Source organism: Prionailurus viverrinus, chromosome X, assembly GCF_022837055.1.
Source record: "Prionailurus viverrinus isolate Anna chromosome X, UM_Priviv_1.0, whole genome shotgun sequence".
Lineage (NCBI taxonomy): Eukaryota > Metazoa > Chordata > Mammalia > Carnivora > Felidae > Prionailurus > Prionailurus viverrinus.
In genome coordinates this window covers 7,817,241-8,105,598 of record NC_062579.1, presented here as the reverse complement: position 1 = coordinate 8,105,598, position 288,358 = coordinate 7,817,241, and the positions used below count along the sequence as shown (strand labels likewise).

The window sequence follows — 288,358 nt, the reverse complement described above, 5'->3', positions numbered from 1 at the left end:
CTGTCTGAAATCAGAGACAAAGAGAAGTTTTAAAGCAACAGAAAATTCTCTCACACAGCTGAGCCCATATAAGGCTTTTAGCAGATTTCTTAGTAGAAACCTTGCAGGCCAGGAGAGAATTGCATGATATATTCAAAATGCTAAAAGAAAAAACCTGTCAGCCAAGAATAGTTTACCCAGTAAAATTGTCCTTCAGGAATGAAGGTGAGATAAAGACTTTCCCTAACCAACAAGAGCTGAAGGAGCTCATCATCACTGGACCTGCCTTAAAGGAAATGCTGGAAGGATTCAAGCTGAAATGAAAGTACACTAACGAGTAATACAGAAAGGTGAAAATATACAACACACTGGTAAAGGTATGTATATATAGTCAGATTCAAATACCTTCCTGAAATATGATGGGATGTTTACCACTTAACTGTATTATACAGATTAAAAGACAAAGGTATTAAAAATAGCAGTAGCTACAATAACTTGTTAATAGGTGCACAATATAAAAAGATGTAAATTGTGGTATCAAAAAGCTAAAATGTGGGGGTGGGAGTAAAAGGAAAGAGTTTGTATGCAATCAAAGTTAAGTTCTTAGCAGCTTAAAATAGGCTGTTGTACTTATAAGATGTTTCAAATAAGCCTAAGGGGCCTGGTGGCTCAGTCGGTTAAGCGTCCGAATTCGGTTCAGGTGATGATCTCATGGTTCGTGGGTTCGAGCCCCACGTTGGGCTCTGTGCTGACAGCTCAGAGCCTGAAACCTGCTTCGGATCCTGGATCTCTCTGCCCCTCCCCAACTCGTGCTCTGTTTCTGTCTCAAAAATAAATAAACATAAAAAAATTTTAAACATAAAAAAATTTTAAACAAATAAGCCTAAGGGTAACCACAAAGCAAAACCCTGTGGTAGAGAGGTACAAGATTAAGAGAAGGGAATCAAAGAATACCACTACAGAAAATTACCACTTCACAAAGGAAGACAGCAAGAGAGGAAGAAAGGAACAAGGGAACTACAGAACAGCCAGAGAACAATTAACAAGATGGCAATAGTAAGTCCTTACCTATCTAATTATTTTCAAATGTAAGTGGAGTAAATTCTCTAACTCAAAGGGCACAAAGTGGCTGAGTGGATTTAAAAAAACCAGACCTGAGGGTATGTTGCTATGGAGTCTCACTTCAGCTTCAAGGACACGATAGGCTGAAAGTGAGGAAGGGGAAAAGATATTGCATGCAAATGGGAAACCAAAAGAGAGCAGGGTAGCTATACTTATATCAGACAAAATAGACTTTGAGTCAAAAACTGTAATAAGAGCAAAGAAAATAATTATATAATGATAAAAGGATCAGTTTGTCAAGAGGATATAACAATTGTAAATACATATCCACCTAATATTGGAACACCTAATACCGACAGAGCTGAAGGGAGTTGTAGATGAGAATACAATAACAGTAGGGGACTTTGGTACCTCATTTTCAAAACAACCTAAGTGTCTATTGATGGATGAATAAATAAAGATGTGGTCTAAATGTATGCAATGGAAGATTATTCAGCCATAGAAAGAAGGAAATCCTGCCTTTTATGACAACATGGATAGACTCTTATGCTAAGTGAAATTAGAGAAAGCAAAATACTCAATGATCTTATGTAGGGAATCTAAAAACATTGAAATTGTGGAAACAGAGTGGAATGACGTTTGCAAGGGCTGAAGGGTGGGGGACATCAGGAGATGTTGGTCAAAACCTACAAACTTATAAGCATACATTAAAAGATGAATAAGTCCTGAGGATCTATTGTACAGCATGGTGACTATAGTCAACAATGCTACACTGTATTCTTGAAAGTTGCTATGAGAGTAGAGGCTTAATGATCTCACCCTAACAACGGTAACAACAAGAATAACAAAATGGTAATCATATGAGGTCAAGGATATGTTAAGTAACTTTATTGTAGTAAACATTTCACAATGTATGCATGTATCAAATCATCACTTTAAACTTACAGAATGGTATATATCAATTACATCTCAAGAATGCTTAAAAAAAGAAATCCATTCTTAAAAAAAGAATGCTTAAAAAAAAGAATGCATGTTAGAAAAAGCCTGCACTTTAGATTCCTTATCCAATAGCATAGGCTCTAAATAGCACATTTCCTTTTCTAATTTATAGAATCATAAATGGAAATATTATTTATGATACAATGTGTACATTACTTCCAACTTACTTTTTGTGTTTTTAACTCGATGAATTATAACTCCTTTTATAATGAGGCAATATGTTTAATTTTTAAAATTATGCATTGATATTGAAACCCAGTTCCTGATTTCTGTTGGCCAGCAGGGTTCAATGTATGTGATCATTCCAGAAAACCACTTAGCTTCAGGGAGGGACAGGTCAGCCAGGTGGAGAAGGAGAATCAGGTTCTAAGCAAAGTAGGGCATGATAAAGTGGCTTTCATGAAGAGCCTTGCTTTGTCTTCAGATCAAACATATTCAGCATCTTGAAAAAGTCCTCTCACTAATTTGTGCACATATTTCTTTTGAGATTGATGCTTTTGGAAGGAAAGTACAAATGACAGTGTCTGAGGGCAGTGCTTTTAGTAAGATACTCCTGACCCAGTTAAAGAATCTCAGATTTCAAGGCAAAACCCATGTTCCCAATTTCCCCGGCAGGTCTGTGACACATTTGTAGTGAATTCATTACAATTTTTAAACCTTTTCCCATATAAAATATTATGAATATAAATGTATGATTTGGAGGTGTAACACAATTGTCATCCATTTTGTTTTGTTTTGTTTTGTTTTGTTTTGTTTTGTTTTGTTTTGTTTTGTTTTTGCTGTTCTTACCCTAGGCAGAATGGAGGCTGTTCTGGAAATCGGACTGTTAAAATGTCCCTTTTTCAAGTGTCAACAAATGTAATTGGTTCTTATGAAAGAGGACATGGTATCTTAATGGCTGCATTAGGAAGGAAAGGTATATTAACAATTGAGAGGGTAATAGGAGGGTTTACCATTGCCTCACATATAATGAACACATAGAACACACCTTTAGGCAGTCTCCATTCTAGTTCTAACCATTGAGTATTGTAGTTTTCCCACCCTTTATTTAGGGGGAGCAGAGAAACAACAGGATAGTCTCTCACCCTCAAGATGTCTACCTTCTGTGCACTCTGTAGATGTCTCTAGTACCCAAGTCATCTCTCTTGCCTACTTCTAATTTCCACCATAGCTGTGTTGCATAGTTCCTTGTGTTGGGGAGCATGAATGCCTTTTCCCCTTCACAGGAGCAAGAACGCTTGTCCCCTTCAAGCTCCTTCTAGCTGGACTAAGAAACAAATTGACACTGATAGGGAAAAATCTGTTATATGATGGCCACAGGACTGATAAGGGAATTTCAGTCCCTGCCTGAAGACTTCCCATCTGGGCTCTTCTTCCCACCCTGTCTGCCTCAGGCGCCAAATTACTACTAATGAGGGATTGGGAACTAACAGACTATAAATTGTCCCCTCTGTTGATGCTCTGGGCTCAGACCTCTGGAGAATGATCTCCTCTGAGCCCACTGGTGTAAAATAAACCTCCTGCCTTCCAAGATCTCCGAGTACTGCTTGGTTCTTCTGCCAGGTGATCCAGACCAGTTTCTGTAACATTATAAGACAAATTAAGACAAGAAAAATCAAATTTAATAGGTGTACGTGTGGGGAATCCATATACACGGAAATTCCAGAGTCAGGCACAATGAGGTCTATATGTCATCCTGAACTAAGGAGAAGGGGTAGGGAGGGATCTAAGACTTCAGAGGATAGGAATGCACTTCACAGGCAATGAGAAAAGCAGATGTTTGGTGATTAGATGTTTGCCCTACCATACACATGGGTCACTCAGATAAAATTTCTCTCTGTTAATAACCCTTATTCTAGAAAAGACCCCCAAGTTAGATTCTTCTGTGTGGTTAAGGGAGGGACAAAAGTTTTTCTTGAGCACATAGGGTCTCAAGTACCTTCAGCTCAAAATAATCCACATGCCAAAGTGGCACATTTGGTTGGGGTGGGTGCCTGTCTTGAACCCCTTCACTTGCATGCACAGATTTGCCACAAAAGTGTCTGTATTAGTTTCCTGGGGCTGCTGTAACAAAGTACCATGAACTTGGTGGCTTATGTAATAGAAATGTTTTGTCTCATACTTCTGGGAGGGTGGCAATTTGAGATCAAGGTGTTGGCAGGCCATGCTCCCTCTGAAGATGTTAGGGAAGGCTTGGTTCCAGACCCCTCTCCTAGCTTCTGGCAGTTTCTTGGCTTGTGGCAGCAGAACTCCAGTCTTCATATAATATTCTCTTTGTGTGTTTGTATCTGTGTCCGAACATCCTTGTCTGGGTAAGGATAATGTTCATCTTGGATTAGGGTCTGCTCTAATGACCTCATTTTAAACCTTAAACTCCCCTTAAACCCTTGTTTTTGGTCTCATGGCCTTGGCTTTCTCTCCTGTCTCACTTTCCCTGTGTCTTACTACAACAACTTCTTGGGATCTGTTCTCACACAAATTACCAACACTCTGCTGAGATTATCTCCTGTCTCAGACTCTGCTTTTGAGACAGTCCAAACAGCTGCTTTCCTTATCTTCAGTAGAAAAAGTAAGTAATTCCCTAGAAGATTGACTCTCACTTCAAGTTATACATGATAGTAGTACCTATGGTTATGATATTACTATAAAAAAGTATATTTTTCTCATCTCCATAAACATGGCCAGTCTTGCCGATAGACATAAAGCAAATATAACTTTACTGCTGAAAATACCTTTGAGACCCTACTCCTATGTTGGCAGGTGAGAAAATTGAAGCTCAGGGAGTATATAATTGATAATACAAAAAGTTAAAAGCAGAGATAGGGCTAAAACCTAGATTTTCTGATACCTAAATTAGCATGTTTTCCCACTACATATTTAATTCCTATTGCCAGGAATACTTCCTATGTTAATAAATGTCATTCCTTTCACAGAGTGCTTTATAACCTTTTAAGGTGATGGAATATAAACTTCTTAAAGACAGGGCAGATTCCTATTTGTATTGTGACAAATGGGGTTTAATGTCTTTCATAGAAGGGTGCTAAATAAATATAATGTTAGCTCTGTAATGGCACAGGTTTTTTTTTCTTACTGAAGTATAGTTGCCACACCATGTCACATTAGTTCTATGTATACAGCATCGTGATTGCATTGACCATTCAACTCTGTACTTTGTGCTATGCTTGTGACAAGTGTAGCTACCATCTGTCACCATACAACACTATTACAATGCCATTGACTATATTTCCTATGCTGTACCTTTCATCCTCATGACTTACTCATTCCATAACTGGAAGCCCATATCTTCTACTCCTCTTTACCCGTTTTGTTGATCCCACCCCCCCACCTCCCTCCCCTCTAGCAACCATCAGTTTGTTCTCAGTCTGTTTCTGCTTTTTTAGTTAGTTCGTTTGTTTTGTTTTTTTAGGTGCCAGGTATAAGTGAAATCATATGGTATTTGTCTTTCTCTGTCTGACTTCATTTAGCGCGATAACCTCTAGGTCCATCCATGTTGTTGCAAATGGCAAGTTCTCATTCTTTTTATTATATATGTGTGTGTGTGTGTGTGTGTGTGTGTGTGTATACACACACACATATATTTACCACATCTTCTTTATCCATTCATCTATCATTGAACACTTAGGTTGCTTCCATATCTTGGCTACTATAAATAATGCTGCCATAAACATAGAGGTGCATACATTTTTTTGTATTAATGTTTTCATTTTCTTTGGATAAATACAAAGTGGTGGAATTACTGACCATATGATATATCTATTTTTAATTTTGGGGGGAGCCTTCATGCTGTTTTCCACAGTGGCTGTACTAATTTACATTCCCACCTGTAGTACATGATGGTTCCTTTTTCTCTGTATCCTCACCAACACTTGTTATTTCTTATGTTTTTTATTTTAGCCATTCTGACAGGTGTAAGGTGATATCTCATTGTGGTTTTGATTTGCATTTCCCTGATGATTAGTGATGTTGAGCATTGTTTCACGTGTGTGTTGGCCATCTGTATGTCTTCTTTGGAAAAATTCAGGTCCTTTGCCCATTTTTTAAATTTGGCTATTTGGGTTTTTTTGGTGTTGAGTTGTATTAAGTTCTTTATAGATATTGGATATTAATTCCTTATTGGATATATCATTTGCAAATATCTTCTCCCATTCAGTAGGTTGCCTTTTCATTTTGTTGATGGTTTCCTTAACTGTGCAAAATCTTTATTTTGATGTAGTCCCAATAGTTTGTTTTTGCTTTTGTTTCTTTTGTCTTAGGAGACCTATCTAGAAAAGTATTGCTATGGCTGATGTCAAAGAGATTACTGTCTATGTTTTCTTCTAGGAGTTTTATGATTTGGGGCCTCATATTTTGACCTTTAATCCGTTTTGAGTTTATTTTTGTGTATGGTGTAAGAAAGTGGTCCAGTTTTATTCTTTGGCATGTAGCTGTGTAGTTTTCCCAGCACCATTCATTGAAGAGATTTTCTTTTCTCCATTGTATATTCTTGCTTCCTTTGTCATAGATTAATTGACCATATAAGCATGGGTTTTTTTTTTTTTTGGCCTTTCTATTATGTTCCAATGATCTATGTGTGTCTTTTTGTGTCAGTACCATACTGTTGTAATTATTATAGCTTTATAGTATGTCTTGAAATCTAGGATTATGATACCTCCAGCTTTGTTCTTCTTTTTCAAGATTGCTTTAGCTATGGGGTCTTTTGTGGTTCATTACAAATTTTAGGATTATTTATTCTAGTTCTGTGAAAAATACTATTGGTATTTTGATAGGGATTGCATTGAGCCTGTAGATTGCTTTGGGTAGTATAGACATTTTAACAATATAAATTCTTCCAATCCATGAGTATGCATGTCTTTCCATTTGTTTGTGTCATCCTCCATTTCTTTTTTTTTTTTAATCATTTAAGTAATCTCTGTACCCAACATGGGGCTTGAACTCATGACCCTGAGATCAAGAGCCACATGCTCTTCTGACTGAGCCAGGCAGGTGCCCCTCTTCCATGGCATTGGTGTTTTATAGTTTTCAGAGTGTAGGTCTTCCACCTCCTTGGTTAAGTTTATTCATAGGCATTTTATTCTTTTTAGTATTTTATTCTTTTTAGTATAATTGTAAATGGCATTATTTTCTTAATTTCGCTTTATGCTACTCCATTATTAGTGTATAGAAATGCAACACATTAACAGAATAAAGGATAAAAATTGTATGATCATCTTAATAGATTCAGAAAAGGCATTTGACAATATTCAATATTCATTCAGGATAAAAACTCTCAAGAAAGTGGGTTTAGAGGGAACATAACTCAACATAATAAGGCCATATGTGAAAAACTCACAGCTAACATCATACTCAATGGTGAAAAACTGAGAGCTTTCCTCTAAGATTAGGAACAAGAGAAGGATGTACACTCTTGCCACTTTTATTCAACTTAGTACTGGAAGTCCTAGCCACAGCAGGCAGACAAGAAAAAGAAATAAAAGGAACTCAAAATGTTAAGGAAGAAGTAAACCATCACTCTTTGCAGATGACATGATACTATATACAAAATGCTAAAGACTCCACCAAAAGACTATTAGAAGTAATAAATGAATTCAGTAAAGTTGCAGGATATGAAATTAATATACAGAAATTGGTTGTGTTTTCTCTAATGGCACAGATTTTTGTCCAGTGTGTTAGTGATCTATCCAAGAACCTAGAATAGTGCCTGGCACATAGTAGGCTTTCAACAAACACTTTTTGATTGAACAAATGAATGTATACATGCTTAAAAGATAAGAAATAATTCTGTCTCCTTGCCTTCTGTTAGAAAACCACCTCGGGGCGCCTGGGTGGCGCAGTCGGTTAAGCGTCCGACTTCAGCCAGGTCATGATCTCGCGGTCCATGAGTTCGAGCCCCGCGTCAGGCTCTGGGCTGATGGCTCAGAGCCTGGAGCCTGTTTCTGATTCTGTGTCTCCCTCTCTCTCTGCCCCTCCCCCGTTCATGCTCTGTCTCTCTCTGTCCCAAAAATAAATAAACGTTGAAAAAAAAAATTAAAAAAAAAAAAAGAAAACCACCTAAAACCTATTAATAATAGTGCAATTATACATGTCAAAGAATGTTCTAGATTGTTTACATATATCCATGATCTAATTTAGTTTTTATAATATCCCTGTAAGGTAAGGAAACAGAGGCTTTGAGGAGTTTCATAATATTGTATTACCACAGAGCTAGCGATTGACCCAAGCATGTCTTAACCATGTTGCCTCTGATGAACATAACTGTGGTGTTAATGCTATAGATAGTGAGGATACAAAGAGTTCTAGTCTCTAACTATAAATTAAGCAATCATCTTGCAAACATCATAAACAAAAGATGAAGGACTCAATCAAGGGTATTTCTAAACATTGAATCTGATAGAGTGTGATGACTCATCATAAAATCAGAAAGAAACTTTATTTCTCCCTTTTGGGTTGTTGCAAGTCTTCTGGGAGTGAATTTTATTAAACTGAAATTACTTTCACTGTCATAATTCCTTATGTTATTAAGTGCGATTATTGTTAGCTTTTTTGTCCAATTCATTCTTTCTGAGAAAATAATGTTCTACTGAACAATGGCATGCAAATAAAATCTTCTTGTGAAATGTCAGCTCCTTTTAACAGCCTGAGACAATATATCCCAGAGGGTTAAGTCAAGGGCTCTGTATAAACTGTGTGGCTTTGATAAGTTCCTTACCCACTCTAAATTCTAGGTTCTATATCTGTAAGATGGGATCAAAAAAGTACTTAGCTCATAGTGTTGGGGGTTAAGTGAAATACTGAAATCAAAATGCTTTGCACAGGACCTGACTCTAAATTTAGAATAAAATGGGAAATTAATAAATATAAGATGAAAAAACTGAGATCCCATGAGAAATACAATAGAAACAGAAGTTGAAGGAGGTACAGTTAAAATAAAGCTTAACACTTTTAGGTTAAAAGGTGAGGTTTCTATGTATAGAAATAGTGTCACTGCCATGACACCACCACCGTCCCGATCACATTGAAGAAAAGTCCTTTTTATAATGGCACAATACTGTTACTTGTTTGAAGAAAGATTACTTTTTGCTGGGGTAGGGACGGTTTCTCTGGGTCTTAAGACACAACATAGAGGGCGAAACTTGCCAAGATCATTTGTGTTTCTTCTTATGTGAGTTAGGGCCTCACCATCCTCTACAGCTGTGTTGTCCTACATGGTAGCTGCCAGCCTCATGGAGCTCTCGAGCACTCCAAATATAGGTAGTACAAGTGAGGGACTGAATTTTAAATTTTATTTCACTTTCATATGTTTAAATTTTAACGTCAAGAGCTCCCTGTGGCTAGTGACCACCTGGCTGGACAGCACTGTGCTTTGGCATGCTGGGGATGGGACTTTGCTAACCTTTGTCAGCTGTTAGGCTCTGCCAGTGGAGGGCACTAGACGGAGACTTCAAGGTTGGGAGAAGGGCCTTGCTCCTTCCTGTCCACTTCTGTTCCTGCCAGCTAGTATCACCACACCAATGGCTCTTTACTTTTGCCAAACTTCCAGGACTAGCCCAGCTGTGCCCCTCAGAGAGGCCAGGACCAGCTGGGCAGTGCCCCTCCCCTCCCCCAGGGCTTTTCCTGCAAACCTTTAATTTCCAATTACCCAAACCTCTTACCCTGGGGTGGGTTGCTGCTTCAGTTTACTCTTTTTTTTTTTTTTTTCAACGTTTATTTATTTTTGGGACAGAGAGAGACAGAGCATGAACGGGGGAGGGGCAGAGAGAGAGGGAGACTCAGAATCGGAAACAGGCTCCAGGCTCTGAGCCATCAGCCCAGAGCCCGACGCGGGGCTCGAACTCACGGACCGCGAGATCGTGACCTGGCTGAAGTCGGACGCTTAACCGACTGCGCCACCCAGGCGCCCCTAGTTTACTCTTTTTTTAAAAAATGTTTATCCATTGAAAATTTTTTTTTTAATTTTTTTTTTTTTTATTCTTGAGAGAGAGAGTCACAGAATCTGAAGCAGGCTCCAGGCTCTGAGCTGTCAGCACAGAGCCCAACATGGGGCTCAAACCCACAAACTGCAAGATCATGACCTGAGCCAAAGTCAGATGTTTAACTGATTGAGCCACCCAGATTCCCCTTCTTTCTGCTAATTCTTAACCTCACCTTTTAACCAAAATTTTTAAGTTTTATTTTAACTGTACCTCCCTCAACTTCTGTTTCTTATATGGTCACTATATTCTTATATGGTCAACTATTGTATTTCTCCCTGGATCTCAGTTTTTTCATCTTAAATTTACTAACTTTCCATTTTTCTTTAAATTGGGTTTTTTTTTAATTGGGTTTTTAATTATTACTATTTTTATTTTGTCTTTTGGTTTTCTCCTATCTTACTCTTGGTTTCCTCATTTAAAGGCTCATTTGTTTCATTTTTTTTTCTTTCTGTTGTTTATACTGGGTATGTTTATTTAAAAAAAAACTTTAAAGGAGTTTTAAAAATTTTAAAAATTACAAAAAAAACATTAGCTTTCTTTTATTTTTTAATTTACTGACTTAAGTCTCTGCTTCTTTTTCTTTTCCCTTGTTCTCTTTGTTTCATGTATGCTTTAAACATGTTTAAAATTATAGTAAGATACACTTAACATAAAATTTACCATCTTAACCATTTTTAAGTGTATAGTTCAATGATATTAAATACATTCACACTGTTGTGCATCCATCACCACCCTTCATTCCTGTAATTCTTTTCATTTTCTAAAACTGAAACTTGATTCCCATGAAACAATAACTCCCCATTCTTCCCTCCTCCCAGCCCCTGGAAACCACCATTCTACTTTCTGTCTTTCTGATTTTGACTACTCTAAGTACCTTATATAAAGTGGAATCATCCAGTATTTGTTTTTGGGTTTTTGTGTGTGTGTGTGACTGGCTTATTTTACTTAATGTAATGTCCTCAAGGTTCATCAATGTTGTATCATATTATAAAATTCTCTTCCTTTTAAAGGCTGAATAATATTCCACTGTAGATATAGACCACATTTTGCTTACCCATTCATCCATCAATGGACATGTGGGTTGATTCCACAGTTTAGCTATTGTGAATAATGCTGTGAGCATGGATGTACATCATATATGTTTTAAGTGACTTTTTATAAGCACAGCAAGAACTGAGTGAGTCCCAAAGGGCACTGAGGAAAGAACACTTTAAATGCTGATTTTCTTTCTCTGGCTCCCCCTAACGGATCCCCCAGCCTTGGTGAGGGATGTTCTCCCAAGAAATTCATCATGTAGTGACTGAGGCCATATGAAAGTTACCATTCCTTGGAATCATAATCCCCATTTTGCCTTTGACCCATTTTCTTCATGGACACATTTCTACATTGTGACATTTCACATCATCTAACTCACTAGGCTGTAAATCTACGGCCTATGAAATATATTATCACTGGATCCTGGACAAATCCTTCCGGGCTTACAAACCTGGAGAGCTTGACACTAGGGAGTGGCAACCAGGGCAAGGCTGATTTCATGGTGCTCTCAAGTGGGAATGAACTTCTTGATACCAGTGGAGGCCCAATAACAGATTATATTGCCACTTCTTGGGCAATTTTACCCCAGTCTGCTTTCTGCCTACTAATTTGGAGGCTCTTTCTTTTCACTTTTTTTTTTTAATCAGGGCCATGGAAAGGCTCTTTTGAGGTAAATTTGTCATCCCTTTCCTTGCCATGAAGGCCAAGGAGAAATGGGTGAAACAGGAATTAGCATTAACAGGAGTTTAAAAATAGTTTATATTGTATTGGGGAGGTTCTTTTATTTGTCAGGTTCCATTCTTGGCAACTGATGTTAAGGAGAAAGACCAGACCCTAGCACTTTTATATAATAGGTCCAAGATGCCACAGCTCCCACCTGAGGGTCAGGAAAAGTCATCTCCGCATATCAAAGCTTCTGGGGCAAAGCTTTTAGAGACTTTTTTTTACCATAGTCCTTGTAGTGTATGCTGCCCGTTTTCCCTTCAGGACTGAAGCCCATCTCCCCATGAGCTGAATACTGGTGGCTCACAGTTCACAGTGGGAATCTCTCTTTGGGAATTTCCCTGGGTTGAAGAGAGTCACTGCGTAAGGGTCACACCCCTTCCCTGGGGGCAGGCACAGTTGTTGATTAGCTGATGCAAGAGTAGAAAGATCTGGCCCCCTTGCTTCAAGGCAGGACAACTTGAAGGGCAGTTTCAGCTGCAGAGCTCTCCAAGTGGGCTCAACTGAGGCCATTGTTGTGAAAACTTAACTTCCCTCTGTGCCCAAACCTGCTTTCCTCCCACCCTTATAGGTGTTTCCAAAAACACTCCTACACCTAAGAGATTTGGTGCCAGGAGTGATGAGAAGAAGCTCACTCTAAAACAGGATTTGGGAGGTGGATTACACACCCATCACTGGGGGGCAGTGAAGCACGGACAGCCTCTGGCATACTGTAGCCCACAGGTTATTAAACCTTTCCAGGGTGGCAAACTGGGGCAGAATACTTTTTTCTCCTCCAGCCAATAGTAGACGAACTAGGGTCATTTTACACCATAACCCTGACAGAGAAGTGCTGGCCTTCTGAGAGAGGAAGAGGACTGTATCCCAAAGTTCTTGCAGGATCTAGCCAACAAATGCTGTTAGGATCCAGAAGAGAACAATGGTACTGAGTCTTGAGGTGCTGGATCAAGGGGAAGCGAGCCAAAGTTGGATCAAAGAGAGAGTATTGATTTGGGAACACTCTCCTGTGATGTAGGATTTGACATTCTGACAAGGATGCAAGGAGAAGACTGTGCTGACATACAATTATGATAACTCTTGGAAGCTTGGAGAAAACAACAGTCTGCACCAAGTCAAGTAAAAATGGCAGAATTGCCATAGCAGGTGGTGTATGCAAGAACCAAAAGGCTCAGAGAAAGGGACACTCTGGCCTGGATATAGTATGTACGACTAGAAAATCCACTAGTGATGATATTCCTAATCCCCACAGCCTGTGAATATGTTACTTTACACAGCAGATGTGATTAAATGAAGGATTTTGAGATGGAGTGATCATCCTGGATTATCTTGGTGGGCCCAATGTAATCACAAAGGTCTTAATAAGGGAAAGAGAGAAGCAGGAAAGTCAAAGAAGGAGATGTGATGACAGAAGCAGAGGTTGGGGTGACAGAATTGTTGATTTTGAAGATGAAGAAATTGGCCATGGGCTGAGGAATGCAGTCAGCCTCTGGAAGCTGAAAAGGCAAGGAAATGAGTTCTCCCTTAGAACCTTCAGAAAGGAACACAGCCATGCTAACATCTTCCTCTTGGCCTAGTGAGACCAATTTCAGACTTCGGACGTCCCGAACTGTAAGACAATAAATCTCTGTTGTTTTTAAAAACCTAAGCTTATGGTAATTTATTACAGCAATGATAGGAAACTAATAGTAATACAGGCATGTATTGCTAACATAACATGTCTGTGTCCATTGGCATTTGTAACTGTTGCATTCATGGTAATAGGGTAAAGTGTCCAACCCCTCCAGGATATCTTCTCTTGTAGTTGTGCCCCAGCCTTTCCATACTGAAATATGTGTTGTTTTATTGTGAATTATATTTTCTATTCTTCCTGTATACACTCTTCCTTTTGGGTTCAAAATCCTCAAGATCTCTTCCCACAAATATCCCCCTGATCTTTGCTCTTATGGTTTAATGAATTCCTAAAGATCTTCCATTGTATAAGCCTTCTCTTCCTGAGTTTGATCCCACACTCAGCTCTCCTCCCAGGACATGCTGGAATCTGATTATGGTGACTGACTGAGTGACACTGACTGGTGGGGCACACAGTAGTAACTTTGTTCTGTAAGGGTACACATTCAGGCCAGGAAGTAACAGTTTCTCTAAGCAAGAGAGGGAGAACTGCTCTGCAGACACAGGAGACCCAGTGGGAAGCTCTTCCTAAGGGGTTGGGAATTTAGGGTACTCCTCAAAGTGTTCCAGATATTTCCCTTCAAGTTGTTGGAATTGTACTCTTTCCAGGGCGCTGCCTTCACTCACTTCAAAGGCCTGGAAGGGCTATGAATCCTACAGTGGATACTGCCATTCCGCAAGCAAACTTGGATGGGGTCAGACTCACAGTCTGAGTTAGGTTTTTGGGTATTTGATTCCTACAGCCATAAGAGAGAACATTATTTAAAAATCATGTTATGGAAAATCTTTGATCTTAATCTGTGCCTTGAGGTAAACGTTTAGGCATATGAGGTGTTTGTCCATGCTTTAAGTTCTGCACTGCCATCAGGAGCAGCTATCCAATTTCATGAGCTGTTTCAGCCCTGCCTAGTCTGAACCACTGGGTCCCTGTATCAGATTATGGACAGAAGGTTCAGTGTGTGTCCCATCCCTGCTACTCAGAGTATGGTCTGCAAACCAGCAGCGTGGACATCCCCTACGAGCTTGTTAGAAATGCGACATCTTGTGCCCCATCCTACATGATGCTGAATTAGACTTGCATTTTAACAAGATCCAGGGTCTGTATGCACATTAAAGTCCAAGAAGCGCTTTACACACTGTCAGCCAGGTCAACAAGGCTAAGTTCAGAGTTTAGCTTCTCACTATCTCCTGGCTCTGCATTCCCTGAGGTTTTTGGTTTGAATCTTCAAGAGCTGGTCCTAGCCTCAACATATTCTTTAACCTCTCAGAGTTAGGCTAGGGGGAAAGGGTACCATTGTCCCCCCAAGAAGCCCTAAAAAAGGGCTAATTACCTGTCAGTAGTTCAACTGGGCCACACATTATTTCTGAACCAATCACCGGGGCCAGAGAAATGAGATACACTGACCGGGATTGCAGGCTTCAGTGCCGTAACGAGGAGTAACATCCAGTGAGAGATGCCCAATAAATATTGTCCGAGGGTAACTGATAGCATATTCCAAGAGAATATGTGGGGACTTTATGAGTATTGTTTTACTAGAAAAGCAAATAAACTCTGGGCCACACAGGATAGCAGCTGTTTACTATGCATCTCCCTTTGAATTTTTGTGATGGCTCCCAAGGAAAGTGTGTTCTCGTTCGCGAGAACTCTGCCCTGTCACTGAACGTCCCCTGCCCTGCTCAGCTTCAGACAGTGATAGTTTCCCTCATTCTCGTGAAGTGAAACCTGAGTGGAGCATTGGTGCCACAGGCTGGCACTCTATCTTATTGCCTTTCTTCCCAGAATGAGTTGTTGGGACTCCTCCTCTGTTGCATGAACAGTCTCCTCTCCCCTGCTGGTGAACTCGTCTTAAGACCTACAGACTCGAGCTCCACTCTGGAACTGCTCAGGAACATTCTCCATACATCTACTTAGACCTACAGCTGCAATTTTTTATTTTAGGAGTTTGCTTTCCACATGACCAACATTCCTTTCCGGATATGGAGCCCACTGAATAAGGTTCCCAAGATGTTGGCTTCATTCTGGGTTTTTACCTTCCCAGCCTGTGAGCGACCTAGCTTTTAGAATGTTCATCCCCTCAGATTTGTAATTTTAGGCTCCCAGAGAAATAACACAGAAATCAAGGTTATTATCAACGTTAGTGAACACTTTTTTTTTTTTCCTGTGCCACATTCCCTCAACCTACCTGTGATAGCATATACCGCTCTGCTGGAAGGTTTCCCGGGATGGCTGGTACCACCTCTTTGCTTTTCTGTTTCACAGCTTCACCAAAGTGGAGGAGCTTTACTGACCCACAGCCAGGGCAACTTAAATCGAAGAGACTGTAGCCAGGAAATAGTGACCCAAGCCTCCTATTCTTCACAGGGGCGTTTCTGAGGCATATTCTACCAGTTTCTCAGAGGATCCCCAGTGGGATAGAGCCCAGCTGCCTTCAGTAACCAACATAATAACACTTTGTAGGGTTTTTCTCTTTTTTTTTTTTTTTTAGATTTTTATTACATTTCTTTATTTTTGAGAGGCAGAGAGAGACAGAGCATGAGCAGGGAGGAGCAGAGAGAGAGGGAGACACAGAATCCGAAGCAGGCTCCAGGCTCTGAGCTGTCAGCACAGAGCCCGAAGCGGGGCTTGAACTCACAGAGTGTGAGATAATGACCTGAGCTGAAGTCAGATACTCAACTGACTGAGCCACCCAGGCAGCCCGGGTTTTTCTCTTTTGTACCCTCTCTCTCTCTCCCCCTCTTTCCACCCCTTTCTCTCTGTCTCCTTCTCTCTCTCCCACTCTCCTATTCCTTCACTCCTGCATCCTGGGGCCACCTCCCAAATAAACTACTTGCACCCAAGCCTTTGCCTCAGCCCTGGTTTGAGGAAACCCAAGCTGGGACACCAGGTTCTCGAACCAAACCCACCCCACTACCTATTTTTATATAACCCACTAGTGAGCGGAGAATGATTTTTACATTTTTGAGTGGCTGAAAAAAAATGAAAAGAAGACTATTTTGTGACACATGAGAATTATATGAAAATCAAATTTCAGTGTCTGTGAAGTTTTATTGAGACATAGCTATACCCATTGGTTTATGTATTATCTGTGGCTGCTTTTACACCGCAATGCAAGGTTGAGTAGTTGTGACAGAAACTATCTGGCCTACAAAGCCTAAAATTATTACTGACTCTTGCTTGCCCGTGATTTACGCAATAAGCATCACATTGAAATTGAATTGTAACATTATCTATCAAGTATAGTCTGAACTGTAACCTTCCACATTACATCAAAATAATTTTCTTTCAGAATATTTTAGACACTTAAAAAGTTTAGCAGACATTCTTCTACCTGATTATCATTAATAAAACTTACTTTTTTGACCTCAGACTAAGAGTTAATGATGTAGGAAATCCTCTTCTGGTTATATACAGAATATAGAGTTTAAAAATCCAGAAAACTGGGGCGCCTGGGTGGCTCAGTCGGTTAAGTATCTGACTCTTGATTTTGGCTCAGGTCATGATCTCATGGTTCGTAGGATCGAGCCCAACGGGCTCTGCGCTGACAGCATGGAACCTGTTTGGGATTCTCTCTCCCCCTCCCTCCGTGCCCCTCCCCTGCTCATGTTCTCTTTCTCTCTGAAAATAAATAAACAGTTTTTAAAAATCCAGAAAACTATTTCAATTTTTAACTTTAATGTTTACTCCTTAATCTATCTAGTGCTTGGAACATAGTAGGCAGACAGAGAATAACAATAAACAAACAAAAAATGACCCTAATTTTCTGAGATACCAAGTAGTTCTCCTGTTTCATGTTAGAAAATTACCTTGTTATAAAGACAAGTGTTTCATTTTGTAAAATAAGTGGTCCCAGGCCACAGGGAAACAAGTTTCCTTTTTATGGTTGGCCATAATCACAGTTCAAAGTCATTTGATCTATTCATGTATTTCTAGAGCAGGAAGCCCCTTTGTACACAGAAAGTAATCAACACCTAAGAATTTTTCATTTTCCTTTATTACATTTTGCTGTACTTACAAGTTCCCCATTATTTAGTAACATGCTTGGAAAATGTCTAATAAATTACATTTAGTATCCACTAAGGTTTATTAATGTGGCCAATTCTATTTCATGTGTAATGCTCTCCCCTACTGAAAATACTGGTAATGGTTTTCTGTTCTTCACAGGCTACATCCAAATTCCTTAGTTAGACTCATCCTGGGTGTGGTCTATCTCTATGACCTTATCTCCCACTATCATCCAGCTAAAGGTCTTCTTACTCAAAGGAGCATCCCCAACCTCTTTAGCCTCCAAGGTACCTCTTCTTAGGCATTAGGTTTCCCAGATGGAGACTCGGACACAAGGATTTGTGTGGAAACGATTTCTTAAGGAAGTGCTCTCAGGAGGAAATGCTGAGGGGGTGGAGTAAACAGGATAGGGAGGAGAGTGGTTGCAGGTACAGCCCATGAAGTGTCCCTCAGCCTGACCCCGCAGGGGAACCCTGGAGTGTAAGTTACTCCTCAGTGCTCGTGTTGCCTTGAAGAACAGCACCTGGACTTCTGTACTCCCGCGGTGCTGAGTTAGTGGCTGAGGGCTGCTCAGAGGCAAATAGAACACCAGGGACTGTGGACTTGCCATGCATGTGGGCACACTGGCTCTAGGCATGTAGGAAATGTTTTGAACAAAGTCCTAGGTACATGCTGTCTCGAGCAGAAGCACACCGAAGCTAGTGAAGGGTGCATGGAAGCAGGAAGAAGGATCTCAGTTTCTGTCACCTGATCTCCTCCAGCATATGCTTGCCGTGTGCATGTACCACCTTGTACTTCCAAATACCATGGGAACGAGAGAGCCCTGGGAGTGAATCTCGGCTTCCTACCAAGGGACCCGAGTCATGTGTCTAAACTTCTCTTAGTTTCTTAGGTTGTGCTTCTTTAAATGAGCATAGTTCTACATACCTCAGAGGATTATTCTGCAGATTAAATAAGACACCTGGGAAACTGGTACAAGGTAGGTCTTCCATGGATGTCAAATCTGAAATCGTCCCACTTTGCTAGTCTCTGGCAGCCCCTTGCTCTCCTGGCCATAATGTAGAATTAGACTCTATTGCATGGCACAATGGAATGAATTATGAGCTTTTCTATTTAGTACAGGTAAGCTCCATTACAAATGGCGCGTCAGGCCCTAGTTGAGTTAAGCGGGAGTTTTCAACCTCCGTTGATATTTTGGACTGGATAATTCTTTGTAACAGGGGGCTGTTTTGTGCACTGTAGGATGTTTAGCAGCACCCTTGACCTCTACCCACTACATCCTACTAGCACTCCCCCGAGTTGTGACAACAAAAAGTGTCTCCATACATTTCCAAATGTCCCCTAGGGAGCGAAATCACGCCTGGTTGAGACCAGTGGATTAAATAAATTCCTAGGATCCGGTGCAGGGTTGATTTCAGTCTTGGAAACCATGTAGGTTGATTAACAGTAGCATCTTTTTTGAAAAATTGTTTTAATGTTTATTTATTTTTGACAGGGAGAGACAGAGCATGAGCAGGGGAGGGGCAGAGAGAGAGGGAGACACAGAATCCAAAGCAGGCTCCAGGCTCTGAGCTGTCAGCACAGAGCCTGACGCGGGGCTTGAACTCACAGACCGCGAGATCATGACCTGAGCTGAAGTCGGACGTTCAACCGACTGAGCCACACAGACGCCCCAACAGCAGCATCTTTTAAATGCCAGGAATATGTTCCTCCTTTCCCTCTTTAAACAATAGAATTCTTCATGCATGGTTGTTTTTCTTTGTTTTGGATGTTCACAGGTAAAAGGGAGGAATCTCACATTATCCAAATGCAAGAATTAGAGGAGCCATGCTCTGAGCAATATGTGGGTCTCAGAGACCCAGATGTCCCACATACAGTCTTATCCCAAGTCTCTGAAGAAATCAGGATTTGAATACAGACTGCCTTGCTCAATGGTAAGCAGCCATTAGAAGACTATGATACTGGGTAATGATTGTTTCCTACATAACATTTTATTGGGGACAAGAGGAAGAGAATGAGTATTATTGGCTAAGGCAGGATGTGCCAATCTCTTATTTAAAAGGAAAGGTTAACAGTGTTTTGTGACTGTGATTCTAATGAGACATATCGAGGAGTGGATGTTTCCATACAAAATGCTGTCCAGTGTTCTTATCTTTGTAAGACCTGTGTGTTACAATTTCAACTTGTTTCAGTCATCCTTGTCGAGGAGAAAGCCAGACTAGTTGAAATCATCAAATTACTGTAATTGTGACTTTATACTAATCTAGTAATTATCCCCTGAATTCATTTTCAACACTGAATGTTTATATCTCTATTAGGGGCAGAGAGAATTGAAAAAAATATTGAGTATTGCAAATCATAATCTCAGGAATTTGGACTGATACAAAGGCATTACCTTTCCATCTTAGAAAACTAGTTTGCTCTTTTTAAGCTCTCTGGAAGTGATGAAAGCTGACTCTCAGCAGGTGCCCTAACAAGTAGATCCCTGGGAAAAATCAGCGAATTTCTACTACAACAGACCTTTTATTCAAGACATACAAACTTCCAGTTATAAAATAAATAAGTCACGAGGATATAAAATATAGCACAGAGAGTATCGTCAATAATACTGTAGTAACTTGGTATGGTGACAGTTCGTAAGTACACTTATCGTGGTGAGCATTGTGAAATGTATGGAAATGTTGTAATGATTGGTTTTACTTTTGTAAACCCACTTTTAGATTCAGCAATGCCTGCAAGGTCTGGAAACAACCCATTGTTGGTGTGGGCTGAAGCAGGAATACCCACAGAGGTCAGCACACATGGCGGTGTTGCCTGACCGTTCCCCTCTAGGCACCTTCCGGTTACTCTGAGCCCACCTCGCATGGGCAGCCAGGAGTCCTCCTACCTTGGTCCCTCTTTCTGCTGCTTCTTCCAGCCTGTCCCCTCAGTTTCACCCCTCTGATGACCCAAAAGGCCACCCAGTGTGGCCCACATGACAAGTTTTCACCCCTTGTATTACAACTTCCGTTTGCCCAGAATCCTTCTTGTGGCACTGCTACAAGATGGGCACCTATCTCTCTTGCTGATATTGATCAGTCCTCACAGGTGTCCCTTGATTTTTTCTTTTTCTTTTTTTTTTTATTTTTTTTTCAACGTTTATTTATTTTTGGGACAGAGAGAGACAGAGCATGAACGGGGGAGGGGCAGAGAGAGAGGGAGACACAGAATCGGAAACAGGCTCCAGGCTCTGAGCCATCAGCCCAGAGCCCGACGCGGGGCTCGAACTCACAGACCGCGAGATCGCGACCTGGCTGAAGTCGGACGCTTAACCGACTGCGCCACCCAGGCGCCCCTCCCTTGATTTTTTCTTATGAGTAACTGTTTTAGTTTGGTGAAGTGATTGTCAAGCTTTATTTTAGCACCTAAGTTTCCCCCTTGAATAAAAACAGCTAAGCAGTCCCTCTATGTGAAATAGAAAAATAGACGCATACGTTGCTCCTAGAGAAGTGGGGCTGGGGCACAGGGGCCGTCTCAGCTGGTCTTCACAGCTCCCTTCTCAGCTGAGGCACTCCAGAGCCTGGAGCTTCCTGTTCAGTATTCCTGGTGGATCACTCATCTAGTTCAACCTCTCTACTTTATGAAGAACTTAGGCCCAGAGAGTTATAGGTGCAAATTCAAAGTTTCATTGCTTGTTTCTGACAGAGTCAAGATTTGAACTGGCCTGCTGCTCTTTCCCCAGTAGCCCTCCCAACCATCCTGGCCAGATGTCCAGCGGGTGTTTTTAACAACTCGAAGCAAGTAGGCATTTTCCCTAGGATCGGTCTGAACTACTTGCTTTTATCATTGTTGATGAACTAAAAAGCGCTCCAAAGAGCCACCGCATCCAAGCTGGTGATGTGCAGCCTCTCACACCATGAGGAAACCACTCTTTTTCTCATTTCTACTTTTCCTGCGATTGCAGAACCGTTGGCCCCTCCCTGTCTCCCCACCATCCCAGTAGCTTTGAGAGCGACTAGGGCATATAAAATGTGCCCACCAACAGATCACCAATTGTATTCCCCTTCTGACAACCCCCAGCAGGCCTGCTGGTCTCAGGCCCTGTGTTCTCCCAGCTCAGCTTATGGACACGGGTGACCTGTCCACCATACAGCGCTGCTCTTGTTTGGAGAGCTGGTGTGGAGTGGATGGAGAGTCTCTCTTTCCTCTGTCATCCTCCATATAGCAGCATCTTGTGCCCTGGAGATTTCCAGAGTTTTTGATGATTGTGACCACGAATCCTCCATAAGGCACAGCCATTTGTCCAATAGTAGGTGCTCAGTAGAGAGATAACTCTGAATAACTGGTTCCACGAGATACTTGAAACAGCCTCAACCCTCTGATCATTATAACTGGGTAAAGGGATCAAGCTGGTTGTGCAGGACTTCCTTCTGTTTTGCTTTAGGAAGTTCTGTCCCGGGAGTTCCCTTGATTCCTCAAAAAACATGGGGGGATTTCTGGCAGGCTTACCACAGCGGGCCCACAGACATGCACAGACACTCTCAATTCCCCTTGGCCATCCGGTGGAAGCTCCAGCCGAGACTCCACCATGCTATAAAAAGTAATTCCTACAGCTGAGGATTTGTCTACAAGTTGGACTCCTCTCTAGCCCACTGAGAAGGTCCAGAATAGGTACCTCCCTTTCCAAGCTGCTTCCTCTCCGTGCCAGGATTCCCACGTGTCCTCCTAACACCATCTCCTGATGCAGCCTAGTTCTTCTGAGGTTCCTCTGCCCCTCGCTGACTGGCCAAGCAGGGATCGTTTTGAAATGCAGAGTAAGGAGGGTAGGGAAAGGTTTGGCAGTAGGAAAATATGCAAGTGTAGAAAAGAGAGTTACATTTTAATTAGTGTTAAATAACAGTTCACAGTTTATAAAGGCTTTTATATATACACGTAACGTACTTAGCCCTCAGACTTAAGCATTGTTCTCCGCATGAGGTTTCAGGTTCTTGGAGAATACCGTGCCACGAAAATGTTGTATGTCCTCAGAGAAACTGATATTCACTCTCTTTAATGAAAACCAAATATATGTGACCTCATTTTTCCCTTCGTGCCCTGGCTTTTAGGAACCTCAGATTCTAATATGATGAAAACGAATGGCTTATGTCAACCTCTATAGTTAGCATGCTTTTTCCTTTTTCGTTGATCTGATTCTTCCCAGCTTCACTTCCTCTCTTTTCTTTCTTTTTCATTTATTTATTTCTTTCTTTACCCATACGTACCCTCCTTAAAAACATTTGAAACAGATTATGAAAACTTATACCAACTGGTACCAACATAAAAAGATTGGGTTAGAGGAATGGAAATTACAGAGTGGAAATAGAAAAAGGCCCTAAAAGGGAATGTACTAGTTTATAGACAACAAAGAGACATGGTCAGAGCTCTAGGAATTGGGTCCTTAGCTACCTGTGAAAGGATAGGAAAGAAAATAAATACATATGAGAACATTTGTACTTTTCCTCCGGGTTAGATACTTTGAATCACAGGCAAGTTTTCACTACTCCCAGGTTATAAAGAAACTGGCCCATTTTTTTCCTCTAGTACTTTTAAGATTTCATAATTTTACCTTTAAATTATTGATGCATTTGGAGTTGACTTTGCTCACAATGTGAAGTGGAGAGCCAGTTTCATCTCTTTCCACAGGGCTGCCCAGTCGTCCCTACATTTCTTAAAACATCCAACTTTACCCAACAGGTTTGAGACACCCCTTCTAGCTTATACTAACTCCATGTGTATTTCCATCCTATATTTCTTTTTTTTTTTTTTTAATTTTTTTTAAATGTTTATTTATTTTTGAGACAGAGAGAGACAGAGCATGAACGGGGGAGGGGCAGAGAGAGAGGGAGACACAGAATCGGAAACAGGCTCCAGGCTCTGAGCCATCAGCCCAGGGCCTGATGCGGGGCTCGAACTCACGGACTGCGAGATCGTGACCTGGCTGAAGTCGGACGCTTAACCGACTGCGCCACCCAGGCACCCCTCCATCCTATATTTCTAGGCTATTCAGTTATGTTGGCATTTCTAGTTGTGCACTAGTTCCATATTTTTAATATGAACATTATAGATATGTTTTAATATCTAGTAGCATTTGTCACTCCTCATTGCTTTTATTACTTTTCAGGTGTTTGCTTAACTACTCTTGTCTATTCTCTCATTTAATTTTACAATTAGCTTGCCTAGTTCTAAACAAAAAATATTGGCATTTATTGGAATCTCATTAAATTTATGAAATATAATATAAAAATTTTTGTGGTTACTTCTATTCTTTCATATTGATCTATCCTAATTTATCTAACCATTATGCTCTTTTGGGACCTTTACATTATAGGCATTGATTGTGTTGTCAGGTCTTTATTTGCCCTCTTTCCTTTGGGTAATGCTCCTTTCTCAGTCTAATCCTATGACTTGGTTGAAGGACATGAAACAAAGAACCTCATTACATCCTGGTAGCTGGTTCAACAGACAGACCGGTGACACAGGCCTAACCAGTTAGATTCTTTCTCTGGGACCTCTTTGAATTGGGAATCTCATGGTAGGGTGAGGAGATGTGAAGTTTTTAGCGTTGAGTTGTAAGGACGGAAGAATGGTTTCGCTTCATGGAGAACACAGCAAGAAAGAAAAAGGCTGACATCAATAGAGTGTTCTAGTGACATGGATCTCCTGCTTCACATATCTCTAACTAGAATCACACTCTTGCTGGTTATGAGAGCTAAGAATCCCATTTTGCTAAAGATAGTTTTTCCCTTCAGTTTTATAGAGGCATGATTCACAAATAGAAATTATGTATATTTAGGATGCACAGTGCACTGATTTAGTATATGCATACATTATGTAATGATTACCACACTCAAGGTAATGAAGACATCCATCACTTCACATAGTTACCATTTGTGTGTGTGTGTGTGTGTGTGTGTGTGTGTGTGTGTGTGTGTGATGGGAACACTTAAGATCTATTCTCTTAGCAAAGTTCAAGTATACAACGCAGTATTATTAACTGTAGTCACCATGCTGTACATAGAACCTGAGAACTTATTCATCTTATTACTGAAAGTTTGTACCCTTTGACCATCATCTCCCTATTTCTCCCGCTGCCTAGTCTCTGGCAACTACTGTTCTAAACTGTTTCCATGAGTTTGACTTTTCTAGATTCCATATACAAGTGAGAATATACAGTATTTCTCTTTTTGTTTGGCTTATTTCACTTAGCCTATCCTTCAGATTCATCCATATTATCACAAATGGCAGGATTTACCTCTTTTTATGGATAGATAATATTCCCTTGTGTGTATATAACACATTTTCTTTGTTCGTTGGTTGGTGGACACTTAGGTTGTTTCCATATCTTGGCTGATATGAATAATGCTGCAAAGAACATAAGAGTGTAGATATCTCTTTGATATACTGATTTCATTTCCTTTGGATATATACCCAGAAATGAGGTTGCTGGATCATATGGTGGTTCTACCGTTCTACCGTTTTTCATAGTAGCTGCACCAAGTTACACTCCCACCAACGTTGTATGAGCACTCCCTTTCCTTTGGATCCTCGCCAACATTTATTAGCTTATCTTTTTGGTGATACCCATTCTAGCAGGGGCGAGATGATATAAAATAGTTTTAATTGAAGTAGGACCGAACAATACAAAAGATAATTTCACTCCTTCCCTCTCTCCCTCCATGCCTTTGTTTAGATGTGAGAAGCTTACTGAGTATTGAGTATCCTCTAAATTTCAGTCATGGCCTTTCTTACCTTCCTGCATGTCAACCAAACTGCTTTAGGACTACACCTTTGCCTTTCTTGCCTTTGGAACCTCTTCCAAGATTCCCAGATCCTCCTTTTTTCTAATTTGAATAGTGCCATTATGATACTTCACCATTCGTAGGAAGTATGTTCAGAGCCTTCACAAAACCCCACCTTTGCTAAGTTGAAATGTTTGTTCGTGCTTCCTTTTGAGCTGAAGTTTTTGTACAAGGCATGTCTATATCCTAGAACTAGCTCTTCAATCATCACTGATGTTTTAGGTTTCACTTGATTGCTGTTTTTCAGTTTTTTTGATGTCTTCATAAATTACTATATGCTGCATAAGATTAAAGACAAATGGAGGGCAGGCAGTGAAAACACATGACCAGCTAGTTTCACACATTAGCCCAATGATGCATCTTTCACCTGTCCTATGGTCTTGTGATAACTGCTTTTTATATTACCTTACCTGAAGACAATTATCCGTTATTAGAATTACACAAAGCTTTGATTGTTAAGTCAGCAGGATTTTGCTTCATTTTTTTCTGTTTTTCATTTGTTTGCATTAAGTATTAACTTGCAATTTTGTTTTTTTGAGGGAAGAACACACATCTAATTCATCCCCCATATCACTCCCAGGTGCTTACTAATTTATTTAATGGCCGAATGAATTTCTTATACACAGTTTTTCACAAAGCACCTGGCACAGTGAAGCACTCAATAAAAATTTATTGAATGAAGTATGAAGATATGAATGAGTAGAAAATGAATAAATCAAAGTGTAGAATGGATCAATGAACTACATGTTTTCAAAGTAGAAATGGTCTGAATACCAGAGTATTAAAGCAACCTGGGGGTGCCTGGGTGGCTCAGTCGGTTGAGCGTCTGACTTCGGCTCAGGTCATGATCTCACAGCTCTGTGAGTTCAAGCCTCTCATCGGGCTCTGTGCTGATGGCTCAGAGCCTGGAGCCTGCTTCAGATTCTGTGCCTCCCTCTCTCTCTGCCCATAACCCACTTGCATTCTGTCTCTGTGTCTCTCAAAAATAAATAAACATTAAAAAAAATAAAGCAACTTGACTTGTCAGTGTAACAAAAAATTCATTTATAGACGGTCTCCGACTTATGATCGTTTGGCTTGCAACTTTGTGAGTTTACGTTGGTGTGGAAGTGATATACAAACTGTACTCGGAATTTTGAGTTTGGATATTTTCCCAGGCTGGGGACATGCAGTACAAGTCTCTTGTGTGATGCTGGGCAGGGCTGGGAGCCGCAGCTCCCAGCCAGCCATGTGACCATGAGGGCAAACAACCGATACACTGACAGCCATTCTGTCCCCAGAGAGCCATTCTCTTTGTCACTTTCAGCACAGTATTCAGTGAGTTACGTGAGATGGTCGATACTTTATAATGAAAGAGGCCTTGCGTTGGATGAGTTTGCCTGACTGTAGGCTAACGTAAGTGTTCTGAGCACGTTTAATGTAGGCTGGGCTAAGCCACGATGTTCAGTAGGTTAGGTGTATTAAATGCATTTTCTACTTACGATATTTTCACCTTAGGATGGGTCTATCAGGATGTAACCATGTTGTAATTTGAAGATCATATATTTCTCTCTCTCTCTCTCTTTTTTTATTACAAAGCTACTTTTAATGCTTTGGGGTGAGCCCCACAGGAAAAACAAGTCTGGGAAGAGGTAAGCCCTTCACCACCCCTCCCCCCAGGAGTCGCCCAGTGGGAGAGTGGCCACCTGAAGGAAGGAAGCATGAAGGGGACCCACTGAAACTGGAGCAAAGGGAACACCACCGGTTCTGGGGGCTGGGAGCGCAACAGGAGGAGCCACAAGCGAGCTAGAACTGGCTCCCGACACACAGGCCAAGGGCAAGAGGGTTAGACACGAAACCACAAAGCTCCTTGGCAGCCTCCTCCTTCTTTTTTATGCTTCCACATGATCTCCGAGTCCTTGGGGGTAGAGAGGATGGGGCGCTGTGCCTGGCGCGGGCAGAGGGCTGGGGCACTGTACTTGAGAGTGGCCACAGAAAGCCCGTCGTGTTGGTGCTTCCCCTTAACTGAGTCACTCTGCTTTCTCACATTCTTCTGGTGGGCGAGCTCACTCTGGGCACCGTGGGTCATGGCCGTGGCAGCAGCTCCAGCCTGCCCCTGCTGCATCCCTCATTCTGTCTGATTGGATATTTCTCTTATGAAGCAGGATTTCTCTCTCAGCTTCAGCCCTGAAGAATTTTGGGTCAGATAATTCTTTGCTGACCCCACGGCTGTCGTGTGAATTGTAGGATGCTTAGCAGCATCCCTGGTCTACTAGATTCTGGTAGCTTCTGCCACCCCATTTTGACAACCAAAAATGTCTCCAGCCTTTGCCAAGTGTCTGCTGGGAGTGGGGGGCAGTGACAAAATTGCTGTAGTGGAGAAACACAGCTCTTAAGATCCTTTGCTTCGTTTCCTCCCTTCTCTCCAGCTACATGTTTAATAATGTGTAAATCATTTTTAAACGTCTTTCTGTTCCTCCAGCGGCAGAGTGGACCCTGGCAGATCTCAGTAGTCTAATACACATTTGTCGTTCCCATCCTGGCTTGAGGAACTGCAGGAACTTGTATTTCTAACAGGCATCACTTGTCTATCATCAGCATTTTCAGGCTGAATCTAGCTGTCAGGCTTTGTCATAGTGAAGCCACTGTTGCCAACTTCAGTAAGCAAGAACAACAAAAAATGCCTTCTGACTTCCCTAATAGATAAGTCCTGTTTGACAGATTTAATTCACATAGGTACTGGGGCCTTTCATTAATAGATGATGAACTTAACTGTCATTTCTGAACTGTCTTCTTACAGTTCGACTGAAGAAGGGGTTTTGTTTCTTAGACAATGGAACCATTCCTCATTATTGTGTCTCATAAAAGACAGGCCGATTGGCCGAGATAGCAGGTAGACAGTTACCTATTATATTAGTCATCACATAGTGTGTAACAAATTACTCCCCAAACTTAGTGGCTTTAAATAATAAGCATATACATGGGGCACCTGGGAGGCTCAGTCGGTTAAGCGTCCGACTTCAGCTCAGGTCATGATCTCACGGTTCGTGGGTTTGAGCCCTGCCTCAGGCTCTGTGCTGACAGCTCAGAGGCTGGAGCCTGTTTCAGATTCTGTCTCCCTCTCTCTCTGCCCCTCCCCCACTTGCACTCTGTCTCTCTCTGTCTCAAAAATAAATAAACATTAAAAAAATTAAAAAAAAAGTAAATAATAAGCATATAGGAGGCTCCTGGGTGGCTCAGTTGGTTCAGTGTCCGACTTTGGCTCAGGTCATTATCTGGTGGTCTGTGGGTTCGAGCCCTGCGTCGGGCTCTGTGCTGACAGCTCGGAGCCTGCAGCCTGCTTCACAATCTGTGTCTCCCTCTCTCTCTGCCCTTCCCCCTCTCATGCTCTGTCCCTCTCTGTCTTGTTGTCTCTCTCTCAAAAATAAACATTAAAAATATATAAAAAAATAACAAGCATATATGATCTCAGTTTCTGTGGGTCAGGAATTCAGAAGTAGCTTAGCTAGGAGGTTCTGGTTCAGGGTCTCTCCCAAGCTTGAAATCAAGAGGTCAGCTGTGGCTGCAGCCAGATGAAGTTTTGATTGAAACTGGGCTGGGGAATCCATTTCACTCATATGGCTGCTGGCAGGTAGGGCTAGCACGGTCTCAGAAAACAAACAAACACAGAAACACCCCAGGGTGCCTAGTTAAATGTGAATTTCAGTTAAACAACAACTAATTTTGCAAATGTCTGCAACATTTGGGACATACTTATACTCTTATTCATTGTTTATCAGAAATTCAAGTTGAATTGGCATTCTTTTTTTCAATCCAACAACCTTATTGGCAGTAGGTCCTTGTTCTTTGCCATGTGGGTCTCTCCAAAGGGCTGTTTTAGTGTCCTTATGGCATGGTGGCCAGCTTCTCTGAGAATAGGTGACAGAGAGGTGGAAACTGCATTGTCTTTTATGATATAGTCTCAAAAGTCACATGTCATCATGTCTACCAACTTCTGTTGGTCACATAGACCAATTCTCATTCACTGTAGGAGGGAATTACACAAGGGTCTGATCATGGGGTGGCATCTTGGAGGCTGATTCCCACGTCTATATTCTGGGACTTGAGGGATGGTTGGTAAGATCTCCCTCAGTCTCCAAATATTACCTGTTTGTGCAAGGCAGAATTCTAAGGTGCCCCTAAGGAGTTATACCCGTATGAAATACCTCCTCCTTAAATGCAGGCAGAGCCTGGGACTTGCTTCTAGCCAACATAATAAGACCAAGGTGATGGGTGTCACTCTCTTGATTAGGTGATATTATATGGCAAAGATACTAGGGTTTCATTTTCATAATTCTTTTATATGAGTCCCCTTTAGCCTACTAGAGCAAGAGACTCTTCCTTGCTGGCCTTGAGGGAGCTTCCCTGTTGAGAGGCCTGCCAGACGGTCAGTGTATGACAAGATGGGTGGACTCTCGGAGTAGAGAGTGGCCCTCAGCTGACGGTCAACGAGAAACTGGGGGGGGGGGTCTCAGTTCTACAGTGGCGCAGAACTAAATTCAGCGACTGATCATGTGAGCTTGGGAGAGGACCTATGACTCCCAAAAGGAATACAGCCCTGGAAGCACCTTGATTGTACCTTTGTGAGACCCTGAAGTAGAGGACCCAACTAGTCTGTAACCGGGGTTGTGATGCACAGAAACTGTGAGAGAGTAAGTGTGTGTTGTTTTAAGCTGCTGAGTTTGTGGGTATTTGTTACAAAGCAATAGATAACTGGTTCCCCCTTCTATCTTTCACACTGTATTGGGCTGATATTCCACCCTTGGGAGAGTATTATTAAATCTCACTCCCTTCTCGTGCCCTCTATTAAAATTCGTGCACTTTCACAATGTGCCTGAAAAGATATATAAAGCCAATTTGCAAAACTTGATCAAACAAGTAGCTGTAATTAAATGTGGAGAGTTGTTAAGATAGGTGAGCAACAGGGGACGTTGAATACACAGCAGGATGAGCTAAAATAGTCTAGGGATTCAGGAAAGGGCTTCTGGAGAAAGTGATATTAAAAGTTGGAAGAGAAAGATTTCCTTAGACAAAAGGAGAGATGCAGAGTATGAAGGCGGAGAAGTTTTAAAAAGGGTGAACTATTGTGGTATGACAGAAAAAGTGCATAAATCCTAAGTGTGCAGATTGACACATTTTCACAAAGTAAACACCCATGCAACTTTCGCTGGGATCAAGAAACAGTGTTACCTGTCCCTTAGAAGCCTCCCTGTGTCCCATTCCAGAGAGGGACCTGCCCTTCTTCTCCAGAAGGGTAACCCTGTCCAAACTTGTAACATCATAGTTTCGTTTTTGACTATTTTTGTACTTTATATACTTGGACTAAGATAGCACCTGGCCTTCTATACCTGCTTTCCTTCCCGGTGTTATGTTTGTGGGACTCATTCATGTTGTCGCATATAGCTGTAGTTACTTTTGTCTCATGGCTGCACAGTATTGCCCTTTAAGGGGATCCCACATTTATTCATGTTCATGTGGATGATCTGGGTTGTTTCCCATTTGGAATGATGGCACACAGTGCTGCTGTGAACATTGTTGTGCGTGGCTCTAGTGAACAACAACATATGTTGAGGAGATTCCTAGGAGTGGAATTGGGTTATGGTATGAGGCATTGGACTTTTGCAATCAAGGAGTGAGGCATCGAATGTGACTTATAGGAAACCAAGCAGTCTAATGCCAATCTGCCTTTGCAAGCTTGGTTTAGACCACTCTCTGAAATACAAGAGAGTGGTCTCAACAGATTCCAGGAAGGTAGGCCAGTTCTAGATTATTCACTGCCCTGCAAACCACATTCAATTTGGACTTTGTCCTGAGGAGCCATTAAAGGGTTAAAGTGAGTAAACGATCAAAATTGATTTTTTTCAATACTTAAACATTTATTTACCTCTAATTATTACTAAACACAATGCTATACACTGCAATAACACCAAAAATAACAAAACGGAGTTCACATCTTCTGGCTACAGTTTGAAGAATGAATTGAAAGGAGCCAGGCCTGGTGTGTGGAGACAGATGGACTGCTCTTTCAGTGCTTGTGAACCACAAAAATGTTTGATCATATAAGGGTTTATTGAGTCTGGTATCGATGTTTTCTGAAGTGAAGGGCCTTGCGTTGAATCATTGTTTTCTCCTGGCTCAGCCAGAGGACTTAACTGGCATTTTTCACCGAAGAAATGGGGCGGCCGGTGGAGCTGCTGGTTCGCTTTTGTTGGCTGACATGCTGTCCCGTAGTAGTCGTGCACTCTGCAAATGCTCCTGTAAAGAAAACAAGAAAAGCCTGAGTGCCACTGTCCTAATGGGGCCTTTGACCATAGAACATTGCTGGCTGTGGAAGAAAGCATGACTCCAATACTTTAGTGATAGAAATGCAGACTAATGCTTGGGCCAGGAGGGCATCCTTGATTCTCTCCGGTAGACATGTGTGGTCAACCCACCATCCTCTACACACTGAGACACTTCTAGCCAGAATGGCCCTTTCCCCACGTCATGGCTAGGGTTCCCTCATCTTGCTCTCTTTAATCGTCCCCACCGAGGTTTAACCATCACATCTACACTTGTTCACTCTCTTTATAGAAAGCTAACTCTCTACATCAGTATATGCTCATCTTCTCCAGCAAGGATTGTGCCTGCTTGAGACCTGTTTCATGTCTGTTCCCCATGTATCCACAATCTGCCTTCCACCTTCCACTTGTTTGGCCTGGCCTTTCATGATCTTTCTCACCACTCTACATCCGTTCACTAAATCCCATCTGTTTGACCTCAGAAAACCCACTTATGACCAGTTGTTTTCTTTCCGCACCTCCTGCCGACTTTCTAGCCCTGTTTCAGGCATTCTGCATCTCTTGAATGACCCCAACTGAATGACCCCAAGTGACGCCTTGCTCATTCTCCCCAGCCTGCTTCACTTTTTCTAGATGTCCAGAAATTATTGTCTTTTTGGCACTATTCTTCCAGCTGTAGCCACAGTTAGGGTTCACTCTTAGAGCTTCTGAGACTGTTGCTGTTCATTCGAAAAAACTTATGATCACTGACCTGGAAAGTGATGAGATGCATAGGCCCAGAATGGACCCCCTTTCCTTGGGATTGGCCAAAAGAGGCAATTGTTTCTTAGCCTTCTAAAAGCTCAGTCTAAGAAAGCAAGAAAGAGAGAGAGAGAGAGAGAGAGAGAGAGAGAGAGAGAGAAAGAAAGAAAAATTATATATATATATATATATATATATATATATATATGCTCAGTCTTTGCCCAGATCTCACAATCATGCTTCTAATCCATTGTCTGCACACCTTCCCCCATTGTGCAGATGCTTAAGGATTAGGACTCCCCTCACACCTGTGTGCATGATATATCACTAAGTGTTCGTAACACTACCATCTCCTTCTACCAGCACTGTGTCCCCAACTCCTTATAATCTCTCACCATTATAGCCAATCGTGAACTTCTGCCCATTCTGTTTCAAAAGTTTATCTTGGGGCACCTGGATGCTCAGTTGGTTGAGCATCCAACTCTTGGTTTTGGCTAAGGTCATGATCTCACAGTTCATGGGATCAAGCCCCACATCGGACTCTGTGCTGATGGGGCAGTCTGCTTGGGATTCTCTCTCTTCTTCTCTCTCTGCCCCTCCCCTGCTCACGTTCTCTCCCTCTCCCTCCCTCCCTCTCTCCCTCTCTCCCCAACTTTCCCTCTCTCAAAAAATAAACCTTAAAAAAAAGCTTATCTCATGCCAGCCTCTTTTCTCCACCTCTTCTGCCATGCCTTAATTCAAACCCTCATCATCTCTTGAATCATTTGCATCTGACCTCCCTGTCACCATTCCTCCTTCAGTAATTTATTTACAATTACCCAGACTCTTTCTCAAATACTGAACTGCTATGTTACTCTTAAAAACTTCCTAAGATTACCTCTGTAAGGGTATATATTTTGTGGCTATTTAATAATATTCCATTGTATAATGTACTACATATGCTTTATCCATTTATCAGTGAATGAACCTTTCAGTTGTTTCTAGCTTTTGGTGATCATGAATAGTGCTGCTATAAATATTGGCGCACAAGTTTTTATTTGAATACCTGCTTTCAATTCTTTTGGGTAGATACCTAGGATTGGAATTGCTGGGTCATATGGTAACTCTATTTGTAACTTTCTGAGGAGTTACCACACTGTTTTACATAGGGGCTACACCATTTTACATTCCCACCAGCAACGTATGAGGGTTCCGATATCTCCACATCCTTGTCAACACTTGTTATTTTCTGTTTTTTGATTATAGCCGTCCTAGTGCATGTGAAGTGGTATCTCCTTGTGGTTTTGACTTGCAATTCCTTAATGACCATTGATATTAAGCACCTTTTCATGTGCTTATGGGCCATTTGTGTATCTTTTGTGAGGAAATGTCTATTCAAGCCTTTTGCTCATTTGCCCTTAGGATCCTCTTTTTGTATTATGTTCTAAGAGTTCTAATTACATTCTGGACATAAGACTGTTTTTAGGTACAGTAAAACCTTGGATCGTGAGTAACTTGTGTGAGTGTTATGCAGAATGAGCAAACATTTCGAATAAATTGTAACTTGATAAATGAGTGGCGTCTTGCAATCCGAGTAGTATATGATGCTGAATGTCACATGATCACAACTGAGCCAGTGGTTCTTCTCTCTCTGTCTCACTGTGGGATTGTGGAAGATCCTCTCCCACTCTTGGTGTCAGGTCAGGCCACGGTGTTTGGCAGAAATCAGTGATTTTTCAGAACATTGGAAGGTGCCCACAACTGGCACTGGTGTATTTTCTGTCCCTTCAAAGAACCTATGGACAGTCCTTTGCTTTTCCAGACAAGAGTAAGCTTAGGAATGCTCTGCTTCATTCTAGGTCAGGCTGCCTGCAGATACAGACCCTTTCCTCTGCTGCCTTATTGCCAGTTACATTAAATACAGCCTGTGACAAGAGTTTATTAATGTACTGGAGTCAACATCTGTGCAGGCATACACAATGGCCCCCATACAGAAAAAGGTTAAAAGAAAGGTGGTAAGAAGAAGATGATTACAATGAAAGTTAAGAAGGAATTCATCGAGAAGTACAAATAAGGTATGCAAGTGGCCAAAATTGCAAGATTTCATAAGAAGTCTACATCAACCATTTGTACAACATTAAAGAAGAAAGATGAAAAAAGTGGACTAGATGCAGCAAAAGGAGTCATGAGAATATCAAAGCAATGGCCACATGTTCTAGAAGATGTAGAAAGTTGCTTCTGGTTTGGATAAATGACAAGCAACTAGCAGGTGATGCTGTGACTGAGAACTTTATGTGTGAGAAGGCAAAGGCCTTGTATGCCGACCTCATAAGTAAACTGCCAGGTATGTCAAGAGAAAACAAAGAAGGCTTCAAGGCAAGTAGGGGGTGGTTTGATAACTTTAAGAGGGAAGTATCATCCATAGTGTTGTGAGGCATGGAAAGGTTCCGAGTTTAGACACTAAGGCAGCAGAGGTGTTCACTCCCAAGTTCCAGAGGCTCTTGGTTTCCGAGTGGTACCTGCTGGAGCAAGTGTTTAACTGCAACAGGACGGAGCTTTTTTGGAAAAAGATGCCAAAGAGGACCTACGTTACAGAAGAAGAGAAAGCAGTGCCCCGTCACAAGCCCATGAAAGACCATCTCACCTTCCTGTTTTGTGCTAATGTAAGCGGGGATTTTAAAGTGAAGCCCCCGCTTGTCTATCATTCTGAGAATCCACGGGCCTTCAAGAAATGCAAGGTGCAGAAGAGCCAGTTAAACGTTATGTGGAGGTCCAACAGCAAGGCTTGGGTGACTCGTATCTTGTTCCTTAAGTGGATCAACGAGGCCTTTGGTCCTGCAGTGAAGAAATCCCTTTTAGGAAAAAGTCTGCCACTCAAAGCCTTGCTGCTTATGGATAATGCTCCTGTTTATCATCCAGGCTTTGAGGACCACTTCCTGGAGGAATTTGAGTTTTTAAGGTCAAGTTCCTTCCTCCCAACACCATTCCAGTCCTTCAGCACACAGATCAGCAGGTCATTTTGAACTTTAAAAAGCTTTACACCAAAGCACTATTTCAGCAATGCTTTGAGGCGACCAAAGGAAGGAACAAATCTTCCCTTCCAAGAGTTTTGGAAAGATCATTTTGACATCGTGAACTGCCTCAGATCATGGATAAAGCCAGGGATGGGTCACCAAGAGAACCCTCAATTCTGCTCAGAGAAAACTGGCCTGAATGTGTTCTTGGGCATGACGTAGAGGGGCTTGCTCATGAAGAGGAGCTGCCAGTTGTCACTAAAAGTGTGTCCTTGGGGAAGGCCAGGGGCCTGGAGGTGAACAAGGACGACATTCAGGAGCTGGTGGAGGAACATGGCCAGGAGCTGACCACTGACGAACTGATGGATCTGTATCGAGAACTACAGCAAGAGGTTACGGAGGAGATCTCGTCTGCAGAGGAGGAGGGGAAAAAGGCAGAGGAATCCCTCACTTCAAGCGAGATTAGGGAGATGTGTGAAATGTGGGAAGCAGTGCGAAATTGTGTAGAAAAGCACCACCCGAGGGGCGCCTGGGTGGCGCAGTCGGTTAAGCGTCCGACTTCAGCCAGGTCACGATCTCGCGGTCCGTGAGTTCGAGCCCCGCGTCGGGCTCTGGGCTGATGGCTCAGAGCCTGGAGCCTGTTTCGGATTCTGTGTCTCCCTCTCTCTCTGCCCCTCCCCCGTCCATGCTCTGTCTCTCTCTGTCCCAAAAATAAATAAATGTTGAAAAAAAAAATTTAAAAAAGAAAAGCACCACCCGAATAAGGCTGCAGCAGTGCGAGCGAGGAATCTCTTTCACGACAATGCATTGTCACATTTCTGAGAAATCCTCAAAAGGAGGCAAAAGCAAGCGTCATTGGATAAGTTCTTTGTTAAAGTTGCACGAAAAGAAAAAGATTCCATTGAGCCAATAGATAGCAGTGATTCCGTTAGTGAGAGTGAAAGTCATCCTACACAGTAACCCTCTTCTCTCTTGTCTCCCTCACACCAGCCACGAGGGTTTTCAAAGGTAAGTGAAGGTTAATTTGTTTATTTTTCTTTCTATTTTGTATTTTATGTATTATTTTGTATTATATGACAGTGTTGTGATCATTTTTATATGAATATTTTGGGGTCGTGCAACGAATCATCTGAGTTTCCATGATTTCATATGGGGAAATTTGCTTTGATATACAAGTGCTTTGAATTAGAAGCATGTTTCCGGAACAAATTATGCTCACAAACCAAGGTTTTACTGTATGATTTGCAAGTATTTTCCCCCATTCTGCAAGTTGTCTTTTTACTTTAATGATAGTGCCCTTTCATACATAAAAGTTTTAATTTTGATGAAGTCCAATGAACCTATTCTTACTTTTGTTGTTTGTGCTTTTGGTGCCATAACTAAGAATTTATTGACAGATCCATGGCCAGACTAACTTTTAAATTTCCATTTCCCACCATGAGCCTTTATCCCATGGTTTACCCAGAATGAATGTCTAATAAATCCCTTGAAACCTTTTCCCTTCCTTCTAGATCCAGTTTACATGTCACCTCAGTGAATTCCCAATACCCACAGGAGGAGTGTTACTTATTCAAATACCTCCCTCCTTCAGGTGCTGATCCTATCTCACCTGGTGTATAAATGTATCTGTGTCTTTCTTTCCTTTTAAGATTGTGGTGCTTTGAGCACAGGGATGAATTTTATTTTACTCTGAAGCCTATGGCTTGAAAACTGATCAATGTCTGTGGAATGGATGGATGAATGAGCAGTTATGGGAAACAACACATTTTCTTGTTACATAGCTTTAAAGGCATTCCTGGAACCCCATAAGTTTTGTGGAAAGGAGGGACAGATTTCCCACTGCAAGGGTCAGACAGATGTAAGACTGACTGAAATACATGGCATTGTCATTTGGCACTGAACACCCAGCAAGGTTCTTCTTGTCTTACCTACCCCCTATGGCCCTTTTTGGAGACCTTCCAATTCTCTAAGGCTCCCTGCCACCCTCTTTACATGAGAAGCCAGGACAGGGGAGTCTCATTTAAGATCTAATGTAGGCTTCATATTTATAAAGGGATAACCCAATTTATTTGAAGCTAGGGATATACTATTTATAAGGGGAAAAAAGTCATCATGGGAGTTAAAGTCTTTCATAGAAGTATATAAAAAATGAGCACTATTCAGCTGCTTGAATTTTAATCTGTTCTCTGATTCCAAATGTAGTTGTAATAAGACACAAGACTACCTTTACTTTGGTTTCTTTTTTTTCTTTCCCCTTCTGTTCCTCTTCAGCATCCCATGCTTTCTCTTATTCTCCCCTTTTATCTTGGTATTGGGGCAATCAGAGAGACTATGCTTTCAACGAAATACCATTTTTTGCACTTAATGGTTTTGTAGTTCATGAAGGTAGGAACATCACTTTTCAGAGAAGCAAGATCCCCCCCTGTGTACATTGACAGAGCTCTTCTTAGGTTGCCATGAGAAGTGGCCCTGACTTTCTACTTGGGCAGCCTTGACCTCACAGAGGAGCCATGCCCCTTGTGGTAATAAGCTCATAGCCCATTGTGAAATAGCATCTGTGGCCGTGTGAGGCCTTGCCGCCAATGTAACCTTTGCAGTGTCCCACGTTAGTTCTATACAATTAATTCCAATAATTCACAAAGAGCCCTCATACTCTTAGGGAAAGATAGCCCCTTCTCTAGCCATGGTAACAGTCCAACCCCAGAACCAGAAATAAAGCTATCCTATCTGCCTTATCTTATCTTTTTGAAAGCTAGCCAATCGGTGTCAGTCTCACATTTTTACCTTCATGTAATGGGAAGCTGCTGACTTTGAACTTGTTTCTAAGACTGACTACTCTCCTCTCTGACAATGTAACCTCAAGACAGACCCATCCCCTAAATCAGCTTCTTGTTTTGCTCAGGGAGCAAAGCTGCCTGACCAGTGAAACTCTCTTACTTAAGTAAGAAATAAATTCAGGCCTTTGATTTCAGAAATTGTGCCATGGTTTTATTCTTTGTCAGTTTTCCATTACCTCTCGAATGTCTGCATATGCCAGTATTACAATGTTCAATCATCTATGCTGTATATGATGTTTCATGCTGAAGATGATAGTTATTGAGCATAAAGGTGTATCCATGCTATATATATGATTGTAAGTCTTGTAGTTATTGAGCATGAATAAAGTTACATTTTACATAGTCACAGGTTAAGAGAGATACTGTGCCTAAGGGGATTGGATAAGAATTTCATTTATCCAAAATTTAAAATCTTTCTGTTCTTGAAGTTTGATTTTTTTTTTTTTTGATTATAGGTTAGAAAAGCTGAGATTTCAGGGCGCCTGGGTAGCTCAGTCGGTTAAGCGTCTGACTCTTGATTTTGGCTCAGGTCGTGATCTCATGGTGTGTGAGGTTGAGCCCCGTGTCAGGCTCTGCACTGACAGCCAGGAGCCTGCTTGGGATTCTCTCTCTCTTCCTCTCCCCCTCTCCCTCCCCCGCTCATGCTTTCTCTCTCTCTCTCTCTAACAAACAAACAAACAAACAAACAAATAAACAAAAGTTGAGTTTTCAAACTCATGTTCTTGAGCCTAATTTAGCATGTGCATGTGCTCTTAAAAATACTTAAACCAACATTTAGAGAGTCTGGCAATTTCACATTTAAGTCTAGGTCTCCATATTTTCTTGGGAGGAAAAGATGGTGAATTTGGTGTTCCAGGGCCTCCACCACTGCCTGGCAGCACTCAGCAATAATGGAGGAGCTGGTGCTGCTGCTTATAAAGTGGGCGTAGGCCCCCATCTTTCTCACGGTCTCAGTCCTCCCTGTCCCTGCCCCAAGAGGTAGAAAGATCCTCAGTGACTCTTCGTCACCTCTTTCATTTATCTTACAATAGGGACCTATTCCTTATTCCTCTACACAGAATTCTCCATCATTTAGCATTTGTGTTCACTGCATTGTGGCTTCAGAGAGTGACCATTGCAATTCCTTTATAGGCTTTTAAATTTGTCCCCTGGACCAACAAAAAAAGCAGGGTAACAGACCCTTTATGAGGCCCCTTGTGTTACAAGCCCTTTTCCCACAGTAGTGTGGCATCTTGGATTTCATATTCTTTCAAGGTTATAAATTTAAGTGTTCATACCTCACTGTTTTGGAGGCTTTTGTCTTTTCTCCCGATTTCTTCCATCAATAGCGTATTCTTTCTTCCTTAAACAAACGTCATCCCTTGTGTTTAGCTGCTGTGGTAGATTATAAAAATGGTCACAAATTATGCTGCTTTTTCTACCCATGATCCATGCGAGTGTTCTCCCACACTGACTCCGAGCCTTGTGACTTCCTTTGGCCAACGGGACGTGAACAAACACGATGCAAGCAAAGGCTTGCAAAACGTTTATGCGCTGGGGCTTGCTCCTCTGCTGAGCTACAGGACTATGACCACCACCACCGTGTGTGTGTGAGCCCAGGTTAGCTCACTAATGCAAATGATGAAAGACACATGGCTAAGTCGCCTTTAGCCCCCTGGTTCATATCCAACTGCTAGACTTGTGAGAGAGCACATCCTAGAGCATTCGGTCCCAGTCAGGAGGGCCCAAACCAAAAGAATCATTTAGGTGACCCACCAAGTTGTGAGAAATGATAAATTTATGTTGTAATAAATTTTTGGTTTAAGCTGCTAAGTTTGGGGGTGGTTTACCACATAGCAAAAACTAACAGGTACAATGTAAATTAAAGAACATGCTATTACCAGAAAAGACCTGCATTTTCCAAAAATGTCAATATTATGAAAGAAAAACAAAAAGACCAAAGAACTGTTCCAGATTGGAGGATAGCAAAGAAGCGTGAAAATCCAATGTAATAGTAAATCATACTGGATTGGATCTTGGACTGTGTGGGGGAAATGCTTTAAAAGACATCGCTGGAACAATTGAAAAAATTGGAATGTGGACTGTGAAATAGATAATAGTATTGTCTTGAATTTGATAATTATATTGTGGTTGTATAAGAAAACATCCTTGCCCTTAGGAAGTACACATTAAGGTGTGATGCAATAATGTGGTGTGGTTTATCTAACCTCCAAAGAGGAAAATACTGATAATGATACTCTCTCTGACAGGATAGATAATAATAATAATGCTACTAATCATAATGTGTGGGTGGGGGGGAAGGAGGAAAAAGATGGAGGAGGAGGGGGAAGGTGGGAGGAAGTCAGAATTATAAAGCAAACTGTAGTAAATGTCAAAAATTGATCAGTCTGGGTAAAGTTATATGGGAGTTCCTTATACTATTTTGTATCTTTAAGTTTTAAAGTGTTTCAAATGACATGAAAAGGAAAACTCAATGATTGAGGAAGTAAAAAATTAACTGCTATAGCTTCCTTCAGAAACTTCCTGACAACATTATCTCAATCAATGTATTGAGAATAGTGTGTTTTAGGCAAGAGCCAAGATACTTATTTATGTAGATATCAAACCTTGGGGCTTATGACTGAAATTGGACATGGAGAATGCTGGAGTCATGTTCATTTTATGACCAATACATGTGGAGATAAACAGAAGCCCTTTAAAAATATTGGGCAGTAAAAAGGATGCTAGATAGGGAAAAGAGGATCTGGATTTTTGTCTTGGTTCTGCTACAACTATCCTAGATTCACGGGAAATGTAATTTCTCAAGGTTCCTCTTGGTGCTAACATTTATAAAATACCCACAAAACAAAACCACATGTGTTGACCAGTGACTTCTAGTGTAGTCAACTTAGTGACTCTTCGTTATTATGTGATAACTACACACAATATGTATTTATGGTTATAGATGGGTGCGTCGTTAAATATATCGATGTACAGTGAGCACAGGCTTGAGTCATTATGTGGTTGCCCCTGTAGAAGCTAGGCTGTCTGGGGTGATATTAGCAGAGAAAGATTTTTGCATGGTCACGATGTTGGAAGCCTCCATTGGTGATACAGGTTGTAAGGATTGGGACTGATAAGGATCCACTCCTTCCCCACACACACACGTACACGTAACCATAGTTTCCCCAAGATGACACAGGAAAGAAGAATCACAATGACAGAAATGACAGGGTAGCATATGGAATAGAAAGACACATTATAATCTGGAAGACATGTAGTTGATTGCCCATAGGGAAGACTTGTATTTTTAGCAGCACTAAAACTTAGCCCAAATAAGGCCAGTGACACTGTGGGGAAATGTCCTGCACCCTTTTGTTATTGTCGGGGATTTGGGGCGTATAACACAAAATGGCATTTTTAAGAAAAGTGGTAGATCTCTCTGGCTCTTGGTACCCTCCAGCCTTACTCTGCATCCGCACCATCTCTCCTCTCTCTGTACGGCTTACTTTCACATTTCTCCCCTCCTGTTCCTTTTAACTGTTTCTCCCCTTCCGAAGGCTGGTGGCATTCACGAGGAATATTTAAGCATGTTGGAAGTCTCTCAGGGGAAGGAGGCTATTTTTGAAAGCTTTTTTTTATTGTTGTAAGTGTACAGCTTAATGAATTTTCACAAACTGAATGTGCTCTGTAACCAGCACCTCCCTCCTTCCAAAAGAGAACGTCACCTGCCTCCCACGAGCCATTCTCACATCTCTTCCCATTCAGTAGCTTCCTCCAGGATAGCCGTCATTCTGACTCCTAACAGGATAGATTAAATTTGTCTGCTTGGAACTTTATACGAATGGAATCTCACAGTAGGTATTCTCTCGTATCTGTTGCTCGATATGTGTGACATTCATTCATACTGTTGCACGTAGCTGTAGTTTGTTCATGCAGTATTACCTGTAAGATACACTATAATGTATCTGTCCGTTCATGTGTAACATTTTTGTACTTTAGCTATTGTGAATAGTACTTCTTTGATCATCCTGGTATTTAACTTTGGGTAAATATGGCTATGCATTGGGCATATATCTGGCAGTGGAATTGCTGGGCCATAGGGCATGTGAGTGAGTGTGTGCTCAACCTCTGTAGATGGCATTATTTTGCATTATTTTGCAAGTGCCTTTTATGGGCCAAGAACTTGCCGTACACTCGCTATACGTCTTGACAAAATCCTCTCAGGCTCTTATTATGGAGCTTATGCCGCTGCCAAAGACACTGAGGTTTAGGAGGGTTAAGTAAATTGTGCAACGTCCACCAGTGTTTGGGCTGGAGCAGAGATTAGAATCCAGCCTGCTTGGCTTCAAAGCCCTTTTTTATGCTGCTCCCCCATAAGCTTCGGATCTCTGATTTAGAACCATGCAGCACTATTTGCATATGATTTAAGGATAAATGGCAGTGGTCTTCCAAGAAACGCTGTTCTATTGGTAACATTTCTAGCTAGAGAAACCTCTGCCGTGTGTATTGTATACAGATGCTGGCAAAAGGAAAGGATGCGAAATGTTAGAAATCTGTGCTCTCTCTGTTCCGTAGTGAGGAAGAGATGGCTACCTGTTCCCCAGAGATTTGAGTTCCTTTACCATGATGTGGAGTCATTGCTGGCAAACCAGGAACTATGTTTCGTATCTTTCTTGTATCTAGTGGGACCACGTGACAGGTTCTCACCGCAGAAACGTAAATGACAGTGATGTGCGTCATCTCCAGGGATGAGTAGTTGAAAGCAGGTGTTCCTTCTTCTCTATCTTTTTCCGCACAACAGACAGATACAGAGGATTCAGTATGGGCCCTTGAGCCCATGGTGATGCCGGAGCCATCAAGAGAGGCTGGGTCCCAAATCATGGCTTGACAGACAGGAGAGCTGCCTGTCCATCAGAAATGCCCATTTGGACTTTGCATGAGTATCGATAAACTTTTATTGTGTTAAGCCTCTGAGATTCAGGGGCCTATTTGTTATAACATCTAATGTTCCCTTAATTAATATGTCAGAGAAGTCTCCACGTTCATCCCACCCCTAACTTCTGCTTTCATCATTTGGATTCTGGTATTTCTGCCATGATTGAAACCTTGAAGACTGATCCCTCCCTCTCCTTACTGGCTAGGATCATAGGAATTAAATGCTCTGCTTTGCATGGCCTTGATCCGATTATCTTTGTGAATCATCTTCAGTCCTATTATTTATTGCATGCACTGTGACAATGTCGCGTAATTTTATGTAATTTAGCCTTTGAACCTCATTGCTCTTAGTGAAGGAAGTCATTAGAGAGGAAAGAAAGGCCTTTTCATGGCAACAGTGGAAAATTTAGTGGAACCTCTTTTTATTTTATACATAACCGTGTATTTGTACGACTCTTTTATGCTTTTCAAACTCCAACCCACACACAGCTTTGTGACATAGGACAGACAGCTTTTGTTATCTCCATTGGGCAGTTGAAGAAAATGAAGTGCAAGGAGGTTCAGTCATACCGGCCGAGAAACCAGACTTGTGACTCCGGTTCACTGTCCTTTTGGCTCCTCTCTGACGCCCCAGTGTCTGCGACAGGAGTCTGTGTCAAGAGTCAAGGAATTAGCACAGAATCCACCAAACCACATTATGACAGGCTATCACATTTGGGATTCTTCAGTCTAGGTCTGGAGAGTCAGTCATTTAAAGAAATCAATAATTTTTCAAGAATGTTCTTTAAAGTTGGCATCTTGCGGGCTAAATTTAATGTCAGCTCCCAAAGCTTTATTGGCCTATCACAGGGCTGTGATGTACAGCTGTGGACATTGAACATGACACAACCATATCTGGCAGCTCAGATGGGCATACAACGGATGATACAAACACCACAAGATTCAGGTAAGGGTTTTGGCACATTCTGTGCACAGATATGAGTTCTGTATCTTTGGGTGTAAACACTTCCTCTTTCTGCTTCAAGACTATGAAACTAGCAAGTTTCCCAAATTCTGATGCCCACCGTCTCTTCCTGCCCACCCATTTTTCTTATTTCCACATTCGCTCTGGCTGCTTGCCATAAAGTCTGATGCAAATGTTCCTCTGTTTGTCTCTCCACCAAGATTGGTCCTCCTTTCTCTGCTGACTTCTCTTTGTGGGCACCGTTTCTTTCCAAGGCCTCCCTGTCCTTACCTTTCTTTTTTTTTTTTAATTTTTTTAACGTTTATTATTTTTGAGACAGAGACAAAGCATGAACGGGGGAGGGTCAGAGAGAGGGAGACACAGAATCTGAAACAGGCTCCAGGCTCTGAGCTGTCAGCACAGAGCCCGACGCGGGGCTCGAACTCACGGACCGTAAGATCACGACCTGAGCCAAAGTCAGCCACTTAACCGACTGAGCCACCCAGGCGCCCCCCTGTCCTTACCTTTCATATGAGCTTCAAGATGCTTGACCAAACTACGGAGATCTTGATTCTTCATACCCCTCCTGTGAGGTGCAGTCCCATCACTGTTTGTCATGTACCCCACATGTGGAATGCCTTCCCTAATTCTGCCCACTCTCCTAAGCCCTTCTTGAGCCTGACTTTCTACATTCTGGGTTCCTCCAGCCCTTCTGATATCCCTGTCCTCTAAACATTATCACAGAATGTTGTGGGAGGGTTCTGTGGTGGGAATCAGAAGCCCTGGGTTCTATCGTGACACTCGCATGGATCCTGTGGCCCCCGGGCAAGTCACTTAGCTCTCTGCATCTCAGTTTTCATTTCTATAAAGTGAAGGTGTTCGGCTACTGACCTCAAAACTCCTTTCCAGACAGCAGTTCTTTAAATTTATGCTAGATTTAAGTTGATGGGATCCAACCAAGTTTTGGGCACACACCCTATGTAGTTTTCCTATAAACACAAGCATATTCAGAAAGTCTTGGTCTGTTTCCTGGAAGTAAGTACCTAAGGATCCAAATCAGCTGAGCTTTGAGGGGACTAATTAAGCCATGCATTTACTCCTTCATCAGCATATGTTTACTGATTGTATTAGTTATCTATTGCTGCAGAAGAAATTGCCTTCAAACTCAGCAGCTTAATACAACAAACATTTATTCCTGCCGTTTCTGTGGGTCGGGAGCCTGTGCATGGCTTAGCTGGGTCCCCTGGCTCAGAGTCTCTTACAAGGATGAAATCAAAGTGTTGGCCAGGACTGCAATCAACTCAAGGCTCAACTGGTGGAGGATTTGTTTCCAAGCTCATCTATGTGGTTGTTGGCAGGATTCCATTCTTCACAGGCCTCATAGGCCTGAGGACCTCAGTTCCTTGCTGGTTGCCGGCCGGAGTACTCCCTCAGCTCCTTGCCCCGTGTACCTCTCCATCGTGCATTTCAAAACAGGGCAGCTGGCTTCTTCAGAGCAAGCAAATGATAAGACCCAGAAAGAGCAAGACAGAAGTCGCAGTCTTTTGTGGCCTGATCTTGAGAGTGACATCCTGTCACTTTTGCCATATTCTCTTTATTAGTGGAGGCCAACAAATAGCCGTCTGCTCTCCATTGAATTGTGAGCCAGTTGAAAAACCAGAAAGAGAGGTGAGGCAGATGGGGGGGACGAAAATGCCGACCTCTCTTGCTTAACATAGATTTTCTGTTCATGAAATCAGATGTTCTGCACAAAATGTTAAAGGAACCCTTCTCCAGTTATTTTAAATGGGAAAAATGACTATGCATTACAAATCAACCCCAAACCCGCAAGCAACCCAAACACATCCAAATCCCCATGTATAAAGGACAAACTGTCCTATCATAAGGCAAAATACTTAAAACATTGCTTTGTTGACACCAAATAATGAATGTGGTTGTGAATAAGCAGCTGCTTTGTCTCCAGCCATGTCTTCGTGAGTGCCAGCAGCGCTCCAGCCACACATCCCCTCCGTTGACACTCCAGAGCTCTTCAGAATACCTACGCGTGCTTCTGGTCCATCTAAACTTGATCTATTCTAAATGCCAATTGTATTAGGAGTGAAGCTTGAGATGTTTCCCGTACATTCTTTTGTTAAAAAGGTCACATTGATTTTTTAAGGCATAAATGTAATTTTGTAATACAACCCTCATTCCCCTGGAAAGTACTTAGGTGAAGTTTGGACATTAAAAGGCAAGAGGCATTTTCCTGAGAAAACATTAAGCAGAGACACATTCTGTGTGGGATACGTGTGTCGCTTTTATTGTAAATAGTGCCAATATTGGAAAATGTGATTTATATCTGTGGGCGAGCAGGCTCTAAATGTCTGTGCTCTAGAATTAGTCAGACTTATCTGTTGAGTCATAGATCGTGCTGGAGAACCGTGGGCTTTCCCTGAAGGGAAATGTTGAAAACATTTCCTCCATGGACAACATTTCCATTATGTTGAAAACATATGGCAAGACCAGAGCACAACATGCAATTTTGAAGGATTGGCCATCCCCCAAGAGAAAGGAAAGGGGAGGTGGGAGCAGGAAAATACCTTCAAACTCCACAATCAGATCCAGTTGCTTTTCCTGTCCCGGGAGGGGCAGAGAGAGGCCAGAAGGGCTCACTTCACTAGTGAGGGCCCTCCACAAGTAAAGAAACCACCAAGTTTGGGAAACAAACCCTGTATCGTAGGTTCTAACAATTTACATGCATGAATCTCACAAGGGCATTGCCAGTCAGATGCTGCTGTCATTATTGCCATTATAGGTGGGGAAACAGAGAATTTAAGAGGTTAACCAACACATCAAAGAAACAGGAACAGAAAGTGACACATTTGAGACTTGAACCCAGGCCTATCTGGTGCTAAACCCTGTGTTTTTAACCAGAGTGATAATACCTTACCATTTTGCTTAGCTTTTTAAATGTTTGAGAGAGAGGGAGAGAGAGAGAGAGAGAAAGAGAGAGTGAGCGAGCATGGGAGTGTGCACAGGGCAGGGGCAGAGAGAGAGAGAGAGAGAGAGAGAGAGAGAGAGAGAGAGAGAGAGAATCCCAAGCAGGTTCCATGCTGTCAGTGCAGAGCCTGATGTGGGGCTCAATCTCACCAACCATGAGATCATGACCTGAGCCGAAATCAAGTGTCAGACGCTTGACTGAGCCCCCCAGGTGTGCCAACTTAACTCTTGATTGTAACCAGAAATGGAACGTTACTGAAATTTTAGGCTGGTAATATGGTGAATTTTTGATGACTTTTAACTGGTAAAAATTTTCATCCACATTTCTGGGGTCCATTTTGCTTCTGTCTTTGTTCAGACCAGAAGTTCTCCTTTGCTTAAGTTATGTTCAGCAGTACACGGATCTTGTCAGGTTTCAACAGGAATATTTAATTTCCAAACTTTAGAGATCACCCCTCTTTCATCCCCCTCCTATCTCCTCTATGCTCCGTAGCTGGAATTATGCTCTGAAATGCAGAATCAATTCTGTCTCTCCCCTGCTTGAAAGCTTGTAATGGTATATCATTACTTACAGGAGAAATCCCAAGATCCTTAAAGCAAGCGTGTGAATTTATCTTTTCATCCCCGCTTTTCTTTCCAGCCTCTTTTCTCATTCCCATTCCAGAATAAGAACCACCCATTTTAAACTATCTGCAGCTGGTGTAGTTTCTCTGTGAAGGAGGATGTGGAATGCTAAGATTTTTGACTGAATGATTTCATAAAAACATAACCATAGAATCGGAGATGCCCCAAAGGTCTCAAACACATCTCCAGCTTGCTCCCCCTCAACTGCCCTGAAGTACCTCTAATATGAGTTGTTGTTAAGACTGTTTCTTAAAAATCCAGAGTCCCCAGTCATAAGTCTCAAAGCTTTTATTGCGTTTGGAGGCATTCAGGGGCTTTCAGCCAAACAGTGGGTTGTGTGTTCGTCCAGCCACCAGGGAAAGGGCAGTGTTGTTACAGGATTCTGAACAGCTTGGAAGGGAAAGGAGCTGAGCAGGTAAAACAGCGGGAATCAAAAAAAAAGTCGTCTCCTCATGAGGCCTGGGGAGAAACATAAAATCAGCCTCAATTCATTTTTAGTCTGGGGTTTGGGGTCCTCTTGCCCCCTCCGTCAACCCACAGACTGCATGGAGTACTTCTGGGTTGATTTGCACCCCGAGTGTTGCCTTGCCACTTCATTAACGGCTTGCTCAGTCAGTGCCCAGAGCCATGAAGAAAATTGCTGAAAGAGGGGACTAATGAGAGCACATGTTGAATGTTACCTTGATGCCTCCCAGGATCCATTCACAAGACCTTTTTGCCTGTTTTGATGTGTGATGTTCAGATATTTGCAGTCTGCAGGCCCTTACGCATGAGCCCATTTTAATGATACTCGTGAGCAAAAAAGAAAAGAAATTAGATCCATCCGAGGCTTTCCTGAGATCAATCCCATAATTACATTTGAGACCCTCCAGGTATTAATCTTCTACTTTCTTTCAGAAAAGCAATTCCATTTCCCTAACATGGTCTCTTAGAAATAACACTACTTCTCCACGGTTCTTTTGAAAAATTTTCCCCCGAGGGAGAAGGAAAGGCAAGCTTTTCCTTTTTACCTTTGCTTCCGCAGCCCTTCTCTTTTAAATGGAATGTTCACTGATGCTCTGAGAAGACTGCACAGAAAAAGGGCTGATGTGAAAATATTTCCTAATATTAACAGCTTGAATGTAAGCTGTTTTCAGTGCTTTCTGACACTTCTTGCTTTCATTATTTTATTTAACAGTCATTAATTGTGTTGTCCCAAAATGATGCTAATAGTATTTGTTGAACACTTATTATGGGCTAATGATTGTTCTAAGCACCTGACGTAAACTGACTAATTTAAATCTCATTAGAACTTCGTAAAACAGGTACTATTTCCACACTAAGATTTCAGTGCATGGAGAATTTGGAACCTTTGCCCAAAAGCTCACTGCTAGTAAAGGCAGAACTAAGATTTGATCCCAGGCAATCTCATCACAGCACCTGCATGGCCAACCACTAAGCTGTATTTAGCTGAATCTGTAGGTACCTTACCCTGAGCCAGGGGCCTGGGAGGCTTTAACAAATTAGATGCGATTGGTGCCTTTACTGTGTTGACTATGGTTCCCCCCAAATTCGTGTCCACTTGGAACCTCAGAATGTGACCTTACTTGGAATTAGGATCTTTACAGATATTATTAGTGAAGATGAGGTCATACTGGACGACGATTGGTCTTAAAAAGTGTCCTTGTAAGGAGAGGGAGATTTTTGAGAGGGACACACAGAAGGAAGAAGGTCACAGAGAGATAGATGGAGGCAGAGATTGGAGTGGTGGCGCTAGAAGCCAAGGAAAGCCCAGGACTGCCAGCCACCACCAGAAGCCAGGAAGAGGCAAATGCTTCCCTAGGGCTTTAAGAGGAAGCATGGCCCTGTTGACACCTTGATTTCATGTTCCCAGCCACCAGAACTGTGAGAGAATACACTTCTGTTGTTTTAAGCCACCAGTTTGTGATTATTTGTGACAATGGCCCTAGGAAACTAATAACGTGCCCTTGAAGATCTTGGAGGGGATATGGATAAGGAAATGAGCAATTAAATTTTTTTAAATGTTCATTTATTTTTGAGAGAGAGAGAGACAGAGCATGAGAGGGAGAGGGGCAGAGAGAGAGGGAGACACAGAATCCGAAGCAGGCTCCAGGCTCCGAGCTGTCAGCATAGAGCCCGACATGGGGCTCGAACTCACAGACCGTGAGATCATGACCTGAGCTGAAGTCAGATGCTTAACGGACTGAGCCACCCAGGTGCCCCAGGAAATGAATAATTTAAATGATATGATAAAATCTACTAAAAGTAAATGTACCAAATGTGTATTTTATATATGTAACATCATAGTTGTATATATATAATTATATATAAATGTATATCCATCATGATAATATTTTGTATTGAATAAGCAATATACTGTGGTGACTAAGAGCATGGATTGCGTAGAAAGACTGCCTGAGTTTGAATCTTGACTGTGAAATTTTATAAGCTATGTGTCCTCTTCAAGTTACTTTACCTCTCTGTGCCCCACTTTCCTCTTTGATAAAATAGTTTTTAGATATCTTTGACATTTGTGGTTTTTATTTTATTTTTACAGTAGCCTTGAAAGGTGGGTAGGTGGTGGAGCAAATATCATTATCTTCATTCTGATTGCCTGGAGTCACATAGCCTAGTACCTGATGGCTGGATTTCCCTCTGTGACAGTAACCAATCCCTTAGCTGTGCTAAGTTTCAGTTTCCTTATCCATAAAATGATGATGACAGTGTGGTGATGATTATCGTGCACTGACAGCGTACTCCTTGCCAGGCTTTCTAATGGGAAACCATTATCCCTCCCCATTATGTTACAGGAGAATGAACTGAGGCTATGAGATAAACTTGCCCAAGGCCACAATTCCTATGACCACAGGATAATCTGGCAGAATTTATGTGCAAGCAATTTGTAAACTGTACTGGTCCTGCACATGTGTTAGTTATATACAGTAAAAGTCCTCCTAATCACTTCCTCCCACTGGCTCTGGTCATGCCAACTTAAAGTTTTTCAACGCTTAAATCAAGAAAATGTTTTCCTTTCTGTATTAGGTCAAAGTAAAACAATGAAAACTTTATTGTCCCTTTGTTTCTAACAAAGAAGTTTGTTCAGACTGGCTCTCGATCCGGTCCTCTTGTATTTACTTTTCACTTTTAGACCTTTTGATGTTTAGATGATAGTTTAAAATTACAATAGTTACAGTAGATCATACAAGAATAGACTCCGTTTGTAGGTGATGGCATCATTAGTGAAATAAAACATGAATTAAATGGGCAGGAGAGGAAATGAGAACTAACACTTATGTATTACCCATCAATTGGCAGATAACTCATTCAATTTAATGCTTACCTACAATTGTATGAGGTAGATATCATTATGTCCTATTTTACAGTATCTTTCTTTGTCGGGCATTAAAGCTTTGCCCAAGGACACCTTTCATTTGAACTCAGATCTGATTCTACAAACTATGCCTTGACAACCATGCCACCTGCCTTCTAGAAGAATAGGCAAATAATCACATGGAAGTAGAGTAATATGAAAGAGAGAAACTGCCCTTTCTAACTTTCTCTATCAGGGATACATGGAAAAGAGCTCATGGGAGTACTTAGAAAGGAGCCAGGATAGAATTCACGAGATTTGGGTTTCTGAGCCCCAAGTTACACTGGCATGCTGTGGGATACAGAGCATGTCACTTTTACACTCTGGGTCCTGGTCCTGTTAAAATATGATATTCATAGTCTAATAACAGTTAAGCATTAAATCTGAATTGTGATCGTCTGTCCAAAAAATGATCTGAAACTTGAAATAGGCAAAAAGAGGTCACAGGTGCTCTTTCAGTACAGTTCTGGGCTTGACATTGTCTCGTCTGGTCTATTTTACTACTCTGTAGAGGCACAAGTGAATTTGTAGAATTTTGTCCAGTAGAAGTGCAAATAATTTCTGTCTAAAGAAGAAATAATCCCAATGGTTACTGGCTATAGCCCTGTTGGACATCAAACAGTTTTGTTTCTAACTCTGGAAACTTCTCACAGTGCTCATAAAAACTTCATTCTCAAATGCCCTTTGCCTTGGGTTTAACATTTTACCATTTTTTATCAATTCACACGTTTAATATAATATTCGGCATGTTAACTTTATATTTGCCTGAGAGTCATGATTTTATCTTTTTGAAAACTATGCTTTAAGAATATTTAGATACAAAGCTTCGAATCTACAACATTTTCTGGAATATGTGCCTCTCTGCTTCCTCTACGTGACACAACAATGGAACTGGAAGTTGAGGCTGCTACCTAGCACTTTGTGTTCCTCCTGCCAGGGAACCAGCAGACAAAGAAGGGGACTACTGTACTAGCTGGGGTGACTGATCCTGACTATCAAGGGGAAATTGCATTATTACTACATAATGGAGGTAAAGGGAAATATGTTTGAACTGCCTTCAATCCCCCGGGGTACCTCTCAGAAACCCCATGTCTTACAAGGCCCACATCTTCTGATAAAAGTCAATGGGAAACTAAAAACTCAATCCAGGCAGGACGTCTAATGTCCCAGACCCTTAAGTATCTGTAGAAATAGGGTTTTTCAGAATACACATTGGAAAATGCTAATCTAATGTAATTTCTTCATTGTTATAAACCCCAAACCTGCTTGAGTTTTGACAGCAATTTTTCTCTAACTGGCTAGTAGTAGGTTGCTTACTTCTATCTCCAAGCCTGCCATGCAAACATTTAATTGACTTCTTATAAGTATTAACTTTTCAATATTCATCAAATAAATACTATATTGATTGAACACCTACTAAGTGCCAGGCACAGATCTAGAATCTGAGAATATAACAATGAACCTATGTTTCTACTTTCTCACATGAAGCTAGCTGTCCTTCAAGTATGTATGTGTGTGCGTCTATGTGTGCACATGCCAGTAAACACATGAAAACATCGATTGGGAAGTGACAAATGCTATGCAAAACATAAGGCATGAATAAGAAATAGAGTAAAATGGTTGGAGAGTACTAGTTTATATAGGGTGGTCAAAGAAGGCTTCTCTGATAAGAAGACATTTGAGCTGAGGCCTGAATTAAATGAGGGAGTAAGTATGTATGTATGTATCTAGAGCAAGTGTTGTAAGTTACTGCCCATGGGACAAATCTGCCCTACCACTTGCTTTTGTAAATAAAGTTTTATTGGAACACAGCAACACTCATTTGTTTACATATTGTCTATGACTGCTTTCATACCACAATAGCAGAGTTGAATAGTAGCAGCAGAGATTGTATGGTTTCCAAAACCTGAATGATTGACTATCTGGCCTCAAAAACTTCAGCAACTCCTGGTCTAAGGAAAGAGGGTGGCCAGGCAGAGGAAACAGTAAATGCAAAGCTCTGAAGTAGAAGTGTGGTTGACATGTTTAAGCACTGGTTAGTATGCCTGGAGGGAGAGAGGATAGGAGAGGGTGATGGGAGAGGTAGGAAGGTCAGATCACGTGGCCACAATGAAGATTCTGGCTTATTCTCTAAGATGGAAAGCCATTGGAGACTTAAATCACAGGGTCGTGATCTGATTCATGCCTTCAAAGGAACTTTCTGACTACTATCTTCCTTTGATTCTTTTCCCTTTCTCACTCTCCTGCCTCTCTATCTTTCTCAGAAAGCAGGGGTTGCTCAGGAAATGATTATCCATTGAATTTGATGATGTCTTGTTAGTTCTGATCCTTGCAGATGAAGGGTCTCCTAGCTCTTGATTCTGTTATTTTTAGGGACCTGGAGCTTCTCACGAGGCTTCAGTCTACATGAGGACTTACCAAGCTGTCCATTCCATGACCAGCCCTGGGTCCTACCAGAAGAAGGCCAGTATGGTACATACTTCAAAAGAGCACCCTGGAGCTTTGCTCTCCTCTTTGAAGACACATTCACCTATTTACGAACCATTTGTGCCAAGGCGATAACGTGCTCTCTAAATGCTGGCTCATGGTCTAAAAGCTTCACATACACACTACCTTCGGTTTGGGGAAAACTGACAGTGTGGAGCCTGCTTGGGATTCTCTCTCTCTGCCCTTCCACACTGTCAGCACAGAGCCTGGTGGGGGACTTGAACTCATGAACTGTGAGATCATGACCTGAGCTGAAACCAAGAGTTGGATGCTTAACTGACTGAGCCACCCAGGCACCCCACCATGATTTTATTCTTGAACTATTTTCCTTCAAATACCATTGTGAAAAAAAAATGTCCTAAATAAAATCTCCAATAACATTACAGGGGAATTATCTATTTTGCCAGAGTATGCAGCTCTCAAAATCTTTTCTCTGAGATTTTATCTTATTTCTATAACTCAAATCAGTGCACCAAAGAATTCTTTCCACTGAACATAGACTAGAATCAGAGAAGAGTCAAGAATCCCTCTTGCCATCCAGTATGTTTTTGCCTGCTTGAATGGGTGGCAGATATGTTTAGAGGTGAGTCTTTTTAAAATTGTCTGATGTGGGGACCACCCCCCCAAAATTATATGGTACATACATAGATTAGACATGATCATTTAGCTTAGGATTATCTCCCAAGGTGCCTCCTCATGGCTCCATGTGCAATATCAGGGCTCTTCCTAGAATTCTTAGGGAGTCAGGCCCATGTTTGGGAAGCATTTTAGCCTCAATTTACTATTTTCAGTGGGAGGAAGAGAAATGAGACCTATCAAAGACTTTGCCTTGTTTTTTTGGAAAGGAACGAACAATAAGACAGAAATAATGTTTTAGGAATGATACAAAACATAGCATTAACCTTGCCAAAGTGAGGAATTGTGAAGCTTCTTGCTCAGTGGGCAAGTTAATACTATTCATGACAATAATAATTATTGTTACCTCTTAGTTATTGAGGATTTACTGTGTTAGACACTGAGATAATGGCTTTACTTGTATTTTTCTCAGTTTTTCCTCTTAAAACTCTATGAAACAGGAGCTACTCAGAAAAGTCAGGTCAACCTACCCAAGATCACACTGTTGATAGGTGGCCAAGCTAGTCTCCCTATCTCCCGAATTCCTCCTGTTAGCCATTCTGCAATATTCCTCTCTGTGGAAATGGTTCAATATTTGAAGAGGTTTAAAAGGCCATAAACATCTACTTATGAATCTACTTCTTGAAAGTATTCTGATGGATATCTTTGGTTAAGGAAAGTCTGCAAGGGTCAAGGTGAATTACATGGACTTCACTGAGGTTTTCAGAATTGTTTTTTCATCATGGAACTCCATTCCTGACAAAATCAGAATGGCTAAGTGCACAGGTTGTTCTTTTAAATTTCTTTCCACTTTGAGATTTCATGATTCCTCAGTGCTCTTTGGAACTTTCTCATATCTCGTATGAAGTATCCAATACTAGATTCTGCTCACAGTGACTACCAATAGTTCCACATCCCCATTTCTCCGTTTCTACAATGAGAATGACTTCTTTTTTCTTTCTTCTTGGGGACACTATAAGCTCCTATTAAATTAGAACATAGTGTAATAGCTATAAGTGCTTTAAACTCACAAGGAAGACCAGAAACAAAAATGCAGGTTACCATTGTCATGTAAATCATCTACATTGTAGTGCAAAAATTGAAAGACTCTTAGGGAAGTTTTGTGGCACACTTAGCTTTATTGAAATTGAACAAATATTTTTTAATAATCCCTTTTACAGCACATGTAAAATTTAAGTTTCTCGTTATATTTTTACAGGTTGTCTTTTATCTGAGTAAGCAAAAATACGTCTTTTATTTGTTTTCTTACTTAAAACATGTAGCCAGGATTCAAACCACGTAGCTCTGGTACCAAAAAGGCAACGGGTTATGAAAATCACAGTACAATTTTAAAATTCTGTAAGTTAATTAAGGATATTTAAAACGATATTCACTTGGATTGACAGTAGAAATCATGGTCGTTTGACATTAGGACTAGTAGTTACACCTACAATGAGAGCAGAAATGGAAAGTTCAAGCTAATATGAGCTACACCGTTCAGGACATACCATCTCCATAAATACTGTGGCCGAGAGGCTGCAATGGCTAAGTGACACTTGAGCAGTTAAAGTCGCATGTCAATATAGTCAAAGCAAAAAAAATACAGTGTGCTGATTGGGATCTAAAATAAGATGGGCATCTATTTTTAAGAGGGTATACTATCAAATCAATTACACAATACACAGTTTAAACCCCCAAATTACACTGAGGAACAAAAAATAATATTAAATTGCACACCTACACGGACAGTAAAGTAGAAATCTGTTCTTTGTGGTTGGTGCTTATTTTTTGTTGTTGTTTTCTCAATAAATAGAAATAATTTACAACCCACAAAAGGATTTCTCAGGTGAAACACTAATTACAGACACCGTAAAGAACGTAGCTCAGGGTACTTGTTTTAAAAACGAGGCAGCATTTTCCTGAAAAAGTTTGGTCCTCAACTCACTATAGGCTAGTCACTATGGTCAGATGGTAAGCATTTTCCTTCTGTGTGTGTGTGTGTGTGTGTGTGTGTGTGTGTGTGTGTGTGTGTTTTAAGCTAACTTTTCAGTACCAGAATTAGTCAAAACCAAACCAAATAGCTCTCAAGCACTTGACCTTGCATATCCTGTCTAATTAATACATCACCTGAAATAACAATGCTAAAGACTATGAAGGGAATTATGCTCACGTGATTCTGCAACACCTTAATTTTGTGCAAACATTTTCTGTCATTGCCCAGATAACTTATCTTTATTCATGTACGTGCCAGGAAACCTGCCCTCATGATCTTCCCTCCCCCCCTCCCTTAGTCATCTCCTCTGTCAAAGTGATAGAAAGACAATTTCACTGTGTATTTACAAGCACAACAATTAGGCAAGAAAGTCCAGGGTCCGAAGGGCACATCTATTTCTTGTGGACATCTTCATGCCGAATGATCTTGTATGTGATCCAGTAAAAGATGTTGAAAATAAGGAAGGCCAATGGGAAGGCAGCTCGAGATATCGTGTCAATCCTTTTTGCCCGGTCCACAAACTTCTTCTTGATGGCATCTGCATCTTTTGGGGGTTGTGGGAGCGGGTTGGCAGGTGTGGCCTTGACAGCTGTTCCATCTTTCACTTGGAGGCAGTGACCCATCCCATAACCACTGAAATTAAAACGACTTTCACGAGTAACATCTTCTTCCTGGGAGAATAAAGACAGAGGAAGCACAGATTGGTTGTCAGTCAAATCAGATGGAAGATGCTTAAAATTCTTCAGAAGTAAAAGGATAAATCACAGTTAACTGGTAGTGTGGGAGGCTTTGGGAATGTGGAATTCTCTTTCAAGTTCAACTCAATTATTCATGGAACAGATACAGTTCATTAAATTTCAGGCTGAGAGATTAAGAGTAAGAATCATGACTTTGTGGTCATTTTAATTAATTAACAAACAGAAACACATTATATTCAGCACTGACTTTCCCCAAATCTGGTTTATTAATCCATAACTTTGAATGAACTATTTAAAAATTTTTTTTACATTTATTCATTTTTGCGAGACAGAGAGAGACAGAACACAAGTGGGGGAGGGGCAGAGAGAGAGGGAGACACAGAATCCGAAGCAGGCTCCAGGCTCTGAGCCGTCAGCACAGAGTCCAACACGGGGCTCGAACTCACAAACAGTGAGATCATGTCCTGAGCCGAAGTTGGACGCTTAACCGACTGAGCCACCCAGGCGCCCCTGAATGAACTATTTTAAAGCCAAGTCTCCAAATCCCAATTTTATACTTCATGTAGAGCACCATTTGTTCATTTACTCATTCACGCTTCATTCATTCATTCAAAAAATCATTTACTGAATCCCTGCTGTGTACCTGGCCCTAAGCTAGGAACTTCTAGTTTTGTGGCCCATTCACAGCCTAGTTCCTTCCATTAACATTGGCTTTAAGGTTAATATTAGATCTAATATTAACCCCTTATATGCATACCTGTTTCCCCCTGGTCTTCTAGTTGATCTCAGTTATATATCAGAGATTAAACATCCACTATGTGGTGTTGAATATTTTGACCATGACTGATTTTTCTGGTGTCGATTTTTTTTAGGTGATCCAATTTTTAAAATTGTTTTATTTTCTAATATTGTTAGTATACAATATTAGTTTCAGGTGTGCAATACAGTGATTCAGCAATTGTATACATTATTCATTGCTCATCACGATAAGTGTACTCCTTAATCTGTATCACCTATTTCACCTATCCCCCTCATACCTCCTCTGGGAACCATCAGTTTCTTCTCTACAGTTAAGAGTCTGTTTCTTGATCTGATTCTCTCTCTCTCTCTCTGTCTTCCCTTTGCTCATTTGTTTTGTTTCTTAAATTCCACATATGAGTGAAATTATATGGTATTTGTCTTTCTCCGACTGACTTTTTCACTTAGCATTGTACTTTCTAGCTCCATCCATGTCGTTGCAAATGGCAAGCTTTCGTTCTTTTTTACGGCTGAGTAATACTCCATTGTGTGTGTGTGTGTGTGTACACAACATCTTCTTTATGCATTCATCAATCGATGGACACTTGGGCTGCTTCCATAATTTTGCTATTGTAAATAATGCTGCCATAAATATAGAGGTGAATGTATCCCTAAGAATTAGTGTTTTTGTATTCTTTGGGTACATCGTAGTGTGATTGCTGGATTATAGGGTAGTTCTATTTTTAACTTTTTGAGGAACTTCCATACTGTTTTCTAGAGCGGCTACACCAGTTTGCATTCCCACCAACAGTGCCTGAGGGTTCCCTTTTCTCCATATCCTCACCAACACTTGTTTTCTAGTGTGAATTTTTATCATTGATTCTTTTGTTAGTTATCTCTACCATATTTAAACACGGGTCATTTTAGCAGATGTCAGTGGTATTTTGTGTTGATTATTTCAACGTGAATTAGATAAAAGACTGAAAAAGTATAACCTCAGGGTAAAGTGCAGATAGCCTTAGTAGAGTCAAACGTATGGAATCTTGGTGTGTGGTTGGGTCAAAATGGTGGAGTCGAAAGAGTGGAATTGAAATGACCTACTTAATAAAAGTTTAGTTCTAAATAACCATTGATTGAATCTTCTTTGGAAACTAGTTCACTGCCTTCCACAATACTGTACAACCCCTGGGAATCACCAAAGGCACTGCACTTTTTGTTTTGCCAGATAATAACAATGGTTATGTTTCCCAAAACACAAGAGAACTTGGTATTAATTTTATTTCATGAGTTTGTATTGCACATTAGTTGTGCCTTAAGCCACATATAAAAGATATACTGAATGTTTATTTATTTATTTTGAGAGAGAGACAGAGAGAGAGAAGGAAGGAGAGGAAGGAAGGAGAGAATCCCGAGCAGGCTCCACACTGTCAGTGCAGAGCCCTACGTGGGGCTCGAATTCACAAACCGTGAGATCATGACCTGAACTGAAACCAAGAGTCAGATGCTTAACTGACTGAGCTACTCAGATGGCCCCTGAGTGAAGTACTTTTAACATGATATGAATGAGAGCCCAACCGTAATTCAAGTGGTACAGCAAGGACAAATTTTTATCAGGAAAATCAGACTAGAGCTCTTAGAATAAAGTAACTGTAAAACTACCTTTATAAAATCATCTCAGTACTTTTATTTATATGGGATTGTCCTATACAAGTTGGTTCAAGATACTCTGTCTTATTTCTTAACAAAATGTATTAAGGAATTTCTCATGCAACAATGAATTATTGAGTGTTGAGTCTATGGTGGGCATTTTGCTAGGCACTCAGAAACAGTTGATTAAGTTGGATAAGAGCCCTACTTGCATGGAACTTTCAGAACCCACTGGAAGTGTTCAACCTCAAGGCGTTATCATATAAGGTAACTGGCTAAGAAAACTGAGCCTGACATTAGAGTACTTTCATGTGCCCAGCTATCTATATAAGCTCAATAATGAAGACTTTAATTGGACTCAGATTCAAATATTGAATCTGTTTTCTTTGCCTTAAAATGTGAATGGTAGAGGCGCCTGGGTGGCTCAGTCGGTTGGGCATCTAACTCTTGATTTCAGCTCAGGTCGCGATCTCAGTTTGTGGGATAGAGTTCCCGCTCTTAGTGCAGAGCCTGCTTGGGATTCTCTCTCTTCCTTTCTCCCTGCCCCTCCCCTCACAACAAATAAATAAACATAAAAAAATAAAGAATGAAGTTCTAAATGAAGTATTTAAAAAGGTATTTTAAAATATGGAATAAATAGATATATTAAGCATTGCAGTGCTATCAGAAGACTTATTCAGTCCTTAGCAAGAAAGGAAGCACACAGGTCATTAGAGGGAGGGGACTTAGGAGTCACATGGGTTATAGGCAGTCTTGACTTTCTATTACCAACTGGTAATTAGATCTCAACTACTGAGTGAGAGAAGTAGAAACTGTGTCAGTTGGTTTAGTAAAGAGAGATACAGACTAGGAATTTGGATATTTGGGTTCTAGCTCAGGCTCCAAGGGTTGTAAGCTGCTGTTGATCTTAAGCAAGCTCTTTATTTTTTAAAGGCCTCAGGGATCTCATACCAAAAATATCAAGGCTGGACTAGATTTATGGGCCTCAGCTTTGACCGTTGGGAACTTTTACAAGTATATGCATGCCTGCCTCGCCTCCTACCTCCTTCCAGATCAAATGAATTAGAATCTCTAGGGCGATTTAAAATCCAGTGACCCTGATGCAGAAGGTTGGAAACGAGTGACCTCGATGAGCTCTAAGATCCAGCTCTAAAATGCAGAAATTATTCTATATTATTAAGTCTAAAATTACTTTTCATAATGGAAACTATTCCTCAAAGTACATTTCCCCTTATCTGCCTAAATTTACTGTGCTGTTTTTCCTTTCCATATCTGTAGAATCTTGCAAATTGCTGTTCTCACCTCTATAAACATTTAGAAACTCACGATTAAGCATATAGTTCACTGCCTACGTGAGATAAGATTCTTTTTAAATTCCTGGATCCCTGAAGCAACAGGAAAGGTGGTTAGCTAGTAAACTGCTTTAGCACGCAGAACGAAAGCAAACCTAAATACCCACATCCATGTTTCTTTTCAGACTGACTCATTCATTTAGTTTCTATAGTCTTGCCTCACATACTGTGAATGGACAGCTGAAGAGATGAACTCATCCGATGAAAGACCAGAGCTAGAGTAGAATGATGCCAGCTTAGGTTCTCATTATGTTGTCCGGTGCCCAACAAACCGTGGGTGCTTAATAAACGTTTGTTGCGTAATGAACAAAAGGGAATTTTAAGAGGGTTTTTTTCTGCTCTTAAAAATACTTTCCTCATTCATTCAGCAGTACTTCCAATTATGCTTGTGAGCATAGTTACAGCTAATTAAATCCATTCTTTAAAATCCTCCATCGCAAAAAATAAATTTGTCGTAGGTAGGAGTTATCCATTTAATTTTTCATATGCAGGAGATACGAATGCTAGTCTAAGGGTCTTCTTATTCACCGTTATGACTCATCCGACGCATTTTAAATACAGAACCTTAAATTCTCCACATGAAACGGCATGGTTTTGATTCAGAAAACATAATTGCAACAATTTGAGTTTCTGTGTTATAATGAATGACTAATTGCCTTTATAACAGGTTCAGCATAAAATGTTACGGTAATGTGGCAGGATTCCTATATGAGGGTAAGAAGGAGATGAGCTTGAGTCAGGGATAAGCTGACGCTAAAATAAAGAGCAATCTGTAGGCACAGCTCAGTTGAACATATTCACAGGGAGAATCAGATCTTCCCAGTAAGGAAAGAATCTTACTCAGATATTCTCCACTTCTTCTAATTAGCCGGGAAACCGATTAGTTAAGTATTGCTGCTGACCCACCATCTTCAGTAACTTTGAACAGTAAATACTTCTAGCTCACTCTCTTTGGTTATGCACTGATTAAATTTGCACAGAAAATGAATCATCCCAAGCTTCAATATGTTCAATTTCTATATCCCACTCCTAGAAAATCTCCTTAAGTCCTGTCCTGCCGCATGAAGCACTGCCATGGCACCATGCAACTCATTTGAGATTTATTATTTTATTTAATTCAGGCCTCACTTTTACTTACTGTAAAGTTTACTCATTTCTGTGTCTGTAATACCTCCTGTCTAGATGTGAAATTGGACCTAAAGCTCACCAGAATTGCAATGTAGCGAATTGTTCGTCAGAAGCGAATGATTTCGATATAAAGGACATGGCATTTATAAAATGAAAGATTTTAGTGGAGCTCATGGTTCCAATTTTTCTCTTATACTCTAGAAAGGAGGAAAGAAAAGGATTCCTAAAAACTGGTGTAGGGGAAAGTTCTTTCCATCACATTTCTCACCCAGATTCTTTGATTGGACCGAGGCTCTCTTCTTTTGGAACAGGAAAGGGCTCAGTTGGAACTGAAGGTTGTATGTAGTAAGCCTCGATCAATACGGGGACATAATGGAGTCTCTGGCCCTCCTTAGAAAACACTGTGAGTCCAAAACCCAGCAGGTGTTCACCAAAAAAGTCCCCTGAGAAAATGAAGGTTGGATAATGTTTAGCTGTAAGGCCTGCTGATTTCTATTACCTGGACTTGGGTGGCAGGGATGGCCTTGAGAAATTCTCAAGTCTTGCAGCCTCAGTTTCCTCCTTTGTGTCACAGAGACTTGGGGATCAATACGAATAATAAATAAGTATAATTTTTTGATTATAACTATGTACTAAGCACTTAAAACCACAGTCAGTCCTATCACCAAACTGACCATGGAAATCACATGCTTTCAGGAGAAACCGAGACTGGGGAAAGTCACGTGACTTCCCCAAATTATATTACTAATGTTGAAGCTGAGATTCAAATCCAAGTCTTTCTGATCCCCTAACTGTCTGATTCCAAGGACTCTGGAAGTCTTTGAGTTTTATGAATTTTTCCCTATCAAACCCCCAATAGCTTCATTTAAGATTATGGATGAAGACTCTGACTGAACTTGGCAGAACAACAAATTTAAAGTAAACCAAATATGACCCTTTGTTGATTAATGAGTTGTGGTAAAATGAATTAAAACTGTCAAAGTGTCCTTCTGGCAGACAGTCCATAGCAATTTTTCCAGAAGAAAACTTATCATTGGAGCATCTGTTTTCAGTGCATCATATTGCTATATTAATTTTTGCACAAGGAACCTTCTGGTATTCATTTTTTGAGCACTTGCCATTCGTGAATTTGTATTTCCAACAAATATTCATTGAGGACCTGTTATGTGCTGCGTATGTGGTGGGACTAGAGCAGTAAACAAGAAGGTGAAGTTTCGGGTTTTTTGGAGTTTACATTCTATTGGGGAAAACAGGCAGTAGCAAGGAAAGAAATGACGTATGCACACGCACAAACACATTATCCTACATATACATATATACATATATGTATACACACATACAAGATATTCCCAGACACTCACACACACACACACACACACACACACACACACACACACACAGATATATGATTTTTGAAGAAAAACAATCAAGGTAAGAGACTTAGGAGAGATGAGTGGCAGAGAGGATGTTTTAGATTGAGTAGTCAGACAGAAAATGCCTAAGGAGATGCCAGGCACTGTGCCATTTGCGAGGGACCCAGTGGTAAGCAAAACAGATCAAATTCTTTTCTTCAGGGAGCTCACAATCTTGATGTAGACAAATGTAAATAAAATAATCACAGGAATACATAATTAGAAACTATGATAAGGGCTCTGAAGGATAGGTACAGGGTACTATGCGAGCTTATTAATGGGGGACCTGACCTAATCTGGCAGATAGGAGAAGCTTTTCCCTGAGAAAGTGACATTTTGTTAGAGACTTGAAAAATCAAAGGCATTAAAGACGTGAAGGCAGAGTTGAGAGATGTCTCACATGGGAGGGTTTGCTGCAATGGAGAGGGGGCAGGAAGGCTCCTGGAATGCAGGGGCAAAGTGGAGTGAGACAAGGTGTCAGAAGTGACCAGGGGCTGGGTCATGTAGGGCCTTGCAAACCACACTGCCTGTTTGGGGCTTTATTTTGAGAACCATGGGAACCAAAAGATGAATAAGACCTTGGTTTGTTTTTTTTTGTTTGTTTTTTGGGTTTTTTTTGCGGGGTGTATAGAGAATAATATAAGACATATGCTTGAGATACATACAAAGATTTATTGGTGGTCAGATGTGCCTCAAGTCTCCAGAATTGGTGAGGGTATCCATGGTAATGTAGCTGACATATACAGGGCAATGTGCAAATCATCTATGATTGCCCTAATCTGGAAAAGACTGTTTAGCTACCTATTGCTTTTTAGAATACATTTCCAATTTTCCTTTTTATTATTTAAAAATTTTTGCTTCCCAATTATGTTAAAGAATAGGTAGTCAGAAACTCTGGATTTTGATAGCTGATTTCCACTATTGTCTTCAGTCACTAGAGGGTGAACTCCTGAGAGTATGCAAAGTCACATCTGTAACCCCATCCCCCGGTACGGTGCTAGTCCTGTGACAGTTATTCAGTAACTGTGCTTGCGGTGATCCTCTTGATTCTGAGTAAAGGTTCAGAAAGGATATGTTCCCCGGGGGAGAGAAGGGGCTAGTGATCGTCTCTTAGTTGATCTCCCTCTCTTTGCCAGTTGCAGTCCTTTCTGCAGCCTCTGGGTCGATATTCCTCAAAGAACTTTCATCCCTATCCCTCTCACTACAGACTCGATAGCCTTGTGGCCGACTCTTGATTTTGGCTCAGGTCATGATCCCAGGGTCGTGGGATCAAGCCCCGTGTTGGGCTCCAGGCTGAGCGTGGAGCTTCAGATTCTTAAGATTCTCTCTCTCTCTCTCTCTCTCTCTCTCCCTCTGCCCCTCACCCCCCCTTGTGCTTTCTCCTTCTCAAATAAATAAATAAATAAATAAATAAAACAGAGGTATTTGTGGTCTATATTTGAAACACTGTCCATTTTTTTGGCTCACCATTAAACTAGTGAGCAGCCCAGATAGTGTGAAAATACATAAATTTAGATCAAACTCATGAACAATCTTAGCAAAAACTGTATACTTACTTGCAAAGAAAATAAATGGCATAGACAAACATGCCAAAATACAAAGAAACATTTTTCATTTATCCATCTATTTGGAAGTCAAAATAATGCTAGGCAAATGAAAAGACAGTATATATTAGATATATGCAAATATTTCATCAAATAAATTAGACCTTATCAGTTATTTCCCATAGCAAAAGACTAAGGAGTATTTGCATAATATTAAGGGTATTTGAACTGACATGCCATCCATTTGGGTTGGTGAAGAGAATGAAATTCCTGTAGATCTGTTGTCCTCACCAAACATCGGTTTTATCTTATGAAATTCTAATTAATGGAACATTTTTTTCACAGATCTCTTAAATCACCACCTGCACTGTGGTCCTGCGTATCACTTAGCCACCCTTACACAAAGTCTCCTTCATTGCCTCGGTCACATGACTTGGTTTACAAGTCTCCATATGAAAACAAAAGCCCCCTGGGCCTCTTATTCAGGACAAAGCTCACCTCCAGTAACAAGGGAGAAATAGTGGGCAAGGAGGACAAACGGAACTCAGCTGTGCTATGAGCTGGGATTCCAGAACTGATGTTGCCACAGCCTACAAATGCCTTGCCAGGGGTTGGGACCCAGGGATGGCATTGGGCTAAGACTCCCAGTTATCCACAAAAACCCATTTTTCTAAGATTTCCAGTGGTGGATCCTCTTTACCTCAGGACTTTTTAACTGCAGCACTATTGACACTTAGGACCAGGTAATTACTTGTGGTAGGGAGCTGTGTTGTGTATTTTAGGATATTTCGCAGCAGCCCTGGCTGCTACCCACGAGATGCAAGTAGCACCCTTCCTTCCAAGTTGTGACGATGAGAAAATGTCCCTGGACATCGCCACACACTGCAAAATCACCCCAACTTAAGAGACCCTGTTTTAGCCGGCCACACATGCGCACATGGGGAGACTGCATTTTCTAGCCTCCCTTGCACCTGCACGGGGCTATGCAACACACCTAGGACCAGCAAGCCCAGTCAGCCCAATCTCCAAACCAGAACGTAGTCACCTTTTACTCCCCCCCAATGCTACATTCTGGTCTGAGCCACCCAATGGTGGCTCATCAGAACTGTTCCCACCAGAATTATTTTAATAGTCTTCTTCCTGGTCCCCTGGCTTGCAGACCCTCTCTCCCAACAATAATATCTATTCTCAGTGCAGCAACTAGAGGGATCCTGTGAAAATGTGAGTCAAGTCAGATCTTCATCAGTTCAAAACTCTCCAGTGGGTCTCACCTCACTCAGTAAAAGACAAGTCCTTGCAATGTCCCCGTTACCTCTCAGACCTTAACTCCTGCTGCTCGTCTTCTAGCCCAGGTGTCAGCAGACCTTTTCTGTGAAAAGGTTGAGACTCCATGGGCCATACAGTCTCTGAGGTATATGTCTTTTCAATGTATATTTTGAGTCTAATTTTCTAAAGTGCAATACATACTTCACTCTACTTTGGACCACACCTCACCTACAGCACCATACTTTTAATGGACTGGAAGTCCATTATTTAAAAGTAATTGTTTGATCTTTGGGTCAATATCTATAAAGCAGAAATATTTTTGCTTAATGTCAGCTGTAGTCCTAGAGAGTGGTTCAGAAATCGATAACATGCTGGTGATGTTTCGATTCCTCAAGAGCAAGGCCGTGCCTTGTGTCTGGAAATTCTTTCCTCGTAGTCTCTGTCAATTCTGGTCTAGCTAGAATGCTCAGAAGACACCCGAAAATCTAAGAAGCATGAAGGGGAACATCCTCCATCTGGAGTATGAGCTGTTCGATTATTAACATAGTTTGCCATCTGTTCAGGGTGCAAACAAAGTGAACATTGAAACTGTCTACAGAGCACAGCCTGAAAGGGACGGGTGATCAGAGGATGAGCCCTCTGCCAAAAGAAAAACAAGAACAGCAGCAGCCACAAAATCACATCAAGCATTTACTTGCTTTCTCACTTGGATGATTGTGACTCTGCCAAATTCTCCAGACCATTTATGTGCTCCAGTCCCTCTTTCCCTCCCTCCTGTCCTCTCTCTCCCTCTCTCTCTCTCTCTCTCTCTTTCCCCCTTTCTCTCCATATATACACTTAGTGCCAAAAAGCGATTACTCTATGGGATTATCTTTGTTTACCTGGCATTGCTATTCCTGTACAAGAGCCTGCCTACAGCTGGTGAAAACTACACTTCCCAGAATTCCCTTCTTGATTGGCTCCAGGTTAAGGTTTCTCCGTGAGAGGAATCTGAGAAATTTCAAAAGTGGAAGGGAGGCAGAGGCTATTATTTTTGGAAGTCTGAGGATGTCAGATGAGGCTGCTTTGTTAGGTGTTGTGGAATAACAGATGTTTCTGTGGGCCCGCATTTTATAATCTCACTTTCTAGGCTGGATATGGTGGCTTCTCAGATTTCCCTGTGAATACCTTCTTTTCGACCCAGAGCTTCAGGTTCAAGTCCTTTTTTTCTGGCTATAGCCTTCTAGACCTTCATTCCTGTAGTTACTCTCATATTCATATAAACCCTAATATCTATATTAAACCCCTTGTTCTGGTAGTATATTAGTGTCTCTGTTTTCGTGACCAAATCCAGATACAGATATCCAGGGACTCCAGGCTTATAAGTACAAAACACCATTTGAATGCAAGTTACTATAGTTTTATTCAATTAAGATTTATTAAGCATTATAATGCACCAAACATTGAAAAGAAGTAAGGATAAAAGAGACCGAGTCCTGCCCTTGAAGTCAGTGTGGGATTGTTTGGGGTGGGGGAGTGTTAGAACATGTGGACCAGTGGTTCTCAACCAAGAGTGATTCCACCCACTAGGGGATATGGGCAATGTCTGGAGACATTTTTTAGTTGTCATAATGGGGGAGACGATGCTATTGGCATCTAGAGGGTAGAGGCCAGGATACTGCTGAACATCCTACAATGCACAGGACACTCCCCCACAGCAAAGCATGAATTATCTAGCTTCAGATTTCCGTAGTGCCGAGGTTGGGAAACACTGATACACACAAATGATTCCAATATAATGTGATATCTGCTGTGGTAAAGGAATGTACAGACCAATAGCATACTGTGGAAGGGGTAATGTTAGGCTGGAATAACTAAAGGGAAGTTAGATGGCATTGTTTGTCTAATAGCACCTTGAAACGCACTGCCTCTGGAAGATACATAAGAGTATTACAGATATGTTACAGAAAAGCGATTGATGTAAAGGCAGCCTCATTTTGTTAACTGAGCCTACTTTTTAGTGCAACTACAGAGCAGCTCAAAGGCACCTGTCTGTGCCATTTGGCCAGGAGTTAGTATCTTTTAATCTTCCTGTATTTTAATCGGGGAGGATTTGTTAAGAAAGACAGAAACCTGCTTCACAGTTGCTTAAATAAATGGGGAATTTCTTTAAGAAATTACTATACAAAATATTGTAAGAAAATCTCATGAATCTCCAAGGACAGGGAAGCAGTGCCCTGTAAAGGTAAGAAGCCTGACTTCTGGATCCAGAACTCCTGATTTCAAATTTTGGCTCTGCCACTAACCAGTGTGGGAGCTGGGTAAGTCAGTCCTCTACATGCTTCAGTCTCCTCTGCAGTAAAAGAGAAATAATGACATCTTCCTTACAGGGTTTTAGAAAGGATTCAGTGTGATAGTGCACATTAAGGGCTTATAGCAGTGCCTGGTATACAAAACTATTCAATAGATGAGAGGCATGATGAGGATATTGACGATGGTGTGAGCAGGTCTCCCCAGCCCAGGAACTCCAGTGAGCAAGTCAGGAAATGCCATTATTCTCAAACTTGCATGGCTGTTCTTCTCTCCCATTTCTGCTTTTCTCTTTTCAGCTTATGCATACTTATGCATGTTTCAGCTGGGCCAACCCAGCCTCAACCCTGTGGGAACCTTGTCAACTCAAGTCCTTACTATCATCTAATCAGAGTACTCTTCATTCAAATTCTTGAAAGAGAGAATTTCAGGGACGCCTGGGTGGCTCAGTCGGTTAAGCGTCCGACTTCGGCTCAGGTCATGATCTCGTGGTCCGTGAGTTCGAGCCCCGTGTCGGGCTCCGTGCTGACCCCTCAGAGCCTGGAGCCTGTTTCAGATTCTGTGTCTCCCTCTCTCTCTGACCCTCCCCCGTTTATGCTCTGTCTCTCTCTGTCTCAAAAAATAAATAAATGTTAAAAAAAGAAAGAGAGAATTTCATTGATATCCCAGCTTATGGACTGTTGTCCTTGGGTCATTGGATAGGAAGAGGGGTAAGACATACAAACAGGATAGCCTTGAGGGCAGGGTAAGGTGCAAGGCGCTGATGTCCCTGAAAGCACACCACTTGAGGAACCATAGAAGGAACAGAGAGAGGCTGACCTTAGAAACAGATGAGTCTGGCTTATGTTAATAGCTCCAAGATTGCTAATTAGAGACAATTGGTTGACATTACAGGGGACAGAATTCAACTCATTTGTGGAAGGAAGTTAAAACTCACTTTCAACAACTGTGTGACTGAACGTGGAGCACAACAACTTGGAAGGTAATGACTTCCTTGTTGCTAAAGGTATTCAAGTGTTTAATCATTTGTTGGAGATGTTGGGTATAGAGGTAACGTGTGGGTAAGCAACTAGGTGACCATTTATGTACGTACTAACTGTGGTAGTCTGTGATTGTGTATGAAAATTGCTGAGGCTTATAAGAAGCCTAGAAGAGGAAGACACATTGAAGATGCTGACCCATGTGCAGTTAAGATATATTTAATAGGCTGTGCCCTGCTATGACTGTCCTTGATCTCCTGGAAGTTTCTAGCCATTCTGATCCATTTTGAGAAACCCTTCTCTATTATAATCAACCCCGCAGGAACGGTTTGTTTCGGGTGTATTTTCTCTTTCAGTTATCTTTGACTTGCAAAATATTTTATTTTATTATTTCTAAGGGTTTCATTTAAGCAGCAAGCCCCTTCTAATTCAAAATTGGAATTTTGAAGATTCTAATATAGCATATGTAAAACAGAATATGAAATAAGCCCCCAAATAGTAACGTATAACCTCACATTACATAAAGAATTAGGCACTGAATGGATGTATTTTTGGAGGTCAACACACCATGTTCCTGGAGTCCTACCTTTATTCCCTTTTGACCGCCTAGAGGCTGCAAGCAGTAATATCAGCCTTCCAAGTAGCCACCTCTTTCCTTCTTCTCTTCCCACCCTGTGCTCAATTTCTGCTGAAAGGAGCTCAGAGGGAGAGGAGTCAGTGCTATTGGGCGTCAAGGTTTGGTGAGCTGGTTGTTGCTGCAGGGAGCTAAGTAAAACTCCAGAGCTGAGGGCTCAATCAATAGGATTGGTTCTATGATCTTGCCCTTGATCCCTTCCTCTCAACTTTGAAGAGACGTCATGATGAAATCACCCAGGTGTGACCTGGAGAAGCATTAGGCGCTTTTGACAGAGGGGCAGTGAGGCCTAGCCTGAGGAAAGAGACCTCGGTGGGACAGCACTTCATTTTCCACAGCTGCAGAACAGACCTATTTTCTGCAAAACTATAAACCTGCTTTCTCTGGCCAGTCATGATTCCCTTCTGAATTTGAATGATCCCGATAAGCTGGGTCTTCTCAAATGAATATGGACCGTAGGTTCTATTGTAAAATTAGCAGTTCCCGAAGCATGTGAGCACCGTAAACTGTCAGGAGGCACTTGCGTGGCGCTTCTCCCAAGGACATGCAAAGCAGGGAAGTGAACCAGAAACACAATCTCTGCTCCATTATTCTGGATTATTATTTAGTTTTGCAGATCATCTCTGCCCTAGCTCTCTTCTCCCTTCCCTGCAACTGTTTGCTCACTAGCACTTTGACTCTAGCTTCTGGCAAGCAACTCTTACAAAAAAAAAAAAAAAAAAAAAGAAAGAAAGAAAGAAAAAAATAGAAGAAAGAAAAATGGAAAATAATAGGTAAAATAAGGTGCCCCCCCCTTGGAGTATCTGTAGTGTATCTCCATGATCTCCCCTTCCCTATGGTTACCAGATTTAAGATTTCAGACAGAAACTTGTCTGTAGGCCCGGAGGGAAGATTGATTGCAACAAACACAGAAGACAGAGATTGGGCCCAATTTGAAAATAATATCGCTCTCTGTTGATCTAATTGTTAACCAGTTGAGTTTTCGGTTAATAAAGTGGTTGAAGCTATGTCGAATATGCGTCCTTGTCCCTTTCCTTTTCAAAGATGTCAGTACAAAAGTCCTAATCAAAGGCAAAGAGTAAACCTTGTGTGGTTATAAGAAGATATATTTTCATGGAAAATAGACTTAAGTTCTGGGTAGGCACCTTTTCTCCCCTCAGCTTGGGCCTCCTTCTAAGGCAGATGTCACACCCAACTGAGGAGGACTCAGCTCTCAAACTGCAGGCACAGGTTACCGCATGATGAGCCCACAGGGTCATGGGCATCCCAGTCCTCAGGTAGGGCGTAGGTGTGGGCTGGTAAGGCAGGCACGGGGGCTCTGGGAGTTTGGGTGCGGTGCAGTAGTTAGTGCAAGGGCCACCTCCTGTCCCTGCCGTCAGACCCCAGCTGCTGGGCCTGTGACGGATTCCTCCGTGTATCTGTGAAGGTTTACACCACAGAAGTTCTGGTGAACTTGTCCGCTTGGCCTGAGACAGGCTGGAAGCACCTTATTGCCATGACCCAAAGTAGGACACATATTTTCCAATGACATCCGGGACACGCACACACACAGAGACTCCCACACACGTTAGTTTATCTAACGGAAACCAAAGTTTCACAAAGTCGTATTTGCTTTCCCAAAACGGGATGCATGCCGATATTTTCTAATTTTCTCCCAGTGTTTATTTTTCAAAAAAGCTGCTGTTGAGCTACTGAACTGGCTTCACGACCCACAAGTCCATCATACCCCACGGTTTGAAAAGTACTGCGTTTGGGGCGCCTGGGTGGCGCAGTCGGTTAAGCGTCCGACTTCAGCCAGGTCACGATCTCGTGGTCCGTGAGTTCGAGCCCCGCGTCGGGCTCTGGGCTGATGACTCAGAGCCTGGAGCCTGTTTCCGATTCTGTGTCTCCCTCTCTCTCTGCCCCTCCCCCGTTCATGCTCTGTCTCTCTCTGTCCCAAAATAAATAAACGTTGAAAAAAAAAAATTTAAAAAAAAAAAAAAAAAAAAGAAAAGTACTGCGTTTAATGGTCTTAATTGGCTTCTTCACTGTCAGTTCTCATTCGTCAAATATTTACTGAGTGTCTAACATATGATAGGCCTGTGGTAGTCATGGGGAAATCTAAGAGAGAGACTTCTAAGTAAATACCTAGGAGAGTCTTGACAAAGAGTCAGCTGTTCAGTTGAAACTCATTGCAGCCGTAATCCGTCATGCTTAAGAAGGTGCTGGGACTTCACAGGAAATCTGAGAGGTGGCCTGCTATGTAGCAGGTGTTGTGCTTGGCCCTGAGACTTCCTGATGAGTCCTAGGTTCTATGTGTACCCGGCTTTTGGTTGATTTTTGCAATAAGGTAGCAGTAATGCTTCAGGTCTTCGGGAGCCTCTCGGAGCTTCTCGGGAGAAGAACCCCTCTGTTATGAGGCATGAGATCCAGTGTTTAAGGTTTCTGAATTCACTTGTGTGCTTATCCAAGTTGCTTTCCTCCAGGATAGAGATGCAGACTCTGTTGGCAGAGATTGCCAGGCTCTTTATAATCAGGCCCCGATGGAGTTCGAGTTTCGTTTTCTGTTTCTTTTTTAATGTTTATTTATTTTTGAGAGGGCAGGGGCAGAGAGGGAGGGAGACAGAGGATTCGAAGCAGGCTCTGCACTGTCAGCCCCCCCATCCCCTGCCCCCCCGCGCGGGGCTCAAACTCAGGAACCACGAGATCATGACCTGAGCTGAAGTCAGACGCTTAACGGTCTGAGCCACCCAGATGCCCCTGGACTTTCACTTTCCATCATTTCTCATTCCATATCCTGTACTTGGGAAACTCTCTGTTCCCTCAGTGGCCCAAGCTTTTCCACATCTCTGGGCCTTTCCATGTCCTCTTCTTTCTGTCCAGTGGTTTTCTTTGACTTTTGTCTGCCTGCTGAATTACAGTTCAAACATCCATCCTTAGCTCCAATTCTAGCTCTCTGCAGGAGGCTCTTTCCTCCTGCTTTTTCACCTGTTTAGCAGTAGCCCCACACCTTTTTTTTGTATTCTATCCTAAATGCTTGCTTTTATTAGGTTGGCTTTTTAATTTTTTTTTAATGTTTATTTATTTTTGAAGGAGAGAGACAGAGCAGGAGGGGGGAGGGACAGAGAGAGAGGGAGACACAGAATCTGAAGCAGGCTCCAGGCTCTGAGCTGTCAGCACAGACCCCGACGCGGGGCTCAAACTCACGAGCTGTGAGATCATGACCTGAGCCGAAGTCGGACGCTCAACCGACTGAGCCACTCAGGCGCCCTGAAGTTGGCTTTTAGTAATACAGTTGTGAGTCTTTTGTGCACTAAACAGTAGGCAATTAATCAAAATAATACATAGGATCATTTTAAAGAGTCAGAGGACATTTTCCATGAAAAGGAGAAGATAAGTTTACATAAAGAGCTCATTCTAGGGGCGCCTGGGTGGCGCAGTCGGTTAAGCGTCCGACTTCAGCCAGGTCACGATCTCGCGGTCCGTGAGTTCGAGCCCCGCGTCAGGCTCTGGGCTGATGGCTCAGAGCCTGGACCCTGTTTCCGATTCTGTGTCTCCCTCTCTCTCTGCCCCTCCCCCGTTCATGCTCTGTCTCTCTCTGTCCCAAAAATAAATAGACGTTGAAAAAAAATTTTTTTAAATAAAAAAAAAGAGCTCATTCTATTCCAGGTAGCTGTCTGTTCCTTTTCCCATAGATTTGTGAGTTGGGCTAGAAGTTAGAGGCTAGTAGCCTGGATTCTTAAGAAGACGTAGCTATCTAAGTTTACAGTGTGTAACGTACTGTCTATGGGACAACGTGACAGGCTCATTGGATTAAAAGATGAATAATGAACAGCCCCTGATGTTTAGATTTCTGATGACATTTTCCTGAGGGTTTTTATTTTTTTTTAATGTTTATTTATTATTGAGAGACAGAGCATGAGAATGGGAAGGAGCAGAGAGAGGAGACACAGAATCCAAAGCAGGCTCCAAGCTCTGAGCTGTCAGCACAGAGCCCGATGCGGGGCTCGAACTCACAGACCACGAGATCATCACCTGAGCCAAAGTCGGAGGCTTAACCAACGGAGCCACCCAGGTGCCCCTTCCTGAGAGTTTTTTTTTTTTTTTTAAAGAAAACAGGTGAAGGGAAGAGAAAGGAAATATTTGGTGACTGCTGGCTGTATGCAAGGCACTGTCGTTTACATGCATACTCTTGTTTACTTCTAATAGTAATTCCATGACAAAGGGCTTTATTAGACCCTTTTTACGGACGAGGAAACTAAGACCCAGAGTGATTTGACCATGGCTCACTCCAAATCACACAGCAAATATAGTACCAGCCAGGATCTGAATTCAGCCAGCAGGACTCCTGACAGCAGCTCATTTCACTACACCCGCTTCTCTCTCACCTCTTTCTCTGTATGATTTGAAGCAAAAAAGGTATATATATATATATATATATATATATTTTAAGAGGACAGAAATTCACATGGCAGAATTATTCCAGAAAAGGGTGCTCTAATGAAACATGTTGACAGGATATTTGGCTGGGATGAAGAAAGCTGGCTTTATGACAGGGATTTTTACAAGTTTTTTTTGTCCCTTTTATCAATCTGTCCTAAAAGACAGGAAGTGTGAAAGAGCATTTGACGATTCAATGATGAATTACGACATCTAGGGTCTGGCAGCCAGGAGTTGGCTGTCCAACTTTTAACAAGTCTCCTAAACTCTCTACGCAAATATCACCGCCAGACTACTTTAATTTGAAGCATTTTGTGCTTCCTGGAATAAAGTCATATGACTATTTAGAACAACTGTTTTACCACGATACATGTGAGCACAGGTCAGTGTTGTTAACTAAGGTGAAACTCTTTAGCTTGGCATGGATTCTATTGGATGGCATTTCATCTTGTCTCCTCCTTGTGTATATGAACATAGAGCTGAGAGGGCACCTTTTCAGTTATAGGAAAAGGTGTTGCGTGGGGTTCTCATTTGGTTCCCAATGCCAGAATGATAATCTCAGGCCACTGGACAGCTAGTGCTACTCTTAAGAAGACACGCATGTAAAAAAAAGCACAACATGTGATTATTCTATATGATTACGATCTTTCATAATTAAAATAGATAAGATTTTCTGAAAAACCTAAGCAGCCATAGTGATGAATTTAACATTTCTCATCAAGTGAAAATTAATTTTATTTATAGCTTTGGGGCACTGTCCCATGCCTTCATAGTGTGCCTTGTTTTAGATTGTATGTATTAAAATATGTGTATATTTTGGGGGGCAGGAAGAGGGGGACAGAGGATCTGAAGCAAAATCTGCACTGACAGGCTGATAGCAGTGAGCCCGACACAGGGCTCGAACTCAGGAACCGCAAGATCATGACCTGAGCCGAAGTCGGACACTCAACTGACTGAGCCACCCCGGCCCCCCGCAATATGTGTACATGTTTCAAATTGACTATTTGCAGTATGTTCTAGAGCAGCACTTCTCAGGTTTCAGTGTGCTGTTGCCCCCCCCCCCCTCCAATCCTGGGGATCCTGTTATGATGCAGATTCTGATTCCGGTAGGTCTCAGGTAGAGCCCAAGAGTCTGCATCTCTAACAAGCTCCAGGGGACGCTGGTGCTGGTGGTCAGCGGGTGACACCCTAAAAAGCAAAGCTCTAGAGCACTGGTTCTCAAACCTGGCTGCACATTGAAATCACCTGAGAAGTCTTTAAAAAATCAAGATGGCTTCATTTGTTTTCCACTCCGCAAAGGTGCTAACTTAACTGGTCTGGGCCTGGAGAGCTTAAAAAGCTCCCGGCTGACGATCACGTCTGGCCAGGCTTGTGAAGTTTGCTCCAGTGGATTACCTTGTCTCTAGAAGATAGGAGGGCTCATTTCTGGTGTGACTTTTGTTGCTCTTGAATACATCCAGCAGCAGAGTGAAATCAAGTGGGAACATTTGGTAACTTAACCTTCTAGTGTTCACACCCACGTCAGCGTCTTCAGAAGCAATTAAATTATATGCCTCCAAAAACTCATACCCCTCTTCCCAGTGCAAAGAACCATATCTTGCATCTGTTTTTTACTATCTGGTGTACATAAAAGAAGCTTACATAAAGAGCTAACTTACTAAAGAGGAAATTCCTAATTGAAAGGTTTCTCTGGCTGTATAATCTTTTGGGTTATGCTAGCCTAATTACTCCTGACAGGAGTGATAGCATTGTTCATAACCGCGTTGCAGTCCTGAAGCTAAACTTTTTTTTTTCTCTCTCTCTGAAAACCACAGTCCTCTGTGAGTACAGCGTGTCTCTGTCCCTTTGATCAGGGTTTCTCAGCCTTGATACTGTTGCCATTTGTGCCGGATCATTGTTTGCTGTGGGTGCCTTGTCCTGTACCCTGTAGGACGTTTAGCAGCATCAGTGGCCTCTACCCACTCACCGCCAGGAGCTCACACGATCTCCCGCCTCCCCGCCCCCAAGTTGTGAAGACCCAAGAATGCCTGCAGACATTGCCAAGTGTCCCCTGGGGCAAGATCGGCAAGGGAGGCCGAGGCCGCGTTCCCGGGAGCCTTGATTGCCACCTCATAGAGCAGAATTTTCATTGCCCGTTTAATCAGTTCATTCTGTTTTATTTATCTGGCAATAACCAGATGAGGTTAGAATAATTGACGGTTAACATTCCAAGACGCAATGAAGTGCCTTGGATGCCAGGTCCTCCTGGAGATTAGCCCCTGCTCGTCACCTGGAAGTGTTTCCCTTCCTAGGGATTGCCACCGCTCCGACTAGAACTCTAGTATGGTTCTTCGCATTCTCCGCCCCATAGTAGAACAAATTTGCACTTCATTTTTCTTCCTATGGATCTGGAAAGCTGCACGGAAACAGGTTTCAGGCAGTTTTCATCTCCTCACTTCCCCTGATCTACAACAGAACTCTGTACAAAGCAAGCAGTCTAAAAAATATCTGTTGAATAAACGAAGTGTAGGGTTTGTCCAGCGGCGCAGGGCGCAGACAGCGAAAACGAGACCGATTTCTGTATGCCCGCTTCTGCACAGAGGCCGGAGCATTTGTTTTCTAAATGGCCACGCCTGCTTCTGATCATTCTTCACTCAGGTGGGAAAGAACTCCAGCTTCGGTGTTTTGTCCCCAAATGAACTTGTTACAAATAAGAATAATAATTGATGGAAGACAAAACTGTGATTAGGGAAGCACCAGACTTCTCTCTCGTTCTGTTTGATCTCCTTACAAGAGCCCAGTGATGGTGAGGTACCTTTGGCTTGCATCCCCAAGGAGGATTTCACAGCAACTAAGAGCTGGATACGAGGATCCCTGCCATCACAGCCTTTGTGAGATAATAGTAGAGCTGAAGGCACAGGCTTCATTTCGGGGACATAAGAGAGAGAATTGTATTATGACACCTGTCAGGTTACTTGGAAAACCCAGTAGCACCAAATATGATCTCAATGCCAACTGCCAAGTACGACAGATGCAATGCAACTGTTTTTCTGTAATTTGGAGAAACTACTCTTCTGGTTTCAGGGATGCCATTCGTTGCTCCTTCTAGATCCCTAGCCCTCTGTTTCCACACCTTGGGCACAAAATGTATTCTAGGGTCTGTTTGGCATTTGGTGAGGAGGCAGAGGGTGCAGTTAAAGGGGACTGTAATTGTTGTCGGGCTCCTGGCCCAAAAGGCACTGCACTGTACTTTGCTTTTGTGGTCTCCAATATCCAATACAACACTGACACAAGGATTTTTGGACAAGCAGTTTATTTGCCAGGCGGTACCCGAAGTGAGGTGAGGGAGGAGGGAAGCGGGACACAGAAACGAGGAAAGTCAAGGAAGGCTGAGTGAATCTTCAGCGCATTACTGTTGGCAAATGAGTTCAAACCTCTGAGTGACTCAGACTTGAACCTACCAAGGAGTGAGGAGGCTCGGTATTGAGCCACCAAGCCCCAGCTCTCACTGGTTCAGCACCACTCCTGGGGCATTCACCTCCTGGCACTTCCAAACTGCCTCGAGCATGGATGGAATATACCAGAGTGGCCTGCGGACACGCTCAGACAGTCCTGGGAAACCGTTGCTCTGTGTGGTGGCCAGAATGATGGCTACCAAAGATGTCTGTGTCCCCATCCCTGGAACTGCAAATATGTTACTTTAGAGGACAGAGGGAGTTTGCAGGTGTGATTAAGTGAAGGAATTAGACATGGAGGGAAAGCCCTAGGTTATCCAGGTGAACTTAATCTAATCACATGGCTCTTAAAAGTGGCGGACCTTTCTCAGCTGTGGTCAGAGGGAGACGGGAGTGTGGAGGGAAGGTTAGAAAGAGACAACATTGTTAGCTTTGAAGAAAGGGGGTTGTAAGTCAAGGAACGTGGGTGGCCTTTAGAAGTTGGAAAAGGCAAGAATCTGATTCTTCCCTAGAACTGTGTTATATAATTGAGACAAAGTGGGCCACGATGTATTGGCCCCTGGGTTGTTTATTTCTTCACTGTGAGCTGGGACCTGTTGGCTCAAAAGCCTGCTGACATCTCACATGTTACACATTGAATAACTTAAAAAATTTTTTTAATATCTATTTTTGAGAGAGAGAGAGACAGAGCATGAGCTGGGAAGGGGCAGAGAGAGACGGAGACACAGAATCTGAAGCAGACTTCAGGCTCTGAGCTGTCGGTACAGAGCCCGACGCGGGGCTCAAACCTGCCGTATGTGGGATCATGACCTGAGCCGAAGTTGGACGCTTAACTGACTGAGCCACCCAGGCAACCCTTTAAAGTCGCCCAAACAAGCAGATTTTTAGCCATCTAAAGCCTGCCTGCTTTGCATAACTCATGAAACCATGTTCAGCATCTGCTGACCAGTGATAACATAGAGCCTTGTGATTTTAAGACCCTCAGCTGCCGCTGCCTTTTGAAGCTCTCTGACGAGGACACTTCCGAGTGCTGCTGAATGACATCACCTATACTGATAAGCCATCTCTCCCTTGGGAGTCCCTTTGCCCTCTTCCCTTCTGGGTGACAGCTCCTTGCTATAAGCCACCGGACCATCTCATGCGGTAAGTGACTTTCCCCCGCCCCGATGCCACCCCGCCGAGCTCAGCCCATACACCTTGTCGTGTGGTACTTCCTCACGCGGCCATGTCTTTTTCCTTGATCGCCTTCCAGATTGCAAAACCCCCCACAAGCCTCCAGAAGCAATGCAGCCTTGCCAATGCCTTCTGCTTTTGCCCAGTGAGGCCCATACTGGACTTGTGACCTCCGGAATTGTAGATCCTAAGTTTGTCTTGGTTTAAGCCACTAAGTTTGTGGTGATAAGACAGCAACAATGAGAAGCATTTCTTAATGCAAATAATTCAAATCACAAAGACCTTTCCGTATTTATACTTGTTGAAGGAGAGCTTTGCTAAGGTTATAGTATGTATCCTAGATTTGGAAAAGTAATTCCAGCAAAATTACAAAAGGATTAACTACTGTGTATTCATAATCTATTCATCTAGGGAGGGGCCTTCAGGTAGGTGTGGACTAATTATACAGTTAAAAGCATGTTTAAATAGAAATGCCAAAGTAAATATTTTCCTGATCTTGTGCCTCGTTCCGATCTGATGCTTTTATGGGGAGTGCGATTTCTACAGCCCAATCTGATTACTGCATCTGTAAAACCTTTTGGTGGTTCCCACGTCCGGAGCAGCTGAAGTCTTCCTCTCTCACAGGCCCCATGTCCCCAGCATTCTGCTGGGTCCATCTCTTTATGATGACCTTCGCATAACTGTTCCCTCAGCCAGAACAACCTCTTTAGCCCCTTTTCACCTGTCCAACTCCTACTCCTATGTCAGGACCAAACGAGTGGTCACTTCCCAGGTACTACGAAGTGGAGGACCTGCTGTATCCTTGGTCCTCACCGAATCTTGCACTTGAACCTTGCCTGTAGCACATAGCATTCTGTATTGAAACCATTTGTCTGCGAGTCTGTCCATCCTAGCCAACAAAACACAGACAAGGCAAAAGGGAGACTAGTTGGGGCACCTGGGTGGCTTGGTTGGCTAAGCATCTGACTCTTGATTTCAGCTCACGTCATGATCTCACAGTTGTGAGACTGAGCCCCCATTTGGGCTCCTCTCTGGGCATGGAGCCTGCTTGGGATTGTCTCTTTCCCTCTGCCCCTCCTCTTCACATATGCGTGCTCCCTCCCTCCTCCTCTCTCTCTCAAAAAACAAAACAAAACAAAAAAAAAAAGGAGACTAGTCGATACAAGTTTTTCTTCTCATTTTAACATTGAATTCCCTTTTAAAATTTTGTGTAGCAAATCTCTCAAAAGGGTCATTCTGCAAAACTGGAGCTGCAGCTAAGTTTGATGATTCTAGAAATATAAAGTATAATTGATGTTTACAGACCTGAGGTAACTTTTATTGCAAAAAAAAAGTGGTAACTCCTGTATTGGTCACGTTTTCATTTATATATAAAGTGTCCTTTCGTTCTTACTCATCTCCTTTTTATGTTATATAGCCATTGCTACCCCCTCTTGGACCTTCACAGGAGCCGTATTTTTGTCTCCCCATTGCCTTGAGGAGGAAGCCCAGCCTTCTTAGCATGGTGCAGAGTCTTTCCTTGCCTAGGACCTGCTCAGCTGTCCAGGCTCTTGTCTTGTTACTTATCTCTGAGGGAGCACAGGCGTTGGTTTGGTGCTTGTCTTAGCTGGCTTTTTCTAGAAGGCCCTGAGACAAGGATTTGAGTGCATGTAGTTTATTTGGGAGGTGATCTCAAGAGGCACCAGTAGGGAGTGGGAAAGTGAGGCAGGGAAAGAAACCATATCAATTTAAGGGGCATTGGTAATCAGGTTAGAGTGTGGGTGATGGGCTCAATCCCACTGGGAGCCAGTATAGAACATACCTCAGAGGGACAAGGAAGGTGGGATATTTATCTCCAGCCCCCAACTATTGTTGGCAGAGAGTTGTTCCTGGAGTAAGGTCTCAGTATTTCCAGCATGCCCTGCAGAAGTTGAGCATGCTTCTGGGGCCAAAGACCCGTCTTCTCCACACCATGACAGAGTGAAGCTTATAGTAGGAAGCCATCATTGTATATAGAAAGCAGGAGTGCCATGGGAAAAATGGGTGGAGCATTGACAGTGTTTACCACAGAGCCACCCCCAGTGTGTTCCCATAGCAGTCCTCTGGCCTCTATCACAATACCTGTCATATGTACACGGAAGGTGTGTCTGCTTATCAGTCTAGCTCTCCCTGGGCTGTGAGCATCCCCAGGGCAGAATCTGCTGGACTCTGTGGATGGCTTGTAGTAGGCGTGTGACACGTTTACACCGAATGAGTGAATGAATGAATAAAATGAGATACTCTGAAGAGATGACGTTGAGAGTGAGGGAAAGAAAATGACAAAGAAAATCCAAGACAGAGAAACAGGACATAGTAGGAAGGAACGTAAAGAAAATGGAGATAACGGTAAATAGTCTGAGATGGAAAAAAAGAATTGGAGATACTAAAAAGATAGGCATTTCATTTGTAAGGCTTCTTCTGCACATCACTTTTTGCATCTTGCAAAGGAGAATTCCATATTGCAAGCCTTAAAATAAGTCTGTCATAATACCTAGCAAAATGGAACAAGCTTGGAAGAAAAACACCTCAAAAACATTTCAGGCCTCTGTGTCCCTGACAAGTACCAGCTCTCTAGCCTGGTGGTGTATGGGAATTGCAAACTACCGTGACATTTATTTATTCTTGCTGGCTTTCACAATTAAGTCCGAACTCCGAATCCACACAGGCCTGTTAAAGCTGCATCTAAACTCCTCAACCTTTGGGGCGCCTGGGTGGCGCAGTCGGTTAAGCGTCCGACTTCAGCCAGGTCACGATCTCGCGGTCCGGGAGTTCGAGCCCCGCGTCAGGCTCTGGGCTGATGGCTCAGAGCCTGGAGCCTGTTTCCGATTCTGTGTCTCCCTCTCTCTCTGCCCCTCCCCGGTTCATGCTCTGTCTCTCTCTGTCCCAAAAATAAATAAACGTTGAAAAAAAAAAATTAAAAAAAAAAAAAATAATAAACTCCTCAACCTTTAAGACAAAGAACGAACGCGCGTTCTAGCTCCCTGGGGAAGCAGTTACAACCTCTTCAACATCCTGCTTGCTAAGGAAGCAGTTGTTACCTTAATTAATGATCTACAAAATCCTCTTTAAACACCTTGTACAAACACGTGGCACAATATCGGGGCAAATGCTAAAGGACAAAAGAGCACATGTACTGCTTCCCTCTATTCTTGAAAGAAAAAGAAAAAAAGCTAAAAGCGAAGACCCTGGAGTTTCCTTCTCAAGGACAAGGAAAAGGGAGAGACCTGTAGGGATTTCCAGGCTAAAATGTCTTCATGAAATATTTCCTGTCAGTCTTTTAATGGCTAGTTTTTCAACAGGGAATCACTGGGGTTAGTGTCTTTGACATGACTATGGACACACTAGTAACAAGGGTGTGAAGTGATCCCAGGATCTTCATTACTGAACGCCGTGTTAGAAATGTCCCAAGCTCTGACCGGCTGAGTCCAGCTTGGGGCTGGCTTCCAGGAGCCTCTGTTTTACCTAGGCCGGCAGGGGATCCTCACGCAAACCAGAGTTCGAGTGGGACTGATCTAGAGCAGATCAGCAGGTAGCCCATACTCCAGCGGCAGGCTGCGAACTACTCGGTCCCGTCTGCAAACGGGCGAGTGTGTTGGTTACTGGTTAGTCTCAATCCCTGTGCCTATCGCTGGCCAAGTGGTGAAGATTCTTATATGCCTACTCACGGTTTTAGTAACTGAGCCAGTTTACGAGTTCCTCGTAGATTCTTTCTAGAATGGTTGAAATTGTTGGTCTCTTTAACACCTACTGCGCTCCCTAACACTCAACATCATTGTGTGTGCCTGTTGGTCTGGTAATCTCAAAAATAAGCTTTCATTGTGACTGTTCACACCACTGAGCATTCTCTAAATAGGTGTGATAAAGAACTTAATTTTTTCCTGCCCACATGCAAGCATCTTCATCGCCCAGAATTTGGATATTCAGGGTGTGAACCTAATATTTCCCAGATAAGGGCCCTGTCTCACTTCCTGTATGAAGCCGTGCATAGCATCATAGGCTGTGTGGATCCATGTGATTTATGTTTTAATGTAGCCAGTCAGATGGTGTTTTCTTTCATACTCGTGGGGTATTTGAATAAATCAAAATGTCAATGGTAGGCTGCTGGATTGAATTTGCCGTTTTCTAATGTAAGGGAAAGCATTGGCCATCGCCCAGTGAGCCCTGCCTACATACGACCCATGGAGGAATGGACTCTGAGGTTAGCAGAACCGAAAGTACTCCCCTGACTGAGTGGGCAGATATATGTAAACCGTGTCTCCCTTGCAAATAAGAAACAAAAAATTAGGATATACTTCTCGATACGAAACAGTCTTAGCAATGTTCTAAACCAGGGTTTCTTCTACCATGGCACTATCAACATTCGGGGCTAGATAATTTTTCATTTTCTGGTGGGGGGGGGCTATCTTGTACACTGTAAGGATGTTTAACAGCATCCTGGCCTCTACTGCCCCTTGGGGGACCAAATTGCTCAGGCTGAGAACCACTACTCAGCCTTTGGAGGGGAAGAGAAAAAGATGACAGACCTTGAGCAAGATTCTCAAAGGTGGATCCTATTCTACTTATAGGTCAGCGGACTCATTTGCTTAGATTTGTGTATTTGATTAGGTTTAGTGGTATAAACATCTGCATTTCAATAGTGGCCTTTCAAACTCCCATTTACATTCTTACTGGGTTAGAAGGCTTTTTTTTTTTAAAGTTTATTTTGAGGTGGGGGGTTGCTCAGAAGAAACTCACTTACCAGGAGATCATTACCTGAGATCATGACCTGAGCCGAAATCAAGAGTTGGGTGCTTAATCAACTTAACCACCCAGGCACCCTGGTTAGAAGGTTCTTAATGGGTTCTCTACTTTTGGAAAAAGTGCCCTTGCACTTAGGAGGGAGTTTAGCTACAACCTGTATCAGTTTGAGATAAAATGGAAGAATTCAGCTTGCTCCTAATTCTTTCCACTTCTCTTGTTAGAAGAAGCACTCATTATTTCAATACTCTGATTATAAAAATAGCTGTACGGAGATCACATCTGCTGTGCAATCGAACTTTCCGTTGTGGAAGAAAGACAAGAGGGATGAAAATGGGGGACGGAAAATGTAGGCAGCCTATTGTGGCTACTTGAAGATGCTGGATTTTGATCTGTAGAACATGTTCCCCAGTAAATTGAACAAAAACTTTATGACCCAGAGTCTGGTACGTCGTGGTGGAGAAAGTGGCTATCAAAATGATGACTAAACATAGAATTTACCACGTGCCAGCGTTTTTATTTTATGAGCTTTACTCGCGGGAACCCCCTTTATTCTCACCACAGTCCTATGAGGTGAACACTATTAACTCTATTTTACAGATGAGAAAACTGAGCCACAGAGAAGTTTTTGTGTTTAAGTAACCCGCCAAGGTCGCAGGACTGGTAAATTACAGTGCCTCCATTTGAATGTTGGCAGCTGAGGCCATCTTAGGAGGTGAAATCTGCAACTCCAAAACTTGAATCTATCTCCTAGGATACCCACCTCGGACGAGGCTACTCTGTGACCATGACAAAATCAGACAAAACAAGACCACTTCCTAACTTGGTCTAAGCACAAACAAAAACAAAGCCCCTACGCTCCCCACAAAATACTAATCGTCCCGCTCTTGGTTGAAGTGAGTGACTGCTGTGTCTTTACCAGTTTTATCCTCACATGAGTCTGCCCTTCTACAGGTAGAAGTTATTGATATCCCCACTGAATTATAGAATTTCCCGTTTTCTGACAGTATCCAACCTAGAGCAAATCCCTACTCCCTTAGACTTTCCTCCCAAATCGCCCCATTTACAGAGGACCCCTCACCCCCTGCTTCCCCTGGTGTGTGTGTTCCCTCACTGCAGAGTAAACCCACCTTGTTTAACTACAGCCTTCTTTCTTGTGGCCTTTGGCTGAAGAGTGTTGACACTACTTGTCAATGTTACAAAGCTAAAAGTGGTAGCTAATTTTCCAGATGATTAAATCATTATCAAAAAGATTAATATCATCTAGAAAATGGGCCAAATTCAATGAAGTGAAATTTATAACAATAAATCTGAAGTTGTTTGTTTACATTAGAAAAAAAGTCAAGGGCGCTTGGGTGGCTCAGTCAGTCGGTTAAGTGTCCGACTTCGGCTCAGGTCATGATCTTGCGGTTGGTGGGTTCGAGCCCCGTATCAGGCTGTGTGCTGACAGCTCAGAGCCTGGCGCCTGCTTGGATTCTGTGTCTCCTTCTCTCTCTGCTCCTCCCCTGCTTGCACTCTGTTTCTCTCTTTCTCAAAAGTAAATACACATAAAAAATTTTTTTAAAAAAGAAAAAGGCAAGCACTTAAGGGGAGATAACTTGATAGCTATTCATATTAACAATAGGGGAAAAAAAGACTTGGGAAATTAAGAAGCATTAGCATTAGGTCAAACTGAGCCAATAATAGAATAGACTACTTAAAAGCACTATTGTAATTTAATACTCTATTGAAAACTGCAGCTAAAAGAGGGGACAGTACTGCTCCTTTGTGTTACGTGCTGGTCCTGCCCCGGGCTCTCTTTCAGATTCTGTGACTCCTACTTCAAGGTGCTCACTAGCAAACCAGAAAAGGGTGATCAGTGTGCTGAGGGGCTTTAAGCCACATTACAGGAAGGACTAGGTCTGTTTAGCTCAGAAGATTTGAGAAGAGCTGCCAACTCACCATCCTTAAGTGTTTGAAGGGATGTCTCAAGGAAGAGAGGAAGGAGATTTTTACCCCTAATGAGGAAGAGTGTCACCGTGGCCATTTGAAGACCCCATGGGTTTTAGATAAGCCACTCCAAGGTGACCATTTGCTCTGGGTCCTTGTCTTCTGGCCTTCACCAGTGGGGGCCTCGTGTCCCATTGGAATGGGAAAATCTCAGGCCTTTGGAACAGTGGGAAGGAAATAGTGCAGGGTTTCTGGACCGACTGAGTGAAGGGACAAGGGCTTCAGCTACGTTGTTTCCCTCCTGGGGGCATTGCATTCAGATTTGAGGCCAAAGCCCGGATAAAAAATAGTTTATTGCCCTTGTAGGTTTATTTCCACTCAGTAAGTCAAGGAGAAGATGATTGGTTGAGAGCAAGATTCAGGTATTTCTAGGTAAGGTGTCATAAGTAATATCTCCCAATATCTTTCCAATCTTCTATAAAACATGGACAACAGTGGGTAGAAAGTGACACCTGTTATGAAAAGGAACAAATTGGGTACTATATGTACTTGGAATAGTGGGATGATATCAGCCCTATAGGATCAGGACATGATCTTTTGAGGAATTAGCAGTGTAGCTAAGAGTTAAAGTATAGATAAAGAGGAGGGAGAGAATCACAACAAAATGAGTACTGAATTTTTACTTTGCCAACTTACTGTCATCTGAGACCTTTTGATCAGGCCCTCACATTTCACCCTGTTGTCTAATCAGGTTGAAGCCCCGTATTTTCTTCCTGGGAGGTTGAAGTCTAAATAGTGTGTTAACATTCCTTTTAAAAGGCAGCTTATCATGGTGAGCACCGGGTGTAGTATAGAAGTGTTGAATCACTATATTGTACACCTGAAACTGATATAATTCTATGTTGGCTAACTGGAATTAAAATAAAAACTTTAAAAACAAAGGCCGCTTATTAGGTGGCCATGTTCTCAAGCATACTGATGTTCTCAAGCAGCCACCATTTCTGTTTGGTCTCTGAAAGTATAATAAAATAAATCAGGGCTCTGTGGGCAACTGGAAATAACTGAAATCAGGCCTGATGCCAAAAAGTCAGGTGTGGTGTGGCCAGATATGAAAAAGAAAGAGGGGTGGAAGGGAGAAAGTCAGGTGAGGCTTTAAAGTTCTTGTGGGGAAGTTGTTAGAAACATCACATGTCATGAAAACTTACTGGAGCTCAGGAGGTAACATAACGATAGGATTTTAGCCGGTAGACCTGGGGCGTCAGCTTCTAATAGACCCGGGTTGGCCCCAGCATAGGGATTTGCAAGTTGTGTCCCTTGACGATCTGGGCTCGATTGTTTCCAGGAAACTCTGCTTTGATAAAATTGACTGCTTTTCGAGATGGAGAAAAGATAATCTAAGCAAACACACCTAGTCACAAAGTACCTGGCTCCTCCTTGAAAGTGACCCCATTTTAAAACTGGATCATTTAGTAAACACCAGGTATTCTTCCCATGCGAGTAAATGTCATCTCACGGTTCTCTCAATACATACGTTCCTGGAATAAATCTTAATGCTAATGTCACTTTGGAAAGTGATTCACTCTTGTTTTTCTTATATGCTCTAAATAACCTGTATTATGTTGGAGAGGTAGGGTACCCACTGGGAAATTAAAGAGCTGACTTTTTTCATTGGGAATATTGAGCATTTAAAAATGGTGTTTTTGTTTTAACTCAGGCCACAACCTATTAGGGTCTGTGAAAATTGAGTAGTTCAGGACTACCTGGTCCAGAACTAGGGCAAGGTAAGGCCTCAGGTGCAAAATGTAAGGTGTGCCAGAACCTCAGTTCTCCCAATCAATATTTTCATGCAGTATTAAAAAAAAATTCATTGTTAATGCAAAAAATCCAAGGTGAACAATACATCAACATTTTAAATAACAGGATCTGACCCTGTACTGACTGGTGTGCTCACCCCACTCGCCTTACCCTAACCACGTCTGCATTTCAAAAACAGGACAGGGGTGCCTGGGTGGCTCAGCCGGTTAAGCATCCAACTTTGGCTCTGGTCATGATCTCACGGTCTGTGAGTTTGAGCCCTGCGTCAGGCTCTGTGCTGACAGCTCGGAGCCTGCTTCAGGTTCCGTGTCTCCTTCTCTCTCTGCCCCTCCTACTCACGTTCTGTCTCTCTCAAAAATAAACATTAAAAAAATTTTTTTAAAGCAGAATAGACTATTAGAGTGCATTAGAGTTGTTTGTTTCAAGTATGTGTGTGTCTCAAAGATGCTGGATCATAATGTAAGATATAAAATGTGAATTCGGCAACAGCGGTTGAGGTCAGGGACTCTGGAGCCGGACTGCCTGTGTGTGTAGCTTTGGGCATTTTCCCGAAACTCCCTTTGCTTTAGTTTTCTCATCTGTAAGATGAAGATAAGAATACTGCCTTCATCTTTGACAGCATGACCATGTAATTTATCCAAACAAGGACAATTTGGATAGTGGAAGATAGCACTAACAAACAATTCAGCCTGTAATGTGAAGTATTACAAAACAAAAATGCATTATCAAACAATAAAGTTATCCTGCAAAAAATGACCAAAGCGTTCAATTGTGAATATTCAGAAGCCCAACAGCAAGACTGCTCCGCGTCTTTTTTGTTTTTTGTCCATCAGACCGTGTGTTCCCACCAAGTGGTGGCCTACTAGTGTCACGGATTTTTTGTGCCATGTTACGGACCAAGTGGCCAGCAGGATGGCAGTGTCCCAGTACTGACAGAGGCCAAAAGAAAGAACCCTTTCTCTCCAGTCTCTTGTGTCCCAGGCACTTCATTTTGATAACAGCAAGCTCCCTTTGAGCTATCCTGGAAAGAAAGTGATATGACATTGCTTCTGGTAAGGGTCAAAAACAGAAGCCAGGAATAGTGATGGCTATTTTTAAGATTTTACTACATGTTAAAGTGAGAACTTGTCCACTGAACACGTATATCGCCCTCCCCCGCCCCCCCCCAGAAGATTACACCATGACAGAAACCGGCTGTATAAAGTGGAAGTCAACCAAAACCATTTCAATTTATTTTAATGCAACTATTAATAAATTGTTTAAAATGAATAATCCATAACAAATGCTAAGTTACTATCAGGAAACCAGGCAAAACCAGGACTTTGCACCGTAAACTGGGCTGTATGAGCACACCAGGCCCCTAGCTGTTGTGGGGATTAAATCAATTACTATATGGAAAAGTGCCTAAAACAGTGCCTGGTATATAGTAAGCCCTCAATCAGTGGTAGCTCTTGTTACCACTTTTTTCTTACCATGGCTTAGATTTAAAAGACTTAAAGTGCTGCCTTAGAGAAAAAGATGCCATTTCCTAAGGGATACATAATTGGAAATGTCTCCTCTTTCCCCCTCCCCCGCCCCAAATTTAATTGTCAATGAAAATCAGAGCCTTGACTGCAAAGGTCCAAACATGATCTGTTTTGTCCCCCACCTCCCTCTAAAATCTTAAGTTTGTTCATTAAGCTTCATATTTTGAATGGCCATTTTGAGATGCATAGTCAAAGTCAACATCTCCAGGCAAAACACATAAACTTGGATTTCTCAATTTTTTTAAGACAAAGCAGTGAAAACCAATGCCAGCTGGCATCTCTAAGGAGTCTTCCCTTAATGCCCACCACTATCAGCCATTTCAGATGTCCTTCTTGCTCCTTTTTGCAGTGCCCATACTATCTTGCTGTCTTCCTTTCTCTTTTTTAATTTTTATTTTTCAGAGAGAGAGAGAGAGAGAGAGAGAGAGAGAGAGAAAGAGAAACTGCTAGAGCAGGGGAGGGGCAGAGAGATAGAGGGAGACACAGGATCTGAAACAGGCTCCAGGCTGTGAGCTGTCAGCCCAGAGCCAGACGCGGGGCTCGAACCCAGGAACCGCGAGATCATGACCTGAGCTGAAGTCAGACGCTCAACCGACTGAGCCACTCAGGTGCCCCTATTTTTGACTTTTTGAGGAAACTCCATACTGTTTTCCACAGTGGCTGCACCAGTTTGCAGTCCCACCAACAGCGCACAAGTGTTCCTTTTTTTCAACAGCCTTGAAACACCTATTGTTTCTTACATTGTTGAATACCTATTCTTCTCAAATATTCCAAAAACTAGAAAAGAAAGCAAAACTTCCAAATTCACTCTATGAGGCCAGCATTACCTTGTTACCAAAAGCAGATAGACACCACTAAAAAAGAGAACTACAGGCCAATATCCCTGATGAACATGGATGTAAAACTTCTCAACAAAATACTAGCAAATGGAATCCATTAAAAAAAAAATCATTCACCACAGTCAAATGAGAATTAATTTGGGGATGCAAGTGTGGTTCAATATTTGCAAGTAAATCAGCATGATACATCAATAAGAGAAAAGATAAGACCCATATGATCATTTCAACAGACGCAGAAAAAGCATTTGACAAAGTACAACTTGCATTTCATGATAAAAAAGACCCTCAACAAAGTAGTTTTAGAGGGAACATGCTACAACATAATAAATGCCATCTCTGAAAACCCCCAGCAAACATCATCCTCAATGAAGAAGAACTGAGAGCTTTCCCCTTAAGTTCAGGAGCAAGACAAGGATGTCCACTCTTACCACTTTTATTTAGCACACTACTGGAAGTCCTAGCCACAACACTCAGACAATAAAAAGAAATAAAAGGCATCCCAATGGGTAAGGAAGAAGTAAAACTTACACTATTTGCAGATGACAGGATACTATATATAGAAACCCCAAAAGACTCCATCAAAAAAATTGTTAGAAGTGTTAAATGAATTCAGTAAAGTTGCAGGATACATAATCCATGTACCGAAATCTGTTGCATTCCTATACACCAATAATGGAGCAGCAGGAAGAGAAATAAAGCCAATGATCCCATTTACAGCTACACCCAAAATAATAAGATACCGAGTAATATACCTCACCAAAGAGGTGGAAGGTCTGTACTCTGAAAACTGTGAAACACTGATGAAAGAAATTAAAGATGACGCAAAGAAATGGGAAGACCTTCTATGCTCATGGATTGGAAGATTTCCCTAATAGCCTCCTAACTGATCTGCAGCTGCTACTCTTTTTTTTTTTTTTTTTCAAAAAAAAATTTTTTTTCAACATTTATTTATTTTTGGGACAGAGAGAGACAGAGCATGAACGGGGGAAGGGCAGAGAGAGAGGGAGACATAGAATCGGAAACAGGCTCCAGGCTCTGAGCCATCAGCCCAGAGCGTGACGCGGGGCTCGAACTCCCGGACAGCGAGATCGTGACCTGGCTGAAGTCGGACGCTTAACCGACTGTGCCACCCAGGCGCCCCTGCAGCTGCTACTCTTGACCCCATGGACTATCCACCTGATAGGCGGACATTTGCTATGTTGAAACTAATTCCCGCATTGCAGTCAGTTCAAATAAAATCCATTCCTTTATGACTGGCCTGCAAAGTCCTATATGAATCTGAAATCACCCAGTCCTCCAACTACATTTTCTTCTACTTCATTGTTCTTATTTTCTCCTACCTGCTCTTGTACTGCCCAGGTTTCTGCAGACTTCTCGTAATATGACTCACTTGGGCCTCTTGTAAAAAGTACTAATTTGTAGTGACCTCCCCTTGCAGACTGTGATTCATAGGTTTGGGAATCTGTGCAAGAACTTGTACTTTTAACAAGTGTTCCACGTGATTCTGATGATGAGGGAAGCTACAGATACAGCCTAAGAATCTTCCACATGGCGTTCCAAGGCGGTCCTACCAGTTATTCAGAATTGGGAAGCATGATGAAACCCATTTTCCATCTCTGCTCTAGGAGACTATGCGGTCAGTGGCCATCTACTATGCTAAGCCAGGGAATTCTGGGAATACAGTTTATGGGCTGAATCCTCACATTCCAGTAATTTCCTGGGTGGCGCAAGTGCCACTTTGTGCTAGACTCCTGTAGGTGAAGTTGAAGAAATGGTTATCATCCACGCGGAGGTGAAGAGGAGAAAATTGAGAAAGGCTTGGTGTTCAACAACATAGAGCAAGAGCATATGTGGGTGTGTTTCCCTGGGCTGTGGTAGGACAAACTATTCCTAAGAGGTAAAGAAGAGAAATGGGGCAACCAGCCAGATACCAGTCCAAAGTATGTGGAGGAAAGGTTTTGGTAGATGAGGTCAGGATTCTCTGAGCTCGTACACATACAAACTCCTCAACGTGACCAACATCTAAGTTACAACAAATGTTTAGCTTTGAATCTGGGTATTTGGAAGCCTTAAGATTGACACTGAAACGTTTTTGGTTTAATAGCAGGTTTAATTTCTCAAATTTGAGGGGAACAGGTTTTGAAAACTCTCTCTCATATCCTGTATGTAAAATTTTAACTCCAGTTAAAATTCAGTTCTCTAGCGAAGATTATATGGGCACTAGCATTCTCCATAGCAAGGGGCATGTTTCTCTCCCAGAATGTGACACACAAAATAAGCACGAGCCTTCTGGTGTCCTGTATGAAATTAGATTATAAACCAGAGTGACGCTTCTCCAACGTTTCCACACACTGAAATGACCTGGGGGGAGTTTCAGAAATCCTGACTCCTGTGCCCCATCCCAAGACTGGGATTTAATTGGTATGGGGTGTGACCACGGTTTGGGATTTTTGAAAGACCCCTTCCCCTCCAGGCTATTCTCATGTCCCTCTACTACACCTCTACTGTACCAGCAACTTTGGGAACCACTAGAGCTAATGATTTTGAGCCATATATTTGAAACCGCAAACCTCTGGATAAAGTGTAAAATTTGGGTTCATGCGTTAAAGTTTAAGTCGAGACAACGAGGTCAGTTTGATTGGATTTATCAAGATGTGCCCAACGTGGGTCGGGGCCTTATTTACATGAAACCAGAGCAATTGAAGAAAAAGTCAAGGCAGCTATGTCCCCAAAGTCACATACACACAAATTATTAATATTTAAAACAACAGGATTTTAAAGCAATTTTGTCAAATTGAGCATCTCCAATTAGAGTTGCCAGATCAAACACAGGGCCCCCAGTGAAATCTTAAATGCAGATAAACAGTTTATTAATACAAGTATCTCTGATGTAGTATTTGGGGCATATATATACCAAATGCTATTTGTTTATCTAAAATTCAGGTTTAACTGCATGTCCTGTGTTTTTATTTGCTAAATGTGACAACCCTGCCCTCATTTTAAAGGACTCACCGGAGCAATAATTCAGTAGAGTAGGGCAAATCAGGACAAAAATTAACCTTAGCTTCTTGCTCATTATGTATTCTATTTTCTGAATGACACTGCCTGGCTAACTACCTCAAGCTCTACCTGACTTTGTCTGCGCCAAGGGTCAACTGTACCTTATTCTGCCTCTTCTGTCTTCTCCGGAGCCGCAGGAACTCCTTGTGTTGCCTGGAGACAAAGTTCACTGCTGCATATTCCAATAAGGCAGCAAACACAAACAGAAGGCACACCGCCATCCAGATGTCAATCGCTTTGACATAGGAGACCTGAAAGAGAGAGAGGAGGGGGGCCACCGTGAAAACTTGTGGGGTAATCAAGTTCCTAATGTTGTGAGAGGCAGAATACCTCATTTTTCTTCATCAAGGATTTTCTGTCCTTTCCTTAACAGAGTGCTTAAGGGGCGCCTCAGTGGCTCAAGTCCGACTTCAGCTCAGGTCATGATCTCACGGTTCGTGGGTTCAAGCCCCACGTCAGACTGTGCTGACAGCTCAGAGCCTGGAGCCTGCTTTGGATTCTATGTTTCCCTCTCTCTCTGCCCTTCCCCTACTTGCTTACTGTCTCTCTCTCTCTGTCTGTCTGTCTCTCTCTCAAAAATAAACATTAAAAAAAATTGTTTTAAAGAGAGTGCTTAAGCATTTTCCGTTCCACTTTGCAGATTCTGGGCCAAGCAGTGAAAGTGACATGCCCCTGGCCCCAGGCCCTTGTTCCTTCGCTCTCAGTATAGCCCATCTGCTTCGGTCACCTCATCCCTGAGACCAGCTCTGAAGAGCACCACAAGAATTTGCTTAATGAAAAAAAAAGAAAAAACAAACTTTTGAAATTGCTTATTTCCTTCTATTTTTTTCTTAATATTTAAAAACTAGTATAATTAAGGTAATTCCAAAACCTTGATGAGAAATAGGCTATGTATGGCTTTGGGCCCTTCAAAAACCAGTTTGTAATTTCCATCCCTCGATTGATCCTGACATGAAAGCACATTTCTAAATAGTTTAAAACTGTCACAATTCAAGAATATTCGACCCAAATAAAACATCAGGGCTCTAGTCTTAGGACGATATCTGGTTAAAAAGGAAACTTTAAAACACTTCATTGGTTGGTCGGGTGTTTAGCATATCTTAAAATTTGAGAAAGCAGATTCTGAAAGCAAATAGTTTTTACTTGGAATGGAAAGTGCCCTTTATCTCACTTCCAATTATTTTTAAAAAATAACTAGATGGTGTAACCTATTAGACCCCAGACTACAAAGTCTTATCAAACTGCTAGCTGAATGTGTACCATTGAATGTGTAGCTTTAGTTTTTAAATAGCGTTTCCAATTTTTTTAATACGGACACTGAGTATTTACCAGCCTATATTGTAAGCGTTTTACCTGTATTAATTTTGTAGCCACTAAAACAACTATATTACCCCCGTTTCCTTTTTCTTTATGTTTACTTTTGAGAGAGTCACAGTGTGAGCTGGGGAAAGACAGAGAGAGAGGGAGACACAGAATCCAAAGCAGGCTCCATCCAGGCTCTGAGCTGTCAGCACAGAGCCCGACACGGGGCTTGAACTCACAAGCAGTGAGTGAGATCATGACTTGAGCCGAAGTCGGACCTTAACCAACTGAGCCACCCAGGCACCCCTTACCCCCATTTTCTGATGAGGAAACTGGAATACAGAGAGGTTAAATTATTACCCAGGGTCGCAAAGCGAATTAAAGGAAAGAACTAAGATTGGAATTGGAGGTACGCCTGGGTGGTTCAGTCAGTTAAGTGTCTGACTCTTGGTTTCCGCTCCGGTCATGATCTCATGGTTTCATGAGTTTGAGCCCTGCATCAGGCTCTGCACTGGCAGTATGGAGCCTGTGTGGGATTCTCTCTCTCTCCCTCTCTCTGCCCCTCCCCCACTCCTGCAGTCTCTGTTTCTCTCAAAAGAAATAAACTTTAAAAAAAGAAAAAAGATTGGAATTGAATCCCAGTATGACTAGTGGATTTCCTTTCCACACACACACAAACACACTACTAGGATTATGCCAGTGCAGTTTGTATCTTACATTTCTCTTTGTCCTTTTTAGTGAGCATTTCTTACATCATTTAACTTTCTTCTTTTTTTTTTTTACTTTTATTTTTTATTTTTAAAAATTTACATCCAAATTAGTTAGCATATAGTGAAACAATGATTTCAGGAGTAGATTCCTTAATGCCCCTTACCCATTTAGCCCATCCCCCCTCCCACACCCTCTCCAGTAACCCTCAGTTTGTTCTCCATATTTATGAGTCTCTTCTGTTTTGTCCTCCTCCCTGTTTTTATATTATTTTTGTTTCCCTTACCTTAGGTTCATCTGTTTTGTCTCTTAAAGTCCTCATATGAGTGAAGTCCTAGGATTTTTGTCTTTCTCTGACTGACTAATTTCACTTAGCATAATACCCTCCAGTTCCATCCATGTAGTTGTAAATGGCCAGATCTCATTCTTTTTGATTGCCAAAGAATACTCCATTCTGTATATATATATATATATATATATATATATATATATATATATATATACCACATCTCTTTATCCATTCATCCATCAATGGACATTTGGGCTCTTTCCATACTTTGGCTATTGTTGATAGTTCATTTAACTTTCTTCTAAAGTGTGCTTGCATAATAGTTCATACCATGATTAATCATTCTGTATTATAGGACATATAGGTGATTTATAGTTCTATTTTTTTGCTATGGTAAATTTTTTTTTTTAAATGTAAAGTCATTTTGACATTACGTTTTTGTTACAGATACAAGATCGTTATTGGGTTTATTGGCCACGAAAGGAGATGATACATGTGGAAGTAGACTTTATTTTACTTATTTTTTTTTTCAACGTTTATTTATTTTTGGGACAGAGAGAGACAGAGCATGAACGGGGGAGGGGCAGAGAGAGAGGGAGACACAGAATCGGAAACAGGCTCCAGGCTCTGAGCCATCAGCCCAGGGCCTGATGCGGGGCTCGAACTCACGGACTGCGAGATCGTGACCTGGCTGAAGTCGGACGCTTAACCGACTGCGCCACCCAGGCGCCCCGCTATGGTAAATTTTGAGGCTATGAACATTCTTCTCCCAAAATATTTGGCTGTATCTCTGATTCTTTATCAGATCAATTTTTAAAGTGGGATTATGGAAGTAAATGATATGAAAATAGACTTCTAACTTAAAGTTAGTAGCAACACAGCCGATGTAAAAACAGAGGCTTTATAACTTTGTCAAATTGTTTAACCTCTTTCTGCCTCCTGTCCTCGCCGGTATAATAGGGACAATAATAGTTATCTCAGAGTTATGTGGATAAAATCACTTAATATATGCAAAGTGCTTAGAATAGTATCTGGCACAGAAGAAGTGCTATATAAATGTTTACAATTATTTGTCTACATAAAGGTGTGACTTTGTTAACGGAGCAATTTTGGAAGAGACAGAAAAATCAAGGAAAATAAAAATCACCCACAATTCTAATATATTCCAATTATTATTATAATTTTTTTGAAAGGGCGTACATGTGCATGCTAGTGGGAGAGGGGCAGAGGGAGCAGGAGAAAGAGAATCCCAAGCAGGCTACACCCCAGTCTGACACTGGGCTCAGTCTCACAACTGTGAGATCATGACCTGAGCCAAAATCAAGAGTCTGACGCTTACCGACTGAGCCACCCAGGCGCCCCTCCAATGATTATTTTAAGGTTACCGCCTGCTTTACACTATTTGTCTCCGTCAACCTGAACTACTGGTCAATCCCACATACAGTGTGACAAAATGGTCCAGCGCTTTGTCATCTCTAGGATTTGAATCTATAACCCTTCCCACCTAGGATGCCTATTCCCATTCTTTCTGATTTACAGACTCCTCAGAATCCTTCAGGACTTGACTCAGATGCCGGCTTACTTGGGAAGCCTCCCCAACATTCCTACTTTCTCCTATCTGGATTAGGAGCCACTTTTCTTTGCTGTCTCATCATCCTCTGTTGAGCCTGTCTGTTCCTTCTCACTCCATGAACTTCCGACCCCACCACTGGACCATAAACTTTTTTTTGGACAGGCTCTGTGTATTATTAATCTTTGTATCACCAGCACAGGACCTGGCAAATAATGAGTAAGCATTACATACGTGGGATGGATGGAGAAATCAATGATTGAATGACAAAAGGAATGAAGAAATTATCTGGCCATCTTTCCATCTTTGTATTAAATTTCAGCAGTTTTGTGCTGTATAACATTACCCATAGTTGCATGTATTGGATGTTTCTAGGAGTGGACCGTTAGTGCATTTTAATTCTCTCAGCACACTTAGCATGCCTGGAATGTTTCTACCCTTAATAAGCAATCATTTGTCTTGTATTTTCTCTTCTGGAGCAATCCTGTTCCCTTGTAATAATAGAACATTACCAATCACAGCATTCCCCAGTTATATATTATTCAGAAGGCCCGTAAATGTTTTAAGACCCAATAATGAGAGGAATTTGTCAATGCCTGAGATATGTCCGTACCAAGAGCTAAGTCCAATAGAGCTGACCATCATTCCTCCCCTTCCTGGTGTTTATAGCATTTAGTAATTTGTAAACCTTTTTCCCGTCTCGTTCCGGCCACCAGCAGGCCAAGCACGTATTTGGCTTCTTTTATAGCTGCTCATAAATGAGTCCTTTCAGTCTCTTAATCATTTTGGTTAGCCTCTGAGTCTCCTCCAAATCATGAACATCTTTCCAACATTGAAGTGCCGGCATTAAATAAATGCATTATTCACACGGATTTAGAAGGTGTTGTGAGACATCTATTACATATGATGTGATGTCCCTCGGTGCTGACCTCTGAGGATTGAAATGCCTTTTTGTTGCTTTTACCCAGCTCTGATGTCAGATTCTCTCTCTTTGACTGCTCATCCCTAGATGTTGTTAGCTCACATCTTCCCCTGTCACATTCTTTTTATGATTCTTGGGCTTACATGATTGCTTCCTGAGCTACTTTAGTACAATCTTGCAAAAAATAGTTTTCAAAGGTAATTAAGTTCTCAAAATGCTATTATGACTCACTGAGTTGGTATCTTTCCAAGCATATTTAATTCAGAAAAATAAATATTGAGGGCCTACTACGTGGAAGGCTCTGTTATAGGTGCTGGTGGGAGGTGGGGAAGAAGATCCAAGGATAATTAAGGTGTATATTGATACTTCCCAAATTACACTTTAGAGGACCCCGTTCACACTGCGCCAGGAAGCATCATTCCCATATGTCAGGGAACAGCAAATTATGGCCTATGGATCAAATCTGGCCCACCACATGCCAAGTTCTTATGAATTCCATTTCCTTTTCTTGGGACACCAGTAAGATAAGATTTGCCAGTCCAGTAGATTTCCTGCCAGTGGAAAGTGGGCAGGAGTGATATATGCCACTTTGGGGCCTCTAGGAGACCCAGGGCCACCCATTCTACAGTGGAGCATAGTTTGAGAAATAAACTTTCATTGTATTGCGCCACAGAGATTTAAGTGTTTTGTTTTTCCAATACTCCCAAATCCAGCTTTCAGTCCTGACCTCTCACCTCTCGTTCCTGTGTTAATTCTAAAATGCCTGCAGTTAGTGTTTGCAAAATCAAACTCATTAAATGCCCCTCCTTCCCTTTCATCTCATTTGAATCTTTCTTCCCACTAGCTTACAGAGTTTCACCATTGGTTCTTTCCTTGCCTTAGTCTCTAGTATTCAATCTGTTGTAAAAGGTCACCATTTCTTTCTGCAAAGCACCCTTGGGTTTACCCTTTTCTCTCTGTTTTAAAGATGTCAGTACAACCCTGGCCATCAACACTTAAACCTGGTTATTATAACTTGCTGACAGAGCCCCCCTCCCTGTATTCAGTTCTTCCCCATGGCACCTTATCCTTTTGCTTCTGCAAGATTAAATTTAAAACGCCAATTTCATTTTGCAACACATCTGCTTAAGAACTGCCGAGGCTGCCTATTACAGGCTCTAGTATCCAAGATCTCGCACAGCATGTGTCCACCCTAGTTAATCAATCTTATTCCACTCTTTCCTAACGTGAACCTTGTACTTTGTTTAAGCAATTCTGCTTACACCTGAGGGAGCCAAGTCCATTCCTACTGAGAATCCCAGTGGTTCATAAATGGGTGTGATTTTGCACCCCAGGGGGGCATGTGGCAATGTCTGGAGATATTTTGGGTTGTCACAACCAGGGGGAGGTGCTACTGGTGTCTCGAAGGTTGAGGTCAGAAATGCTGCTAGATGTCCTAGAATGTACAGGGTAACCCCCACAATGAAGAATTATCCAACACAAAATGTCGATAACTCTGAGGTTGATAAACTCTGTGATGGAGAAAGCAAAAACTCCCAAAACCCAGGTATTTATATCTAGTCCATTGGTTCTCAACTGGGGGTGATGTTGTTCTGAGAAGACATTTGGCAATGTCCAAAGATGTTTTTGGTTCTCCCCACTGGAGAGTGCGGTTTTGCCACTGGCTTCTAGTGGACAGAGGCCCAGAAAACTGCTGTAAATGCCCAGCAATGCATAGGACCATATCCATGGGGCACCTGGGTGGCTCAGTCGGTTAAGCATCTGACTCTTGATTTCTGCTCAGGTCATGATCTCGCCGCGTGAGTTTGAGCCCCGTATCGGGCTTTGCACTGATAGTTGAGAGCCTCCTTGGGATTCTGTGTCTCTCTCTGTCTCTCTCTCTTTCTCTCTCTTTCTGCCCCTCCCCCCTGCTCACACACCGTCCCTCTAAAAAGTAAATAAACTTAAACCAAAGGCCATCCCCATAACCAAGAATTATGCAGCCCCCAATGTTAATAGTGTTAAGGTTGAGAACACCTAGTCTATATATTTCTCCCAGCATAGAAATTCTTCCTGCTATTCCTCTACTTGTTTATTTCCAGATAATTCCTCAAGGAGTAGCTCAAATTCCATTTCCAGGGTGATTCTTTTTCTGCCTATTGTAGTCAACAGTGTTTTTGTCCATCTTTAGAATTTTTGTTATACACTTAAGGTTAATAAGATCATACGGTTTAGTCTTTGCTTCATGTATGCATGTTTTATCTACCCAACTAAAGTATATGATACTGGAGGATAAAGACCCAGTAATGTCTTTTGTATCTACGCCACCCAGGACAAGCCTTTGAGCATATAGTAAGTGCCCCATACTTTCTGTTGATGGATGAGTTATCCAAGCTGTATATAAATTCAAATTCCTTTCACAATCCATGCTTTATATGAAGGATTAGCTACCAGAATAAAACAAGGACAACACAAACTGAAAAAAAATTAGCTTTGGTCTTTATAGGTGATGATATCCAGATTACTCTTTATTTGCACTAAGGGAAAGAAGAATATGTATTATTCTCATGACTTCACAATTTATGTAGTTGGCAAATCTATCTGGTGAAAAGATAGAGCCAGTCAAGTAGGTTAGGTTTTCATGGCACTAAGTAAACGTTTATCTGACATTTCAACACATCAGTTAGATGGTGGAGTTTACCTCATGGCTCACTTGTTTTGACATCGTATTGACCTTTCTTTGATGTATTTTGCCTCAATGTTCTTTTCAACACTGTCTTGGAATTTTTTGAGTTAATTTTTTTATTATATCCTCAGATCAGTTTCAAAATGCAAAATCAAGCCATGAACTCATTTACTTTAGTCCCATAATTTGTTTTGTTCATTTTCAAAAACATCACCATATTCCCTGTCATGAGGCTGGTTGTTTAGGAGTTGGGCCATTTTCTACCCAGGGTTTAGCCTCAGCACAGAGGAGTGAATCATCATTGTATGAGGATTGCCTTACTGTCCTTACAGCTTGGATGCCCTCTCCACCCTCTGTGGGCAAGTCACGCTCATCTGACAATTTGTCAACAAAAACATATCCACATTCTCAGCTTCTGGGCTGACCTCAGAAAGCTGTGACATTTCTCCGGCAGACAACCAAGGAGGGCTAGTTATGAACACATATGGAGGAAAGAAGCTCTCTACAGGAGAGAAAAGATGACTACGATCAGCCAAGTAGTATTTCTTTAAAAGAAAAGAGACAAAATGGACTCCTAGAGCAATCTGAAAATACTAAGATATTTTTCTTTCTTTAAGTTGAGTGGTCTCCCACAGCCACCTGCTTGAGTCAATGTTTATTCGCAAACTATACATACAAACTTGCTAAACCAGAAAAGAAGCTTTTCTTCTCTGTACAGTACAGTTTCTTCTTATCTAATTTAGAAAGCAGATTTTTAATTAACCCTGGTTAATGCAGCTGTTGAAATGGAGGCTACCTGTTGGTCACAGTAGCCTGACTTGTGCTTTCATTACAAGGAAGAGAAGCCTTTGGTAACGCCAATGAACTTGTCTTTTATTCAGTGCCGTGAAGTATACCACCACCCTCTCCATCCCCATTTTATGGGGGAGAAAATAATTTTATTAAATGCATGTCCACATCTGATACAGCTAGTAATCAACAATAGTGGAAATGAGAATTTTGGCTTTGATATTCTGTCTTGACTCTTACCTATATTCAGTCATATAAAAATATCATCAGAAAAAATATAGGCATTCAAATTAATCCTAGTACCAAAGATTCATGGTGTTATACAATTTTATCTTTATAACTTCGCTGCCAAGTTGCCATTTTTATGGCCCGATTAAAGAGCTCACCTCTGCCGTTGAATGCCAGGAAAATCAGATTTCCTTGGCAGAGAGGGATGGTGGCAGCATTGAGCACCTGGCCCATCCCAGCGTCACCACCCCACCCCATTTTCTCTCCATGTCTCATGCTCTTGTTGGGTTCTGGGTAAAATATGGAGTAAACTCTTGTGAATGTGCTGTTTGTAGAAACAGCCATTGGGTGGCAGTGCCTCCAAGCCTGGTATCCGCAGGAGGCAACTAGTTACGAATGGTACTCCTTAAATCACAAAACTTTCCTAAGGACAGGACCTGAACAACCTTCAGGGACCAGTTAGCGCGTTGGGTGGCACACAGGCCTAGAGAGCTGATATCATTTCCAAAGGTGAGTCAGTTTCTCTCCCTTATGGTGCTCAGAGAAACAGTTCAAAGTAGCTGGCCAAAGCAGGCCAACTTCCTGCATAAGTTGTTGTGGATGGAGAGGCTGAGAGAAGGGTAGACATGGAAGCCCCAGAATATACAAGGAGTATTAGATGATATCCACTGTTAGAGGCACCGAAGGGACACCCTGCAGGAAGGCACCTCTGAGTCTCTCAGCCTTCTGCAAATGTAGGCATCTGGGGAGGATGCCAAGGTGAGGAGGGAGTGGCATCTGGAGGAAGGGGAGGAAGCCAGGTGAGGGGGTGTCATCGTCCCTGTGCTTTTGTTTGCACTTGCCTCCTTACATTCTCAGCTCAAGGGCAGAAATACTCATTTCTCCCAGAGTCAGTTTTCTGCAGCTGCACCCTCAGTGATGAAACAAGTGCAGTATATTCTCAAAGAAGGGCAGAAATGAGAAGGGAGTGGGAGTCAGTAGCAAATTGCCCAATAGTGTAAAAAACAACCCCAATGAAGAAAAGAGCCAATTGGATTATCTCAGTATAAGAAAGACAACCACCAGCTTTTGGGGGGATAATGAGATGATCCTCCACTTAACAGATATTTGTGTGGTCACTGTGGGGGTGGGGTAGGGAGAGAGAGAGAGATTAGGGGAGAATATGAAGATGGAAAAGCAAGAAAGAAAAGAAACAGCCAGGCCAATTCAGGATTTGAATTCTTGCTGAACAGCCAATGAACTTGGGGGAATTACTTAACCTTTTAAAACCTCAGTTTCCTTGGGGCGCCTGGGTGGCTCAGTTGGTTGAGTGTCCGACTTTGGCTTAGGTCATGATCTCACGGGTCATGGACTCAGGCCCCGCATCGGGCCCTGTGCTGACAGCTCAGAGCCTGGAGCCTGCTTCGGATTCTGTGTCTCCTTCTCTTTTTGCTGCTCCCCCACTCGTTTGCACGCTCTCTCCCTCGTTCTCTCACTCAAAGATATGTAAAATTTTTTTTAAATAAAAAACGAAAGACCTCAGTTTCCTCCTATTGAAGTAAGGGCTCAAGGATTCCAGTGTCATAGGATCACTGAAGGATTGAATGAGACACTTTATGTAAATCTTAACGCTCATTTGGCAGATTGCAGACCCTCAGTCACATTGGTTTGCCAGGGATGAGCTCCTGAAGACATCATGTAATTCAAAACTTGCATAATTCAAGGCAATTTTCCCTGGAGGAATGAATGTAAAGGAGAATTTGTTGTATTTCATGTTCCGTGCGTGCATGAAGACTTTATTAGTATTTTTACGTGGCCCTATTTCAAATTCACATCAGCTAAGTTCACATGAAACGGAACGTCATTGCAGTGAGCACAACGGATGTGTCGTGACGGAGGTCAAGAGAGCTGATAGATGCTGTTACAAACAACAAACCCCTGCCACCATCAACAAAGAGCTTGCAACACCAGGACTCCAGGAGTTCCCTCAACTCTAAGTATAAGAAAACTTGAGTTTACTCATCAACTGCCGAGATCACGCAGCAGAAGTGTGGTTGGACTGCGCCTCAACTCCACCTGGCTTTACTCCATGCTCACTGACCCCTCTGGGAGCCTCCCTCTCTGGGGAGTGAATCAGGAGAATTACTCCCGGATGATGATTTCACTGGATGACAACATCTGATGTGGAAGAGAGCTGAAAAAGTGCCCACAGTGGGCCGGGCGAGTAAGAAATGGCAGCACAGTCACGCCCGCAGCCGCAGAGATACTATGAAAATAAATGTTTAAAGATGAAAGCTAACCACCCTGGTTGTGATTTGCTTTCTCAGTCAGCAGTTAGTGCTGTTTCCACTTCTTTATTTCCCTTACCCACCCCATCCAGCTTCAAATTTCATACTTGTGAGCAAGGAAGGAGAAGGAGGAGCAGTTAAATAAAACAGTCCTTGGGGCACCTGTGTGGCTCAGTCGGGTAACTGTCTGGCTCTTGGTTTCTGCTCATGATCTCGCGGTTCATGAGGTCGAGCCCCACATCAGGCTCTGTGCCAACAGATTCTCTCTCTCTCTCTCCCTCTCCCTCCGCCACAAAATAAAAATTTAAAACAAAGAAAACCCTGTCTATTCTTGTCCTTTGGACTAAGGCTGAGTGAAAGGCCTTGAAATGATGGCTGTGACTTATAGTGATGATAAAGATTTTCTCCTGCTTTCTATCTTGTTTCCCAGGGAGGAGGCTTGATGGGGGAAGGAGTATGGAAAAGCTGAGGCATCCCTACCTCCTAGACTGGGCTTGGTGGCTTATGATTTCCAAGTTGGCAGTGCTCCCTAGAGTAGGATGAGGAGGTCAGATTAGAAAGGCAGCATTGGCCAAAATTCTCAGGCTGACCATTTCTGAAACTCAGAACCTTGGAGTGAGTGGGTAGGCCGGTGCTGAATGTGTGCAGGCTTTTTCACCCTCCCACCACAATCATGATGGTATACCCCTGACTGAGGCCAACTTCTGAGATGATCTGTAAGTAAGATAGCTGGGGAATGGGTGGTTCTGGGCTACAAAATGGTGGCGGTCTGAGGGGCCCGGTTCAACCTGCTATTATAGAGAAGCCTAGAGTCTTTTGATGACTTCAGGGTACAAAGAGACTTCTCCCTGTGCTGGGCTTGCCCACTTAAATCCTTTGAGCACTGGGATGCTACATCCTGGGAATAAGAACAAGTGTCCTTTTGCTGGAGGGACAAAAAACTGTTTCACAGGTGAGGACATAGTGTGAGATGGTAACTGAATGGCAGAGTCGGTGCTAGGTGAGAAGTTCACCACCCAACTCCTGACTTCTGGCCTGGTTTAGCGTTGGCTTTGTACTTGAATGTGAGCTCACAGTGGAGGCAGCAGGCCAGTGAGGATGTCTCCATGATAGAACCTTGACAGAAACCTTCCCTTCTTGGCTTGAGACTCTGGGCACATGAGTGCCTGGTGCGTGCTCATCTAAAGCTCCTGAAGCCAATCAGCTACCTAGTGTTTCATGCCATTCGATGTAAAACTGAAATGGAAAAATTCCAGGCCCCCGTCAACTTCCAGCTTACATGTGGGGAGGAGAAAACAAGAAAAGGAGCTCCAGGTCAACGAGAGGTTGAGAATTAACTATACAAAAGCTACTGGCTGGGCTAGTGATCTCACTTTTTGTTACTGTAAATTACCAAAGAGCTGGCCTCCACTGTATCTATTTCCTGTAGCTTCGCAGCATTTCAATGCAAGTCAGCTCCATGCCTTTCTCCTCACCACAAAAGCCAGAAGCACAAATCACCGCTAATAATTAGATACTTATTTGCAATAGATACTAGCCTGCAGGAGTCTGTTGGTAATTAAAAAGAAATCCTACAGCCTCTTGAATAAAATGACAAAAATAGATGTGCAAGCTCTTTGAAGAAATAAAAGTCCCTGCCATCAGGGAGCATTATTATTATATTTCAATATGGAAATGTACAGACTAGTAAAAACAATAAATTGTAAATGTGAAAAGATTTTGGTAGAACTCATTGAGCACACCAGTTTGTAATACATCAGTTGTATATATCTGCTTCAGAGAGTTATGGTCAATCTCAGTCCCTTGGTGGAAATCAATCCTGTAGGATTATATATATATATAAAAGAGGAGGCAGCGGGGCTGTGATGGAGAGAGCAGTGAGAAGCTGCCGGGTATGTGCGTTTTGGCTTTGCCACTGTCTGGCTTTGACCATATCATTTCACCTTCCTGGGCCTCAGATTCCTTCTTGGAAATAGAAAAGGCTTAGAGGATCATCTTTACGGTTTCTGCTATTCTATAATTCTGTGGCCCACGGGAAAGAAAAAGTGAGGAGAGAGAAAACCAAGTCAATAGGAGGATGGGTTTCCAGTCTCAAGGTAGCGACCCTCTGCTCTGCTGTCTTACCACCTTCATTGTCATCCAATCATGCATATTCGTTGAGCTCTTTTGTGCCGTGCAGAACTTGCCTAAAATGGTGAATCCCTTGCTTAGAAACAGATTGTGGTGATGGACAATATTTACATGTCTAAGACGTGTGGAGCAGATGCACTGAATTCACCTCCAAATTCAGTGGGAACGTCTCCTGTAAATGGTCAGCAACTTACCTCAAGCCCCTGAACCTCTCTGCTTTTCTGCCTGAGAGATTTTTCTGGCACTTAAATAACTTCTACTTGCATACAAGGAAGCCTAGAACACTCCTCAGGGGTAGCCCTCAACCGCGGAGGAATGGGTGTTGAGTTGGTAGATGAAGACCCCAGATTTCCCATTATTGGTGGGACAAGTCCAGTGAAAACTCTGTGTGGTTTTTCAGAGGACCCCCACCAGGGCTGAACCCCAGTTGCTCTCCATGGGTAACCAACTCAGTAATCTGCTTTATTGTCTTTTCTCCTTTCCTTGTTTATGCTCCCTACTCCTCACTTGTCCTTCCTGAGACCACCTCCCAAATGAACTCTCAGCATCCAAATACTTGTTACAAGGTCCACAGTTTACTGAAACAAATGGCCCCAACCTAAAATTAGATCAGGGTAACCTGACACAAATACGATGCCTGCCATATCAGGCACCATTTAGAACCAGGATGGCAAATGAACCACACCTCCTCCTGAAAATTCCTTTCTTATTGGCAAAAGCTCAATATCTAGCCGGTTTTCTCATCATCAATAAGAGTGGGGTGTCAGCGTGGTTCAAAAACCAATCTGGAGAAGTATCAAATCAATTTTGGATCTATATTACCCATATCATTTAACACCTATCACTTCCCTTTTCGTTCTACATAGCTAGTTTTGAACTGATCAAATCAGAATTGTGTAGCTATAACAGAAACTAATATTTTCTACCTAATAACATGCAAGAGTTATTTGGCATATACCAATGCTCTTGGGGTTACGGAAATCACGAGAGCACCTTATTTGCAGAAACAGTCTGTTCCATGCTAGGTATGATGTTTGTTAGGGAGACTGAGTCACAGCTATATTTTGAGCCTATAAGGATGTGCATATTATAAAGGTACAGATTACTCCTGTTGACAGGACATCAATTTTAAAATGCTAACATTACGGTAAAAAAAACAGTGGAGACTTAGTTTTAATAGTGTGTAGGCATCCTTCTAAAATGATTCTTGCCTCCTGGTATTATAACGCTTCCTCTTGACTATGAGCTGGACCTAGAAACTTGCTTCTAACAAATATGGCAAAAGTGATGGGATGTCACTTTCACAATTAGGTTATAAAAGACTTCCATCTTGCTTGAACTTTCTTTCTTGCTGGCATGCTCTCTCTGGCTCTTTTCATGTGCTTGCCTTGGTGGAGAGGGCTCCCTGGCAAGGAACTGAAGGTGGCAGTCAGCCAACAGTCAGTGAGGAACTGAGGCCTCTGTCCAACAGCCCGGGAGGAACTGACTCCTGCCACCAACCACATGAGTTGTCTTGGAATTGGATCCTTCTCTAGTTGGGCCTTCATGTGAGACTGCAGTCCTAGTCGACACCTTGATTTTAGCCTCCTGAGAGACCCTGAAACAGATGTCCCAGCTAAGTTTTGCCTGGATTCCTGATCCATAGAAAGTAAAGATTAAAATGTTGTTGTTTAAGCTGCTAAGTGTGGAGGGTATGGGGAGTAATCTGTTACGTAGTGGTAGTTACCTAATACATGGTGTCTTTAGGAAAGAGCAGGAAGGAAAAGAGATGAAGGAAAGGGAGAGAGATAAGTTCTTTACTTTGGGCCTCACAAAGGCAGAATTTGGTAAGATTTTATTGTTAATTTTGGACTTTTTAAAGAGGAAAGTTTAGTTAAAAATAATACCCAGGGTATCTGGAAGGATATAATTAATCAGTGTAAGAGAACAAGAAATGAATACATTCATTTTAAATCTATTCATTCAAGTAAGCTCCCTGCTTGAACATATATAAAATAGCTATTCAGAATCAATTTGCCTTTGCTGAAGTCCAAGGGTCAGCAGACTACTGCCCATGGGTTACATCTGTTCTGCTGTTTTCCTTTGTAAATAAAGTTTAATTAGAATGCAGCCATATCCATTCATTTGCATACTGTGTGTGGCTCTCGAGTTACTACTTCTAATGGTAGAGTTGAGTGGTTGCAACAGCTCTTACAGCTCAGAATGTCTAACATATTTACTATCTAGCCCTTAACAGAAAAGAATTTTGTCATGAATTCCTGATCTAATCATATATTGTAATTCAAGCTAAACACTATCCAGGGTAGTCTGAGTTAATAAATTTTCTCTATGTTTTGATCAACATAGAAAGTAAAACTAGATAATTCATACTCAAACATTCCATGTTAAGGGTTGTTGTTTTTTTTTCTGGGATCACTTCAATTCTCATCTCAACTTCTTGTTGGTATTGTGTATACAGATATAGGGTCCCAAAATGAGCTGCATATTTTTGGCAGTCAGTCAACAAATCCTTCTAAACTGTTCAGTAGATGATGGCCATGCATTCTATCAGTGCTTTGTTGGCATGGTGGTAAAACCCATTTGCGCCAGTGTTTGACTTTGAGGGTCTAAATCAGGCCTTGCATCTTTCTACCTGTATACTTTGGATAAGGTACTTAATCACTCTGTGCCTCAGATATCTCAGCTGAAAAATGGAGACAAGAATGAAGCTGATCTCTTAGGTTTGCTATAACAATTGAGATATACATGAAATAAGGGAGTAGTGCTTACACTGGGGCCTGGTACTTTGTAAACGCTCAAACATGTTAACTCTGATCATCACGGTGGAGCTGACCTCTTGTACTCCCATCCTGCCATCAGAGTCAACGCCTTGAGTACTGCAAATTAGTTAGATTAATTAATAGTTTCATCCAATTTAGGATCTTCATTAAAATTAAATGTGGGAGTCCATCTCGTGTGACTTCTTCCCGGATGGAAGTACTTGTGAGATTTTGGTCAACAGCTGGATCTTGAAATCCATGTGAGTGGCTAATTTTCCTGCCACTATTCTTGTTTTAGAATTACCCTTTGGCCTGAAATGGCTCAGTTTTACCTTTAAATCCCCAACTGTTTATTTTTAGAAAACCAGGCAAAATTATTCTTGTGGAATTTAGATAAACAGGATGCAAACTGTATACTTGCTCAAATGCTCTTTAGAGATTCATTGATGGTCCTATAATTCATAATTGAATTTGATCTTTTCCATAAGCTTTTGTTGAGCTTCTTCCAATATTATGACTCATGGTAATATTGCAGGCATTTCAGAGCAATATTATGAAAGTACTAAATTCATGTAATTTTGCCCAGTTTTCTCTAATATTCTGAAGCATATTATCACCATGAACAATTATTATTATGTATTTAAATAGCATACATTGATCTTTCAAAAATACTTCAATATATAATTTATTCTATCTCCTCCTACCATAGTTGTACAGATACTGAGGTCAGAGAACTTGAGAGATCTCCCTGATATCAAAGAGCCAGTCAAGAGCAAAGCCAGGCCTGGAGCATGATTCTTGGTCCAGTCTTATTTCCACTGCGACATCACATACTCATCCTAGTTTTAACACTTGGAATATTTTTATTGTACTCTAAGTCTTTCTAACACTTAATTGAAATATTTGATTAATCAGAATGCTTCCTACAATACCCTTTTCCAGGGGATTTATGCCTATATGGAAAGGGTTTGGCCCAAATGGTGTCTTAGACTCTTCCTTATTCTTTTGTCTTTGCTCACTGATAACAAACAGATTTTTGTGTTATTCACTGTTCAGATATTGGTACCATGCCCCAGTCGTGTGGATAGTCAGGGACTAACTGTACTACCCCTCCCCCAATTTGAGGATTTATCAAGTTCAATATTTGCCTTGCTTGTCCTTACTAATTCTCCAGTGGTGACTGAGGTTATTTAGAGTAATTTGCCAAGATTAGATGACAGAACACCAATCATAGAATTTTAGAGCTGAGACAACTTTCTAGATGAGCTCACTGAATTCCCTCATTTTTTAGATGAGAAGAGGAAATGAAAAGGGCAAGATTGTGTATGGCTGCCTGCTTTAAACTATGCTGATTCCATGCATTCTGAAAGCATAATTATGCATGGATGTGGAGGTGTCATTCAGAAGAGATAAACAGCAACTAACTCAAGATGTACTTGGATTAGCAGGCTCCCATTTGGGGATGAACATATGTCCTGAAAAACTAAGTTATAGAGTCAATTACAACTCATTGCCGATTACTTTAATAAAATCAGTACTTAACTGAGACTGGCCTAATTGGCTGGAATTTACATTGCAGAAGGGAAAAAAGGACTGAGGAGGTTTCAGAATGTTGGAACTAGATCAGTCATATGAGATTAGTGACTTCATCAAGGCTGACTAAAGAATACGAATAGAAAATGCCGGTGATGAACACTGGCCACTGTGCCATTTTTTTCTGAGGTAGTTGGGCTGATAGCGTGCTACTGACCACATCTGTGTACCAATAGTGGATGCTGCTAATGTCTGATTGGGAATCATAGGACTTGTTTAGAGTGTTACGTACTTGCCAGACACCTTCAGTCTATCCTTAATATTTTCTTCCCAGTATCTCGCTCCCTCTCCCTAGTCATCTTCTCTAAGAGAATTCTAACGGGAAAGCTATGGAGATACTCATCCGTTCATTCAACAAATGATTCTGAGGATCTTCTAGGAACCAAGGACTGTCAGGTCTTGAGGATATAACAGTGTACAACACACGCTCCCTGTTTTTGAGGACCTTAGATGTGTTGATGAGTAAATAAGCGGTTAGATACAGGCTAAGAATTGTGAAAATAGCTAGAAGTATAGGTGCTAGATGAACAGAAAAGTAAGGAGCCCATCTGGGCTTAGGGTGTGCATGGTTTGAAAACCCGTGTCAGAGGAAATGTCTGGTGAGTCGAAGCAAGCATGAATGGAAGACCTAATAACATAATTAATGAGGAAGATCTGACGTTTTCTGAACTCTCTAAATAAAGAATATGCCTTCTTTCCCATAGAATGTTCGCAAAAATCCGTCATGTACTAGACTGCAAAGACAATCTTGACAAATTTCAGAAATTCAAATAGTACAGCAAGCATTTTTTCATAATATGGCAAAACTAGAAATAAGCAACAAAAACAAGAACAATGAAATCCAGAAAATAAGAAGACCTTTCTTTTTGGGGTAAAATGTATTTCTCTTAATCCTTAAACCATGGAGGAAATATAAATTGAAACTGCATAGTGTCTAGAAAATAGTAAGAAAATATGTATTGTAATTTATAAGGCTTATCTAGGGCAGTACTCAGAATGATATTTATGTTTAATATTGTATCAGTAAACAAAATAGACTAAAGGAAAGTAGAAGGAAGTAATTAAAAGTTGTCTTTGATAAGCAGGAATTAATGAGGAAAAGGAAATTATTTGAAAAATAATTACAATGAAAAACCAGCTTTTTAAATACTAAAACAAGATAAACTGCTTGCTAGACCAATCAAGAAAGAGAAAATAGAATTTCTTATTTTATTTGGTTATAACAGCAAAAAAAACTGAAAAAGAAAATTAAGACCACTAAGAGACTACTTTATTCAACTTAAACATACTTTGAAACCTGGATGAAATGGATGATTAGTAGAAAAATATGATTTACTGAAACTGATTCCAGAAGAAATATTTTAAAAATCTAAGTAGACCTGGGGTACCTGGGTGGCTCAGTTGGTTAAGTGATTGACTCTTGATTTCAGCTCAGGTCCTGATCTCACGATTGTGAGATCAAGCCCCGCATCAAGCTCTGTGCTGTGCATGGAAACTGCTTAAGATTCTCTCTCCCTCTGCCCCTCACCACCCCCCGCCTGTCTAAAAAATAAAATAAAAATAAAAATCTAAGTAGACCATTTTCCTAGAAGAAATAGAGACATTTGTTCAAGGGCTCCCTTTTTTCAGCATATAGATACCATGATTTCTCTCCTTACATAAATTAATATCAAGTACTTTAGCAATAGATTTTCTTATAGCAACTTATCAGTGCATTCTTTAATAAATCCCATTTGGTTATAACTTATTTTTTAATGCCTTGCTGAATTGTTTGCCACATGGACTTATTACATCCATTTTTCTAAGTAAGTCTTATCTATAGTTGTTGCGTGTGTGTGTGTGTGTGTGTGTGTGTGTGTGTGTGTATGTGTGTGTGTGTGGAATTGGAGAATTTTGTATCACTGTTTGCTTTATGACTTAGAAGTTTCTTTTTCATACATGAGGTTCTGGAGTAGACAAAACAGATTAGAATTATTCTCTTTCAAGGTATATCAGAAATCCTGTAGGAAGCCATCTGGGCCTGGAATCTAATGTGAGAAATTATAAGGTCATCTTCTGATATGCTAAACAGATATTTGTACAATTTAACATATATTCTTGATAAAATAGTCAATAATATTAATTTGGAAACTATGTATGCAAAAGCCAGAACTATGTTTAACGGGGGAGACACTAGTAGAATTACAACTAGTGTCAGGAACAAAGCAGGTGTGCCCACATTGCCATTATCATGCAATATTGTACTAGAAGTAGACATTAAGGCAATTAGGCAAAAGAACTTCACTAGGAGTATAAAAGTTAGAAAGGAGATGGTAATAAACTACTTGTGAATGATATAACAATCTACCTGGAAAACCCAAGAGAATGAACTGAAAAGTCTACAAGTGGTAAAAGCATTCACTAAGGTAGTAAAGTACAAAATTAATATATAGGAATCAAAACCTTTTATTCATATATGGGTGTAATAAAATAACTTATTCGCCATAGCAGTAGAAAAAGAATAAATGTCTATAAATACACTTAGGAAATAGGCAGGAACACAAAAGTTAATTTAGTAATCAAAAGACATTCCATGTACTTGCATCAGAAGGCTCGATACCATTTCAGTTTTAATCTTTTATAGATTAAATTTTTAACTGTAATGTGTTCCTGAGAAATATGTGAAATGTTTACTTGTTGAGAGGGATACAAACCTAGGAAGTGGGCCTGTGGAAGATGTCGTCAGGGAAGACTTATTTTTAGTCCCTTATATGGGCATTTATGTAAATGTATTGCCTGTTCATAAAATGAAATAAACATTTTTATAGATCACGTGCAACTCAACCTCTAAAGCCTGAACATTCATATACATTTTGTTTCGGCCCTGGAATTCTTACCAGGATCATTTCTCTATTTTTTTTATCATTTATATCTGAAATACAGTTTTTCAAACTGAGTTAGCTTAAGTGAATTGTGTTGCTCATCTTTCTGTGTAGTAATATAGAACCTGAAGTTAATGTGAAAAATATGAAATCAAGTCATACCTACCCCTTTAAGTAAAACTGTCTTATTGATCATGAGTTTTCATTAATAAGTCTTTGTGTGTGTGTGTGTGTGTGTGTGTTTGTGTGTGTGTGGTGTATACATGAGTGTGTGTTTTGTTCTTCATGAATTTTAAAGAGACAGATCTTAGAATGTGTAATTCATCTTCATTTATCACAAGTCAACAAAAAGAATTATAGTGACAAACTAGGGAGTATTCGGAGAAATAATAAATCCCAGATGTCCTCGCATTTCAGTTCTATCCACGTAACTATTCCACCCCCTTTGTCAAAATGTAATCTGGAAATTAAAAGTGATAAAATATTCATATTAGTATCACATTTATCTAGGTAGAGTTGCAAGTTTTAATAAATCATAGGCTTGAGATCTTATTCAGATAAAAAAATTAGGTGATTTGTGAAAATATACTGAATTCTTAGACTGGATGATATTGACAAATCTATTTTAAAATTAAGCTTTAGCTTCCCTCTCTGTTTTTATCTTATATAAGGGGCTTTTTTTTAGTGTTTATTTTTGAGATAGGGAGCATGAGCTGAGGTGGGGCAGAGAGAGAGGGAGACAGAGGATGGGAAGTGGACTCCACACTGACAGCACAGAGCCCGATGCGGGGCTCGAACTCACAAACCGCGAGATCATGACCTGAGCCGAAGTCAGACGCTTAACCCTTAACCGACTGACCCACCCAGGCTCCCCTGGGACTCTTAAAGAACAAACCGAGGGCTGCTGGAGGGGAGGTGGATGGGGGTATGGGCTAAGCAGGTGATGGGCATTAAGGAGGGCACTTGTGGAGATGAACACTGGTGTTATACGTAAGTGATAAATCACTAAATTCTGCTCCTGAAACCAATACTACATTATATGTTAACTAACTTGAATTTAAATAAATAAAAAATTTTTTTTAATTTAGTTTTAGCAAAATTATCTACTTTCTAGAGTTTATTATATTTCTCTTGGCATAGTTTTCAACTACAGAATTTTTCCCAGATGGATGAATTTTCCTGCCCTTTTTCTTTGGAATTCAATTTCTCTGATCATCCAGCTTGTTCAGAAATTAACAACTCTTCTTTGATCAACCGAGCCATTCTTTCATATCAAGAATAACAAGAATTAGGATTTCCAATGCATTTATTGTCTTCATACAAGTAAAATGATGGTAATGACTGCATACTGCCAAGTTTGAAGGTCATATGTGATCTTTTACTGTGGTACCCACTTGAGCATTGCTTCCTAGATACTATTAAAGGTAAAGAAAATAATTTGAGGTCTTCCCTTTTCCACAGAAGGAAAATATTCCTTTCTCAAAGTGTATAAGTTGGTCTCATTAAAGTATTTGTCCATTTACTTATTCATTCATTCACGTAGCATCTTTGAATATCAGTAAAATGCAGTGTTATCCCTTGTGCTCCTGGTACCGTATTAAGGGCTAGAGATAAAAAGATGAATGAGAAAGGGTCCTGCCATCAAAGAATATATAGTCTAGTATGTTAATCTATACTATATATAATCAATGAAATTTGCATCTCTAGCTAGAACCTTCTATTAACTCCACACTTGAGTATGTAATGTTAACTCAGTAACTCTACTTTGATGTGTAATGGACATCTATACTAACCTGCTCTGAAATCTTTCCCATGGCCATATTACTTGGTAACTCCATCCTAGTTGCTATGCTAAAAAATTTAACTACTTTTTCCCATTTAAATCCCATATCCAATCCATCAGGAAGTTCTGTTAGCTCTATTTCAATATACATCTAGCAGAATGCAGCCATTTCTTGTCTCCACTGCAAGCCACTGGTCTCACTCTCCACCATCTCTCATTTGAATGACTACAGTAGCCTCCCAACTAGTAGTATTCCTGCTCCCTTGTTCTTCCAGAATCTCTCATCAACAAAGTAGCTGCAGTAAACTTTTGAAAACATGAATTGTATCACATTTCTTCCTGGTTTAAAAAGTTCCGTTGCCCATATTTCACTCAGAACATCAGCTGAAATGCTTGCAGTGGTTTAGCAAGGACCTACATGGTACCATCCATCATAGTTACTTTGACCGCATCTACTAATTTCCCCTTTATTCTCTACTTCAGACACACTGTCCTCTTTGTTCTCACCTGAGAGTCTTCACACTGACTGGTCCCTGTGCCTGGAATGCTCTTTCCTAGATTCCTATGTTCCTTTCTCCTCATTTCATTCAGTCTTTGCTCAATATCCTCTTCTCAATGACGAGAAGTGTTGAGGAAAAGTCTACTCTGCCAACACTATTTAAAATTGTATCCTTCCATTTGTACACTCAGTCTCCCATCAGCTTTTTTAAAATCCCACAGAATATCTCTCCTTCTAAAATACTGTATAATTTACTTACTTATTATATATATTATTTATTATCTGTCTCCTCTTGCTGCAATGTAATGTATAAAAGCATGGGGGGGCAGTCTTGTTCACTAATAAATCCCAAGAGAATCTGGCATATAGTAGATACTCCATAAATACTTCTTGAATGAATTTACCAAGTGAAAACATTGGCCAGAATCCAATTTGCAACAAATAAATTCATTGAATGACCAATTTACCATATTTAACAAATTTATCAAGTTATCAAATTACCTTAAAAGTATTTGTGGTGAATTGGCCTATCTCCAGCTAACTGTTAGATGTGCTATAAGGTGTTCTTTTAGAGCAGGGGTCAGCAAACATTTTCTGCAAAGGGTCATATAGTTAGTAATTATTTTAGATTTTGCATTCTCTGTCACAGCTACTCAATTCTGCCTTTGTAGTGCAAAATCAGCTGTAGAAACTATGTAAATGAATGACAGTGCCTACATTCCAATAGAACTTTATTTATAAAAACAAATAGCTGGATTTGGCCCATAGGCCACAACTTGCTGACCTCTGTTTTAGAGGCCACTGGAGCCCTTAAGGGAGATTGAAGGGCTTAGGCCATGTACCCAGTGTCTGGTCTGGCTAAGCTTCGGGGCTTTTATCTATTCAGACTGGATTCAAATTCTGGATCTGTATTTATTTACACTATCAGATTGGGTGAATGAATTACACCTCCTTTTTTCCATCTTAAAGTGGCAAAAACTGTCATTATTTGCAGACAATATGATACTATATATAGAAAATTCTAAAGATTCCACCAAAAAACTACTAGAATAGTAGTAATAAATGAATTCGATAAAGTGATAGGATACAAAATTAATACCCAGCATTTGGTAGCATTTCTATACACTAACAATGAAATTGCAGAAAGAGAAATTAAAAAAAAACAGCATCTACATTCGCATCAAAAGTAATAAAATACCTAGGAATAAACTTAACCAAAGCGGTGAAAGGCCTGCTCTGAAAACTGTAAAACACTGATGAAAGAAATTGAAGATGACACAAACAAATGGAAAGATATTCCATGCTCATGGATTGGAAGAATAAATATTGTTAAAGTGTCCATATCACCCAGAGAAATGTAAAGATTCATTGCAGTCCCTATCAAAATACCAATGGCATTTCACACAGAACTAGAACAAATAATACCAAAATGTGTATGGAACCACAAAAGACCCTGAATAGCCAAAGCAATCCTGAGAAAGAAGAAGAAAGCTAAATCACAATACCAGATTTCAAGATCTACTACAAACCTGTAGTAATCAAAACAGTATGGTACTGGGACAAAAATAGACACATATCAATGGAACAGGATAGAGAGCTGAGAAAGAAACCCACATATATATGGTCAACTAATCAACAAGGGAGGAAAGAATATATACAATGAGGAAAAGACTTTTTTTTCCTTTTTTTAAATGTTTATTTTTGAGAGAGGGGGAGAGAAAAAGAGTGTGTGTGTGAGCAGGGGAGGTGCAGAGAGAGAGGGAAACAGGATCCAAAGCAGGCTCTGTGATGTGGGGCTGGAACCACCAAATGTGAGACCATGGCCCGACCAGAGCCAAAGGATGCTTAAACAACTGAGCCACCCAGGCACCTCAAGGAAAAGAATTTTCAATGACTGGTGCTGGGAAAACTGGACTACTTGCTAACACCATTCACAAAAATAAACTCAAAATGGACTACAAACCTAAATGTGAGACCCGAAACCATAAAACTCCTGGAAGAGAACATAGTAATTTCTCTGACATAACAACATTTTTCTATAGATGTCTCTTAAGGGAAGGGAAACAAAAGCAAAAATTATTGGAACTATATCAAAATAAAAAGCTTTTACACAGAGAAGGAAACCATCAACAAAACAGAAAGCCTACCAAATGGGAGAAGATACTTGCAAATGATATGTCTGGTAAGGGGTTAATATAAGAAATGCATAAAAACTCCTACAACTCAACACCCCCCCCCAAAAAAAAATCTGACTAAAAAATGGGCAGAGGACCTGAATAGACATTTTCCCAAAGAAGACCTGCAGTTGGCCATAGACACATGAAAAGATGCTCAACATTACTAATCATCAGGGAAATGCAAATCAAAACCACAGTAAGATACCAACTCATGCCTGTTAGAATGGCTAAAATCAAGAAGACAAGAAACAAGCATTGGCAAGGATGCAAGAAAAAGGAACCCTTGTGCACTGTTGGTGGGAATGTAAATTGGTATAAACTGGTGCAGCCACTGTGGAAAACAGTATGGAGACTCCTCAAAAAATTAAAAATATATGTACCATATGATCCAGTAATTCCACTATTGGGTGTTTACTCAGGGAAAATGAAAACACTAACTCAAAAATATATATGCACCCCTGTGTTTATTGCAGCATTATTTACAATAGGCAAGACATGGAAGCAACCTAAGTGTCCATCAATAGATGAATGGGTAAGGAAGATGTGTTTTATACATACACACATGCACACACAACACTGGAACATTACATACCCACAAAAAGGATGAGATTGTGCCATTTGAGACAACATGGATGGACCTTGAGGGTATTATGCTAAGTGAAATAAGTCAGACTAAGAAAAATAAATACCATATAATTCACTCATAAATGGAATCTTAAAAAATGAGTAAACAAAAAGCAGAATCAGAACTGTAAATACTGAGAGCAAACTGATGGTTACCAGGGTAGGGACCTGGTGGTTGGGCAAGAGGGGTGAAGGGGAGAGGGAGATACAGGCCTCCAGTTATGGGATGAGTAGTTCATGGGAATGAAAAGCAGAGCCTAAGGAATACAGTCAGTGGCGTCGTAATAGTGATGTAATGGGACAGATGATAGCTGTACTGGTGACAAACATAGCATAATGTATAAACGTGTCAAATCACTAAGTTGTACACCTAAAACTAATGTAACATTGTGTGTCAACTATACTAAGACAAAAGAAAAAAAAGACATAGGGTGACTGGATAGACAAAAAAACAAAAAACAAAAAAACAAGACCCAGCTATATGCTGCCTACCAAAGACTCACTTAAGACCTAAAGACACAGACCAAGGGGTGCCTGGGTGGCTCAGTCAGTTGAGCATGTGACTTCAGCTCAAGTCATGATCTCACGGTTTGTGGGTTCAAGCCCAGGGTTGGTCTATGTGGTGACAGCACGGATCCTGCTTCAGATTGTCTGTTTCCCTCTCTCTCTGCCCCTACCCCACTCACTCTAATTCTCTAAAATAAACATTTTTTTAAAAAAAGACACAGACTGAAAGTGAAGGGATGGAAAAATGGCAAAGATTTAAACCCACCTTAGAGTGGTGATAGTAAATTGAGGAAGTGTGTATGACAAGGGCAAAATATAAACACATGGATGGCCATTGCCTTCTTTTTTTTTTTTCCTTGTAATAAAAAGGTTCCTTTGCTGCTAAGGCCGCTACCTCTACAGTGAGGTCAGTTGATTGAGCACCCATCCTATTGGCCATGGAGAATTGAAGCCAAGGTGGAAGAAGCCTAAAACATAGTAGACTGATTTATACTAGAAAAGATACAGAGCTTCTCTAGAGAGAGAAAAAAGTGGATTTGGAAAGAAGGGGGAGTTGGGAGGAAGGGAGAGAGGGAAGAAAGCCTATGCCAGGATGGGTTTTAGGGAGAGAGTTTCAGAAGTTTCGAAGAAATGGGATTGGAGGCAGCCTTCATGCACTGCTTTGTAAGCTAGAGAACTGGTGAGGGAGAGGGAGAGAAGGATTCTAAGAAGTATTACTCTGTGTTATGAATGTAATTCTCCTTCTGGAAATTTTAGAATACAATTAAGATTAAAAACTACAATTTAATTTTACAGTGTAGGGCTTGGAATAAAACCATTTTACTGCCTGGCCAGGAGGCAGCCTAATTTTATAAGGGTTACATAAGTACAGCACTAAACACAGAGCCTGACACAGAATAAGAACTTAACATTGTAATGCTAGAGTTTTTGCTATAGTATTTATACCCGATGATGGAGAGCTAAGCGAAAGCTACGTAGACAGTAGACTCTTTTGTAAGATAAGTAGCTGGTTGTCCAGCAGGTAAGCTATATGAGCTCATGCTGTGGAACCAGAAAATCCGGAGTTTGAAGCCTGTTTTGGTCACTTTTTGTATGCCTTTGGACAAGTTGCTTAATCTCTATGTGGCTCAGGTTCCTGGGAATGAAATTGACGATAACTAGTGCATAAGGAGATCATGGGGATCAAATCTGATAACACATGTAATGTACTTGAAGACAGAGTAAATCAAATTATCTTGTGCTAGTCAATATTCTTATTATGAATATTTAATCTGCACTTACTAGAGCTAAATATCATGTGAAAAAGAGGAGACCTCTCAGGAATATATTAATCATCATTATCACCAATCATCATCATCAAGAGTTGTTTCCTTGGGGGCTTATATTCCAACTTCAAGATTTGCAGTGAAGACTCTGAAAGTCGGAACACAGATCTCTGAACCCTAGATGGACTTTGGTGGTTGAACAGTAGAAATAAAACCATGACATCTGGTGGAAAAAAAAAAAAAAGGTGGTTCAAGAAGCAAGACAGCAACAAAATAATGATGATCTGCTTATCTGGAACCAGAGACTCTCACAGTCTGGAATCAGAGTTAAGCTCCAGCACTCTGGAAGCCAGCGCCAGAGGCCTGGCTTTCTCCTGATCATGGTTTTCTGAGCAGTTCACTAGAGCTCTGAGAAGAAGAGACAGAAGCAGGAGTGTGCCCAGCTGGACCTTTTCATCACACAAGAGAGCCAGGAGTAAATCCCCGGAACTCGAGGCACTGTCTAGAATGGTAAATATTATCTGTGCTTGTGTTTGGGAAGCACAGTCCGGCAGATTCTCAAGTAAAGTACTAGTATATTGAGAAATGAAGAAGCCAGTGATGGTAATGCTCTGGTTTTTGTTATTTTTCTGCTGCCCCAAATATTAGATATTTTTACCTTCAGGTAATTTATGTTTCCCCCAAATGCACTAACGCTTTGATAGTTCCAAGACTGACATAAATCTAGCTGATCCTTTAAGCCATAGACTAGCAACATCTACAAAGAATCGTTGCCTATGTCTACCCTGACTACTCCTAGCTTGCTTCTGCCTCAGGGATTTTATTCTTGCAGGTTCTCTGCCTGAGTTCACCTGGCTTGCTTCTTCCATCATGCAAGTCTCTGTTCAGATGTCCCCTCTTACAGACCTCTTCTCTGATCACCCAGCTATGTTGCTCTCCTCACATAATTTACCACTGTCCATCACTTTACTGTGCTGTTTTTCTTCTTAGTACTGATTACTACCTGTGTCTCTACTCTCTGTATTTCTATTTGCCTGTTTGTTATTGATGGCACATTACAATACAAGTTCCATGAGGACAAGACTTTTCCTGTCTTGGTTATTTACTGTTGCATCATCAGTGCTTGGAACAGTACCTGGCACAGAATAGATGCTCCTAAATATTTGTTGAATGAATGGCTAACTACTAGAATAGGAAGTCATTCACATTTGACTGACAAAGAAATGGACTTCCTAACAAGTTCAGTGGTCTGCTCAAGGTCAAAGATGTCATGTCTTGTAGAACTAGGACGTGAACCCTAGTCCTCTCTCTCCTGCTTATGTTCCCGATCACCCATGAACATGTGAGTAACCACCATATGCTAAGTACTGTTCAAAGGGCAATTTGGAGGACACAAAAAATACAAGAGATGGATTTGGCCTTCAAGGATCGTCCAGCCTAACACTGAATATACAACCTGTACAGCTAAAAAGACCCACATTTTACCTAATATTGCTCATTCTAGAGAAGTAGCGTTTCTGATCTGTGGTTACTCTTTAAAATAAATGTGAAAGCTAAAAGTAATACCCTTATCAGGGCCCCATATCAAACCAATTAGAATCTCTAGGAGTCTGACCTAACTTTGGTTGTTTTAAGTTCTCCATGTGACTAATGTACAGCCCTTGCTTCAAAAACCACTGCTGTAGTCCAGTGTGTCTCAAATTATAATGTGCACATGAATCACCTAGAGATCTTGTTAGATGGCAGATTCTAATGCAGTAGGTTTGGGACAGGGCCTGAGATTTTACATTTCTAACAAGCTCCAGATGACACTGATACAGCCGGTCCTCGACTACAGTATGCAGGTTCCCAGGTACAAAAGTGATCGGTGTTAGAAAATAGTCTATATATAGTTATGAAATAAATGTGCCGAGTGCCATGTTGTAACACAGATGGATCCATGGCATAGAGCCCACATTTCATAGTGAGGTTCCATTATATTTGGGGAAAAAATGAAAAACAACAATGTAGAAACGCAAGCAGCTGAGCCCAGTATAAAATACAGCCAACAAGAACTGGGAAGATGCCGAGGGAGGCAATTAAGAACATATCCTAAGAACTGAAAATAAATACTAAGCTACAGAAACCTCCTTCTGGACTGATTCTGAGAATGGAACGGATTCAAATGTGCAGCTACAGAAGCCTACTTCAGATTCCTCTAGGGAAGAGTGGCGGTCGAAGAGTCAGGAGCAGTTTTAGACAGGAACCTTCGGTTCGGATTATTTTCACCAAGAATAACAGATTTCTCATGAGAATCTGATCTGGTCATCACCTTTCCAGGTCGACAGCAGGAAGTAAATCAGGGGTGGCCAGAAAAAGGTGAGTGAGGCCCAGTCCAGGTGTCGTTGCCTAGATTACAGGAGGAAGAAGGGGAACCCACCGCTGCGAGAGTAATAGATAACCTTGGCAGTCCCTCAGCTCCCTGCCCCACAGCTGCTCCACACAACCCAGATTGGCTCTCATCTCACCTGGTTTGTTTTTACCTAGTTTCTCCTATTTCCGCAATGAAACCTCAGGATGCTGGGATTTACCCAAGGAAGCACTTGCTTTCTTCTCTAGAGGATCCCCAGTGTGCAGAGAGCCCCTGCTCCGTGTGGGGATCAGACCTGCCTGGCTTACTTGTTTCCATTCAGACAGCCCTCCCTCTCCTCCATTTTGGAGTACCTGGATAATCCAGAGTACTGCATCCTTATAGCCCTGAGTTCAAGTGGAAGTTCACCAGAGATGGGTGCTGATTTCCAGGACTAAAAATGCTTCAGGGATAGAAACGCCCACATGCTGTCTATGTGTGGAAAGAAAACTCAGAGGGAGAAGAGAGCAGTGTTTCTCTCCTACCTCCAGGACATCAGGATGACTCTCTGTTCTCATTTATGTCCAGTAATCCCTGGCTCGATTTCTGCTCAGGCAAGCGAAGCCATGCCTAAGTGACAGCCTTGAGAAAGTGCTCTAAGTAAAGTTAGTCCCTGAGTTCCAAGTTAGGTTGGTTTTTTTGGAGCTTTACATTTCAGTACACCCAATTTTACTGTGGGATGTCTGAATACAATAACATGGAGTTAAGCTATAATTGGGTCATAGATATTATAATATAAAACAAATTTATATTTTAATATGTTGCATATTTTTGAATATTATAATAGAATTTATATTACAACATCAGGCATAATTTTACTTTGAAATCTCCCAACACTCGGATCCTTACATGTAAGAAAGCACATTGCACCCTATCCACTGGTTTAGAATTACAAAATGTGGGAAAAACAGTTCTCTGGAATTATTTAAAAGCTCTTGCTTGAACTTCATTTAGTAGCCAATTCTCCCCTCATGAAACAGTAATACCACTTTCAGAAATGATTAAGGTCTTGCTATTCTTCAAATTCAACAGAAGAATAAAGAATATATTCATATTCGCCTGCGATGACTTCAGAGAAGGCATGCTCTACAGTGAATGCTATGCTATCATAGTTGAACTGTTGACACATGTCTCCTGGAATATAGTGTTACTGATATCATTATATAATGAGCAAAAGATAATGAGCAAAAGAGTATAGGAAAAATTCTACCTTCCATCCGAGAATGCACCTCTCAGCATCCACGTTCCACAGGAGGATCTTCTTCTTCTTCTTCTTCTTTTTTTTTTTTAATATTTATTGACTTTTTGAGAGAGAGACAGAGTGTAAACAGGGGAGGGGCAGAGAGAGAGGGAGACACAGAATCCGAAGCAGGCTCCACGCTCTGAGCTGTCAGCACAGAGCCCGATGCAGGTCTCAAACACATGAACCGTGAGATCATGACCTGAGCCAAAGTCAGATGCTCAACCAACTGAGCCACCCAGGTGACCCGAAAGGATCTTCTTTTGATTATTAGTTAAGCAATAGAGCAGAGAGCCCTCCATTTACTTATTCCAGATTATAAATAGACATTGATGAAGTCACTAAGTAAAATACCATGTCAAAGATTCAACCTGGGATGACACAGATAAGCTCCCTCTCGCCTTACAAATACAGGCAAATGTTGGTCCTCCGGATTTCTCTTTCGGAGATGCAAATGCAGATGAAACCCTTGTGCACTTGAGGCCTTTGGGGTGGAGGTGAGATTGCAATGCAATGGAAAGCAAAGGAGTAGACTGTCTTTATTATAGTAATAAAAAAAAAGTGACGCACAAGCTATGTTTTCCTTTCTGGGTCCATGCTGAACAGATTGCTACTAGAATTCCTTGGTGGGTAGAACAGAGTTGGGATCCACTCTTTGGGTCTCAGTGCCCAGGCTCCTTCAGGAGGAGGCTGGCAGGAGTGGTTGGAGGCCCTCTCTAATGAGACAGGAGACTTCTTTGTTTTCCCAGAGGTGAAAGGTACAAGGAACATTCAGATGTATTTTCCCTTCCTGCCATATTTACTCGATTAACATGTCACTAAAGAACAAAAGAACAGAAGGGAACAAGGGAACAGGGATTTTGTTAATTTTTTTTTTAACGAAGCTTAATTTGCACACCAGGAAGAAAAATTGAACCTCTTCTTATGTCTGCTACTCTGTTGAGAGTGTTCTATGCAGAAAATCAATTTCCTTGTCTCAAGTTGGTTTGCCTATTTAATTAACTTAGAGGCTTAATGGAGACAAACATGATTAAAACCCAGTTTGAGAAAGCTTTCAAAATTGTCATTTATTATATATAATAATATATCATCAGAGATTTTCCTGTAGTCATTATGGTGTGTTTGGATTTTGTTTTCCTTGCATCAATGTTTTATTAGTTCTCGAAGGTGATTAGTGCAATAGTCCTGTGATAATCAGAAACTAAAATATTCCTATTATGCTTTAATTTATGCAATACAGTACTACTGGGTTGGAATATTATGTTGTACATGAACCTGTAAGTTGGTGTTTTATTTGGCTTCCCTAGATTCTCGTGTTGAACAATCATTATATATTTGTCAACTAACCTAATTCATAACAATGAAGTTTTAAAGATCTACTTCTAGGAAATCAATTTTTCCATCTAACATTTTTTACCTCTTCTTTTTCATGTAAGTGATCAAAATCCACATATTCCTGATGAGGGAAGTAGATGGGAGGAAATCTGGGGAATCAGATTAGGCAGGTCAGAGAAAACTTAAATTAGGGAGAAAGATGACATATTGCATCTTGGACTTGATTTACTTTAAAAGTTAATCTCCAAGCATACATAAATAAAGTTGACTTAAGGTTGCCTAAATATTTTTTAAGTTTATTTATTTTGAGAGAGAGAGAAAGTGCACGAGCCAGGGAGGGGCAGAGAGGAGAGAGAGCTCGAAGCAGGCTCTGCTGACAGCATGGAGCCCGATGCTGGGCTCGATCCCGTGAACCTTGACATGACCCAAGCCGAGATCAAGAGTCAGACGCTTAATTGACTGAGTCACCCAGGCATCCCTAAGTTTGTCTAAATATTTTTAAATTATTAGGAGTGAGCCGATTCTCATTGTTCTCTAATTTTTGCTAGCTGTGCTTTATCCGCGTTGCCAAAGCGTACAGCCATTAGGTACTGTGCTTTCTTCTTGATAGCCTTAATTTCATTTTAGTTCTACAGATAAATAAGGACCAGCACTTCTTCTACTCTAAAAGTTCATGGCACAGATACACTGCAGTGTGCTTATTCATTCAGCTATTGATGAACATTTGGGTTGTGTTCAGTTTTAGAATATTGTGAATAATACTATGAACATTTATATACAAGTCTGTGTGGACATATGTTTTAATTTCTTCTGGGTAAACACCTCGGAGTGGGATTGTTGTGTTTTATGGTAAGCGTCTCTTTAGTTTTATAAGACGCTGCTGTACTATCTTAAAATGTGCTTTGACATTTTGGATTCCTACCAGAAATACAGAGGATTTCAAATGCTCCACATTCTCACCAAAATTAAGTATGATCAGTCTTTTTAACCTAACCATTCCATTGGGTATATAATATTGTCTTGTTGTGATTCTATTTTGCATTACCTTAATGACTAATGATGCTGTCTTGTCTTTACTGGCCATTTATAGATCTTATTTGTAGTATCTGTTGAGACTTTTTGGCCCATTGTTTTATTAGGTTGTTTCTCTTGTTATTATTGACCTATAAGAGCCTTTTTTATATTTTGGATATAAGCTTTCTGCTCAGTTATATGTCTTGCAAATATTTGTCTCCCAGTTTATGGCTTGCTTTTTCATTTACTTAAATGTCATTTCACATTTAATAAGGTCCCCGTTAGCATTTTGTTTTTCTTTTATGGTTTGTGCTTTTTGTGATTTGAGAAAACTTTGTCTACTCCAGTATCTCAGAGATTTTCTCCTATGGCTTCTCATTTAATAATCTTAGCACCTACATTTAGATTTGTGGTTATTCAGGATTCAGTTGTCCAAGATTCATTTCCCCTGTGACTCTTCCAGGAAGAGTTCATCAAATCTTTCTTCTGTACTTTCACAGCACCATATGTACTTAATTGTAATTATTTATTAAAATGTTCACTTTCCCTGCTAGACTGTGAGCTTCAGTGCATAGTGATGAGTCTTCATTTATGAACACCAAATGCTTAGACCATGCCTGATATGTAAAAGGCCCTCAAATAATACTTGTGAAATGAATGAATGAGTGAATGCAATCATATAATAATACTTAAATATATTTTTATAGAGCACTTTTGCATCAACATTTCATTAAAATCTCACAAGGGGGAGCCTGGGTGGCTCAGTCAATTAAGCATTGGACTCTTGATTTTGGCTCAGTTTATGACCTTATGGTTCCTGGGATTGAGCCCCATGTCATCAGAGCCTGCTTGGGGTTCTCTCCCTCTCTCTCTGTCCCTCCCCCACTCGCGTGCTCTTGCGTGTGCTCAGGTGCATGTGTTCGCTCGCGCTGTCTTTCTCTCTCTCTTTCTCCCTCCCTCCCTCTCAAAAATAAGAGAATATACTTAAAAAAAGAAAATCTCACAAGAAACCCATGAGGCTGGCAGTGTGTTACCTCGATGTTTATAAATTATTATTGCGTCTCCAAAGCCTATGATGGTAGTTAAGAATTAAGATCAAACTGTAGCTTGGCATTCAGAAGTGGCCATGGTGTTATCCATCCCTCCCGATGACTTTGTTTTCTGCAAAACCCTTTCACATAGCCAGTGCAGCACCTGAACAGGGCGGTTCATTGTTCCTCATTTATGCCATTGATTTCTGCTTTTTTACATTCATTCAACTTGTCTCTTCCACCTGACCATTCTCTCCGCCCCATTTCTGCTTGAGAATATCCTACCCATCTCAAAAACCAACACTTCTGTGTACCTCCCATAATCTGACCAGATATGTGACCAGTTGGATATGAGTGCTCCTTCCTGTATATAACCACAACCTCCATCCATCTTACCATAAAATAACTGGTGTTTGTCCTTAAATTTATACCATTTTTCTCTTTAACATCTGTCTTCTGGCTATGGCATGCTCTCCTCTGTTAGTAGGTTCCCCTTGCTCCTCTGTTGCTCATCTCTCCAGATTGGTCTTTTCAGCCTCCTATATCCTCAGACCAGGAGTCATGAAATCCGGATTTCAACTCTAGTTCTGTCAGGCACTGACAGTGGGGATTGGCCCTTAACTATCTCCTTTGCAAAGGAGATCTAATACTGCCTACATTTGAAGGCTGCTCTGGAAACTTAATAATGGGAAAATCACTTGTAAATTTAACACACTATGCAAAAATAAACGATTATAGTCATTATTGAAATCAACCTTTAGCTTGAATCCATGCATTGTTCAGTCTCACAGTTGAAGACCAATGTGTTTGGGAGAAATGATTGGGGTGTATTTTTGGTATTTCCTCAAGATGGTCCTTGACTCCTAAGTCTCTCTGTGGCCAGGGTAAGCCCAGAAAACAACCTTCTTGTTGCTCACTGCATTTTGTTTTGTTAAGTTCTATGCTTTTGGATCGCCCTGTCCATTGCCCACATCTGTTCATACTTCCTCATGTCAGGTTTTCTATAGCTGATGTGAAGAGTTGCAATGACTTATTTTGCTTATTTTCTTAGGTTTTTGCAGTTGTGAAAACCTGGCCGAAAAGTGGCCATCACTGTATTTTATGAGGTCTCAGGGATACAGATAGCAGGATATGAAAGCTGAAGCCCAGAGTAAACAATCACTTCCTGTTTTCAACACCAGCAAAGGGTCTTGCCTCCCTAGGCGAAAGAGCTTACCACCTTCCTCTGCTGATGGGCCCTCCCCACCTTTGCTAAACCTTCCCCTCTGGACTACATCACTCTCAGTCTTCTCTGTCACATGACCACCTGCACATCCCAATCATCTTCTTCCAAGGCCTTTGGTCTGAGACAGAGTCAGACTCTCCAGATTAAGTTTACTTGCCCAACTCTGTCTCATGGAGAATGTTCAAGTTAGTTATTTAGGGACATAAGAGGCCACAGTTAAAAGCACAGTCTCGGGTACAAGATTTTCTGAATTCAAATTCCAGCGCTCTACCTTACTTCCTTTCTAATGATTGCATGCTATTGAACTTCTCTTGCCTCAGTTTATAAAAGTGTAAAATGGGCTACTGAGAGCCTCTACCTCATTTGTTATTTGATTAAATGAGTTAATCACATAAAGAATTCATTACAGCGCCCAGTACCGACTAAGCAGTTAATGTAAGTCCAGAATGCCAATTAAGTGAACTGAGGGAACCTAGAACAGAGCCATAAAACACATGGCTTCAGACTTAACTGTCCAGGCACTAATCTTGTCTCTGCCACTCACTGGCCACATAATCTAAGTTGGTAGCCTGAGTTTCTTCATCTACATATAATAACAGTAACTTCACCATATGGGGTTGTATACATATAGGGTTGTACATAGGGTTGTATCACCATATAGGATGTGTATAAATCACTTTTAGTGCAGTGCTTGATGCATAATAAGCATGCAACTCATTGGCTATTTTTATTTCTTAGGTTACTGGAATTCTCCTCTCTAATTATTTAATCATGGTCTTCTGGATCACTCTCCATTTGTCTCCACTCATGCCAGAGGGATGGCTTTAATAGTATATAGTCTTAAATTTGGTTTGGAAGATGGAGAAGCTATTTTTGCATAGACTAGATTTGTGGTACTTTTCAACTCACAGAGGATCAGTGGAGTTATTGTACAAGGAATACAAACAACGGAACAGGCAAGCAAAGGGGCAGTTTTAATTCACCCAAGAAATTAAAGCCCTTTAATTACTTTTCAAAGCACATCTCTCTCACTCTGTGGGAAGACCAGCCATCTAACATTGCACCAGGTCTGGCAAGCCCCAGGTGGACTTTGCTCCAAAATCTGTGATGAGTTCTTGTTCTAGTCTTTCTTGTAGGTTAATTACAAAGAGGCAAGATAATGTACTGAGAGCTGTGTTTTGTTTGGATGTATGTTCAAAGTATTTTGCTTTGAAAAATGACTCTGCTATTTGCACATGTATTTGTGCAGAGTATCTAATTATGGATTCAAAGAAGAAAAGACCAAAAAATAGAGTTTACAGTCATTTCTCCATATTTTTTTTAGTTTTCTCTTGGTAAAAGTATAATTTAATTCCCATCCCTGAGGAAGAGACTGGAAAATATAACCCAATAAGAATAAGAAGCACATCTGGCCATTAGGAGTGAAGAAGAGAAAAATGAAGGCATCAATTAACTATTCACCTTCATTAGTGCAAGGAAAGGGAGACTATTTATTAGACACTTTGATCTGTAGGTAAAGAGGGTCTGTGGCTCAAATCAAGGAAAATGTACATTATCCACCTTGCAATTATCTTTCATCTACCCAAGCCAAGTAATCAAACCATGAGCAAAGTGAGCATAGAATTTGCCATTCACCTTTACATACCTATGTCATTACTATGGATCAGGAAAGTGATATCAGTTACATAAAATCAGTATGTCTCATTAATGCCATATATGAAAGTTGTTCAGGCCATTTTTATTTATGCCACCGCCAAAATTCTACTTCACTTGAAGATGAAAGCTGAGGCATGAATACGTTTTGAAGATTGTACAATGAACAGTATTTACAGTGCTCACTGAAGTGCTATGATTGGTACCAGAGGTTAGCACTAGAAAGGTATAGGATAAACAAGAAAGGAATTGCTTTTATGAAACTATAAAGCCGAGAGCCAATACTGAGCTGAATTATCCTCTCCTGTTCATTCCTTTCCTTCAAATCAGCATTTAATTTGACGAGTAGGAATGTTTAAGGATAGAGCAATACTTTAAGCAATTTAGAACCACTCACTTAGGCAGGAAATAAAATTTATTGTTTGGCAGACCAAGGAGACTTCTAGTTTTTTTTTTAAATCATACTAATTAAAAAGATAAATCCATCTTCTGAAATCCTATCAGCAAAAGAAACACTGTAAGTTAGGATAATAAAATAAATTACCCAGATTTGATGCCCTGGGCTTTTCCTTTTGAGATTTTGGCTGTAGGGAATAGCATACTTCTTTTCCTTGCTTAAACTAGCAGGCTTTGAATCTGTTTCTTTCTACAATTAATTCTCTAGTTTTTAGAAAGCTTGGACTATTATTTGAAAGAAGGATTTTCCAAATATCTAGATTGCCCCATTAGTTTATTAAAATCCATGACTCTCAATTTCTCTATTCCTAAGAAAATTCTACTTCATTTTTTTATTTGATTATCTAGTCTTTCTAAACTTGTTTTCTATCAGAGCAAGGGATGTGAGCTGTGGTGAGGAGAGGACTCTGGATTCAGAAAGAGGAATGTCATTTGGACAGTATCATGGGGAATCTTTCTGAAAAAAATCTCATAAGAACTGGAAAGGCTATAGAAGAAGGGTGAAGGATGGCAGGAATACAGAGAAAATGCAACAAGATGGTGACACATTTGGGGAAGCATTCCAATGGGAATGGTCCACACCATGGTCCACACCAGAGTAAAGGGACTTCAGAGCTGTTCCTAGGAACTGTAGGGATGGATAAATAAATGTATCTTTCCCTTAACAGCTTCTTACTTTAGCTCTGTGTTAGGTACACACAGGACCCATACTCCTATCTTCTTTCTTTTCCAAGATTCCTGAATCAACATATCATACTTTCTTATAATTTTGGCAATTATTTTTATTACCACTTGGCACCTTCCACTTTTCTAACACCTTGTCACACCTATGCTGTGTATGCTTTAATAATGGATTTTGTGATAATGATAATGTCAGCATTTTCCTATTTCATTCATGGAGCTGTCGTGGCATTCCTGACCTTGGCCATATTGCTACAGGAATGAGAATGAGTCCTTCTAAGTCAGAGAGGAAAGGGAAGCACAAAAAACAAAATGACAGTCCTGGTATGATTCAAATTGGAGGAAAAATGATTGTCAAACCCAGCACCTGGTCAACTCTCTTGCGTAATATTCTTTTCCTTACCCCAATTATATTGTGGTAATTACTGTCAGATGGGGTCAGTTGGAGCCTTTTCTTCTTGAAGTGACCCCATAATGTCTAATAATCTGAGTTAATCCCTGGGTATTTCACAAGCCTTTTAATTTTCTCTATTCAATCCTCATCTGTTGCTTGGCCATTTAAAAGAATGCAAAGAGCAGAAACCAAGTGGGTTGGTTTTCTATCGTGTAACATATGACCATAACTTTAGTGGCTTAAAACAACATCCATTTTGGGGCACCTCGGTGGCTCAGTCGGTTAAGCAACCAACTTCGGCTCAGATCATGATTTCAAGGTTCATGAGTTCTAGTCCTGCGTTGGGCTCTGTGCTGACAGCTCAGAACCTGGAGCCTACTTCAGATTCTGTGTCTCCCTCTCTCTCTCTGCCCCTTCCCTACTCATGCTCTGTTCTCTCTCTCTCTCTCTCTCTCTCTCTCTCAAGAATAAATTTAAAAATTTTTTTAAAAAAATCTAATAAAACACCCATTTATTAGCTCATTTCTACAGGTTCAAAGTCTGGCTCAGAATAGTTGTGTTCTGTGCATAGGATCTCACAAAGCTCAAGTCAAGATTTCAGCCAGGTGTGTTCTCATCTGGAGCCTGGAATCCTCTTTCAAGCTCATTTTTATTAGAAGCAGAATTCAGTTCCTTGTAGTTATAGGCTTAAATACCTATTTCCTTGATCACTGTCAGCCAGAGACCTCTCTCAGCTCCTTAAGGCTACTTACACTCTTGTGGCCTCCTCTGTCTTCAAGCTCGAGTAGAATCTCCCTTGTGCTCCAAATCTCTCTAACTTCCCCTTCTGCAACCAGTCAGAGAAATCTTTCTGCTTTTAAGGACTCATGAGATTAGATCTGTTGCACCCAGATCATCTCCCTACATTAAGGTCAATTATGCCATACAACATAACACAAACACAGCAGTGGTATCTCATCACATTCAAAGATTCTGGGGGAAAAGGGCATTTTTAGCATTCTGCCTACCATACCAGGTCAATAAACATTTTTTTGTAGTTTAAAGTGTATTTATTTTGAGAGAAAGCTTGATGCGGGGAAGGGGAGGCAGAGAAAGAAGGAGAGAGAGAACCCCAAGCAGGCTCCGCACTGTCAGCACAGAGCCTGATGTGGGGCTTGAATTCATGAGAAAGCTTGATGCCGGGAAGGGGAGGCAGAGAAAGAAGGAGAGAGAGAACCCCAAGCAGGCTCCGCACTGTCAGCACAGAGCCTGATGTGGGGCTTGAATTCATGAGAAAGCTTGATGCGGGGAAGGGGAGGCAGAGAAAGGAGAGAGAGAACCCCAAGCAGGCTCCGCACTGTCAGCACAGAGCCTGATGTGGGGCTTGAATTCATGAACCTTAAGATCTGAACCTGAGCTGAAATCAAGAGCCGGATACCTAGCCTACAGAGCCACCCAGGCACCCCACAATAAACATATTAAAAGGATCCAGGACTGCCTTTCCTCTGAGCCAAATAATTCTCAAGAATCATTTTCTTAAAATCCATGAAATAGTTTAAAAACAACAAGCAAAATGAAAATAGCTGCTTGTTGGACATATTAATAGCAAGAAAGCCATGTAGCTGTAACTTGACAAATTGTGCCAAAAAAAAAAAAATGACCAAGTGCAAATCATTGAACATGCTTACATGAGCATGTTTGGGAAGCTAGCATCCTGATGGCATCAGATAAGCAAGGGTGTGATTCCTTTCTGAATGTAATGATTCAGTGGAAGAAGGATAGTCAGCACTGTCCTCTGTCCTCATTGCATCAAATGACTAGAGGAGCTGGGTGACTGAATGATCATACCTGGTTGTGCCTTGGAAGGTCTCTTCCCTGAAAAATTGTTTCTGACATGACGCTGGCACATGTAAAAGGATAGAGGTGAAGACTTATTTTTTCCAGTATTAGGAAGAACAGAATCTCATTAGTAGAAGAACTGCCAAGCACCTAGCCTAGGCAGATGGACTTAATGAGAGGAAAAGCCCATGCCCCCCTTTAAGTTACTGATGGAAGAGTCAGTGCTCTTACTTAGGCAGTTTCTCCCCTGCCACATTTGACTTGTGCTTTCTGGACACTTGGATGTCCTTGAATATATAACCTTTATATGAGTGCATTATAGATTTTACAAAATGATTCTTATGAAACCCAAGTTCCCATTTTAATTAAAGTGTTCCTGGGGCGCCTGGGTGGCGCAGTCGGTTAAGCGTCCGACTTCAGCCAGGTCACGATCTCACAGTCCGTGAGTTCGAGCCCCGCGTCAGGCTCTGGGCTGATGGCTCAGAGCCTGGAGCCTGTTTCCGATTCTGTGTCTCCCTCTCTCTCTGCCCCTCCCCCATTCATGCTCTGTCTCTCTCTGTCCCAAAAATAAATAAACGTTGAAAAAAAAATTTAAAGTGTTCCTCTGTCTTGGGCTGCCTAGAAGGGGAGCTGCTATTTTTTTTCCCTACATCTTTTAGTTCCTGTTCAGAACTGGACTGAACAATTTACAAGTCATGAATATGTATAATTGGGCCTGGGCCCTCCTAACTCAGGCCCTGGTGGAGCTATTAAGCATACGCTAGGTCCTCAAAACCAAATGGATCAGAAAGAACATTTTCAACAGGCTTACGTGATCATTTCAAACAGCCAGTTCTGAAGATTCACACCCAATCCCCCAGTTTGTTGTTTGAGTGGTCCAGATCCATGTGTGAATGCTTCCCCAATGTACTGGGTAATTTTCTAATCTTCTCTTGATTGGACAGACACGATGAGGGCCTAATCTGGCACCCTAAGTAATGTTATCAATAAACATTACTTCTTGAGGGATTGCTCTATGCTACACATCACTCTAAGAGTTTTATGTAGGTTAATCCCAGTGCTCTCCACAGGACTATGAGGCAGGCAAGTCCTGTCATGATCCCCATTACACAGATCGGGTATCAGAGGCATGTACATATCACCAACATCACGTGGCTTGAACCCACATATGTTGGCCTCAGAGTCTATGCTTTGAACCACTAAACTGTGGGATGGTATCTCACTTCTGGTCATATATGCAGGATAGGAATCCTATCATATAGAATTTTGCACTTGAAAAAAAATGATTTTGAAATCAACTGTTTTGGAAAGCATGACAGAGAACTTCTAAACAGGCAAAAATTATTGCCCCTGAAAAACCTCATTAGATTGATTTACTGAAATTATGTAGAACTCAACATACAGTATTCAGATAATAGAGTTCAAATAAAAAATTGTGCTTGGGTAATAACATAATGGGCAAAAACTTGGAACAAACACTCCACAAAAGAAGAGAACTAAATAGCCACTACTAAATTTAGGAAAAGATGTTCATCATCATTGCTCATTAGGGGCATGCAAGTTAAAACTGTAATGAGCTACCTCTAAATACCATCTGAATGGCCAAAATGAAACAGACTGACATTGTTGACACAGATATGGAGCCACTGGAACCCTCATACATTGGTAGGGAAGTGTACGTTTTTCATCCCCTTGGGAAAACTGCCAATATATACTGGAGCCAAGCATATTCATACCCTGGGTCCCAGCAATTCCTCTCATAGATAGATTCTCAAATGAGTGTATAGGTTCATCCAAAGTTATGTGTCCATGTTCACAGCAGGTTTAACACATAGTAGACTAAAACCTAGAAGCAATACCCATCAACAGGAGAATGCTCAACAAAAAGGCACGAATTATAGCTATACAAACAACATGGATACATCCCACAGACATCCAGTTCTGTGGAAGAAGCTAGTCATAAGATACATATTATAAAATTCCATTTATCTGAAATACAAGAAGAGGCAAAACTAGTCAACAGTTTAATACATCAGAACAATGGTTTTCTCTGGGGGTAGGTGTTGACTGTGATGGAGAAATAAACTTTCTGGGGGTACTGAAGGTGCCTGGGTGACTCAGTTGGTTAAGCATCCAACTTTGGCTCAGGTCACAATCTCACAGCATGAGTTCGAGCCTTGCATCGGGCTTTGCACTGGTGGTGCGGAGCCTGCTTGGGATTCTCTGTCTCCCCCTCTCTCTCAGCCCCTCCTGTGTGCGCGCTCGCTCTCTCTCTGTCTCTCTCCCAAATAAATAAACTTTCTGGGAGTACTAGAAACATTCTATATCTTGATCTGAGATATATATACCATACACATAAAAATTTGGGGGGATGCACCCTTAACGTTAGGGCATTTTGTGCATTTTAATGTGTGTATATTTTTCCTCTAAGGAAAAGATTTGTGCCTGGGAAAGTTTTATTGAACAGAACATTTTGGCTTTTTTCCCTTTCTTTTTCACTTGCATGATATTCCTTTCCTTATGGTGCAAACAATATACTTGTTGATTATTTTTTTTCAGTGAGGATTTTATCATATAATTGTAGGCACCTTCCAAGCAAAAATAATAAAAAGAGCAAATGTAGCAAACAAACAAATGGGGAGCTATTTAAATACATTAAACTCTCAAGTTTAGTTGGATTTCAGTTCTTTTTGTGGGGTTTTCAGGCATTTTTTAGGAATTTAGAATCTTACAAAGGCAACATAGGTCCGAATTGCTAATGATGGGCAGCATTTGACGAGTAGAAAACAGAGGCACAGGGCCCAGAACGGAGGAGCTGGCTTTAACGACTGTCCCTGGGGTTCCCATACTGACACTGGAATAGAAAAGCATTGTCATTGAATAGAGAAAACCATAAATAATTCCAACACAGGAGGGAATTTCTTCTAAGAGTGTTAAATCACCTCATTTAACTAATGAAATGTTGAGGATTTCCTTCCTTCTGATGTGGGATTTTCTCCAATGGAAAATTCCTAATCTTCTTTTAATTATTCATTCCATAAATGCATATCGAGCACCTACTTCATACCAAGCTCTGTGCCGTGCTGGGTACACAATGGGTCTCTGCCTTCATGAGGTGTATGTTATATTTCTGCATGTCTGCAGTGTCCTATTTCTCAGCCCTGGGGATGTGATTCCCATTTAGAGTCACCTGGGAAACAAAGTTTGGGTGACTTCCTAAGAAAGACAGGCAGGAGTTTGAAGAAGAGAAGAGAACTACCTTTTATGGAATACACAATGCAAGAATTTACTTGTGGAATGTGTCATGTAAGACCCCACAGCAGCCTTAAGAGGTAGCTAATTATAAAAGCTGGTTTGACCAAGGGCACTTACAGCTGATAAGGGATTCAAGTCCAAGGAATATGAATCCTGGATGTTTTATCCTGCAGGGAGCTGTCTCACTTCCACCTTCCCCAGGATCCTTGGCAAACTTTCCTTTTCATAGTCCTCAGAACATCAAAGAAAGCACATATTAAGTAGCTTTGGTATGCTTTTACCTACATGCTCAAAATTCCAATTCAATAACCCCTTTCCATTTGAGACACAAAGTGCCAGAGTTCAAGGTCATTGGATTAGTAGTTAGGAGACATGTAACTGAGACCCTGCCCTTTCTCTAGTAAAATCTTCTCTAGCTGCCCCTATCTTATCCATAAAAGGCAATAATAGTATTTACCCTGCTTATGTCCAAGACTTGTTTTGGTGATTAACAAAATAACAGAAGAGGGATTTGAAAACTAAATATTATGTAAAAACACGATATTATTATTATTAGAGGTTATTCTCCAAAACTAGCAAAGATATTGTGTATTTTCTTCTCTCACTGTGTTCAAGTTTTTAAATTTGTTCTCTTGTATGGTTTTTATTTTTGAGGCTCTTATTTTCAGAGCTACATAGAAATTGACATTCATGTTCTTCAATATATGTACCATTATGTATGTATCCTTTATATGAAGCCCATGGGAACATTTAAGCCCTGTAATTCAGAGTATTTCAGATTTTATTAACGTGATACTGTAACATGTACAATTGATTACATATTACTTACTCCTGGGGCTTGGGGAAGGCCCTGTAATCAAACACATTAATATTTCTTTGGCAAACGGTATGAATATTCACACTAAATGGGATATGTAGAACGTATAATTAGCCTCCCGTCAGTTCAGGACAGGTTTGCTGCCAAATGAGCTATGGAAAATCTTTCGGTTTTCAGAGCTTTGGGGATTTCAGAAGTATAGATAAGGGATTTTGGACTTGTATGTTTTCAGAAGTGCTAAGTATTTATGTTTTATATTAAGTCTGATCTTTCCCCCTCAATCTTAGGAGCTTTATTAGACCTCACTTTACTGGACAGGAGCTACCTTGTCCTCTCCACCCTGAGAAAAACTCTCTTCCTCCTCCCCTTCCTGATCCTCCTCTACCCCCTTCCAGAAGAGGGTCTCTGGGCAGCCATGTTCACACATATCACTGTTCCCTTGATGGCGACTGATTTGTCCAGGGCGAACAAGGCAACCTAAGTAGGCTAATCGGAGTCCTTTCCTCGACCCTGCCTATGACAGTTGATGGAAATAGAGGGGAACTCCTGTCCCAGAGCAGACAATCCTTTCCTCTGGGAATTTGGCATTGGGCCAGAAAGAGAACAGTTCCTCTTCAGGCACGTGGCATGCAACATGAACATTCTGGCACTGTCCATAGCCAGGCTTGCTACCTTGTGTGGATAAGAGACAAGAGTGAGAGAGAATAGAATGAACTAGGTCTCTTATTTAGAGAGAGAGAAAGAGGATTCCCCTAGTTCTTTCCCTCTCTCCAGTCCAGTTTGGATGCCCAAGGACACATCAATTCTTAGATTCTATAAGACATTTCAGTTGCTTTAAAATAGGTAATACTTTTTAAAGTAAATTTTAAGAAGTTTAGATTCATAGAAAGTTGCAAAGATAGCACAGGGAATTTCCATATAACCTATACCAGGTTTTCCTAATGTTAACATTTTTCTTTGGTCTGGTATTTTTGTTGTTGTTGTTCAAGGATCCCATCCAGGATACCATATTACATTTAGTTTCTGTCTCTCCATAGGCTTCTTTTGGATGTTGACAGTTTCTCAGATTTCTCTTGTTTTTGGTGACCTTGACAGTTGTGAGAAGTATTCTTTAGGTATTTTGTAGAATGCCCCTCAATTCAAACTGTCTGTTGTTTTTCTCATGATTAGGCCAGCGTTATGTATTTCGGGGAGGAAGACTACAGAGGTAAATTTCCCTTCTTATCACATCATATCAAGGTTACATGCTGTCTACCTGACCTATCACTGTTGATGTTGATTTTGATCATCTGGCTTAGGTAGTGTTTGTCTGGTTTCTGTACTGTAAAGTTATTTTATTTCTCCTTTCTGTACTGTCCTCTTGGGAATAATGTCACTGTACACACCCTACAGTTAAGGAGTGGGGAATTAATGGGACGCCTGCGTGGCTCAGTTAGGCATCCGGCTTCACAGCTCATGGCATGATCTCGTGGTTTGTGGGTTAGAGCCCCATGTCAGGCTCTGTGCTGACAGAGCACAGCCCGCTTGGGATTCTCTCTCTCTGCCCCTTCCCAACTCGTGCTTTTTCTCTCCAAGTAAATAAACTTTTTTTAAAAAAAAATAATAAGAAATCAATAAATAAAAGTGGGGGGATTATGCTCTATCTCCTTGACAGCAGAATATTTCCATAAATTATTTGGAATCCTTCTGCATGGGAGATTTATCTACTATCCCACAACTATTTCTGTTCATTTATTTATGTCAGTGTGGACTCATGGATATTTATTGTATAATATGGGTTATAATCTAGTACTATTTCATTTCGTTTAAATTGTTTCAGCTTTGGCCACTGGGAACTCAATCATTTGGCTCCTATATCCTTTTGACATATCCTTATCATGTGTGTGTGTGTGTGTGTGTGTGTGTGTGTGTGTGTCCCCATGTCCATCTGCCCAATTTCAGTATAGCCAGGGAATACCAGGAGCAGTGATTCTACCTGGGCACAAGGGGGAGTATCTCTTTGCTCTCAGTACCAACTGCAATACATTTGAACCCTATGATTTGGGGCTGGGAGACATATACTCAGAACTCCTCCTTAGGAGTTGTTTCTAATAGCGATAACATGAGACACACATCTCACATGACCTAATTAATTTCACATAAAGAACAGATTAACACTTCTTTGGAGGCCTTCAAAGACCGTGACAGAAATTGTCTTGCGTTCTCATATTTTGATGTGTACATTATATCCTTATTACACAGTCGTTTTCTTCCGAATAGTGACACAGATTTCGGCCCTCCTATTTCTCTTCTTTGCTTATTTGGTGATATTTACTAGCAAAAGAAGGTACCCCCTCAGAAGCTACCACCTAAATAGTCTCAGACACACAGGTGTTACGTAAACAGATCCTGCTGACGGATAGTGTCACCATTTGCTCCTAGGAAATCTTCATTAAATGGACCTGGGCCTCTTCTCTCAACCCCATGTGTGTAGTCAGATTCCATTTTTGCTGTCTTTCTTCATTTTCTCCATGGACATGATAAAGCCGATTTATAATTCTGCAGTTATTTACTCACATCGCAATTCAGAAGGTTCATTTCAATGCTAACTGCTTGGTGTTTTTCTTTAAAGAACTGCTCGAAAAGTACGTCTTTGTGAAACACTGTGCATTTTACCAAATAACTGCTATGGAGACGCCGTAGCAATTGCAGGAGGATTTGAGAATCTTTATCAGCTTTCCTGTCTTCTCAGGTTAAACTTGCCGTAGGCAATTTTGTCTGCTGATGCATAATTAATGGGACACATAAGATTTATACTCATTTCCTAAGCTTTATTATTCATTTTAATACTACACTGACTTGATTTTAACCCATTTAAATTATTTATTCCAAATTTCACAGAAAAATGTATTCAAACATAAAGATTAATTCACTTAATTAACCTTTTGATTAAAAAATAAAACCCCAGTACTTATCTATATGGATTTTCCCCCTTGAAATAGAATGTGGCGAATTGCAACCTGGAAGCTGTATTTCAAGTGGCTGCTAATTACAGTCACATGTCCGTGGTGGAGGAATGAAGGGAATTAACCTATGCACACCTGCATGGTCTCTTAACCAAAACTCGTGTTGAAAAATAAAGGTGCCACTGTTGTAACGGGCGAACATTTCTACTCCCTGGGAGTCAGCTCGTCTTTAAAATGGTTCTGCGGGGCCTCAGCATCTAGTTAGTAAACCCAAATGGTGTGAGCTGAAGTAGATGTTTTCATTTATTAATCCCACAAATTTCTTTGCCCTGCTGCTGGGTCTCATCTCTGGCTCGAAACAGTGGAGATTCAAAGAGGAGCGATGTATAATCATTGCCCTAAAGGTGAAGATTGTCTCGCAGAGGAATAAAGAGAAGTGCAAACATAACCATACTATAAGGCAGAATGAGATAAAGGCCCAAGGACAGGAGCTTAGCCGGTCTGGAAGAGGAAGCTATTTCTGTCGGGGGCGGGGTGGGGGGGGATACCCCAAAGGCCTTACATTTCCTTCTTTCTCTACCTCACTCCTGAGTACGATCAACATTCTAGCTAAATAAGACTTCTTTTGCCCCCCAGATCTTCAGGGCTTACTCATCTCTAGTACTTATTTCAGGTCTCCTGTCATTTCTGCTTATGATGATTCTGTCTAATCTTAATACATCAGCTCAAATATTGCTGTCTCCATGAAATCCCTCACTGTTTTTATAAACCTGATAGTAAGATATGAGTCTCCCTTCTTTGACATCCCATAGCACTTGGTTTTGGTCATCTTTGATATATGTGTGTATATATATATATATATATATATATATATATATAGTTCTGTGTACTTCTCTGCCTCTTCCTATTAATTAGGTCAGGGGTTTTATTGGAACATAGCTACACATTTGTTTACATATGGTCTGTGACTGTCCCTTTGCAGACAATATTTGCTGACTCTTGTACTAGATCATAAATTCCTCAAGGGCAGGGACTATCTTACCGTCTCTCTGACCTACTTAATGCCTAACATAGCAGGTGTACCTTGAATATTTAGTGAATTGCATTAAACCTAAATGAAGTAAATAAGTGACTGCTTCCATGGGGGCAAACGGGAACCATTAAGAGAAACTGACTCGTGGAGAGGAGTTGCCGAATGGGAGGTACGGTCCCTTCTTCCCAAAGAAGTCCAGAGTGTGTTATAAACAAAGTTAAGGATAAGCAGTCCACTATAAGCCTAAATATGTTGGAATATACCACTTTGAAGCACATCTTTTGATGAAACATTTTGTAGAGCAAAACCAATTTTCCCATTAGGATATTAATATTCATGCCCATACATACCAATGATTAATTTCTTTACAAAACATTTGTTCTCGGTCTTAGAGTTCATAGACCGTGTGTTTAATAAATGCAGTCCTCATTGATTAGAACAACTGTACTCTTAGCATTACAAGCTACTGCCGCTTCTGGTAATTATTTCAATTGCCTAAATGGTCGCATTCAGTTTATTTACATCCCATGTCAGATTTTAAAACTAAACCAAGAACTCAAAACCATAGCACTGACTTCCACTTAACGTCAAGAGGGAATAACAGGAACCAGATTTACCTTCCGTCCTGAATCACTAAAAAATCTGCACAAAACATGGGGAAAAAATGGATTTCCAGGCACTTAGACATTAAGCAAAAAAGGACAAGGATCCCTGGAAGATAGAAGAGAAATGCAGTCAGTCCCGCTATTGCTCCAGTTTAGTTTTGAGAGAGTTTTCAGGTCATGATGCCAAGAGACATGGAGCTGAAGGGCATAGAGGCATGGAGGGCATGAAGACATAGTGTCCACAGAGCCTAGAGTTCACGGGAGAGAATGCCAGCATGGAGACAATTACTGAGAGAGACAGAGGGGGAGATTCTAGAGGTCTGAAGAAGGTTCCTCTGGAGCAGTCAGCAAAGTACTAATAAGTGCCTACCTGTGAGGAAAGTAACTGAGGCCAGAGAAAGGACAGCCAGAAAGGACTAGAGGAAAGAGTATTTGGAGTTCGCAACAGGGCTGAGTTCCCACAACCAAATTAGAAAACCTGATCATCCATAGGCCTATTGCAGTATCATCAGCTAATCATATGCTCAATATTTGGCACTCCAGTGCAATGCAAGCTCTCTGAAGGCTGAGTGCATGTATGTTTTAGTCACTTCCATATGCCCAGTGCCAAGCATAGTGGCTGGCTCTAGAAGAAGTTCTGTATAATAGTTCACTAAATCCAAGATGCCAGTAATTGTAAGATGTGCCCTGATTTTACATACCACTAAGAAAGAAAAACCTTTCTGATTAAACTCTGATTTGCCTTCACTTTTAAGTGGCAACTCAAACTCAGAGCTGTGAAAACAGGAAAAAGTGTGTCTTAGAATATAGGATATACTATGAATATTTAAAAAAAAAAAAAAGGAACGACTAAAGACTAGTCCTATAATGTATTTCCATATTTGCAGACCATACTTTCTCTAGAGTCCCACAAAAAGAGAAACCCATGCATATGGTTTGGAACCAACAAATTTATGGGTAAAGGGAAATGGTCTTCTATATGAGCCAATTACAACAATGTTCATTCCTTTTTTTTTAATAATCTTTTAATTAAGGTTACATAGCGCAAGAAACATTATTAGGTATCAATTTGTATAATGTCTTGGATCTTCAGATTTTCTCCAGTGACCGGAAGCTGTTAATTTCCCTTTCCGTAAGAAAGGATTGTTTGGCAAATGGGCAGGAAACAGCAGTGGAAAGCAAGAGGAAGGGTGAGCCTGTTGCAGGGGCAAGTCAAAGCTGGATGAAAAATTCACTACAATCACTCAACACCGTGCACCTTATGTTAAGAATATGGAAGGAATCTCTATGTTACCGAATCCTTTGAGACTCATCAATCGACCATCAAGCACATGAACCACACAGTCGTAAAGGACATCCATTCTAAAGGCTGAAGGGATATTAGTGACTATAAAATGAGGAAAGTGGCATAGTAAGAAAGGAATATTTAGGATCCAATTAAGTTTGAATTCTGCCTTTGGCACTTATTACTTGTATAACCTTGAGTTTTTATGTATTTATCTAGAAAATGGGACCCATAATATGTAGCTTATAGGATTGTGAAGAGGTTTAAATAATAAATGAAGGAAAAGCACTCAATCACAAGTTTGGGACCCAGAGTCAAAAAATATCAGCTTTTGTTATTTTTATTCTGAAAAAGAAAGAGGAAGTTGCCTAACGTGTATGAATATTCTCTATCGTTTATTCGTTATTGGTGCAATCTGGGTTTTTAAAAATTCTGTTACAAAATTCTTTAAAACTACCAGGACCAAAAAGAAAATTAAAAACAAGAAAAAGGAATGGCTCTGTGCCAAAATGTTCTTGTAAGCTCATTTGGAGAACCTGTATTTCTTTGCTTTACCAAACCACCTTTATTCATCTTTTTATCAACAAAGTGTGCCATTTATATTGGAAACAAAAAAGTACCAGGATCACGACTGTACAGTTCAGTGAATCACCATGAAATGCACATGCCCATGTAACCACCCTGGTCAAGAAGTAGAACATTGCTTGACCCCTGGAGCTCAATCCTCGTGGTCCCTCCCCGTCTCTATTTCCTCTCTACCTCCCAAATCCAACCATAACTCTAGTTCAAACACCATAGATTTGTTTCGCCTGTGAATTTTTTGTGGGTATGTTTGTTAACTTGTTTTTTCAACCTTAGACTTGAGATACCCATCTCTGTTTTTATGTGTGACGGCCGTTCTTACATTTCTGTATCTGTCATTTCATTGCATGAATAGGCCACCATCAACTTAACCATTTTATTGTTGATGATCATCCGATCTGCTTTTGCTCAACTTTTTAGTCGACATTAAATGATAGATAATGGCTCATACCTGGTTGGGCTTTTAACGTAATCACTCATGTGAGCTGATGAAAATGATGGTTAAAATGGCTACAGCCGATAGAAGCTATAAACAGCAACTGAGTTCAGTTGGAAAGTCTGCTGAGGAGGAACGTGTAATGGAAGTCTCAGGAACCATTATAAGTTCTTCATAATATGAAAGAGGGCAATCAGACAAGCATTGTCTCTTCATCAGAATGATGAACAGAGATGCCAACTGCATATAATACACAGTGAATACAATATGCATAGCCAAACAGAGGGATTTCAGAGGCTGGAAAATAACTTATCTCCCACTCAAAAGCTTCCACCTGTAATTAGCATAGCACGGACAGCGTGATGGAACTTAAAATTCTTAGTTCTTCCTGTAGGAGGATTTGAATTGACCTGAGGTTTGAATCTTGTTTCTTCACTTGCTAGAAAAATGACTGTGGACAAATTGCTCAACCACATCACGTTTCAGTTTCCCTACCTGTTAAGTGATGATGCAAAGTAGCACTTGCATCATCTGTTTGCAGTGAGAACGTACGTAGAGGGTTTAGCCCGGCAGCAGGCGTAAAGAAGGAACTCAAGAATGAGGCCAGATGCTGTGGCATAGTGATTCGTCATACCACCTCAGGGTCAGACTGCCTAGGTTCAAGGTCTAGCTCTGTGTGAACTTGAGCCAGCTATTTAACTCCTCTGTGCCTTAGTACCATCATCTCCAAAATGAGGATGATAATAGTAGCTAATCCAGAGTGTTGTTGTGACGGTTAAGTGAATATATATTCTGGTACATGATCAACACTGAAAACATTTCCCCAGACACTAAAATTCGGAGCCACAGCCTCATCCCTGGCTACACATTAAAAAAATTTTTTTTCGATCCTGATGCCTCGATCCTACTGACAGATAGTTTGGTTTAATTTGTCTGTGGTGAAGTCTGGGAGACACTGAAAATCTCCTCAGCTGATTCTAAAGTGCAGCACAGTCTGAGATCCCCTACTTCAGTGATTTTTTCTTCTCAGGCCAGTTAAGCTCCAGCAGTCATTCACACTGTGATCCCCGAACACCAGGAATTGTTGAACACAGTCTTCTTACAGTACTTCAACTATAACTACTGAGGGGTTCTTTGTAAGTCACCTGAGTTGTGCAGAGTTGAACAATACTAGGGGTTTACAAGAACTTAGGGCAAGTACACATGGGCCCTGGTCACTAAGCCACTAGCCCAAAATGCAGTGATTGCTATAAAGCACAAAGTTCCATAGAGGCAAGGAAAACAGGCCATTAACATTTTATGGAGACCCATGAGGGCTTCGTGTAAGAAGTGGCATCCACTTCAAGCAGATCTTAAAAAATGAGAAGTGAATTCACCTTCATAGTCCTCAGTTTTCATATCCCTAATAGGACTGCTGAGGCCCTTTCTTCTAACAACACTAACGTTTAAGATTTTAGAAGATCAATTCATGTGTAGTTTGGAAAATATTTTGATATTCTGGCTTCATTAAGGCACAGTCGTTTTTGGAAAGCAACTGCAGTTACCCTTTTTTGGGGGGCAGGGATGAAACATGATTTGCTTTAGGCATATGCAGTTTGCTTCAGATTGGAGCTCATGGCCTCTCAAGTCCTCGACGCAGTCCACAGCAGTCCTTAGGTTTCAATGCGCAAATAGTCTTTGATGACATTAAAATCAGAGAAAAACACAAATCCACTTGGTTTTCAATAGGTAAGGAAAGGGGAGTATTTCCTGCTGACTGGGCTCCTATGGCAGAAGAACGGAGCCCTAGATGCCTCCATGAGAATTCAGAGAATATGCTTGCATCCGAACAAACTGAAGGAGCAAGAAGGGGAGATGGACACTCTCATCGGCATGCCGAGAAACTTCCAAATTAGTTGTGACAGTGCTGAGGAAGCAAAACTTAGATAAAAATCACCTGTCTGGGTGTTCTCTCGTCATCTAAACCATTGCTGTTTTATTATTATTTCTTTGGTTAGATTTCTCTATAAGAAATAGCTATCAAAGAAAAAGGAACATAATGCTATTTGGTACAATCAGAGAAGTGAAACTTTATAATAATGTAATTATGTGACAGTAACATAATGTAGGCAGCCAGGATTCTCTGTGGTAATGAACAGCCAGCCAATTAAGGAAAGATGGGCCCCTGGCCATGTGGGCTCCTTTTATTTGTTCTATATCCTAGAGAAAGTTTTGATGGATCTTTCACAACGACTAGACTTTAGAGAGGTATATATTCGTTCATTCATTCAATCAACAAACATTTACTGAGCATATACTATAGGCTAGGTGCTGTTTTAGGGAGCAAGCCAGATAAAGATCTTTGCCTTCACGGAGTTCATAGCCCAGCGAAGGGAAACAGGCAATGTACAATAAGTTTAATTCATAATCGAGTTTGATATAGGTAAGAGTGTTGCTATAAGGTAATAAAGTATGGTGAGAAAACAAAAAACAAACTGAAGAGTTGGGTCAAGGTATTGATGAGGGCATGGGTGAGATGATAAAGGCCAGAACAGGCTTTATTGAGAAGGCAGGATTTGAATAAAGACTTGGAAAAGGTAGAAAAGCGTATCAGGTAAATATCTGGGGTCAGAGCATTCCAAGCCCAGAGAAGAGTCATTGCAAAGGTCCAAAGATGACAGCATGTCCCTGGCATGTTCAAGAAGCGGCAGGAGGCCAGTGTACCTAGACCAGTGAGCAAGGAAATGGTGGTCAGCTGGCTGTCATCTTGGTAATTGAGATAACCAGGCCATGTGTCTCTCGTCATTCAATAGGGTAGCCCGGCTTTGTTCCCTTGGTAGTATTTATAGGATCCCAGGATTAGCAAAAGAAAGCTAGCTACAATAGGCAAGCATTTTTAAAGTCTCTGCTTGTGTCACATTTGCCATTGTCCCATAGGCCAAGGCAAGTCACGTAGTCAAGTTGAAATCTAATGTGGGAAGGGGCTACTACCCAAAGCATATGGATAGAGAGAGGAGAATCATTACAGCCATTTTTGTAAAAACTATACCCCATTGCTTTACTTTACTGGGTTGTAATTATTTTATGGATACATCAGTCTTCTTAAAAGTTCTCTTTCTTTTTGTAGTACATATGCCATAATAGTTCATTTTTACCTCACTGTGTGGCATTTCTAAGAACCAAAGACATTTAGGCTATATGACCCAGATAGTTACCCATTTTAGTGAAATGGAAAGAGAGAGTTCAAAATAATCCTGTCTTTAACTTTTTGAGAGATCTCAAAAAAGTTAAAAATAGAACTACCCTATGATCCAGTAATCATGCTACTGGGTATTTACCTGAAAAATACAAAAACAGTAATTCAAAGGGATACATTTACCCCTATGTTTATTGCAGCATTATTTACAATAGCCAAGATATGGAAGAAGCCCAGGTGTCCATCGGTAGATGAATGGATAAAGAGGTTGTGGTATATATACACAATGGAATATTATTCAGCCATAAAAAGAAGGAAATATTGCCATTTGAGAGAACATGGATAGAGCTAGACAGTATAATGCTAAGCAAAATAAGTCAGTCAGAGAAAGACAAATACCATATGATTTCACCCATGTGGAATTTAATACACAAAACAAGTGAGCAAAGGAAAGAAAGAGACAAAGCAAGAAACAGACTCTTAACTATAGAGAACAACCTGATGGGTCCCAGAGGGGAGGTGGGTTGGGGGCTGGGTGAAGTAGGTGATTGGGGATTAAGGAGTGCACCTGTGATGAACAATGGTTGAATCACTATAGTGCACACTTGAAACTAATATAAGACTGTATGTTAACTATGCTGGAATTAAAATAAAAAAACTATAATCCTGAACCTCAAGATGCTATCCCAAAAAGATTTATGAGTCTCACCAGGACTTGAGCAGAAGCACAGCCTGGGTAGCTTCTCCCACCATCAGCTTCCCCATAAAGGCTGCCAACAACATTCTGGAACTAGAGTGCCAGTGGTGCTGCAGCTCTGTCCCAAGAGAATTCACATACGTCATCTCTCTGCATATTTTTATCACACACTCACTACATCAACAACTCTTCAGTTTGCTGTGGCTTGGGGAATATCAACAGGGAAAGTTTATAAAGTCTCCCATACATGCAGACATCTGGCTAAAGCAAGCAGGCCTGCAGATCAATTTGCCAAAGCTTGGCTTTCTTACTTTTCAACCTTTTATCCAAAAAGTAAATAAAATCCGGATTTTACAAGACAAAATTATTCCCACCGTCTTCCAGAAATACCAATCTGACCTAGCAAATTCATTCCAATGAGCTGTGGATGTACTCGATTCAAGGAGCAATCATCTTTGATTTTTAGAGTTAAAACAGACATTCAGATAAATTCTTATTTCAAAACTTCTGTAGGTATCAGCCTTACTGCTTTCATAGTTTCTCTTACTGAAGCCTCTAGCTAGAAACATTCTCATGGGAAATAAAGCAAGACCAAACATAGTAAGCCTCTTTTGTTTTAAATTCCAAGCTGTCCCGGGTTTGGCAGCTGCTTGAAATGGTCCAGCTGGTCTTAGTTGACCAGATGGCCAAAAAGTAAGGGGGAAATTTGCTTATATAGGAAATAGGGCACCTCAGTTAATGATGGCCAAAGATAATACCTCTGGATCCCTGCTTTAAAGGAGATGGTTATCGATCTGTCAGAGTCACCTGCTCACTGCATCATCCCAACTGTCCCCTACCAATGCTAGCTCTCCCCTCTACAGTCTCTGGGCTGAAGCTACAAATGGGGACTCAAGACACACTTAGGAGTGGCAGCAAATCATTCAGAAATAATCGAAAACACAGAGTAAAGGAAAATAATTGTTTAACCCTGTTTGGCCACGCTCGAAGCCTGCCTGATGTCCCACAGGTTTCTATTCACTTTATCCTGATATTTTCCCATGGGCTGGAAAGACAACAATACACCCAGCCTTTAGTCTACCATTAGGGGTTTTATGCTCCAAATAGAACATTACCAGCAGAACAGCTTCTTGGAGGTTGGCAGAGATGTATATTTTTAAAAAACAACAATTTTACAGCTTCAAATGGGAAGGCACCTATGAAACAGATATCATGCTGGTATTTCATTTTCCTGTATTTAGGGAAGAGATTGAACTTTTGAAAACCAAATCAAACCAAACAAAACCAGACCAAACAAAACAAAAACCACAAAAAGCTTTGGTTGGCAGGAAAGCAGGAAATTAACTTGGAATCAATAAACACAAGTTTCTTACTTGAAATGTGTTTAAAATTTGTGAAACATGTTGGAAACCTGCCCAGAGCGTCTTCTAGAAAAGCTTATGTTATGAGTGTAGCCCAAATATTATGAGTAGGAAGTCCTCATTGCCTGGAATAACCTTTACCACCTCCTACTTTACCTATTTAATATGCTACATAGATTCAGCTCAGGCTCCCTCCTTCAGGCCATTTTCCCAACACTACTCCTTCTCTCCCTCCTTCTCTGGCTCTCCTCCTCCAAGCTTTCCCTCCCCCTCTACTTCTCCCTCCTTCACTTAATAGGTTTGGCATCCCCCTGGATGTCCTTATATTCCACATCGTTTAATAGTCACCATTTCAAGTTTCTGTATCTGGCATACTAGATGACAACCCCCTGGGGCAGGGCCTATGTTTTATTTATCTTTGATTTACCTAGCTCCTAGCACAATGGGTGGCACATTGAAAACATTCAATAAATGTCAGTTGAATAAATGAATGGACGATGAATCACCAATTAAATAACGCCTGGAATACCACTTGACCATAAGTCTTTTTAATAACGTTTATTCATTCACTAACCCACTCTTTACTGAGCACCTACTACTACTTTACTGAGCGAGACGTTGTGCTAAGTGTTAGGTATGTTAACAAGGACAACATCAATGAAGTCCTTGCCCTCATAGGTATAAAGCTCTAAAATTAAGTATGTTTATATATAAGTGTGACAGTATAGGAATGAGATATTGTCACAGAATTTCGACTAAATCCTTATTCTGAAGGGAGACTACACATGCGCATGAAGGATACAGGACTTGCTAGAACAAAGCAAATGCTATCTAGAGACCATTGCACCCAACATCCTGGATTATTACAGAAGACTAGACATTTGAAAAGAATTAATTGAAGTATTGGAATTCATGGGTATTGACAGGGCTGTGGCATTTTCTCTATTCTCCTAAAAATGGGGAGAATGTGGTTCACCCCCACCCCTGCAAGGGAAGAGACAGGCATCTCCTGCACGTGTCTTGTATCTGCTGAGCCGATGAAATTCCAACAGGTTGCTCCTGGATCAGAGAGTAAAAGTGTCAGTAGGAGAACCTGTCATGTGTCCTCAGTAGTTTGGGGTTTGTATGCAAACAGGAGCATCACTACTTGTTTCTTACCTGGATAAATTCTGAAGGCAGTGGACTAGCTGGAATCCCCAAAATGGTGGGGTGGAAGTGGAATGGTCAATAGTTAAGTTACATTTCCACTATTTAGCAAGGCAACAAACACATGTTCTTGGTGGGCCAAATACATGGCGTGGAAGATAGATGTGAACCATCTTGAAAACATGTCAACCAGGAAGGCTATCTTTGTGAGTAAGGAAACCCTGAGAGTAAGATGTTTTATGGGATAAGCTGCTAGGAGGTGATAGATAAGAGGAGATTATGACACCAGTCAGAAATTGCATTATTCATCTAGGAATGGTGTAGTGTGCAAGTGCCCCTGGAATTACCAAGGAACTCAAGTTCACCTGACAAGAAAGCCAGCATTTGGAGGCTTGCCACTAGAGAAGGCAAGAGTTAGAACCAAATAGTGTCAATCACGTATAACTTTCTTCCATCCATTCTTTCCCTCAGCCCTCAACAGTGGAGAAGCAAGCAACATTCCCACCTCGCTGCACATCTTCAAGCCAAAGGTGAGGCCTGGGCTGGGGACAAGGGAGGGAAAGAGCATTGAATTGGTTGTGAGACTGAAGTTTTATTCAAACTAGCTGATTGTTTAAAAATCGGATAATGGGGCGCCTGGGTGGCGCAGTCGGTTAAGCGTCCGACTTCAGCCAGGTCACGATCTCGCGGTCCGTGAGTTCGAGCCCCGCGTCGGGCTCTGGGCTGATGGCTCAGAGCCTGGAGCCTGTTTCCGATTCTGTGTCTCCCTCTCTCTCTGCCCCTCCCCCGTTCATGCTCTGTCTCTCTCTGTCCCAAAAATAAACGTTGAAAAAAAAAATTTAAAAAAAATAATAAATAAAATAAAAAAAATAAAAATCGGATAATGGACTGTGCTCAAGTATTTATCACCAATACTTCAGCTGCCTATTAAATTGTAAAACACATGTTTGTTCATTCTGGGTCTAATGCATGGCATGTAATTAACGAGAATCTATGGGATCTTTCTGAAGTCCTCCAGGGACAGGGAAAACGGAACCAACTGAGGATGTTTAATGGCAGTGATTGTAGAAAAACAAAGTCATTGCTTATTCAGACCCTCTAGAGCTTAACCCATTTAATAAATTGCCTACCTATGAAAAACACATCCATGGGTGTATACACACACACACACACACACACACACACACACATATAACAAACTTTGGCTCATCTCATTGGCAGCATGATTATAACCAAATAATGGGCCATCCAAAGAACATAGTATCTTCTACTCATAAGGCCCTTTATGAGTCTTCTAATATATCCTCCCATCCCATGGAACAGTCTTTTCTATTATATTATGGACTGGGAGCAGTAACAATGAGCAGAATGATTTGAGTGCCTACCATGTACAAAAACTGGGCTAAACAATTTCTATAAATAATGCCTCATCTCATCCTAGTTCAGTTTTTGAAAGGGGTAGAAAAGGTTATTCTCACTTTAGAAATGAGGAAACAGGCTTAGACGGGTCGAGTGAAATGAAGGCTTTAAGATTTAGATCCAGGAGGCCTGCCTGTATTTCAAAATATGTATTTGTGGATATATTCTTCCCAAAGTCTACTTGAGAACTTCTGGAAAGGAAGACATAGTCATTCCTCTATAGTGTATGTCATATTTTAGGAGATTGTTCCATATATTAGGACTTTAATATTTTCTGTAAACAAAAAATTTACTCATAGGTTCTGTTTTTAGTCTGTCTTCTGCATGGTTTTATATGGGGGAACATGGCTGTTCAGTAATTTCTTTATCTACTCAATGAGGATTTATCGTTCATCTATTGTAAGTCACACACTGTTCTAGGTGCTGAAGTTAACATGATGAACAAGACAAAGTTTTTGCCTGAATAGAAGATATTGGGCATCTTCCTACAGATTGTACCTCCTTTGCTCTAATAATGTTCAATTTCTTCTTCTTTTTTCCATTGCAAAATAAAATTTAAGAATGTATGCACATGTCTTCAAGAACATAGACACAAGCCTTCATAAACAAATATATTTATCATGATTACACTTAGAAAAGCCAGCAATAAAATCCTCAATATCCAAGATAGTAAAATAAGTATGATGAATATGCCAGATAGACTATTAAGTCATGGCAAATTAAGTTCATGATAGATTTTTAATGCTATGGAAATAGCGGATGATATATAACTGTCTTAAAAGTTTGATCCAGTTTTCGGTGTGTGCATGAGTGTGGGTTTGTCTACAAATGTCTGTAGAAAAAAGGCTAAAGGGAAATATGCCAAAGTCTTAACAACAGTTATTTACTGGATGATATTTTCTATGTTTTTTTATAATAAGCATGTCTTTTAAAGTGCAAGGTTTATGCCTAGTGTGTAAAGGGCATTGCTTTAGGCAATGTACAGTCAGCAGTCAACATAGTGGGACATCTGCTTGGGGACTGCAGTGTTTATAAATCAAAATGAGTGTGTGTGTGTGTGTGTGTGTGTGTGTGTGTGTGTGTGTGTGTATAAATAAGTATATGGTCAATTCTTTATTTTCCAGAACTCACTTTTTATCCCATTTTCCTTTCTCACTGTCTGTCATCTATATGAGTCACATCTCGCCACAGTCAGTTGCGATCCAACCATGTTTAATAATAGCCTAAGAAAAATACACGTAGGAAGATGAACCTGCTTATGGCAAAGGGAGAACCGCTACAAGTTCAGAGCCGTGTAGAAAATGATTTTGGATTATACCATCTTCTGGTTTATCTGAGTTCCTAATTGCCTCTACATACAAAGATCACTAATCAGTGACCATTTGCTTAGCAATAGTTTTGACCATTGATGTAGAATCATAATAGCTAATAAGAATGAGTAACAAATTTATAAAAACTCATGCTCCCATTCTGGAAATAAAGGACTAGTTCTTTTTCACAGCATTGATAATTTGGAGGCAATAAATGTCTTACATTTTGACATTATCTGCTTACAATTTGTCACCAGTACTTTAGCTATCTATTAAATTCTAAACTATATGTTGTGTGCATCCTGGGGTTCAGTGGCATGTTATGCAGTGATGGCTATAACTAACAACTAACAAGGAATAAGCAAATGAACCTGTTTGGGATGGGGCACGCAGTGGATTAGAATTTTTGTTAGGTAAAATTGATTTGCGATTACATAGCTGCAAAAGAAGCTGTTAGTGTTTCTGGTATCTGTATTTCAATAAAAATACAACACAAGTATTTTGTACTATTTGTCATTCTAGACAATTAAACAGTACTAGGGATAGATCTATCCCTCTCTCCATTAGCATGCAAATCCTATATTTGTCTTTGGAGGCATAGAACTTGGAAAGTTGCTATGACCGTTTCCCCGGTATTCAGTCCATCTCCGTTACAGCCCCACCTCTTGCACATGCTATCTTGTCTTCTAACGCAGGAGATAATGCGGAACATGATCTAACATATCTCATGTCAAATGCAGCGCAGCTGAACTTAAGCTCAAGTCAGCAAAGACAGGCGATTATATCTCAATTATTTTCTGGAACTAGGTTTTGGACAGACGGCTCAACCAGTATAAGACAGTGTACAGTGAATACTAAATTGAACTCACACTCCTAGAAAATTGAAGACCGCGGCTCAATGTAGTCAGTGAAAAGGAAACCCACATAGGCACACTTCTGGGGTGCTGGGACGTTTCACAAACAGGATATTTATCCTCACTTGCTTAAGGAATATTTACAAATATAGAGGGCCTGCCCTTATATAAAAATAAATTATACAGCCATTATGGATTGTTACATAGACATTTTGTGGCACTTCAGGTAACAATCCATAATGGCTGTATAGATTCACGTATCTGATCTGCTGCACTCTAATATTTACATTTATTTCTCATATATACTCATTAGTATGGCGTTTCTTTTTTTTTTTTTAATTTTTTTTTCAACATTTTATTTTATTTTTGGGACAGAGAGAGACAGAGCATGAACGGGGGAGGGTCAGAGAGAGAGGGAGACACAGAATCGGAAACAGGCTCCAGGCTCCCAGCCATCAGCCCAGAGCCTGACGCGGGGCTCGAACTCACGGACCGTGAGATCGTGACCTGGCTGAAGTCGGACGCTTAACCGACTGTGCCACCCAGGCGCCCCTAGTATGGCGTTTCTATGTAAATTTCCAGGAGCTTCATTCAAACGTTTATTACTGTACATGACTTCACTGAGCATATGAATCACCATAGCCTCACCAGTAAATACTGGACAATACAGCATAAGTTGCCTCAGTCTTACTGATTCCTGCAAGCTTCATGGCTCATGAACAGCATGAGGTCACAATCACTCAAGGGCTTCTTAGACATAATTCCTGAGCCATGTTTCTGCCTCCACTCATTCCTCTTCTCTGTCAACCCTTATTCCCCATCTCCCCTAACTGATCTGAATAGGAATTTCCCCTAGGTCCTCAGAGCTCTAATTCTCTCAAACTCAGCTCTCCGTTCTCTTATTGTGTTACACCTCCCATAATACCACAGGATGGCAAGCATTTCTGTCCTCACAAAATCTGCCAGCCCACAAGACCTTTGACACCTGCCCTCCCACCCCTGGTCACTTGTCAAGTGAGATTTCTTACCTTTGGCAGAGATGCCCTGGAACCTGAACTCTGGGTGGTCATCGTCAAGACGGTGGTGATGCCCAGTGCGACCCTAGCAGGGGCTGCATCCATGTTTATCCAAAAGGAGACCCAGGACAAAATGACTATCAACAGACTGGGGATGTACATCTGGATCAAATAATACCCCATCTGGCGTTCCAGGTGAAATTTAACCTCGATGCAGGTAAACTTTCCTGGAAGCAGGAAATAATTATTTAAAATCCAATTCGAATTTATCTTTCCCATTCCAGCCTCCCACTGTTGCTTTCTTTTTAAGAGTATTACAGGTAGATTTAGAAGATTGCATAAAATGCCCACTGTGCATAACCAATTCAACTCTTTTTCAAATCAACCAGTAATGAAGTAACAGTGGGGAGAATGAGTGATCTAAAGAGTCATTGGACCCAGACCATGTGACATAGTTAACTTTCTAACTCTGTGCTTGTTGTAGCTTGATTATTTAGAGTTTCAGAATTTACAAGACTTTCAGAAACTGACCAGAAGAAATACTCACATTTTGTGAAGTTATAATATATAATATATAACCTGCAGTATATATGCATGGCATAAAATATATAGCATATAACCTACAGTATATATGTATGGCATAAAATGTATAGCATATAATATGTAACAGTTGAAAATGGTAAAGTTCACATGGAGCTCTCAAAGTATTTGGATAACTGTGTATCTGTCTTTGTGCCAGCCATAGTAAGAGAAAAATGTACATTTGTATATGCCGTGCATATAATCTACTCATTGTAACAGTTTCCTAGCTTTCTGGGTAATTGCTTGAGGACATTTAGAATATTCCTACAATCTGTTTACAGTGGTATATTACTTATAAAAAAGGGTGCATACAAAGGTTTTAAAACTTTGGACATACTATTAAGAGACAGAAGCTCCTGCCCCTCGCCACTTTTCTTCTTCTTTAATTGGTTTGGAGTCAGAACCTTGGAAGGTAATTTGGCTTAGTCCACACAAATTACAGGAGATAGGGTTGGATTCCTCTTGGTCAGGAAAAACACTTTGGAATCAGATTTTGGTCACTTCATTAGAAGCACCATTGACTACAGGAATAAGTGTTCACGAACATTCTATTCAGCAAGAGACCTGGGGCCGTCACTGAACAAGCCATCCTGTCTAGCTTGTCTCTCCATGATCAGCCTGTGTAGAACCAAAGACTGGGACATCCATAGGAAAAGCCATCAGCTTTACTGGGCAGGCATGATCTCCCATTCTCCCCTGGCCCTGTGTGTCTATCAACACTACTGACAGTGCATGACCTTAGAGCTAGCTGAATTCCTGCCAGCTGATTTTCATCCAAATTCCTATTCCTGTCCAGGACTGGAGAGCACAGCAACCGTATTCCTGAGTTTACAGAGACCTAGGTGGTTATTCCTCTCCCACTAAGTCAAAGAGTACAAACTGACCTGAGGATCCAATGTCAAGAGTGGATGCCAGGGATGGGCCAGAATTTATGCTTTTCCTGCACTACGCACAAGGTCTTGTACACATTTCCTCAGATTCATTTGACAGCAAATGGTCAGTAAGAGAACAGCAAAAGATTCCCAAATCTGTTTCCTTCTGTCTCCATTTTGGAGGAATTACCTATTTTGCCCACTGACTTATTCCAGAGGGTATAAGCATCTATCTCTAGAGGGGGTTTTGAGCCAAGCCCAGGTCTGTGCCTTGTACCTCCACTTTCTTGCTAAAAAGCTAGCAATTAAGGTGATATGATGGATCTTCCATGCTACAGATGGAGTCCGCTTGGGTTTAGCAGCTGAAAGGAAACTTACCAGTGTTGTAGTGCTTTGTGCAGTAGCCAAGTTCCTTCTCTTCTTTCAAAATAAACTGAGGCAGGGTCAGTCCTTCAGCAACTTGAACTGGACCATCGCTTAACCACTCAAATATCAGGTCATTCATCGTGTACCCAACTGGAGTAAACAAATCATAGTGAAAAACTGAATGCATCTTTCAAGAAAGCTCGAAAGTCTAGCTATGTAAAAAACAAGCAAGGAAGCCATCTAAAGCAGACACATGCTCAGTCAATTCAAGAGCATTTAAAAAAAATAAATGTTTATTCATTTTTGAGAGAGAGAGCACATGAGCAGGGGAGGGGCAGAAAGAGAGATGGGGACAGAGGATCTGAAGCAGGCTCTGTGCAGACAGCATCGAGCCCAATGTGGGGCTTGAAATCATGAACTGTGAGATCATTACCTGAGCCACAGTTGGACATTCAACTGACTGAGCCACCCAGGCACCCCAAGAGCATTTTTAATAAAAGAGCTATAATCATCATGACAACTACATGTCATTGGACCCAAAGATATTGAAGACAGCAAACTATTTCTGAATGATTTTTTTCTGTGTAATGGGAGGATGGAATCTATGAAGTCCATTTTCTTCTACCCTCTTTATTTACTAAATCTTTCTGAAGAACAAACAAGTAAATAAACATAAAAATCCTTTGAAGATTGTCTTTACTTGAAAGACCTGACAACCCAGTAAGACAATCCAATTCTTGGCACCAGGCTTAGTATTTTAAATGAAAAGCCTTCTTCTTCTTCTTCTTCTTCTTCTTCTTCTTCTTCTTCTTCTTCTTCTTCTTCTTCTTCTTTTTTTAGATGAGAATGAATTCATCACAGGGCTGCCTAAAACACTCCCATTGCAAGTGTGGCCCCTCTTCTAGGGTATATTAGCTTTATTTTCAGAAAGCGTATCTTAAAGTCTTTATGTTCAATCTTATGTTATTTTACCAAGTGGGGAATGCTGTAGAATAACGCAAATCAAGAATATCCATGTGTGCTAGTTTCTTGCTAAATGGGCCCACTCATCACAATGATTCATAGGAAGTAAAACAGATTCTCCAATATGTAAGGTCCTATTGTTATGTGACTTTTGAACCAGCCACAGTAAGATTGTTATCAGTTTATTAAACCAAAGTTAGCTCTTAGTTTCTAAGCTCCTGCTAACTAGGTCACTATCTGTTAACTGCTCCTGGACCTTTTCACACCTCAGAAATGAAGGCTGCTATACCTTCAGGTATCATTTCTCTCCCTTCCCACTTTGTTTGTGATATTTGAATTCTAAAATGAGAGTGAGTAGCACAAGAGATATTATGTGAGGTCTTGGCTGGCCAATAGCTTCAGCATATTTATTAAGTTTATAGATTCTTATTCTTGTTGACTGCAAGATAGTGACTCACCAAAGCCACCCAGAAATCAATGGCAAAGTTAACTGGAATCTACTTTCCTCTTTCTTTGGACCACCTTTTCTATTCAAAGCCAAAAAGGAAAGCATGGACGTCAAGGAATTACAAAGAGAACCCTGTGCAAGCATTGATGTTCCATTAAGAGAATGGCCAACCCTGTCTCTTGCACTGCTACCCTGTAAGAGTGCTTCTTGGGTGTCTCCAACAACTGCAAGAAGCTTATAGCCTTGTATCCTTGTAGCCCCACATCTTTATCTGGCAAGCTTCTTACTGGCCACCACAATAATAATTGTTGTCAGCCATCCTGAAGTTCCACACTGGGACAGAAAGAGGAGTCAAAGAGAGGGGGAAGGAGGGAGGAAGTAACATGAGGGTAAAAAAGTGAGGAATAATTCCCACCCTATACATTCAAAGTCAGAGGTAAACACACCGCTGCTTCTTTGATTTCGTTACTTCCAGGGCCCTGCAAGAACCAAACATATTTACTAATTGGAGCTTTTTAAATCTTGGAGAAGCCTCAGATGACAGCTATGGTTGCTGTTTTACAGAGAAAATAAGTGTTGGGGTGAGGCAGGGGAGAGTTTGGACCAGTAGAGAAGACACAAGAAAGGAACCATTATATAAGAAAATGTTTTTCTCAACTTTCTTCTCAGGAGAAGGGACAATAGGGAAAAAAATAAATACATAAAGCCTATTGTAAATCAAAAATTCTCATTTTATCCCCGCTAACTTCTTAAAACAAAGACATTTCATTATTTTGTTTATTTCTGTAGGGAATTTCAAGGGAAATCTACAGTGATTTGAAGTGATCAGGAGGAAACCCTGTGACTGCCTCTTTTTTTAATAATAGTTGACACGTCTTTTTATCTTTATTATTTGTCTACACCAAGAAGTTAAAAGTATTTCCTTGCCCTTGCCTCATTAAATCTCCTAACATCCCTGTAGGTCAGTAGCACTTGTTATTCTCTGCATTTTACAAACAGAGAAAGTGACAGAGCAAGCCATAAAAACATTTCATGTCTCTTGCCTAAAGATCTTATTACCTTGGAGGCATCAGCGACTTATGGCACATGTCAAAAATTTCAGTGACATCAGGGTAGGGCATAAAGGGGACAAAGTAGATAGCATTTCTCTGTTTCCTTCCCCATGCCTTTGTGAATCCACTGCCCATCTAAGGGAAATGCCATTTCTTCCATATCATCTCTAGCCCCCCGTTCTTCTACCCTCCTCTGGTGAAGGTCCCTGTATCTTGCCCTCAAATCAGGTATCCCTTCCTGCCACAGTTCCTTTGGGGTGATGGTCTTCATGAGCATAAGATAGAAAGAAACAATTTTCTGATTAGAGAGTGATTCATTTTAGAGAGTGAATGACTAATAATCTTAATTTTCCCAGGACACATTTTTATTTCAAATAAAAGTTACTAAATCAGGTTTGTTTTTTGAGGAAGGGTGAGTTATTTGGCCTTTTATTTTGAAAGATTGTCTGTGTATGAGACTTGCGCACACACTTGCTACTCCTCCCATTAGGGCCTTGGGAGTTGGTAATGGGTAGAGAATGAGTCTCATGGGTCCTTTCTTCTTAATGACACATTAAAAGAACCAGGTCATGGGTTAAAACAAGCAGGCAGTCATTTCAACAGTAGGGACTTACAACTCTCCAGCTGCATTGTACACGTCTGGACATCCATTGGAAAATTCTTCAAGTCCATGGGACAGGATAGGGTCAAGGTGAGTCTTAGCAAAGAAAAAAATTAAAAACAAGTTTTAGATCAGTGAGGTCTGATTCTTGAGGAACAAACCGAAAATACATTTGGCATTAAGCAAAGTGACACTGATCTAAAGAATGAATCTAAGCTTTCAGAGCAATGCTTTCTGTTTTTCAAATGAACAAGTAGTCATTGGTAAATTTTGAGAATATTGTAGAATTTCATTATAACCCCTTACTCTCTATTTCCCATCTTCCCACCTCAGTGATCTCAAGTGTGTTCTAGAATCAATAAGAGCACCTGAGAAATAGTGTAATGAGAACAATGGGCTCTTGGTCACACTGATGTCCAATAGACATAAAGTTCATACTATTTTAGAGTTATACTTTGGACACGTGGACTTTGCTCCAAGGACAATCAATGATGTGATAAACACAATTGGTTGTGATAAGCATTGGCTCTCCTTCCATCAAACGGGCACATGCTTACCTCTTCTTTTGCTAATGCCCTTGGATAGGTTAACAATATATCGTCGTACTTATTCTAAAATTTTGACAAATCTGGAGCCAATAATGCTTGAGCTGAAAAAACCATTTAAGGATGGTGGTCTTCACCTCTCTGCACCCAAGAAAGGCTACTCTGCTCCTCCTTTCCTCTTCCCTTAACTTTTCAGAGCTCCGGCCAGCTCTGACCATGCCTTGTATCAAGGTGTTGATTGAGCTGCTCTCTCTTTTCCACCATTTCCTTGTTTAGTCCTCAAGGAGATGGTGCACACCTGTAGCTCTTCAATTTTTCAGTACCTCAGAAGTGTAAGGAAGGAAATTAAGATTGAGAATCAGCAGATCTGGGTTCCCTTCCCAGTATTGCCTCAAACTATCTCTGTCCCCTAAGCAAGACCTTAAACTGAAACATTCATCTCCTTATCAGTCGATGGGGTAGGGTAAAATGATGCTTATTCCCATTTAGCTCTAATATTAGAGTTCGTGTTATTCTAAACTTCAGTGCTCCAAGTTCTGTTCATTTTCTCCCAAATATCTTTTATATGCATAGAACCCTCTGATGCGTGCCCTATTACCTGAACTCTCCTCAACTGTCATGCTCATGCTTGCTCTCCTTTTCTGGTTCTCTTCTCTTTCCTTTCTCTGCTTCATTTTGTCCATTCCATGCAAGCCAACACAAAGCAAAAAGTAATGGCATGCTTATGTTAAAGCAAGAAAATGTCTGGGATTCGAAGTGAGATTAAGTGCTGACAATCTTCAAAATTGTTAAAATGCTACAATGATTGGGAAAAGCAAGACACCACGGAGTGTATTGTAATCCCAATTATGTAAAAATATTTTCAATTTGGGGAAGAAACACGACGCTGTCTTAAAAAGTATTTGTGTTTGGTGGGATGATTCATATTTTGTTTTTACTCTTTATTCTGCATTATCTGTGTTGACAAGTATAATTAAACATGCCTGTTTTCAAACAATAGCAGGAAGGCAAAATTATAAAATTCTGTTTTATCCAGTGATCCCTTGATTTGTTGTATTCTTATTAAACTTTTGCCATAAACATACAGTATTTCACCTTCATTGCTAAACAAATTACCTAGCTTCTGTGGGCTATTCTGAGAACACAAAAACTGTGTTTCTAAGGGAAAAAAGAATTGTTTTGAGTTGTAAACAAAGGACTTAAAAATAACATTTTATACAAGAAAAATAAGTTTTGTCAATCATGGAGTTCATTTAGAGATATAGATATAAATGTAAATACAGATATTTAGATTTTTTCATGTCATGAAGACTTTATTTTTGGAAAACACAATATTATTGAGATTAATGATGTAAACTGTTTAAGGGCAGAGTAAAAGAATCAAAATGAAAATTTCTAGTAATCAAAAACTGTTTAAAATCTGACCCTTTATTAAGGGGGAAAAGACCTCAACAGGATCTACAGATACAGGTTTTGTTACTAACACGATGAGAATCTATTTATTTTCTCCTACTTTTTAAACGGGAATATTTTTGTCAAACAAAAATAGGTTCATCATACAGAAATAATGAGGGGGCATGTGCATAATTTAAGTGAATCAAAACCAGAAACTCTGGAAATTTCGTCACGATTTTGAAAAGTTTACTTTTGAGAAATTAAAAAAAAAATAATAGTGAAAATGAATACAGCTTTACAAAATATGCAGCATGCAATTCAACTGTATTTCATCTGCTATTGGAAACAACTCAATTTTAATATTTTTTAAGTTTATTTATTTTAATACATAAAAATGCTTTTTTTATTATTTTATTTTTTTAAATTTTTTACCATTTCGATTTAGTTTTGAGAGACAGAGTGCTAGTGGGGGAGGGACAGAGAGAGAGGGAGACACAGAATCTGAAGCAGGCTCCAGGCTCCAAACTGTCAGTATAGAGCCCCATGTGGGGCTTGAACCCACCAACTGTGAGATCATGACATGAGCCAAAGTCGGACGCTTAACCGACTGAGCCACCCAGATGCCCCTACAAATTTTATTTAAATCCAAGTTAGGTAACATGTAGTGTAATAATGGTTTCAGGAGTGGAATTTAGTGATTCATCACTTACACATAACACCCAGTGCTCATCCCAGCAAGCTCCCTCCTTAATGCCCATCACCAATTTAGCCCATCACCCCACCCTTCTCCCCTCCAGCAACTCTCAGTTTGTTCCCTGTATTTAAGAGCCTGGGTGGCTCAGTCTTTAGTCCAACTTCAGCTCAGGTCATGATCTCCTGGTTGGTGGGTTTGAGCCCCACATTGGGCTCCTGCTGACAGCACAGAGCCTGGATCCTGGTTCCAATTCTCTTGTCTCCTTCTCTCTCTGCCCCTCCCTTCCTTGTGCATGTGTGCACACACGTGCACTCTCTCTCTCTCTCAAAAATAAATACACATCATGTGGTTCACAAGTTTGAGCTCCGCATCGGGCTCTGTGCTGACAGCTGGGAACCTGGAGCCTGCTTAAGATTCTGTGTCTTCCTCTCTCTCTGCCCCTCCCTTGCTTTCTCTCTCTCTCTCTCTCTCTCTCTCTCTCTCTCTCTCAAAAATAAACAGTAAAAACAAGAGTCTTATGGTTTGCCTCCCTCTCTATTTTTATCTTATTTTTCCCTCCCTTCCCCTATGTTCATCTGTTTTGCTTCTTCAATTCCACATATGGATGAAATTATATAATATTTTTAATCATAGGCTTGCTGAAAATGTTTTTATTGTGAAGTGAACTTTTTACATTTAGGGAGAAGTGGCCTCACACACGATGATTTTTGCCTTTGCGGAAGATCTCACAATCCTACAGGGACCCAGAATTCTTAGGGTCAAAACTGGAGAACCCCACTGAGAAATTCCCAACAAGCCTGAAACTGTCTGTGAGCTTTGCCTCAGCTGAGGACTCAGTGGGTATTCTTCTTCTTCCTCATTTGTTTTTCTAATTTCCTTTCCAGATAGGTTTTATATTGGAACCCAATGGGCACCAATACAAGGAGAAAAGTTAACGGCTAATAGTTTGCTAAATCATGTCAGTAGCTGAGCAAATGGGAAGCCTTTGTAAAGACGTAATCAATCCCTTCATGGGTCACAGAGCCCATAATTTATGATGTCTCATTTACCACACATCTGCAAGCCTAAAATTCAGACTTGCCCTTTACTTATTTTTTTCTTTTTCATTGAAGTATACGTTAAACACAGTGAAAACATACAAATCCTAAGTTACAGCATGATGACTTTTTACATCTCTATCCACCTCTTTAAAAAGCACCCAGATCCAGATTTAGCATATATCCATCACCCCAGAACATTCCCTCGTGTTGTCTTCCCTGTCAAGAACCTTCAAAAGGAACTACCACTACATTTATTTTTAAGCTATTTTTTATTTTTAAAAATGTGAGTTTTGTGGGAAGGGGGATGAGCTTGATATTATTCTGTTCATCTCTACTGAATTGTAGAAATGGCACCAAATAAGACTGACACATACAACATTATCCTGAAACGTGAACAATTTTTATCTTCTTTACTCTGGCTCTCCATCTATTTTTGGTGGGTCTTACAGAATTAAATATTTTAATTGAAACTCGGACTTTTTGCTGGCAGACACTGCCTACAGCATATCAGATATGCTCGCCTCTTCTCCATGATGTGAAATATTAAGGCCGTTGCACCTGAAGGCACTGAGCTGAGGCCACCCATCTTCCATTTGATTTTTGTTGAAGAACTCATTTCCTGAAGCATTATCACACATTTCCCCACTGTCACTGTGGTTGACATACATGCTTTCAGGGCACCCATGCTCCTGTTTGCACAAGGTAGAGAGTAAAGTTCCTTTAGCAGGGGCCCGGTTCCTTTCCTGAGCGTAAGAAGGCTGAGCAAACATTTTCATTTTAAAGGCAAAAAAATAAATAAAATGAAACACAGGAAGTGAGTCTCCCAAAAACCTCACTTCCCTTCCCTCTCCTGTTTAGTTCACTTTGCCCATAAGACTAGCTCTTGGGTTTACACCTTACTCAAAGTTTAAATGACTAACAGATGCAGACCTTGTAAAGTGTTTCAGCTAGCTTTCCATGTATTTCTCGCGTATTGCAGTGCATGATCCACAGAGCCTGGGACTGTGTTATTTACCATGTAAAATGATGCCTGGCATGGGGCAGACATTCAATAAATATTTGTTGACCAAATGGATGAGTCAGCATCCTAAAGTCCTATGGGAGAAATCCAGGCTTTTCTGTGGAAATGGGAAAGGACTACGGATTTAGAAGAGAGGAACCCGGTCATCAGAGCCCAGAGAGTATTGCCAAATTAAAAGATAGAGGAAGCTGGCAAAGCTTGCTTGCCCCTTCTGTAAGTTGCTAGCAGGTTCTCAGTAGAAATAAGGCAAATCAGGCTGAGGGAAAGTTAGGAAGCTCAGGCCACCTGTCCTTGAGCCTTGGACAGATAGCTGGGTCCATGGCAGACTTTTCTCACATTGCTAGACAGATGCAAATTAATCACTTAACTTTTCATTGGAAAGCTCCTTGATTCATGAAGCAACTAGTGGTTCATAAGAAACTCAGTGTCAGACTTGGGAGTTCATTCCTAGGGAGAGATTCTTGAGGGGAAAAAAAAGCCATTTGAAGAGGAAACGAGTGTTCAGGTAGAAATACAAATTTTAATGAGTGATCTGCTTACCTGAAGCAAAGATTACCAATGTACTATTTTGGTAGAGTTGATTCTAATGGTTACAGTCGTATGTCTTTCTTGGAGAGGATGGACAAGGGTATGCTTTGTGTTTTTCAGGATAAGCAAGGGAGTCTCTGGTATATTGCTATCATTCCTCTGTTAGGGACTATGTTGAGCACCCTCTATGTAGCACACCACAAAACCCAGGAGAGGGGTAAGACCTGTGGTGGGGTGTTTTTTTGCATTAAAATACTTAATAAGGAAAAATAAAAATTTAGTGATGACAGGGTGCCTGGGTGGATCAGTTGGTTGAGAGTCCAGCTCCTGATTTCAGCTCAGGGTATGATCTCACAGTTCATGTGTTCGAGCCCGCTTTGGGCTTTGTGCTGGCAGCATGGAGCCTACTTGGAATTCTGTCTCCCTCTCTCTCTGCCTGTACCCTGCTCACTCATGCTCTCTTTCTCTCACTCTCTCTCAAAATAAGTAAACAACGTTTAAAGAAATCTAGTGAGGACAGTGATGCTCTTAACAATCATAATTCTCTGAGCGCCTGCTGTCGGCCAAGCACTCTTACTGGTTTACAGTCATGGAATACTCTCATGCAAGGCAGACAGCATTCTCTCTGTTTTTGAGCTAGGCAGAGTGAAGCTTAGAGATTAAGCCATTTTCCCAAAGTCGCAAAACCTTTATTTAAGTGACCCAAGTTAGATTTGAACCAAACTTTAACTGGTGTCAGATCCATTTATTATTTTCCACTCTACTACATTTTCTCCTCAGGAAAAATTCTTACTAATTTCTCATCCTCTTTTGTCTGTGAAGTCAGGAGAGTGGATTATAGACACTTTAGTTGCTTTCTAAGGAAAGCAGGAGTACCTCTTCCATTTTTCTTCAGAAATCCAGACTTCTCATGACCTGTTCTTTTAAGAACTCCTCTAGCCTCCCATGGTAGCCTCACAGAGTAGAAGCCTCACAGTGTAGAAGGGACCTGGGTGGTAGATGTAGTTTACCCATAAAGAGCTATTTGACCTTGACTAAGTTTCTGGCCTCATTCTCCACCTACCCACAGCCCTATCCTGCTCAAAATTTTTATGATTCTAAACTGTAAGTGAAGGTGACCAGCTTACAGGATTTCCTCTTATAAGCCAATTTGCACCCTTTTTTGTTTTTAAATAGGCTTCACACCCAGCTCGGACCAACTGTGGGGCTTGAACTCATGACCCTGAGATCAAGACCTGAGCTGAGATCAAGAGTTGGACACCTAACCTACTGAGCCACTCAGGTGCCCCTACACTCTTGAATATAGTGAAAACTTTCAGTGCAAGTAATAATGCTGCTTAAAATAGGAACTTTCTGGCAATCCAGGTATATAGGTGAGATATTTACTCCCCCCATTGGACTTTGTCATCCAACATCCTAGAACACAATCCACTCTTTCCCCCAAGAACATAAGCACAGCCTTACGATATAATGTAGGTTTGTTGAATCTCTCCTCTGAGTTGTACTTTGAAATATCTGAACCATGTGACATTCTAATGCCAGGGAGATTTGATAGGATACATCAAGTATCAAACAAGTGTGTCATCTTCAGCCACCTAGACCTTAAGTGAAATTAGCCTGGGGGCAAGTTAGAAGTCAAGTTAAAAGTGCATCATTGGGGCGCCTGGGTGGCGCAGTCGGTTAAGCGTCCGACTTCAGCCAGGTCACGATCTCGCAGTCCGTGAGTTTGAGCCCCGCGTCAGGCTCTGGGCTGATGGCTCAGAGGCTGGAGCCTGTTTCCAATTCTGTGTCTCCCTCTCTCTCTGCCCCTCCCCCATTCATGATCTGTCTCTCTCTGTCCCAAAAATAAATAAACGTTGAAAAAAATTTTTTTTTAAAAAGTGCATCATTAATGCAACCCACAGATGGAGAGAGGGAAGGGAAGAGTTAGGGAGTTAGTGGATTTAAAGACACTGCCAGGCTGGTTGTCTGATCAAGAAACCTTTATCATTGTGGGTTTTAAACCCTGGTGGGCATAAGTGTCATCTGAAGGGCATATGAATGCAAGTTCTCTGGCCCTCTTGATAAGCACCCCACATAATACTGATGCTGGTGTTCTGGAGCAAATTTTAAGAAGCACCACTTTAGCATGTCCCACCGGATGACTCTAATTACTGTCACCATGATAGATTAAAAGGAGAAAATTTTTGAAAGGGAAATAGGAAAGGGGATTGAGAAAGGGGTCTTAAATTTTTCAGTAATGCTAACACTTTTTTTGGGAAATACTACTTTCTACTTGATACCAGGGCAGGACAATTAGGCTCAAGAAGGGTTCTGTGTGACTGTACCAGGGGCTGTGAGACAAGAGGTGTGAATTGTGATCCTCAGTCACAATAGAGAGGCATGTTGGTCAAGCCAAGACAGTGAAACCAAGCTTAGTCTGCTGGCAACCAAGAATATGGTGGGTGTGTCCAGGAAACTGGGATAGATGCCAAGCAGGGTATGAGGACAGTTTCCATGTGCAGCAGAGAGGAAACCAAATCCATGCCTATTAAAACACATGAACATGCAAAGGTAGTCAGGGCAGTGGCAGTGTGTCGGGGCACCACTGTCCCTGGTCTCTGGACTAGAAAATGAGCCACTGAGAAATTTCAAAGGAAGTTGGGGAGGTGGCTGTAACATGCATTGGATGAACCTCCGCTATAAATTTTGAGAAGCTCATGGTACTTGTCAGGAAGGACAGCACAGAGGAGGACAAGCACCAGGTCCATAGGGAGAAGGAATTAGTGTTACAGAATTCCACCTGGGTTATAATCTAGCACATTCATTCAGCAGTTTTTGACAAGTGTTTATTGGGCACTGTGCATATCAGACACTTGAAATAACAGTTTCTCTCTTGAAGGAGATTTTAGTTTAATATTGTCAATTTGTTATTTCTATATATATATTCTTTTAATGGAATATATCCCAAGAGTTTGCATTTATTCTTCAGCTTTTTAAAATTGTTTCCAAACATCCATTTAAAGAATCTTTCCAGACTATGTCAGTGAGACATACCTGAACTGAATTAAGCAGAAGTCTTTTAATTACTCCCTCGGGGCCTAGATAAGTGCTCACACTGATTGGGTAGAACAGATGACATACCCTTACAGACCTAGATCCTGAGCGGGCCCTTTGGGTGTATAAGGGAAGTAGGATTTCTAGTAATCATTTGATGCTCCTGAATCAAAACCCGTGGTACCCACAAAAGGATCTTGATCTATGGAGAACAAAAATAATTGGTCCAACTTTGGCAAGGCAGGCAAGGAATGAAATTTTTAAACTCATCTTTTGAAAGCTTTGTAATTAAATGGCTGCTTTGAACTCATGCATCATAAAAAGCGTAGGCGAGGGTCCTGCTCACTCCAGCCCTGAGCTATTCACCTAATCTGTGGGCAAGCACAGGTGTGGCTGTATGGAGGAAGGCCTTCCACATAAGTAAGGATTGCAAATTCGTGGTGTGTAAATTATTAGGAGTTCAAGAAAGTTCCCAATGCATATCCTTGCTCTTAGCTGCTACCTTCTCTTAGCTGCTACATATAATAGACATTTAGTGAGAGGCTCCCATGACTATTAAGATGCAATCCTGGTGAAAGAATGATGTTTTAAAGACCGTTAGTCATTTCCTCCTTTACATATTTGAGCTGATGGATTCTCACATTCCCTACCGATATCCCCTAGAGCAGACTTTGATACTGAGACTATTAAATGGAAGGATGAAACTGGATGGAAAACACGGCTCAGAATAGTGTGGCTAGGGCACCAGAGATCAATCGTTTTTCAATAATGTTAGGGCAGAACGTAAACCCCACATTGGTTCTAAGCAGTACAATTAGACTCTATCCTCTTAGTCAATTTCAAAAAAAAAAAAAAAAGAAGAGGACCTGTTTTTCCCCGTTGACCTTGGGGTTTGGAGGAGATAAATTGCATCACTGCTGGTTCGTCAGCAGTTCTCCTTTCCCCTAACGAAAATGCCAGTGGCTGACTAGGAAGGTCCATGTTTACCAAACATTATAAAGGCATCAGAAAATACCCATATGCATTGAGCAATACTAGCTAAGAAGGACAGAAATACAATATCTGTTCCCATCTGTGCCTGGTCCTTTCAGAAAATGTGCACACATATGGTTAGCCCATGTTAATTAAGTCCAAATATGGATTGGATTCAACTTGGAGAGCAGCTGATAAATCTGTGGCTAAAACTTTTCCAAATGCTTTGATATTTCCTGAACAAAAATGTTTTGAAGGTGTTGAATAGGAGAAGGCTAAATTGGACACCACTGGAAAGAAGAACTCAAAGTATCGAAGACTCAACTAATACTGTTCACATTTTAGTTACATGTTAAATTTCAAAACCATTTCATATCTAGAATTTATTTATATACCCAAATATTCATGAAGACAAAATGTTATTAGGTCTGCACATGAGAATAATGAGAACTGACATGTCCATGGTCACTATATATCTAAAAGTACTGTATAGTAATTTTCTTAACATTTTGTTTGGGATTATTTTACTTTTGGCAAAAGAGAACAAATGCTTGTGAACTGCAGATATGGTTTGAAGATAACCAAAGTTGCTTTCTTTCTGCTAACATCTGAGAGAAAAATTGTGCTACCTTGTTGGTATTTTACTTCATTAAGAGTTCTATTGTGGTCAGTGGTAGAGAGTACTGGCTGCTGTTTCTGGTGGGAAAAGTTGGAGAGAGAACGGAGCCCTGGTCAGATGGTAGGATGCTCCATCATTGACCAGATAACACTTTGAAATCCAGCACAGTTCCTCAATTTACTTTTAACTGGCAGAAAAAGAGGAGATCTGAGCCTTATCTGAAAGAAAATGCAACTATCCCTTCTGTCATGAGCTAAAGGTCTCCCAACAGGAGGAAACCCAAGGCAGGGAGGGGATCCATCTGCTTGAAACTAAGTATGGAAGGTGAGTGGAGCCTGAGTGTTAATGGGCACTGAATAAGGAAATGTCCATGGGTGTGGGTTAGGGAGAATGGGGAGAGCTGTCTTCCCCCTATTCTTCCCCTTTATCCCATAGCCAACTTGGGGTTATTATGATATCCATTGCACATTTAGTATGAATCTGGAACTGAGAAAAATTGCAGATCAAAGAAAGGTTAAATGACTTCTCCTGGTCACCTAGTAAGATTGAGTTTGAATCCAAGTCTTCCTAAATCTCAGAACTGATGTCTTCCCCACCCCCATAGCATTCTGTGTGTAATCCCTACTAAAATAAAACATCAAATAAAGCGTTTGTTTTACTGTCCTTTGGAAGAAATGATCAATCAGATATGGGATGGCCTCGCTCCGAGTGTGTGTCATGTGTAGAACTTTATAATTCAATACATCCTTAACTGTCTTTCAATGACTGTCCAGTGATAAATGTTGTATCTTCTTCAGTACAGACATTGGTTTGTAATTTTAAATGCCACAAGCAAGGATAGACTTGTTGGAGAGACTACTGAACTTTGAGGATGTATAATTTTTTTCCCATTTTAAAATGGCCTGCCTTTCCTTTGGATTATGTGCTTTGAGAATGTGCTCAAGTAATTCATATGTCTCATAGGAGCCCTGGTGATATTATATGTTTTTATTTTGGGATTAATGCCATCCAGGGAGGCTTTCAAAGACAGCACTATGGACCAGGCAGGAGCCCACATCAACATAAGTTGAACAGACTCACTAGGACCTCTGAATTTCCTTTGGCTTCCTGCCACAAGATAATTCAGGTAATGAGTAATAGCAGATCTACCCTTCAACTCCACTGGCTCAAATATACCGGGTAATTTCCTTTAGCCTACATATGTAGTTAATAATTGTCCCAGCCTACCATCTTTGTATAATTGTCTAAAAGTATATAAACCCATAATTCTTGAATACATTCTAAAATAATATCTCATGGATACTCCTGCTGAGTGAATCAGAGGGTATAAATGATCTAATTTGCGATCGTGAAATTTCTCAATAGGGAGTTTGGTATTGAGTATTTGTCATTGTGTAAACTACATACTGCATATTAGGCTGCCTCTTAAACTACACGTAGTCCATTCTTCCCTGCCTCACTCCAAAATCAGGTTCCTCTTCTCAGGAGTTGAATATTCAGTTTGTGAGAGAAAGATTCAAAGATCCAAAAGTAGTTTGAGAGAGGCACCTTAAACTTCAGAATCCTCTTTTGCTTACTCCCAAGCCCCAAGGGACACAAAGGACTCACTCTTATTTCTTCATCCTGAGGGAATTTTGTGGTTTGGGAAGGAGATCATTTTGAGTTATATATGTATGCTAGAGCTCCAAGGAGCCTCAGATTTTATCTAATCTTTTCTAGTTCAATCTCATGTTATGGACAAGGAAACTAAGACTCCGAATGACTGATGGGGTTAGAGAGGCAGTTCCATGAGCCTGGAGGGTACAGTAAATGATGCAAAGAAGTGTAGAGTTCCTGATGCCCTGAGCTACCTTCTCAGTGTTCTATTCTTTGCACCATCATCTTCAGAGCAAACTCTGATGAATGTTAATGAAGTGGAAAGTTACCTCCAAGAGGAGTAAGATCTACTGGTTGCCATGTATTTCATTGCACAACCCCCTCTTTTCCTTCAAACAAGGGTAGAATCCTTACTCTGTTGCGTTTGAACCAATATTATGCCCTTAAGTATATGTGTATTTCTGAACCCAGTCAGGAGCTTGACAGAGCTTTCCAGCACTTTAAGAGAGTCTGTCATATACAGAACACACTTTCTAGACTCTAATACTTCTACCCTCAATGTTGCCTTTTTCGAGAGCCACTCTCCAGAAATACCTTCTTTTTATTGCTTAGCTCCTGATGAATCAACCAGTGTTTGTGTATGCCACTGCTTCCCAACCTCCCAACCTAGCTTGCCTCTAGGAAGCATGGAATCCTTGTGGTTTCCATGGCATTTACCAACACTTCTCTAAAAACTTGCTGCTTAATTCTGATGTGGGCGCTTATGTTACAGTCATTAATTACTGCATTAAGTCAAGTCACAAAAGTAATGAGGATTTGGGCACAGAATTGGAAAATGAGAATGTAATTTTGCCTGGATTATAGGATATAAAGATAAACACGGTCCACATATGCACAAAGAAATCACAGCTTTCATAGCTGTCTTCTAACAGGAAATATGGGCTTATGTGCCTCATCAAAATTGAGAGTAAGATAATAAAAGTATCACCATTGGTAACATTTAGGCAAGTCTTAGTTCACTGTGCATTTTATTTCCAGCTCTGACATCTAAATAGAGAATTTTCTTTTCTCCTATGCCATAAAAATCATCCTGTAACTAAAGTTAGAATCTTCTGAAGTTCTTGCATCAAGCTGCAGGCTGAGTCAAGGATAGGAGGTTATGTGAGAAAAGTTGGCCTTTTATATGTGTGGGTAGAGTTGGTCATTAGATAGGATTATTTGCAGAACACCGTTGGATGTCTGTCTAGAAATCTACACTCCACCTACTGTCAGTGGTGCCTTTATCATCAGAGGGAGAGGCATGTCAATCGCCAAGAGTTCTCTATTACAACTCAAGTACTACTGGGAAGGTGGAACACTGAATCATTCACACCTAGAATTATGAATCGAATCAAGAGAGATTAACAAGCAAATCATCTCCAGTACCCTAAAAGAATGAGTTTCAGGTCAGATAACACTTTTTTTTAAATTTTTTTTTCAATGTTTATTTATTTTTGGGACAGAGAGAGACAGAGCATGAACGGGGGAGGGGCAGAGAGAGAGGGAGACACAGAATCGGAAACAGGCTCCAGGCTCTGAGCCATCAGCCCAGAGCCTGACACGGGGCTCGAACTCACGGACCGCGAGATCGTGACCTGGCTGAAGTCGGACGCTTAACCGACTGCGCCACCCAGGCGCCCCTCAGGTCAGATAACACTTGACTAACAAGCAAATCACCTCCAGTGCCATAAAAGAATGAGTTTCAGGTCAGATAACATTTGACGATCAGGGGAACAGATATCTTGGTGATAAGGGGTACTGTTGTGGAGGAGCAATCCCATAATTATTTATGGTTTGGAGGAGTCTCTGGAGGGTAGCATAAAGCCCATAGGTACCTGGTCAGTCCAATAAGAAGACGCTGAAGGCAAACAATATTTCCTTACCAACTTTGCCTCAGATATACCAATTCTGGAGGCATGCAATAAATATAAAAGCAAAAATAACAGTTGGAAGATGGTAGCTTCCTTAAGAACGATAAGGACCATTTCCTCTAAAGAAACAAACAAAAAAGCTGAATACCCCAATACATGAAACATGTATACACTTTAGGGAGATTCAGGGACCCCCTGGAGTTTTCACCTAGCCCTCAGGTTAAGAACCCTACTCTATAGGGTCACATTCCAGAAGTAGGTCCATCCCATCCTTGTCTGGAATTTGTAGGGAGTTATCTTGATCATTTAACTCTTTGTCTTAGAGGCTGGAACAAAAAACACTATCATTAATTATAAGAAAATACCAAGAGCCCTAGAGTATATGGCAATGCCACTTTTGACCTGTATCCATATAATATATATTGTATTCTACTAACGTTCTTAACCAAAATCATCTTTTTCAAAGCTGAAAAAAATAGAAGTTCAGAGAGTAACAAATCTCCCTAGGTCATACAGCAGGTTCTGAGGCCAGAGACTCAAGCCCAGGGGTGTTTTACTCTAAAACCCTTGTCTACTATAGTATCAGAAATAGCCAAGACAGCATTCAACATCATAAGTTTCAGAGTACAGCAAAATGAAAACTGGGAGATGAAGAACATCTTGGGGCTAGAGTGGAACATACTGTAAAATCAAATCAGCAACATAGTGTTGGTGACCAAGCAGATGTCTACTAACTCTAGTGGGACAAAAATGTATGAAAGTAAAAACAGTGAGGCAATTCCCTCCATTCTTCCAAAAATGGTAGCCATTTGTTTATAATGTTAACAAATGTAGGGAAAAGCTACTGATTTAAGATGTAACAACTGTGATTTAAGTTATATAAGGAAGAGTTTCTGTACAATGCTAGACTAACTTATTATAGGATCCAAAGAGAGAATATGAAGTCTCCTTTTCTAAAGGTCTTTAAAATGAGAATGAGTTCTCAACAGGTTGCCTGAAGGTAGGGAAGTTGACTTAATGACTTTAATGCGTCTATTCAGCCCTTTGGTCCCTGGGATAGCAAAATTTTTCAGAAAGTAGATATGCTATATAAGCTACATATGCTATATAAAACTGAAGAGCTTTGATTCTTGTCCTAGCTTTCCTATTTATGGGCTCCATTATTTTACCTCACCTAACTTGCTGGAAGAATTCACTTCCTCATTGGTAAAACAGGGTGTTGGATTAGATATTTTGCAATTCCTTCAAATTAAAAAAAAATACGCCTAGGGGCGCCTGGGTGGCGCAGTCGGTTAAGCGTCCGACTTCAGCCAGGTCACGATCTCGCGGTCCGTGAGTTTGAGCCCCGCGTCAGGCTCTGGGCTGATGGCTCAGAGCCTGGAGCCTGTTTCCGATTCTGTGTCTCCCTCTCTCTCTGCCCCTCCCTCGTTCATGCTCTGTCTCTCTCTGTCCCAAAAATAAATAAATGTTGAAAAAAAAAATTTAAAAAAATACGCCTATGGTGCTATAAAAGTCAGAATACTGGCAGAAAATTTTCAGAAGCAATGGGAAGTAAAGGAAGAAAATAAATATTAGCAAAGACATTGTGGACAAGTGAGACAAGATGCTCTTCTCCAAAAATACTCACCCTCTCCTTTTTTCTTTCATATTGCATACCCTATGCCATGGTGCCCTGACTTCCACTGCAATTCATTACATTCAATTCAACAGATATTGTTTGAGCAATAATATATACAATACTCAAGGCTCACCTCACTATTCCACTATGGATTCAGGCCTTTTCAAGTAACATGAATTTAGAATTTGACTATCTCTGAAAAGAATGTACAAAGCAGGATGTGTATCTTTGTTTACACTTTGGTCAGGGATGATCAATACATAATGGAGTGGATCAACAAAAAGACTTAAAAAGAAAACGGAGTAAGATCAAACATATTAGGGAAGTGAATATTAAAGAAAAAATCAGAAGAGAAGCATACAAAAATAGATTTGACACTTTTTCACCAGTAAAGACTGTGTCTTGCAACACTGGATAGAAATTTTCTAACAAGGAACTAAGACTTTTAGTTCCTATTTAAAAAATTTGTTTGTGGAGCCCCTGGTTGGCTCAGTTGGTTAGGTATCCAACTTGACTTCAGCTCAGGTCATGATCTCATGGATCATGAGATCGAGCCCTGCGTTGGGATCTGTGCTGACAGCGTAGAGCCTGCTTGGGATTCTCTCAATCAATCTCTCTCTCACCCTCTCTCGCTCTCCCTCTCCCTCTCTCTCTCCCTCCCTCCCTCCCCTCTCCTCTCTCCTCTCTCCTCCCCCACCCCAAGAATAAACAAATAAACATTAGAATAAAAATAAGTATATACAAGATTCACTTGGTTCTTACCAAAAAACTTCAAGTGTTTGAATCTGCGGGACACTTGTGGAGTTATGGTCTACTATCCCCTCTTTTTTAAACTGCTGCCTTTTGGGAAACTTCTTGGGAAGTGTGATCTTGCTCGTTATGACATCAATGGACTGCATAGTTCTCTTTGGGTTTTGTTTGGCTATCAAAAACTTAGACTTTGGTTTCCATGTGGGAAGCTACAAAGCTAAGGAAGCATGGGATTGTTCATAGATGAAATGCTATCATCAATTTGTTTTAGGTTTCAGAAAATGTAAATGTAAAGCATCAGCACAGAACATTATTTTTTTAATGTGAACCAATGTTTAAGTAATTATTTAAATGTGTAGGGTAGAGACAATTCATGTTATTTTTGGTACTTCCGTTGTATCCCTTCCTTGTATCTTTCTTAACTCTCTTCATCCTGATTTCTCATCTCAGGCATCCAATTTTCTCATTCTCATTATTCTTCATAGACATTAAATGTACTATCAGAAAGAAAATTTCCTATCAGCTCCTTACAGGTTAGTGTGAATTTAGGTCAATGGATTCCCTCTTCCAGGGGTATTTGCATTGTAAGCCTGAGTAGAGGGAAAATCCTTCCTGATGAAACATCAGCAGGGATCTTTCCAGCACCTTTAAAACATCAGAAACTGTCACCCGCAGGGCCTTAAACTTGAGTTGGACCTCTAGTTAAATTGAGTCCAGTGACTCAAGTAAACAAGTGTATAGGTGTCAGTCCCCAAATTCTAACAATATTTGAATCACATTCATTTGCAAAGTTAGAGCCTCTTTTCTTTTCCTTGTTCCTCATTTATTCCTATTACTTAATTTATCTTCTATCTGCCTGCCTTGTTAGACTGGAGCCTTTCCAGGGCAGGGATCATATCTTATTCAGCTCTGGATCTCTAGGCCCAGCACAGTGTCTGGCTCATTGAAAATCCTTCCAGGCAAATAATTAGATTCCTGTAGTTCAAATCTGCCAAGAGCCGTGTTTCTCTAAAATGACATGCCCAGTTCTACACCAAGGATCTTTCCTCTGATTTCATAGAACACCCACAATGAAGGCAAAGTCTAAGCCAGCCTGCCACAGGACAAACTCTACCAATCCAAAACAATTGTGAGGATATTTCAGAGCTTGTGATATGCTACGCTGGGAACGAAAGATAGAAGAATTGCCTCTGGATCTAGGTCTGGGAAACATCTTCTTCATGGTTCTAGAATGGAAAGGCCTTCACAGAACAGAAAAAAACCCTAGTTTTATTTCTGTAGTGCATGATGCCAGGTATTTACTAGAGCACATGCCACTCAAGGCCCAGAGGGCTAGCTGGAGCAGCTGATAACCCTGTGCTGCTTTTTATAACTCTCCTCCATAGCACCACGCTCTACATATGTCCCATTTCATCAGGTCACATCGACTTAGATTGTGCCCAATACTGCATCTTACACCAAACACATCACCATGTAAAGTATTGTGTGTTTCCTTAAAATCTTTAGAAAAATAACAATAAAAGTAAAGTTCCTTAAAAATAAAGCAGAGGATGTTTCCTGGTTCTTCATGTAAGCAGTGACTTTGCCAGTTGTTACAAATGAGCAGCCTCTTTCATTCCACAAGACATTGGGTCTGTCAGCCATTAGCAAACTGTGAAATTACTAGGTTAAGAATGGAATATACAGTACAGACTTAAATTTTATATAGAGTTGTGAAATGAGTTTTTTGATGGTGGTAAGTCTACAGACTTGAAAATTATTTGCAAGGATAGCTGTCCATTTTCTTTATAATAAGATTGGAGAGAAAGGGGGAATTCTATAAAGGATCTTTAAAACATCACTGCTTGTTTAATGTATTAAATATCTCCCATATACAATACACCATCTTGGACCTTTGGGAGGAGTTACAAAAGGTGCAAAATCCAAATATCTTGGCTTTAAAGAGCTTACTATTTAGAAAGAATGTTAACTTTAAAATACAGGCAGCCACCATTGCATTTATTGAACACATACTCTGTGTCAGGTACTGTGTCAAGTATTTTTATATACAATATATCAGGGATTGGCAAATTACAACCAGGGGGCCGAATCTAGTCCACCATCTGTTTTTATAAATAAAATTTTATTGAAACACAGGAATACTCAATTGTTTGAGTATTGTCTCTGGCTGCTTTTGTGCTACAATGGTAGAGTTGAGTGGTTGTGACAGAGTTGAGACAGTCTGGTCTACAAACTGAAATACTTACTGTCTAGACCCTTACAGGAAATATTTGCTGACCTCTCCTCTACATCATTCATTCTTACAAGAATACTTAGAGATAAATTTAGTGTTTCCCGTTTTATAATTAGGTAACTGAGGGCTACAGGTTATGTAGCTTAGTAAGTGGCAAAATTTGTATTTGATTCTAGATTGTATGATTCAAAAGATCTATTCTTATCCTAAATTCATACACAAAAATAGCCAAAGCATGAGGTAGGAAGAAATAAGAGCCTTACAGATTCACAGAGAAACTGTTACTAGTGTTCAGAAAAGAAAGATACTATTTTGAGTTTGGGGTGATAAAGATTCTGGAGAAGATTGTATTTGAATGTAAAAGCAAAAATGAATCTCAGAATTTGCTACTCCCAAGCTCAAGCCCAAGAGAAGTTAAGAGATCAAGGTCACGTGATTAGTTAGAGGCAGATCTGAGATTAGGACCAGTTTTTCCCTCGCTCAGCCCAAAGTATACTGTCACTGACCATGCTGAGCCATTGAATGTTTTTGTATGTGTGGTTACATGTTATAGAATGGCAAAACTACTTGAAGTGGAGAATTTGTACATTATTCTCAATGATTAATTGAACTAAAGGCTTGTACTCCTTTTACTGAAGCAATCAAAAATACACATATACAGGTATTTACATGATATCTACCCACCATCCTACCAAATATATTTTTGTTGTGGAGAATCACGCTTCTGAGACCATAGGAATCTCTGGTATTCTCACCAGTTTTAAGATTCAGATGATAACCAATTGACCACAAAATTCAAATATTTATATGCATATTGCCCTCCAGAATCAGACAGCTCTAGGCCAGAAGGAAAATGGAGAAGTAGATAGGTGCAGCCAATGGAAGCTTACCTGATACTGTAGAGTACTTTGCCATTTTTTGAAATTCGAAGCAATTTGTTGTCAGTGGTGACATCATGGAAGTTGGCACCCTTCTCATTGGCAAAGAATAAATCTGGTTTCCAAATGGAGTCCAGCATGGATGGGTCCAAGTCCAGGGAATCATCAGGATACTCGCTATATGCCAGCCGTGAATCATTCCACTGTTGTCTCAGAAAAATATTCACTCGGTAGTCCTATAGAAACCCCATGTATAAGAGTTACTTATCACCCAGTCTTGCATAAGAGGTCCATCTACACTTCCCCCTCATCCCTCCCCCTGATTTTGTGCAGTATTGGTGTCTATATGAACCAGGCTGTGTATATCTTGGTCAAAATAAACTACTCAGTTCTATTAGGAGGGGAAACAGAGGGGAGAAAGGAAGAAGACTCAACCAAACCAGAACACCAATGGAATAGGTTGACTTCGTTGAATTTTTTCATGTTTAAATTATTCATTCTGAGAGGAAATAATACCAACTCAAGCTGATTTTTCCACAGAGAAAGGTAACCATGAGTACAGAAGTCAGTCTGTGATGGCAGATTGTCAAAACTGATTCCTTTTCCAAATCAGGAACGACATGATCTCTATTCTCATTCTGCTCAGATGCTCTGGGCAGAAGGAAACCCACTCTGTACTTTTGGTAGTGGAAATCTTATCATAAAACTTTGACATGATGGGACAATATTTTTACATCCATCTATATAAATACTGAGATGCTTCGTGTTGACAAGATAATTCCATCATGCTACTTACTTTTAAATTTCTTATTTTCTCATTTCTCTGAATGGGTTGTAGCTACAGTTGTTGACTTGAAACTTCATCAATACAGAGATCTTTTTCATTTTTCCTAGTCTCAACACCTTCTGACAAAGGTGCTCCTCCCTGTGAGAGACTCAGGTACACCCTGTCATTCCCACTTGATCCGGGAGTATACTTCCTTGCCAGTAAATCAGCTTGGGGCAGTGACTTCTCTCCTGGGAATTTCTACTCAAAGATCTTTTGGTTCATGGAAATGGTTGCTTTGCTTGGTAGAGCAGACCCCAAAAGAGGCTTTAATGGTGTTCCATAGCCATGTGGGACTATGATTCAGAGCTAATAGTTGTCCACTCTTGACACTTAGGGTCATTTAAGATGATATATACTCATTCCTTCTTGCTCTCTTTCCTTTTCCTTTTTTCGCCATTTGCTCCATCCCCACATCTTTGGTGCTTGGATTTTTGGTCACTGTTTATTTTACTCTAATGGTAACCAACTTGTCCCGGTTTGCCTGAGAACCTCCCAGTTTTATTCCCCAAAGTACCACATTCATGGGATCTACTCAGTCCCAGACAAAACTGGGATAGTTGGTTACTCTACCAGGTACAGTGGATACCACCTCAGGATGGTCAGTTTTGGTTTATTCCCTTAGGACCAAAAGAAGAAAAACATACTAAGTTGTAAAGATTACGGTATATGGAAAAGAGCTTCAATCCAGTCCCTTCTACCTATTACTAAGCTATCCAAATTCCTATGATATTTTTTCAAATACAGCCATCCTAATTATCAAGCTGATACAGTATTTTGGAGGCGGCAGGTCTTGGAAATAGTGCCCAGTATAGGCTTAAAGAATGCTAGTAATCAAATAGTTACTAATTTCTGAAAATCAGTCATCAAAACCCAGCTTATTTGGAAAGGCTGAAATATTAGAAGGAATAACCTTAAGGTTCTCCACTATACAACATGCAAACTTTCTAACTTGGAAAATTTTATCAGCTGACTTTTATTTGGGATTTTACCAAGCATGGATGGCAAATTCTCAAACCTAAGAGGGCACTGTTGTGGGCCCAGTCAGGCTTCCATCCCGTCCTGTTTGCTCGCTGACTCCTCCTGTGCTTGAATCAAGAGAATGGCAGCACCTCAAAGTTGTCCCCATCACATATTTTTGGAATTGTTCAAAGGGACCAGAGGATTGTAACTGGAAAGAGATTACCAGTTCAGTGTTTCATTGGCAACAGGAGTTGCCAGAAGCTTTGGAATTTTGTGTGAATAAAGAGTGGGAGTGTGTGATATGTGGAGAATCAAAAATGGGGCTATTGAAAATACAATAATCCAACTTACATATAAAGTATACACTAGATACATCAACTGTGAGCTTTCATTAAGGTTTCCTGAGGGGGGAAAATGCAGCTTCTCCAGTGTTTGACATCCACCCCTGTTATATCCCTTATAGTGAGAGCCAGTTATCCTTAACAGATTTGGGGAGGGGAGCAGGTGTCTGTGAGTGTGTTTCAGTAGGAAGTAGGAGAGAAGAGAATCTCTTCCCTCAGACAGCTCTGGAGGTAGAGAAACTCTAATATGAGAAGTAATGACAGCTAGAAATAATAGAGGTGAATGGGTTAAATATCTTGGACCATAGGGAAGACAATTAGGGCCCCTCAGAAAGCAATCTTAGGATGGGCAAGGCCATGAGAAGCCAGGTAGACAGTATTGGGCAGAAAAATCACCAAGAGAACATCACTGCAATCCTCCATTGAGCCTGAGAATGATTTAAAGCTGTGTATCGAGAGACTCTAGAGAATATTACATTAGTGACATACAATATGAAAACATTGACCTTTAAAAAAATTCAGTATAAATTTTCACAGCTAATGTACATCTTTTTTTAAAGTCTTTCCCATGAGTATTCTTCTCCAGTATTTCCTGGTTTCCTACTTTGAATTTTGTATATAGAAAATAATAAAACATATTCACCCAATGTCAGAACTTGAAAGAGAGTACTAAATCTATCACATCACAATAGAACCATTAAATGTCTAACAGTTCATTTAAAATAAACAAATCCTCCTATTTGTAAGCAAGGACAAGTAGAAAACTTAGAGGAAAAATACAGTGTGTGCCACAATGACAGGAATTATATGAAATAAGACTTTTATTAGGTCTTTTGGAAGTATTTGTTGTTTATATAAATGTATGGGAATTTAAATTTTTGATTATTTTATTTATGATGATATACACTATTTTAAAATAAACAGCTGCCCTTAAAACCTTTAAGAATAGAAAAGGATGCTCAAGGAACTAGAGACATAGGTATCCGAAGAAAAGATTTTCTGAGGCTTTGACCTCTGTAACTCTTTCACTTTACTATGATTTTCGATACAGGGTAGAAACTTGACACATGTGATTTATCCATGCATCATCTCTGTTTATGTAGAGCTAAGTTTATTTTCTCATGATATTATAAACCACAGGAGATAGTTATATTCTTCTGTAGTTTGTCTTTGTCTTTATGTCTGCTTCTAGGTTTAATGAAATATTAAAGGGGGAATAAATATTGAGAGACATGCTTAAATGCAGACTGAATTTTCTTTTCCTGCCTTCTTTCTCCAGAGACCTATTCTATGTCAAATAAATGTCATATTTCCTTGTATTAAAATTTGTTTTCCTATGACTGACTGGGTATTAAATTAGGTCATGGAAACATTCAAATTAAAAAATGTATATAAGAGTAAATACATATTTTTTTCAAATGCTACGTGTAAGTCATATAATCTTTATTATATTCTTAACACAAATACAAGTACCTACATTCCATACTATTATCTCACATCAAGTTTAGTATTTCTAAAGTTTCACTTTTCCTAATGCCACAGATGGTTTCCTTAAATTGAATTATTTTGGTACTATTATATTTGGTCTAGCATTTGTACACAGAGATTACCACTATGTCTCATATACACTCTTATTAAACCTTACTCTTGCTCTCTTTTATTTGCATACATACACATTTTTCAATCTAGTTACATTATAAAGTTATCAACAAGAAGGCTATGCTTTGTTGACTCCCCACAGTGCCTTTGTGGCACTTTGGTTTTAACCTGTGGCTACACTGCAGTAAAGTTTCATCCTCCTCAGTCTGTGCTAGCTTTGATACGGGAAGTTAGCCTTGAGTTGGAAATTATGGGGGTGGGTGCAGTTGTTTTATGATGGATTCAGGCTTTAACGTTGCAGTGTGAGAGACCAAGGTCACCTTGTATCTCAGTTTAACAAAATGCCAGGCTTGGGGTAGACTCTTGGTGCTTCCTTAAGTCAGAAATAAGAAACGTAGCTACCTGCTATTCCTGATATGTTAGCATCTCCTCCTGAATTGCGTATGCAGCTACAAAATGAAAGGGAACCCACGGTGTCATTTCAGCAGTTACAGCACAGCGGGCATCCTCCTAAGGGGCTGTCTACCACTCATCCAGTTCCTCAGGAACATGATCTCAGATCTGAGATAAAACAACTCTTCACCCTGCAGCAGTAACCGGCAGAGCATGTGGAACTTATCTCTTGGGGCCAAGTTTGGGGGAGCTGGACTCCTATTCTGGAGATACAGTCTGAGTGAACACATTTTAGGCCCTTCCAGCTCTTTCTCCCCCACCTCAAGTGTTAAATGAGGAGGGAGTCAGGATCTGCTACTGTGGCATGGGTAGTGTTCCAGCACACACAGGTCCAAATCACATCCTTTGAGGAGACTATCTCTTCATTTTCTGATGGCCAGTCTTGGGGAGAGCTGCATGCCGGTGGCGCGCAAATACTTGTGACCTTTACTGACATTACTGATATTCCTAAAGTATGTCTTTATATGAGGAAATCAGGCGTTACAAATGTATTCCCTCTCCTCTAAATTCTCTTGCCATCAGCAGCTAAAGAAAAGGGGGAAAGGAAGAAAAGGAAATGGTAAACTGACATTCTCAAGACAAAATATAACCTTTCTCGGAACCACAAAAAAATTGTTCCACTGAATTCTTTTAACGCAAGGTTGGTGGGCAATGACCAGCCACAGATCCCTATGACTTAACAAAGAAAAATGTGTATTTTGGAATAATGTATATCATCATAATGATTCATAAAAAAGCATTCCTTAGAATAAGACAACTGCATCTTCAACACTAACATATCAAAGGGATGAGAGGCAGTATTGGGTCTCTAAGGGAGCCTATACTTTGTGGGCAGGTAGTGCCAACCATAGTTTAATGAGATGACATTGCCTCTTATTTAGAAACAAATCAAATACTCAACTAAATCCTTCAGTAATGCGACCAGGGTTATGGAGTGAGAGTGGGGCATGAGGGAAGAGAGGAAAATCAACATGTTTAGAAACTCAAAATTCTGAGGCACTCTTGGAAAAATTCATCCCAGAAAACATAGGTAAAGCAAAAATGATTTTTGCTTCCATATAGCTCTAAGCAGTGTCTTCAGTGACCACACACGTTATTGTGCATAAAGACTAAGGGTCTGGTATTCTGACTCCTACTAAAGACAGTTCAGAGAAAAATCTGGTTCTGTTTCATTTTTTTTTTTGTCCAATTTTCTTTTAGTCAAACTTTGTGAAAGTGTGGGTAAATTTATGGGCGATAGAATCTCAAGGTTTTTGCCAGGGAAGCTTGGGCTGCCATGATATTCCATGTGCGTCAGGTAGATTCCCAGGTAGGACCCGAGGGGTCTGGGAGGATAGACCCTTTCTTTCAAGGTGGAGCCTATTTCTGTAAGTAAAGTTTTTTGGCGTACAGCCACACCCATTTGCTTACTATTGTTTATGGTTACTTTCATGGCAAAAGGGCAGAATGGAGTAGTTGTGACAGAGACTGTCAGACCCTCGAAGTCTTAAGTATTTACTGTCTGGTCTTCTACAGAAAAAAGTTTGCCAGTTCCTACCCTACGTGGCATGAGGATTTATTAAGCACGATAGAGTTTCAAAAAAAATATTCATTTTAGTTTCACACAAAAGCTTTAACTGAAGAAAATAAAAGATCCCTTTTCAAAGCCAAATGAAGTTTGTCATTACATCAAAAGCTAAGAAATAAAAGAAACACAATATCCACTATTCTTCTGACCATGCGATACAGTCTATATGATACGGCAAGATAGGCAGGCTGTTCATTTTACACTTGAGCAATGATTTCCAACGTTTCTCACAGGAAACATGACAAAGGACACCTTAATAAGTAGCCAGGAAACACCTAAGCAGCCCATTTATTAAACACCTTCAGTAACTATTAAACACACAGGAAAACAAGGATATCCATAGTTTCCGTTTTTATCTCCTTAAATGTTTAGCTTTTTCTTGCATTAATAAACATTGGAAAGGTGCACATTTACATTTTTGATTGAGGGTAAATGCAATGAGGAGTTTAATCAAAGCAACTTAGGATTCTAATTAATGCAATCAGCATTAGGTCGTGCAAATATCGTCATTGAATGCCATCGTGTAAAGCGGGTGACAGTGATTTGGGCTGCTGGAAGATTTGCCCCTCTGTTATCAGGATAAAACCAAGAGGGGAGAGACAAAAACTGAATGCCAAGCCTAGAGCTTGGCTTAGTCCTTCCATGTTTACATTTTCTTGTGAGTCATTTAATAACCCTATCAAAACTATATTGAGTAAAATTCTTAATGCACTACCTCCTGTCAAAGCACCAGAAGGCTCATTTCTGGACAGTGCTGTGTCAGTAATGTTAAAATGGGTAGTGGAGTTGAATTATGTCTAATTTTGCCAGTGAGAAGGAATGCTAAAAGGTAAATTACTTTTTTCTAGCATTGAGGACACCAAAAAGTACAGTAATTTGTTAAACACAATCCTAGTAGCCTGAAAGAGAAAATTCATAAAGACAAGGGAACACTATTTTTTACTTCCCAATGGCATTATGCTCATTATTTCACTTGAGTGTTTCTAGGACATCAGCCATCAAAGTACTTAGTCAAGTTCAACCATATTTTATTTTGACTTCATCCAGTAATATGGCTACTTTACGTAGTCATGAAAATTAGAACCTGCCAATTGATTGAGGACTTAAAATAAACTGTGCGAGGACCAAGAAAAAATTTCACCCAAAAGTCAACTTCCACACTATCACCTAGCACTGTAAGGCTCTTGATCTCATAGGCTGTGTCACAGCAACACCATCACCATGAAATTTATAAGAATTATTGGTGGATTTTGTAGTATCTGAAATCTTTTTCATGTACATGGAACATACTTGTACATACATGATGATGAGCTTATAATTAGTTTTATGTTTATTGGGGTTTTTTTTTTTGAGGGGGAGCCACGCATATGATGCGTTTGCTATGGACTCGGGGCTACTTTCTTTTGCAACAAGATCATGTGTGTGCGCACACATGTGTGTATTTAGTGTAAGGTCAGCCCCTTGGCATGTATCTTTAATGTTGCATATCCGAGGCTTGACTATGTTAAAACTTTGATTATATGAAAAAGACTGGCTATAAAAAAAATACCCCCTAAACTTTGAAATTTGTATTTCTGAAACTAGAGATATAAATATTTAAATATCTTTAATGATACATGATGCTTATTACTGATAATTGTACCTAAGTCGAGCCAAACATCAAGTGTTTTAAAAATTTCTCTGGCATGATAGATAAAATATTATTGAATTTTAAGTAATGAACACTTGACTAATGACTTTCTAAAGTGACAGTGTACAAATAATCGCTTTCTAGAGGTGAGTGAACTTGGAAATTGGCATTCAGTAAGTGTCTCACACATATAAAACAGTGCTTCTTCGATCCTGTATCCCATTCCTTCACACGATGGCTTCAATGCTCAGTCCCACTCACCATTGTAGTTTCTGCTATTGACCCAAAGCTGTTGATAAATATGTTGCAGGTAACATTTACAGGAGGCCCTGCAAGTTGAACAATAAATAGAAAATTTGACAGGTTGTGTTCATGGCATAATCAAGTCACGTTTGTCTCTTGCCAGTGGCATTGTGGCACTTACCATGGTAGTTTCTGTGACCGATCCAAAACTGTTGATAAAAATATTGCAAGTAACGTTTACTGGAGGACCTGCAGAATGCAATAAGAATATTGCAATAGACATTGAAGCAAGAATACAGCTCCGTCAACATCTGTGCAAATGACTAGAAACGTAAACTAAAAATGATGGTGAGATTGCAAAAAAAAAAAAAAAAAAAAAAAGCCAAAAACCAAAATCAAAAATGTTGTACCCAGAGGTTCAGAGTGATAACATTCCCACTAGTATTTCGAATAAGGACAGTTAAGCAATGATAACTTACCCAGCAGAGTTTGGGATTTAGAAAATATAAGCTGGAGACTATTAAACTGAATTCATTGTCACTAGTTGCTATCAAAATAGCCTTTTGGGTGGATGGCCTTTATCCATCCACCTCCTTTTCCAGGATACCCTTTAAATCAGTGGGTCTAATTTGATTCTCTTGACACCTTTGAATTTAGCCCATTCATTCTGTATATCCTCTGATCCCCAATGAAAAATGATGTACAAAAATACAAAAATAAAGAAAATTGGCTGATTTTAAGAAATAAACACAGAAATGTCACTTAATGCCTGGATTGTAAAGCAAGGGCTATTAATCCTAGATATGCTTTCAAAAGAGAGTCCAGTTTTTTCTCCAGAGACCCAGAGGCTAGCTTTCTTGATCTCGCCCTTGGTCTCCCCAACCCAAGCCCTACTCAGGCCCTTTTCTGCTTAGCATCTGAGATCAGATGACAACAGATATGTTCAGGGGGGTATGGCCACAGATTCTTTGCCCTTCGATGATAGATATCCCTGTCTAATTATTTCCAGTTTCATGTTTTTCTGGGAGATATGTTTATTGCCCTCACGTAGTTACCCCTTAATTCTGGGTTAAGAATACACTGCCATGAGCCTTCTATCGCTAGAAGATTCTCTCTCTTTACTTAACAAGGTCTATGTAACCTAGTTCAAGCTACACCCTGGTTGGCTCTATACTCAACATGCCATGAGGATCTAAGTGACTGAGGCCTCCCTCTAAGGGTGGTGGTAAAACTCAACCATGGTGGCGCTTGGGTACCGTGTGTTTATTTTTTTTTTTAATTTTTTTTTTCCAACGTTTATTTATTTTTGGGACAGAGAGAGACAGAGCATGAACGGGGGAGGGGCAGAGAGAGAGGGAGACACAGAATCGGAAACAGGCTCCAGGCTCTGAGCCATCAGGCCAGAGCCCGACGCGGGGCTCGAACTCACGGACCGCGAGATCGTGACCTGGCTGAAGTCGGACGCTTAACCGACTGCGCCACCCAGGCGCCCCTGGTACCGTGTGTTTAAACTCGACAAGTCAGAGGGTTCTCCAGCCCTTTCCTTTGAGGAAAGGAAACTTAGGTTAAACAGTGAACTTAAGTCTCCAGGCAAGAACTTTTGGTAAAAGAGATGTGTTAAGTTTTTTTCTTTAACATAACTAACTTTTCTGTTCTTAATGGAAAACGATTGTGTTTATTTTTTTAAATGTTTGTAGGTATGGAATCACAGGCACCATCATATTATCAAAATATTTTTCAGCCTGCATCTTTGAGATATTCCAAGTCTTTTAATTCATTCCTTCCCCCTCTTATTTCAACATCTGCCAAGATGACTTCTTCCCCAGGGTCACTTTCTACTCTATTTGACTTTGCTTCTCATTTGGTTACTGAAAACAGAACAAAAATGAGTCTCTTCCTTGATGATAAAGTTCTATTCCATAGCAAATATACTTTTCTGCTAATAAGAAATACATTTAGACAAGGTAGAGGCAAGCTGTGAGACATTGTATATGTTCACTTTTTTTCTTCTCTTCACAATAAAATATTTCATTGTAAATAGCCCAATTCAGGATGGGAAGCTTTCATGAATTTTTATATGCAAGATAGATAAGAAAATGAATGATGGGGGGGTAAAGAAACAGGAAAGAGACATGTCTTCTACTGTACATTATCCTGGCCTCCCCAATTGGCCTCCCCAGTTGGCTTACAGGCATTTAGGATGCTGGGTCATACCATCATACACTTATTTTTATCCTTCCAAGTAAATGGCGGTGTGAGTGTATTGCTAGAACTCAAAATATTTTTTAAGCTACCACATATTAACAAGCTGTACTAAGCACATTTTAAAAATTATCTACTTTAATCTTCTCAAAAGAGGAATTGTTTTACTGCACCAGTAAATGTTTTCAGATGAGGAAACCGGGGGATAGAGAGATTAAGCAACTTGCTTAAAGTCATGCCACAGTAAGTAGAAAGGCTGACACTCCATGCCTTATCATTCTCATCCCAAACACCTAAACATTCAGCCCCTTTGCTGCACCGCATTCCTTACACAATAACCTCGCTTCCTCCTGACCTGCCAACCATGGTGTTTGCCACTGGTTTGTGGGATATTTCTGGGACAATTTGATCCTTTACTTCTGACCTCTTCAATCTTGGGTATTTTCTCAAGTTTCATTTGCATCCGGATATAAAATTTTGGAAAGAAGAAAAAGCAATTTTTTTGGATGCAGGGTTAGTACATGCATGTAACAAGAGTTGATACATATTAAAACCCTGCTGTGCGCCAGTGAGTGCCTTATTTCATTCTTCAGTCATTAGGTGCTACCATGTCCCCCACTTTATAGATGAGGAAGCTGAGACACAGAGGTAATTAATTAATTTTCCCAAGGTCACAGAGTTTGTAAGAGGCAGAAGTTGCCTAACTTATGGACACTTTTCTTAACTGCAGGAGTAAAATGCCTGAGGCCCCTGAAATTATCTTTCTGATAAAAGCTACTAGGACTATGGCCTGAAAATTCTTTGGGTTAGATGTTAGAATTGTTTTTCATTTTGTTATCCTGATATGTGTCCATACAACCTTTCATCTGTATTTTAGCCCAATAATCCACCTAGGTGTTCTAATTAACAAGGACACATCCTTAGATGTGATCATAAGTGAATGATTATTCTGTGAACTGTAGAAAGAAATAGTTAACACTAGTTAACCTCATGTAATTGGTTTTATCAGCAAAGTTACGATATTTCAATGTGAATTGGATGAGAATTCAATAGGAAAAAGAATTATGTAGACACCTAATCTCTCATATCACTGTTATCCCTTCCTTCTTTCCAAACATCGTCTCCTCTCTCCCATCTCCCCTCTCTCCCTCCCTGCTTCCCTTTCTTTCTCACTCTTTTCTTTCTTTTTTGCCTTATTCTTTTTTTTTTTATTTGAGTGTAGTTGACACACAATGTTATATTGGTTTCAGGAGTACAACATAGTGATTTGACAGGTTTAAACATGATGCTATGCTTACCACAAGTGTAGCTACCATCCATCAGCCTACATTGTTATTACAGTATCATTGACTATATTCCTTATGCTGTGCCTCTTATTCCCATGACTTATTCATTTCACAACTGGAAGTTTTGCCTATCCCCCCACCCCCTCTGGCAGCCGTCAGTTTGTTCTCTGTGTTTACAGGAATGATTCTGCTTTTTCTTTGTTTATTCATTTTGTTCATTCATTCACATATAAGTGAAATCATGTAGTATTTGTCTTTCTCAGTCTGACTTATTTCACTGAGTATAATACCCTCTAGGTCCATCCATGTTGTGGCAAACTGCACATTTTCATCTTTTTATTTTGCATGATATTTCTGGGTGTGTGTGTGTGTGTGTGTGTGTGTGTGTGTGTGTTTGTGTGTGTGTACAACATCTTCCTTATCCATTCATCTATTGATGGACTCTTAAGTTGCTCCTGTATCTTGGCTATTGTAAATAATGCTGCCATAAACATAGGAGTGCATATATCCTTTCAAATTAATGTTTTTTGTTTTCTTTGGGTAAATAGTCAGTAGTGGAATTATTGGATCTTATGGTAATTCTGTTTTTAAGTTTTTGAGGAGCCTTGGTACAGTGACTGTATCAATTTGCTTTCCTGCCAATGGCATGTGAGGGTTCCTTTTTTTCCACATCTTCACCAACACTTGTTATTTCTTGTCTTTTTGATTGTATTCATTCTCACAGATGGAAGGTAATATTTCATTGTGGTTTTGATATGCATTTCTCTGATGATTAGTGACGTTGAGCACCGTTTCGTGTGTCTGTTGGCTGTCTGGATGTCTTCTTTGGACAAATGTCTGTTCAGGTCCTCTGCCCATTTTTTAATTGGGCTGTTTGTTTTTATGGTGTTGAGTTGCATAAATTATTTATATATTATGCATTTTAACCCGTTATTGGACATATCATTCTCAAATATCTTCTCCCATTCAGTAGGTTGCCTTCTTGTTTTATCAATGGTTTCCTTCATTGTGCAAAAGCTTTTTATTTTGATGTGGTCCCAATAGTTTATTTTTGCTTTTGTTTGCATTGCCTTAAGAGACATATTTAGGAAAATGTTGCTACAGCTAATGTCAGAGAAATTACTACCTGTGTCCTCTTCTAGGATTTTTATGATTTCGGTTCTCACAGGTCTTTAACCCATTTTGAGTCTATTTTTGTATATGGTATTAGAAAGTGGTCCAGTTTCATTATTTTGCATGTAGCTGTCTGGTTTGCCCAGCACTATTTATTGAAGAAACCATCTTTTCCTCGTTGTATGTTCTTGCCTCCTTTGTCATATATTAATTGACCATGTAAGTGTGGGTTTATTTCTGGGCTCTATTCTGTTCCATTGATCTAAGTATCTCTTTTTTGTGGCAGTACCATGCTGTTTTGATGACCACAGTTTTGTAATCCCAGATTACCTTGTAATGTGGGATTGTGATACCTGTAGCTTTGCTTTTCTTTTTCAAGATCACTTTGGCTATTTGGGGTCTTTTGTGGCTCCATACCAATTTCAGTATTATTTGTTCCAGTTTTGTGAAAAATGTTGTTGGCATTTTTATAGGGATTGCATTGAATTGTTTTGCCTTATTCTTATGAGAGACTGATCTTGCCATAACTTTAGTATGTAATTCACGTATAAATGGAGGTAGATTTTTATATGGTAAATAGATTTCAAATACTTTAAAACTTTTTGGAAGAAAGGCTCCCTTCCCTGATCCCTGGCACAAAGATGACAAGCCCCATCCTATACAGGTCCCCTTTTTTGCTATATACTGCTCTCTCGGATTATCTTCTTTGGAGTAAGGCATTTGTCTTGGTAACCCAAGTAAAACTATAATTATGCTACAATTATCACCTATTAACATCTTCACTTTTGGATCAGTTGACCAAATTGGCTGTAAGAGGGCAGCTACTCAGACTGCAGTTGGAAGCTCCGCAAAATCAGCACCACCTGGGAGCTTGTTAGAAACGCAGACTCTCCAGGCCCATTTGGGTCCGGAGGAGGCAGTTTTGCACTTTGACAAGAGAGATATGTTCCTTCAGATAATTCTGTCTCCCTTTCAAAATTATAATCACTTGTACTTTGTTTCAGTCTTTCAAGAATGTCCCTTGAAATGTCAACTGTAGTCCATTAATAAAACCACTAAATTAGGACAAGTTTGGAAAACACTGTTGAATCAATTAGGCAAGTTTCTTTAATATAAGTTTCTCCAAAGTTGTGGAACCACTAACCACTATCTATTTCCAAAGTTTTTCCATCACTTCAAACAGAAACTTTGTAACCATTAAGCAGTAACTCCCCATTCTCCTCTCCCTCAAGCCCCTGGTAACTTCTAATCTACTTTCTGTCTCTATGAATTTGTTTACTCAAGGTATTTCATATAAATGGAATCATACAATATGTATCCTTTGTATCTGGCTTCTTTCACTTAGCATAATGTTTTCAATGTTCATCCATGTTGTAGCATGTATCAGAACTTCTTTCCTTTTTATGACTAAATAATCATTGTATATATATACTACATTTTGTTTATTCATCTGTTAATAGAAACTTGGATTTCTTCACCCTTTGGCTGTTGGGAGTAATGCTGCAATGAAATGTTTGAGTTCCTACTTTCAACCTTCGTGGATGTATACCCAGGAGTGGAATTAGGGGTCACATGCTAATTCTATGTTTAATTTTTAAGGAACTGCCATACTGTTTTCTACAGTGGCTACACTATTTTAAATTGCCACAAGTAATTTTTGAGTATTCCAATTTCTCCACATCTTCACCAATACGTATTTTCCATGTTTTGACTGTAGTCATTCTAGTAGGTATGAGGGGGTATCTTATTGTGGTTTTGATTTTCATTTCCCTAATGACTAATGACATTGAACATTTTTTCTTGTGATTATTGGCTATCATTTTGGAGAAAAGTCTATTCAGGTCCTTTGCCCATTTTTGTATTGGGTAGGTTGTCTTTCTGTTGTTGAATTATAAGAGTTCTTTATATATTGTGGATATTAAGCCCGATCAGATATATGATTTGCAAATAGTTTCTCTTAGTAGGTTTACTCTTCTTTGATAATGTACTTTGATGCACAACAGTTTTTGGTTTTGATGAAATCCAGTTTACCTATTTTTTTTTCTTTTGTTGCTTATGTTTTAGTGTCATCAAAAAAGATCAATGACCAAATCCATGGTCATGAAGGTTTGCCCCTATGTTTTCTTTTAAAAGTTTAATGGTTTCAGCGCTTATATTTAGGCTGTTGATTCATTTTGAGATAATTTTTGTATATGGTGTGAGATAGAGGTCCAACTTCATCCTTTTGCATTGTGGAAATCTAGTTGTGTATTATGCTAAGTGAAATAGGGCAGAGAAAGACAAATACCATATGATTTCACTTGTATGTGGAATCTAAAAAGAACAGGGGGCGCCTGGGTGGCGCAGTCGGTTAAGCGTCCGACTTCAGCCAGGTCACGATCTCGCGGTCCGTGAGTTCGAGCCCCGCGTCGGGCTCTGGCCTGATGGCTCAGAGCCTGGAGCCTGTTTCCGATTCTGTGTCTCCCTCTCTCTCTGCCCCTCCCCCGTTCATGCTCTGTCTCTCTCTGTCCCAAAAATAAATAAACGTTGAAAAAAAAATTTTTTAAATAAAAATAAAAATAAAAAGAACAGAACAAATTAACACCCGACTCTTCAATACAAACTATTGAATTTGTTTTGCTAATATTTTTTTGAGGATTTCTGCATCTGTATTCATAAAGGAAATTGGTCTGTGATTTTCTTGTGGTGTCTCTGTCTGGCTTTGATTTCAGGGTAATGTTGACCTCATAGAATGAGTTTGAATGTGTTCTTTTTTATTTCTTGGAAGAATTTGAGAAGTATTGGTGTTAATTTTTCTTTAAATGTTTGGAAGAATTCACCAGTGAACTCATCTGGTCCTGAAGTTTTCTTTGTTGGAAGATTTTTGATTATTCATCCAATCTCTTTACTTGTGATAGGTCTGTTGAGATTTTCTATTTCATCTTCAGCATCTTAGGTAATTTTTGTGTTTCTAGGTATTTGTCCATTTCATCTAGGTTATCTGATTTGTTAATAATCTTATAATTTTTTTTTATTTCTGAAAGGTCAGTTGTAATGCCCCCACTTTTATTTCTGATTTTAGTTATTGGAGTTTTCTCTCTTTTTTCTTTGTCAGTCTACATAAAGGTCTGTAATTTTTGTTGATCTTTTAAAAGAATCAACTTTTGGTTTTGTTGATTCTCTAAAGACTTTTCTATTTTTTTTTTCCGATTCTAATATTTATTATTTACTTTTTTGGAGAGTCTTAGGTTTAGTTTTTCTCTTCTTTTTCTAGTTCTTCAGAATATAATATTATGTTATTTATTTAAGATCTTTCTGCTTTTTGGGGTGCCTGAGTGGCTCAGTCAGTTAAGTGTCCGACTTCAGCTCAGGTCATGATCTCATGGTTCATGGGTTCGAGCCCCGTGTTGGGCTCTGTGCTGGCAGCTCAGAGCCTGGACCCTGCTTCAGATTCTGTGTCTCCCTCTCTCTCTGCCCCTCCCCTGCTCACACACACTCTCTCTCTCTCAAAAAAATAAGTAAACATTAAGAAATTTTTTAAAAAAGATCTTCTTTTTTAATGCAGGCACTTGTTTTATAAATTTCCCTCTGAGTACTGTCTTCACTGCATCCCATAAGTTTGTTTTCATTCATTTCTAATTTCCCTTGTGATTTCTTCTTTGACCCATTGGTTGTATAAGAGTGTGTTAATTTCCAAATATTTGTGAATTTTCTGGGTTTCCTTTTATTATTGATTTTTAGCTTCATTCTACTGTGGTTGGAAGAGATACTTTTTATGATTTTAATCTTTTAAAATTCATTAAGAATTATTTTGTGGTTCAATATATGCTCTATCCTGGAGAATGTTCCATGTGCACTTGAGAAGAATGTATAGTCTACTGTTGTTGGGTGGGGCACTCTATATATGTTTGTTAGATCTAGTTGATTTATAGTGTTGTTCACATACTTATTTTCCGTACTGAGCTCTGTGTAGATGCTCTATCCATTATTGAAAATGGTGTATTAAAGTCTCCAAATGTTATTGTAGAAGTGTTATTTCTCCCATTGTTTCTGTCAATGTTTGCTTCATGTATTTTGGGGCTCTGGTATTTGGTGCACATACTTTTAGAATTGTTATATCATCTTGATGATTTGATCCTTTTATCAATATATACTGCAATTCTTTGTTTTAAGAGATTTTTACTAATATTGTATTTTGTCTGATGTTAGTATAGCCACCTCAGTTCTCTTTTGGTTACTGTTTGCATAGAATAATCTTTTTCTACCTTCTGACTTGTGTCTTTGGATCTAAAGTGAGTCTCTTGTAGATAGCATATAGTTACATCATATTTTATCCATTCTTACCGGCTATCTCTTTTGATTGGGGAGTTTAGTTAATTTGCATTAAAAGTAATTACTGATAAAGAATGACTTACATCTGCCATTTGGTATTTGATATCTATGTATCTTACAGCTTTTTTGTCTTTCATTTCCTCTATTACTACCCTCTTTTGTGTTCAGTTAACTTTTTTGCAGTGAATTATTTTGATTCTCTTTTATTTCTTTTTTGTATACTTTTTAAATATTTTCTTTGTGGTTACCATGGGGATAACATTTAACACTGTAAATTTATAGCAACTTAGTTTGAATTGATACCAACTTAACTTCAATAACGTACAGAAACTCTACTCCTATACAGATATATCTTCCTCCCTTTATGTGCAGTTGTCACAAATTACATCTTTTTTCATTATGTGCCCAATAGCATAGATTAACAACTTTTAAATGCATTTGTCTCTTAAATCCTGGAGGAATTAAGAAGTGGAGTTACAAACCCAAACTACCATAATACTGTTTTATATTTGTCCGTGTATTTACCTTTACCAGCAATTTTTATTTCTTCATTAGGTTTTGAGTTACTGTCTAGTGTTCTTTCATTTCATTTCATAAAAGACTCTGTTTATCATTTCTTGGAAGGTAGGTCTGGTTGTAATGAACTCTCATAGCTTTTGTTCATCTGAAAATGTCTTTATTTCTTCTTCATTTGTGAAAGAAAATTTTGCTGGATAAAAGCTCCCAAGCTCTCATTTACATTGATTTTTTTTCCTCCCAACACATAAAATATATCATTCCATTGCTTTCTAGACTCCAAGGTTTCACTGAGAAATAAGTTGATATTCTTATTGGGGAATCCCATATAAGTAATGGGTTTTCTCGTGCTGTTTTAAAAATCCTCCCATTGTCTTTGGCTTTCAACAGTTTGATTATAAGTGTTCTCAGTGTGGGTCTCTTTGGGTTTTCCTACTTGGAGTTCATTGAGGTTTTTGTATTTGTAGATCTATGTTTTCATCAAATTTGAGGACCCATTATTTCTTTAAATATTCTATTCAAATATTCTTCCCACCTTTTCCTTTTTCTCTTCTTTTTTTTTAGTTTTATTTACTTTTGAGAGAGAGAGAGAGAGAGAGAGACACCAAGTGTGAACAGGGGAGGGGCAGAGAAAGGGGGAGACACAGAATTTGAAGCAGGCTCCAGGCTGAGCTGTCAGCACAGAGCCCAACACAGGGCTCAAGCCCACGAACTGTGAGATTATGACCTGAGCCCAAGTCAGATACTCAACCGACTGAGTGCCCCTCTCTTCTCCTTCTTGAACTCCTATAATGTATATGGTGGTCCAGTTTTGGTATCCCATTGATGCACTTGAGAAAAATGTATATTCTGCTGTTGTTGGGTGGAGCATCAATTCAGTTTTCTTCATTCTTTTTTCTTTATGCTCCTCAGACTTGGTAATTCAATTGCCCCATCTTCAGGTTTACTGATTCTTTCTTCTTCCTGCTTAAATCTAATTTTGAAATTCTCTAGTGAATTCTCCATTTCTGTTACTCTACTTTTCAGCTTCAGAATTTGTTTGGTTCCTTTTTATAATTTCTATCTCTTTATTGATAGTCTCATTCATATATCACTTTTCTGATTTCGTTTCATTCTTTGTTTTTGTTTTCCTTTAGGCCTTTAAGCATATTAAGACAGCTATTTTAAAGGCTTTGTCTATTAATGTCTGGACTTGCTCAGTGACAATTTCTGTTAATTTATTTTGTTCCTTTGAATGGAATATATTTTCCTGTTACTTTATATGCTTTGTAATTTTTGTTGATAATTGGATGCTTGAATATTATAATGTGATTGTTCTGGAGATCAGATTCTTTCCCTTCCTCAGAGTTTGCTGAATGTTTTGATTGTTGAAGGATACAGTAGGTCATCTGTTTATTGAGTTTCCCAAACTTTTTTTGCAAAGAGTATATTCCTTCTCATGTGTGGCCATTGTAGTCTCTGTTCCTCAACTTGTGTTCAGTGAGGGTTTTGACAGAGATTTCCTTGAATACCAAGAGCTAACAAATCAGCAACCTACGAAACAAACAGATGAAACACACCTTTCCCACACTGCAGATTTTTTCTGTGTTCGGACATTCCTTCAATACCTAGCCAGACTTGAACTGAATCTACAGATCAGCCCAATGTGAAATTTAGGATCTTCTCAGGCCTTTTCTGAGGATGCATCTTGCCCTGAGAATGCATGTTGCTTTCAAAATTCCCCGGCATACATGGCTGATTTGAATTTCCTAATTTCCCTAAGAAAATTTCCTCAGCTTTTGCTCTCAGCCTTAGATGGCTCATTGTATGTTTCAGCTGTCATCTTTTGCCCCAGGCATCTGCAGGTTTTTAGTGGGTTTTTTGTAGTGTTTTTGATCAATACTTGCTGTTTTTTCCATCCTGAGTTCCAAGTTAGATGGAACAGGGATAGGAACTGTTATGGGTTGAATTGTGTCTGCCCCCTTCCCCAAATCATATGTTGAAGCGCTAACCCCCAGTACCTCAGAACGTAACTGTATTTGGAAAGATCTTTAAAGAGGTAATTAAGGTTAAATAAGGTCGTGAGGGCAGGTCCTAATCTAATATAAATTGTGTCCTTGTGAAAAGAGAAGAGAGACGCCAGAGATGTGTGTGCACAGAGGAAAGACCTCTGTGAGGATGGGTAAGAAGGTGGCCATCTGCAAGCCAGGAAGATAGTCCTCGGGAAACCAATCCTGCTGACACCCAGTCTTAGACTTATTGCCTCCAGAACCGTGAGAAAGCAAATCTCTGTGCTATTTTGTTGTGGCAACCCTAGCAAACTAATGCAAGAGCTTTGTATTAGTCCATCTGGTAGCACACATTGGTTAGAATAGACAGACAAAATAATTTGTGAATAATGCTTGTTCTGCCCCCTCCAGAACTAAGGACCAGGGTTCCACGCTGAGAATGCAGGTTGCCACTAATTCAAAGCCAAAACCAGTGTTGGGGAGGGAATGGGGCAAGGGCAAAAAAAACACCACAAAACTTTCCTACCATTTGAAGTTGGCTTTTTCTTACTTCAGCAGTCTCTTGGTTACTGAAAGCTTTTGACTGTTTTCTAGAGTTAACTCTGACAAAGTTAGTTCTGACAGTTTCTACTTACTTTTTGCTGTTTCTGTGGGGGGACAAGAGCTTGGAGATGCCTACTCTACTGTTTCGTTACCGCCAGCCTCCTCCTCCCCAAAACTTTAATAAACTGTTGTAGATTATGGTGCCCCTGAAGGAGAACATAGTGTGTGTTGTTGTTTTCCAAATTTATTTGACCGTGGGAGATTTTTTTGTTTTTTTAAATAGACTATCCTTTTAATGAAGCATATTTCAAAAATGGCAAGCATTCTGCAAAACATAGTTCTGGAAACGCTGATCCACATTTTTCTTTTAGTAATTCCATTAACAATTTCTTGTTGAACAATAAATATGTTAGATGGTAATAATAAAACTATGACTAAAACTAAAGGCAATTGTAGGGCTATAATAAAATTCTGTGCTCCTGCCAAGGAGGGAATGTTTTATTGGGGGCTGCAAGATAAGTGCCTGGGATAGAGAGGTAATGGAGGAGCAACAAAGAGTCAGTAAAGATCAGCTGAATCTTTCTTGGCTACTTGTCTAAGACTAAATTTTTTTTTCAAATGTTTATTTATTTTTGAGAGAGGGAACGAGTGGTGGAGGTGCAGAGATAAAGGGGGCCAGAGGATCCGAAGCGGACTCTGCCCTGGCAGCAGAAAGCCAGATGCAGGGCTCGAACCCACAAACTATGAGATCGTGACCTGAGCCCAAGTAGAATGCTCAGTTGACTGAGCCACCCAGGAGCCCCTGTCTAAGATTAAATGTATGGAATGATACTGTAGTCTAGAGATATAACTCAGGGATACAAGTGAAAAACCCTGCTTGTAATCAGATTTGATAAATGTATTAATTCCTGGATGAGTTCTCTTATGGGTCAGCAACATTCTTTTTGTAAAGGGCCAGATGGTAAAGATTTTAGGCTCTGTGAGCCACAAAGTCTCTGTCACACAGACTCCATTCTGTCTTTGTAGTGCAAGTAGCCATAGACAGTATGTAAGCAAATGGGTGTGGTTGTGTTCCAGTAAAACTTTATTTACAAAACAAGTAGGGGATTAGATTTGTTCCATGCAAGGGCCACGTTTGTTGAGCCCTGCTCTATTTTCAGAGGAGGAGGTTAGTGAACAACAGAAATTGTTCTGGAATTCCATGATCTTTCCATAATGGTGTCCTTTGGGCCAGCTGCACTAACTAAACCATTAAGTTTGAGTTAGACTACTATGTTATTCTAAGAGCTAGGAGGCAGTATGGAAGTAATATAGGACTAGGCCAGATAATATGGACAACAAATACTTAGTGTATTTGACTCAGTCATTATATTTAATATATTCTGTATCTTGCATATTTAAAACCTAGAACCAATTTTTATAACTTCTACCATGGTAATGAAAATTTTACCTATTATTCGTAGTGACTATATTAATACAAACCTATAGATAGATAGATTTGATAGATAGATAGATAGATAGATAATCTCCATATTGACCAAAGCTTTCTAAGTTAAGCATACATATATTTTTTAAAGCTTCATGATAGGGGCACCTGGGTGGCTCAGTCAGTTAAGATCCAACTTGTGGGTTTGGCTCAGGTCATGATCTCATGGTTTGTGAATTAGAGCCCCATGTCAGGCTCTGTGCTGCCACTGTGGAGCCTGCTTGGGATTCTCTTTCTCTCTCTCTCTCTCTCTCTCTCTCTCTCTCTGCCGCTCCCACATGTGCCTTCTATTTCTGCCTCTCTCTAAATAGATAAATAAATAAACAAAAAAAAGCTTCATGATGGATTCTATTTAAAAAATAAACAGTAGAGACAAATATTGTATAATATCACTTATTTGTAGAAACTAAAAAAGCCAAACTCACAGGAGCAGAGAGTAGAGTGCTAGTTACCAGGGGCTGTGGGTAAGAGAAATGGGGAGATGTTGGTCAAAAGATACAAACTTCCAGTCATAGGATGAATAAATTCTAGGGATATAATGCACAGCGTGGTAACTATAGTTAACAATACTGTATTATATATTTGAAAGTTGCTAAGTGAGTAGCTCTTAAATGTTCTCACCACAGAAAAGAAATGGTAGTTATGTAATCATCTTGTAATATTAACACTACAACAATAATTATTTTGCAATATTTAAGTGTATACATCAACACATTGTACACCTTAAACTTACACAATGTTATATGTGTCTTATATCTCAAGTTGGAAAAAAATTTAAACAAAAGCTGCAGCAAAGGTCTTAAAAATAAATGGTAGGAAAGAATAGGAGATTTGGTGTAATACCAAAACAAGAGTCACTATTCGTTAGGTTTGCCCCAAGTATGTTATTTTCCAATATCATTTTAAGGAGAGAGATTTAAGAGCAGAGGGCAGGCAGCCTTTGAGTTCCAAGATGAAAATGTTACTTTTTTCTCTCTTGTCACAAATAGGCAAGAATGGCATTTTCATTTTGCATTTTATTCCTAGTAAATAATTTAATGTGTCATTAAGTACCACAGTACTTTAGTGTAGGACCCTTGGATGGGAATGGAATATTAAATATATGTGCTTGATTTATACAGAAATGAAGTTTACTTCGGAATAAGATTTTTGTCTAGCAGAAAGATTCATGCCATTGGTTCAAGAGATAAAAAGAGAAAATGAAAAGCACACAGAGGAAGCAAGAAGATGTATAGTTAAGGGTCAGAGCCTCCTTTTCAAACATGGAGAAGCGGTGTTCCTTAGGATGGCTTCCTGTGTTGCATGGTACTTTGATGCTCATGAAAGAGAGAGCCTTGGAGGATGGGAGGATTGTAAGGGGAAGGAATGGCTTTTCATGGTGGTACTCCCTTTATGAGGGGTGATTTGAGGCATCTAAACTGAAAGAATGGAGAAGGCTTTTTTAAATGTCATGATTGTAATTATAAATGACCACATAAACTAAGTAACCCATTGCGTTATTTTCACCTTGATAATTCACCACGAATAAATCATATACCGTTGATTCTTCCGTTCAGCACATGGTCAAAATGGTTTTACCAGTCCTGCTACATTTAGTTTGGTTGCTGACATCCAGGTCTGTGCTAAGGGCAACATATTTAGAGAAATAAAAAAGTTGGCCATTTACTGACTGCTGCAGCTTATGAGACAGTCCAGCAAACCCTTTGCTTTGGGCCAGCCATGTTGATAAAATGATGAAATTGCCAGACAAAGCAATTAATTAGCACCTAAAGTAGCTTAAATATAGGGAACCAAATGGCAGCTTCTGTGAGTCCTTCCCACTAACGGCTACCAGTTGTCAACCACTGTCGCACAAGGATGAGTGAATAGAAAGGTGTGCACGTAGCTCAGATCCATGTCAGAGGGCTTTGAGAATGTCGGCAAGTTTCTATTTTTGCACGCTGTGGTATCTCTGTGATTTAAAGACAAGGGATAAGACGGGAGCCATTATCTAATATAGGATGATTAATTTTTAAACCGAAAGTAGGTGCTGTTGATAACTATACAGAAACACCCAGCATAAACCAGGAATGTCCTGTGGAAACCTGGACTTTGGGTCATACTACGCAGATATTTTTGAAGTGTGGTGACTCCTAGTCTATCTTGTTTTTACCACTAGCTCTACCTATTACCACCTGTGAACTTTAAACAGTACAGAAACTCTTTGAGTCTGTTATATATTGTGTGGAATGGGAATAATGATACTTGCCATGATGTTAATTGTGAGAATTAGTGCTAATGTATGGAAAACGCATAATAGTTGCTCAATCAGTTATCATCAGTATCATTATTACAAGTTCATTGGATTGTCAAAATATGCCTATGCAGGAGGTGTGTCATTAGACCCATTTCAATATAGAGTAAACTGAAATGTTGAGACTTCAACTTAGATCTCCCAACGTTTTCTGGGCTCATCTTTACTGAAATAATGTCCATCTCGTCCAATTTTCTTTCTCTTCTCTCTGTAAGCTCTGTTTTTTTTTCCTCAGCTCTATAGAACTTTTTAGCAGGATCCAACCATGTTTTATAACTCTTGTTTCCAGGAGTTATGCATAAACAATCTTTTTGTTTGGACAACCACATAGCACGGTGGCTTTGAGATCATTGCTGCCAGATTCTTTATTTAAATTAGGGTTTCTCCACCTTGGGATTATTGGCACTTGGGGCCAGATTGTTCTGTGTTGTGGGAGCTTGTCCTGTGTATCGTGGGATGTTGAGCAGCACGCTTGGTCCGTGCTTATTAGATGCCAGTAGCTTCCCAACCTTCATGGTCCCTATTGTAACAACCAAAAACATGTCCGTGAACTGCCAAATATCCCCTGGGAGAAAAAAAATCACCCCTGGTTGAGAACCAGTAAGTTATTTTTTTTGTTATGTTTATTTATTCTTAAGAGGCAGAGAGAGACCCGGAAAGGGGCAGAAAGAGAGGGAGACACAGAATCAGAAGCAGGCTCCAGGCTCTAAGCTGTCTGCACAGAGCCCCATGTGGGGCTCGAACTCACGAACTGAGAGATCATGACCTGAGCTGAAGTTGGACGCTTAACCGACTGAGCCACCCAGGTACCCCGAGAACCAGTAAATTACAAAAAGATGGCAAAAACGGCAGGATGAGGGGCGCCTGGGTGACTCAGTCACTTGAGTTTCTGACTTCGGCTCAGGTCCTAATCTCACAGTTCCTTGATTCCAGCCACAAACTGGGCTCTGTGCTGACAGCTCAGAGCCAGCTTCGGATTCTCTGTCCCCCTCTCTCTCGGCCCTTTACCCCGCTCATGCACACGCTCTCTGTCTCTCTTTCTCTCTCTCTCAAAAATAAATAAACATTTTTTTAACGGCAGGATGAGTGGAAAGGTTTTTCAATAAGGATTACGTGTTTATTTATAATAATGTAATGAAATGAGCTTCAGATTATTTTGCTTAGCCAAACATATGTTAGGGTCATATTAAAATATTTTTGGTCATGTGACTTTCTCATAAGCATGGTCATGAAACTTTTACGCCTTTGTTGGGTTCAGGAAATTAAATTTGGTGCCTCCTTGCAGGAATTTACTGAATTCTGTGCATTTCCATCCTATAAATCTTCAGTCATGCATTAAATCAGCAAACATTTATTGCATACCCATATGTACCTGGCATATATTTGGTCTTCTTCTAATTATCATTTACTATTAGATGGTGAATTGTGGGACTAAATATAAGAAAATCAGGCATTAAGGACAAGTCAGAAACTATTTGCTGAAAAGCCCTTGAGTCATCCTGCAAGAAATGTCAGGTGGAACAAAAAGTGTGCGCCTAAGCAAACATCACACAGAGGGCACATTTGTTAAACCTCTTTCTAATCCAAGTGAACTGCTGCGTTTTTGTTTATTGTAGGACTATAGTGACCTTAAAGTGAAGGTTCCTAAGTGAAGGTTCCTATAGTGACCTAAAGTGAAGTGTTCTGGAAGATTTAGGGCCCTTTGCCTATGGTGACAAGGTTCATTTACTATTTTAAAGATTGCAGAGACTGGATATAGACCTTCTTTTGGGAGTAATTTGTAAGTGTAATCTACATATATTTCTATTTATGCTATAATAAAATGTCATCAGATGGAGAATTGCTGAAAAATATGAGATTCTTGCTACCTTGGGATTAGGGTGGATAATAAATAAAGGCCTATTTAGCTTTAGAAGTCAATTTTAAATGCCATTTGGAATTAGCTTTGAAATGAAAAGACCTGAGAATTTCTCATGAACCCAAATGATAACTTCCATTGATTTTAGGAAGTAACAAAAATAGAATTAAAGACAACTTTCTCTCATGTTAATTGGATCCTTTAGTACTTTGCAAAGTGAATAGCAGGTTGATCAACTTGTTAGGTCCTGACGAGTTGAAGATAGATTTTTTTTTTCATTAATAATTTTTAAAGAAGGAACTATGCTGCATTTAGGTTTATAATAATGGAATCAGTAGGTGCAGTCTACCCACATATACATACATATTCCCATGTTCAAATCTCATGCTTCAAAGTCTAGTTCAAATGATACATACTCAGTGAATTTCTCCATGATTCTCCCCACTTGAATATCATCTTTCTTGGCATTTCCATAGCCCCATAACCCTTACCATGTTGTATTATTGTCAATTTGTCACATGTGTCTAGTTATTTCTAGTATGCTCTGGAAAGGATGTGGTTCAGGTCTGATTCACTGTAATGTTTTCCAAAGCATTTAGTATAGTAGTGAGCACATAGTAAGCATTCCACAAATGCTCAGTGAATGTTATTGATCAGAATATAAGCCTTTTAGTGCAAGGAAATGCCAATGGTGTCCCAAGAAATCTGTGTGTTTCCGTTTCATTTCAGAACAGCTTTCAATCCGAGGCATTTTAACCCCATCAATTGGCCTCCATCCATTCAGCTTCAAAGGGTAGTTCATTCAAAAGGTTGTTCATTTAAATCAATTGCCTCACCTCACTCTGTGAACTCAGAAGCAAATCCTGTTTGCTATGTTTCCAGAACACTCAGCAGAATGAGAAAATTATGACAAAAACTTGATAGTCACCAATGAGCAACACTGTAAACTGGCCTGATGAGCTGTCCTGTCTGAGGTGGGAGTTGGGAAACTTCTTGACTGTTTCCCTCCCTCCTGACATCATCTCTCACCAGGGCAGCCTGAAATAATGCGAGGAAAATCATAAACTTCAGAGCTAGAAGAAAGGGATTTAAATCCTGGCTCTGCTATGTACTATTTATGTAACCCTCTGTAAGCTATTGAATCACTCTGGGCTCCTCATCTATAAAAGAAGAAATATCTTCACCTAGCTTTTGGGTCCATTGCGGGGATTGAATGTGACTGTGTGTGGGCAATGCCACCTATTTCGTTTCTCTCACCACCTCCTTCCCCTATCAAGGAAGGATCTTCCATCTAAACGTTAAGTTTTTTCCCTTTATTTTAAAACTAGATGTGCTCTTCTCAAGCACCATATCTCTGTTCTACATTTAAATTTTTTTTTTAATGTTTACTCATTTTGAGAGAGAGACAGATCTAATGTGAGTGGGGAGGGGCAGAGAGACAGGGAGACACAGAATCCGAAGCAGGCTCCAGTCTCTGAGCCATCAGCACAGAGCCTGATGTGGGGCTTGAACTCATGAGCCATGAGATCATGACCTGAGCCAAAGTCGGACGCTCAACAACTGAGCCACCCAGGCACCCCATCTCTGTTCTACATTTAATTGCTCATCCCTACTCACAGTATTAAGAAAAAGACCTGGATTTTAACAGTATAAACAGGTACTAGGAAATTGGAGAATCATGAGGTGGGGGCAAGGGGAAATGTGTTTCAGTGGGAACTATGCATTGCCAATAGTACACCTTTTCATGTTATCTGATTCTGATTCTGCAGGAGCTATTTTACAATTCTATAAATTGTATAACTGATAGCAACATATATTTTGCTTAGAGACACATAAATTCTGTCCTGTTCTGTCCTGTAGAAGTTCAAGTGATTGCCCTGCCCCAATGTGGAAGAGGGTAGTTTTGCCACTATTTGCACATTCATTTCAATGTTCTTGATCTATTAATGTGTCTGTTCTTTGGATTTTCTTTTGAGCTGCTTATACACCTGTCTGGTCTGGTTCCCTCATTGATTAATGAGTCGAATAAAATCTTTAACATGTATTCATTTTGTATCTGCATGAGAGTCATGATTTTACATTTAAAAAAATTATTTTTTAATGCAAGGCTTAAAAAAAGAAGAAATGATTACCCTTTGGAAATGTTAGACTCAGAACCGGGCTTTGGAAGCTTGGAGACCTAAATTCTGTTCAAGGCCATTGCACTGCTGGGCAACCCAGCTCTTGCGGTTTGGCTGCCAAAGGAAGTCTTAGAGCATCATGCCTGCCAATATATAGTACCTAAGTTTTCATTTCCCTCCTCTTTTCCCCTGTGGCTTCCACAAATAAGGGACTATTTTCTCATTAGGCATTCTGCACCATTTCTCCAAGGGTAGGAAGGTCACCATTGTACTATTAGGAAACAGAGGTTTTCTATGTCAGCAAGAGATCTAAAAATAGAAGCCAGAGTTCCTGACATGCACTCTTCTCTACTAACAACTAGGACAGCCGCTTCACTACTGCAGAGGGAAACCCTGAAATCATGATGTTTGTTGTGTTTACATGTGCTCAAATTTGACTAATAGGCCCCTAGCACTTATGTAGCATCGTGCTTTTATACCTCTAATGTCATGCTACACTCTGTATCTTTGTAATTAAGTTTCATTAAAAGGACATTCATTAGACTTCTGTATATTGGGTGATTACTTCATTTGGGTTATCCTTGAGTCAAGGACTCAGGTGAAAGTAGCTTATTAAAGAGGTGAATGATACACCAGTTGGGAGGTGGAGAAGAGAGACAGGGTAGGGAAAGAAACTAAGAAAAGGTACTTTAGCAAGTCCATTATTCTTTGAGGGCAAATGAAGCTTTATTCCATGAACAACTCTGGAAGGCACATTCTTCTGAGCTATACTTCCCAGGGGAAGAAGGAACTAGGGTATTTTACATCAACTCCCATCAGTCATTGAATGAGAGTATTCTCAGGGGGCATTAATTCATCTGCACTTCTGGTCTGCCACAGGGTGGGCAAAGTGGCTTAGGTCAGAGAAAGCCTTCAAGCAAAGAAATCCAAGTGTTGGCAGTTGGAAGTCAGATGGTGCATTGAAGGGATCAGGGATTGGTGATATGGGCTGGGCACTTACAGTGGTGCCTATAAGTTGCTGGGAATACCAAAATGCACTCTATCCTTGCATCCAATTAAGTCAATCTGTCATGGCACAAAGATGAATAGATGCTTGGGTGGCTCATTTAGTTAAGCATCCAACTTTGGCTCAGGTCATGATCTGACAGTTCGTGAGTTCAAGCCCCACATCAGGCTCTGTGCTGACAGCTCAGAGCCTGGAGCCTGCTTCTGATTCTGTGTCTCCCTCTCTCTCTGCCCCTCCCCGCCCTTCACTTTCTCTCTCAAAAATAAATAAACAGTAAAATTTTTTTTAAAAAGATGTAAATCAGACTAACTGTAATATAATGTGATGGTAAGACTAACATTGTAAGGGAATGTCAAAGAGGAGACAATGAATCGTGCATGGGCAAGGAGAAAAGGAAAGGAAAGGAGAGATTCTTTGTAGGGAGGCTGATGTATTTCTTTACATACAGGATGGGAAAGATATGGCTCTGTTTTATAAATGTACATATTATTAGCCAACACATAATCAGAAATCGAAGATGGACCCTGCATTATTGCTCTTGAAATTCAAAGGCCTCCAAATTTTGCATTGTTTGAGATTGTTTAAAGTTGTAGAGAAACTGTCCTATGTCTAGATTTTATCATATCATATATTTCCACCTCCATCTCACTGTGATAGGATCTCTGATACTAAGCCAAGTGGAGCTGCCCCTCCACGAATGAATAAGTTAAGTGGCCTCCTCTTATGCACCACAATTAAGTTCACACTTGAATTGGAGGATGTCATTCTCCCATTAGACATATGTGAGCTCATGACAGCAAGCAGGAAAATCACTTTGGGACCTTGAGATGGTTAGAATTTGAAGACATGAGAGTCTGGATGATTTGCTAAAGAAATACAGTGGAGTTTGTACTCCTAATCCGTGCACACTAGAGACAAGTTTTGTTGAAGCTTTTAATGGGCTCTAATTTTGTGTGTTGTGCCAAACACAGGATAGCAGTGCTGTAGAAAAGAATCCTCTGATGAGAAATGACCCCATTCCCAAACTCTCAGGTAATGGAGGTAGAAAGTCCCTCAAGTTAAAAAGCAAGAATCTTCCTAAAAAGAGTCTTCATTCTGGGGATTACCCTGCGTTCACGCACACCTCTTCCAAAGCTCCCTTCCAGTCAGATGTGTTATTCATTTGCAAACACAGACCCTGGCAGTCTGCTTAGGCTACCATAAGAACGGGGCCGTGGGTAGGTCTGTGGGCTCCAATGCTCCACAGCCTGAACGTAACCAGCTGTTCTGCCTCTCACAGCTGTGCCAGCTGTAAGGATTCTGAACGTTAGCTTCTGGATCTGGCAAAAGGGAATTGGTAACAGTAGTGTTTATCCATTTTGTAGGGAATCAACAAGATCCTGCATGCGACACATTTAACATGTTGCCTGACACGCCATGAGGCACACATTGTCTCTGCAAACCCCGCCTATAGTTCAAGTCCTCCCTCATTTTCTACCTCTTCCTTATACTTCAGCCATCATGAACTCCCTTATTCAGAACTCCGAGTTGCCATGATGTAATTCCACATGTAGCTGCATGTTTATATAGAGAAGAATTGGCTTCTGTAGCTCAGACTTGTTTTATGTCTCTTTATTTCATTTGTTCACCAAGATGACACATTTTCTGAAGGACCGTTACTGTCCTATTACTGCTTTCAATAAGTCCTCGGAGTACCTATAAGTTAGGCACATCATAAGTGTTTCTCCAAAGTGTGTTGTGATTGATTTTTACCTGGCCTCAAAGTAAAGTTGACTTTGTACTTAAGCAGTCAGCGCCCCTTCTGTGTAAGAAGAGACCACATACATTATTTCAGAGAGCAGTCTCCTTAGGTCTTAAAGAACACTACTCCAGCAAGCGGTACTTAAAACCTTCCTTCCCCTGTTATCTTTGCAAGCTTGGGCTCATCATCTATGTTGGAAAGTTATGATAAAGAGAATCAAATTGCAGACTTCAGGTCCCAGACTTAGCATTTGTTCCCACTGTGTCCAAATGATTGAGATTATTAAATGAAAACATTCTCAGAGCCCAGAGAGTAAACTGCACTAGAAAGTAGACTCTCAGACTACAGAAAATGCCAGATGCTTGTGGTATGTCATAGTCAGCATTTTTCTGTGATATATTGAAACACATCACGAATTTGCACTGAAAGAAGATGTAAAAACATGACTACAAAATGCCATTAGTCAGGCACCAAATCACAGAGCGTGTAACCTGTGAAGAAGCCGTGACTGAATCTCTTCTCCTTCCCTCACCCACTAACTGCCTCCCCACCCCCACAAGCTGCAGGCCAGTTCCAACGTATTCCGAGCAGAAAGCTGTTGGTTGATTGGAGAGAGATCAACTTTGCTCATTCATTTAATTATTCCTCAAATATTTATGAAGGATTAATGTGCTCAAATCTGAAGATACAAAGTTGAATAATAAACAGATTCTGAGGCAAATCTCCTGCAGCCTTCCAGACTCACAGGCCCAAGCGTGGCTCTACAATTAAGAAATGGATACAGGTCTAACTCATGAACTTGGTGTACAACAACACCAATCTTCTAGGCCTTTACTATCCCACTAATGGGAGTAGGGTAGACTCATGCCACACTACATGGGATTGAGAGTTAGCTCTGTGTCCTACCATGCTCTGCTTTTCAGTTTCCTTATCTGTAAAATAGGGCTAATAATACCATGTATATACTTGTCTATAAGGGTATTGGAAGGATTAAATGAATGAATATGCAAAGTGCTTACAGGAATGCTTGACACATGGTAAGGACTCAAGTAACGTCAACTACTACCTTTATTATTAACTCTTTCTGGGTCTCTACAATGAAAATAGTGTGAAATATATAGATAGATGCAGTGAGGGATAAAGGGTTGGCCAAGGCAAATGATGGATATCTTGGACACTGAACCTCTTTAGTTCCTTCATTTTTTGTCTGAGTATTGCACATATTACCTTCTGGCTTTATCTTCTGGGTGTTATGTTTAAAACAGATTTGGGGGGCACCTAGGTGGCTCAGTCTGTTGAGCATCTGACTCTTGATTTTGGGTCAGGTCATGATCCCACGGTCGTTGGACTGAACTTTGTGTTCGGTTCACACTAAGCATGGAGCCTGCCTTAGATTCTCCCTCCCCTCCCCCTCTGCCCATCCCCTGTTTATGTATGCACTCTCTCTCTTTACTTTATATATATATAAAATCTCCCTACTCAGTAATCCTACTAACAAGTGTACTTTTAGTAGAAAAATCTGTTTTTATGATTTATTTAAATTTTAAAAATGCTTCCTGAATGTCTGGGTGGATTGTCCTGATAGTAAAGAGGGCCATCAGTCAAAGCATCAAGAGTCTGGTGCTCTTTTCCAGCTTATTGGTGACTATACTCAGGACCAGCCCATGCTGATGGCAGTGACCCCTCTGTGTGAGGTGATAGAGTATGACTTCACCAAGAAAATAGAGGCCTTTGGATGTGAACTTACCCTGACTACCATCCTGTCCACCAGTAAAACTTACTATCGGAGTAAGGAAGTGATATTTCTCCTTGAGTGCAAGGATACTCTCTGCTTCGTCAGTTACCTTCTATCTCTCTTGTATTTTCAATCTACCTTTCCCTTATTTCATAAATGCATTCTTTTCATCTTAATATCAAAACAAAACAAAACAAAAGCCTTCCTTCTCTCAAACTCTGTAAGCTAATATGTGAACTCCCTTTTTCTTCCTGGCATTAGTCTTTTATCTTTTATTTTTGTATGAATTTTTTAAAAGTTTTTTAAATTTATTTTTGAGAGAGAGAGAGCATGTATAAACATGAGCAGGGGAGGGGCAGAGAGAGAGAGGGGGAGGGAGGGAGAGAGAGAATCCCAAGCAGGCTCTGCACTGTCAGCACGAGCCACGTGTCAAACCCACGAACCATGAGATTATGACCTGGGCCAAAATCAAGTCAGATGCTTAACCGACTGAGCCACCCAGATGCCCCATCCCTGGCATTACTCCTTTAAATGAAAAGTTTACACATTAACTTTTTTCCACTTTGTAAAATTTCATTCACTCTACAACCAAATACAATCTAAGCTTTTGTCACCCTTTTTTTAGAGAGATTGCCCCTGCTAAGGTCAAAAATGTCCCACTGACAAAATCCAGTGGTCTCCTTCCTTGCCTCTTTCTACTCAACGTTCCTGCTGCACTTGGCATGATTGATTTCCTCATCCACGAAACTCTCTCTTCCTTTAACATCAGTGACTACATACATCTTTTCCTGGTTCTTTGCCAGATTTTCTAACCACTCCTTCTCAGTACTCTTTGTTGAGTCCTCCTTCCCTTCCCCCTACTCCCTCAATGTTCATGTACATGGACGTCCTATTCTTAGTCCTCTTCACTACTCTTTCTACACTTCTGCACTGAGTGATCTTAGTTGATACTATCACATTCTGATGAATCCCATTCTTACATTTGTAGCCCTGACATATCTTTTTGGCTTCAAATTAACATTTTCAATTGCAGGTTAGACATGTCTGCATGGATTTGTAGTGGTCATCTCAAACACGTGCCCAAAGCTGAACTTATTATCTTCCTCCCTCAGCATCTTCTTCCCCTTATATCTCCTCTTTGGGTAAACAAAATCACCAACTGCTCATTGCCTGAACTGGAACCTTGCATCAAACACTACCCTTTCTGTTGTACCCTCCACATCTTGTCTAATGCAATTTGGCCTTAAATTTATCTTGTTAATCTGGCTCCTGCTCTCTAATACCATTGCCACTGTCTAAGCCTAAAGCTTCACTATTTCTCTCTTGTGGGTGATTGTCATGGCACCCTGGTTCTCCACCATTCTAGCGTATCATTTGAAAGGTATTTTGAGTTATCTTCCTAGAAACCACATTTAGTTATGCCCCTTCTCTACCTAAAAACCTTCATTGCCTTCCTGTTACCTATGGTTAAATTTCAACGTGTTAATAATCTCCTTAACACTCTGGCCCTAACTTTATTTTCTAGCCTTATCTTCTATGACTCACCTCCTTTTACTTCCTCTAGGTACACTCATCTTTTGTTATCCTCCAAGCTAGCCGTTTTCTCCCCAGACATAGAGACTTCCCTAACTGAAATTCTCTTTTTCATTCATAGTACCTACTCATCTCATAAGACCCAATTCAAACAATCACCTCTTTTATGGAGCCTAGAGCTAGTTTTTGTTTCTCTTCTGTAGTTTGACCTCTAGCATATAAAGGGCTCTCCAAAGAAATATAAAGATCATCATTAGTAGTAAGTGCCTAAGTTGGGCTTCTCAGGCTCTATGAAAAGTTTTTGTCCGCTGCCTCATAATCTGGGAGAATCCTATACCTTGAAAGCCACTCTTCTATTTTGGATGAAGCTGGAAGATGAGGCTCAAAAGGAGAATTTTAGAGGAGAATCAATCACAGGCTCACTGGTTGGAAGGGGTTAAGGGCTATAACCATGAAGAGAATCTGATATTGCTTTAGCAGTTGGAACTTACTGGTAATTCAGGTATAACCAGTATTCACAATGAGTATCATTTGGGCATATCATTTGGTTTTATTTACTAAACACTGCAGGCACTGAGTAGGAAAGTTGCCTCAGGCCAGTGAATCCTATTTGGGTACGTTTGCTGCTACCATACATCCCTGTGCAGAACTGGGCATGGAAAATACAGCTTTTTATACATAGGATGTTAGCCCTGGAATAGTGGTAAAGTAGAAGGAGGTGGGATAGGAAAGTTGGAGGTTAGAATGCTGGTAAATTAACAATTTCCCTTTTAATTCTCCTCTACTTGGTGCCTAGCACAGTGCCATATGCACAACAAATATTTGATATGTATCTATATGTGAATGAATCTCCTCACTCAACATTGAACATTTATTAAGCTCCTACAAAGAGCACAAAAATCTGGGAGTTCAAAGCTAAATTAGACTCACCCCGTAATAGAAAGGGGGGCAGTTATATTAAAAATACATTCAATGAAGGATTGCAGATCGAGGGTTTTTGTCTTCACTCTTTAAATCATGACCTACATTCTTCTCCATCCTAGGTTTTATGTATCTGGGAAGGTAGTGTTGGCCTAAGTCCTGTCTGACAGCAAAATGACTTTTTCTTCCCCCTAAATAATAAGAATGGTAAACAAAGTTCCAGCTGTTTTTGATTCTGAGGAATACATAAGGAGTCAAATGAGATAACACGTGTGGGGAAACTTCATGCATTTTTTAATGTTTATTTTGGAGAGAGACAAAGACAGAGACAGTGTGAGCAGGGGAGGGGCAGAGAGAGAGGGTGACACAGAATCCCAAGCAGGCTCCAGGCTCCGAGCTGTCAGCACAGAGCCCGATGCGGGGCTCAAACTCAATGAGATCATGACCTGAGCCGAAGTCGGATGCTCAACCCACTGAGCCACCCAGGTGCCCCTTGTGCATTTTTAAAGAATCACAAATATTACCAGATAGTAATTTTTTATTTTAATTCAGTTGTTCATGTCCAACTTTGTTTTAGTATAGATTCTAAGAATAAAGCTTTTTTTTTTCTAGGAATAAGATTGGTATTGTAAGTTTTTCTATCCATTTGATAAATGTTTATTGGCTACCCACCTACTGTCAGATGTTGGAGGTACAGTGGGGAATGACATAAGCCCAATCTCTGGCCTTCTTGAACTAGTTTAGAGGGAAAGAGACAGAGAAGCAGCCAATCACAAGAGACTGGAGGACATGATATTGACGCTGAGGTCTGTAGGATGAGTAGGTATTAGGCGGCTGGAAAGGCAGGCAGAGTGAAGGGAAATCAAAGTGGCAAAACACCACAAATAAAAGGTTTGAGGAACAGGAACTAGGGCACTGAGGCTGGAACAGAGTGGGAGGGCATGGCTGGAGATGTAGAATGGTCACATTGAAATGGACAGTATTGATTCTCCCCCAGGTTCCTTGGATCCCATTTATCATTTTCGGCCTCTCACCTCAGTGTGCTTTTGCTTCCAGTAGTCAGAACATGTGGCCTGTCACAGAGGACTGTTCTGGGGCTACTGGAGGTCCTTTTGCCCACATGAAAAGAGATACATAGAAACATCTGGGAAATTTACTCTCTCCACTCACTTACATACACCCTGAGGGCAGTCTTTACTCAATGATTGACAGAGGGGAGTATGAAGAGCCAGCTCTCTTGCCTCTACTCAGGAAAACACTGGGGTACAGCTTACACTGAAGAGTTTCCCCTGAAACTCTGGCGATCAGGTCGAACCCACCTTCTATTGAACTTTGCCTGAGATCATGCCCATACTGGGTTTCTCCTCCATTCTTTCCTGATTTTCATATCACCCTCTTATATGTCTCTCCTGCTCACTTGTCCTTAGTAAATTACTCGCACACAGGGTCTGCCTCTCAGAAATCTAACCTCAGATAGAGTAGTCAAAAATCTAACCACAAAGATCCTTGTAAGCCATGTGCAGGTGTATAAGGAAGTGATAAGTCCCAGGAGAATTTCTAGAGTCATGAGAGGCCTAGAACATCGAGGATACTAGTATTTTGAGCTCTGCACTCTCTTGGGTGACAGCTCAGCTTGCTTTTCCTGTGCATTCAGATAAAGATATCGCCAATCAGACACCCCAGAGCAGCTGCACTATGAGTTTTCTAAAAAAAGTATAGGAGTTTATTTCTGATCTTAGCTTGCCTTTAGAATCTATTTATTATCCATTCTATATTTCTTTGCCTTCTTTGCACCTGCCACATTACCCCTCGGCAGTAAACAAATTTTTTTCAAAGGTGTCATTCTGCAATTTATATGGCATATTGTGCGATGTCACCGATGGGCACTTTTTGTTAGTACCCTCAACTGTTTTGCTCTATCGCTGAAGCAGATAATTTATTCTGACATTTATATGAATAGTTCGACACTGAGGGATAGCTACTCACTTGAGACTTTACATATGCACAGTTTATTGTGGCACATATTGTTAGCACCTGGTTCCAGATTCTTATAGAATATCTATGTTCTTTTCATGTATAGAGGAATGAGATAGGTCTCATGACAAAGGACTCATAATTCAGTCATGGAAACGTCGTGTGTCGATCTATTTTCACTGAGCTCCACAAACATTCCTTCACCCAAGCTATATTGCTGTTAACTATACATTGACACCTCTTCAAAGAATTCAGTTGGGGTGAGTGGGTGCTATGGAAGACTCTTCACCCAAGGGCCCTATGCAAACCCAGTTTCAAAAGTAGGCAGGAAATAAAAAAAATCTGCGTGTAATTATGCTATTTGCAGAGTCTGTTTGACAAGTAGAAATGTGGAATTTTTTCCTTAAGTGTGTTCTCTTGCTGAGGAAATCCTTTTTTTAAGGGGAGTTAGGATATTTGCCCCAAGTCACAAATTCATACACTTTGCTGAAAGCCCAGCATTTTAAAAACTTGGTTGGCATCAGGAGATCTATGGAACAGGAAGCCACCTGCTGGGTTTTAAGTGGGAATATTTGTTCAGAAGATTTGAATAAAGGATGAGCTTAAATGAGGCATATGTGCCCAATAAACAAATATGAATATTGGAAATGTAGGTAGGTGCTTGGGGGAAATAAATGTAACACATATCCCAGACTGTGGGTAATTCCTCCTATTTTTGGAGAGCTGGAGAAAATCAGCCTGGTAATATAGGATTCATCTGGTAAGCACTAGGTCAAGTATGCTACTGGTCACAGAGTGGTCACCAACCCCAGAAAATGAAACAGGATATTCCAGAGAAAATAAATACTGAATAGTATAGCAACTTTGCTGATAAGAAGCTATGATCTCAAATTTTAGAGAGAGGAAGCAGAGTGGCATTTTATCTATCAAAACTCCTCCTGAAAAACATGGAAATTTTGGTGCCAGTTTTCCTACTCACAAGACATGGCATTGGGCCTATGTGACACTTCCTTTCAAAGAGCCATGATCTCTTCTTAAATTTTTATATTTTAGGAAGATATTATGTACTTTGTTTTGAAAGCAAATCTCAAAATTCTGGAGAAAATGTTATCTTCTTGTTTGTATTCCCTGACTTCTATAGCTAAGGATTCAGCAAAGCCATCTCCTTGTCCCCTAATGGTCCCTAGTCCCCCTAGTCCCTAGTCCCCTAATGCCACTGTCCACCTCCTAGAAATGGAGAATCAGCAGTGACATCAGAAGCAAATGATAACAAGGAATTTGAGTCAGGCATCAGGCTATATGAAACAAAATTTGAAGACAGAGTAAGCAAACTGTGTATATGCTAAGTAATTTCATTATAGTTAGTCTTCACTCACTTCCTCCTTGAGGTCCAGTATGTCTAAGGCTGCCAACCCTCAATCACCAGAAAAGCTTAAAAATTGGTATTCCATTATCTGTGGGTCGTACAGTGAAATGTCAGTTACACTGATGCCATCAGTGTAGATACCTTGAAGCAATGTTTCAAATAAAGGACTAGTCTCATACAGAATGTGTAGTTGCTCTGTCATCAATGTATCTTCATCTACTGTATGAAATCAATGGCATGGATCAGAAGTCATTGATTAAATCTAAGGTAGTTTTAATATTTCCTCACTCTCTACTTTGTTCTCGTATTTCCCTAAGATCCTGGAGTAAGAAACAGAAAGAAAAAAATCATACTTGGTTATTTGACAAACTCTCTCAGAGAAAGCATGGGAGAATAACTAGTAATAAAGATTATATATATAAGATTATATGTATATAATCTTTATTATATTATATAATAAGATTATGGGGCGCCTGGGTGGCTCAGTCGGTTGAGCGTCGGACTTCAGCTCAGGTCACGATCTCACGTTCCATGAGTTCGAGCCCCGCGTCGGGCTCTGGGCTGATGGCTCAGAGCCTGGAGCCTGCTTCTGGTTCTGTGCCTCCCTCTCTCTCTGCCCCTCCCCCGTTCATGCTCTGTCTCTCTCTGTCTCAAAATAAATAAACGTTAAAAAAAAATTTTTTAAAAAAGATACACACACACACACACACACATATATATATTTTTCCCAAGACATTTAGTAATTATGTCAAATACATTTCTCCCCACATCCACCTTTATTGAAAACAATTTTCAATAGTTTTTCCTGGGAATTTATATATCTAAGTATGAAACATAATTAATTTTGAGAAGACCCACTTAGAATATATTTTAGTGCTAATAAATGAAGACCTTAATCTTAAACCTACACAAGTTAGCTAGGATAAATATTGTATAATTTCAATGTTTTTAAATGTGGGGTTTTTAAGAATGGATTCAAATTTGAAAAATTTCATTTCAAGGACGTGATGGGAAAAAAATTCTAAACCACCAGCCGAACGGAAATCGTACAACCATAAAATTTATCCATCTTGGAAAACTGCCTGAAAGAGACAATGGCAATCCAAAAGGAAACTCTTCATACGGGCCTGAAACTTTGTCCTAGCCTGCTGGAGAAATGTCTTTAGTTCAAGGTTAAAGGTCACTTGTTTGGATGTGTATTTGTCATTCAGCATTCAGGAAACATAAAGACTAAAATAGAAGATGATCATCCGATTGAAGTATTTTGCTGTATTGACTAATGTCTTTTCTTTTGTCTTCAATGTTTGTTTTTTCAAAACGCCACTGTTTGCTCATTTATTCATGTAAATGAAACAGGAGATAAATAGCCTGCAATAATATTTTAACTTGTAGAGTAATTCTCTTGTGGCATCAGGATGCTCATGTTGACCATGTATCAAAATGAAAGCCAAGTTTACTGAATGCAGGAGCCTTCTCACTCTTATGGATATTATCTATCAGAGCATCATAGGTTTTCCATCATCATCATCATCTATTTTCATGGCAAAAGATTTCATTTAGATTTATGGAATTTAGGGGCACCTGGGTGGCTCAGTTGGTTAAGCCATGATCTCATAGTTCATGAGTTCGAGCTCCAACTTGGGCTCTGTGCTGCCAGCATGGAGCCCACTTCAGATTCTCTGTCCATCTCTCTCTGCCCTTCCCCCTCCCATGTTCATTCTCTTTCTCAAAAATAAATAAATATAAAAAAATTTTTTAAACTATGGATTTTACCAAGACCACATTTTCCAAAGTGTATTCTATGAAACACCAGTCCCTCAGAATGTTACTCATTTAAGAAATTCATGATCAAATAAGCATAGGATAAGCCCCTGTGGAAAAAAAAAGTTTTAAAAACATTTATTTGTGTATTTTTACTTCAGGTTTTCTTGAAACTTTTTAATATGCTAATGACTACTGGGGCTCTCTCAGAGGATGTTTTGTAGACTATCCCATTCTGATTTTACATTTTAAACCTCTTATCTGAGAATATTTCATGGGACTAGTGTTTTGAGAAACATCTTTGGCCAGATGCTGAACTAAAGAAACATGGTGGTACTTTTCCCAGAAGCAGCCTCTGTGCATGAATTTGCCACCTCCAGACCAAAAGCAAGACAAAATCATAAATGCCTCATTTCTTCAGTAATCCCCTCATAAGTTTCCAGAGTCTTCCCATTGGATAATGGCCATCCTTGAAATATTGGGAGTTAAAATGAGACAGGGGCAACTGCAAAAAATATCTGGACATAATTACTATTTCTCAGCAGAAAGACCTGTTCTCTAGGAAAAGTGGATATATCCAAGCTCTTCTGTGGGTGAATTAATAATTTATAAAATGACATACCCTAGAGTTTTAATTTAGAATATAAAGGCAAGGGACTATCAAAGTTGGAAGTGACATAGACATCTTGGTCCAAATCCTTTATTTTTGGAGATGACAAAAATGAATCCCAGAAAGGTTAGGTGAAAAAATCAGGTCTCATGAGTCTCTGTTTAGATTTTTTTTTCTCTTGTGGGGTCCCCCCCCCCCTTTATTTGGTAAGGCAATTCCTGGCATGTGGTATCTTGGGGACAATACAAGGAAGGTATTATCCTTCAGATACAGGGGCAAAATTTTCTCATTCTAGCCCTATAAGCTGTAAGGTGTTATGAATTTGTTCAAGTGAGTATTTTAAGATCCCATCACTCAGCAGTTCTGAAGAGGTAAGCCTGGAGAAACGTGGGGCCAGGTATGTGCCCTTTTAACAGGACTCTCAGGTGACCCTGAGGCAGGTGTTCTGAAACTCGTGGTTAGAGAAACACATCTGGTTGGTTGCTCATTTGGTTTAGTACTAAATCCTCAATCCTTTGGCTTCACATACTTTATGCAACGTTCAAGTACTAAAACCAGAGTTAACTCAAAGGAAAAAGTAGACTGTAAGAATTCCACTGTGAGCATTGCACATTATATTTATAAATTATTCTGAATCACATCATTTAGCTTGAGTTGCTATAGTGCCGTTTGCCAAATGTGTGTATCATTCAATTTTCAGAGAGTTTGAGGTTCAAAGCTGAATAAACAGACTCCTTGTTTTCTGAATATATTTTGGGGGCATAGAATGCTTTTTGTAGGAGAAAGCCTGATAAAAGAAATCTCAACTGCCTTGTTAGACATGAAGTGGTTCTTAGAAATCAACATCTTGCAGTATTTAAATGTAAATAAATCAGAAAAAGATAGATTATATTATCTTCTCTATACACTTGGGTTTTAAAAATGAAAGAAAAATTATGTGGTAAAGTGGTTCTGAGGTTTTCCTAAAGTAGCAAAATTGCCGTGATAACTGTGTTTCAGGTGCGGTAATCAAACCAGCCAAGGAGTGGGAAACAGGCCTCACCATTTCCTTGAAACACACACTACTCTACTCCTGGTCTTCACACTCTTCTAACCTCCACCCAATCTTTTCTTCGTCTACCACTCTTCGGCTCTATGCAGGACACAAGAGCATGGCTGGAAAGAAAGTGTCTCAGAAATGCTGCCCCAAAGAGACTCGGCATTAAGTCTTATGCTCAAATCTAAGCCCGCAACACATCCCGGTATGAGGAGCCTGGAAGGGATGACCATGGGGCAAAGCACAACAATATAGTATTGGCAAACATATAAACATATTAGATAGACGGGAAGGCATATTGATTATATTCATATACTGCACAGAAAGCTTTCTCTCTCCGCCCCCCTCTTGGCCCCCCCGCCCCCGTGCACGCGCGAGCCGTGCACACACACACGCACAATGTGCCTCTTTCAGTTGTCAGTTTGGGAGACAGAACTATCAGTTTACATTATCTTCCTCTCTCTTCTGTGCTTTTAGAGGTATCATTTATTCTTGGGATAATATATCCAAATGACATCCCTTTCTCACTTCCCTTCTTTCCCAAGGCTGATCAGGGCAGACTTTCTGAACTGATTATCAGTTTTGGAGATATCTGCTCCACCACTGGAAGGTTGAGGGATGACTTTGCTTGCACATTGGCTTTGTGCTGATTATCTTCCATTTCTTTCCAGAGACACTGTCTTCTCTTTTCTGTTCTTCTCTGTACCTTGGGAAGCTGACCTTTCAGGTATGCATCTTTGAGCTCCCTTACCCTCTAACTTCTAGTTGGATTTGGCCAATGAGAGGCTCCAATAAGAAAATGGAATACAGGAGGAAAGTAAGATCAGAATATTTATTTTGTAGCTTTCTCCCTGCTAGGACAGCATAGAGTGACTACATTGCTCTACAGATCTCATTAAGTGGCCTGTCTATATAGCCACGTTGTCTAGGTTCTGGTAACCACTCCCTCCCTTGCCTCTTCAGGTCTGTTGTTGATAGTCCCAGAGTACTACAGTCTCCTTTCAGGACTGGTTTTCCAAACCTTCTCAAGCCCCATTGGAGTGTGCCATTTCTTTCCTACAAAGGTCCTGCAGCATTCAGTTTACAAATTATATTCCAGTTTTTAGTAAAGTGAGGACTGACACTTAAACGTCGGATTTTGGTTTACCATCTTATACTTAGCAAGTAATGTGGCACCTGGCTCAGAGTAATTACTCACTATTTATTATAGGAACAAAGAAATGAACTGTGTGTTTAGACTCCAGTATAAAGATGTAAAACCATTACATGTACTTGCCCCATGACCATACTTGTTTGGCCAGCTAGACTATACTCCAAGAGGGTAACCCAATGGCTTCATTTTTTTTTAATTTTTTTTACATTTATTTATTTTTGAGAGACAGAGTGAGACAAAGTAAGAGTGGGGGAGGGGCAGAGAGAGAGGGAGACACAGGATTGGAAGCAGGCTCCAGGCTCCGAGCTGTCAGCACAGAGCCCGGCACGGGGCTCAAACCCATGGACCGCGAGATCATGACCTGAGCCGAAGTCGGATGCTCAACCGACTGAGCCACCCAGGCGACCCCCAGTGGCTTCATTTTTAAATGTCTTTCTCACTTAAGAATACCACTTAGAGACCTATTCCTTTGTGCAGGTCCTTCCTTCAGTGCATTTCATGTGACAAACAATGTCTGCAGTCAGTCACAAGTGTCCAAAGTAGCCCTCTCAAGAAATAAGTCAATGAGCAAATGCTGCATGCCCCAGTCAGGACAGCCTCTTAGGTGTTAACCACAAAGAGTACCCAAAACATTTCCGAAGACCTTGGTGTTATGAGGATTGATCAACTATATTTCCATTTTTAAGACCCTATTCTAAACATGTCTGATCCCACACCACGAAACATATTCAGCACCACCAGGAACAAACTAATGATTATTTTTTCCTCACTCTAAACTTGATAGCCCTAACTGGACACACTTTATTTTTTTTTAATGTTTTTATTTATTTTTGAGACAGAGAGAGACAGAGCATGAGCCGGGGAGGGGCAGAGAGAGGGAGGGACACAGAATCCGAAGCAGGCTCCAGGCTCTGAGCTGTCAGCACAGAGCCCGATGCGGGGCTTGAACTCACAGACTGTGACATCATGACCCAAACTGAAGTCAGACGCTCAACTGACTGAGCCACCCTGGTGCCCCTAACTGGACACACTTTAATGTCTAATCATTAAGGACCAAGATACCCTGATATATATGCTGTTATCTTTTTTTAAAAAATGAAGTCTCGGGTTAACAGCAAAATGGACTGAATTGTCCTTCAAGATGGACAGCAAGCACTATATAATTCAGGATAACATGCTTAGGCTCTTTCAATAATGAAAATTAAGGATATGAAGTTACCCAGAATCAACCAAGGAGCAATACAGTACATTCTCAACAACTAAATTATGGGCTTCCATTTCCAGTGCTCTTAACCTGCCATGTTGTAGAGACCAAATGTTCTCTTTAAAATACTCATTCTAAAATAAGAAATCAATTCTGCATGCTTGTGCAGTGACCCTTGCAACTACAGTAAGTGGACAAGAAAATACATAAGAAATGACAGTCATATATCTCCAGTTAAACCCAGGGTCCTTCTTTCTAGGGCCAAGTAAAGTTGGTTCTTTCTTTTACTTGGTTCTTGTAAAAAAATGAGTCCAAGAAAATAATCAGGGATGGGATTTGAATGTATCAAGATAATTCCTTCCCACAAATGGGTCCCTCTTTGTTTCATATTTAGGAATGTGAACTAGCCCTTTCAAGTTGGAAATCTTCCCACCAATATAATAAAAGGAGAGCCAACTGAGACTCATGACATCTATGCTCTGATTAGTGCAGTAGCACTCTAAGGTACTAGAACTTCTCTGACTTTTTTGTGTGTGTCTATTTACAAAAATCAAGTAACAATAAGGTCCCAATAGCCATAAAGGGTTAGCTTTGGCGATACAGCATCAGTATCAGTTACAAAAGAGAAATGAGGGACTAGTAATAATAATTCAAATTGTTTTCAATAAACATAATAGTTAAAGACAAATCATTCAGATGCATGATCTCATATGATGCTCAGAAGGACTCAAATGAAATGGGCAAAGGCAGAAGAAAACCTGAGGCATGGAGAAGTGAAGACACCTTTTCTCAAAAAGGACATGAATGTGAATTTTCTGGATCCAAGTCTAGGACTCTCTCCACCATACTACTCTGTCACCATGGAAAGGAAAACATATACTTTTCCAGAATCTATTAGAGTGTTGTACATGCCTCCTTCCTGATGTCACCTCAAATCCTGGCAAGCACCTTGTAGGCCCATTGTAGCAGCGTAGTATATACAAAAGTGTTGGTTGGTGTCCATACAGTCCAGAAAAGCTAAATTGTGACACAGTCAATGGATTTCAGATGTTCAAAAATCTTGGGGCACCTGGGTGGCTCAGTCGGTTGAGTGACCGACTTCGGCTCAGGTCATGATCTCACAGCTCGTTGAGTTCAAGCCCCGCATCGGGCTCTGTGCTGACAATGTGGAGCCTGGAGCTTACTTCGCATTCTGTGTCTCCCTCTCTGTCTGCCCCTACCCTGCTAGCACTCTGTCTCTCTCAAAAATAAACGTTAATTTTTTTTACAGAATCTTCATCAGCATCATTTCTGAACAAAACTGTCATACGTAAATTTCCCATTGTTATCTGCAGCCTTTCATTTCAGTAATCCCTTTTCCCTTTTATCTCCTATTGTCTTGTTCTAAAATGGCTGTACCCTTTCAGGTGCCTGAAGGCTTCTGCAACTTCCTGCACTTGAGTCACATACTTCTGATACTTGCAAGAATTCTAATCTTTTTCTCAGAATCCACAGTAACATCTGATGCCCCACATCTACCAGGGTGATCAAAGAAACGATCACACTGGGACTGCATTCTCACTAACTGAGAGAATCACCCTTTCCAAATGTCCCTGCTGGACATTTGTGCTCAAGCTACCCCCTACAGGGATTGGTAAGCACATTTGAGCTTGAGCTCCACTTGGCTACATACAATAGAATTTCCAAGGGGAGAAACCTGAACCTCTAATTTTTTGGAAGTGGATCTATTTCTACTTGTATCCGAAACACCTCTTGAGCTGATAACTCCTTAGAAAATGAAGGAAACCATATTGCATGCAAATGTAGGTTTTAATGTCACACATCACACTTTCAAATTTAGGTCTCCCAGACTTAGAAAAAAATTAGTGTGCATGGCATGCACAAAGAAGTGGAGTGAATAATTATCTCCTGGCATTATCTATCCCAGATCTTCTTCCAAAATGAATGCTATAGTGAAATGTTATTTATTTACATTGGGATGCAACTTAGGATATATCTCTAAGTTAATTTTATTTTCAAAGAAAATTTCATTAAAATAGATAAAAGCTTTGTTTCAAAGAGACAGAATCGGAACTAATGCATTTTGCCCAGGCTTGAGCATTTCATTTGGATTCCTTAAAAGCTTAATGTTTAAAGTGGCATTTTCAACATACAATAATACTGACAAAGGAATATCTGATAGGATGATGGAATAACACCATGATAAATCAACTGACAATGAGACAAATCACCCAAGTGGGGAAAGTGGCCCCTCTGTTGACATAGAATCAATATTTACCATGGTTTCAGAACCAGGTAATTGTGAATGAATATAGCTTGTGTTTTTATCTGAACTGAAGATTTTGAAAATTTATGTTTTGACAAGATCTGACCCAGGTCTCTATGGATCTTATAGTTGGAATGCAATTGGCAACACTGACTCATGACTTTGTTTATACACTTGTGCTTCAACACATCAGAAAAGCTATTTCCCCCCATAGTTTCTAAGAATGGCTCTCAATTATAGAGCCTAAGTCTGATTCATTTCTGGTCCCCTTTTCTAGCTTACGTCCATTTTCCTTCTTGTATATATGCCCATTGTGACATCTTTCAGAGCCCATCAAGGATATGGAATAGACATGAAATATTTTATTGACTTAAAAGCATGCAGGAAAAATTCCATCCAATAAGAAAAATTATGCATATGCATTTCCTTTTCCCTTGCCAATGTATGGCAGCAAGGAAAACAGAGAAGAGCTAATATTTAATAGGACATCTAGAAAAGCCATTCCCTTTACCTCAAAAACCCATATTTTGCTCTTGTTTTTATTTTTATGGTCAAATCTTGCTCTTCTGTCATCTTATTAATTACTATTATTGTTGTTTTCAACATCATGTTCATCACCATGTTTATTGTTATCATAGCCAATTTATTTTTTAGCATTTACAGGGTGCCTGTCACTATTCTAGATACAGTCACATTTACTAATTACCCTTCATTTCTACCTACTATAGAACATTTCTCATTCGTACATTGCTAATCAACTACAGTAAGTTACAGTAAGTACTATAATGTTCTTCCTAGCCTCCTCATTTAACAAGTTCCCTATTATCTCTTTATGTCTTTCTCCTCAGCTCAGCTAAGATCATCTTTACTAGCCATTGTGACCCCTGGTTGGTCCCTCAAAAGTTTCCACCCTCAACTTCTACTACATCTAATTGTAAGCACCAATCTTCATAATTGATCTATATTTTCCTTTCTTTATCAGTCCTTATTTTCTCATTCTGGAGAAAAGGATGACTTCTTTTCCCTATGCGATGTGTGTGTGTGTGTGTGTGTGTGTGTGTGTGTGTGTGTGTGTGTTGTATATAGTACATTCTTGCCCTCTCAGATGCATTGTGGGGTGGGTTGATAAAACATAAATATGCAAAGAACCATATTAGACATATAAAGTTTCATGGGAACACAAGGAGTGAAAATTATTTTAGTCTAAAATAATGGGGAATGTTTTACATCCAGGAAGAGCCAAGATTCTCAGAGTAAAGAGAATTGTGGGAGCTGTTAGGTAATTAATCTGATATAAATGGTTCATGTAAATAAAATTTATGAAAGAGGATCAGGGTTCCTTGAGGTGAAGAGTTAAAGGGAGAGGGAGGCAAAACTCCATGAAGTCCATTAATGTTAAGAGTCTTAAAGGATATCTACCCCATTTCCCTTTTATAAGTCTTTAAAACATCCTGTGCTCAGGTCTTTAAGTAGTGGAAAGATCTCAAAAACATGGCCATGATTTGCTATACTTGATATTCTCTCCATTTATTTATCCTTGAGAATCATGAGAAATATCATTTCCAAAGAGTAACATCCCCAGAAGGACTAGAAAAAAAGCTGTGTGAAAGTGATTGCTCATTCTATATGGTCATTTGAAGTAGCAATGGCAACATGGGCATTTGTTTTATTACTCTCTTCACTTCTCTCCCCTTTTGGAAAGTTACTTTTAGAAAATAATGAATAAGTGCTGCTATTAAGCATAATGCTCATAAACTTGAAACAATTTTCTATCTCTGGACCTTCTCTATGAACCTTTTCATGAGTAGCTTAATAGGAAATCATGTTTTCATTTGTTGGAATCCTGTAGCATTTTATCTGTACTTCCTAATGTTACTTAACTATTAACTCCTTAACTATTTCTGTCTAATATTATATACTCTTGTATTTAACTATTCATGTAACATCTGCTCTCCCCTCTAAAATTTTTGACAGTAGCTCCCAAACCTGTTTCGTCTCTCAACTTTTCAAAGCATGCAGTAGTTAATATTTCCCATATAGTTCAGACTCAAAAGTTATTGAATGACTAAATGAATAAATTTATGAATGAGCAGTCCCATTGAAAGCTCATTCTCAACTTGTTACTCAGAGGATTTTATTTCAAATATTGACTTGCAAAGCAATGACCACAAAATTAGTATGAAATGAGATGAGCATGAAAATTGTTTTTAGCAGAATCAAGCTTTGAACTTAGTTCTGTTTTTGCTTTTGGAAATACTCTTAAAATCAGAAACATTTGTTTTGTCAAAATTCTGACATATCTGTTTATGAAATGTGCACTCAGCTGGGTATATTCAGAGGTGTAGCATTTAAAGAAGAAATGATTTAGAATTTAGTTTTCATGCTCATATTTTCCAATAATAAAATTAATCAAAACTCAAGGAAAGCAATCTAATTAAACTGCTAATAAGCAAAACGAAAACAATGCATGAATATTATAAGATTCTTCTTTTATAAAATATAAACACTCCACAATGCATTATGTCAAATTACAAGATAAAATTCAATTGTCATTTAAAGGGAAGGGAAACAAAAATAATATAAAAACAGGGAGGGGGACAAAACACAAGAGACTCTTAAAATATGTATTTGAAAGTTAAAGCATCAGGAATAATTCATTTATTATAACTGGTTCTTATTTAGAATAAAAATAAACAGATAAGAAGTAATTTCTACAGATGATTAATTACATGTTTATAATGTTAAACAAATAAAAACATCAAACTTTTTGGTTTGTTTCTAATTAAACAAAGAAAGGATCCACCATCTTTGACATGTGCACTTTACAATTCTATGATTTTTGTTAATTTCAGATAAACAATTTCAAACAAACACTTAAAATGTTTAAACAAGAGGAAACCAAAAATTTCTGATGTATTCAATTAGAGCCTCTTGTTACAATGTTGAAAAATGAGAGAGGCCTGACAGTGTGTAAAATGGCATGTTTTATATTGAGATTTAAATTTCACTTTGGGAGTAGGTATTCAAAATAAAAACCAAAGATCCTGAACAATCCTTGAATCTTGTATGAATCCTGGTAGACACTCATACAAGTCAAATCCATCATTTGCTCTTGTATTCATTTCCACTCACACTCCCACTTAAAATAGGGAATGTAGCAATAATCTCTGACATTAGTTTTCTTTGTGGAATGGAATAAAAATGAGGGAAGTTTTCAAAGGTGGCAAACAACCTGTAAAATTTAAGGTATTAAATGTTGGCTAGGTCAAAAGAATGCCAAAGAGAAATGACTACTATACTTGTTTCCATTTTATAATAAAAAGTCCTTAATACTTATTTCATATTATTCAAACATCTAGATTTCCCACAGGCTTAACATAAATTTAAATGGAACCTACCTTTAAAATTGGGCCTGATTCTTGCATCATATCCTGATGTCCTTCCCATTAATTTGTCCAAGAAATCTGAAGGCGATAGGGTCTGTGAAGGTTGTTTTCCAGACCTGGAGTCATGGTCTTTGCAGAAAGCCGTCCTAAACACATCATTAATTTGTTTTAGCAACAATTCCACTACCATCGCCTGAGAACTAATGCTCACAGAATGTTTGACATCATGTTTTGTTAATGTATTCGATATGTTTGTAAGAAGAAAAAGAGAATTATAGACTCTTTGGTCAGCTTCTGAACTTGTACATTCTGTAAAGTTAACTTTAAATGATGAGAGTTATAAATCCTGACTCCTATCTCCCAGATGTCCAAACTGTAGCTATAAAGATGTTTAAGATGATATAACATGCATAGCTTATGTTGTAGATTTCATGGACATATATTAAAGCTATTTCTTTCTAGAGTCATCAGAGAAATAAAGATGATGATAATGAAATGAAGATGGTAATTTATAAAATGTGATTGTCTTAAAATCATTCCATGACTTTCAAACAATTCTTCCAGCATTTCAGCCCTTAATATAAGTCTTCTACTTTTTATTAGAAGTATATAATAATATGAGTAGAACAAAGTAAACAGTGAACTAATTATTCCGTTGCTTATTTTCTCACCTGCTGGATTCTATTCCAGCTATCAACTACTAATAATTTTCTATGCATTGTCTAAAAGAAAAGCTTCACTTGGACATTTATCTTCATTCTAAAATAGGTCAACAATATGTGTGTCTGTACTTCTATTATTTTATCAGGTGTTATTTATATATTAGTGTTTAAATTGTTGACTCTCCAGTAAAGTATTCATGAAAAAGAACTTCTAAATCATTTTGTCTTCTGCATTATCAAAAACACTAAATGTTGATTGGAAAATTTCTCATGTTTTTAATTTCCTTAAAGGGCTTATAAAAAGAACCTATTTGGTTCGTAGTGAAATGAATTCTTTCACATTACATAGTGGCTGACTGAATGTCTATTTCTTCCCTAAAGCATAATATTCTACAAGCTCTGTTTTAATAGTTTAACAAATAATCTAATTAATTCTATCACTGAGAAAACACATTTTTGCCACTTTTTCAAAGAAGTAGTATTAAATACAAAGTATTAAATGCAAGGAGGATTTAAACATTTGGCAGGAGTTAAAATTGATAGAGTCATCTAAAAATACTCACATTCCCATATGCAGATTCATCTGATTAATCAAATATTATTTGATTACGATGGTGATAGTGGTGGTAATGAAGGTGATGATGATGATGATGATGATGGTGATGGATTCTAATGAAACCCAGCATACAATTTTTCTTAATCATAGTAGGTGTGAACCTGAAAGGAACATAGTGGGTTTTCCCAGTACTCATAGAATTATCACTATATGTTCCATTTCTCTTGGTTCTGTGAAAAAATACCATAAAATTCGGTGAAAATAAATGAAGACTCCTACACTTTGTTGTATGAACATCTCTAATCTCTACGCTGTCTTAGAACCTCTGCCATTAGGATGGCTCTTTCACTTAGTGATAATTATCTGATATTTTGAAGTATCAATTGATTTGGTAATTTATAAATTAGGTAGAAAATGCAAGCATGCAAATAATAATTTCCCACTTGTTTTAATTATGCATAGTCCATTTCTCATGTATAGATAAATACAAAGATGTGATACTAATTAAATTTTGGTAGGCATTCAACTTCCAAATATACCAAACAGTGGAATATAGTGGTAAAATGAGATTTTAAATATTTTTGATGTTTCAAGAAATTTCCTGAATTGTAGTGCTCGTAGTATGCATCTAGTTGCTGAAATACAAGTTTCAAGTTGACTAAGAATTAGGGTTCTTTTATATTTTATATAAAATGAGCATGCTCCTGGCAAATTAATCCAATCACTTCCACCACATGAAAAGCATTGCATCCAATAATCATTTTAAATGACTTTAAGAAGAATTTGACAGCAAAAAAAAATCATTATTATATAGAAATGTAAAGAGCATGCAACTCATTAGACTGCCTTAATATCACATTGGCTGTGAAAACGTGCTGAAATGCATAGAGTGGGGTTATGCATCATAAAACTTGCCTTTGTGAAAATTTACTACCCTCCCCCCATAATTACGCCTTTTAAAAGAACAAAAGAAATCTAATTCTCCTCTATAAAATTAAAATAATATGGTCCAGGGCATAGAAAAATAGATAAAAATTGTATGACACATTCTCTTTAAAACAGTTTTCATGGGGAAAATATCAGCATGCAAAGTCGTTTCACCTACCTGAAGTGGTTTGTCTCTAAGAAAAATGCAAACAAGGCTGTCAAAATGTTCACTAGCTGCCGGTTCATTCCTGTTTCTGTGATGCTTCTGGAAAATATTCCCGAAAAGATTCCAGAAAGAAGCTAGGACAAAGTATCTATTTATTGTCCAGATTCGAAATCTGGCAGGAATCTAGTTTCCTTGGAAATCAAAAAGAGATTTGGGCTTGTACAGTTTGCTGAGGAAAAACAAAAAGTGCCAGTCCTAGGCATCATGGTCAGGTCAAATCGGGGCTCAGGACCATCAGTTAACCAAGGAAAGACAAAGCCTTAGAACTGATGGATTCCCCAGCTGCTTTTCCGAATAATAAAAATGCCGCTACCTTAATCGCATCACCATGCAAAGGGGGCTGGTGACAATGCCATGCTGGAAGTCGGGTTGCTGTGGCTTTTGTTTTATGTCCTTTCTGTTTAGCAAATCGCTTTTCTCTAGAAAATGTTCTCTTTTTAAAAGAAGTTGTAAATGAGAGAGAAGAAAGGACTCTGCGCGCTGGAATGGGCAGGGGGGAAGAGGGCAAAATTGCTGAGATCCTGTGCTGGAATGAGAGCTACAGAAAGAGACGGAGACGTGATCTTACCCAGCCTATAAATTTCAGCACTCGGACAGCTCCTAGCTCTGAAGTGCGCATGTTTCGTTTTTCAGTCGCTTGGGGCGGGGGGTCGGGGAGAGCATTCAAGAGGGGACAAGCCAGATGTTCAAAGGCAAAGAGTGAGTCGCTGTTCAGCGAAAGGGTGCTAAGGGGGGGGGGGGTGCGACGACAATCGGGCGGACAGAGGTCAGGGTAGATAGGGAGGGTGAAGGAGGTTAGGGTCTGATCCCCTGGAAATGCGAGTCTGTAGGTGGGTGGGTGGGACGGGAGTTTGAAGCAGAAAAGGGAATACGGTCTAGCTGTGGGAAAAGGAAATTGGGGGAGACAGAAAACAGAATCTGGAGTACTGAAATTATAATAGGGGAGTGGTAGTTCATTCCTTGTCAGTGGAACCTAGAGGCAAAAGAGGAGTCCTGTGCTGAAGAGGAGGGGACATTTCCTTGGCATTGAGAAGTCTATGTGCAGAAAAAGGTTCGTGAGGATCGATAATTTAATTTAGAAGCCTTTTATGCCTTCCTCGCCCCCTGAGTGTTTTCGTTTGATTTTAGCCGCCTGTTCCCAAAGGATCTCTACATCTCTACTAGGGAAAGCCCCTTCCGCTGAGCTTTCTTCCGTGGCTCAAAATCCTTGGGCATCCTGTTCAAGTCGATTTGAAGAGGAGGAAAAATACAATAGGCCAGCAGGGGGCAGTAGCAATCTTTTTTCTGTCCTGATTAAAGGTTAGAGTAAGGCTTCAGGTAAGAAACAGGAAGGAAGGGAGAGACTGAGGGGTTGAGTTTTCATATGTCCATTCCAGATGTTAATCACCAGGAAGGGCCATGCAAGAAAGTGTAGGTGTTCTCCTAAACTGGCTAAAGAGAAAATGATGAAAGTTTATAAATCCTGTACAAAAAGCATGACAGGTATGCTATTTCAAAGTAATTTTACAAATATTATTTTTTAATGTTTATTTATTTATTTTGAGAGAGAGAGAGAGAGAGTAGCGGAGGGGCTGAGGGAGAGGGAGAGAGAGAATCCCAAGCAGGCTAAACGCTGTCAGCACAGAAATCCATGGAGGGCTCAATACCATGAACCCATGAGATCATGATCTGAGCCAAAATCAAGAGTGGGATGCTTAAGTGACTGAGCCACCCAGGTGCCCCACAAATATTATTAATAAAAGAAGAGGGGTAAATAGTTCAGTGCAAGTAATTAGCAGCCTCTGGCAAGGGGAAGTGAAAAATACATGTTCTGCCATGAGTTGGGTGAGTAACCTCCTTTTTGCCTGTAAAATATACCTTATGAGTCACCTTGGCACTCGAGTGCAGGTCTTAATTTTAAAACAAAATAATATGATTAGTTTTCAGTCCATAAATGACTAATCTTCCCTTGGATCAATTTAAATATCATAGCAGAATAGCAAAGGATTCTCTATTTTTAAAAAGTAGATTCTGAGAAAAAAAATTACAAGTTCTTTTCACCTTTTAATGTTAATATAAATCACCTGAGGATCCTGTTAAACTGCATATCCTGATCCAGTAGGTCTGAGGTGGTGCCCGAAATTCTGCATTTCTAACAAATTCCTAGCTGAGGTTGATGCCGCTGGTCCACTGACCCCACTTTGAGTAGCAATGGTCTATGCAACTGTTTATCAGATTTCCGTCCTACCAAGACAGTGAGAATATAGGAACTCCTCTTTAGATGAAAAGCAGCAGTGCCCAAGCATTCTGCTTACATACAAAATCAATTCTTTGGATGTGTTCTTTTAGCTCCCAAAGCCCAGAAAAGGTGATTCAATTTAAAAGGAAAATAGTATAGTGTAGTGTGAGACATCCCTGGACTGCAGCTTTGAATCTGTTCACTTCCAAATTCATCCACATGGAAACTCTAGACTTGATTTCATCCCTGCAGTCCTGACCCGAAAAATAAAACCAGCTCTTGGAAATATATCTCTTGAATTGATGCTATGGAAAAATCATGTAAGAATTTTTGTGCTCAAGATTCTTTTCAAAAGAAAAAATATATATGTCCAAGTAGAATAGAATGATTTGTCCCAAGTTTGTTTGAGGTTGTAATGATGCTTAAAGTAATACAGTCTTTGCAAGTCATTTCTTTCAACAGCAGAGTCTTTTTTATTAACCAGGAGTAGGGTGAGTAGGGAAACATGTGGCAAAGAGAGGCTCTGGCCAGCAGCGTGAAATCACAGCATTTACTATTTTAAAGTTGGAAGGGACTTTAAAGAAAATCTAGTCTAGCCTCCTCGTTTTACTCTTCCACTCTTTTCAATTTGGATTCCATCTCTGTCAATCCACAGAAACAGCTCTCACTAAGTCTTCCAATGAGTTCCTTGTAACTAAGGCTGAAAGGATATTTTTCTGTTGTCATCTTGACATTTCCATGGCCCTTAACATTATTGGTCTCTTTTCCCTTCTTTCTTTAAAATTATTTTTATTTAATTGTGGTAACAATGTATAACGTAAGATGTATTCTCTCAACAGATTTTTAAGTATGCAATACAGTATTGTTAACTCTAGGCAAAATATTTTACAGTGGATCTCTAGAACTTACTCATCTTGCATCACTGTAGCTTTATACCCATTGATTAGCAGCTACCTATATCCCCTTTTCTTCTGTCACTAGCAACCACCATTCTGCTCTCTTGAAATACCTTCCTCCCTTGACTTTTGGATACAGTGCACTCCTAGCTTGTCTCCTATTCTGTCTTTTTGGCAGGAATATACTTTGCCCGGCTTATGAAAGTTACAATTCCTAAAGACTATATTCTAGGTTCTTTCTTCTTCTCATACTACACTCTTTTAGACAATATTATGCACATCCATACCTTCCATGATCCTTTTATACAGATGACATGCAAATATATATTTCTGTCCAGACCTGTATATCCAACTGCTTCCTAAACAATTCCTACTGGATGTCTCAAAGGCTTCTCAAACTCTTCATGTCAAAAACAAACTTTTAATACTTTCTCCAAATTCATGCCTATTCTACTGTGCCTGTTTCACTGTTGCCAACCAAAAGCCAATGCATAATCTCTAAGACTCCCTCTCCATCACCCACCATATTTAGTTCTTTATCAAGCCCTATTGATTTAATCTCTCAAATGTTTCCCAAATTGTCCACTTCTCTCCATCTCAACATCCACAACCCCAGTTGAGTATTCTTTATCTCTTCTTTGCATTGTAGCAATAGTTACCTTACTAGTCTATCTGGACAAACAGCTGATCCTCCCACCACCTCATTCTATACACTCTAGCCAGAGTGGTTGTTTAAAAATAAAAATCTGATTATATCACACATCCTGATTAACACTATGACTTTCCATTGATCTTTGGGTAGAACAAAAAAACTACTTAACATTACCTAAAAGTTCCACATGGTCTGGCCCATGCCTACATTGTCCTTCATCTCCTCCTCTACTCATCTCATTTCTTCCCCTATAATCATATTGGCATCTTTTTAGTCCCTCATGCTTGCCGTATTGCTTAATCCCAAGGAATGCCTATGCCTCCCACTTTGTCTTGTTAATATCAACTTATTTTTCAAATCTCTGCTCAAATGTTATTTCTTCAAGGAGGCTTTCCCTGACCTATCAACTCTTCCTATTACAGTCTTCCTTAGTACTCAGCAACTCTGATTCAAAGAGTTTATCACCATTGCATGTATACATATCTAAGACTAATTGCCTAAATAACGAGCCTTGTAATGGACAGGGACAGCATCTGTTTTAGGCTATCATTGTATCCTCATACATTCACTGATGACAATCAATAATCACAATGGTTTTGATGGTGATTAGGATATAATTTTTTAAATGTACCCAGAAGTACGCTTAAAGAAAACAATATGCTTAAATATGTATAGTTCTGTCAAAAATTACTTGCCAGGGAATTAAAAAATGAAGAAATATGATTATTTGAAAGGAAACTAAGCTCAGTGGCTCATGAGTCTATAGCTTGAGATGAAAATACACATAAGAGCCTAGGAATCTGATGTCCTTGATTCAGGTTCCAACTCTAACACTGATCAATTATGTGACCTTGGGCATGCCGTTTAATCCCACTGAACCTCTTTTTCATAATATGTAAAAACACAGATGACAATATTGCTATATAAAATACTTCTACATGGAATATTCTTGAAAGTCATATAAAACCATAGCTAAGGATGTGTTTTAGGCTCTTAATCTCAGTTCATAGCATCTATGGACTGCTAAAATTCATGTTTTGACTTTATCCCTTGGACAGTTCCACTTTCAAGCACAGTAAGTCTCAGGAGCTTAGAAAAGGTTTTATTTGCAATGCAGTGGAATCCTGAAGTTGAATGTACTTATGCTTCTAAATCATTAAATTACAACTAGGCATGTGGCACCTTCATTTTGTACTCTTCTTATCAGAGAAAAGAGAAGATTCTGACTCATCCCATAATGTCATAAACATCAGTATACAATGTTTGGTCTCTATGATGCTATATATTAAAAATTTCTATATAGATATAAACAAATAGAGATGTGTTATAAACATCAGTATCATTTACTAATGTTGATAAACCTCTAACATATACAATGCTTTACACTTTTCAAAATACTCATACTATGTGATAGGCAGAACAATGATTAATCACCATTTTTTTCCAATGAGGAATCTAAAGTTCATGTAAGTTGATCAATTTTCCCACGTCCACATGATTATTAAGTGACAAAGTCATACTTTCTGTATTTACTACCCAAGTGAGCAAATTTATTTCTCATCATATGTATGACTGCTCTTATTTTTCAAGTCACTGAAAACCTACTATATTTTTACCTATTTTTACCTACCTATTTTTAAACTATTTTTTAATCACTGTGTTTATGATTCCATTGTAGTAAGTGACACTTTCTTGAGGGCATTTTAGTCTCCATTATATTGGGATCCAATTACCCACAAATGACAAATGAAAAGCCCATTATTAAGAGTCTGAAAGGTCTTTCCTTAGGGAAAGAGTTCAAAGATGTCCAATATATCAATATCCAACATCCGATCTCCTTGTAAACTCTTATGGGTCTTGCTGCAGAGAGATGATCCTCCCCAAATATGGGCATTTTTTTTCTCCACTTGAAAAGATGAAGTATGGATTAAGAAAGGGATTATTAATTTACAGTTGACACCAACCAAGATGCAGAGATTTCAGGCAAATTAGACAGGGCAAGAATTTGTTTTACCAAATCTTCAGTTTCTTGAGGATGCTTCCTCACAGAGAACAATAAAGTCAATTTCATCTTGATAGAATGCACTTTATGAATTTTAAGAGACGTTTTCTTACTTCAAACAGACCCTTCTCTCACTATAGTGCCCTAGATCAGAATGAATTTCTGGGTGAGAAAGCCCTCTGACGTGCATGTTCATTATGGTATTTGTTAAATCATGTGGTTTGTGAGATTAGTGATTAGTGATTTCCATTCTTTGATTATATATAACATCTCAGGGATCAGGTAGAAAGTCTGTCTCTTAAATCTGGGATTGCCAAGTAACCACTGCAGGCTCAACAAATGGCTCTCAACTTTCATGGCCACTCATTGGCCCGTATGTTCCTTTATCCCCTTGCAATCGTTGTATTAGAAATGAAAGGCCCACTATAGAGCTCACTCTGTTGGATTAAATAAGTTGCTAGGAGTTCAAGAATCTAAAAAGGAAGGTGAGAAACGAAGCATGGTTCCCGCATGTTGATTTGTGCCGGCTGCCAGAAGCACTAGTGCTAATGAATTTATAGCTGTTTTCAATGGCCAGTATTGTCCACAGAGCAAGGATGCCTAAAGAGCTGATTTGCTCTGCATTTATTCTCTTTCATTTTTAGAAATCCAGTTTGCTTCTTTCTTCTTTATCTTGTGGACTGAATAAAGATGCTCAGCATGCAGAGAGGCAAGCTTCAAGGCCATGAAGTCTTAATGTGAAATCACTGCTCTTCCAGGTTCCATGCAGACAATTCAATGTCTGTCCAGAGCATTTCTGGATTAAATTACTTCGAAGTCAGAAAAATCATTTTCGGATTGGAGCTCTCCTGCTTATTAGTGTTCAGTGTTCACAGACCACAAATGTGTCCAGCACTTGAAACAATTTCTATTTCCAGCGATGATTCATACAAGTGATTACTTCTCTGTTGGCTAATGTGAGAAATGCGGCATTTCTTTTCATAAACATCAAGTGGGCAAACAATAATTTGGAAGATAAATCAAATGTAATCTCACTTGAATGTATTAGACGGTTCCTCCTTTGCTACAATTCTAAAAATGAAAATAATGAATAACAATAAGATTGACCGTATCAGTTGTCTTAGAATCTCCTAGGCTTTTACAACTGACCCGAAGACTGCTTCAACATCACCTTCATTATCATGATACCCTTGCTGAAAATGTCTTTTGAAGAGTTCTCAGATTTTAAAGTTTTTGTTATTGATTTTATTAATGTTTATACCCCCTCCCCATGAAATGCCTCTTGGTTCACAGAAGGCTGAAAAGAAGCTGAGTTTGAAAAAGTGAATTATTTTATTTTATTTTTTAAGGTTATTTATTTATTTTTTAATTTTTAATGTTTATTTTTGAGAGGGGCGGGAGGGAAGAGCAGAGAGAGGGAGACATAGAATCTGAAGCAAGCTCCAGGCCCTGAGCTGTCAGCACAGAGCCTGACACAGGACTCGAACTCACAAACCGTGAGATCATGACCGGAGCTGAAGTCAGACGCTCAACCGACTGAGCCACCCAGGCGCCCCTATTTATTTGTTTTGAGAGAGAGACTGTGTGTGAGCAGGAGAGGGGCAGAGAGAGAGGGAAAGAGAGAATCCCAAGCTCTGTCACCACAGAGCCTGACACAGGGCTTGAATTCATAAACTGTGAGATCATGACCTGAGCCAGGATCAAGAGCCAGATACTCAACCAACTAAGCCACCCAAGTGCCCTGAAAAAGTGAATTATTTTAACTTGAACAATAGTAATAGTTTTACATCTGCAGGTAAGCTATCACTTGGTAGTTGAAGTGTAGTTCCGTTCATTATATTCAATGATGACATTTTTATTATTGTTGTCAAGTATAGCATAGATATTAATGGGATAGTGCATATGTAATCAACAATCCTTCCAATCATCCAGTCAACAAATAATAATTGAGCATTTACTGTATACAAACTACTATATACTTCTATGAAGATGAGGTAAAGTAATATAAGACATTCTTTCTGCCCTCTAATCTATCTATATGTGAGGATAATAAAAATAAATATTATAGAAGTGGGGCTCTAGGTCAGGGTATCATCTGAGGAGATCAGCTTTCTGACACTCAAGAGCTTCAAAGTGTGGCATTCACCTATATACTCTTCACAGCCGAAACTCTGGTTTTTAGCTTGGCAGTTTCACAAAATTAATCTCATCAGTGCCCCAAATACGTTACTAATCAGGGATGTGACATACTAACTCTATAATACCCCAGAGTCTGATATATAAACCAGAATGAAAATATAGCTGTCGAGCTGCCAAGTAACCCACGTAGGTTGAGCAGTGTATAAGCTTCTTGAGTATACACTGCCTGGGAAGGCTGCATGATAAACATGAAGCTAGACAAATAGGATCTGACTGTATAGTTGAAATGTGAAAACCTTGAGTAGAAACTGTCTCAGATGGACCGATGGAGCCCTCTCTAGCTTCATAATATTCATTTGTGAAACTGAATATTTATATTCTCTGTTCTCATTACTCATTCCTTGGATTGGATTTGGTTTATCTCTCAGACTTCTTTTGTTTATACTCCATTTCTGATCAATTCCACTGCTAATTGACATATTCACTGCTTTTTGAAAATGGCATATTAAGGAATAATACTTACTTATAAAAATATATACATGGAATATCCCATCTCTTAGGTTAACTTCTATCCTGATTATTTTGTTATCATTTTCTTACTTTGATTCATTATTCTAACCCACATAGATGCACACACACATTATTTAATTTCTCATGTTTTCAACTGTACCTAAATTGAATGAGATTGTATTCTTCTGTGGCTTGCTTTGTTTGGTCAATATTATGTTATTACACATAGTAAGAATTCATTCATTTTCACATTACATTGCTCCATTCTGTGTGCATTCCACAATGTATCCATCCATTCTACTGCTGATAGGCTTTTGGGTTGTTTCCAGATTTTTTGCTATGATAAATAATACTTGCATAATATTATTATGCATTTCTTCTGCCGTACATAAAAAATGCATATTTAGAGGAAGAATTATTGAGTCCTAAGGTATGCACAGCTTCAATTTCATTAGGTGATGCCAAATTGTTTCCTACAGTGTTGTAATTTACACTCTCACTATAGTGTAGAAAAGTTATAGTTTCTTTATATCCTCACTAACAGTTGACGCTGTCAGACTTCTTAATTTTGGCCAATCCAGAGAATGTTAATTAGCATCTCATTGTGGTTTTAGTTTGCATTTCTAACTACTAATGACTTGAGTGACATTTCAATATGTTTGCTGACCATTTGTGTTTTATCTGTGAAATACATTTCTTTTGAAAACTCTTCAATTAGTCTGTTTCCTTTTCTTTATTTATGTGTAAAAACTATTTTATATAGCAGTCCTTTGCTAGTTGTATGTTTCACAAATATCTTTTCCCAGTTTGTGCCTTTTCATTTTCTTGATGTTAGCAATATGATGAAAGTCATTAATTTTTCCCTTATAATTTTTGCTATCTTTGTCTTGTAAGTATCAGTATTGATATTACGAAGATGTGTTCCTATATTATCTTCTAAGGTTTTTAAAATGTCATTCACATTTAAATTTTTTTCGTGTTTATTTATTTTTGAGAGAGACAGAGACAGAATGCCAGTGGGTTAGGGGCAGAGAGAGAGGGAGACGAAGCGTCCGACTTCGGCTCAGGTCATGATCTCGCGGTCGGTGAGTTCAAGCCCCATGTCGGGCTCTGTGCTGACAGCTCAGAGCCTGGAGCCTGTTTCAGATTCTGTGTCTCCCTCTCTCTCTGACCCTCCCCTGTTCATGCTCTCTCTCTCTCTGTCTCAAAAATAAACATTAAAAAAAATTTAAAAGAACAATTTATTACTATCTCTCAAGGTTCCATAGGTTGAATGGGTTCATCTGGACATTCTTCTTTGGAATCTCTCAAGATATTATATGGAAGCTCAGGCTTAAGTTAGTTGTCTGAGGACTCAGTTGGGTCAGTCTTCCAAGATGGCTTCCTCACATGATTGGTATTTGATATTGGCTGTTGGATACTGGATGGGAACTTGGCTGGAATGGTTAACCAAAAGACCTACCCATGTCCTTTCCTTGAGGCTTGGGTTTCTTCCACTTTGGTGCCTGGGTTATGAAAGGTATGTCCCAACAGTGAGCATTCCAATTCCAAGATAACAAGGAAGATGCTGCTGCAAGGATTCTTATGACATAGGCTTAGAAGTCATGTTGTGTCACTCCTGCTGCATTTTAGTGTTTACACATGGCCAGCTCATTTCTGTATGGAAGGAGACTTCTCTAGGGTGTGGATACTAGAAAGTATGGTTCATTGGGCAATAGTCTTTGAGGATTAACTACAACAGCCACGTCAAAGGATTACTGGTATTAATATTTGCAGAGTGCTGTGTTATCTTCTAATTCAAGCAATAAATAAGATTAGATAGACTAAAAAACTTCTCAATATAAAACACCTACAGTTTGTGGATAAAATGTGTTTTTAAAGGCAACGTCGAACTGGCCATGAACTAAAACAAATTCTCAGAGGGGCACCTGGGTGGCTCAGTCAGTTAAGCATCCAACTCTTGATTTCAGCTCAGGTCATAATCTCACAGTTCATGAGCTCTAGGCCCACATCGGGCTCTATGCTGATTTCATGGAGCCTGCTTAGGATTCTCTTCCTCTCCCCCTCTCTCTGCCCCTCCCCGCTTTCATGTGCTCTCTCTCTCTTTCTCTCTCACTCTCTCAATAAATAAACATTAAAAAAAACTCTCAGAGATCCAAAACAAGAGCATAAAATTCAAATGCTGAAGACAGGAGCTACTCTGGAATATCTTTTGATCCTCAAGACTAATAGCTTCAATTCTAATGGCAGCTTGGGTGGGGTGGGGTGTGGAGCAGGCAGGGAGACTAAGATAGAAAGCCTTGAGCCCAGCAAGTAGATAGTCTATTTGGAGACTCTCTGTCTAAGCCATTCAAAAGGAGAGATAGCACAGAAACATTTGCCTATCAAAAACTTGACTTTAAATGGAGCTTAAATGTATCTGAGAGTTTGTAACCATGGGAAAATATCATATAGGATTGTGATCCTAACTCTATAATCCAAACAGCTCAAACCAAGAATTTATTTAAAGTTGTTCTAAGTTGGCGACTTCAAGTATCTCTGGTTGAAGCAATGCTAATCTGCTTGGGGGAAACAAATTCCAATACACATGTTAAAGTTTGCCTTCAGCTAAAGTTATACTGGATATGATTTGCAAACACAAATCACAGAACATATGACAAAACAAGGTATGCATAAGTAAGATCCAGGAGAAGCAATTAGAAATACAGTAAGACACTCAAACACTTCAGATATTAGAATTATCAGACTTAGAATAAAAGTATTAATTATGTTTAATGATTACAGAAGCAAAAAGTGAGTAAGAAATAAGTGACTCTAAAAGAGCAAAGTAGAATATCAGGAAATGAAAATTATAATTTATACTTAAAAGCCAATGAGCCCTTTAAATATTCTTTTAGATTTAAGTTATGAGATAACTATTGAAGTGGAAGATAGGCCAAAAGTGTTATCTAGAAAACAGCACAAAGAAGCAAAGAATTTGAAAACATGAAAGAGAAGATACATGGAAGATAGTGAATGAAGATCTAATACATGTCAAGTAGGAGTTTCAAAGAAATAATAGATCTTAGGAGCAGTGATTTTTGAAAAGGCAATGGCTAAAATTTTTCAGAATTGATGAAAAACCTGAATCATCAGAATTAGAAACTGTGATGATATCCAAGAAAAATACATGGAAAGATTACCACACCTAAATAAATTGTACTTAAAGTAAAACTAAAGATACTAAAGAGCAAGGAAAAGACCTTGAGATTAGTCATAAATCAATTTTAAAAAATATTAAGTGACAATAATTAGATGGACAGCTGAATTCTTAGCAATAATAAAAGGAAAAGAAGATGATGAAATGAATTTTTCAGTATACTAAGGGAATATAACTGTCAACATAGAATTATATATCTGCAAATTGTTAAAAAAACAAAAGTGAAATTAATATATTTCCAGACAAACAAAACTGAGCATGTTTACTAACAATGAAACATCTGGAAAGAAATAAAAGAAAAATAAAACTTAGAGTGAAAGACTATTTCAGGAAAAAAGAAAGTGACTCCAGAAGGAAGGTGTAAGATGAAAGAAAAAGTGAACATAGTAATTGCTACACAAATAGGTAAACAAGAACAGGTAATAGTATATATTAATTTCAGGCAAAAGTAGGTTGTAAGGCAAAAAATAAAATCTTACTACTGAGAACCGGGAATAGTACCCAGATCAATCTGATTAAAGCTACACTATGATACCACATTAGGATAGAGCAAAAAGAAAAATCAAGGAAGGTGAAGATGAGCAAAGAGAATAATAGAAGGAGTAGAAGGCTAGAGGGTCATCCTGACAAGTTTTTAAATGCTAAAAAAAAAGAAAGTTAAATAGAATTAATACTTTCAACTTGAGAATCAAAGGCATTCTCTCTCTGTCTCCCTCTCCCCACCCCCAACTCCAGGTTCTCAGAGACCAAGATGTTGGGATTAGTTCACTTTATATGAGAACATGAAAGGACAATTTAATTGTTGCCTTCAAGAATATAAAGTCCATTTTCTAAAATATGCCAAACCAGCATATTACCTTTCATTATTTCCTTTCAGGACAACCATATGGGGGCCATGGGTCTAGGATATATAAATGATGGGAATTTTTGCCAGATGGTTGGCTGTTGGACCAGGCAAAGAAGAAATGGGTAGAATCTCCATCAACAGATATTTTTTAAAAACATGTGGGTCTGTCATAAACCTACTCCCTCCCCCCCAGGCTTATGCATCTGTGGCACATGATATTATTTGAAATTTTAGAAGATGTATATTCAAGTTCTGGCACCCTTACTAGTTCTACAATCTTAGGCAAATTACTAATTCTGTGAGCTTTAGTTTTCCCTTCAGTAAAACGGGAGATAATTTCATCTTCCCTGTCTACCACTCCTGATTGTAGCAAGGATCCAATGACATGGGTTACAGGGCTATATAAACTTCAAGGACTCCAATAAATGTAAGTTGTTATTCTTGAATAAATGCTTTCATTATCACAATCACATGAAACTATTTATGTAATAGCCTCCTTACTCATTTCCTTAATTCTAAGAAGAGGATTATTATTTGTATTCAACATTCACATTGAGTTAGGAAAATAGAAAAAAGAGAAATGTAATTTTCAATGGTAATGAATAATATATGCAAAATATATGTGGATGAAGAAAACAAGATCCTATTATTTTTCAGATTGGCAATCACATGAGCTTCTGGAAAGAAAACCTAATTCAAATATTAAGTTACTAATTTTAATAATAAAAAGTATGTTTAATAGTCATGCCACATGACTTGGATAAATTGCTAAATATGAGGGGGGGAGAATTCAGTTGACATAAAGGAAAGGTCTCGTCAGGGAAAAAATGTTAAAGGTAGCTAAAGATAATTTAATGTAACCGTAAGACTGACTCTGGAAAATATCGAGTTTTGTTTGCTTCTTGACCAGTGCACCAAGAAATGTAATCAACTCAAGAGACTGAAACAATTGAGTAACCATTCATCTTTCTCCTTTTAAGGAAAACTATTTTTGTTATGGCCTGTAATGCCTTGAAGATAAGGCCAAATTATACTGCAAAACTAAATCAGTTTTTAAGTAAATACTAGACAAATCTAGTTGTACAGGCTCCCATCATATAATAGGAAATAAGCTTTTATATTTATTTATAGGGTACCATAAAGGATGGATGCAATTCTCAATGTCATGTATACAAAGTCACAATGATACAGATAAGAATGAAAATGAAATATGAATAATGGATGATGAATCATTTTCTTGGGTCTCCAGAAGCCACTTAAAAATTAAAATGAAAGGATGCCATGATTAATCTTTTGTTACATAAGGACATTGAAAACAATCTTACTGTGAACTTCAGACCCCTTGATTCTGCTATGTTAATTAGACCCATTATTCCCAGGAGTGTATTTTTTCACCATGGAGTCCAGGTCCTTGCACCAGGATTGCATACTCCCTCTACTTTCCAGTTCTGTCAATACATTCTCTTTCCCTGTATGTCCCTCCAGATTCCCTCTCCTCCCTTCATCCTGCTTTATGCCTCTGGAGGCTGACATCAATGGGCTGCACAACTGAGGCTTTATTGACATTTGGCTTCCAGTTTATTTCACCAAGTAGGAGGGACCAGCAGGAGATCAGGGTTGGGAGGGAAGGAGAAGTTGGAGTATTTATTTCATCAACTCCCTCCCAGCTAAGCAGAAATTTGGTAGTGGTTTTGTTCTTCTGTTGAAAGCCAAATTCAAAGAGATACAAAATAGATTGGTGGTTTTTAGTGACTTGAGGGAGAGGAAAATGGGGAGTGATTGCTAATGAATATGGGGTTTTGGTGGGTGATAAAAATGTTCTTGACTTCGATGGTGGTGGTTGAAAAATTTTGCAAATATACTAAGACTATTTAATTGTACATATGAAAAGGGTGAATTTTATGATGTGAGAATGGTATCTCAATTTTTAAATGGATAGAAAATATTCAGTGGACTATTATTCAGCCATAAAAAAGAATAAAATCTTCCTATTTGTGACAACACTGATGGACCCTAAGGGCATTACACTAATGAAGTAAGTCAAACAGAAAAGGACAAGTACTGTATTATCTCACTTATATGTAAAGTTAAAAATAAAGCTCATAGATACAGAGAACAGATTGGTGGTTGCCAGGGGCAAGGGGTGGGGAATGGGCAAAATGGGTTGAAGAGAGTTGAAAGGTACAAACTGCTAATTATAAAATAAATAAGTCATGATGATGTAATGTACAACATGATGACTATAGTTAATAATACTGTATTGCATATTTGAAAATTGCTAAGAGAATAGATCTTAAAAGTTCTTATCACAAGAAAGGAATTCTTTATAGCTATGTATGGTGACAGATGTTAACTAGACTTATTGTGGTGATCGTTCCTCAATGTATACAAATACTGGATTATTATGCTGAACATTTGAAACTAATAGAATGTTGTATGTCATTTATACCTCAATTTTTAAAAAATGGATAGATGTTTCAAATTTAACTTTCGTAGCACCAAAAAAAGAAAATACAGGGAAAGAAACACTAAAAACTGAAATTATAACACAAAAATACAAACCAAGAAAAATGTATCACTTATATCAATTAAAGGATATAGACAGACAGAACGGCCACAGTTCCTGGAAGGTTGTGCTCTCTTACTGCTACAGCTCTTCTCAGTTTTCAGTAATGTCTCTACTCTTGAAACTTCAGGCCCAGGATGGTAACAGCTTCCTGTTGTTGTTGGCTCTTGGGTATTTTACCATTCCTAGTTTTCTTCCTTTAATTCTGACCACAGACCTCTGTAAATAGTCCCTTTAGTAGACCCTCTTCAATTAAACCATTCGAGCACACCCTCTCTTCCCATACAAACCTAGGACCCCTTCCCATACAAGCCACCGTTTCTCATGAGATCATGTCCAAACTCCTCTCTGTCCTTTAACCCCCTCTTCTATTATTTTTCACCTTCCTGTTTTACAAGTTGTGATTGAACATTATTTTCTCTTCTTCCATATCACCTTTAGTGCATATTTGCTCTGCTCTATCATGACTTTGTACTTTGTTAAATTCACATATAATTATTTAGTTAAGTGTAAGGCATATTTCACCTAAAGATGACACAGAAATCCATTCTTCATACTTCTCATAGCTTTTAGTCCAGGAAGAGGCTTTAGCTGGGAGCTGGATTTGAAATTTTAAATTCATTATTTCTTGATTTGCTTCTCCTCCTTTTGAGCCTTCCTTATTTACTTTCCATTTTAACCAATGCCTTCATCCCTATATTTCTCCTGGATACAATTCTTATAACCCTTTAAGTCCCAAGCCCTCCTGTATAAAGCCACTAAATTAGATTATTGATGACAAATCAAAGGACTCTGAGTTTATGAGTCTGAAAGTTCTTTGCTCTCTGAATATAATAGTATGAATTTTGCATCCTTCAGGGCACAATACAAAGCTCATCTTAAAATTGTTTTGGCTGATGAAAGAAAGGAGGTCAATTTACTTGGAAAGTGCTATCACATTTACTTAAACTAAACACTATTGTTAGTTGTTTTATTGTATTAAAAAAAATCAAGTGAAGGAGGCTCAGGGGTCATATAATACCCAAGGCTGTTGGTTCAAGAAAGATAAAGATGAGACTGGAATGGATTTTTAGAGTCAGATTCCATTTTGGCTTTATACTTCAATCTATTACAGCAATGTCTCTTTTTGTACCCCCAAGGCCAGCTTGGGTTCTTTAAGACATGGCCAGAACACATTCCGCAGATGATGATAGAGAGAGGGAGGACTTATTTGCCCACAGGAGAAGAGTCCAATTTTATTTTCCTGGTAGTAAGCTTAAGAGGCACCATCTGTGTCTGTCTTTAGAGAAGCGTGAGAGAAGTGAGGGGTAACTCCACCCCATGGAGTCTGGGGAGGGGGTGGCCCAGGTCGGGCATTCTGGAGCCACCCCAGTTATGCAGGGCATGGCATTTGTTTCTGGTGTCATCTCTGCAACATGCTGTAGTAGAATGCGCATTGAACTCTGGAGTTGGACAGCTCTGTGTTTGAATTCTGGTTCATCATTTACTGGGACCAGGCATGCTGGACTGAACCAGCAATGGAGCAAGGTTTCTAGAGGTATTCTAATTTGGGTGACTTCGAAGTCATTTATTCATTCAGCAAATATTATTTTGAGTGTCTACTGTGTTCCAGGCCCCATTCTGGGCATGTGAGATGTTAAAAATGGAAGTAATATGAACTTCCTAACCTCATAGAATTTATCATGACTTTGTAGGCTGGCCTTCTCTCCAGCCATCAATTGACCCTAAAAGGGCTAGATGCCACATTGCCCCTCCTGTGTCCATAGGCAATCATGCAAAATGCACTAATTAAATGTCTCCATAATGACTGTGTGCTTCAGGAATGGCCTGGTGCCAATGCCTTGAAAAGACTGCTCCAAATGCCGCTCTTGTCCTGAAGCTAATGGATAAAGTGACCACAGCATACGCCTAGAATTGATTGTTTTCTTTAGATTTAATGAAGCGCTCTTCCCCTCCTCCCCTGAAAATGTTAATGTTTTCTTTCTACTATAGCCACTATACCTTAACATGAAAAGAATGAAATTTCCCCTCTGACTTTTAATTATCCACTGACAGCTTTGGGAAATGGCACGGGTAACAAATCAGAAATGCCAGTTGGTTTTGGAATGCGTCCTGCATGCTTTTGAAACAGATTTTCTGAGTTATGTTTTGAACAAATGTTAACGTTAATTTGTGTTTCCTTAACAGACACCAACAGATGAGCAGAAAAGGGAAGGAGGTCTTTCATGAATGTGATGATGTGATTGGAGAACTTTCAAGGATTAACAAAACCAAAGGTAATTGGCCAGCAGAAAAGGGAGAGCTCGTGTAATATTTCTTACATGCTAAACTGTACATCAGACATTTCCCAACTAGGGCCCATTCCATTTATAGCAGTGTTTCTCTAACTATCTTTGGGAAAGGACTAGTTTGTTGTTGTTGTTGTTGTTGTTGTTGTTGTTGTTGTTGTTGTTTTAAGAAAATTACCAGTCTAAAATTTTCTAAATGGTAACTCTCAATTTCTGTACCTTTTTTTTTTCTTCATCATAGACCAGTATTGAACAATTAGCATTGGTCCATGAAGCATACTCTGAGTAGCCCTGTTCCAATAGTCATTACCTTTTAAGGGGGGAGATGTTATGCCAAATATTTTACAAATGTCATCATTTAGTCTTTACAACAGTCCTGTGAGGCAATCCTTTCTTGTTTTGCAGATGAAAAAATGAGGTTGAGAGAGTTCAGGTAATCAGCTGAAAGTCACGAAATAAATCAGTGGTGGAATGTTTCTACCTGACTCACATTTATCCACCACCATCTTTTCTTAAGGAGCAGTAAGTAGCAAGGTTGGATAGTTTGTAATGTGCAAGGTTATTGACAGAAGAATGACATCAGGAAGAATCAGATCTGATAGTCCGAGGTCATAAATTAATGCTGAAAGCAAAAAACCAGGAGAACCAGGTCAGGCACAAGTCAGGTACTAGGTAATTGAAGATAGGAATGGTTGAAACTGGGTTAGCTGCTGCCCCATGGAGTGTTCCTTGTAAGCAACTACCCCAATAAAAAACTGGAATAAAGGGTTTTGCTTTGATTAAGCATTCCTTTTTCCTAAAGCAACCAAAGATGTTCTTTATTAACAGCAGTCACCTGATTCTTCCATCACCTTCTGATGTACTGTCTGGGTCTCACTATAACTCAGTGGTCCTGATCCTTTTAAGGTGATAGGGTCATTAATATCCATAAAGCTTTGCCATACATGGTAAAGGGAGGAACACATCCTTTGTCATAGTTTCAGGCTCAGTTGGAGGGTCTTTATCTTGAGGGAGACCAAATGACTATGAGACCATCCAGGGTCATCAGATTAAAGGACTTGTCTCCTCTTTATTACAACATTCTCTTCATAAGAAAGCACATCCTGTGAGGTCAACAGAACTGGGAGTAGATCCCCCTACACACACCAAGGCCAGGAGTTGGGCACAGGATGATTACTAAGCTATGTTCAGGGAGAGAAGACTTAGCCAGGGAATTAGCTCCTAGGAAGATGCACAGGAAACAGTGTGGCACCTTAGGGCTGGGTCAACTGTCCCCTGGGAGCAACAGGCATTAAAGCTAATGGTAGAAATTCACACTGGAAGCTAAAGTAGGAGGAATAAATGCAAGGTGGAAAATTATATAGGAGAAACTGGAAAAAAGTGCAGTGTCAAAGCAGGGATGCAAGGCAAAAGGGAGGAGCCAAGAGAAAGAGTCTCTGAACAGGGGGAGTGGTAGGTCAAATGGAGTCAACGAGGCCAAATAATGTCCAAGCCCCTGGGTTTGGCTCAAGATCAAATAAGTATTACATCCAAATTGTAGAAAATGCATGAAAACACATATACATGCACACACTACCAGAAATCAGTCACCCATAACCCAGGCATGATCATTTCAGTATGTTTCCACTGCATCCTTTTGACTTTGAGGATAAGCGAAGCCCAACCACACTGGTCCCCTGACTGTGTTCTGAGTAGTATGTGTGTTGGAGAGAGGGAGAGATATTGAGGCCAGGACTCTGAAAATAGGGGCAGCTAATCCAGTTCTGAAGAACAGTGATAATGTTGCAGATGGCCAAGGCATCATGGGATTTCTGACCCAGAGAGAACTTGAAGATCATCCAGCTGGTGGTTTTAAAAGTCTGTTCTTAAGAGCTGTATAGGTTTGGTGCAGATGCCTCAGAGGCTGCCTGGGCACAGAGTGGGGGAAGCTTGAGTGTAAAGCAGAGTGGTTAGGATTATAGGTCTCCCCACCTGCCTTCAACCCAGTGGCTCTGCTTTATCTCGTGTATGTATTCCTTTCTGGGTAAGATTTCATTTGAAGAAAGGAGTCTGCTGCTTTTCAAAGGGGAAAATAAAAATGATTGAAAGTCATTGCTCTAATAGCAGATCATTTCGTACACAAAGAAACTGAAGTCTCAAGTGATGAAAGGACATTTAGAAGATCCCATGGCTAGGTATGGTGGCTATAAGGAGCATTCTTGATTCCCTAGCCCTTCTTTGGCATTTTCCCTCAACAAGCTGTATCCTTTTGTAATCTTTAGAATAAGCCTCCTCTTACTCAGAAAAATGTCTGGTCTTGGCTCAGGATTATATAGCCATAGGGTAACCTGCCATCTCTGTTTTCCCAGGTCTGAGAGGTTGCCCTGGGTGCAGAATTTTGAGAGTCCCACACCAACCAGGACAGTTGGTCACTCAATAAGGAAGCCCTAATCTCCAGATCTTTCCTTACTAACCACTCTGTCTTTGTTGCTGGAATCCTGAGTAACCTTCTGTATCACTTTAGATTCTCAGAGTCCTTCAACCTTTGGAGCCTGATCTTTGAGATGATCCCATGGTTTCCAATTCATACCTGTATAGAAGCATTCTTTCTGTTTGGGGTTTTTTTTTCCACCATGGACAACACACTCCATCTACCCCTCATTTTTCCCCTTCTGAGATACGATCACATGTAGTTGTTTTCACTGAGTGTCACTTGCCCTCCATGTGAATTGTAATAACTGCTGGCGACTTTTCAGCTCAGTCCTGCCAAACTTCTGGAAGTTCCTAGACACAAAATTCAGATTTTTGTCAGAGTTTCTTTCTGTCATCTTTTCTCCTCACTGCTGACAGTTTTGAAAAGCATCACCTTTGGGTTGGTGGAGGTCAACTGTATGTCTTGTCTTCCATGCAGTCTATGAACTGAGTATCCAGACCTATCAAATTAGCAGGGAATAACTTTTTAAAACTCAATTTTCCCAACAGCTAGAAAGGGTATCTTTAGACCACTGCTGATCAGTATATCTAAATTATTCTTACCACTTAGTTTTACCTTCAGAAGATTTGCTGCCTATCATCCAAGGAGGGTTTTGTTAAGGAACTCAAGTGTGGAATTTTAGTGTCTCATTTGAGGAGAACTCTGCCAAAGTGTTCCTGTTACTTCACTCAGCATTTGGCCTGTGGGGAGAGCCTTGTGGCCTCTGCTCTGCTCATCTGCCCACTCAAATCTATTCTAGGCTTACTTCGTAGATTCTGATCTGAACTATTTTCCAGAGTTCCAGACATGTTCTTTTTCAAAAACAAACAGAAAAAAAAATGGGTTGGTTAAACCCTGTGTATGTCCTGCTCTCTCCAGCTGCAGCGAAGGCACTCAGACCTAAGTGCTCAAGGGATGTGATTACAGACATGAGATGGCAGTGAAATTCATGCCATGGAGGATTCAAGTTCAGCTAGTATGTGAAAGATTATGGTGCTTTTCTTTCCATTTAGTAAATAGTGAGTTATATTTTTGTCTCTTTTGTTTTTTGTTTGTTTGGAGGGGAAAAATCACTTTACTTCCTTCCAAACTTACAAATGGGGGGACAGACATCAATGATGTTGTAAACATGCTATGGGAAAGAAATTCTGTTAGTCAACATCTTTCCTATAGTAGGTACATCAGTGGAAGAAGGACTGGACAGGGAAGTACCCTGGTAATTTTAAAATAGAATTTAGGATTGTAGCTCAGAGCATGTTATCTTGGGACTCATCAGATACTGATATCTTTTTCTACAGATGAGGAAAGTGAGACTCAGGGCAATCAAAGTAGTGGTTCTCCACCTTGGCTGCACATGAAATCCATCTGGGAGCTTTAGATAATAGGGCTCCCTGTGTCCCACCTCCAGAGCCCATCTGATTGGCCAGAGATGGAGCCTGGCTTTGATGTTTTTTTAACCCCCACTCCAGGTGATTCTCATACACAGCCAAAGTCTAGAATCCCTGTCTTAAAGCTCAGAGGCAGAGTGGGGAGTAGAACAAGGCCATGTGAATCCCAGATCAGAGATGTGTCCACTGCCCCCCATGCTGCCTCCTTGCAGAATGTGGGCTGTTGGCATTGCAGAGAGCACCAAAAGGAGGTGAGCCACAGCCACACTAGAGAGGGAAAGTGTTGCAGCCAGGAACTGTTTGAGTCGGAGGGAGAATGTAAATCCCATGTTAGTCAAGTACGAGCATTTCCTGGGGACACAGGACACACAAGAAAATGGTGACACACTACATAACTCAGCTTGGACCTCAGTAAGGTCTTACCCTGATTATGGCACCCTCTGGAAAGAGATACTCATCATTCAGCAAATACAGTGATGGTAGAGGTCCTTCGGGAGGCAGATGCTTAGAATCCTCTTCCTTCCCAGAGGAGTCAAAGAATCTGAACATTCCTGCAAAGACTTTGAGTCACCCTAACATTCTGTCCCCTGCTATACCGTAAGCATCACTGAAGAATCTGCCTTGTTCTTGAAGTGTGCCCTAGAACCTAATACAGAGCCTGACCTACAGTTAATCCTCATTGTTTGCAAGTTCCATGTTTGGAAATTCACTAACATTGATTTGTCACCCCCAAATCAGTACCCACAGAACTCTCATGGTCATTTGTGGGCATGTGAAAGGCACCAAAAAATTTTTAGTCTCCCAAAGCACATTCATGCTTCCAGCTGAGGTTAAATAAGACAGAGTTTCACCTACTTGTTTTTAGCTCTCACACTATAAACAAGCGTACATTTCCCAGCCAACTTAGCGCCACCTTCTTACACTTTTTGTGCTTTTCATTGGTGATTTCGAAATTTACAATGGCCTCCAAGTATAATGCTGAGGCGCTGTCTAGTGTTGCCAAATACAAGAAGGTGGTGATGTGCTTTATGGAGAAAATGCATGGGTTAGGTAAGCTTTGTTCAGGCATGAGTTATAATGAGGTTGTCAATGAGGCCAATATTAAGGAACCAACAATATACATTGAAACCAAAATATACATAAGACTAAGTTATGTATTGGTTAGTTAGCAAAAATGTTGTGGTCAGAGACTCTCAGAAGCCTAACCCTGTATTTTCCCTAGGAGCAATGTTTCAATATTCGCTAATTCAGTGTTCACGGTGACCCTTATAGAACATCACTACTGCAAATAATGAGTATTGACTATATAGTGTATGTGCTCAACAAATACTTGTTGGGCAAATAAGCAACTGAATAAAAACCTCGCATTTGCATGTTTTTATGTCTGCAAAATTGTATGTGCATTTGCATTGAATTCAGTGTTGGTGTTGGGGCCTCAAAGAAACCAAAAACAGCTTTTACTGAGTGCTTACTGTGAATCAGGCACTTTACATATATTATTTTATTTAATCCTCACACCAGTCCTGTGAGGCAGACACTTACTTTCTTCATTTTACGGAAGCCCAAAGAAGTGAAAGAAGTTGCTCAAAGTCTCTCAGCTACAATGAGGTGAATACATATTTGAACCCAGGTATTTGACCATTGTTGTGAGCTGAATTGTGCCCCCACAAAATTCGTATGGTGAAGTCGTCCCCCACAGTACCTCAGAACGTGAGTGTATTGGAGACAGGGTTTTTAAAGAGGTAATTAAAGTTGAATGAGATCATTAGGGTTGGGCATAGTCCAGAATGACTTGTGTCCTTATAAGAAGAGGAGATCAGGACACTGACGTGCACAAAGGAAAGACAGCGTGAAGACACGGGAAGGAGATGACCGTCTACAAGTCAAGAACAGAGGCCCTCAGGAGAAGCCAACCGTGCTAACACCTTGATCTTAGCCTTCTGGCTTTCAGAACTGTATGGAAATAGATTTCTGTTGTGTAAGCCACTTGGGCTGTGTGTGGTCCTTTGTTATGGCAGCCCTCGCAAACTAATACAACTACGGTCTCAATGCCTGGCCCCGGACTCTAAACCATTCGGAGGGTAGCCACTTCTCATAGTCCACTGGATACAGTGTTCTTCAAGGAGCGAGTAGTACAATTGCAAATGAGCCCTGACTAAATCTGGAATTCTGGAACTGCCTACAAGGATGGAGCAAGGGAGAAAAATGCTGGATCTTGGGCCAAAGCCAAGTGGAGCATAAAGGTGGCAAAGCCAGAACAAAGCACTGGGAGGGGTGCCAAGTAACAGAATTACAAGTAAGACAGGGAGGAGTCATGCTGGATGAGAAGCAAGCCAAATGATCCAGCCAAGGAAGAGGACCAGGTCACGAAGGCAAATGTTTTAATAGCAAACCTGAAAGGCATGAGACAATGGGAAAGGGATCAGGAGGACTGCTTTCTGGATCCATAGCCCACCTGAGACCCAACTGGCCATAATGTGCAGCTTTAAAAACATTAAACCCACTTACTTTTTATATTCTTTTATCTGTATAAAAAGCTCACTGTTGTCATTGAATTCTGACATCCCCATTAAAATGCGGTTGAGTGACAGACCAATCATAACTGTGTCATAGTGGGTTCCCCAGAAGCAGACGCTGCGACGAAGATTCTGGAACACAATAGTTTTTAATTTTACTAGCAGAGAGGATAAATCTCTCCTTATTTTCCAGCTTTTCAAAACCATTCTTGGCAATTTTGCATACTCTGCTTTCTTATATTTTCTTAAGCCATTGTTTTCTATTTAAAAAGAAAGTCTGTTGTGTTTCTGATGGAAATTACGTGCAATTTATTTATTTGAAATTGATTAACATATTTATTACATTAAGACTTTCTATCTAGGAGCATGATATGTCTCTACATTTATTTGGGTCGTGTTTTATGTCCCTCGGTAAAATGTATCTCTCTCAAATCTTATACTTTTTTGTTAAATTTTTTCCTATTTTGTAGTTTTTGTCTCCATTACTAATAGGATGTGTGTGTGGTATTTCCCCCCACGGTTCCATTTCTGTCTGGTTTCTACTAGTAAATGAATGGATTTGTAAAGTATTTTTCCTGGTAACTGGTACATCACTAAACTATTTTACTTGTGATCCAGTAATTTACTTTTTAATTGCACCTATTAGGTTTTCTAAGAAAGCATCATATCATGTGCAAATCAGGATAATATGACCTTCTTCCAATATTTACAGAAATTCTTTTCAAGGCTTATTGCATTAGCTACAACTCTGAAGAAATGAAACCAGCAGCACCTTCTTCCCTGAGAGAGCATAAGCTGTTGGCTAGTGTTGACATTAGAGCTATACTTGACCTGTAATCCCTTAGCCCATCAGGATGATATTGCTGGGTAAGACCGCCTCCCTGAGCAGAACCACATGGAATCAGAGGGTTCTGAAGGGACTCATTTTGACAGAGTTCTGCCTAGCTGTGAGGTTGATGGCAGGTGGGGGAAGGGAGCATGCGGGGCAGGGTGTGGACTATATCTCAGGGATCGATTGACCCCACACAATTGTTAGTAATAGTAGCGACGCTTTTAAAAACGAAGAAAACTTGAACTTCTTACTTTTTAGGTCTGGCCAAAATGCGCCCCCCCCATTAAACAGAATGGAATGAAAATGCTCCCAGAACACATCGCAGGCCTGGTGGGAAGCTGGAGGCCCAGCCTGCCTCCCTCACTCCATCTGAGGGCTGTGCAGGAGGCATGCGGCTCTGTTCTTGTTTGCAAAGCCAGGGACCACATCTCACACCCTTCTCTGTCCTCAAGAACAGAACCCATTGCACATACCCAGGCCCACGTGGACCTGCGCACTGAGAATTATAAACAACTGCACAGAGCCTGTTCTCCTTCCCTAACTCTATGAGGAATCCTTTTGTATGTTTCAGAAATAAGTAGCTGGGGTAATTTGCCCTCTCTGCCTTCACCTTTTTTGCTTTCCTGTTTTGAAATCACCATGCTACTACTTAGCTCAGAGAAGCTAAGATCAAGTCGCCCTGGTTATCCGATGATTTCTCTCTTCTGTCTTGACCCCTCATCATCCCCCTTACATCATCTTTTCATGTGGTACAAGTATTTATTTGAGTGCCTTGGGCTCTGAGCTCTGTAGAGCAAGCAGCTGTGCTTTATTTTCCTCTTCTGTGCTCTAAGACACCTATAATAATTATCTGCCTAAAATTAACCCAATCCATCAGACGCATAGTGTTTGGTCGCCCTTCAAAGCTTTTTGTTTTGCCCTGTTTAACGCTGGCTGGAATGGTGTGATGCTCGGCTATACTTCACATGCATACAGTGAGAAGATTTGCCTCATTTTTCTAGGACTTTGATGCTCTGGTGTTTTGCACCCAGGCTGTGATAGTCAAGTTGCCTAGTAACCAGCAGAAGACCAGCACCAGAGTAGAAGCTAGAGAAGCCACGTTCCTTAATAAGGAAAGCAATAGCTGGGAACCAGCAGGTCCAGGGTCACGGCTGAGCTGGAGTCTGATTCCTTTGAGGGTGTGAATGGCATGTCTTTTATTAAGCCGCTCAAATCCTCTATCTGTAAAATGGGCCTGACATGTGCCAGCGCATCCCTCTGGCGCTTATTGTGAGGATTAATCATGAATCCAGAAAACAGGGCGCCCTGGAGGGTGCGGTCAGCTAAGCGTCTGACTCTTGATTTCGGCTCAGATCATGATCTCAGGGTCGTGGGACTTAGGCCCGTGATGGGCTCTGCATTGAGCATGGAGCCTTGGATGAAGTCCTCAACCTCTCTCTCTCTCTCCCTCCCCCTTTCTGCCCCCCCCCTTCTGCCCCTCTCCCTAGTTCTTGCTCTCTCTCTCCAGAAAACAGTTTGAATTCCTCAGAATAAATGCACATGGGAAATACACTGGATTCATAATAATTTGGTGCTACCATGAAGACGATGTTGGAAAGCAGGACCGGCTAAATCACCGATTTCCAAGATTATAAGCAAATATAGTAATGTCAGTCTCTCTGCTTGCCTTACAGCTGAGATAACTGTGTTTATACAGTTATTTCAAGGACAGAGAGTAATGACAAATGCATTGGAAATGGAGGAAAAACGTATCAGAATGTTCACAGACAATCCGACTATGACGTCTGAGGTGAATCCACATATGTGGGATTTACTCAGCACTAATTTGGCTCATCTTATTTAGAGAAGTCTGTCACCTTAAGGAGTTGAGACTCAGGGCACAAGGTGTATGGAACCATGAACAGATTATAAAAATGGCTTCATTTGGGTTTCAGTCACCTCCCTTGATGCTGAGGTAGAATTTGGGGTCACCTGAGACAACATGCCTCATCTAGGGTTCAAGAATGTCTCTCTCCCCTGCAACCTGAGCATCCATTTCTCCCCCTGACAATTGCCCTATGCAGACCTTGCATTTACCTTGTGCTGCTTTATTTCCTCTTCCCCAGACACACGGGATTCGTCATAGCTGTGCACCTAAAGGCTCACAAACTTCTGCCTTTGAAATGGTTTTTTTCATAGTTCTCTTGGGTGATCTGAAACAAAATTATCCTGAAAACCCCCAGCTCGAGTCCTCCTTTGTAAAAACAGACTGTTTTATTTCCCCGGCCAACAGTGGTCATGAAGCCCCTGGGTAGCACCAGGCCTCAAGCAGAACGAGATTCAAATCCTTTCTCTTCTGTTTTCTGTGCGTACTTAAGACAAACTGCTTCATCTCTCTCAATCTTAGATTCTCTCTATAAAGCAGATAACACACTCAAAGGTTGTTGAGAGGATTAAATAAGGATATATGTACACACATATGTATATATCATGTATACATTGTAAGGATAATAGAGGTGTAAATATACAGATAGACATATATGGTCATATATCTACATCTCTCTCATTTTCTCTCTCTGTCTCTCTGTCTCTGTCTCTCTCTATGTGTATATATATATATATATATATATATATACACATATATATGTATATATATATATGTTATATATATACACATATATAATCAGAAATTTCATAAGTACTCTGTTCCATAAACTTGTTATCAATAACATTTCCTTGCTCTCGCTCTCGCTGTCTCTTCTCTCTCCCTTCCCCTTTTCTAATTCTCATACCAATCATGGTAGCTTTTCTAGAAGCTAGAGTAGGACTCTGTATTATCCACTAAAAATAGACGTGTTGGGGCGCCTGGGTGGCGCAGTCGGTTAAGCGTCCGACTTCAGCCAGGTCACGATCTCGCGGTCCGTGAGTTCGAGCCCCGCGTCAGGCTCTGGGCTGATGGCTCGGAGCCTGGAGCCTGTTTCCGATTCTGTGTCTCCCTCTCTCTCTGCCCCTCCCCCGTTCATGCTCTGTCTCTCTCTGTCCCAAAATAAATAAAAAACGTTGAAAAAAAAATTAAAAAAAAAATTATAAAAAAAAAAAATAGACGTGTAGATGTGTTCCTTTGGCGGACAGTTAATACCACGTTAAAAAGCAAAAGGGCCTGCATTGTAAGCTTCTGTAGCGTTTGGAGAACCCCGTCACTTGGTCTGTTCCTCCATGCTGAGGCCATTTGTTAATCACAAGTGCAAAAAGCATGATTATTAAATAAGGCAAAGATACCTCCTATTAAAAAAAAAAAAAGGAACCATGCCTTGGTCCTTTCTTAAGGGGACAAGTTTTGATTATCTTACACTGAATATTTTTAAGTGGTGTTCACCAAGTATAAAAGAAAAACATCAAAAGCTACAACCCTAGAGAGAGAAACCATCTTACACTGAAAATTCTCCAGGGCTACTGTGCCATTTGTGCCTTGTGTCTGGGCACTAGGGAACTCACTGTATGGAGACACGATTGCCTTGGCTAAATCTGATCCACCAGCAAGGACTTTGAAAGAAACTCAGTTAATCACTTGTCCTGAAACCGCTCTTGAAACTGCAGCCAGCTGAGGTGACACGGGAAACCAGGTCCCTGCGCCGAGCGCAGAAGATGAAAGGAGGGATCACACAGAGGTTTGATTAAAGGCCAGGTGCTATGATGGCCCTCGCCCTTGGAACACTGGGAATTTCTAAATGCTGCCCTGACCCGCAGTCGTTTTCTTCAAATATAGGAACTGTAGGAAATTCCATTCTGTTTCCCCGTGAAACCCATCTGGGTGCTTCTGTGGGGGCAGGTGATTTCCAAAGGGCAATGGCTCCAATGACACATGACTCTGAAGATTTGCTCTTTTCTAAAAAGAAGCAGGATGGGGAACGGGGGGTGTCTCTTCCACTTCTGATCTGGTTTGCCCAGGACTTTCCCGGCTTTAGCAGTGAGCGTGCTGAGTTCTGGGAAACCATACAGTCATGGAAAAACATAGAACAGCTTTCTCAAATGTAGCGAGGGGTGGGAAATGTCACATGCCCACCAGCTTCTTTAACTAGAACAAGATGGACTCCATTCAATTTAGAAAAAAAAAAATCCAGCAAAAAGTTTACCGGTCAACCCACCCACCTCATGCCATTCAAGATCTGCTCTTTGTTGTGCAACACAATGGTTGCAGTTATTTTTGACGCAGGAGCTCCTTTACAAAACTGAGTCCCCAGGAAAAAAATCCATGTGGAAGTATAACATACATAAAGCGTGCTAAAGTTGCATAAGGTTACAGTCCAATAAATTTTCCAAAACAGAACACACCCCTCTCAACAGCACCCAGATCAAAAATAGAACATTACCAAGACCCCAGCGGGACCTCTCTTTCCCCTCTCAGTCATCGGACCACCAAGGGTAAATGCTACCCTGACTTCTAACACCTTAATTAGTTTCTGCCTGCTTTTGAATTTCATATAAGTGAAATCATCTCGTGCATACACTTTTATATTTGGCTTCTTAAAATTAAACATTATGTTTATGAGAGGAGACTGCATTATTCTGTGTAGTTGCAATTTACTACTTCCCATGCACATCCCATTGTATTGACATAGCACACTTTATTTATCTGTTCTATTATGACGGACATTTCAGTAGTTTTTAGAATTGGACTATTGAGAATAGTATTCCTGCGTTTTCATGCATGTGTTTTAGTGAACAAACAGGTGCATTTCTTTCAGACATAAAGGAAAAAGTAGAATGGGTGTGTCTTAGAGTATGTGTCTGTGCAGCCTGAGCAGGTATTGTTTTTATTTCATATGTTTTTCAGTTTACATACAGCAAAATTCCCTTTTGTCTTGGTGTAAAGTTCTGTGAGTTTCGACAAATGCACGGAGTCACGTAACCACCACCACCCTCTGGATTACACCGCAAAAGTCCCCCCAAATCCCCTCCTGCTGCTCCCTTCTGGTCAACCCGTTGCCCACCTTTTTCCCCGACAAACCACTAATCACGCCATAATTTTACTTTCTCTAAATGTCTTACAAGTCAATTAGGCAGGATGCAATCTCTTTTGGACAGGTTTCTCTCATTTGGCACAATGTATTTGGGATTCATCTATGTTGTTCGTTTAGACTTAGTTTATTGCTTTCCATTATTAGTAGCATTCCATCGTGTGGATCACAATTGGTTCATTCCTTCACCTGTTGAAAGGCATTCTTTTCACTCTAAGGCTTCTGTACACCTTCACGGATGGCTTTGTGTATGAACGTTAAGTTTTCACGTCTCTCAGATGATCACTTAGGAATGTTCATGTATTTTGGTGTTTTGTTTACCTTCAACTGCTTAATTGTTTTCCAGAATGACTGGCCCATTTTGAGTTCTCATCAGGATTGTACGAGAGCTCCATTTGCTCAGCACCCTCACCAGCATGTGGTGTTGTCAGGTTACCGTAGAAGCCGTTCTCATAGCTGTGTGGTGATATCTTATTGGAGTTTTAATTTACATTTCCCCGGCGACTAAGGATATTGACATACCTTAGACAGTTACTTTACATGTTGTGTCTAGGGTGTTTAGTCCTCAATACCTTTTTTTTTTCAACATTTAAAATTTTTCATTGAAGTATTATTGACATATAATATTAAATTAGTTTCAGGGGCACCTGGGTGGCTCAGTCAGTTAAGTGTCTGACTTTGGCTCAGGTCATGATCTCATGTTTCATGGGTTCGAGCCCCATGTTGGGCTCTGTTTTGACATCTCAGAGCCTGGACCCTGCTTCGGATTCTGTGTCTCCCTCTCTCTCTGCCCCTGCCCTGCTCGCACTCTGTCTCTGTCTCTCTCTCTCTCTCAACAATAAAAAAAATTAAAAAAATTAGTTTCAGGTGTACAACACAGTGATTCAACATCCTATACATTACAAAATGCTCACTATTCGTGTATTACAATATTATTGACTATATTCCCTATGTTGTATTTTTCAGCCTTATGACTTATTTATTTTATAACTCTGAGTGGGTACCCCTTGATCCCCTTCACCCATTTTGCCCGTATTCCAGCCCCCTCCCCTTTGGCCACCACCAGTTTGTTCTTGGCACTTATAAGCCTGTTTCTCTCTTTTTTGTTGTTGTTGTGGTTGTTTGCTTATTTTGTTTTTTAGATTCCACATGAAAGTGAAATCATATGGTATGAAAAGATGCTCGATATCTCTAATCATCAGGGAAATGCACATCAGAATCATGGTGAGATATCACCTCACACCTGTCAGAATAGCTAATATCAAAAAGGCGAGAGATAACAAGTGTTGACCAGGATGTGAAGAAAAGGGAACCTTCGTGCACTGTTTGTGGGAATGTAAATTGGTGTGGCCACTGTGGAAAACAGTATGGAGGTTCCTCAAAAAAACTGAAGGCAACAAAAACAGTAATTCAGAAAGATATATGCACCCCAATGTTCATAGCAGTACTATTTATAATAGCCAAGACATGGAAGCAGCCTAAGTGTCCATCGATGGATGAATGGATAAAGAAGATGTGATACATAATGGACTGTTACTTGGTCATAAAAAGAATAAAATCTTGCTGTCTGTGATAACATGGATGGACTTAGGGGATATTATGCTAAGTGAAATAAGCCAGACAGAGGAAGACTCAATACCTTTGGACTGATTTTTAGTATATCCCTCAGAAGATACAAAAGCATCTCGACGACACTCAAGGACACCACTTCTCCTTTGAACCATGCCTCCTGGTTTGTTGAGAGCCTGCTATTCTGCATGAGAAGCTCCTACAAAATTCAAGTGTGCAGAAGAACTTGTGTGATTTGTTTTCTGTCCACCCATTTCACTTTCCCAAGGAGACAAGTTCACCGATTGCCCTTGGGCTCTGGCGTTTGAAACTGTCATAGAAGGTAAGTGGATCTGCTTGGGGGCTCTCTCCCTTTTCCACAGGTTTACTGGAATGACCTCAAATGTCATTTGACCCAGGAGTTCCCAAAGTAGAGACCCAGGCTACCCCTAACATACGCACACTTCTCAGGCTGCCTTAACAACAGAACTGGAAGGCATGAGTCATGGTGATCAGCTATGACAACATATTTGTCAAACTGGAGCCGGTCTCAACACATCCTATTTCTGGGCATTTTAAATGGCTTCATTAACTCATCCAGGTCATTAGAATAGTGCTCCTCCAAAGTGTGGCCTGCAGACCGGCAGCCTGAGAGTCACTTGGGAGCTTGTTAGAAATTCCGATGCTCCGGCGACCCCTTAGTCTAAACCAGAGCTCTGGGGGTGGGCACAGGAATCTGTACCTTAACACGCTTTCCAAGGGATTCTTACGCATTCAAAAGTTTAAGAACCACCGATTAGGAATTTATACTAGAAGTTGGGAAGAGGAAATGAGATGCCTCTCCTAATATTCTCAGAGTTGTACCGAGTGTTGATTTATTAGTCTTTTAGGACCCAACTTCCCCAAACCTAAACAAGGAAGAACTAAAATGGCTCCAGTGATAGCACTGAACAAGATCGCCTGCTTCCAGGAGAGTGTGTGGCCCTCCTTTGACAAGCACAGCTGGTAAAATATTATTATGAACCGTAGGTAAAACTACAACCCTATTGTTGAACCTCTTCAGAGGAAATGCGCGCAATAAAGTAATTTTTAAATGAGGGCAGTTTTTAATTTTTCTTACAATTAATGTTTTAAAAACGAATGTTCAGAAAACCTGAGGAAGAAACAGGCAAAGCTATTTGTGGTGTATTCCCCTAGGAAAGATAGTGTTTTCTGAGCATAATACCAGGGCAAAACGTGCAGGTTTTATAGTATTTCCGACTATAATCTTGGTCTCGAACCTCATTAAAGGAATTCTGAGAGCTGAAATCAAGTAGAGGAAAACCGGCAGAGAGGACAGAAGCAGTCTTCTAAATTGGTCTCCAATTGGTCAGATGCTGTTAATAAATATTTATCAGGTACTTATTATGTGCAGAGTGTGTGCCTTGTGCTGAAGCTGGCCATCATTATGCCAATTTGGAAGCATGTAAACTGGCCTTATAAAATGTCCACCAGAACCGATGGAGGCAATGGACGGTGATGACATTTGATTCTTTCCCTCCACACTCTCCTTCCACTTCTCTACAGTCTCCCCACCGCTTATCGAGGTATGTTGTTTTCCACAGGAAGCTGATACTACTGATTTAGCATCAGGGGCACAGGATTTTCATGGTCTCTTTGTTTTATCCAGTCATGAATATTCTCTGATTCACCCCTTCTGCTCCCAGTTATTAGCCAGAATGTGCATTTTGCAAGCTGATGAGCCAAATTCCGAGGTACAAAGTGTGGACATGGAACTGAGCTAAAGGCGATTGTTACACAAAAGGAATTTATTTTAGGACAATTGTGTGTCCCTGCTGTTCATACTTTCAGCAAAAGATACATATCACATAATACTTTTAACTACTTTTCCAATGAATCTGTGGAAAAATTCACCAGAAGTGACTTAGTCATCACATCGTATCTGTGGAGCCTGGGCCTGGGAGCCCAAGTGCGTCACCGGTTTTTGTCCCTGCGCTGCCCCCCAGATTCCAACTGCACCTGATTGAAGAGAAGCTAACGTTGGCAATTTAACCAGAACTGCAGAGGTACCTGGTGCATAGCACATGTGGGCCTTGCAGGAATCGTCGTTGGCTACCTGTCTTCCTACAGCTTGAATCCCAGGCAGATGGATAGCCTGAAAAGAAGCAGAGGGTTGTTTGAAAGGTGAGGGTGCTAAGGGGTTAACTGGGCACTGCCTCCTTCCAGGAACACCCAGAAAGACAGGAGCAGGACAACGGAATGCTTGGGTGAGACTGGATGGCTAGATGCCTGGGATCCCTGGAATTTTCATCCATGCTCCCTCTCGGTGCTATTATTTCCTTATGTTTGGAAAGAATAGCAGTATTCTAGGATGTTTCAAAAAGAGGAGTTTGTTCATTTTCCTTTGTTAACATCCCAGGTTTCCGTCCCAGGTTCTGCTCCTGCAATATTCTGACGTAGTCTGTTGGCAGATGTTAATTCGCAGTGACAGAGAACGCAACTCTGCGTGACTTAGACCAGAATTTCCCAACACCGGGAGTTTGAAGACCTCTTTATACAATCAGAAACATCTCCAGATCATCATATAACTTTACCTACGTTTCTAGGATCCGTTGGTTGAGAAAAGTGTTTTATACCAGGGCCAAAAAAAATGACTATCGTTTCAGAAACTCTTTTAAACGATTTTGTATTTTATTAATGGCAACACCTGCAGACATTTGAAAAAAGGTAGTCCATATATAGGAAGACCTATTTGTATTCATTATGCAGCCAGTTCTTGGTGCGCAGTGGGAACAAAGGGTCCCTTTGCATAACACCTAGAATTCCTGAGTGGCCACAATGCACAGATTTGAAACCAGTGACTTAGACAATGAATGTTATCAAATAAACGAATGACTAAATACAAAAGAAATAATGGGGGAAAGAAAACAAACCTAGACTTATTAGTAAAACAGAAGGAAGTCAACCTCTTTGCTGAGTCTGGAATTATGATTACTTTGGTAAAAGGGGAATTGTTTGGGGATAATTCTTGTTACTGCTGTGAATGTGATGAATTTAGGGGCACTCGTTGTTTTGGGGTCAACAAACTGTGTTAGTAGAGCAACCAGATGAAAGGAGTTTTCTTTACAAGTAATGTTTAGCTGTTAAAATGGTGTTTTTAAAGATGGCTCTTCTCTTTAGGGATTCAGGACTGCAGACCAGGCAAACATCCGTGGCTTTCAGATGTAACTTTGCCAGGATGGACAGGCATGTTCTAAGTGCCCTGAGTGAGGACAGAGGGAAACTCGATGCCTCCTGCTGTACCACACCTGGTGTGGATGGGATGATGACCACCCCCAAGGTGAGACAAACCCCTGTTTAAGGAGGGCTGTGGGCTGCTAGCAGGCCCATGACCGCTACTCTTCTAACTCTGCATTCAACTCTGAATCACAAGTATCCTCACCTAGGATCTCTGGGGCTGACTTTGGGGCTTCAAGTGCCATTAAATGGAATTTTGAGCAAAGGATAAAGTGTCACTGAATCTGATTTTGGTTCGGCCCCTCCCTTCTCCTTGAAGTCCCCAAAGTCACTGTGCCCACAGTGGACAATGGCAAGGGAAGAAAAGCATCTCCCCTCCCCACCCCCCCAGGGAGCTTGTGCCTAATACTCCAATACAGAGCTTTCTAGGCAACTAGATAAGAATCCATGGCTTAGACCCAAGTGCAGAGGGAGTGTTCTTCCCTCCCCTAATTCCAAACCCCACTTTCAAGACTTTACCACCCTTACAGAAACTGTATTAGGAATTTGAGGCCAGGGTTTAGAACATCCAAGTGTGGGGGAGATAGAAAAGAAGGGAAGGACGCCCAGACCCCAAGGCCAGATTCTGCCCCATGAAGGCAAGGGAAACAGAAATACACCCATGTATTTGACCCTCCTAATGCACAGGGTGAAACACACACTAGAATACCAGAATCTGAACCATGCAGATTAGCAACACCTGCTTCGGGGAGGCCCTAGAAAACAGGTGGGAAGAACGCAAAGGTCTCTTTTCTCTATAGTACCTATGGCTCTCATTCTAGAAGACCATTTTCCACTTATGAATTCTATCTTGGAGGATATATGGCTTTGGAAATCTTCACACAATGAAATTTTTTGGCAGATGAAATTCTGCTCACAACCTTGTTGGTACAAGAAGCTGCATGGAAACTGTCTTTGACTTCCTGAAGCAGAATAGTAATCAGGCTCATGCTGCCATTTGATGAGTTAAGTGAACTGGAATATGAAGTCTGACAAATTTGTTAATGGAATTTTCTTTAACCAAGAGGTTCAACAGAATCCATAGGAAGTAAATCTTTTCTTCATCTCCTACTGCTGTTATTGACAGAATTATAGAGATTTTTTTTTCTGCAGAAAGCCAATGAATTGCCTGATTTTATAAAAAGTGGATAAAAACAGTATCTAACACTAAGGAGATAAAAATGTTCTAGAACAGTGCTGGCCAATAATCTGCAATATCCAATATGGTAGCCAGCAGTCACATGTGGTTATTGAGCTTTTGAACCGTGACAGTGTGACTGAGGAATTGAATGTTTAATCTTATTTAATTTTAAATAATTTTATTTGAAATAGTCACACGTGTCTAAGGACTATCATATTGGAAAGCACAGTTCTAGAACTCATGGGTACTATATTTTTATTAAATATATCATAGGCATAAAAGAGTATATAGAATATATGGTTTAAATAATAATCAAATAATCCATGCACCCTCCAGCCCTTCCTAAGAAAGAGAACATTACCCAAACCTCTGAAGTTCCCCAAGTGCCCCTGCCTGAACCCTTTTGTAGCATACCCTCCCCAGAGGTAACTACTATCCTGAATTTTGTCTTCATCATTCCTTTACTTGGCTATATGTTTTTATCAGAATTTTAGGCATTTCTAAACAAAATTTTATTTCACTTCACATGTTTTAGGACATTTTATGAGCAGAATTATACGGTGTGCATTTTTCAGTGACTTGCTTTTTTACTCAGCATTAGATTTAGCAGTCACCCATTATTGACACATATATTTCATTTTCACTGCTCTTGTTAATATGCTAACACTTTTTATTTATTTATTTATTTATTTTTATTTATTTTTTTATGAAACTGATTGTCAAGTTGGTTTCCATACAACACCCAGTGCTCATCCCAACAGGTGCCCTCCTCAATGCCCATCACCCACCCTCCCCGCCCTCCCACCCCCCATCAACCCCCAGTTTAGTCTCAGTTTTTCAGTCTCTTATGATTTGGCTCCCTCCCTAACTTTTTTTTTCCTTCCCCTCCCCCATGGTCTTCTGTCAAGTTTCTCAGGATCCACATAAGAGTGAAAATACATGGTATCTTTCTTTCTCTGCCTGACTTACTTCACTTAGCATAACACTCTCCAGTTCCATCCACGTTGCTACAAAGGGCCAGATTTCATTCTTTCTCATTGCCAAGTAGTATTCCATTGTGTATATAAACTACAACTTCTTTATCCACTCATCAATTGATGGACATTTAGGCTCTTTCCATAATTTGGTTATTGTTGAAAGCGCTGCTATAAACATTGGGGTACACACTGAGATATCACCTCACGCCAGTCAGAGTGGCTGAAATGAACAAATCAGGAGACTATAGATGCTGGCGAGGATGTGGAGAAACGGGAACCCTCTTGTACTGTTGGTGGGAATGCAAACTGGTGCAGCTGCTCTGGAAAACAGTGTGGAGGTTCCTCAAAAAATTAAAAATAGATCTACCCTATGACCCAGCAATAGCACTGCTAGGAATTTACCCAAGGGATTATTTATTTTTTAATACATTTTTTTTGTCAAGTTGGCTCACATACAGCGTGTACAATGTGGGGTAGATTCCCGTGATTCATCGCTTATATACTCTAACACATTTTATTTAAATGGAAGTACAGATAGGTGTTGTTTTGTGCCCTGCTCCAGTGTATTAATATACTATAGTTTTTTCATCCATTCTCCAGTCAATGGTAATAGTGTTGTTTCTATTTTCTTGCTATTACACTGTACCTAGAATATATTTCACATATTTCTAGGGTCAGATAAGAAAGAGTCTCTCTAGGGGGTGCCTGGATGGCTCCAATGGTGGAGCGTGCGACTTTTGACTTGGGGTTGTGGGTTTGAGTCCCATGTTGGGTGTAGAGATTGCTTAAAAATAAAGTCTTAAAAAAAACAGTCTCTCTAGAGTACAGGCCTGGGAAGCACACCTGGGAGTCAAACTGCTGGGTAATAAGAGTAGACATATTTCTAGTTTACAAGGTAATGAGAAGTTGTTTTTCAAAGTGGTGGAACCAATTTATATACTCACTAATAGCTCAAGAAGTGTTTGGTTCTTCACATTCTAGCAATAATCATCTGTGTCAGATATTTTAGTTTTTGTTTATCTAATAGGCATAAAATACCATCTCATTGCATTCTTAATTAGCATCCCCAGATTATTGATGGGATCAGGGAGATTTTTATTCATATATCCTTTCTTTTGAAATGCCTGTTTGTTTTTTTCTTTTTTTCATTGATTTGTGGGATTTTCTTTATATTCTGAATATTAATCCCTTGCCAGTCATGTGTACTACAAATCCCTTCTCCCTAGTTGTGGCTTGTCTCTTACCGTTTATGGTCTATTTATTGAACATGAATTCTTAATTATAATGTACTTAAATTTAACATGTATTTCCTTTGCTTGTGCCTTTGTCACCTTTTTATTTTTTTAATTAAAAAATTTTTTAAATTATTTTAACATTTATTTTTGAGAGAGAGTGCACATGAACATGACAGGGGGAGGAGCAGGGAGGAGACATGTAACTGACTGAGCCACCCAGGCACCCCAATTTTTTTAATGTTTTTAATTTATTTTTGAGAGAGAGGGGGAGAGACAGAGTGCAAGCAGGGGAGGGGCAGAGAGAGAGGGAGACCCAGAATATGAAGCAGGATCCAGGCTCTGAGCTGTCAGCACAGAGCCCGATGCGGGGCTCAAACTCATCAACCGTGAGATCATGACCTGAGCCAAAGTCAGACGCTTAACCAACTGAGCCACCCAGGCCCCCCTATTTGTCACCTTTTTAAAGAAATCCTCCCCTCCCGGAAGTTGTGATGCTTTCAACCTGTATTTTCTTTTTTAAGTTTTAGTTTTCTCTTTGCCTTTGAGTCTTGTATCTACCTATAATTGATTTTGTTTGTGATAGAAAATGGAGATACAAGTTCATTTCTTTCCATAGCAGTAACTATTCATTCCAGTTTTAGTTGTTGAATAGGTGGGTTATTTACTCACCAATCTCCCATGCCAATTCTTGTGTATGTGGGCCAATTCTAGTCCCTGTCTTTTCATGTATCTTTATCTCTTTTAATTTTTTCATGTATCTTTTCATCTCTCTCATGTACATGTGGGCACAACTCCAGACCTTCCCTTTTGTGCTATTAGTCTGTTTGTCTAGCTCTGGGACAATACCACTATCTCTTAAATACTGTAATGTTGAAAGAAAGGAGCAGACACACAAAAATAACTAATCTGCGCTTCTATTTACATAAAACTCAAAACAGAATGAGGCATGCAGATGAGCAGGAAATGAAGTCCAAGAGGTACTAGGTGGGACAGATCATGGAGTGAGCTGGAAGCTATTGGAAGGTTCTCAGCAGAGGAGCAACCTGACCCACCTTATGTTGTCAAAGGATCACTCTGGAGCTTAATTGGAATAGGCTTTTTTGAGGCAAGAGTGGAAGCAGGGAGACCAGTTATAAAGCCAGTGCAACAATCCGGGTGAGAGAAGGTGGCAGATGGGACCAGAGCAGTGGCAGTAGAGGTGGTGACATGTGATCAGATTGCAGGTATCTTATGAAGATAAGGCTGATAACATTTCCTTGTGAATCCATTGTGAGGAGTAAGAGAAGAGAGGCATCAGAAGAGAAGAGGTATCAAGAATGATACATTAAGAGTTTTGACTGAGCAACTGTAATGATAGATTATGTAGTTTACAGTACGTATGTAATGTACATATCACCTATGTGAAATCTATGTAAAGTACACATACATACATAGTGCTTAGTACTGGCTTGCAACATGGTATGTCTATGTGTTTAATAAATTGTCCCTCTCTCTCCTTCATGGGGCATGTATATACAGGACAACCAAGTTCATGTTGTAATATACTATAGTTCCTCAAAGTTGGAGATACCCTCATACTCAAGTGGTGACCCCGGGTGATACTTGCTTGGTAACATAGTGGAGATGAAAGAGTGATGTCTGGGGGCGCCTGGGTGGCTCCGTCAGTTAAGCGTCCGACTTCGGCTCAGGTCATGATCTCACTGTTCGTGGGTTCGAGCCCTGCATCGGGCTCTGTGCTGCTAGCTTGGAGCCTGGAGCCTGCTTCGGATTGTGTGTCTCCCTCTCTCTGCCCCTCCCCTCCTCATGCTCTGTCTCTCTGCCTCTCTCTCTCAAAAATAAACATTAAAGAAAATTAAAAAAAAGAGCGATGTCTATAAGGCTTGATTCGTAGGTAACTGATAGGTACCAACAGTGTTGCCCATCTTAAGGAATAATCAGAGTAAACAAGAGTAGCTATAGTGATGTGGCTTCCAAGAGCACAAATTTTTTTAAGACCAAGTGCTATTTTAGCTTGAGCCTGGGGGTGAATGTTTACAGTAGAGAGCTTTGAGATTTCTATGTTATCTGAGTATAAATAGAACCTTTGAGCCCTTTGGAAGAAAGCTTAGGTATTTACCGAGATGACCATTATTTTCTGCTGCTGCTGACCAGTGAAATACTTTCCAAATGCTGTTTTAATTCCATCAGCCCTTTTCGATGGATGGCTTAATATGACCTTATTGACCATGTGACTTCCAGGGATGACAGGCCCCATCACCAACGTGACACAGTGTCTCTCCATACATCTCAGTGCGCAAAGATAGTACCAGGCACTTGTTTTTCAGGTTAACATTAGCAACACCAAATTAATCTGTGTGGTTGCTAAGGAAATTATTCTTTCTCCTTTCTTGGGTTTATAATGGATGATTAATCAAAACATTTGGCCAAAAACTGCATCTCTCTGTGCCACTCTGCTTCCTTACCTAACTTCACTCGTATCCCTAAGGACTCATAAGCTTATGCCCAAATTTGACTATATATCCAGTTGGGTTAATTGCTTACACAAGGTCAGGAACATTAAGTGTTCTTGACTTGGTGTTCTTTCTAAGATAAAAAAAGAAACTTCAAGGCACAAACCAGCAGCAAACATTGCCTGGGTCGAAGCAAAACCCTTCCTTTTAGGTAATGCAAACTATGTAAGAGATGCTTTAATGTGATTTGAAGATACTTTAACATCTGCTTCATTAGTCAAGTATAGCAGCTATTTTTATACTGTCATGACTCCAGCTTTTGAAATTTGTAAAAGTAGCATAAAGATAGACGAAGGTATAAAATAAAAGGTCTTTTCTGTCACCCATACTTTTGTAATGCAGTAAGGCAATATGGAGTTCTTACACGTAAAAAGGCAATTGTGCTGGGCAACTGGAAGCGGGCACCCGCCACTAAGGAGTTTGATATCATGGGGAGACGGAGTTAGATGCCAATCATTGTAGAGACAGCAAAAGCCCAATGATCACCTCTAGGGGACAGTTTAGTAGTGAATAGGTGATGAACACCATAGTCAGGTAATAACACAAGTTAACATTTATCACATAGTTCTGAGTGTGTTACCTGTAGGATCACATTTAATCTTTACTAGAACCCTGTGAAGGAGGATATTTTTATCCCCATTTTGTAGACAATTAAACTGAGGTAGAGTCACATTAAGTGACTTCCTCGAGTCACACAGGTAGCAAGTGGAACAGCCAGGATCTGGAAGAATCCAGATTCTGCTCCAGAATCTGTGTCACAACCTCCGTGTTGTTCTGCCATTTTGATGTCTAGATGGGAAAATCGGCTGTGCTGCTTTCTGTAGTAACAAAGCGTGGGTGAAAAGAGAGAGCTTTTTCTTTTGTGCCCTGGTGTGTCTGTGCACCACTTTACATGTTTGGAAAGCAGAAGTCATGATAACATGAAAATAGCTGCTTCCTGAGTAGTCAGGTAATGGCAAGGGGATCTTTAACGCACGTTCAGATCTCTTTCATGCTTCACATGGGAAGATGGTTGTCCTTCAGTCTAGCAAATGTTTATTGCATGCTTCAGACTTTAAACGTGTGATCTTAAAAAAGAATACCAAATCACGAGCACTTAGGATTGCTGTCTCTCTACTGGCAAATAAATGGCTGGATAGCAGAATTTGGACTTTGGTGCTATATATTTAGCTGCTCTAAGACTTAGTTTGTTCCCCTGTAAAAGGAGAATAATATCTCCCTTATAGGGTATGTATGAGGATTACATTACCTATTAGAGGAAAATGCTTAACTCTCTGCCTGGCACGTTACAAGAAAAATGCCTCATGATGATGATGGAGATGATGATGATGGTGGTGGTGGTGATAAAAAAAAAAAAAAACCCTCTCTGCTGTTGGCACGCTCAGTATTAGAACCTTAAATTTTAGGATGGTTGGCTGAGATGTTCTGGGTTTTATACTTATGAATATAATATTTATAATTAGAGACATCCCTTTATCAATGAGCTCTTCTGTGGTCCAGTACTGCCTTTTCCATGTATTGTCTTTACCATCCCGCTGAGTGTTTCCGAGAACGTTTGAAAGGAAACTTCTGGCAATTGCGCTGTAACCAGAGTTGGTGTGAACCAAATTTGGTGAGACGATTTTGGTTTAGATGAAAGCTCCTCTACCCCTCACTCTGCAGCCCCATCCTGCATGGCCCAGACATGAGAATTTGCAGAACGTGATTCTGAACTTTCTTGTGGATGGATTAGAGCATTCCCAGAGATGAAAGAAATAGTGGGATGATGTTGCCTAGAAGTGAAATATCTCGCCTAATTCCTTACACGTACTATACATACATCTACTCCCGATACAGAGCCGACTGTAGCCAGGCACACTGCAAGGCATTCCTTACCCAAATCAATGCATAATTCTGTTCACTGAGCATCTGTGTTCTTTGTGATCACTGATAAGACATCAAGAAAGCCTTCGTCGAATTCTGGAATTCCTTCCATTTGCTATCACAGGAAGTTTACTTTCAGATTTTAGAATGCCAGTTGGGAGTTAAAGCACATTCTAAAAAAATCTACAATGCATAATTAAACCCAACGGTTAGTCCTGTTTGCTATTATGTGTCATATAAGCATTTTAATTGTATCCAATTCTATAAAATAGAAACATTTAGTTGATTGTTTTTCCCTGCAGCTTTCCAAAGCAATATTTATGTTGCATCCTTAGATGTGAGAGTGGGCTAAAACATTACTTCTAAATAGGACCAAATTTCATTGAATTAGAAAATTTCATCCCTAAGAGTGTGTATGTGTGTGTGTGTGTGTGTGTGTTGTTGTTGTTGTTGTTGTTGTTGTTTTGTTATACATTGTAATGACTCTTCAGGCTCTGAAATAATAAGTGTATTTTGTGCATCTCACGGAATTCATTTACATTCACACAGTGAAGGAAAATCTCTCCAGATCAACATATCAGAGTATCTGGTGAAGAGGAGAACAAAGCTCTAATTTTAGTCATGGAGATTGGGTGATTTTCTATCTTCCAGTCTTTCTTTCTGCACAGGCCTCACGTCCCCAGCCAGCAAACATCCATTGTTAAAATGTGAAAGAGCTGGAGGGATGGGCAGCTGGATTTTCACTCTAAATTGCTAGCTTGCATGCCGTTGCCACTGCCAATATCCAGTCCTCATCTCTGTCTCGTGACTCGTCATTGACCTCAGTGAGATAAACCATCGGGTGCAGGCCTGATACTGACTTATTCCTGGCTTTGGGGTGTGTGGGAAATACCTCAGGCTTAGTGAAGACTGGGAGAGGCCAACCAGGGCATTGATTAGGCCACTGGGTGAAAAGTGGATTCCTGCAATATAGATCAGAAATAAAGCCAGAAGGCCCGTTGCAAACGAGTCTGGAAAAAGAAAAAACATCCAGGATCGGCGATATTAAACCCGATTCAGTCAAAGAAGGTTTTAAAAGGTGATCCCTTGGTAATGATGTAAAAACGAAGATGAAACTCTGTCTCTGAATTTCAGCACTTAGCATGCATGCTTCCTTCTAAGCTTAGCCAATAAGTCTTTGGAGGATAAATGAAAGAATAAACATGAATGTCGCAAGCCCAGTTTAGCTCTCCATTCTCCACTTGGCCTCTTTGTTTTCCTGCATGCCTACTTCTGTCTTCTCTCACTCTTGTTCTGTCTCTCTCTCTCTTTCTCTGTCTCGACTGGTACTCTCTCCTCCCTCATCCATATGGCAGTAAACATGGCCATCTCATGACTCTATGCCTGAGTTAATACCCTCTCCATTCCAAGGACTGACCCAAACAGAACCAAATTTCATTAGTATGAATTCCAAATACTCTGTGCTCCACCTTCTCACCAAAGCATTGGAGTCAACTGAAAGTAAAAATGCACAAACATGTGAACCGAGGCTAGTAAAAAGGAATTTGAACTGTGGTCAGGAATCATATAAAGAAAGTAAGACTAGAAGCTTAACAGTAATAAAATAATGAAATAGTCACCATAACTGGCATGTAAATTTAGCTAGGAGTTTTCTAGAAGCCAAGATAATTAGGGAAACATTATCGATTATAAAACTCTCACCACCTAATAGGAGAAATTGCCATGTTGTTAACAACCAGGTCTTATGAAGTTGGCCACGTAGCAGGTGCTCAAAAACATGTGTCAGATGACTTCCAAGGAGTTAAACATTTTCATGGAGAAAATGTAACATTATATACGCTCAGAAGTAACATTCACACGTCTTTTATGTAAAGATTCTGATATAAGCTGAGAGATAACATTAGACAGTAGTTCAGAGAAAGAATTAGTCCTATTTACAACTCCTTTGACTGCATATAACAGAAATTGACTCAAGGGACCCAAACTAGTAGAAGCAAAAAAGTCACGTCTTATCATTAAGATGTATTAACATAGATCCCCAAGGCTTTGTGAATAGATGAGAATGAGGGCTTAGAATCCCAACTGCACTCTTCCATTTCTATCTCTGTGTCACTCTATAAGTCGCCTTCATTTCTTTCTCTTCTTCTCTAAATTTCTGTCTCTCTCTCCTCCTTCTGGGCCTCTCTGCTCTGCAATCGACATGGTAAAAAAACAGGATCACACCACCACTCATGGGTTTATATTGCTTCCTTTTAAATAAGCAGTCCCGATGGAACCTGGAATATCAGTCCTAATTCCAAATGTTCAGAGAAGGTCCTCTCTTTTGTACGGTCTAGGTCACACATTCAAGTCTGGGGCAATCAACTGTGCATAGGAAGCCAAGGCCATATCACAGAAAATGGTTGCCAGAGGGACTGCTCTTGCCTTTTGGGTGGGTCCTGAAGAAGAATTCTGCTGCAGCCAAGATATCACTGAATGCCTTACTATTAGGGGATCTATCACTTAGCACAAGACTACAAGTAAGAGATCCTAGAATGACTGGTGCGCAATCTAGAACATCCTTCCCAAGCATGATTTTGGCCAAAGCTGCATATCATTTCAAAAATAAGCTTTCCAGTGCATATCTGGCATGTATGCATTTTGTCAAATGAAATGAGACCCATTTGCCTTTCCTTTCAGATGACTATGGAGAGGTTAAATGTCTTTTTTGAAAATTAAAGACCATGATTTGTCATTTTTTTACCCTTGTTGTTATGGTTTATTACAGAGAAAGGATGCAAATTAGAATTAAAGGAAGAAGCACATAGGACAGAATCCAGGAAAATAACATGATTTGTATTTTGACTTAGATGAAAAGTCATCCTACCTTTAATGGAAATGGGCCTCAGATAGACCTGGGCACAGAGTCCAAATTTTTCTAAGAAAAGAAGTTAAAATCTGCTCAAAGCCCACTCCCCAGATAAACAGATCACAGGATACAGGAGAGAGAATTTTTACCTTGGGAATTTTACAGGGAGGTGTTCGGGTCACTGGTTAGTACCATAGCACCATTCTGGCCCTGAAGACTAGCTGGGTGACAAATGAGGGAGGGAAAACATGTGATGAAATCAGATTCCCAAATATCTTTTCCTTGAAGCATTCATGACATGGGCGTTAATCAGCTTATCATACCAAGAGAGGACGGTTCCCTACAGTGGGGTCAGAAGGCAGGGTTCTTGGAGAGGAATGAGTCCCCTACCCCCCATTTTAAAACATTCAAAGCTGGTCCATTCTTACCATGGGCAATACAGAATTGGGGAGGGGGGATCTAGACTTGTCTGCATCCCCCTTCTTTTTCCATGGCCAAAACAAACTCGATAGAATGGCTAGAACAAAAGCCACATTTATGCACTGAGAGGAGAGAAGGCACTCGAATAACTTGCTGTTTTGTCCACTTCCCGCCAAACATATAAAATTTCCAAAAATGTTTCACCCTACGCTTGTGGTGGTGAATTTCCAATAGCATGAGGCACAATAATAAACACAGGCCAGTAGACTCAGACTGAGACCTAGCAGGCCCTTGGAGGAAGAAATGATGAATAACATCAGAATGACATCCTCGAGGGGCTGATCTGCTATCTTGGAGACAACAGTAATCTTACTTTACAGAACAAACAGCACCACTAGCCTGGGACTTGAGCCACCTTAGCGCATTCTGAAGAAACAGGGGAATGAAAAGAACAGCTTCGAATCATGGTCAGGAGACATGCCAGCAAGACAATGGTTGGAGTGCATTTGGCAGGCTTTAGGGAAATGCCAGCTGAACTCAATATGTTCATTACCCAATGCAAGCTAAGTCTGAGTGAGAGGAAAGCAGCTGAAGCAAATGTATCTGGAAAGCAGTAATAAAAAAAAAACAATCAAGAAATGGTGCAAGTGCAGTTAGAAAACGGTAATAAAAATCAGTCGGGAAACTTGGGGATTTCTTAACGGTTTGCGGAGCAAATAAAAGAGACTGGAATATATAGGGCAGTGGTTCTCAAAGTTGGTCCCTTGAGAAGGATCAGTCTGGAAAGTTGTTAGAAATGCACATTTTTGGCTTCTCCTAAGTCTTGTTGAATCAGAAACTCTTCGGGTGGGGCTCAGAAAGTTGGGATTTGAGAGTACACAAAGTGATTCTGATGCATGCCCAAATTTGAGAACCACTGGTACAGGGGAATGGATACTAAGAGGCATTTATTTTTTTTTATGTTTATTTTTCAGATAGAGAGAGAGAGAGAGAAAGAGCAGAAGAGGGGCAGAGAGAGAGGGAAACAGAATCCAAATCAGGCTCCAGGCTCTGAGCTGTCAGCGGGGCTCGAACCCACGAACCGTGAGATCGTGACCTGAGCTGAAGTCAGCCGCTTAACTGAGCCACCCAGGTGACCCAAGAGGCATCTATTAAATGTAGAAAAAAGAGCATTATATATTTGGTATGTATACATGGGAGAAGAAACAAAAATGTTCAAATAAATGTACTCTGGGCATATTCCCTAGAGCTGCATTTTTCAAAAGGCAGCTCATCACACATTATTGGGTTATGAAATATATCTGAGTCACTGATCAGCATTTAGGAAACTTAAATAGATTAGAAAAGATCTATTGTACTTAGGGTATTTTCACCTCAAAATCTTTTTTTCAGTCATCTGTCTCTGTGTATATAAATGTATGTGTGTGTGGAATTAGAATGTAAAAATTATTTATTACCTTGTATAGAGGTCAAACATCGTAAACTCCACTTGTCTGAGACAGCGATTCTTAAGTTTTCATGTACATAGGCAGTAGGCAGGTGTGTTAAAGATAAATTTCCAGGCCCCAAGCAGAGATTCCTGAGGTGGGGCCCAGGAATCTGCATGCTAACAGGTGCTGCAGGTGATTCAGATGCAGGTGATCGGCAGACCCAGTTTGAGTACCCCGTGTGTAGGGCATATATTGTAACTGATATTAATGCTAAAAATTTCACAATTCAGATTAAATATTTTTGAGCCCAAATTAAGGCTAAGCTAAAGACTGTGGAGTTTATAACATTGAAGTGGACATGGATCCTTCCCTTAAAGACATACAAAAAATATTTTTTATTAAATGTAATTTATTGTCTAATTGGCTTCCATACAACAGCCAGTGCTCATCCCAACAGGTGCCCTCCTCAATGCCCATCACCCACTTTCCCCTCTCCCCCACCCTCCATCCACCCTCAGTTTGTTCTCAGTATTTAAGAGTCTCTTATGTTTTGGCTCCCTCCCTCTCTAACCTCTTTTTTTTCCTTCCCCTCCCCCATGGCCTTCTGTTAAGTTTCTCAGGATCCACATAGGAGTGAAAACATATGGTATCTGTCTTTCTCTGTATGACTTATTTCACTTAGCATAACACTCTCCAGTTCCATCCACGTTGCTACAAAGGGCCAGATTTCATTCTTTCTCATTGCCACGTAGTATTCCATTGTGTATATAAACCACAATTTCTTTATCCATTCATCAGTTGATGGACATTTAGGCTCTTTCCACAATTTGGCTATTGTTGAAAGTGCTGCTATAAACATTGGGGTACAAGTGCCCCTTGCATCAACACTCCAGTGTCCCTTGGGTCAATTCCTAGCAGTGCTATTCCTGGGTCATAGGGTAGATCTATTTTTAATTTTTTGAGGAACCTCCACACTGTTTTCCAGAGCGGCTGCACCAGTTTGCATTCCCACAAAAAGTGGAACAGGGTTCCCGTTTCTCCACATCCTCGCCAACATCTATAGTCTCCTGATTTGTTCATTTTAGCCACTCTGACCAGCGTGAGGTGGTATCTCAGTGTGGTTTTAATTTGTATTTTCCTGATGAGGAGTGATGTTGAGCATCTTTTCATGTGCCTATTGGCCATCTGGATGTCTTCTTTAGAAAAGTGTCTATTTATGTCTTCTGCCCATTTCTTCACTGGATTGTTTTTCAGGTGTGGAATTTGGTGAATTCTTTATTTTTAAAAAAAATTTTTAATGTCTATTCATTTTTGAGAGACAGACAGACAGGGCATGAACAGGGCAGAGAGAGGGAGACACAGATCCAAAGCAGGCTCCAGGCTCTGAGCTGTCAGCACAGAGCCGGACGTGGGGCTCCAACTTACAAACCGTGAGATCACGACCTGAGCCGAAGTCGGATGCTTAACCAACTGAGCCACCCAGGCACCCCTATGAGTTCTTTATAGATTTTGGATACTAGCCCTTTATCCAATATGTCATTTGCAAATATCTTTTCCCATTCTGCCAATTGCCTTTTAGTTTTGTTGATTGTTTCCTTTGCAGTGCAGAAGCTTTTTATCTTGATGAGGTCCCAATAGTTCATTTTTGCTTTTAATTCCCTTGCCTTTGGAGATGTGAAAGACATACAGAATTTTAAGAGACAGTCTTTATGATTGAGCCTGCCTGGTTTGGAAAGTCTGCAAAAAAGGAAAAGGGTGAAATATCCCTGGGGATATTATTTGCCATGTACATCTAGTTAGTCAAACAAAACATATATTGGGGCAATCTAGAGCCTCTGCTAGCATATATGGTACCTTTTTTAATTGTCAAAAGAGGTGCTCACTCTGAGAAAATGAATTAGGAAAAGACAAAACCTAAAGACATATCTAGAAATAGTCGCCCCTTCCTCCACGCTAATGTAGGTGCAAGCCAGTGCCATAGCTCTGTGTTGTAGATTATCACAAGGGCCATAAGTTCTTCTCTCTTATCTGTACTCTTTTGTACTGCACTCCCATACTAATTCTGGACTGTTGTTAAGACTTGATTTGGCCAATGAGACATCAGCAAACATGATGCAAGCAGAGACTTGGAAAGGGCTTCTACTTTGGGGTTTGTCCTCATGCTGCTCTCAGTAACCTTTATTAACATGGAGACAAGCCTTGGCTAGCCCGATAGTTGATGGGAGTCTGTAAAGTGTCTCAGTCATCCCAGCCAGCCCAGCTGAGGCCATCCTAAAGCAACCAGCTCTAGCCTGCCCATCAGCTGGCCACAGATGAAAAAGCAAGCTAGCCGAGATTAGTCAAACTTAGAAGAACCAACCAGCTGAGCCCAACCCAGATTGTCAGCCTATGATAATCATAAGCAAAAAAAAAAAAAAGGTTATTGTTTTAAGCCACTAAGGTTTGACATATTTGGGTATGTAATGAAGGCTAATGAGACACTTAGTAAGCTCTCTGGTTGGAGTTCAGTGTTGACTCAAGCCCCCCAAGCCCAACAATCTGTCGGGCTCAAGCTGCACCATTACACAAGGCAGCCTGAGGTATAATGTACCTCAGGCCACACTACAGCCACCAACAAATCTCAGGCTTGTATAGTGGGTGGATTTGATTATCTGACCATACGTGAGAGACCGAAATGACTTGAGAAGACCCTGGTGAGCTGGGGTGATCTAATGATAAGATCGTAGTCAATGCATAATGAATTGTATAGCACCACCCAAATTCCCAATTGACTGTTGTAATTCTGGTAGTCATTGTACACACACAGCCTCTTAGGTCTAAGGGTGGCTTTGGGCCATTTTTATTAAGGAAAAACATTCATACTGAGAAGATAAAATTCTTTCAGTATTTCATTACCAATCTGGATCTTGTGCAAAACCATTCTTCAAATGTGTTCCTACATGACAGAGCTGCAGGAAATGGCCAGACAAGGTCCAGTGACCAGTTCCCCCCATTCTCTACTTCTTATCATGCCATCAAATGTGAACGGAAGACATTGCAATCTCTCTTCCATATTTTCTTCCATTTGGAAAGTTTTCCTTTTCCTCTTAGAATCTGAAAGAATTTCCTTTCATGACAGTAACAGATACCTGTACTGATCATGGAAAAAGGAAAATTGTATCCCCGCACAACTCCCCGTGTGCAGAAATGAAGTCTGAGCAGGCTGGTTTGTCATTCTGAAGCGGGAGCGGACCACTGTGGAATGAAAGATGAATTGGCTACATAGAAGCTGACGAGACACAGAGATGCCCACAGCACAAGGGCAGCACCTTGTATCCCTATTGGGGAAGGGAAGAAACCAGAAACAACACCAAGAACAGTCGGCAGCGCTGGTGTTCTTTAATGGGCTCCATGGACAGGTCACAGCTGGGATGTATGGCACCGGGATTACATGCAACAATTCATGTGTCTGAATGTATGTGCTTTTATCTTTGGAGAGGGTTCACAAACTTCATCAGATTCCTAAAGGGATCTTCATCCTCACTACCTTTCCAAAAAAAAAAAAAAAAAACCCACTGAAGTAATGGAATCTTACTTTGTAAGCATCTCAATTCATTAGAGGATGACTTGGATTTCTTTTCTTTTTTTTTTTTTTGAGAGCTTTATTGAGGTATAATTGATACACAAAACAAATATACATGTTTAATGTATACAGTTTGGTAAGTTCGGACATATGGGTATACCCGTGTATATGTGGTAAGAACACTTCACGGGAGATATACCGTCTTAAGATATTCTTAAGTGCATAACACTGTGTTAACTATAGGTACCATGTTGCACAGCAGATCTCTAGAACTTACTCATCGTGTGTAACTGAAACTTTATACCTATAGAACAAGTCATGGGGAGCTGTTGTCCAATTGTTTTGCTTTTTAAACCAGACCCTGATTGTCCTTTACACAGAAGTACTTCGCACTCCATACGTAAGGTCGATCTTTCCTTTCTCCTGATTTTAACGTTTTTTTTTAATATTTATTTATTTTTGAGAGACAGAAACAGAGCACGAGCAGGGGAGGGGCAGAGAGAGAGGGGGACGCAGAATCTGAAGCAGGCTCCAGGCTCCGAGCTGTCAGCACAGAGCCTGCCGCGGGGCTCAAACTCACCAACCACAAGATCATGACCTGAGCCGAAGTCAGACGCTTAACTGACTGAGCCACCCAGGTGCCCCCTCCTTGGTTTTATAATGAAATTAAATGTGTGTTCCCATGGGGAAGAAAAAATCTTCCAATTGTTGCTGTGGAGTCTTTTGGCAAGGAAAGGGTCAGGCAGGGAGGAATAATTCTCTACACTAATCTCTGCTAATTTCCCTCCATTCTTTTAAAAATTTCTTCTCTGGTCCTTTCGTCTATTAGAACTTATTTTTTTCTGATTCTAGGAAACACCTGATGCTCTCTGGTCCAAAGGAAATGTTCTCGGTCCTGAGTTTCCTCTGTGATTCCCTGGTTCACTTCAGCTGCTGGGTCTCCGCTCTCTGCCTTCTCGTATGTGAGTACTTAGCAGAACTGAGATATTAACCCTCCCTTCCTCTCCCCTGACATACAAACACTGCACGTGGCCAGAGGTCCTCAAGTTTGAGGTGTGATGGCACAGAGAATGAATCAGTCCCTTTCCTCATCTGCATGTCTGTGAGTTCGGAACCATGCTTACTTGTCTCATTTACCCAGATGTACCTAGCGACCGTTCATAAGAGATGCTATGCAGGATTGTGAAAGGTTTCTGTATCCTACCATCCCCAGTATTCTGGGTAAGGATCTGGGAGCAGGGGATGATGAAGGTGTTCGTGAAAATCTTTCGGCAACAGACTGGCCAGCCAGGGATCCTCAGAAGGGGATGGGAAGTGTTGTTAAGCCATCGGCACACTCGATTGCAGAGCTGGAAGGTGATTTGGGAACATAGGCGACCTGTTTAAATGGTGAAGCTGATTTGTTCATCCATCCTGGGGAAACCTCTGATTAAAGTGAGGTAGGCCGTGTCCGCTCCTGAGGGAGGTAGAGAGAAGAGGGATTTATTTATTGGCGTCTGTTGCTTCTCATTTTATTTTTTTATTTTTTTATGAAACTGATTGTCAAATTGGTTTCCATACAACACCCAGTGCTCATCCCCACAGGTGCCCTCCACCATGCCCATCACCCACTTTCCCTTCCCTCCCACCCCCCATCAATCCCCAGTTTAGTCTCAGTTTTTCAGTCTCTTATGATTTGGCTCCCTCCCTAACTTTTTTTTTCCTTCCCCTCCCCCATGGTCTTCTGTCAAGTTTCTCAGGATCCACATAAGAGTGAAAACATATGGTATCTGTCTTTCTCTGTAGGACTTACTTCACTTAGCATAATACTCTCCAGTTCCATCCGCGTTGCTACAAAAGGCCATATTAAAGCAGCAAAACCACATTACACACAACTGAAATTAAGAGGTTACCGTGTTTTAATCATGCAGTATGATCTACTTTTTCATCGTGTGTGTATAAAACCCAGTATCTCAAGCCTTGTTTGTTTTCTGGCCATCCCATTCTGGAGATACCTGTAGTAATTTGTGGCTCTCCCACAGAATTTCAAATTAGCTAGAAACACATGGGAGAACATCTTCCAGCCAATCAAATGGGGCTATGGGGTAAATCTGACCGGATGACCTTACCTATTGGCTGAGCAGCTTGGACCGTGGCTTACCATCTTTTTTTTTTTTTTAATGTTTTTAACATTTATTTATTTTTGAAAGATAGAGACAGAGCACAAGTGGGGGAGGGGCAGAGAGAGAGAAGGGGACACAGAGTCTGAAGCAGGCACCAGGCTCTGAGCTGTCAGCACAGAGCCCGACACGGGGCTCGAACCCACGGACTGCGAGATCATGCCCTGAGCCGAAGTCGGACACTTAACCGACTGAGCCACCCGGGCACCCCGCTTTGGCTTACCACGTATATGTATCAGGATTTTCCTTATAAAGTGAAGATAGTAATGATCACTAGCCAAGCGCATTGTTGAAGAGGTAAGACAGTCTTTTAAAACACACAGCAGAGGCCCCGGAACACAGTAAGTATTCAATAAATGCTGGCTGTTAGTATTAGAAATAGTCTACCCTAGCATTTGTCGGTTTATGTTTCCCACGTAGTGTTTACAGCCCCCAAGCCAGGAACACAGAGCCTCTCAGCCAAACAGGAGAAAGAGGATTGTAACAACATTGTGATCTGTGGTTGTCATGACTAGTTCTTAAATGAGAATAGAGTTCATGTGTTATGCTCTCAGCCTCATGTTTGTTCAAGATACCATATCGGTTGAAGGTGCCCTTGTGAGCCTACCCAGCACTACGGTGGTTTTCTATCACCATCAATCAGGGAAACACATGTTAATTAAGTGCTTCACTGTTTGCACACATGATTTATTAGGTCTCTTTTCATTAATGTGCTTGATCAAAAAGAAAAGTAATTAAGTGAAGAACAGTGGCAGGAATATATACTCGTCATCAATTATTAAAAATAAAAATTCTTAGGATGAGAGCCTGATCATTCATCCTTAAGCCATCTGGGGTTCTCAGCCGATGGCAAACCATCTGAACTATTACTATCTCTAATTCTTAGATTCATTGTTATTTTTTTAAAGAGTTAAGGGAAAATATACTTTGGCATTTACAGTCAAAATACCTGCAGTTGTCCCTTAACCTTCTTGTTGTCCCTTAACCATAGAAAGTCAATAAAACTCCTCTCCAGCCGGAAAAAAAACCTGTGATTTTCCCCTTAAATATCAATAATGTGACTTTGTAAGGTAGGCTCCTCAGAAAACACTGACTGCACAATTTTATGGGTGAAAAACACATTTTAAGGGGACAAGAATCACCATTATTTCTTACTTGAAAAACTTGTTTTTCTAATGGAAGGAATCATAACAAGTTGGAAGGCCGCCCCAGAGGTCATTTTGTGTATCCCTCATCTTTATAGGCAGGGTTATAAACAAAATCTCCTAGAATTTGTTCTAGCCTTTTCAATAAAAGCACACATTGTGAAAACTATTATTCAGGTATTATGATTAATTCTGCTATTCTGATGAGCCTATGAAATGAAGGTCATCGTCTCCGACCCTGAGATATTTAAGATGCTATGGGTTTGCAATATCTTAGAGCCAATGGATTTTAATTCTTGGAGTCAGTTTAAAGACACTTAGAGAGTCGTCATAAATTATGTTTATAATAAGGTAGGGTATAAATATACAAATAAATGATATGCCACTGTTGGGAAATATTCAGGAATAACAAGAATTCAGCCTTAGAACATTATAATAAGAATAATTTACCTCACTGTAAAATGAAGCTAATTTTCTGCTTTGCAGAATTTACTTTCTTTCATTTTAGAATATTTTTAAGCTTCAATATTCCATCTTGTATCAGAAAAATTTTATGTTTGAAGGCCCTTATAAAAAATGGGCCATATGCAAACTGGAATATGAGACCTGCTAAATGGGAGATTAAACATTTGACTTAAGGATAAAAATAATAGTAAATTTAGGAAATACTTTGAATTCTAGGAGGATCTCCATGAAAATATTAACGGTTGTGGCTCTCTTAATAAATGTAAATTTTGTGCTCTTTTCTATTTTTGAAATCAAATTCTACACTAAAAGTGCATTGACTTTGAAATTAGATCAAGAGTTTATTTTTAAAAACATTTTATCCAACTAAAAGAGCAAGAAATTAAAAATAGTATTAACTTCATTTGTTTTTTAATTTAAGTTTTTTAAGTAGGTAGATTTGTGGATAGTCTTGACTTAACTTTGGTATTTGGATGATACTGTGCTTAAAGTGAAAGTAGCCTTAAAAGGCATCTACATTTCCCAGAGTAAGTTCCATGGAACATTAATCTTTTGAGACAGTCCTTGCAAAAAGGGCTCCACAATGAAGTAAGTTTGGAAAATACTGCTCTCCATATTCAGAGGCTCCACATAAAGAACTCAAGATTGCCTCTAATGAAAGATACTTAGGTGTGTATAACCCAATATCTGCCAACCTCCTTCAACCACAGATAGCAATTTTCTAGATAACTCCAATGAACATTCTTGAACACTCTGGAAAATGCTATTCTGGATTAATCCTCTCAAGAAGAAAACTTATTCAGAGAGCTGTTGTCCAAGGTCCAACTCAGATATTCTGACTCCCCGCCTAGTGCTCATTTTTATTACACCCAAGTTCAACACCATTAATAAAAGACGAAGAGGTGCTAATTTCTCCTCACATAGTCCATCCACCAGTCCTTTCCTCACCTCAAGGAAGCAGAGCAGGGAAGATTCCTTCTGACATTTTCCTGCAAGATTCAAGTCCACCGAACACTGTGATACACCCTCATGCCTTAGAACATTTGCATGATTATAAAGACTTGAATAGTTCATCACCTGACCCACTTAAGAAGGAAAATTCTGCCTCACCGTTTGCTCTTCCCATACCTGCTAATTTGAAATGCTCCTTTCCCCTTCAATAACCTTGAAGTAAAGGATTTTTTTTTTGTCTTTGAATGCTAATGCCTCCTGATGGCCATTTATGTCACACTTCAGGACTTTTTTCTCATTACCTGAGGAATCATGAGAGAGTGAAAATCTCTATCCATCTGAGAACTGAAATGGAATACATGTTCAGAACAGTTGCTGCTTATATCCATGAGTCCTAGTTTTGTTTTTTTTTTTTTTTTAGTGCACAGCTTAACTGACTCAACACGCAGGGCCCTCACATCACCACACCTCCAATTTCAAGGCTTCTGCTTAATGGCACATTATTGCTTGTTCACTTATTGTCTGAAAATTGAGGCCTTCTCATAGTTCCTTCATTGCCTGGTTACTTTCTCTTTTTCCTTTATTTCTTCTTTTTTTCTTATATTCTAAGACATTAAAAAAAAATAAGGGTGCTGGGTTAAGTGCCCGACTCTTGATTTCGGCTCAGGTCATGATCTCAGAGTTGTGGGATCGAGTCCCACACCAGACTCTGCACTGACAGCGCAGAGCCTGCTTGGGATTCTCTCTCTCCCTCTCTCTCTGCCCCTCCCCAGCTCTCTCTCCCTCTGTCTCTCTCTGTGTCTTTCTCTCTTTCAGAATAAATAAATAAACTTTAAAAAAATGGTAAAATAGCACCTCTGTGTGACAATATAGTTCCACTCCTCATACTGTGGTCTGTGGACTAGCAGTCTGGCTATCACTATGAGAATTGCTTAGAAATGCGGAATCTCAGGTCCCACCCAGGGTCTACTGAGTCATACTCTGCATTTTTAAATTTATTTTTTATTTTTATTGTTTTTAATTTTTAAATATTTACTTTTGAGAGAGAGAGAGAGAGAGAGTGGGGGAAGGGCAGACAGAGACAGAGACACAGAATCCGAAGCAGGCTCCAGGCTCCGAGCTGTCAGCACAGCGCCCAAAGCAGGGATCGAACTCACAAACCGTGAGATCATGACCTGAGCCGAAGTCGGATTCTTAATGGACTGAGCCACCCAGGTGCCCCCATACTCTGCATTTTAACATATCCTCATGAGTTTGTGTGCACTTTAAAGTCAAAAAATACACTGGTCTAGGGTATGTTACGAAGCAAGGATTTAATTTGTGGGGCAGAAGGTGGAAAGAATTCTATTTATTTGCCTACTCCTTCTGCATTTAAACACTCTATTTTGTTCTGAAATATACACCAAAGCTAATGTCTTTGGTGTGTGAGCTTTTTTTAATTTTGTGAAATAGAAACAAACCTGGCTACTTTCTGAACCACTTGAAAGAGAACATCAAAATATAGCCCACGTGACTATTTTAGTCAATGTGACTTTGATAGAAAGTAAGCTAACAGGCAGCCTTCTTTCCCTCTAGGAACTGACAGCTGAAGCTGGGCAGCACAGCTCAGCATCAATCAGAGCTATAGAGGGGTGTGGATGGAATAAATGCAACCCTCTCATTTCCCCATGTAGAACCATCCTGGGTGAGGCATTAGCATGCACAGCAGAGATGTAATCAGTCCCTGGCTTTATTCTATCCGGGCATTTCCACTTTGTGATTTCCCTGCAGCTATCTTCTGGGGACTAATGGGGAAAGGGGAATCAAGTCTTTAATGCTTCCTTGATTTAAACAAAACCAAAAAAAACAGTGTGATTTTCCTCAAGCTACTAAGAGGTGGTGTATGTGACTGTCTACTAATCTTATTTGATAAGGCCGTGATCGATTTCTTTTTCCAACCATTTTGAAGTGCTGTATCTTAACAGTAGCTTTCTCTAAGGAGCTTTACACAAGCAGCTCATTACATCGTGAAAAAAATCCCTGTGAGGTAAAGGGATCAATATTTATTATGCTCAATCTTAGAGCAGATGGAGACAATGCAACATGGTGAGCTGAATTTCAGCCTACGGACTCTTAGCTATATACCCTATGTAGTGGGATCCCCAGACTCCATTTTTAGAATTAAGAAACAACAACTTCTTAGTTTCATTAGGTATACTATTAGGCAGTCCTAACCATCCTCTCCATTTATAATAAGGAAGTAGATGGGTGCCAAGAAGCCTTGAAGTTGCATCTTAGTCAATGCGGATTTCCCGGGTAATGAATAACTAAGTTTCCAAGCTGTTGGTTCCATGCAGGTTGATGGCCGTGTTATTTGGCTGTTAATTACTTAATTGTTAATTAACTTTTGGTTTGCTCATCTGTGGTCAGTGGACATCCGTGCGCCCTCAAGTCTGCGTCTAGTGTGCCGATTATGATTTTTCCTTCTGAGGGATGATGTCTTAGTTAACCAAAGATCGCAATCCAGGATTAAACATCCAGAATCACACAGGCAAGCAAATCTGAGGCAGAAATTAGGTGTAGGTTGCCTGGCACGGAATAACATCTCGAATATAAAGATTGGAATCAAGCAATAAGCATTAATAATATTTTTTCAGGGGCAAGCACTTGGGTCCACTTGTATTTGAATCTGAAACCTAGGGGTAGACATCTAAGCAGGATGTCCAGGGATCTGTTAGTGCTGCACAAACTTGTGATCAGGTAAAATGAAGAATATGCCACTCCTTCAATAGAGCATATTTTTGCTTTATCTGGGGCCTCCAAAGTCTAACCTAAAGTAGCAATTAAGTGGTGGAATTTCTCATTATTGTGGCCAAGAAGTAGTAGTGGGGACAAAGAGGCTCTTGGTCCCCCTTTGATACACATCACGCAGGAAGCTGCCAGTTCTCACTATGTTTAAAGCAAGCCTTATTGAAACTAGAGGATCCTTGAGAGACTGGGACCTAATTTTCCCCACACCTAGGACAGGATATCAGTCTTCCTAAATCCAGATTTTTTTTTTTTGATACGATAGCTGGTACAGTTAAGTCTTTTCAAATTATGCTTTGCCTGAGGCATTGAACATCATGCAAGAGAATTACAGTTATATGCCAATTTCTTTGAAAATATACATGACTGGGACATTTTTCAAAGAAAGTAAAAATTATTAAATCTCAGCCAAATAGAATTAAAAAGACAGACTGTAAAAGAATTTTTTTTAATTGTCAAAATTCTCCCTTCCCCCACAAAAGCCATTATGACCTTGTAGTTCTGTGGAGCAGAACTATGCTATCTTTAAGGAAAAGATAATACTGTTCTATTTAAACTATTCCAAAGCTAAAGAAAAGATAAAGGTCCCAACTTAG

General features: G+C 40.2%; 1 protein-coding gene across 2 annotated transcripts; it reads right to left on the bottom strand.

The window, feature by feature from the left end:
• Positions 1–56,467: 56,467 nt before the first annotated feature.
• Positions 56,468–229,963, bottom strand: GLRA2 (glycine receptor alpha 2). 2 transcript variants are annotated; one of them, XM_047844173.1, is made up of 9 exons: positions 229,896–229,963; positions 227,585–227,718; positions 186,346–186,413; positions 178,555–178,778; positions 159,721–159,803; positions 156,656–156,793; positions 154,836–155,050; positions 92,815–92,964; positions 56,468–56,746 (listed from the first exon to the last, which is right to left on the bottom strand). In XM_047844173.1, exons 1-9 carry the CDS (start codon positions 229,961–229,963, stop codon positions 56,468–56,470), a joined length of 1,359 nt encoding a protein of 452 aa, XP_047700129.1. The 2 variants fall into 2 exon arrangements, with proteins under 2 accessions (XP_047700129.1, XP_047700130.1); XM_047844174.1 differs by lacking the exon at positions 186,346–186,413 and adding an exon at positions 186,183–186,250.
• Between the last annotated feature and the right edge of the window lie 58,395 nt (positions 229,964–288,358).

What these genes read in the sequence shown, in the direction of transcription:
- GLRA2 (XM_047844173.1), bottom strand. Translation starts at nt 229,963, where the DNA reads ATGAACCGGCAGCTAGTGAACATTTTGACAGCCTTGTTTGCATTTTTC. An exon ending in TTAGAGACAAACCACTTCAG is followed by an intron (nt 227,719 to 229,895) that starts GTAGGTGAAACG and finishes TGATGTGTTTAG; the next exon opens with GACGGCTTTCTGCAAAGACC. An exon ending in AAAGTACTCTACAGTATCAG is followed by an intron (nt 159,804 to 178,554) that starts GTAAGCTTCCAT and finishes TTCTTTGCTAAG; the next exon opens with ACTCACCTTGACCCTATCCT.